This window comes from Eleginops maclovinus, chromosome 13 (genome assembly GCF_036324505.1).
Source record: "Eleginops maclovinus isolate JMC-PN-2008 ecotype Puerto Natales chromosome 13, JC_Emac_rtc_rv5, whole genome shotgun sequence".
NCBI classification, from domain to species: Eukaryota; Metazoa; Chordata; class Actinopteri; order Perciformes; family Eleginopidae; genus Eleginops; species Eleginops maclovinus.
Window position 1 is genome coordinate 23,534,875 of NC_086361.1, and position 288,358 is coordinate 23,823,232.

The 288,358-nt window shown below is 43.0% G+C and overlaps 8 protein-coding genes and 1 long non-coding RNA gene across 13 annotated transcripts; 3 read left to right on the plus strand and 6 right to left on the minus strand.

Moving 5' to 3' along the window:
• The first annotated feature begins 86,999 nt into the window (after positions 1-86,999).
• Positions 87,000-142,751, plus strand: LOC134875046 (retinoic acid receptor beta-like). The gene is made up of 8 exons (XM_063899446.1): positions 87,000-87,159; positions 99,354-99,502; positions 113,725-113,866; positions 126,008-126,168; positions 134,210-134,386; positions 137,189-137,393; positions 140,731-140,889; positions 141,815-142,751. The coding sequence occupies exons 1-8, from the start codon at positions 87,000-87,002 to the stop codon at positions 142,141-142,143; spliced, it is 1,482 nt and encodes a 493-aa protein (XP_063755516.1). The 3' UTR covers positions 142,144-142,751.
• Positions 142,752-147,850: 5,099 nt separating this feature from the next.
• On the minus strand, positions 147,851-167,356 carry top2b (DNA topoisomerase II beta). The gene is made up of 36 exons (XM_063899445.1): positions 166,875-167,356; positions 165,185-165,346; positions 164,356-164,446; positions 164,023-164,086; positions 163,338-163,483; positions 163,156-163,253; positions 162,032-162,244; positions 161,624-161,797; positions 161,204-161,305; positions 160,980-161,117; positions 160,182-160,320; positions 159,603-159,760; positions 158,324-158,449; positions 158,129-158,239; positions 157,774-157,879; positions 157,577-157,686; positions 157,314-157,406; positions 157,104-157,218; positions 156,736-156,857; positions 156,393-156,541; positions 155,651-155,882; positions 154,879-155,013; positions 154,148-154,348; positions 153,039-153,234; positions 152,866-152,957; positions 152,364-152,522; positions 152,065-152,148; positions 151,291-151,485; positions 151,077-151,206; positions 150,579-150,737; positions 150,109-150,310; positions 149,807-149,883; positions 149,380-149,478; positions 149,099-149,242; positions 148,916-149,010; positions 147,851-148,320 (listed from the first exon to the last, which is right to left on the minus strand). Exons 1-36 carry the CDS (start codon positions 166,896-166,898, stop codon positions 148,162-148,164), a joined length of 4,800 nt encoding a protein of 1,599 aa, XP_063755515.1. The 5' UTR covers positions 166,899-167,356; the 3' UTR covers positions 147,851-148,161.
• A 215-nt stretch (positions 167,357-167,571) lies between these two features.
• On the minus strand, positions 167,572-173,604 carry ngly1 (N-glycanase 1). Its single transcript, XM_063900157.1, has 12 exons — positions 173,438-173,604; positions 172,298-172,412; positions 171,965-172,198; positions 170,848-171,010; positions 170,428-170,647; positions 170,135-170,256; positions 169,872-170,017; positions 169,420-169,530; positions 169,135-169,326; positions 168,858-169,043; positions 168,584-168,761; positions 167,572-168,500 (listed from the first exon to the last, which is right to left on the minus strand). Exons 1-12 carry the CDS (start codon positions 173,536-173,538, stop codon positions 168,325-168,327), a joined length of 1,944 nt encoding a protein of 647 aa, XP_063756227.1. The 5' UTR covers positions 173,539-173,604; the 3' UTR covers positions 167,572-168,324.
• Positions 173,605-173,811: 207 nt separating this feature from the next.
• Positions 173,812-176,378, plus strand: oxsm (3-oxoacyl-ACP synthase, mitochondrial). 3 transcript variants are annotated; one of them, XM_063898472.1, is made up of 3 exons: positions 173,812-173,896; positions 174,209-175,256; positions 175,521-176,378. In XM_063898472.1, the coding sequence occupies exons 2-3, from the start codon at positions 174,265-174,267 to the stop codon at positions 175,921-175,923; spliced, it is 1,395 nt and encodes a 464-aa protein (XP_063754542.1). In that variant the 5' UTR covers positions 173,812-173,896; positions 174,209-174,264; the 3' UTR covers positions 175,924-176,378. The 3 variants fall into 3 exon arrangements, with proteins under 3 accessions (XP_063754542.1, XP_063754543.1, XP_063754541.1); XM_063898473.1 differs by having other exon boundaries at positions 173,819-173,922; XM_063898471.1 differs by having other exon boundaries at positions 173,822-175,256.
• A 7,286-nt stretch (positions 176,379-183,664) lies between these two features.
• On the plus strand, positions 183,665-193,379 carry matcap2 (microtubule associated tyrosine carboxypeptidase 2). Its single transcript, XM_063898588.1, has 7 exons — positions 183,665-183,914; positions 186,709-187,364; positions 189,686-189,829; positions 190,449-190,581; positions 190,725-191,030; positions 191,642-191,739; positions 191,889-193,379. The coding sequence occupies exons 1-7, from the start codon at positions 183,890-183,892 to the stop codon at positions 192,045-192,047; spliced, it is 1,521 nt and encodes a 506-aa protein (XP_063754658.1). The 5' UTR covers positions 183,665-183,889; the 3' UTR covers positions 192,048-193,379.
• Positions 193,380-194,060: 681 nt separating this feature from the next.
• eepd1 (endonuclease/exonuclease/phosphatase family domain containing 1) lies at positions 194,061-212,987 on the minus strand. The gene is given in 9 exon segments (XM_063899136.1): positions 194,061-194,472; positions 194,686-194,781; positions 194,784-194,876; positions 195,001-195,130; positions 195,226-195,360; positions 195,556-195,666; positions 200,704-200,755; positions 209,763-210,964; positions 211,059-212,987. Coding segments are annotated over 8 exon segments (1,608 nt in total). The 5' UTR covers positions 210,572-210,964; positions 211,059-212,987; the 3' UTR covers positions 194,061-194,290.
• A 3,387-nt stretch (positions 212,988-216,374) lies between these two features.
• Positions 216,375-240,773, minus strand: septin7a (septin 7a). Of its 3 annotated transcripts, none has more exons than XM_063898928.1 (14): positions 240,729-240,773; positions 239,994-240,096; positions 233,124-233,230; positions 227,402-227,502; positions 227,181-227,315; positions 226,398-226,515; positions 224,657-224,749; positions 224,451-224,547; positions 221,048-221,099; positions 220,837-220,962; positions 219,954-219,974; positions 218,584-218,719; positions 218,126-218,271; positions 216,375-217,296 (listed from the first exon to the last, which is right to left on the minus strand). In XM_063898928.1, the coding sequence occupies exons 1-14, from the start codon at positions 240,756-240,758 to the stop codon at positions 217,260-217,262; spliced, it is 1,302 nt and encodes a 433-aa protein (XP_063754998.1). In that variant the 5' UTR covers positions 240,759-240,773; the 3' UTR covers positions 216,375-217,259. The 3 variants fall into 3 exon arrangements, with proteins under 3 accessions (XP_063754998.1, XP_063755000.1, XP_063754999.1); XM_063898930.1 differs by lacking the exon at positions 240,729-240,773 and adding an exon at positions 240,229-240,262; XM_063898929.1 differs by lacking the exon at positions 219,954-219,974.
• A 4,418-nt stretch (positions 240,774-245,191) lies between these two features.
• LOC134874769 (uncharacterized) lies at positions 245,192-246,479 on the minus strand. The gene is made up of 2 exons (XR_010167121.1): positions 246,353-246,479; positions 245,192-245,432 (listed from the first exon to the last, which is right to left on the minus strand). It is a non-coding gene; the product is annotated as an uncharacterized LOC134874769 (long non-coding RNA).
• Positions 246,480-259,771: 13,292 nt separating this feature from the next.
• On the minus strand, positions 259,772-272,349 carry lrrc3b (leucine rich repeat containing 3B). The gene is made up of 3 exons (XM_063898444.1): positions 272,194-272,349; positions 264,497-264,855; positions 259,772-264,086 (listed from the first exon to the last, which is right to left on the minus strand). Exons 2-3 carry the CDS (start codon positions 264,701-264,703, stop codon positions 263,511-263,513), a joined length of 783 nt encoding a protein of 260 aa, XP_063754514.1. The 5' UTR covers positions 264,704-264,855; positions 272,194-272,349; the 3' UTR covers positions 259,772-263,510.
• Positions 272,350-288,358: the final 16,009 nt, after the last annotated feature.

The following is a 288,358-nucleotide window of genomic DNA, read 5'->3' on the forward strand; positions in this document are numbered from 1 at the left end:
TCACTAGCTAGCTTGTTAGAAAGGTAGCTAGGGTAAGATAGCTAAAGTTCGATAGTCCTTAAGTCTCTCTTTGTTGTCAGTTTGAGTCTCATCCTGGTTGGTTGTGTCTCTTGAGGGACATTTTTTAGGTAAAGTCAACGACAACAAAGAAAAAATCACAACTTAGCGAGGTCGCTAACGTTTGCTAGCTAACCAGCACTCACGTTGACACTGTTGTTGAATTGGTCTCCAGGTCAACATGTTTTGAAACATTTAAACACTGTGGACCTTTGTCTCAAGCCTTCTGGAAGTGATTTATTATAAAGTTGGATAGGCTCATCAGTTCTGGTTCTTTTCGTAGCCCGATAGCATAGCCAGCTACACCCGAAGACGCTACAAAGATTTATAGAAAAGGTTCTTATATGAGATTTTGGGCCATTCATGTGTCCCCCAGCAGCCACTACCAGACGGTGGATGCAGTAAAACCATTTGCTTGCAGTGTAGCTGTGAATCATCCCATAACACACTGACGGGCAAAAAACAGGTCACCAGCCTGGGGGGCAGGGCTATGATCTGGGGTTACTGCAGTTGGTCTGGTCTAGGTTCAGCAACGTGCCCAAAGAATGGGGTCAGCTGACTCCCTGAATATACTAAGGACCAGGTTATTCCATCCATGGATCTCTTCTCCCCTGATGGAGCGGGCATGTTCCAAGAGGACAATGCCAGGATCCATCGGGCTCAGACTGTGAGAGAGTGGTTCAGGGAGCATGAGACATCATCTCACACATGGATTGGCCCCACAGAGTCCAGACCTGAACCCGATGGACAATCTTTGGGATGTGCTGGAGAAGACATTGCGCAGTGGTCCGAATCTCCCATCATCAATACAAGACGAAAAATAAATGTTGAGACGTTGCAGAAGCTCGTGGAAACGATGCCACAGAGAATGCGTGCCGTAAAGCTGAAGGCGGTCCAACGGATATTAGAGTATGGGACCTTTTTTTGGGCCAGGCAGTGTAATTGACTGTTTGCAATGATGCTAATGCTAAGCTGGAAGCGCTAACACATAAGAGCTGGAATCGGAAGCGGGAGGCTATGTTGTACAAAAGTGACTTCCAGCAGACACACTGACTTGTTTTGCGTCATTCAGTTATCTGTAAAACATAAAGACACCACAGCTCTTACACACAGATGCATCTCTACTTTCTCCCTGCACGGGGATTCGTTATCTGAGCCGCGAGGTCAGGAGTGGATTTTCCTTAAAACACAGCGCGCTTCGATCTGTTGATGTGGGTCAAACTCATCTGCATTTTCCCGCTCGTTTCCCCGACAGAGCGAGTGGGTGTGGGAGACTAATTGAGTGTCGAGGCGCTGTGGATAGAGCCGCCGTGTTAACGATGCGCTGGGCAGCGAACGGGAGCGATAAGCAGATGATTCGGTGTCAGAAAGAGGAGTTTCCCCCTCCGCTCAGCCGCCATCACTCTCTCCTTTCTGTGGCCGTCTGCAGATTATATCTTAGGAAGACGAAGTGCACACACTCAGCTCTTACTGCTGATAACAACATCATCTTTGCTCTGAATGTCTGCAGAGGTACATTAGGGAGTCGATGGGAGACACTCCAGTATCTGGGGAGGAAAGCCAGGCCCAGTGACGGCCATGGAGCACGTCTTTATATCTACTATACGTCTACATACTTTATATGAAGGACTGAAAGGTTTATTCAGCCTGAGCCCTTTGCTATTTGTCAAGACAGACTTTTATTCTGATTTATTTTTATTAACGTAATATTCAAAGGTACATTTTTAACAAGTTTGAAAAATACCAGTAAATGCTTCAGGCATTAATGGAGACATGTGAAATGGGAACCCCCCCTTATCAGCTATATGACACATGAGAATAGGAGCCTATATTACACATTTATCCAAAGCGACGTACAATAAGTGCAATAAACCATATTCTCCAAGCTATAGGTAAGTTTGCGATGGAAGATAGACTCTGTCCTGGTGTCAGTGGGAAGCTTGAATTTAGTTTATCTTTTTAGTATACTGCCTGCAGGAATCCCAGCTATTTCCTGCATTTTACATATTATTGACAGAATGTTTAGTGGTTAAATGAACTGGGAGAAGAGGTCAAAGAAAAACCTAAAGGATTCAGGACATTACAGATTATACTGTTAATTACTCATTAAAGTTACAATGCTTATGCAAATAATTAGTCAAATTACTAATGTTTAGGGTGACCAAAAAGCATGCAGTGCTTTTTATCCCCTTTCAAATCATTGCACAATTTATATATCAGGAAAGAAGCAAGTGAAGGAAACAAAGACGCTAAAGAAACGTGTTGGGATGCACCCCGACACGTGACAGCAGCTTGAACGTTGGTCCCGCCCCTGGCTCTGATTGGCTAATTGATAGTCAGGCCCTTCCCGCTGATTGGCTAGTGGGTTTTTAAACGGTTTACCTTTACGCTGCAGCATTCAGTCAGAGGGTAAGGTGGAGTAGTCAGTTTATTTTACGAAGGTTCCTACCGGAGCGGAATGACCCGGAAGTACCTCAGTGGCCGCCATGATAAGAGCTGTTTGAATGATAGGAAAGGAGCTCTGAATCTTCCTTATAACCTCCTTAGGAAACACCGGACCTTCCTTATAACCTCCAAACACCGGACCTTCCTTTAGGAGAGGAAAGGAGAACATGCTGTCCCACAATGCCTTGCGGCCGCAGCATTTACCGTGACACAGCATTCGGCCGTTCACGGAAACAGCCGATCGTGAGAAATGCGTTTCGGGGAAGTTACGGTGCTTATTAAGCAGTTTAAAAGTTCTGAAGTGCTTTGTTCTGAACGTTCAGCTCTGTATTAATGAAAAGGAGAAATATGAACGTTACGTTTTACTGAAATGTAAGTATTGGGATTCATGCGGGTTAATCCCAGCCTTTGTAATGCAGAATATCTGTCTCTCTGTTGTCCTGGTTCATAAAGCAGAAACAGCTCCATCAGAGAGCACGGTGCAGATGCTTTCAGTAGCTTTATAGAAGCTGTAGTTCCCCACAGCACACAGAGTGCAGTCGGGTTCTCAAAGCACCGTAGCCTCTGGTCCTCAGTCCTGCTGAGTTCTCGTGTCCACTATTCCTTAACCCCGTGACGTTTCACTCAGAGGTCAAGGAACAGTAGATAGGAGTAAACGATAGGGGCTGATTTTTTGACTTCCACCATACCCAGAGATCTGGACCCAGGTAAGAAACAGGAAGGTCTCATTACATATAGAGGCATGTCAATAAATACTGGACTTTCTTTGTTAGGCTGCTCGGTTTTGTGTCAAATGTTTGCTAGCACAATGACATAGCTTATTGTGGTGATCCCAAGAGGTACAGAAAATGCTTTAAAATGTGCTATGTTTCTCCTTATTTAAACCACATGCAGTTTAGACAAAGAACATAACATGAATGTAAAAAGTGCATGATAAGCAGGTGCACATGGAAACAAAAGACATCATGCACATTAAATATGTAGTGTATTCTTTAGGATGCATTATAAGAAAACATTTCGATCACTTACTTACTCTTGGTCCACACGATTTAAATTCCAAGCTTTCTCTGTGTGTTAGCATGCTTACATGTGAGTTTAGCTCGGTGGTTAGCATGTCAAACACAGATCAAATTAAATGGTAGATCTAAAAATATTTGATAGACATTGGTTCATAGATGTATCGTCCCCAGCACTGTACAATATACATGCAATATATAAACAACAACACATGGCGCTCAGTGAGGCCTGGTATTTAAGGCTGCAGAATCAAGCTGTTTCCAAAGCAAGTCCTTCTACATTTCAATGTTCTGTACCGGCGCCCGGGTGGCAGTGGGGCAAGGTACTGATGGACTGGGTGTGTCCAGGTCTGTTGTGGTTCTGATGCATGAGATGGTCCTGTGGTTCAGCGCTGGGAGGGTGGGTGCAGGGAGTCCAGTTCTCTTGGCAGCAGGGCTGGTGATGGTGAGCGTGTTGAGAAAGCAGCCGGCGCTCTTCAGTGGCTCCAGACTAAAATCACTATTAAAAATCATAATTATATTCCAGCATCTGGCTTCCACACTCGAGTACAGTCTCCCTTTTTATAGTCCTATCAGCGTCCCTCTGGAGTAATCTGAAGTCTACACTGGAGGGGGAGGAACTTAATTGAAATTGTAAATGTTATGTCCGTTATCGCGGGGTGTTCGTTCACTCTTCCCTTTACTGTTTCTGCATCTTATTTATGTGTTCATGTTTATTCATGTTGAGGGTGAAGGTTGTGTCGACTAATAGGTATAAACAAACCCAGTCACTGTGAGGTATTTAGTTATGTGGCTCACCTCTCAGCACATCCTGCAGGACACTAAATTACAGCTAATTATGTAATTACAGCAGAGTGGCAGCTAATCTCCACACGCTGCCAAAATGTCTGCGTGTCAGACGGAAATTGGAACCAGTTTTGCAATATGAAAATGTGTTGTTTGGCTTTTACATTTTCTGCAGGCGTCAGGAAAAGAGCTGAGGATCGTGAAGCTCTGCAGCGTCTGAGGAGCGGCAGTAAGTAGGTCACTGTATTTTGAATAAGACGGTGATGAAATGTAGAATAACACCTCGTGCTGCATTGTGATGTAAGGCTTTTTGTGTAACGCTTACGATGAGGCAGAGGCGTTCAGACGTACCATTATGGTTTGAACGGTGCAGGAATGAGTCCAAAAACCCAGAAATGAGTCAGTTTTTATCACTTCCTGTCCCCTGGTCTGGAGGTCAATGGTTCTCTGGATGTGTTTTCGGTTGTTAGAGTGAAACAAAGCCAGAGAAATCCCAATGAATCATGGGAGGATGCCTTCATCACTTCAGTTATGAAGTTTCCCGCTCCCTTTCTCTAAACTAAATGCTGCCTAAACTGTTAAAGGTTAGATGGAAGTCCAGCAGTCTGCAGAGCATGGAGGTCAATGGTTACGGACCCTGTATGTCTGTACAGTTATGATCTTTATATTTACAGTCTGATGCTAATTTAGCAAATAGCTTTTGATTTATGATGAGGATGTCAGACCCAGTCCCTTTCTTTAAACTAAGTTTTAAAATAACACTAAAGTGTTGAAAGTTAGTTGGAAGTCCAGCGTTCTGCATAGCATGGAAGTCAATGGTCAAGGACACTAAATGTATTCGAAACACAAAAAAAACCATTCTGTAAATACAGAGCCGTATTTCAGAATGTCCTCTGTCTGCTTTGTGTGGAAGAAAAGGAATGTTAATGGAAAAATCTTCAAGAAAAGTGTGAACGTCTTCAGTATCAACCTTTCATTCTGGCACGAATCTAACTATTGATTCAACTAAGATCTTACCGTGAAGTACAAATACTCTCTGTATTAGATTGTTGTTAAAGTTCTGCAACTTCAGTAAAAGTACAGAAGGATAAGCAACACTGAGCCAAGGACTACGAGTTTAAACAGACAGACAGACAGACAGACAGACAGACAGAGACCGTGACAAAGCAAGAATAACACGTTTTCTTTTCTATACTTTTTGCCCAAAAACACGGAACAAATGAAAAAGTTGAGGTGAGTTATTGAGTAATGTGCAGGATAATACAACAAAGATATAACATAAGGTATACTGTATTGATCCCAAATCGGGAAATCCTTTTTTCACAGCAGCATGTTAAAAAAAAGCATTGCACATCATTATTAAAGAAATATAAAAACGTCAAAATACAAATGAACAGAACAGAAAAGTTACATGTATGCAAGTTGACCGTGAATTCTGCAGGCTATATGACAAACACACACTATGAAGGGTGTAGTTATGCTGAAAATAAATGCATATATCACAGTAGTGACAAAATAATAATAAAAACAAAGTCAGTGACTGCCATGCTGCAGCGGGGGCGCGCACGTCACAGATAACAGGGCGCTCTGTCTGTCTGCAGCGGGAGCGCGCCTCGGGTCGGGTACCCTGTGCCAAAAGGACTTCACCTCCTCCCCTCCTCACCTCCTCCTTCCCACCTCCCCAGCAGGAGACAGCGGGGCTCCTCTCTCTGCTCTTCATTCAGGCAAAGGTTAAGCAGCCGCGCGTCAGCTGAGGATAGGAGTCACAGATCAGGATGCCGGGAGCAGCTGCGGGATGCGGGTGAGTTTAACGCATGGAGCTGCGGAGGGATACTGGTTATTGTGCGGAATTAAAACGAGAGAAAAGTTGTGTGATATGGAGACGTGTCACTGGAGCTGTCATTGCGTGGGTATCGCTCCGTGAAGTGGCTGCTTTTGTCGTTGTTGTTGTTGTGGTGCTCATGGAGGCACAAACATCCAGACAGCTTCTGGGTTTACTTCTGCTGGTGCTCGTATGTGGTGCTTTGGTGGAGAGAGCTGAGAGTGTAGTGATAACGATGAGGGAGTTTACTTCTTAAAGAAGGCACAATACACACAACTGGAGGGCATCAATGTGCCAGATTTATCTACAAAAGCGATGTTTTAAAGTGTCAGGTTGATGGCTTTGAAATAAAACATGCACGAGAGTGAAGGTAGTGACTTACCTGTTGCAACCCACAGCTGACCAGTGCACAGTTTGGAAAACGTCCAGACAAAATGCACAGCTGCATTTGTTGTTCTTGCACATAAAGTTGCACATGCAGCATGCACAAAGGCTTCCATACTTTGAATTCATTCAATTTCTAGCCTTAAAAAAAGTGATTTGTGTTTTAAAAAAGGAGAATTTGGTTTAATGCAGATACATAAGAGCTGGAAAATGCATGCTTTAAGTCTAGCAGTACATGCAACACTATAAATGCAGTAAATAAGAATCAATAATACCAGAGAGGATTGTTTGAGCTGCTGGTGTCTGCTTAAAGGTGCACATCCAGCTTGCACATGTCTTACAAATGACACAACAGCTGCCATACTGTGCATTTCTACAATTTCTTGTATAATAAAAAGTGATTTGTGTTTAAATAAAGCAGCATTTGGTTTAGTGCAGACAGCTAGCAGTACAGACAACCCAGTAGAAATGCAAACATAAGCCGGAATAATTTGAGTGGATCCGCACAGAGAGGCTTGTTTGAGCTTCTTCCGTCCTCCTCCTGCAGGAGAGTACCTGAGAGCCTCCTTATCTCCTCTCTCCTCTCCTCCTGCAGGCTTTGACAGCTCCTCTCCTCCTCGGCTCATTTCCCATGCTGTTCATGCCTGCAGTTTAAACCCCCTTTGATGTTTTCTCCACGCTGAACCCTGTGCATTGAACGCCCCGGCTCTCCAGTATGTTAATGTTCTCTGATTGACTTTATGAATCCTTTAATTAACCCACTTGTATGCACAGCGCAGTGCATTGTCCTCCGTACAAAGTGCCATCAGCGAGATGGAAGTCATGACAGAATGACACGCTGTCAGCAGGGATTTCAAAGTCAAATGATTGGCTGGTTTGATATTGTCTGCAACTCTTTTTCTGTGAGAAACCTCCTCCTCTTCTGTGGGTGTGAAAAAGTGTAGTGGATGTGGTGATTAAGACTTCAGCTACACTATGCAATATTAATGACTTTGGAAGATATCAAAGGATGAACCTTGGAGATGCAATAGCCTGCAGTCTGCCTACATTAATAATGTGCTTAACTCCATCAGTGTTTCCTCCAGCCCTTTCATCTGGAGCCTTGTGCTCAAAATCAAAGCTTTTTAATTATTCTATACATTTTCTTTTTCTCACCATTTACATTTCTCAGATGTCTGCATGGGTTTTCTTGTTTTGCAAAGCTCAGTTTCCACACATTCTTTGCAGCATTTTCCCTCAAAAGTGATACCCTTGCACTACATGCATGTGAAATGGGATTAGTCATGTGATTACCGCCTACAGTCAGTAGGTGGCAAAGTGCTCTCAGGGAACAGAGGAGATCCATCACTGCGCTGCATGACTTTCTGAAGGGCACAGATGCTCTGCTGGGTTTCAAAGACATCGCTGTTGCTTCTCTGTCTCATCCCATTTAAGTCTTCAGAGGATGAAACTCAGGCCTCTTTAGAAAAAACCACATTCAACCTTATTACAGAGCGAGCGTTTCCTTCACAGCGCTGTCGGAGCGCATCGGCTTCAAATGACTCAACTCTGTCTGAGGAATAAGCGTTGAATTCTAATTTCTGGGAGCAAAATATGGAAAAGTGCACGATGTGTTTGCTCTGATTCTCTGTTTTGAGTGTCATTTGATCAAGCCAAAGCTCCTCTGTGTTCTAACAGGTTGTCTTTCAGTTAATTAGTTACAAACCTGACACCTGAGGTCCCTCCTCCAATTAAAGGATTCCTGAAAACACTAAAATAAGTTCTTAAAAAGCTGAGGCCAACAAACAACTGTCAATCCCCAGGAACCCATATGATCATATGGTTGTAGTTTGGTCTTTCAGAGAGGCTCATTTGATTTGTTTTGTGCATGGGAACATTAAGAAATAGACTTTTGAACAACATTTTATTCAAAATAAATCAAATAAGATATAAAAATGGAATAAATGATTCAGGAAATTGGTAATAAAATACGTCTTTAGAAGACAAATATGTCATTAAAATAAATAGAAATGATAATATTAATGTCATACAACAAAATACTGATGAATTTTAATATGCAGATAGAATAAATCCAGTTGACACGTATAAAATAATACTCCTGATGTACTATAGTGACTTCTACACAGGTTGCATGTATAAATGTAAGCATGTAGAACAATAATCAAAAGTACATTTGCGCTGTAGAGGAATCTATAAAAGGGTGTATCTAACATTTACATATCATACGGACATCATGCAATTAATGTACAATCTGAATCATTGCAATAGAAAATACTACGATATGGTGTGAGCTGTCTGTGAGGAGGTGACAGCTGCAGCCCGCTTAACAAATCCTGCAGGAGGAAGAGGAGGAGGAGGAGGAGGAGGAGGAGGAGGAGAAGCAGCCATATATTATGTCAGAGGGAGATTGACTGCAATTGCTCCTAATGATGAATACATGCTGTCAGTCACAGCGGTGCAGTGGAAGGACTTGGATTCCCTAAATGCCAGGACTGAAAAACCCTGCCTTGCTTTGGGGAATACAACCCCAAACTCTGGCAGTGTAACCACCCTGTTAGTCACAGACAGTCCAACAGTAGACTCAAGCATTTTTTCTGATAGCAAATATTGTGCAAGTTACAGAGGCTAAACGGCTTGTTTGATTCCTGCATGATTCAACATCTCTCATCCTACATGCGTTTGAACGATCGGACTACAAGTTGCAAGCTGAGGTCAGAGACTTGTTGCGCTCACGAGGCTCAAAGTATATGTTTTTGAAGGTCAATGTAGTGATCTTAGACACAGAATGGACAGCCGGTTCATACCTCTTTATTGATTTCGTTACCATGAACCTAAAACACATAACTTAAATGCATCTCAATGCAGCTGTAGCTACTTCCAGCTGCACGTCCACGTCGTGCCAGTATTTTATGCAAATGCAGACACATTTTATAAACATTTCAGGATAGTTGGACACCACAAAAACTGTTCTCCGCTTCATATATTAACCTTTATGTTACTGTTGTTGGTTGAAACAAGCTAGCTTAGAATTGAATGCTAATTTCAGCATGCTAACGAACAATGCAATAGTTGAAATGCAGGTGGGTTGCATGTATAGTGTTTATCCTCTTATGTGAGCATGCCAAAATGTCCTTATCACAAAACACACATGGGAATGTCATTAATTTTGTAGGTTTTTGATCGTAAACCCGACTACTGGACAGGTTTTGACCTGTTGATGATGTTTGTGGAATCTTAAAGGATCACAATTCACCCTGAGGGGAAACGAATGTGTGTACCAATGTTAACAATAGTTGTTGAGTCATAACGGTCTCATCAAAGCGGTTAACAAATGCACAAACGTCACTGAAAAGCCCATGACCCAGGCTTATAAATAGACTGCAAATCCTATTTGACTTTATTTAGAAATGAATAGACTTCAAATCTTAGCCAAACCTTTCCTAAGAGCATCGTGACCCAAGACCTTTTGTTCTCCAATGAATGCAAACTCATTTCGGCTTCAGGGTTGAACCTTTTTTTTTTCCATAGAGAGTTTATTAAAGTATTTCTAATTCCAAACATGACCTTCAAACAATCAAGCAGAAGAACTTACTGAAATACTGATGCCTCACCGAATTGCCCATTTAATTGAGAAATGTAATATGTCCTTTAGAAAATGGCAAATGAGAGGCCACATCCAAAACAGTTTTGAGAGCTTTATGTCACAGACTAGTTATAAGACTGTTGCTAATAACTGTTATCAAAATCTGTTCTATAAAAAACCCCAATGTTTTCAAGCTACTCAACGTCAGCAAGTAACACATCCAGTTAGAGAGTACACGGCACTTCATGTTAGCTAAGAAGACGCTTTCAAGCTACTTAGCGTTAGCATGTCCAGCCCCTCAGTGTTAGCTAGTGGTGTGTTTACAAGCTACTCAACGTTAGCAACACTTCAAGTTAAAAAGTACTCAACGTTAGCAAGTAACAGTTTTTCAAGTACAGCGTTTTCAAGATACTAAATCAGGGGTGTCCAAACTACGGCCCGGGGGCCAAATGCGGCCCGCAGCACATTCTGAAAGTATAATGAATATGGCCCTCAAATTAAACTCCTGCTTGTCTTATTTTGTACTTCTCAAATATATATGTTCAGGTATATTAATGAGCCCAATTTAAAATAAATTCAGTCATTTAGAATTTAAAACATTTCATAGCAAATCTTAGTTGATAAAAAATCCCCAATAACTTCTTTCTATAACCAGCTTGAGATGCAACCTTCATATTTCCTCTGATTCTCAGCACTCTGAGGCTCCTGTTTTAAGGGAGGAGCTGCAACAGAATAAATGAACCCTGAAGACAGACGGGGTGTGGGCTGTTCTTTCTGAAAGCCTTTTCAGGTATCGCGAATTATCCACCTACATTTGATTTGTGTTGCTAACTTATAACTTCACTTATGAGGCGATATTCTCCTCTATCAGAGGCCCAGCTCTCCGTATATGTTTCTGTATGTGGCCCTCGGGGGAAAAAAGTTTGACAGCCCTGTACTAAATGTTTCCTAGTAACTTGTTTCCAAACTACTCAGTGTTAGCCAGCAACACTTGTTAGCCTAATTAGCATTAGAATGTATGTTAATGCTAACAGGAATTATGAAGTTAATCAATAGGTTATTTTTCTAATGAGTTAGTATTTGTAGGTTTCAAAGATAAACACGTCTTACCTATTGCAGCTGTAATCATTTACAGGTAGCTACAGCTGCTGCCTCTTGAACCTCCAGTTATATCTGCCTTCTCCGCCTGCAAAATGAGATTACTATTTTAGTTGTTTTGTAAATTAAGTTCTTTGCAAACGTGGAAACTATACTCATGTAAGATTTGTAAGAATTCTCGTTTGTTTCAGAAGCTATTGCGGCTCCACCCCGGTAATCAGAGACACAGGCCCATAAATAATTTGGCACTGCACTGACATCTCTGTTGTTGGCACCGCAACACCTTCATGCAGCGTATATCAAACTCCTACGCCTGGCACGTATATTGCCTTTCTTTACAAGTTAAGATACACAGTACGTGATCTGTAAACTATACAATCCATCCATGCAATGTCTTTTCACTGTAAATATAAAGCCTCCGGCAATTCACACTCATTTACAATTGGCATGCAGTACGAGCTCCCTCTTTAATTTGATATGGTCGCTTCTAAAATAAAACAAATGTACTGCTACTTTTTTACCGAGGCGTACATCTAATACTTGTTCTTTTTACTTAGAGTTCTTTTATTATTACAATGTGAATAGTTAGTTATCTTGTAATATCTAAGTCTATTCTCCTCACTTTATCTGCAGTTGGGATAATGTACGTACATTTCCCCGCTGCGGGACAAATAAAGGAATTCTGATTCCTGCATGGAAACTCAGCTCCCAATAAGGATATCACAAATAGCAGCCGCTGCTCTGTTCATCTCTCTATCGTATCATCTACTACAAGTGATGGTATAATTAAACACGTATGACGAGGGAAGCGGTAAATGAGTAAGATGGACCGTGTAATGTGGAGAGTCGGAGAGTGGAGGGGTGGGAAAAGAGAAGACAAGATTATAGAGAAGCCTTTGATGCCGAGTCTAGCTATGGGAATCCTGGTGTGCCTTCAGGGGAAAGCTCCTCTCACACAACATCAATAATGAATGAAAGATATCTTGTTCAGTGGAAGACTGAACCTAACTGGCATACTGATTTGATGCCATGAACCTTATGTAGAAATTGCATCAGTGTGTTTGCTGCGCTTCATTAGCCCGATAAAGACATGCTGACAATGGGAGGCAGAACGGGTGGGGAGATGAAACAATAACCCAGAAGAAACACACTCTCTCTTTTCAAATACCTTTTAGTTTTTCACTGTTTCATAACCCGGGACGTGTTCGATTGTTCTCCATTGCAATGAATATATTGGAAGTCATATAGCAAGTTTCTTTGGGCATCTTATACTGCGGTTTGGATGGAATTCAAATGGTGCCAGTGCTCTGAAACACAAGATCAAATATGCATAATTGTCGGGCATTAATTCTGCACAAGTGTGAAGAAGTTATTATCTTTCTTTGTAATCCGAAGTATTAGAAGTGATGCATGTACGCAAGATATTTGTAGACAGGATTTTGGAGGAGCAAGCATGGAAGACGACCTCAGAAATATGCATTTGTTACCAAACAGATGTCCCTTATATGTTCAGAAAGGAACATGTTCGGATAAGTATTGACGCTACACCATGGTATGAATTCAATCAATACTTACAACACAATGATGAAGTTCTTCGTCCCAGATCCTGAACCGTTTAACATCGAGTCTGATTTGATGTTGGACTAAACGCTGCAAGGAAGACGAAACGGTTCAGAAGCAAAGAAAAGTTCAGTAGAGAAAGGATGTGCTTTAGATTGGTTGTTTGTTAGTTGAAGGAAATCCATTAAAACATCCCAAGAAAAATGAGAAAACGATGATACCCAGCAGAATTGGAGTGGGGTGCAAAATGGCTCAAACACAGGGAGAACAAATCAATGGATGGATGGTTTGAATATCACTTTATTCAGTATTTGCCTTTGAGTCGTTGCGCATGAATTCTGACATTTAATCAAAGTAATTGCCCGGTCATTACAGAGATTACAGACCCTCTGATTCCTTTATTTTTCTTGTGACCTTGAGGGTTCTTTTGTGATGCAGATCTCAGAGACATATCAAAAGGCTGGATTTTAGGGCGAGAAATCAAAGAAATATCGAGTAAAGAAAGTAAAAATATATCTTTTTGTCGAATACAGCAAATCCCATGACTAACACCAAAACCAACATTGATCATGTTCTACTTTTACTAAAGGAAGTATAAGGTTTTTACTGTTTGAAGCCTGCTATAGCTTCTCCAATGTTAGCCAAACACTTTCAAAACACCCTAATTACATTTATTTAAGACTGTGACATTTCAATAACTTCGACAAGGTGCTTTAAGCCAAACAACGGTTAGAATATTGAAGTTTCCTTTGGAGTTTATGAGAAAACTAATGGAATGCATTGACAGTGAACATACTGTATTGCTGGTAGTTGGTGTTCGAGCCACACCATGTTTGGTAGAAGTTTGAAGTGACTAAACTTGAGCTAGTAACACCTTAACCTGTCAAATGTTTTCAAGGTACTTAATAGAAGCTAGTAGCATGTTCTTAAGCTACTAAATGTTAGCCTGTGGCAGGGTTTAAACTGATAAATTGTAGCTAGCGACTTGTTTAAGCGACTAAACATAAGCTAATAACACAATTGAACGCTACTCAATGTTAGCTTGGTTCTTTAAGGGACTCAAAGTTACCAAGTAACATATATTAAAGTGACTTTAAAGCCACTAATTGTTAGCTGGTGGCAAGTTTTTAAGCTACCTAGCAAGTGACACCTTTTCAAATGAGTCACCCTTAGTGAGTCACAGCTGTTCTAAGTTGTGCTACCCAAGGGATGGGTTCTAATGTCTATAGTAAGATGGTAAAAAAGAATCCAGGAAACTTCTCATCTCTATTGAACAGGATTTATTAACACCAATGATATGATGAGTCTACAAGGGAAACTCAGCTGAACTACTGACAACAGAACACGTTTAGGCAGTTAGCTGCCTCCCAGCAGCGTGGAGGACAGGCCTCGATCGCCTCTCCACATCCGGCATTTCTACTCTGTGTTCCTTCCGGTCTCGTCTTCTCTCATTGGTTGGCAACGGGGGCCGGATCCTATTGGCCCCTGTTCGTCACATGGGCGAAACCCCCGTTCTCTTCTATTGGCTGACGTTGTCGGAGGCGGGTCCATCGCACGTTCTGCTTATCCCTCTTATGACGTCGCCGTCTGTTGGCGTACTCATGAAGCTTCCGCCTACGATATTCTATTATGCAATCCCTCTGAGGTTTATCAGTCATTAAACACGTTATTAAACATGTGATAGTATTAATGCAGCTTCAATGAGTGAGAGGTACAGGCGGTGTGTTTAGTATGTAACTCCACGCGTCCTTCTCCCTCCACTCATATATATATACAATAAGCTATAAGCTACATGCTAACTGAGGCTAAACCCAATAACATCCGGTACTACCGGAAGTACAAAGATCTGATCCGTTGGGAAACAGTGAATATCCTTCAATGTTCCGTTTCAATGTATTGATTTATTCTCACAAAAGCCAACCCTTCCCTGTTAGCACTAGCATGTAACAAGTATTTAGGTCACAAGTGAGTTACCACAGAGTTTTATATTAATCCTCCTTTCAAAATGCAGAACAGCATCTACTGCTCACCTGAACACAGTGCAGCGCTTCCCTCTGAATCTGTACAGTTTCAACACCCCGCAGTTCGCCACGAGGGCTTATTGATACTTTAAGCTATTCGACCCGCGGGAGGAACAGTGTGGTTCTAATGAATTAATCACATGCTGAATTCCCTTACAAAACTGTCCATGAAATGATTATGATACAGTCTGCCGTATCTGAGGGAGGCGGCCGACGGTAATTTGGTGTGATGGTGATGTTCAGTGTGGAAGCGCTGACTCTTTCATGTGCTGTACTTCCCACCTTATAACTATTTTAACAGCGAGGAGGACTGGGATTTCTCCGCAGCAGAAGTTATTTGAAGGACATGTTGTTCTGCTTTAAATACTGTTTCAATTTGCAATGCAAATGACTCTCATGTGAATAATCCTCTCGGTTAATACTCTGGCATCATCATGTCTGTCGGTGAAACCCGTGATGCTCCGTGCAGCTAAAAGGACAAACAGCATTCACACTGTGAACAGGGTTTATTTAATCCTTCTTACAACAAAATGAGTGCAGAAAAGCCCATTTGTCCAAAGCCTGTTATCTTGAAACAATATGCTCATGCTTCCAAGGCCAATTGCTCGGAAAATACTCCAATTGTTAGCATACATTGCTCATTATTTTGCAGAATTAAAGCAAATGCATGTCCTGTCCTACTCTGCATCTGATCAGCTTACCAGTATATTTGAACCTTCATTATAACCAATCTCATTTCTCATGCCAAACAAAACCAAACAACGAAGTACTAGCCAGTCCGTTAGATTGAGGCGGGTCATGCTACGGTATATTCTTGTATTTCTGCACAACAATAAGCTATCTCGTCTCTTTCCTGCAGGGAGAGAGTGTATTTTTTGGAGCAATGGGTGTTCAGAAACAATGGCCATTTGCTTTTTGGGATTACATGCTTTTGGACGAATGGGTTGTTTTTTGACTATTGGGGATTCTAAATAATGGGCCGTCGGAACAATGGGTAGTCCCTCAACACTCAGCCTACTTGCACGGTGTTGAATTGCTTTAAAATGTGTCAGGGATTGGCCAATTCGGGTTGGTTTGAGTCACTTTTATAGTCACCTGGTGGTGTCAACCAGCCCAGGAACGCCCTCTAAGATGTGCTTTTTATTTTGTCTGAACACCCAGAAAACAGACCCTAATGGAGACTGGTTTACTTTCTGTTTGGTCATCTTATTGGCACCGGTTTCTTTCCTGTGAGTTGATTTTAAAGTATTTTGCAGGGTGTTTTTTCCTCTGCAGTGAACTTCTTCCTGCTGTCTCCACATGGGAAAGTACTGATGGTGTTTCTGCTTCCACAGCAGCTGCAGAGCTACTGTCAAACTTTCTGAAATGTGGATTTATATTTGACATAATGGTTGAGATGTTCACTGCAGTATTTTCTAATAGTGACTGTAACAAACTCCTTTTCTCTCCTCTTTGCCTCTTTTTCACCCCGCTATTCATACATGTTTCTTTCTATTCTGTGCATTATTCCGAAGGTAATGAAAGCATGCATATCGGAAATCAAGAGAGAATAACTGCATCTCAATGTGCGGAAAGTTGGCGGCATTAATGAACTTTACTTGAGGAAGTTTAGTTAACAACACACTCTTACACTCAACTCCTTTCTCCTGCCGAGAGTCAAATCACTTTTATTGTCTATCTTCAGAGGCAAATTATCTGTTTAATTCCCTCTTATAAAGCTCTGAATATCAACATGTGACAGGCCAAGGATAAGACCATCCATGAATACCTCTTTACCTCCTCAAAAGAGATAGTCTTATTCAGATACGCCATGTCTGAGTCGACCCTGAGAACCTTGAGTCTCGCCTTAATACAATGCACAGCTGAACAACTCCTGATACTGTTGTTTTTCCAATCGTTCTCCTTGTCTTTGTTACGCTAGCGTTGCATATCATAGATGACTTTCAAAACATACGTTCAGGGACGTTCAGAAGTGTAGTGAAGTTGAGAGGAGTTTGCAGAAAAGTCTGGTTAAGATGAACTTCTGATCTGCTGTCAGATAAACTGAATGTCTTTAGGGTTTTTCAATGCAAGCTTTTCTTCAGCAGCCACGCTTCCAGTCGTGTTGGTTGCCCCGAGTGAAGTGCACTTTTGAAAGAAAATGCATCATGGAGCACATTAGAAATAGAAGTACTTAATTGATCCCAATTTGGGATTTCTTTCCGTTGCAGCAGCATAAAAACAAGACGTTGTAATTATATAAAATAAAATAGCATTTAAAAAGAAGAAAGTAAAAAATATACATTTGGGACAAAAAGTGTATTCAAACTATAAAGCAGATGTCAAGCGTTCAGTGAGAGGTGTGGAATATTCGATAGTAAATGACTTATCGTTGGCAGTTTGAGGTTCTGTATAAAGAAGTCTACGTGTCACTGGGGATAAAGGTTTTCCGATGACTCATTGTTTCTAAATGCATAATTTAATACACACCAATAATAAAATAACCACCAGCAAATTATAAAGAAGTAGAAGATTAGGTCACTGGCTGAGGCTCGTTTAAGATCGCTCTTTGTTCCTTTATTAGTTATTTAAGCACAAATTACTGTCGTGAAATCTCAAGTAAATCAGTAAAAATCCAACCTTTTCTGAATTGTTTACATTTTGTAGTATTTGAAAGCATCTTGTTGTACAAACTGATTTGTTATCATAAAGTTTATGGAATAGAATCCTTTATTGTCTTCATTTTTAGAGAGTCGGCGATGAAACCCTCTTTATTTTGTCACACATGCATTCATACATTCAGTACAGCACACACAGCGCCCAGGGAGGGTGATGGGGGGGCTTTGTGCCTTGCTGAAGGGCACCAGGAGGTGAACTGGGAGCTACCAGTCCACACTGGTTTGGTCGGGATGTGGACAGGCGATGCTTCGGTTCAAAGACAGAGGCCATACAGACTGAGCCTCTGCCGCCACTAGTTATAAAATACAAGGAAATTATGAATGCCCGTACCAGGGGACCTTAAAACATACACACACACACACACACACACACACACACACACACACACACACACACACACACACACACACACACACACACACACACACACACACACACACAATACTAACTATATGCAAACAATTTAAAAAAGACGAGCAATAAAAGATAAAGAGTTCATTTCTGTTTTGATGCAAACATACGGATTTGATCTGATGAAATGAAAGTGACTTTAAAACATGCAAACCGCTCTTATGTTCCTTTCACAGAAGTCCTAACAATGGTTTAATGTGCAGCTGATTAAAACAGATTACAGCTTTTATACGTTTGAAGACAGAAACTAAAAATATCCTGCATCGACTCGCTGGTTTCCACCATCGGATTATTCCACAATTTCACACAAACATTATAATTAGCACTTAACATCATTTCCATATTTAGTTTTGTAATGCGGTTGCAGCTCGTGGCGGGGTGTACTGTACATGCATTGTGTGTGTGTGTGTGTGTGTGTGTGTGTGTGTGTGTGTGTGTGTGTGTGTTTGTGTTGAGTGATGATTCACCTCTCTCTGAACCTTCGGAGGCCGTCGCTGCCAGAAAGTCTTTTGGCATTTCGGTGGCCGCTCGGTGCCAAGCGTTTGTACCCGTTCTCTGTGTCTGGTTTTGGGGCGGGGGGGAGGGTTTCCCTGGCATCTCGCCTCCCCCTCAATCCTCCTCCCCCTCAAAGACGACAATGATAACAGGGCAGTGGGGTAGGGGGGTGTGAAGTCCTCTTCAAATTCCCAGCTTGTGTAGTCTTTCAGTTTGTTCCTGAAAATCCTGAATGGGAGCGCCGGCATCGTGTGTGTGTGTGTGTGTGTGTGTGTGTGTGTGTGTGTGTGTGTGTGTGTGTGTGTGTGTGTGTGTGTGTGTGTGTGTGTGTGTGTGTGTGTGTGTGTGTGTGTGTGTGTGTGTGTGTGTGTGTGTGTGTGTGTGTGTGTGTGTGTGTGTGTGTGTGTGTGTGTGTGTGTGTGTGTGTGTGTGTGTGTGTGTGTGTGTGTGTGTGCCAGGTTATTTTTGGTAAAGGTAGAAGAAGCCTGGTTCACAGTGAGGTCCTGACTCAGGACTCTGCTCCCCTTCCTTTCAGTTTGCTAAGCCTGAGTCTCTTCAGCATCCTCTGAAACCCAAATGGTCTCACAGAACTCACTGAGTGAATTAGATCCGTCCCCTTGGTGGCTGTGCACAACATATGTGATTTACTTTGTACACGACTGTGTGTGTGTGTTTGCACTTCTAACACATCTGAACAGGACAGGAGGGGTGGCGTCTCCGAGATTCAAAGGTGGTATTGTCTGTAGATTTGGAATTGAGATGTTGTGTTCAGGCTCTATCAATGCCAAACACATTTGACTAAAGACATGAAAAGAAAACTAAATTGTGCACGAACATTGAAATGAAATGGTGCAAGAGAGACGATGGCGTAAGCTAAATGCAGGAATAAGGGCCTGTGTCCACACACTCACTGGCAGCAACATCCGGGCTCCCCCTGGCCGACGGCCTCCGATGAACACGCTTCTCTGTTTTTGTTAAGGTACTTTTTGTTGGACCGACCAAAATAAAACAAGCTTTTCATGCAATTTCTACAGCGGCGGCACTGTGAGCGGCCGTGCAAAAAGCCACCGGGCATAGGAGGATGTGTTTTGCAGGAAAGCAATGGGGAGTTTTGATTGGTTGTCAGGAACAACAGTATTCAGAGTTTATAGTTCTGTCTGGCTGCTGATTGGTCCGTTAATGGAGCCTGATATCAGTGATTGTACGTCCTGCTCATTATTTTTGAGTTTAATAATCATCATCCAAAATCTAATTGAGTCAGATATTCAGAGGGACGAGGAACTGGAATCTTAATTAGGCCCGGTCGTTACACTCGCTGTGAACACACCCTGGGGAGGAGATTCCTGACATTCCTGCTCCTTTTTAGCATAAACAGAAAAGGAAATAGCTGTTCTGCTTCCCGTCTCGTGTTGGTATGGAGCTCTGCAGAGCATGAGGACTGAGGTGCATGTGATCTCTAGACGTCACGACTAACCTGATGCTTTATAAAGATGACTGACGTTACTGAGAGGCCAGCTTTTCATTCTGCGCTTTAAATCCAATGCAGGTACGGTAAAAGTGTAGTTATAGAAGATCACGTTTTGTATATCTGAACAGTTGACAGATTTGGGAATCGTTCACATGAAACCTGATGTCACTTTTTAAACCTTAAACAAAACCACCATGTGTTTTAATCTCTGTGGTGATGCATGTCAGGGGTTCTTCTACAGAAATATAGCATGAGGCGCTAACGATACCTAAGCCCCGCCCACTTTCAGGTGTAAATCCTGCATGAAAATAATAGTGTCTTCACGTCTTAAAGCTGCTGAGTCATATGTTGAACCTCCAACAACAAATAGATCCAGAGCTCCGGTTCCTTTACTTCCTCTCCAGAAAGAAGGAGAGTAAAAGAAAGGATCAGAAATCTCAGTCTCAGTGTCAGCCTGCTGCCTGCCACTCGTCCCCCGCAGACCCACCGGACATCCATCCCCTCTTTATTCTCCGTAAGCTGTCTCTGCCGTCTGACCAGACATCTGACCCCATCTCCATATCTCTGGACTTAGGAAACCCTTTCTGACCAACAGAGAGATTGTTTCCTGGCATCACCTTTCACGGGGAGAATCTGCTTTTTGGTTTGAGGACGCACGCCCCCAGAGAGAGACAGGATTTAGACTAAACCCTGCATGTGATGAAAAGCTCCAACAAATCACTTCCTGGTTAGGGTCCCGTTCACATGCTGAGCTGTCTCAGGTCTGCTCAGGTTAATCTGCACACAGATCCTCAGAGTGAGCCTCTGTGTGTTTTCATGAATAATCCAGCTAACACAATATTCTCTGCGACCCCGACGGAGCAATCCTGTCTCTTCACTGAAAAAGCTCTGAGAGGAGCGTGATAGCGTGTTAGCTTTCTATCAGTTCCTGCTGGAAATCCAAGGAGAGAGCGACGAGATGATGTGAAACCGGTGTCAGAGGAGGAAGCAGGCTCAATGAAAGGACAGTGTTTCATCGACATGGTGTACATTGACTTTATTGTTAGTCAGTCACCTGTTCTCTGGACCAGGTACCGTGTTCCTTCATCTCCTGTTCTGCAATCCCTGCAACACATGCTTTTATAAGAAGCAGCGTTTTCTTTTCGGCTCTAATCTGCATTACGTGTACATGTTCTACTTTACCCCTTTTTCACCGTCAGCCGTTTCTTTTTAGCAACTAAACCACAACTCTGCAGGAGCATATGAAAACCCCTGCGCTGTGTTCTGCATGCAGTAGTTATGTATCCCTGCTATAAAGTAAAGTAGAAAATTCCACTTTTAATGCATGCTGAGCAGCAGCACCTTTCCACTTATGTGTTTGTGCACAGATGGAAAACATGCAGTCAACAATCATACCTGGCTTGTGGGATCCCTTCCCTGCAAGAAGAAGATATACTTTATGGATCCCCCCACTCTGTTGCGTTTACACACACATTACACACACAGGGAGGATATACACGCAGAAACACAGATGATATAATGAAGATCATTTACAGCGTCCTTTTCTATCGCTGGTACTGAAGGTCAGACCATGTTTGATCATCTCCCAGTTTGACTTTCAAGACCAATTTCCAACCAGTTCCAAACTGCAGGATAATCAGTTGCACCGTCAAGTACCAGATCTGAGTACTTCTACTTTAAAGTACCAGATCTGAGTACTTCTACTTTAAAGTACCAGATCTGAGTACTTCTACTTTAAAGTACCTGATCTGAGTACTTCTACTTTAAAGTACCTGATCTGAGTACTCCCCCCCCCCCCCCCCCCCCCTGACCTGGTGCTTCAGCCGCTCACGTCCTGAGGCCCGGTCTTAAACCCGGCGCAGATCCTCCTCTCTTTGATCTCCGGCAGACGCCACCTGCTTCTCACAGGAACAATCCTCTCAAAGCTCTCGGCCTTCACAGCGCCCAGCTCAATCTAGCAAATGATGGCGGGGTTAGGAGGAGCCTTTCGGGGTTGATTCCCGCCTCTTTAGTGAGATGGAAGGAGAATAAAGACGGCGAGGCGTTCGCTGCCTGGGCGGCCGGCTGAATACAAAGGTCCGCTTTTGTACCCGGCCCCGGAGAGATGAGTCGGCTTCTGACGACAGACGCTCGCTCTCTGTCTGTCTCCCCGGCAGCGTTTAGTCCCGAGGAGTGAAGATGTGATTAATGAAGAGATGATATGATATTGATGAGACAGTCGGGTTGTTGCGGCAGATGGTGTTGCAATAGGACACAGGAAAGGGAAACGGAAGATAAATAGGTGTAAGCAAAGAGAAATGTGTTGGAATGTCTCGAGACAAAGGACTGATGTGAATGAAAGCAGGAAAACATTCACGCTGATGTCTTTGAATGCTTGATACATTTCATTCAGAATATCCTGGGCGCCTCACAACAAGTGCATTCATCCTTAAAGAAACTCAAACAGCAAGAAACCAGCAAGACCATTAGCTCCCAAGACGTGCGGCTGCATGGCTTCAGATACATTATCTATCCCAGAATAAGCCAACTGTGTTTAGTAGCTCTGACGCTGGACTCCTTTGTTCGCTTCCGGAACATAATGACATCACTATGGAACACTTGCTCTCCTATTGGCCAGCACTCCAACACATTGTACACAATAGGCTAAGGGGCGGGACATCGCGGTGAACCAATCACAACAGTTTAACAGTGCATGCAACACAGGGAGAGGAATGGAGACGAGGAAAAGCAGAACTAGTTTTTATTTAAATAACAGAATGATGTAAACAGAGATGAAAATAAAACACAAAATAAATAAAAATGTGCAGCATTTCAGAATTTAAGCAGAAAAAACTGCAGAAATGTGAAAGAATAGAGGAATGTGCAGGTTGTACTGAAACTGTTAAACTCTGTTTGTTTACTTTGCTAAAGTCCAGCTGTTTGTTTACAGTAGTGCGTGTGTGTTTCGTGTGTGTGTGACTGTGTACAGTAGTGTGGCGTGTTTACGATAAGCTCTTCTGACCTTGCTGCCGCTTCTCCTTCGATTTCCACTCCCCTCTTTGACTAATTTAACATAGTGCGAGTTCCGGATTGAAATAAACCTCCGTCTCCCATCTCCATCACTCTCCACCTCACACACACACACACACACACACACACACACACACACACACACACACACACACACACACACACACACACACACACACACACACACGGCAAAGTAAAATGCTGATTAATAGTGTGTTTGTGGGGATGAGGGATGGTGACCTCTGCGTCGCCTCGGCTGTTGTCATTGTGCCGCTGCATGAAGGATGGACAGCAGAACACAAACCAATGATCTTTTTCCCATCCCGCGCCATGCCTCTGAGTCTGAATAATTCAATTTGTTTCCACCAAAGCTGCATTTGTCATAGCTGGTATGTGCTCCCGGGCTCTTTACCCAGCATGCTTTGCTCTGTACACTTTGATTCACCGCGTTCAGAGCGACTGTCAGAGATCAAACCGACCGGGGTGATGGTATTTCACAGCTGACATTTCACCAGGCACTACGTATATTTTGGATCAGCTGCAAATGGGATTATTGAAGCAATTAAATAAATCTGATTATGATCGTTGCATCGTTGTTGAAGCTGCGGTGCATTGTCTTCATTTTAAGGCATTTGTTGGCCTAATCTCAGACTTCTCTCAGACTTCTCTCAGACGTCTCAGATGTCTCTCAGACGTCTCTCAGACGTCTCTCAGATGTCTCTCAGATGTCTCTCAGACTTCTCTCAGATGTCTCTCAGACGTCTCTCAGACTTCTCTCAGACGTCTCTCAGATGTCTCTCAGACGTCTCTCAGACTTCTCTCAGACGTCTCTCAGATGTCTCTCAGACGTCTCTCAGACTTCTCTCAGATGTCTCTCAGACGTCTCTCAGACTTCTCTCAGACGTCTCTCAGATGTCTCTCAGACGTCTCTCAGACTTCTCTCAGATGTCTCTCAGACGTCTCTCAGACTTCTCTCAGACTTCTCTCAGATGTCTCTCAGATGTCTCTCAGACTTCTCTCAGATGTCTCTCAGACGTCTCTCAGACTTCTCTCAGACGTCTCTCAGATGTCTCTCAGACGTCTCTCAGACTTCTCTCAGACGTCTCTCAGATGTCTCTCAGACGTCTCTCAGACTTCTCTCAGATGTCTCTCAGACGTCTCTCAGACTTCTCTCAGACGTCTCTCAGATGTCTCTCAGACTTCTCTCAGACGTCTCTCAGATGTCTCTCAGACGTCTCTCAGACTTCTCTCAGACTTCTCTCAGACTTCTCTCAGACTTCTCTCAGACTTCTCTCAGACGTCTCTCAGATGTCTCTCAGATCTTCTGACAATAAGTCATGCCATGCCGTATTTCAAAAATTGAACAAGAAAGTTTTGTTTCTGTGTTTTTTTTTAATGCTTTCTATATTTTGATTGGTTCTTCCTGAGCTCGTGCATCATCTATCCACCAAGTTTCATGAAATTTGTGTAAATAGTTTCTTGACATTCCTGCAGGAAAACAAACAGAACCCAGAAACAGTCTTTGGTGCAGGTAAAGAATACTGTAAAATATAATCAGCGCGAGTCATTAGTGTAATAAACTGACTGTACTGTAATTTCCATAAACATCTCCTTTCTATTTTTAGCATTAATGAGGTCTCCAGCTGCACGGATCGCATGGTTTATTTGGTTTACATGGTTTACACACACACACACACACACACACACACACACACACACACACACACACACACACACACACACTGCGGCTGTCAGATAAACAGCAGACTGATGGATGTGTGACCCCCTGTGGGGAGGCCATGGTTCAGACCAGCAACAGTTCACCTGATAATGTAATAAGTTTCACATGTGGGGGGGGGGGGGGGGTATATAGGCTGGACTGCAGTAACAGTGCTTTAGTGAAGTCCAGAGCAGATCTGACTCCAACATGCACTGAAAAAACACCCAAAATCTCCTAAACTGAAACCCCCGTCAACCCCTGCTGATCTGTCTCAGCACCAGTGTTTCTGAAATGGCGCATCTGAGTACTGCGGAAACGTTCTCTCTTATTGTCTCAGAGTTCTGACTTTTTTCTCCCTCAGAATTCTGACGTTTTTAAAAGTCGACTTTTAGGAAAAAGGTCAGAACTTTTAGGAAAAAGTCGGAAATTCAACAAAGTCAAAATTTAGAAAATAAATTCAAGTTTGAAAAGAGAATAGAAAGGAAAACAAACTGGGAGACAGAAACTGTGACATCTTTAAAGGAAGATGATTAGGGCCTCATGAAGAAGGGTTTAGAATAATGACAAAGATAGTGGGACGTTTTTTAAAGTCGACACTAAGAAAAAAAAGTCAGATTTCTTTTGGAAAAAGTCAGAATTTTAAAAAGTAATTCTACATAAATGCCGACTTTTAAGAATTCACTTTTTTGTGAGAACCTAAAAAAGTTTTGGTCAGATCTCCAAAATGTTTTGGCCTGATCGTCTTCAGTACAGCCGTGAACATGCTTCACGGCTGTGAGTCCGAACCAAAACACCCAGACTTACTCAGACGCTCCACAGGGCCGAAGGGAACCGCTAAAAAACTTGACATTGTGACTTTTTTGTTGTGGGTGTTGGGTACTTTGCCCCTTTGTCAGCAGGATAACAAAAATGACTGGCCTGATTGAAATGAAAGGTGCAGATCTGAGGCGGTAACACACTTTATTCTTCATGAGGAGGAAGCCGGGGTTGAGGTCTACTCTCTGTTTGCCCGTTTAGCTCTCTGTGAGTGTGTGAAAGAACAGTATTAGCTTTCCTGTAGTCAGTCTGTATAGAAACACGAGGAGTGCGGCTTTAAAGCCTTGAAATGAAAACATGACCTACAGGTGCTGTGTCCTCGGCTTCTGTTGGCAGGAAGTGAAGGCCCTCTCCCAAAATACCACACCTCGTATGAGATATAAAATATGTTATACAACTTTTCTTTACATGTCCCCGTCAACACTTCCCTGCTCAGTGGTTTTTAAAACCAGATATCGTTTACACAGCTGCTCTTTTTACGAGGGGAGCATGCCGAGGTAATCGGACGGGAGGCTGAGAGCAGAGTCCCACCTGGCGGTCAAACCGATGAACCTGTCACTTTAAGGTTTGGAGGAGCCCGCCTCAGGGCAGAACACACATCTGTTACCTTTTAAAACCAACACACACACACACACACACACACACACACACAGAAAGCTGTACGTCTAATCACACTCCATGCTTTCATAATGTCTGATGAAAGAGCGAGGCAATATCCAAATCATCCGGAGCGTTGTGCATCACACGTAGAGACCCTTGTTCCTGGCAGCAGCGGTGATGCGTCCTCGGAGGCAGACCCCTTTTCTCATTTGTTGCCGTAACCACAATCCTTAGCATTACCCAATCGAGATTATTGGCTTTTACAACAACCGCTGCACCCGGTTTAGGAACCTCACTTTGGATTATTTCTGTCGCTCAATCATTTTTATAGCATTGGAGATGAAAGTGAAGCAATATCAGAGTGTGTTCAGGAGAGCAGAGAGCCGACCTGACGGTGTTCGTACTCTCTACAGCTCCAAGAGGGGTAGTTCTCTTTTATGGCCTCGGTGTTTACCGCTCGGTTAATTGAGAAAACGGCTCAGTTGGGTCGTGTGATTCAGTCCGACAGCCTCGGCGTGGTGTTGGTTTTAGTTCCTGGTAGGTCTGGGACTTCGAGAACAATATCTAATTGCAATTGTTCGGAAAAATAGTTTGATTGGATCCTGACGCAAACACATACCGTGTTCCCGTTAGTGTTTACTTCCTGTCTGTCTTCTTCTGTTGATTCCTCTGACGTCCAGCGCTCTGTCTGTTAACCTCTCTCTTTCTTTCCTTCACTGGGGACAGTTTAGTCCTCGGGAATCCAAAGTTTCCTGCTCTCCACAAATATAAAATCTATTCCCTGGTGTTTTCTGATTTAAAAAACACGTGTTTGTTGTCCCCAGCTGACGTTAAATCGCCCTGACTTCTTTCTGTGGATCGACATGACTGCACACGGCCCCTTGATCCTCCTTAGCAACAGCCTTTTCCCCTTAGCAACCGTCTGTTATCCTAAGCAACGGTCTGTTATCCTAAGCAACCGTCTGTTATCCTAAGCAACCGTCTGTTCCCCTTAGCAACGGTCTGTTATCCTAAGCAACGGTCTGCTCGCAAAAATTAACAACCTCTGGAGTGACCAACCAGAATCGAGTATTCGCCTAAGCTGTGTAATAGACTTTTTTTACTTTGTATATTCAAATTAAATTGCATACCTTCTGATTCTGGTGATTGTTTTCACCAAGTCACACATTTTAAATCAAAAAGGAAGACTATAGTTCAGCCTGAGTTTGAGATGTACTGCACTTTTAGTCGATTCGATATCTTATGATCATAGGTTTCATTTCATGTCGTTGTTTATTCAGAGTGTTCGTAGTGTGCATGCTTGTATCTGAGATCATTTTTCACCCGATGAAGCGAGTCTTCCTGCACATCAGACCCTCGCAGCAGCATCACTTCTCATGTGAGAGTTGTTCCCGCTGTTGCAGAGCTGCTGATGCTACGCTGCGTCTGAATAGGCCATTTATCCCGCGTGATGATTGGTGTCCCATTTAAATGAGCATTAAGGCGTGAGTTTTGCTCGGAGAGACTGGGGCTGGGAGACGGATGATTCCCCGGGGGTCCCTGCACACTGCTCCGCCTGCCCCGACCCGTCAATATGAAGGCACCTGTCAAACTGAATCAATAGAGGGGGATTGATGACGCTCGCCAAGCAATTATATCTCCCTAATTGATAACTTTCCCTATTTTTCATTCCAAATGTCAGCCAAAGATTTATTTCACATCGTGGCCAATCTTTCATTTTGTGTGTAAACGATTAGAAAATTACAGTTTCTAATTAATACTCCTTTCAGCCGGGAGGAGCTGGATTTTCTTGGATTCCTAACCCAGCTTTTCTCTTAATGAGGACTTTGTGTTTACAGTAGAGCTCAGATAACTGATGTTTTATTAAATATACGCTTCTGTAAAACTTATAAGTAGCACAGCTGGCATTAAGAGAGCCACAGGCTTTATTTCTGACTCATCTTACGCAAGTTAAAGAAAACAGGAAGATAAATAAATGATCATAGGCATCATCAACGAGCTTAAGCAGAAGATTTAATGAAATGCATTTCCAGTGTTGGAGCTATTTATTATTAGGCCTTCTTGTTGCAGAGTTTGTAAATGAAAATGAACCCAAGCTGTTGAATGGCAAATCAGTTCTGTTGATAGTTATTAAAGCTCATACTGCATACTGCTTTGATATGTGTAACATCAAACTGATGCGGGTGATTTGAGCCAGGTAATATCTGCTACAGGTGGAGCAGCAGGATCAGTTATATATAGAGCACAAATGGCTTAGGTGGGGTTAAATTACATGCTCACTGCAGTGGGGTTTGAATCAGTGCTCCCCTGAGCCGAAGGTCAGCGCACTTCCCCGCTGAGCCACAGCCTCCTAAATAAGACCAAACAAGTTTTCTATCCGATCCGATGGAAAGACCTCATCAATCCAGAAAAAGACCCTCTTTTGTTGCAGCAGATGAGAGTGGTTTGTGTTTTAAGTATTGCTTTATATAAACTTCTTCACAGTCCATTTATTCATTTCAACCAGAGAGAACAAGTGGGAACTTTGATGTGGATTCAGCACATGTGGAAACCATCTCCCACATTCCTGCTCGACTGAAGCATGTTTTCAGAAGTGGTTAAAATAGTCTCGTTTCTGGTCATGGTGAATAGAGTTTCAAAAACTGCGTGAGATTCGGTTACTGCTAATACGGGTCCTCGAAAGGAGTGAAACACAGGTCAGTGGAGGAGGAGAGAAAACCGAGAGGCAGCGAGAGATTAATGGAAGAAAAAGGGAGAGGATATTGTGTGTTTGTTTCGTGGATGTGTGTGACGGAGATAAAGAGCTGCTCGCTGCGGGTACATCAATATCCCCGTGCCAAAATGAGAAATACTGTAAACGTGGTACTAAAGTTAAGAGACCAGACCTCCACGTGGATGAATGGGCGCCTGTTTTAGATGACGCAGAATAAAGAAGTAAATAAGTGAGAGGAAGTTCAACACGAGGTAAAGGGAAGTTCACAGAAATATCCCGCTGTTCCACCACCGGGATTTCTTCTCCTTAAATCCCTCTGCGGTGTTCTTGGGAATGTATTCACGGTATTTATGAGCGTCCTCACCCGGGCATGATTTCTCACTTGACACATCGAGGACACAGTGTATTAAAAACAACAACAATAAACAAAGGGAGGAGACAATAGACGACTCAAATATTCACTCTAGACTTGCTATTGAATTATCTTGGTTGCTTGAAACTTTAAGGAAACCCCCGAGATTTGATGTTGTGATAAGTTAAGTCTTCATCAGAAATTATTTTCTTACTAACCCAACAACGGTTTATTTGATCCAGCTAGAAACAACTTTATTTTCCCAAAGCCTGGAGCCAGAATCAATACAGAACCCTCAGAGAGTAAAGTCTATTTATCTTGTTTCTCTGCTGAACCCCGGTAAGCCAAAAAGGCCTGGGCCAACAGTGGCCTAAATACAGGCCTTCTGGTGCCAAACTGGTCATGATTACTTGGGCCAATCACAAGGGCTAAAGTACTCCCAGCTGGGGATGATGGTTAGCCCAGATTAGCCAAAGTCTGCGACCCAAATCATGACCAAATCTGGTAATGGAACTGATGCCGATACTTGGGGTTGGAGGTCAGGCTTACTCATGAGAAGCAAGAAACGGTTTAGTTTTTATTCTATATTGTAGCTACAGATACAATATAAACACAGAACCACCGCTAAGCTAAAGGAGGCTAATGTTGGGCTATAAAAGAACTACAGCACGGTCACATGACTTCAGGTCACCACCGCTAAGCTAAAGGAGGCTAATGTTGGGCTATAAAGGAACTACAGCACGGTCACATGACTTCACTTCACCAACGCTAAGCTAAAGGCGGCTAATGTTGGGCTATAAAGGAACTACAGCACGGTCACATGACTTCAGGTCACCACCGCTAAGCTAAAGGAGGCTAATGTTGGGCTATAAAGGATCTACAGCATGGTCACATGAATTCAGGTCACCACCGCTAAGCTAAAGGAGGCTAATGTTGGGCTATAAAGGAACTACAGCACGGTCACATGACTTCACGTCACCACCGCTAAGCTAAAGGTGGATAATGTTCTCTAAGGTAAATAATCACTCATGTCAGGGTTTTTAGGACTCATTCCTGCTCCTACTTCTTGGTGCAGAAACAATGTTCGAGCCTTTAGTCTTCTCTTCTAGAAAGTTAAACACCTGGACCCATTTCACATCCCATAGATTCCATGTTTCGCTTAAAACTGAGGTAGACAACATGCGGTATTAACTGAGATATTTCAGGTTGCACCCCCCCAGTCATTCCCCCTGTAGAGTAATCCCATCCTTCGGTCCGGGCTCGCCTACGACACCCTGCTAATGTGTTGACTCCATGACACCTTCACTCTGACAGTAATGACTAACGCCTTCCTCAGCCGCTCGGTTAATGACTCCAGTCATCAGAGCCTCGGATTAGGCCGTGCAGTCGTACCCCGAATGACTCGTACATTCGGTGTATAAATATGCGCGGTGAGGAGTATTAGCTGCTCTCAGCCCCGTCGTTCTGATTTCATAAAAAGGTAATGAATTGTTAATGGCATGATTACTCTGAAAATAGAAAATGGTCGTGGCATTATGGCTCCCGGTGCTTTGCCTCTCCACATGAAATGAAAGGTTATTCATTACGTGTCAATACTTGCACAGTCCATTTGTCTCGCTGTGATCGAATGAAGGGTCTCATTACACCGTATGAGACCCAATTATTCTGTCTCAGTGGGCCGCTCTGGTCCCTCATCATGGTTAACAAGTGTTTAGTCTCATGTTTTGTTGCACACGGTTTTTACGCCCCAGCACAATGTTTTGCACACAATCGTAAGTCTTTATTTTTAAGGTTTTACGGTGGAACTGTTGCTGGTTTGATGCTGTGGACAAACCTGCTAGCATGGCTCTCTAGCTACATGCATATGTGTGCATTAATGTTTTACTTATAGGGCTGCATTAGGAAGCTTTCCAACACAAGCGTAGAAATCGGTTGAGAATCAGATAGTTAGTATTGGTGTAAGTTCATATTTTAGCCATTTAATCCAATTAAAGGACCAACACCAATTCCAGTTGAGTTTCCCTGCCCTGTCTGTGCTTCATTCATACCTACTGAAGGCGTAGATATTGTAAGAGGGCTGAAAAATATGTACCTTCATTGAAAACAAGACAATAAATAGCTCAGCAATAATCAAAACAGGGCCACAGCAAACCTTCCCTTACAGGAGTGAATGGTGAGATTGTTGGGGACTATTTTAAGCTGTGAATCAATACACATTTGGCGCCCTCGGGAGCCCCAGCATGGTGTGTGTTAGCGTCACTTGTAATAGAGTACAGTGCCAGTGTTTGCTGTAATAAAGGGAGAGACAGCTTTTTGTCACAGCCTGGCTATCCTGGGTTTTACCAGCTTCTGTGTCTCAGTGCAATCTCTCTCAGGGTTTCTTTCTGAAATACTCATACCTCCATCCTTTCTGATTCAACAATGATTATAAAGTTAGCCTATAGCTTCCCTTTTATCCGTCTTTGTAGCTGTATGTGTTTATTTCTTGCCAGTGTGACAGCTGTCGCCACTAAGCTGGCCTTTTCTGCTGGTGACATTTAGCTTATTCAGTACTGGAGATGGTCATTTTTAGTCGTATTTCTTGGTGTCTCCTGGTGGCGACAGTTTCCTTTGTACACCAACAGACCGAGAAACTGCTATTGGGTGTAATGTTTGAGCTACTTGATGAAATAAAGTCCAATTTACTCTCTTTTTATCCCTCAACAAAGAAACATCTGACTCTTTAGCTGCAGTAATGGAAGTCTATGGAACAGAGGATTAAGCTTTGCCATTGGATAGATGGAAAATACTAATTATTTAAGTGTAATTCATGTAATATTTGACTTTATTAACAACTACTTTTGGGACAGAAGTTGGTGGACAGCAATGGATGTCTATGGAATTGGATTTACTCATTATTTAATATTTGGGATTTGTTGAAGCTCTATCCATCATGCAGTTTTTAAACTTGTGGATGTTCTCAGTGTTTGGCATACCACATGTCATGCTTATTAAATCTAGGTGGCTACTTGTGCCAGAGCGTCTGAGTGTGGCTCTTTAAAGCCTCCGTACAGTTGAGTACCCTGCAGCATGAGCCGTCTCAATGAGCCGTGATGGAGGGGCTGACAGCGGTACGCTTCACCTGAGCCTCCGTGTGTCAGCAGCGTCTTAATATTTCAGGGTTTTCCTCAAACAGCCGTCCCCAGCAGTTTCTGCAGGTCTCTCACTGCAGGCAGCTCCAGCACCGGCTTTAATTAGAGGAGGAGGGCCCTTATCACAGCAGCTCTGAGCGCCAGGATCCCACTCTGAATGTTTTATCAGACCCTGAGCTGCCGGGGAGCGCTTGACTAGTGGTGTCAAACAGACTGCGGAAAAGTCCTGAGGCGCTGTGTATATCAGCACTGGAAGATGTTTGTATTGGGGGTTTATTTGAGAGGAAATGGGGGTGTTTTGGGCTGGCAAACCTCCCATTGCACGCTTGCATCGTGTACATGTTTGCAGGATGTGGCTGCATGTATCAGGCTTTGCTAAACAGGCTGCCTTTTCAATTTGGAGCCGCACACTCCTCATAAATCTCAGGAAATAGAAATGGGAACTCATTCTGTGTGCTTTATCCACTCCTGGACATGGAGACCGAGTGCCGCTGCTTGAATATAACCCAAAAGCGACTCGTGAAAAATAATGTTTTCCACGTCTCATGAGTTTGTGATTGGATTGAGACAACAGCTATTACATATTTATCGGTTTTAATTTATAATGACACAAGCTATGAGTCTGTCACTGGCTGCTATTTCATGGGAGAGATTACAGGCGAAGGGAGGCTTGAATCAATTATTTAGGTGAAAATGAAAAGTACAAAAGCAGCCATATCACTGCCTGCAGCGAGCTCGGGAAATTAGGTCAGTGTCATAATATTCTGGTGGGATCCGAGCTCTGCAGCTGCTGCACTCAGGATGGAACAGAGACACAGACCATGTGATGGAAATCCACAGCTCAGCTGTAAAGATCATTTAGATGGATCCGACGTGTGCCCAGTCACAGGATCCATGAGGCTCGTTGGGTTCATTGTGAGTTATCTGCAGGCATGGGCGGTATTCTATGAAGAAACAATGGAAGCAGGAAGGGTTGGTTAAGCGGAATTTCATTTGATTTATTGTGATCTATTATATATAGGTTTTAGTGCATGTAAATGGCCTGCAGAGGCTAACATCACTGTTTCTCTTCCACACTTCTGCTTGAAACGCCTCCATTGTTTTCTTCGGGAACATAGTGACATCACCATGGAACACTCAGGCTCCTATTGGCTAAAGCTCTGACACATTGTACGTGATATAGGCGGGACATTTCTAAGTGGTCGACCAATCACAACAGAGCCGCCCGGCTAAAAAAAGGATTTTAATTCTGGAACTATGATATTTTCCTTAACTTCTTACGGAGGAGGACGGGTCACTTTTGAATTATATATATATATATATATATATATATCAGTAAAGAAATTCTAGGTTTGTCATCAAAAAATGTGGCCTTTGAATTCGGACTTTGTTCTCAGAATCCGGATTTTCCAAAAAGATCTCTATTTATTATTTTCACAAAAGAATTCACAAAAAAAAAACTCTTTTCCGAATAACCAGAAGTTTAGTTGCCTAACTCAAATGAAACCAGGTTTATCTAATGTTTAAAATAGTGACACCAGTTGGTTCTCACCAAACGTCTTTATGTGTCGAACTGGGAATGAAGACTGGTTTGAGTTTCAGGGCTATAAACTGGATTAGGAGGTAACATGTTACATTTAGTTTATTCGAAGTTGTCTTTTTTAAGTGACAGCCTTTAAAAACTTGCCCTAATTAAGTAATTAAGCTTTAAATTGTTTTTGTAGATGCTGCATTGAATTACTGAGGATTAATGATCACTCAGGCCCTGATAGAAGTTTCAAGGTCATTCAACATCACACAAAGGAAAAGTCCTAATCTGTGGTAGTTCCCCTCCCTGGATCCTGGAGGACCGGTCTGTGTGACGCCTGGGTTTAATGAGCTCTCGGACTGGATCAGGCCCCGGGGCTGCAGAGCTCCATCAAAGAGGAGAGGGATTGGGAGCTGATTATTCCCACATAAAGTGTGGGATCTTCCCTCTGACTTCAGTGAAATACAGACTACCAAACTGTCTCTTCATCAGCTGAACATTCTCAATGTCCAACTGGTTACATTTATTTCCAGGAGCTTCAGAACTCGTCATCTGACACTTAAACCCAGAGAATTCAAAATAGAGGAGCAAAAACAGCTTTAGGTTAGGGGTGGGAAACAGGGATTTGAGCCCTTGCAGACCATTTACATGCACTAAAACCTATATGAACCCACAAAAGCATCATAGGGCCTCTTTCATTCAAGTGGCTTCCACACCAAGTCACTTACAAAAGTTTTGCATGAAAGTCACGTTGCAGGAATTTGAGCTCCGTACCTGGAATTTGTGCATCAGGAAGTTGTTGTTCTGCCGCTGCCTCTCAGGTACTGAGGCTAATGGAGCTCAGCCAAAGCACAGAGTTAAGTACAGGCAAAGATCCACATGCCTGAGTGTGACACGTGTTATCTGAATCTATGAATACATGATGTGTATACTATCAGCTGGCACCCTCACCGGACCCGAGGCTGGATTAACGACACGCTGGGGCTTCGGACCTCCAGGGTTTACTGTCGGACTCTTGATTAGCGTCGTAGCTCTGCAAAGCTAAATGTGGTTCTGCATTAAATCAGTTCTTAGACTGGTTCATATTTAGCCGCAGTGTAGTAATCCTCACATTAGATCTTTATAAGGTGCATTTTTCAAATAATAAAAACCCAATGAGGTCAACGAACAACAAAGCCATTTATTCCATTTCTTCTCTACCGTCCTATCTTGGTAAAATCAGCTTTGCCCCTGAACCTGAGGATATAAACCATGCCTACAGTAGGTGTTTGGTGTAAGATAAGTGCTGTTATCTCCTCCGCACACTGACAGTATTGAACAGTGTTAAGGCTTCGGTTCACGGCCGCAGGATCCCATGACTCCGCACACGGCGTTTTTATTTTGGCAGAGGAAGTTCACATCTTTGTTTTTTGTTTCTGGACCTCACAAATCAGTCATGTGCTCGCCAGACGCTCTCTAAAAACATCAACGCCTCCCCACTGCGGGACAATAACCGCCATTGTTTGGACTCTGGAAAGAGACCCTGGTAAGACAAAGAAACATCCATTAGCAGCAGAGAGGGAAACCATCAGCAGATTACTGTAGCTGTTGCTTTTTAATGAAGGATTGCACAATAGAGCACCATCAGTGTGAGTCCTTATTTTTAAATGGCAAGCCTTAATGACACTGGGCAGCTACAGAGTGTGTGCGGTTTATGCAGAGTCAGATATGTCAGGTAACATGAACATAATACTGCTTATTACACGGCTACCTACTCCAGAAACCAACGACTGGATTCACGATATTTATTTAAAATGATCATTTTGCTCCCGTTAAGAAAAAAATTGTCAATTAAATCCTTCTTCTGCTGTTCCCTTTAGTGTGTACTTCCTGTCTGTCTTCTTCTGCTGTTCCCTTTAGTGTTTACTTCCTGTCTGTCTTCTTCTGCTGTTCCCTTTAGTGTTTACTTCCTGTCTGTCTTCTGCTGTTCCCTTTAGTGTTTACTTCCTGTCTGTCTTCTTCTGCTGTGTTTACTTCCTGTCTGTCTTCTTCTGCTGTTCCCTTTAGTGTTTACTTCCTGTCTGTCTTCTTCTGCTGTTCCCTTTAGTGTTTACTTCCTGTCTGTCTTCTTCTGCTGTTCCCTTTAGTGTTTACTTCCTGTCTGTCTTCTGCTGTTCCCTTTAGTGTTTACTTCTTGTCTGTCTTCTTCTGCTGTTCCCTTTATTGTTTACTTCCTGTCTGTCTTCTTCTGCTGTTCCCTTTATTGTTTACTTCCTGTCTGTCTTCTTCTGCTGTTCCCTTTAGTGTTTACTTCCTGTCTGTCTTCTTCTGCTGTTCCCTTTAGTGTTTACTTCCTGTCTGTCTTCTTCTGCTGTTCCCTTTAGTGTTTACTTCCTGTCTGTCTTCTTCTGCTGTTCCCTTTAGTGTTTACTTCCTGTCTGTCTTCTTCTGCTGTTCCCTTTAGTGTTTACTTCCTGTCTGTCTTCTTCTGCTGTTCCCTTTAGTGTTTACTTCCTGTCTGTCTTCTTCTGCTGTTCCCTTTAGTGTTTACTTCCTGTCTGTCTTCTTCTGCTGTTCCCTTTAGTGTTTACTTCCTGTCTGTCTTCTTCTGCTGTTCCCTTTAGTGTTTACTTCCTGTCTGTCTTCTTCTGCTGTTCCCTTTAGTGTTTACTGTGCTATTTTTCTTCTTTTTACTGGAGACATTTTAGCCATCTTGAATCCAAGGTCTTGCAACAGTCTGTTCTCCTTAGCAACAGTCTGTTCTCATTAGCAACAGTCTGTTCTCCTTAGCAACAGTCTGTTCTCTTTAGCAACAGTCTGTTCTCCTTAGCAACAGTCTGTTCTCCTTAGCAACAGTCTGTTCTCATTAGCAACAGTCTGTTCTCCTTAACAACAGTCTGTTCTCCTTAGCAACAGTCTGTTCTCATTAGCAACAGTCTGTTCTCCTTAGCAACAGTCTGTTCTCCTTAGCAACAGTCTGTTCTCTTAGCAACAGTCTGTTCTCCTTAGCAACAGTCTGTTCTCCTTAGCAACAGTCTGTTCTCATTAGCAACAGTCTGTTCTCCTTAACAACACTCTGTTCTCCTTAGCAACAGTCTGTTCTCCTTAGCAACAGTCTGTTCTCCTTAGCAACAGTCTGTTAGCGAGAATTAACAACCCCTGGAATGTCCAAATTGACCAATAAGATCAGGTATTGAAGTAATGTATTACAACTAAAATAGCCACCTGCCACTCCACTCCACATGGCCTGTAGCTCCAACATCTTATATTTTTTCAGGAGTTATATCTTCATCCTTTTTCCCTCTTGGACCCATTTATGTGTGTATTGATTTCTCCCGGAGCCTCAACACAGCCCATAATGAACATCAGAGCCCGGCCTGATCCACATTATGTTAAATGGCACTGCTGTACTGTACTATTGATGATGTCTCAACAAACGCTCCGGCCTTTCATGAGATTTCTTCCTCTGCATTTTATGTTCCGGTACGAGCAGTCAGCAGTTTATAAATGAGAGGAGGAGGAAGTGTTTCTGTTCTGCAGGAGGATGGATCAGGGCTTTACTAATATAGAGCTCATGAGTCAGAGTCTGGGGAGCAAATCATGGGGTTTTTAACAAATGAGCTCAACCTCTCCAAGCTGCAACATGCCTAGTATTTCTACTTTTGCAAGTACAAAAACTTGAGATTAGATTTAACTTCATTTTCATTGCACAGTACAACAAAATGCAGTTTGCATCCAACCAGAAAGTGCAGAGAGTATGCAGCCCGTGCAGTCAGCATGTGGATGTGTCCTCGGGCGAGATACTGAACCCTGAGTTGCTTCAGATGGCCAATGGTGTGTGAGTGTGTGTGAGTGTTAGCTTCCCGACAGCAAGTGGAGCTGCTCTGCATGAATGAGGTGTGAATGGGTGAATGAGTCGTAGGATGTGAAGCTTTGAGGGGTCGAGGAGACCTGATGAAGAGCTCTAAGCTGCGAGATAAGAAGCATGCAGATAAGGTGGAGGGTTGAGGTATATATTTGTCAAATACAGTGTAATATCAAATACAGGTGTAAAAAATGTGTCTCAAAGCAGTGTAGGGTCCCTGAGTGTGAGGCTGTGGGTTAAAGCCATGACAGTCGAGGTGCCTGCATGTGAACGTATCACATGACGTTTTAATATGTAAAGTCCCTAAATCAGTGTGTCTGCATGAACATTAGTCCGTGAGCCCAGTAGAGAAGATACAGCAGAGTATTGTTAGGCGTTGTTGTCGGGGAGAGATCATCCCGCTGCTTCTCTGACATCCTCCTCCACTAAATTCGTCACCCTTCCCCCTCTCACCTGACACGGCGTCCTCTTTACCCGTCAGCTTGATTTCTTACCTGCACAGAACAAAGTATGAGGCATGAGAGCTGGGGAGGGAGGGAAGGAGGGAGGGGGGGGGGGGGGGTTGGGGGAGACACAGGAGCTTTCTTTATTCAACATTTCTTTTCTGGTGTTTCCAGCTCCCCCGCTGCTGTTCTGCGAAAATGTGCAAAATCAATTGTTTCCAGTCGAGTTGGGTAAACGGGGTGTATCGTGCTAGAACAGAGTTTTGGCAGATGACACAAATTTCGCCTTGGCGCCCGAGCATCGCTTCTGCAACTGAATGACAATAACACCGGAGGCGTCTGGGCGCTCATTCCTGCCACGCCTGAGTAACGGCGGAGAGGAAGATGGAGCGCCTCTCCGGGCGTACTGATGCGTTCTCATCCCGGTGTCCCCCAAACACAATCAGCAAGGGCGCAGAGCAGCGAGGCGCCACGTGCCTCCATCCCCAGGGTCTGAATTTGCATGAAGATAATGTTGATCAAAGCAGGCTTCCCCTCCTCTCCCTCAGCCCATCAATCGCACAACAGTTGGATGGATGAGCTCCGATTCAGCAGCAGGAATATTAGTGGAGAGGAGAATCGGGAGGCTTCGAATGACTCTGTGACGTCTCAGTCAGCGGGGTCACGAGCTGAGAAACACTAAAAAGATTTAGATAAAGATTGGTTTGTAAAAGAGCGGGGATCTTTTCTATAGCTCTGAAACGTCTTCATTGTTGTTGAAAGGTATAAGTGACAGAGAAGTGAAAAGAAAGGAAAATGCAGCTGAGCTTTTCTCAGCTTTACGGAGCTAGATTGAACTCTTACTGTTCTCAGCAGGGAGTCGTTTGTTTCCAGAGAAAATATCCCAAACTGTAACATCCTGCTCAGCGCTGAAGTGGTAGACATAACACATTTAAAGACAAGCTGGTAGACATATTGGAACATTAAGAAGGTAAAGAGACAACTCTCAGGAGGTGGTAGAGACCAAAACAGAGCTACAAACACTAAAGGAGCTGCAGAAGGAGTCAAGCATTGTCGGAAATTCCAATTAATTATCAGCTGATGATACATTAATGTTTGTCAGTGTTTCATCCTGCATCTAATCCAGTGTTCTGTTCATGCAGAAGGTAAAACTACGTGCATCGTCCTGCAGAGACCCTCCTGACACTTTCAGTCTCTGAGATCAGAAATATCTACATGTGGATCTCCTGCCTTCCTCTTCCTCTCTGTGCTGCACTTATAGTCTACTTGGCAGCTTAGTGAACCCAGAACTGTACAGTATGGGTCCCCAGCACATAGAAACAGCTGGATGCTAGCATGCAGTTGCACAATCTGCACACAAGTTGTGTTAATTAGCAAGGCAGACAATAGATGCAAATTTGCTTTTTGAGGATGTTGAATACAATTCTGACATGTTCAGGATCAAAAATGGTAGTTTCAACCAGGAAGTGACCATATTTTTAATCCCGGTGGGCTCATTTTGATGAATTTTGGGTCAATTATCAAGTTTAGGGGATTCAAAACTGCAATTTCTTATCTTGAAAATGTCCAAATTGTCCAAATTGCTATTTCTTTTGTTTTCTTATTTAGTCTTATCTCCTATATATAATATGCTGCATTGTTGGAGGAGTTCAGGACTTAATATTTTCATTGCCATAACTTCCCTGTAGCTCCTGTGCACATGACAATAAAAAACCCTTGAACCTTGAACCTCTTGAAATCGGCCAAGCTATTGTCTGCATATTCAAATGAATGCAACTTATACTTATAGTGCTAACGGCCCAACATATGCAACCTAGCATCCTGCAGGAGACCCCTGCTATACATTTCTATCATAAAACGTTGGGGTCTCAACATGATGGGACTCTGTGAGCTGGTAACTAGATTATAATACATCTTCAGATATCCCCCCTCACACCAGTCCAGCAGAGCGAGGAGGGGGGAGTCAGGCAGGTGGACGCGCTGCATCTCTTGCAGGAATCTGGATGCCTTGTGTCAGGATGAAATTTTAATGATGGCGGCTGGTTGGGCTCGAGTGCTGAAACGTCTGTATTAGAGCCGCAGCGCTTGGCAGGCAGCGGGTCCTTGGAGAGACGAGCGAGGAGCTCATCCAGGGGAGGAGAGCTTTGATCAGCTCCTCTTATTTCCATATCGCAATACGCCAACTGCTCTTCCCGCTAAATGAAAGGCGACGTGGATTATGAGTCACTGCAGAGACCAGGACGAGAGCGAGGATCCGTTCTGCCGCTCGCTTCATCCCGTGCCAGGCCGGCAGGGTGTGCATGTGTACGCCTCACGTGCACAATCTCGTTCATCCACTGTACAGATCAGTGTAGCGGTGGTGCTACAGGACGCACACTGATCAATCTGTTTAAAGATGAAAAAGAGAGGCCAGGATATCTGAGCATGTTCCCTGTGGGACACCAACAGCATCGAATAAAAAGACTTATTCTGCGTTGGAAAAAGTAAATCATCCTGGAGGAATTAAAGGGGCCGCTCTGTCTCTCCTGGGACATGTCTCCATGCCTTAATGTTCAGAAAGCTCTCATATGTGCTGCAGCTCCTCTTTTCACCCTCTGTCTGAAACCAGAGCCCAGTCTGCTCTGATTGGTTAGCTCTGTTGTGATTGGTCAACCGCTTAGAGATGTCCTGCCCCTTAGCCTATCAGGTACAATGTGTTGGAGTGTTACATAGAGATGTCACTGACGTTCTGGAAGTAAAGAAAGGAGTGCAATGGAGGCGTTTCAGACTAGGAGGGAGGGAACACATGGATTTTAGCCTCTGCAGACCATTTACATGCACAGAAACCTGTCTAACACACCACATGATGAGTCCATGCTCAAAAGTAAATAGCAGCATTATTAGTGTACATAACAGCACTCGTAAATAAACAGATTTTGCCTCTGGAACATTTAAACATGGATTGTGTTTCTGCCCGTCATTAAACACAAATGAGCTGTCCATCTTTTTTTAACCGGCCTCAGTTGGTTTGTTAAAGGAGTTGTTCTGCACCCAGCCCCCTCCTCTGCATTGTTTTCCTCTATATGCATCCACAGCGTGTTTATGACTCACGTTGGTGTTGTACTGTATGCAGAGCGCCTGTACAGTGCTTCTTCAGAGCAGGAGTCTCTGTATTTGATGAATGGAGCTCCTTTCTCCCCGCTGTGTTATATGTTAATCTCCTTCCCACTGACTTGTTTTTCCTTTTTTTTGCTTTGGCGCTGCTGTATTATTCCTCCGGGCTGCATTGTGTGCTTCTGGCACTGGAGAACCGGGTAAGGGGGGGGGCGGAGAAACAGATAAAAGAAAGAGAGAGGGGAAGAGGCTTCAGTGTGCTGACAGCTGTACGACCCCCAGCTTTTCTCGCAGTTAAGTGGAGATGTTTCCAAAAGCGTCATATTTCCATGTTTGATCGCAGCCGATGTTAATCTGCATCACTTCAGGTTCCCTTTGTCTCCTGATACAATCGGACGGGATGAAGCTGTCTTAGTTTCAAATGTGTTTCTTATAGTGTCCGACTCATGCAAACGAGCTACAGAAGCTCAAATCAATTCCATCAGGAGCAACGTGCTGCAGCTTCAGGAACAATGCAGATATAGAAACTCCTGCAGAAACATCTGCAGCAGCTCTTCAACACATGCAGCATCTAGAGAACATTCAGCAGAGGAAACATGAGCAGTTTACTAAAAGCTGCAGAAACCAAACGCTGCAAGAAGCTCCAACACAACGGAGACCAGGGGACACTAAAGAGAGACGCACACAGCTGGAGACCAGTGTCCCTAGCTATGTGCGTCTCTCTTTAGTGTCCCCTGGTCTCCAGCTGTGTGCGTCTCTCTTTAGTGTCCCCCGGTCTCCAGCTGTGTGCGTCTCTCTTTAGTGTCCCCTGGTCTCCAGCTGTGTGCGTCTCTCTTTAGTGTCCCCTGGTCTCCAGCTGTGTGCGTCTCTCTTTAGTGTCCCCTGGTCTCCAGCTGTGTGCGTCTAGATGCTGCAGATGTTTCTGCATGTGTTGAAGAGCTGCTGCAGATGTTTCTGCATGTGTTGAAGAGCTGCTGCAGATGTTTCTGCATGTGTTGAAGAGCTGCTGCAGATGTTTCTGCATGTGTTGAAGAGCTGCTGCAGATGTTTCTGCATGTGTTGAAGAGCTGCTGCAGATGTTTCTGCATGAGTTTTGATTTGTGTTTCTGTATCTGCATCGTCTGTGAAGCTGCAGTTTCTCCTGATGGAGGAGGTTTGGGCTCTTGTCGGCCACTTTACTTCCTCGCTTCAAATATTTTTTTCCATTATGCCTCATCACAGCATCTCTAACTCCACCCGCCCCACTTGGCCCAGTTTCCGCTGCATATCTAATCCATTTCACTGCGCCGTTTGTTTGTTTGTCCTCTAATGATGGCCGAGATGATCACCACATGAGGAGTCAGTGTGAGTCACTCGCCGACTGAATGAGGGGATTTGCAGGGAGCTTTGCCGGCTGTTTTCACATCATAAATGAAGCGTGAAAATGAGTCAATAAACCCCCCCTCCAAAGATAGGGGAATTATCAGAAAATGACAGAAACATCCTAATGAGTTCTCCTGATGCCGGATATCCTGATACATACTTTAAATTGCATGAAATCTGTGTGATTGTGACCGTTCATGTTGTGCGGATTATTTGGAGGCTTTTCTAATTTGACTTTACAGAACACGATCAGGCTTTAAAACTAGCAGATAATGAAGAGTAATCCTAAAGTCTGACAGAAACATAACTCACAGTGACACTTTATGTGAAGGTCATCTCTATAAAGCATTATTCTCACAGTCATAGACTGTATAAAGCTTTTATAAATGTTCAGTCAAGACAAACAATGATGAAGGGTTATAAAATATTATTACTGGTGGATGTGATGTTTCTTAAGCTACAACGATCCAAACCTCTTCCATCAGGAGCAACGTGCTGCAGCTTCAGAAAGGATGCAGATATAGAAACACAAATCAGAACTCATGCAGAAACATCTGCAGCAGCTCTTCAACACATGCAGAAACATCTGCAGCAGCTCTTCAACTCATACAGAAACATCTGCAGCAGCTCTTCAACACATGCAGCATCTAGAGAACTTTCAGCAGAGGAAACGTGAGCAGTTTACTAAAAGCTGCAGAAACCAAACGCTGCAAGAAGCTCCAACACAACGGAGACCAGGGGACACTAAAGAGAGATGCACACAGCTGGAGACCAGGGGACACTAAAGAGAGCCGCACACAGCTGGAGACCAGGGGACACTAAAGAGAGACGCACACAGCTGGAGACCAGGGGACACTAAAGAGAGACGCACACAGCTGGAGACCAGGGGACACTAAAGAGAGACGCACACAGCTGGAGACCAGGGGACACTAAAGAGAGACGCACACAGCTGGAGACCAGGGGACACTAAAGAGAGACGCACACAGCTGCAGACCAGGGGACACTAAAGAGAGACGCACACAGCTGGAGACCAGGGGACATTAAAGAGAGACGCACACAGCTGGAGACCAGGGGACGCTAAAGAGAGACGCACACAGCTGGAGACCAGGGGACACTAAAGAGAGACGCACACAGCTGGAGACCAGGGGACACTAAAGAGAGACGCACACAGCTGGAGACCAGGGGACACTAAAGAGAGACGCACACAGCTGGAGACCAGGGGACACTAAAAAGAGACGCACACAGCTGGAGACCAGGGGACACTAAAGAGAGACGCACACAGCTGGAGACCAGGGGACACTAAAGAGAGACGCACACAGCTGGAGACCAGGGGACACTAAAGAGAGACGCACACAGCTAGAGACCAGGGGACACTAAAGAGAGACACACACAGCTGGAGACCAGGGGACACTAAAGAGAGACGCACACAGCTGGAGACCAGGGGACACTAAAGAGAGACGCACACAGCTGGAGACCAGGGGACATTAAAGAGAGACGCACACAGCTGGAGACCAGGGGACACTAAAGAGAGACGCACACAGCTGGAGACCAGGGGACACTAAAGAGAGACGCACACAGCTGGGACTGGAGCACTTGGTGATGTTCAGGATTATAAAGCTGGACAACTGTCTCTGTTGTTGTTTGTCCTGTATAACACTTGTGTTTTAACCTGTAGTACTCATCACACGCTCAGCTGCTGGAGGTCTTTTGCTGCATCATCTGGAGCTCAGCTAGTAAACCCAACAGCATCTAATCCTGAGTGAGGCCCTTTAATACCCCGCTGCACGCAGCTTATCACAAACCACGGCGCTTGTTCCACCGCCCCTCTGTGACCGGCGTTATGAGCGACTTTGAAGGCGACACAGTCGGCTCTGCTTCTTCCTTTATTTCCCCGATGCTCCGTAATGAGCGTCTTTATGTCACAAAATATTACAGGACTGATTTGAGGCGTCTAGCTGCAGACTGTCAAAAACATGTTCAGGTCTGCAGCCACATTTCACAAACAAAGACTCATAAATAGTCACTGGGATATTTTGCAAAAAGTGTCCAAATCCACTTCTGAGCTGTTTACTGAAAACGCCCAACTTTCTGTCATTATATGTGACAAATGTGTCTCCACTGCAGTTTAGCATTATGGATGTTTTTTAGCCTCAAGCAACTCACTACTAACTTTTTCTCTAAATTTTGAGTTAAATATGCAGCTTCCATTCAGCATTTCCTTTTGAACTCGTCATCATTTGCATAAAAGTACCGGCAGAGGAACCTGTCATCCAGCCTGACTGAGTGTCTGAGTCAGAAACAAAACAAAAAGAGCGTCAACTCGACAGGAATTATTCAAAGAAAGAACAATCCATACGGAAAGGAACACAGACACAGAGTAAACAGGGAAGTGTGTGCACTTATCCTGCAGACGAACCAGTAGTTTTTATCACTATGCACATGTACCTTATATCTCATATTGTCAAATATATAATCAACAAATGCAGATTAAACTGGCTTCATAAAATCCTGCTTGGTTCCTGATGAACATATGCGTTTGTGTTAATAAGCAGCTTGCAATACTTTTGGTCCAGTTTATTCATTTCATCTGCATTTTATAGTACAGACATGACAAGAAATAAGAGAGGAAGATTGGACAGGACATTCTTTAACTAACTTTATGAAATTGATTGAAATTTGCACCAGGCAGGAGTTCAGAGGTGCGTAGTGGTGATGTTTTCTGGTAGCTTTGTTAAGAAAGGTCCTTTAATTGGACTTCTACGGATCTTTTCAGGACAGCATTCCCTCTGTTAACCCTGTGATTCTGTCTGCAGGTTTATCACAGCATGAGCAGGATCTATAATCTGCTTGTAATGCAGCAGCATGCTCCTCCAGTAAAGTGTTACCAAAAAACAGTTTCTCAGACTTCTCAGAGAAAGTTTAGCCGGAGCTCCTGAGCAGGCAGAGCTAATTGGACGGATGCAGCTTAATCAGGATAACAGCGCTATTGAGGACAAGGCTATTCCATGCAAAGCAGACAACCGGATGCTGAGGGGGGAACAGGAAACAAATGACGGAGCCAGCACTGCTCGTTCTAACAAGGTGATGAGCGGGACTGCTGGACGGCCTCGGGGTGGGAAACGTGGCTCTAATAACTGCAGCACACACTCACAGTGAAGAGGGATTCAGAGGCTTTATTAAGTAAAGTAACAACACATTACTGAAGAAACACTAATACTCAATGCTGGGTCAAATGAATTCATAATCTTACTCAAGGAAAAGGGATTACGTTTTACACAGAAAGTGTTTTTAAAATATCAAAAGCAGGCGACTCAGTTTACAGAAAAGATGGCCTGAAATGTCGTACAGTAAATATGAAATTATCAGACATTTTTTTAGCAACTTTAAAAAAATCAAATGCTTAATATGAAAAGTAACTAAAGCTGTTAAATAAATGTAGTGGAGTAAAGTCATTAATTCAATTTTAAATGTAGCTGATTAGAAGCACACATTCACAAGCTAACGTTAAAGAAACAATCCTCACTCATCCAACATTTTTAGCTGAGTAGTTCTAAACAAACACGCGGTAACAAGCTAACGTTAGCTACTGTATGTGAAGTAACAGACAAAATCTAACATGAGGTTCTGTATTTAAGTGACAGTTACTAGCTAACGTAAGCTAACTGTATGTAACTATCAAGCTATCATAAGCTAACTTTAAGTGACAGTCACAAGCTACTGTTAGCTTCATATAATTGACAGTTACAAGCTACTGTTAGCCTCTGTATGTGAGTGACAGTCACGAGCTAACGTAAGCTAACTGTATGAAAGTGACAAGCTAACGTAAGCTAACTGTATCTAAGTGACAGTTACAAGTACTGTTAGCTTCAGTAAATAAGTAATAGTCACCAGCTAATGTAAGCTAACTGTATGTTAGTGACAGTAACAAGCTAAAGTTAGCTAACTGTATATGTGAAAGTTTGAAACTACTGTTAGCTTCTGTATGAGTTACGGCTTAATGTTAGCTTCTGTATACAAGTAACAGTCAAAAGCTAACTTAAGCTAACTGTATGTAAGTGACAGTTACAAGCTAACTTAAGCTAACTGTATGTTAGTGACAGTTAGAAGCCACTGAGCTTCTGTATATTAATGACAGTCACAAGCTAACGTTCTCATCAATGATCTATCATAGAGGCAATTAATGCATTTTTCTTTCTCTACTAAATTGAGGACTTTGAGTACTACATCATAAATCTTAAAGGCCATTGAAAAACAGTTCTTTCTGCCTTAAGAAATTCTTGTTTCTGCATGAGGTTAATAAATCCTTCTGTTTGACCTGTCACTGACACTGCAGCCTGTAAAACCAGCACTGGGTAGATTGAAGCCAACAATATGACCCTATATGCTCAACACTGTGTTTGGGTAGATAAAATCTCCACACCTTTTTAATGGTGTGTGATGACAGAAAAACAGCCGTGCAAAGCCCAACATGGACCTGACAAGTTTTAGCTGACATATGTCTGGGTGAAGCCGAGATAAAGCACTGAGTTTTGTGAGGAGAAAAAAGGCCTCTTTCCTCCGGAGCCTCGGTGAGAAATGAAACAATATTGTGTCTGGCGGGGCTCCAGGCGCAGCGAGGGGACGGGGTGGCGGGGAGTTTATGAAAACAGCCGCGGATGAAGCTGTGATGGCTGTCTTTAAGTGTTTCCCTGCGAATCTAACAGGGGGCTTATGTCCCTCAGAGCTGGTGTTAACATGCTGCGCCTCGGCTCTTTATTGGCATCTTATCTGTGCTTTCCTGAGCCTGTTTTCATACCAAACCCCACTAATTACACCATTATGTAATGACCCCGAGAAACATAAAGCTCAGCATATTAGATGTCAGATGGAAACGCTCTTTTTCCGTCCTGAGAGGAAAAGGAGAACATTTTTCATTATTCGTTATGTTTTTCTGCTGATGATAAAAATCGTTTTCTTTTGAGCTGGAAAATATACAGTAAGTCATGATTAGTGTAACTTCATTCTGTGTGAGGCAGCAGTGATAAGGCTGACAGGCTGTGTGAGGGGATTTCTAAAAGCTGTAATCCACATTTGGAGCTCCGAGGCAGTTTAACATGAGCTATCCCATAATGTAATTTATACTGTAGCGTATTTTTGGATGTCTGGCAGGGTTCAGTATTATGATCGTGTAAATCTAAGAAAAACATAGACTCATGCTAACCTACTTTCATTTTTGTAGACTTTTCTAGAAGTATTTAAATAATAATAATAATAAATCACATTTATAAAGCGCTCTACTCAAAGACGCTTTACACAGTGCCCTATCAGAACTATGCAAACAGATCCTTTATTGATTTATACTAGGGTTCAAAACAAAACAGAGGTTACAACAAGAAGAAGAAGGTGGGAGTTAGGTGGGGAAGGCTAGTGCAAAAAGGTGTGTTTTTAGTGCAGATTTGAAAGAAGAGAGGGTTGGGGAGACTTTGAGGTGGGAGGGAAGCAAATTCCATAGGGAGGGGGCAGCAACTGAGAAGGCCCGATCACCCCAGGTCCGGCGCTTTGTCCGGGGGACTTGCAGTAGGTTGGCAGAGACGGACCTGAGGGATCGGGAGGGGACTTGGTGATGGAGGAGGTCAGCAAGGTGAGGGGTTAAGTTGTTGAGGGCCTGGTAGGTGGTGAGTAAGATTTTGAAGTTGATTCAGTGTTTTATTGGAAGCCAATGAAGTTCACGGAGGACAGGTGTGATGTGTTCTCTGGGGCGGGTAGCTGTGAGGAGGCGTGCAGCAGAGTTCTGGACATATTGGAGTTTATTGGGGACGTTGGTGGTGGTGCCGGAGAGAAGACTGTTGCAATAGTCGAGCCTGGATGTAATGAATGTATGGATGAGTGTCTCTGCAGCGGTACTTGACAGGTTGGGGCGGAGGCGGGCGATATTTCGGAGGTGGAAAAAGGCAGCTTTGGTAGTATGGTTGACATCGGGGAGGAAGGAGAGAGTGGGTTCCAGGATAACTCCAAGGTTACGGACTTTGGTGGAGGGGGTGATGGTGGAGCCGTCAATGTTAAGGGAGAAGTTCTGGGTGGAGTGGGTGAGGGAGTCAGGACCAATGTTAGAACTCGTGGTTGAAATATAGTCGTGCAGGAATGGGTCCTTAAACCCAGGAATGAGTCAGCATTTCATCACTTCCTGTGCCCTGGTCTGGAAGTCAATGGTTTTCTGAATGTTTTTCTGGTTGTTCGCCTAAAATAACTTCTGTCAAGTTCAAATATCAACCTGAAAATGAGCATGATAGGATCCGTTTCATTAAAACAACGTCAGAGTTAAAGTGGACCCTTCAGAGACTATATCTTTGTCACTACTTAAAGCACATTAACTGTCACAAAATTAGGCTCCATTATTCTACATCTTTCATCCCTAAGCTGGGAAATGTACAATATAAAAGTGAAAGGAGTTGGCTAAAACATGAAATAAACCTAATAAAATGCAATAAGTAGCAGCAGTAATATTTAATAATGCATTCTAGAAGAGTTTATTTTGCACATGCAGAACAGAGTATCAAACAAATGATGTCTCCAATCGTCTAGCATCCTCTAGACGTGTGTGTGTGTGTGTGTGTGTGTGTGTGTGTGTGTGTGTGTGCGCCTTGCTTTAGCCTCTAGCACACACACACTGTCCCTGCTGCAGTGACAGATGAGTGAAGGCTGCTTGTCACCGCGTTTCCTTCAGAAGTTATCCTCCCGCTCCACAGGGCTGTCTGTCCTGGGGAGGCAGCGGCCAGGGTCGGTTAGTCACAGTTAGCACGATTAGAAGCAGCTTTTTCCCAGCATGCCTCTGTGTGTAGGTACAAACAGCCAGAGGAGCGCTCACCTCTCTAAACCTGTCACACATATACAGGTAGCTCTATTTGGGGATGTGAGTTTACTGCAGAACACATCCACCATTAAAGGGCCGATTACTACACCATTCCCTTTAGTTTGGACTGTTTTCCAAAGCCATAACTTCCTACCTCCCATGCCGTGGTTCATTTCTGTGAGCTTTTTCAAGACGAACTCTTTGGTGATCTTTTTACCTCGTCAAAAGAGTTGTTCGGGCCTTTATCATGGCAGTATTTAGCCTCATTTCTGAGCTAAATTTGCCTTAATGAGCAGATTTGAACTTTCACAAACAGTTATTTGGCATCAAGTCTAACCTTGGACATGAGAGGAGCAGTATAGGGGCACGGTACAGGCACAGCAAGCTGATATAAACATGAGAATGAGTATAATAGGGCCCCTTTAATGTATGTTTTTTAAACGTATAGTAGGAGGTAGCTGGTAGATGTGTGTGCCCATAGGAGAAGCTGCACATGGTCATGAAACATCCAATCATTCAGATTCTGTTCTATCTTTGTCAACATCATCGGCGGCTATCGTCCACCATGAAAGACCTTTGCACCGTACTAAACTACATAACTGTTGTTTCTTCCAGAAGTGCATAAACCTATAAAACTTTCCTGCGTGTAAATGCATTTCTCAGAGGTAGACTTACAGTCGGTGTACAGTACGAGATAACGAGGATGTTTCCTGATGCCTCCCGCCGAGTGGGGAGTGTTTCATGTCTCTGTGTGACCGTGGGTGCATGTAGATTAATGAAACAACTGTACAGAGTCTTCACAACACCTGAGTGGGTCCCCAGACACCCAGCTGGAGAGGCTCAACATGAAACACCGATCACACACACACACACACACACACACACACACACACACACACACACACACACACACACGCACACACACACACACACACTGAAGCAGCTCCCTTCATGTAGGATAATGAATAATGCACTTGGAGGAAGCCTGCACAGCTCCTGTATGTATAATGAAGGTGATGTGTTTGTGCGGTTTGTCTGATTAGGTGAGCGCCCGTCACACATCCCGTCCCTTAGGGGCTGCACCGGCTCTTTGATTCCCCTGTACCTGAAAATGATGCAGAAATGATTGTGCGATTGATCCCGCGGTGACTGATGTACAATCAATTGTTGTCCCACCGCCGTCGAGGCCCCGCAGCCTCTGATGGATGCCGCTGTCGATACCTGCATCGCCATTCAGGTCTATTGACCTTTCTCTGAGGCGTGTTAGCACCACTTGGCCCGGTCATTACGGCTGTGATCCAGATGCCACGGGTCGACATCGGGGGAGTCGCTATCTATCACAGGGCGGGAGAAAGAGGCTGATAAACTGGAGACTGAGAGAGGAAGAAGAAAAACAGGTTCAGACGTAAACAGGAAGTGTACTGTGCAGGTAGATAAACAGTAAGATGGATGAGACAGAGGGTGTGCAAAGCCTTTAGAAAAACCTGAAATCTGAACATGTGATCATTTTGGAAATACATTCAGTTGCATTAAAGGATGTTTCGCTGACTAAACTGTTTGTTTAGAGCTGAGGGTTCTTTAAGTCTCTGGAGGAGGCTTGCCTATATATATTTATGTATTGCATGTTTAAATGTGTCTTTATGCTTTAGTGTGCATTGGTTTTCAGACTTACTGCACCGTCAGCAGCCAAACCCTTTAAAACGGCATTAATATCCCACTAATACACCATACTGTCTATTGAAATATACATTATATGAGGAAATACAACAGGGGTGTCCAAACTACGGCCCGGGGGCCAAATGCGGCCCTCGACCCGCTTTGAATTGGCCCTCAGCAAATGCTAAAAGTATAATGGAATATGTCCACACCTGAAACTTGTGCTTCTCCTATATTGTGCTTCTTAAATATAAATAATATATGACACAGTATTCATGTGTTAATAAGACACATTTTCAAACAAATTGAGTTAAAGTTGAAAAGTGTTTCAAACAAATCAAAGCCCAATAACTTATTTGCATAACCTGCTTGAAATCGATATTCATATTTCCCTTATGATCAGCAATCTGACGCTCCTGTTTTAAGAAATGAGCTGCGGACTAAAGACCTGAAACCCTACGGAGAGCTGAGATGTGTCTTAAAGCAAATTCAAGTATAAAGAAAAACATTTGGTTATTTTTTCTGACTTATAACTGAACTTATGAGGCGATGTACCTCCCCTCTAGTGAGGCGATGTACCTCCCCTCTAGTGAGTTTGGACAGCCCTGAAATACAACGTGCACATTTTTCTTAAACCTTTCATGTTTTTACAAATATTTGTATTCTATTTTCTATTTAAAAAAAACCAAATTTCCTTAATAATAAATACAGTATTCTGATTATATTTCACGTTACAAAGACTCAAATTTGTTGGATTTTAAACATTTCTCATGTAACTAATGAATCCTTATTTACTAATTAATATTTATTTACTAATTAATCTTTATTTACTAATGAATCTTTATTTACTAATTAATCTTTATTTACTAATTAATTTTTATTCGATTGTATTTTATCCATACATGACACCAGCATTGGTTTGTAGCGCCTGTTGCTCCACGAACTCACCTGTTATTCCGCTGGAGTGTCTTTTCCACATGCACTCACTAACTATTTTTATTCTGCTCACTGTCTGCGCTGCTACCAGGGCTTCTATCCTCTGCAGCAGCAGGAGCTACATGTCTATATTAAGCTTTATGAATAATTCCTGCATTGCCTTCTCTTTTGATTCTCCGTGCAAGGCAGGAGGAAAGTTCCCTTAAAGGAGGGTGTGCAGAAGTAGCATGACTGCAGAAAGAGTGAATAACACCGCTGCAGTTCTGTATAAACACCCCACACGGTATTCCCAGAAGACCCTTCCTCCTCCTCTTCCTCCTCCTCCTCCTCCTCCTCCTCCTCCTCCTCTTCCTCCTCCTCCTCCTCAACATGTTAACAAACATCTTTTCACCTTCCCTGCAAATTAGCTCAGGTAAATGGACTGTTACGTAAGAGTGTTAGCAGGTCTTTAATAACTCCACTCACTGCCTTTCTATTGGTCATTTTGTGGTAAATAATTGATTCTTCTGGAGCAATAATCCTGCACCGTGATAAACAGATGACCTATGTCTAAGTGGCTCCTCTGCAGAAAGGCACTCACTGCTGGTTTCCAGGAATCATTTCAGCGAGCACAGTGTGTTCTTCCGTGTATAGTGTGCCCTGCCTGCACTACAACGAGCCTTCATAACATGCACAGGTCGCCTGATTTTCTCACTCATGGTCTTTCTACGTAGAAGCTAGCAAACATTAGCTTCCAACCTAACAAGCTAACTGACTAGCTATCGCCAAGTTGGTGCAAAGGTCCACAGCGTTGGAATGTATGAAAACAAGTTAACCCGGAGACTGAAATTCAGCTAACCCGTCAATCATAGCTTTTTAGCATATGTTAGATATCTATCCAACAATCTGTCTGTCTGTCTGTCTGTCTGTCTGTCTGTCTGTCTGTCTGTCTGTCTGTCTGTCTGTCTGTCTGTCTGTCTGTCTGTCTGTCTGTCTGTCTGTCTGTCTAATAATAATATTATAGTTATTATTATCACCTTTTGGTGAGACTTACAGTACGGACCTGTGTCTACCGTTCTGGAAGTGAGAGGCTATGCTAAAGTTTTTGCTGTAATAAGGCAATGAGAGAGCGCCATGGAGCAGGTGAAGCATGCGGTGAATACATCCTGTGCCATGCACGGCCTCTTTTAATTGATGCTTTTATCTTGGCAATTAAAGGTTCGTTTTAGGGCAGCCCTCTCTTAGTCGATTGGGCGATTAATTGGTTGTTTGAGTTGAAGGTTTATTCAGTCCATCAGTCCTTTTCTTTTATCCCTTTTTTCCAGTTGACGGTCTCCAAGAAATGAATAACCATATCTGAGGTAAACACCAGATTTAAAGTGCTGTCTTTGTTGTGATTCCTTATGGATTTTTTACATCATGCAACATGTAATTGAGGCGGCCACATGTGCTCTTAAAGTCGAGGATGAGTTGGCATTATGAATATCTGTCTTAGTGTTTCCTGAGGAGTCGTCCAGGCTTAGTGTCGGGGGGTTGTCTGCTGTCTCAGTAACAGGTGGAAGCAGCAGGAGATTAGAGATGCTGCAGCCTCCAGAGGGAAGAGAGCTGCTGCCGCTTTACCTCCCCCGGGGTCCCCACTGTCACACACACACACACACACTCACAGTTTAAAGTAAGTGTTTAATCGAGAGGGACAGAGGAGGCACACACACACATTCAGCACACTCAGTTTCAGAAAAGGCTGTCAGTGAGGAAGAAAGGACCAGAAATGGCCATTAATAAAATAAAAAGGGAGGTTAATATGAAAGATGATCCTCTTTGCTTTTAGGAGCTGTTTACACCTCCCGTTACCGAATAATCAAGGGAAATAAATCCTTTAACTTCAATCCTCAAAGCACCCCGAAACTCTTTATTTCAGGAATAAAGTGGAGCATGAATGGGAATAAAAACTCCTGTATGTAAGGCAGCAGATTTTTTTCCTAGGTATTATGGGATATGAGCTCCCAGAAGACAGTAGATCCGTGAGTTTTAAGGTGCATCACGAACCCAAACACAGTCATTTATCTTTCCATTTTCCAGAGTTGGCGCTTGGTTCACCGTGCTCTTCATGCTATGGGATGTACAGGGAGAATTGAGACCCAGTTATTGATGGTAAAGCTGCCCAAACAGTCTGGAAACATTGTCAGATACATCCTGGTGCAGCAAATTAAACTCCACTCCAGATATTTCCTCTGACTCCGGGCTAGCGCCGTTAGCTCATTAGCCAGTGGAAATGTTGCCCATGATATCTTATTTTTCCCTACATCTGGACCCAGCTCTTTCCTTCGTCTCTCCCGTTTTACCCAGCATCCTTTCCCAGATAACAGTGGGGTTAGTGAGTGGTTCCGTCCACCATGCTAGCCGATTTAGGGGCAATTAGCTTCACCAAGCTGGTGTCACCATGCGGTTGTGGCATGCATGCAAACTCAGCAGCAACTCAACGGTGAATAAAAACCAACAAAATGTCTCAGTACAAGACAGTTTAGAGAGTGCCCAGCTTAATACGCTAACATTTACAGAAGAATCTGAGGTAAGCTCAAATAAGAGAGCTTAACGTTGAGCATGAGCAGCTGCAACAGGCTGCACGAGATAGTACATGTCATATTTAATTCCCTGTCCTGTCCTCCTCTCTACTCTCACCGCTCCTCAGTCTTTCCCTTCCTCAGTCTTGTGCAGCTAGACGCTATCTGGCGCTCGCTAATTACAAAGTGTGATTACAGATCACTTCAATGCTCGCCTGACTGCAGATCACAGCGTTATGAGCACCATTACACCTTACCCGTTTATAACTGTGTTAAACTGGATTGAGTGATCACACCTCAACTCCACCCAGCTCCTCTTCATCACCCTGATGTGAGGGAGTTAGGGTGGATGCTGGAGGTGATGCAGCTGATGCATAAGGATGTCTTTGCTCAAAGAAAAACCTTTGAAATCCTTGAAACTTGGGAGTTATCGGTTCAAGCTATTGAGCACCGTGTTTTTGTACAAAGTTGAAGTTTCTTTTCCCTGCACCATCAATAAGTACAGTGACTTTGCAGCAAGGTCAGCTATCTATAGTATATGAGTTCAATACCAACCATGCAGTGTAAAGCCCTTAAAGGAAGCTGGTGAAAAGAAAGCCTGTCTTAAGAAATGATCTGTGAAAACGTCTTTATGAGTGAGCTCGGTGCATGAAAGCGGTCAACTTATACGTTGTGTAGTTACATGAGAGAGGGGAGACGATGTGGAGGATGAGTCTGGGATGTCATGCAGCCTTGTCAACTTTCTGACTTCTAGAAGCTGTGTCTCTTTTACGGGAGCGCCAGTTTTGATTATCTCGAGCATGAGGACGTGCGTGCACAATGGCATCCATTATAATATACTGTAATAAAATAGTATGATGTGCACACTGGAGGTACGTTTTAGAAAAGATCGCTTTGAAAATGTGTGTTTTACAGTTTTTGTACCAGCTTTACTTTTAATAGAGCTTGCTTTTAGGTATTTGGTATCCAAAGAAGATGCCAACACTCGCTCTAAAATCTGTACGATATAACCTTTGGATTCATTGCTTAGGCTAAGGGATGTGTCGTGCTCAAAAGTCATCTAAAGTACGGAAAGCAGTTACAATGAAATGAAATAGAAAGGTGTGGGATATCCTGAAATCTGACTCATATAGGTCCAGGTTTTAGGACTCATTCCTGCACCACTTGTTGGGGACTTCCTGGAGTGTATCTGTAAGGAAAACCTAGAAAACAGACGAATAGAGATTGACGGTGCTTCCTGTTAAATACCCGTGGCTTCATCACAGAGATGGCAAAAGTACACACATCCTGTACTGACTACTCTTCTTTACTCAAGTAAAAAGTACCGATAACTACCAACAGTTTTATAGAGTAACACTTTATATCAACAGAACCTCAGAGATCTTTGATTTCACATTATAATAATGTCATTGTTAGCAAACTAACTAGTAACTAACATCCTGTGTCTCTGTTACAGTGTTAATGGAAAAGCCCTCTGACGCTGGTCTTCACCACCATGCATCTCTGGAGTGCTGAGGGGGTCCCACACCGGCTCCGGACACACTAACATTATTAACACATTCGTCCGATGGCCTCCCAGCCTCGCCGAGCCTCAGCCTTCGCCAGTCGCTGTGATGAAGACCGCCAGCCGCACCCAGCCTCGCGGCAGCCCTCCGCTGGTCCAGATGAGGCGCTACACGCCGGGGGTCTACCCTTTCCTGTTCCCGTCCATCATCAGCTCCCTGCCTCAGCTGCCGCCCTCATCGCCGCAGAGGCTGCAGATCCAGCAGCCGTCCAGCAGCGGCAGCACCCCCTCGCCTGCTGGTGAGTACAGTTGCTTTATCCACACTGGATGTGATCTAGAGTCATATTCCTGAGTGGTGCAGTGATGACATATTTGTGTAGGACAACAAGAAAGTTAGCATCTCCCTGGTTCCCTTGACTAAAAGCTCATGGGATTTCTCCATGTGATTTTGGATTATGTCAGAAAATAATCTCTGTGTCAAACAAACATTTATATTAGTTCAGCAGGATAATCTCCACATATGAACAGCTCTTTATGATTTCTGAAGTAAAAAGCTAACGTTGGGCTATAAAGGAACTACAGCACGGTCACATGACTTCACATCTCCACCGCTAAGCTAAAGGAGGCTAATGTTGGGCTATAAAGGAACTACAGCACGGTCACATGACTTCACGTCTCCACCGCTAAGCTAAAGGAGGCTAATGTTGGGCTATAAAGGAACTACAGCACGGTCGCATGACTTCACGTCACCACCGCTAAGCTAAAGGCGGCTAATGTTGGGCCAGGGAACATGAAGTGGTCAAATGCTGACTCATTCCCAGGTTTTAGGACTCATTCCTGCACCACTCTATAGCGATCTGTGTGTAAACCTGCAGCTCTGTGATGGGTGAAGTCGCTGCGTCCGGTAGGTTCGATTCACTTCTTACTGACGGCTTCTCTGAGACGAAACAAAGATGATGGTGTTTGAGCATCCGGACGTTGGTGGAGAAAGGGCTTTGGAGGGAGCCCTCTTTCGCCAATTGGTGGAGAACCTGGTTGTTCCTCCGGGGTTTCCTTCCTTTTACGGTACTGCAGGTTTTCCAAATGTTGCCTCCCTACTGTTCAGTCTCGAAGCAGAACGTGTGATTTGTGTTGCTGCTACTTTTGTGTGCCTTTCTAATTCATGAGAAGACTTCAGAACCATATAAATGAAGTGGTGTGCCTTGATGTTTTTTAGTTGGGAATGAGGGGTGTACACATTGTGTTCGTGGGCAATGATGAACATTGATTCCTATTAAGGAGACTGGAGTACGTGTCCTTTCACAGATCTGAGAAAGACAGTTAAACTTTACCACATTTGTTCCCTTGCCTTACTGATATTTCCAAATGCTGTAGAACTCTTGTGATGGCGAACTTCTCCATTGGACGTACTTTGAAGGCTTGTAGATGTGTTACTTGCCGGTCATAGAGTTGAATAAGACGATACGTTTGGCCCTGAACCCTCACACTGACAGAGAAGTTATGAAAAGTGTACAGATGCAACGGGCACATTCAGATATTGTACAGATGCTGTACAATAGTGACATTCAGCGGAGCTATTAACAAAGAGATCACATGCTGGTACTTCTCCTGCTTCACCTTCCTTTGCCTTAGGTTTATCAATAGTGCTTCACAATCCGCAGGGCAGCTACAAACTGCACAAGGACGGGAGTTGTGTGAACTGTTCGTGGTCATTGAAAGTGATGTGGTGCCACTGGGTTCAGGAGCCGTTCTAACCTCGAGTCAGGGAGGATTAACTCTGAGACTGTACACATCAGAGGGTTTCAGGTGTTGTGTAAAGACTTTAGTGTCTCCAGAGTGAGTTGTGAAGTCTGAACGTTCCAACTATCTCACCTGAGTCACATTGGTTCTGGCTGAAGGCTTCAAGTTTGGAAATTAAAGTAATTTGGAGGTTGTGGCGACAGAGATGTCTGTGATCAAGTTGCATTGTGGGCAATATAGGCACCTGGTTTGCCTCTCTACTGCTTCACTTTTGACTTACCTTATTTTAAACTGTTTCCCTTGTTTGTACCACAGTCGACCCTGTACTAAAAAGCAGCAGGAACAGATTGAAAAGGAAAAGGATAGTGCAGATACAAATCCAAAATCCTGAAGAGTACTTCCATCATATCAAACTCATCACCTGTGCACAGGTGTTTCATGTTGTTTTAGTGAGAGCTCAGCTCAAAACAATGCAGACAATCCTCGAAATTGTCTCGACATTTGAAGTATAAACGCAAACTCACCAGTTTTACTCCGGCCTTCAGACATTCGATCCTCTTTGATTTCTATTCTTAAAAAAAACAATGCTGCTACAAGAACAAGCAATCATCCAAAAGGCATGCGCTACTGAATAGCTTACAACAAGAGAGGACTCTTTAAAGTAGAGACACTACATACTGATATACACCTGAACATCAGCAGGAGAGGACTCTTTAAAGTAGAGACACTACATACTGATATACACCTGAACATCAGCAGGAGAGGACTCTTTAAAGTAGAGACTCTACATACTGATATACACCTGAACATCAGCAGGAGAGGACTCTTTAAAGTAGAGACTCTACATACTGATATACACCTGAACATCAGCAGGAGAGGACTCTTTAAAGTAGAGACTCTACATACTGATATACACCTGAACATCAGCAGGAGAGGACTCTTTAAAGTAGAGACACTACATACTGATATACACCTGAACATCAGCAGGAGAGGACTCTTTAAAGTAGAGACACTACATACTGATATACACCTGAACATCAGCAGGAGAGGACTCTTTAAAGTAGAGACTCTACATACTGATATACACCTGAACATCAGCAGGAGAGGACTCTTTAAAGTAGAGACTCTACATACTGATATACACCTGAACATCAGCAGGAGAGGACTCTTTAAAGTAGAGACACTACATACTGATATACACCTGAACATCAGCAGGAGAGGACTCTTTAAAGTAGAGACACTACATACTGATATACACCTGAACATCAGCAGGAGAGGACTCTTTAAAGTAGAGACTCTACATACTGATATACACCTGAACATCAGCAGGAGAGGACTCTTTAAAGTAGAGACACTACATACTGATATACACCTGAACATCAGCAGGAGAGGACTCTTTAAAGTAGAGACACTACATACTGATATACACCTGAACATCAGCAGGAGAGGACTCTTTAAAGTAGAGACTCTACATACTGATATACACCTGAACATCAGCAGGAGAGGACTCTTTAAAGTAGAGACTCTACATACTGATATACACCTGAACATCAGCAGGAGAGGACTCTTTAAAGTAGAGACACTACATACTGATATACACCTGAACATCAGCAGGAGAGGACTCTTTAAAGTAGAGACTCTACATACTGATATACACCTGAACATCAGCAGGAGAGGACTCTTTAAAGTAGAGACACTACATACTGATATACACCTGAACATCAGCAGGAGAGGACTCTTTAAAGTAGAGACTCTACATACTGATGTACACCTGAACATCAGCAGGAGAGGACTCTTTAAAGTAGAGACTCTACATACTGATATACACCTGAACATCAGCAGGAGAGGACTCTTTAAAGTAGAGACTCTACATACTGATATACACCTGAACATCAGCAGGAGAGGACTCTTTAAAGTAGAGACACTACATACTGATAAATAGAACACTGAGAAATCTCACCTTGATTTCACCTCACCTTGCCTCTTTGATTCGTCTAACTCTTAAGTCTGTAATCCCTGAGTAAGATCACGGTCTTCCTTCACAGAGACATGTGATCGTGTCTTCATATCGCAGCGAGAACATATGAAGTAGTGTTTTATGTTAAAAATACCTTGAGCTTCTGGAGTTGAAAGAAAGACGGAGACACATTTCCATGATGCGGCCTCGCTGGCTGGGGCACGACTTCAGATCCGGAGCAGCATAAACATAGGAAACACACAACACCAAAAAGTACCTGCCGTCTTCTTGATCATGCGCTGGTGTGTGTGTTATTCAGAGACAAAGGAATCAATGAGAGGCCGTCAGATGTGTGTGAGGTTTGGGTATGAAACGGCGGTAATGAGCGCTGCTGTTGGATGGGATTTGTTTCCCCTGTGATGCTGCGTCTCCGGGGATTTCCTCGCTGTGGTTCGGGTCAGCGGTCCGGTCCTCCTGCCGCCGTCTTTACCTCCGCCGGGGAGGATTCACAGAGGAACGCGAACTCCGCTGCAAACACCACAAACCTCCAGGGGACCGCAGGGGCCCCGGCTCCAGCACCGAGGAGATAAAAAGAAATGAATGTAGACAAAGGAAGTTTTATAATCAAACAATCCAGAAACCTCTTCAACTCTGCAAGTCTGCTTCCTTTAAGGGACGTGGCAGATAATAAATACAGCTGTTGTTTGCATGATTTATTTGCATAACTTTACAGCTAACATTTCATGAAATATGGCTGTTTGGATTTATATGAATGCATGATCAGCAGAAGTGCAAAGGGGAGATAAACAGAAGACAGACAGACAAAGGGGGTTTGATAATCAGCTATTCGTTTCTGGTATGTTCTCTTTCCAAAAACCTCTTCAGGTCAGCATGAGATCCTTTAAAGGGACATTAGAAAGAATAAATACAGCTGTTTGCGTAACATTACAGCTTCAACACAAACAAATCTGCTGTTTTTCTGTGTAGTATTTAATTGGTGATAATGTCTTTTAAATATAGGTTTTATCTTAATCTGCACTCTGATTAAGTAAAGCAGGATTTGAAGGAAATATGGAAACTGATGCCTGGGAGATCAGAGTCTAGCAGATATAGATTCACCTTCTGAGGAGAAATAAATGAAGCAAATAAAGTGAAAAACATTCATTCAGTATTAGCCAGGAACAGCACAGCTAAAGATCTGACCAGAAGGGTTTTGGGGTTTTCTGTGGTTCAGGGAATTGAGAAATATATATATAATTTTTGAGGGAAAAAATGAAGAATATTCAGAAAAAAGTCCGAATTTAAGAACAAATATAGACTTTTGTTAAAGAATCGGAATTTAGAAAAAATCTCTAGATATAAAAAGAAACTGTCTTATAATTTTGAAAGAAAGTTCAAAATTCTAAAAATCAGAATTCTGTAGAAATCAAATCAGAATTTAGAAAAAAATCCAGAATTTTGGAAAAAAGGCAGATTCTTAAAAAATGAACTTTTGACAAAAGAAAAGAAAAATGACAAAAATTTGGATTTAGAAAAAGTCTGAGTTTAATCTCACAATGTTTACTCTTTCTGAATATTTGTTCGTGTGACTGTAAGGTAATACTTTTGTTGTATCCTGATTACCCTGTTACCATCCGTCCCCACCCTGCTCATCACACACATGTCTGCAACCCGTCTTAAAGGAGCTACTTTGCTGCAGATGCACACCTTCACATTAATATTTCTGCCCCCCCCCCCCTCCTCTTCCTCCACACCTTCCTCCTCTCTTTCTCTGTCAGTGTTTCCCTGTTGTTATTTTAGAATCCATCGCCGGGTATTTAGGTCACTGGCGGTTTTCTAGCCCTGGCAAAGTATGAATAATGCAGACTTCTCTCATTACACCGTGTGCTAACCCTCCGGATTGAAAATCAATGTGCACTTGAGTGGCTGCAAACGGGAGCGTGCAACCGGCCAGAACCCGACCTAGAGCAAGTGGTGCTGCTCTGCATGAATGAGGTGTAAATGGGTGAATGACTCGTAGGATGGGAAGCTTTGAGGGGTCAAGGAGACCTGATGAAGAGCTATTTTTATTCCACTCCCTCAGTACCCAAAGATCATTTATGTTGAAACCCTAACCCAACTCTTACGCTTCAGAAATAATAGCAGTAATTAATCAGCAAACATTCGATGCTTTATCTTCTTCATTTCCAGGTGAATCGTACCTGCTGCTACTGCTGGTTTCACACGTACAACACACCGTGTTCGTGTATCCAGAATGTGACTGGTGAGCACATTCTGGATTTGTCCATGGCCTCTCTGTGGCTCATACTCATACTCAGTGAAAATGAGCAAAATGGGGACCCTTTAATATTGGAACAACCCCCCACCGTACTGTAGGCTGTTCAGTACACTCATTTCCCAAAGCCTGAAGAGGAAAAACTGTACAAAACTTCCCTAGAAAACAAAAGACATAGAGAAATATCACTTTGATTTTAGGTAAGGACTCTGCTTTGGTGTACGATGGTGCAAACATAAACAACATAAGAAATAAGAAGCACGAGGAAGTCAAAAATATAACGATTACAAAAGAACATATTTTTTTAAAAAGCGGTTTAGCAAACATATCTCAATCAGATTTAAATACACAAAGTAAACTTTAAAACGTAGTGCGATTCATTTGTGACACTGTATTTTAAGTAGGGGGCTTTATTGTTCTTTATTTTAGTCTTGTCTGTATGTCTGGACCCCCTTGAAAAAACCACTGGTTCCTCTCAAGGGCTTTATCCTAAAAAGATATGTTTCAGTTAAAAGAAAAAGAAGGGGCTGGGATTTTTTTTAATCCCCAACCTCTCTGTGCACTCCCTCCTACGGTTCATCCATAGTTCACATTGCCAGGAGTCCCCCCCCCACACACACACACACACACCTTCCCCCATGCAAGCGCTCGGAGAATCCTTTGCATACATTCCTCACATAGCCTGGAACGTGTTTACGACGTGAGCTACACTTTGTCGGGTTTGGAAATCTGCCCGAGCCCCTGCCAGCTACACCGAGCTACTGAGAGCACATCGGCCACGGGGTCTTTTATTTTCTGTTTTTCTTGGGAGAGACCCCCGACATCTGGCTCACATCTGGAGCTGTTTAATGAGAAGCTCAGTGTCTTCACTGCGAGCCCACCATCAATCCACCTGTCAAGATCCTGCCGTCCGACCAAAGCCAAGTGTAGATACATGAGTGATAATGTAGGAAGCTGCAGGGGGGATACAAAAACTAATTTGTGGAATTTAGGAAGTGTGTTTCCCTCCCTTAAGCAATCAGCCCCCTGTGATCCGAGCTGTGTTCATTACAGACGTTTCAGTGATAGGAATCATCGCATCACACCTGAAGGCAGACGGTGATTTATTGAAGCTGCGTTTGTGTCTCAGAGACATCAGGATCTGTAGGAAGACACGAGAAGCCAAGATCATTTCTGCTGCGAATGTTTATTTATGTATTTATATTCAGAACCTGCAATAGGTAAACATAAAGGACAGATGAGAGGGGCCAGAATCGGGTTTATTGTTAAGAAGCATTCAAGGATTTGGTGCAAACATTAACACAGTAAGAGAAGATCAAATATAAAGAAAGGACCAAAAAAATTAAGCATTTAAAATATAGGTAAGGTTTGGCACAAAAAATACATTTACAAAAATATTAATATTAAATCAATAATAATGAACATCAGTACTCTGATTCACCCAAGAACCAGAAACACATGAAGGACATGCTGAGAATATTTGAATTAAATACAATTAGTGATTGTTTTGTTAATATTTGAAAAGGAATCGGCTTATTTGAATGTATAGTTTATGTAGGTCACTTTAAATGAAGTAAACGCCTTCATTGAGAATATGAAACATACAATATTTTATATATTTACATGTGTACTAAATATATATAACTATATATATTATTCAATATGTGATTATATATTACTCATACATCAGTTTATAAACCCAACTGAATAATCCTATTTATTATCCGTGGGAAATAAAAGTCTTCCACTTCTTCCATCCTCCTCAAAATTCCTTTAGAAAGATCCTAAATATAACAGTGAAGCAGTGATTTGATGATGGGCTGTCCAGCTGAAGTCATTTCTAGCATCAGTCTTCCTAGAAGGTATTTAGTTTGACCCAAACTCATCCCATGTTCTTAGAGCATTTTTGGTGAGAGGGTAAATATCCAAAAGCACATCCTAACGTATGGCCCCCCCCCGTCCGTGGTCACAGCGCCTTCTCCATGGTAGCCGCCCGTAAATCAGGAAAATGGCTCCTTTTGTACGTTCATTAATAGGCACAACATGCGTCGAAACAAAACCCAAACTATTCTTTAAAAAGGACTTTGATTGAGAGCCGGCCTTTCTATCAGCGCCATTCTTATTCCCGCCCTGTAGCGGCTTGTCTAGCTGTCCCAGCTCTTATTTATCACCCCTTGAAGATGAGACAATGAAAAAGCAGTTCTCAGAGCAGTGTGTGTGTGTGTGTGTGTGTGTGTGTGTGTGTGTGTGTGTGTGTGTGCACAAAGCAGCCGGAGAGCATCACATTGTCGGACCGGGCGGAGGAGAGGCTTTGTAGAGAGCGCTGCCTCTCTCTGTGGTGGGTGGTATGTCGAGGATGGGCTCACCATGTGGAGTGGATTTCATCACAGGAAGGGTTGTGGGGGAGGGGCGGTGCAGATCCGGGAGTCAAACGCAGGCCGAGCTGAACTTTCCTCTGCTAAATTTGATGTATAGGAAGCGAGTTTGTGCCCTGCACAGGATGCAAACACCTCAGAAACATGGCTGCTGCGTGGGATTTTAGATGACTGATCACAGGAAGTGTATCCTACCGAGGTTTTTCATGCACATGGTGCCCGGCGGTGGCAACAGAACGAGCAGCGGAGTCCAGTTTTCAAACCCTCCATTTAATCTGGACGCGGTATTCTTAAGCTTCCCACAAAGAAGCTGTTTACTGAGTGTGTGTGTGTGTGTGTGTGTGTGTGTGTGTGTGTGTGTGTGTGTGTGTGTGTGTGTGTATGGACCTGTAATCACGAGGCAGAGAGCCCAAGTCTGCACTCAGAGATAAGTTGGACTCTCATTCATGGAGAGCCAATGTGCTTTACTCTGCTAAACGGGCGATGGATCCCCCTCAACATGCAGAGTCTGAAATACAAACAGACGGGAGTCAAAGGAGAGGGACAGACACATGAATGCATGTAAGCAATGTGCAGACACTTCTTTTAAATCTGCTGTACTGCCTTTAGACTAGTCTGGAAGTGACGGGTAAGATTTATTAACACCACAGTCGTCCCGAGTGTTTTCCCAGTTAAAACCCCCCCATCCATCACTTTTTACAGACACACTTCCTGGTTTGACTCTGACCTTCTGCACTTTAAAACGATGTTTGCTCACATACTTTCCCTCTGCAGTTATGGTTAGTACAGTTATTTCTGGTATGCAAAGTCTCCGTTTGACCTTAAAATGAAGTGGTTTTGGATCGTCTTGCTTGTTTTTTCGTGCCCCGTCAGACTTTACTCTGTACATTTCCAGTGTATTTGGTATTACTACAGATAGAAATGACTTACAAACTACAAGTAGACTTGCAAACTGGGTCCCAAGTAGTGATAAGAGGAGCCTTTTTGCCACAAAACTACGCTCATATGCAACTTTAAAACTGTATCTAAGTTTTTAAAAGTGACAGTACTGTGTAAGACACGAGTGTTTCATTGAATTAAAGGCACCGGCAAACAAGAAAGTCCTCAGCTTTGATTTGAATGAAACCAGAGATGGAGCAAACCTGCTGCTGGATGTTAGTTCTCTGCATATCTAAAGGCCAAACATGAACTCTGTATGATATTCAAAGACACAGAGTTGATGGACTGGATTATAGGGAGGGTCAGGAAAGAAAATATTGTGGTTTCTACTAGAAAAAGTAAACGAGAGTTGCTTGATTGCTCACCAAACCAAATTAGGGTTTGGTTAAAACATGCAGTGTAGATTCCTCTGTTCTGAATGTAGAAATACTGGGCTGCGTTTGTTGCATCATTATCACCAGACTGTTTCATTGAGAGGTGATCTACGGCCCTGTGAATTCAACCTAGAGATCATAAAGCCTGGTCATATTGGAAAAAGTTGAAGAAGGATGGTTTCCCAGCACCGGCTGTCTCGCGGTGATCCATCACGCCGAGGCTTCACACCCGGCGCTTGTGTTTGCAGAGCGTCCGCTTCGGTCCGGCTCTTTGTATTCCCGCAGCTCTGCAGGGTGTTTGGCCTCCGGTCACAACTTAACTCCGAGCTCATCAATAACATTATGCTCTCTCTGAGTCTGTGGCTGCTGGTGGAGGAGCTCGGCTGCAGAGAGATAGCATTATGAGGCGGCTTTTCTTCAGTCCATAGACTTATTGAGAAGTGGGAATAGTCACTGGGACGTCACCTGATGGTTTGTGGACTTGGTGTTTTGGTGTTTTGGCCGTCACTATCTTGTTTTCTGGATCGCCAAGAGAGGGTAAAGCCAGGTACAAACGGACTTTCAGTGATCAAATTGTTCCAAATAACTTTCATTAACAAGCACACACGGTTAAAGAGAAACATCTGGATGAAGTGTCATTTCAAAACAAGCACACGGACGACAATCAAACACTGTGTGATGGCGCCCAGCCAATCAAACACTGTGTGATGGTGCCCAGCCAATCAAACACTGTGTGATGACGCCCAGCCAATCAAACACTGTGTGATGACGTCCAGCCAATCAAACACTGTGTGATGGCGCCCAGCCAATCAAACACTGTGTGATGGCGCCCAGTGTGATGGCGCCCAGCCAATCAAACACTGTGTGATGGCGCCCAGCCAACCAAACACTGTGTGATGGCGCCCAGCCAACCAAACACTGTGTGATGGCGCCCAGCCAACCAAACACTGTGTGATGGCGCCCAGCCAATCAAATACTGTGTGATGGCGCCCAGCCAATCAAACACTGCTCAAGTATCGATTTTACTCTAAAGAGGAACATAATTCACTAATACTGTATTTACTAAGTCTTGCAACCAAAGATTAAGACCATAAAATCGTTAGTAAGATGATTCCTGAAGTGATAAATCAAGGGAGAGGTAGGCAGATTCTTTCATAGACTTCTATGCAATCAGAGGAGTTGCCGCTGTGCTGTAGGCTAACACTAACACAGAGGGTAGAGTGACGTTCTTCAGGTGACCAAAATGTTGACATTAACTTTTATGAAGAGAAGATGCCATGTGAAATGTATGTAAAGTATTTTTGTTATGTTATTCATGCTTTTATTTTGAAGGCTCCCAAAAAAGAAAGCCAGGGATTCTTTCATAGACTTCTATGCAATCAGAGGAGTTTCCGCAGTGCTGTAGGCTAACGCTAACACTGGATAAAATCAACACTAAAACCCACACTATCGGCCCCGGGAGTAATTGTATTGGAGACAGGTGGTGGTGGGATAAGAGCACCAGTAGTTGTTTTACCACTGGGAAAAGCACCAGGGGGCCTGAGGAGAGGCAAAGATACAGGAACACGTTAGATGATATTGGATCGCAGCAATAAATGCACGAAAGGATATTCTTGTCTGGATCATTCCCGTGCGTATGATTCGCTATCTGGTTCCTCAGCTACAGTTTTACCTTTGAGTTAATTAAGTTTTATTGATCTGAGATTCTAAATAAGTCCAAACTATACAAATGAATAGCTTTCTGTTTGGAAGAAGACTCGTGAGGTCAGATTCACGGCCCGTCCACACGGTTCCGTTGCGTTGATGCTTGACGTCACCGAACTGCATTGTGGTTCCGTTGGATCGCTTCGGCTCCGTTGCTCGCGGTGAAAGTTGAGAAAAGTTCAACTTTCACCAGCCAATCAAATCCCGCGTATGCAAATATCCCGGGAGAGCCATGGCGCAGCTCATTTCCTAATTTTCCCAAAAATGGACGAAAAAAGGATAATAACTGTTGGGAATCACCCGGTACGACCAGTCCCTGTCCCCATACAGGAACACAAACAGGAGGAACCAGGCATGGAGGGAGGTGTTTGGGGAGTTTATATCCAGTGTACTTCGCTTTAACATTGAATGCACAGCTAGCAGGCATACAGTATATTTAACTAGCATGGCATGTTGCATACAATAGCGCCATAGACATTAATGCCATAAATCCTCATCAAATAAATCCACTTTCACAACGATCGAGCTCTAGAAAAGCCACTAGAAAGTGGGCTTTTTTGCTTTGAGTTTCCGGAGGCGGGAGATTAATGTGATTGGTTGTCGGTCGCGTTAACCCAAAGCGCCAGATACGCCCTCCGGCAAGTGTCAACGGAACGGAACCGTGTGAACGCTGCGTTAGACTGCATTTTTTTCATAGTCTTCTATACAGTCGGACACAGGAGTCGCTCTTTGTTCAGCCACAGCGCTGCAGGCTGTTTGGCCTCTGGTCTAAACTTAGCTCCTCGCTCCTCAGTACCATCAGTCTGAGACACTCGTTGGTGCAGCTCGTGCTGAAGAGATAGCATCATCAGAGCATCACGTAGAAGCGGCTTTCTTCAGGATCCTGGCCTCCACCACCACCACCACCACTACCAGCACCAGCACCAGCAGCTCAACCCATGAACAGATCACTCTGATCGGGGCGAGTTTGTCTTGGGGGCAGGCCAGCAGACTGTGGAGCCTTTCAGATTTTTTGGGGGGTTAGGGAGCTCAAACAAAAGGTTGTTTATGTGTGGCGGCAGGGAGCTGGGTTGGCAGGGTCTGTTTGTGCCGATGCAGGCTTTGAAAGGCGCTAAGCCACATACTCCTGGGTTCTGCAGAACAGCGGCTCTGTGGAGCTCCAGCCACTGATTAACAACCTCTGGATGCATGGAGGCGAGAGCCGGGAGAGACAAAAGGGAGACAAGAACAAACAGCTCGCTGACAGATGAGTAGTTTGAGTCGCAGGAACATTGTACTGGACTGGTTCAACATCAGTTTAAAAGACCATAAAGTATCTGAATGAAGCCGACAGAATACTTAGCGGTGATTTATTGACTGGATAGTGATCGGGCATGCTATTTTTATATGTCAGGACAACTGCATGGCAAGTCAAGCCTTTTCTGTCTATGAGATAATGAGTCTCTTTATCCCCCCCCCCGCCTCTTAATCTCCCTCCGAAGGAATCTCGATGCCCGAGGCAAAAGACTTGACCCGGTGCCTTCTGCTGGCTCGTGAATGAGAAAACAGAAGGAGCTGGAAACACCAGATTGTGCTGGTTTCTCAAAGATTGGTAGCAGCACTCTTCAGGTTTCCTAACTTTGAAGTAGAAGAGGTGAAGAGGGAAAGTTTGATCGATCTGGGGTTAGTCAAAGAAAGGGTTTCTGAAGGCAGGTACTAAGAGAAACTCTTGCACAGGTGTTTCCTCTCCACACACATTCTTATATACATGTTATTGGGCTAAACCAATCACAGAGGAGTTCCCTCTTTCCAAAGTAATTACTCCCAGAAATATTTTTGACATTCAAACTCAACCATCAGGGATTTAAAAATGATTGAATGACTACCTGGGACTCCTGGTCAGAGGTCATGGCATCACTGTAAAATAAAGGGTGTGAGAAGTCCAACCATAGACTTCAATGGAAGGACTTTAAGAGACAAGGAACACAATTAAAGACTAGTAGAAGAAACACGATCATATTTTACTTTCCCTAGCTTCTAACTGTTGTTTGTTTGACCTGTTATCACATGACTACAGTTCAAGACTTTGGTAGTTAATCTGATAACACCTGAAACCAAGCATCAGTTTCGACTAAGAGATGATGTAAAAAGATCCCAAAAAAGAAAGTAAGTGGGCTTTGAGTTAGGGCTTTTGTCCTGAAGGTCAACGGCTGCTGGACTTCTAAGATCCATTTGTTCTTTCACTGTTTACCTGTTGTCACATGAGCGAAGTGCAGGACTAAGTTCCCCTGATAACACCTGAAGCTGAGCCTTTATTGCTAGATTAGACTATAGGATGATAGCCCCGGAAAAAGAGAGACATTAGAGCTCGAGTAAAGATGACTTGTCCAGGTCATGTCACTTCTAACTTCACCTGTTTACCTGAAGTCACATGACCAAAGTGCAAGACTAAGTTGACCTGATAAACCCTTAAATTGAGAATCAGTTTCCATAAAAAAAGACCTTAAGATGTAGATAAGTGGGCCTTGAGTTAAGATGAATTTTTGCAAACTCTTGTCTTGTACAGCTCAACAATTACTCTTATCCATTTAATCAGCTTGATTAGATTGTCTAGATTTAGGAACCCTTGGAGGTCCGGACCCCCTCCTACGTTGGAAACCAAAGGTCTGATGCACAGTTTGGGGCGTTTGACAACAGAGAGCTTCCCAACTTTAACCTGAAATTAAATAGTTTTCTTAAAAAGAGGAAATTGGGGAATGTTTGAAGACGTTAAGCCGGAGAAGGAAGGACTTAGCGAGCCGGATTGTGGGGGGGGTAGGGGGATGTGAGCCATCCTTTGGGCAGGGCTGTAGTGTCAGACCTCAGGAAGGCCCTCTGAGTTCATTCATTATTTAATGAAAATCTGCGTAAAACTCAGAAGGGCGGCTTTAATCTCAGAATTCTGAAAGATTATCTGAGATTTATTTTTCCGGATTCATTTTTTTCTGCATATCTCAGAATTCAGAGATCTCAGAATTCAGAAAATAAATATTGTGATGATCTACTTCCGTAAAAAATATTGAGATTTTTTCGGCATGATTATTTTTCGGAAAATCTCCCGATCCTGAGAAGATGCACAGTTTGGGGCCTTCGACAACAGAGTACTTCCCAACTTTAAACCTGAAATGTAAATAGTTAAAAAGAAGGAGTTGGGGAATGTTTGAAGACATTAAGCCAGAGAAGGAAGGACTTAGCGAGTCGGGTTGAGGGGCTGTGAGCCATCCTTTGGGCAGGGCTGTAGTCCGGGTCAGGGTCGGACCTCAGGAAGGCCCCGTCCTCTGGGTGACCCTCCTCCGGGGCCGCAGACTTATTGCAGTAATCAGCCGCTGTCAGCACCTCGGTTATGCTGCATGCACTCCAGTAGATGTGAATGGGCCGTGTAATAGCACCTGATGAAAAGTAAGTTTGTTTGCACAGAAAAGAGACCCTGGGACTCTTTCTTCCTCTTTGTCCGGGGTTTTTTCCTGCTCTGTGGTTTGTTTTCCCTCCCTGGAACCTCAGTTTGTTTCAGGAATGGGGAAATACTGCATGTAAAGTAAGGAATAGGAAGAGAAACCCAAGCCTGTTTGTATTGCAAAACCATCTTTCTGGGCTTAAATTGAAAGATTAAGGCTTACTTGTTGGTGGGGAGTTACTAAAGAAGGAACTCCAGTATCAAAGGATTTTAGCTGGAATGGTTAATTTATGCTGACGTAGGGTTTAGGTGGAGGTTAGTTTATTCATACAGCACATTTCGTTTCACACAAACGAGTCGGAAAAGAAGACTCATAAAACATACAGAAGGTCAACATTGGGGATTCAGCAGAGTCTGCAAGAGGTACAGAAGTATGGGAGAAACCAGGTAAACAGACTTTTGATAAACCTGGGTAAGTGTATCCGTCCTTCCAACCTCATCTGGATCAACATTCTGCAGATTTAGATTCAGCAACTCACAAGACAATTTACAAGGGAACATAGATTTCCTGCCGCCATTGGACCTGGATTGGAACAGTTATTGACTGTTAATGTTTGTGTTTGTATTGACGCCTCTTAATATGGCAATTTCTACATGTGTTTCCATGTTTGATTATGTTTGTATTTTTAGATATTTTAACTTTTATTCCTCGGGGTTGTGAGAAACAGCATTTCGATCTCACACACAGATTAACAATGACGTTGACTTTTTGACTAACTTTTACTTTTAGGACTCTATGTTCTTTATCTAAAGATGTGTTTAGACAACATATCTATATCACAAATGGACATAGTTACTTTGGCGACATCTTTTGAGTTGTGGATTCCCAATTAACCAATTAAAAGCCTTGAGTTTGATGTTTTTGGCTGGAACCAAAATCAACCTTAGGAGCAGAGACTTTAAAGAGGCCCATTCTGCTCCGCTGTGGTGTTCCTTCTCCTTTAGTGTGTTAATGGTCTGCAAAAGCTCGCATCTCTGTGTTTCTCCCCCCCCCCCCCCTGCCCGAAACGCCTCCATTGGACTCCTTTGTTTACTTCTGAAACACAGGGATATTACTATTGGGATATTGCGCAACTTTAGGCAACACATTCTCTATGAATAACTTTCATCATTCTGTTAGAAGGGGACATAAAACATGGACATCAAAATGAAAACCAAGCTGTATTAAAGAAGAGTTGTGACCAAGACAATAAATCATGAGGAAGATGTTTGTTCAGGTAATAAAACAAGTCAGTTCGTAATATTCTCATAGACTTCTATGCAATGTACCATCAGTGCTAACTTTAGCTGTAACTATAGTGTGTGTGTGTGTGTGTGTGTGTGTGTGTGTGTGTGTGTGTGTGTGTGTGTGTGTGTGTGTGTGTGTGTGTGTGTGTGTGTGTGTGTGTGTGTGTGTGTGTGTGTGTGTGTGTGTGTGTGTGTGTGTGTGTGTGTGTGTGTGAGTGAGTGTGAATACTCTGGTTCACCTCAGTGTCTGAGTCTCTGCACATACTGCCTTCACACACTCACTCACACTCATTTGGTTCACTCATCACTCCTTTTGATTTAGCGTGCAATCATGTCTATTGTCAATTGCAATCCCCGGATGCCACTTCCTCTTGTTCTTTATCGGCTGTGAAGAGAAGCAGCATAGCAACACCGCAGCAGCAGCAGCAGCAGACGTACTGTTCGTGTTCAACCAGTAATTCATAACAAAATCAATGTTGAATTTAAGCCTAAAAATGCTCTGTGGTTTGCAGTTGTTGAGTAGAATGTGAGCTGTAGGACTTCCAGTGAATCTGATGCTTGTGATTCAGTCTGGAAACGTAGCTACAAAGCCTCCGGTGTATACAGGGCATTAAACATTTATCAGGTCCATCGACTGATGTGCGATGTGTTGATGGTTCAAACTGTGAAGACGACTTTCTTTTAAGGTTTAAGAATTGGTTCCTCTAACATATTCTGTGTAGGGTGAATTCTGCTGAAGTAAGAGAGCTTCACATTAGTGTTTAGTCACTTTTTTGTGACATGTTTGGAAGCTCTTCATTTTACTCCTTCTGCCTGTTTTTCTTTCTTAAGAAACTCAATTCTAGATTGTTCTTTTTCATCACAAATAATCGTCTATTTTCTAATGAAAGTCTGCAGAAAATGAACTGAGATTTTTTTTCTACAAATCTCTGAATTATATAAAAGTTATTTTATTTTCTGAACAAAATGGAAATCTTTTTGATTTTTCTGCAAATCTCAGAGATTCTGAGAAGAAAAAATAAAAACTCTATCATTTTCTTAAATATATATTTTTTAATCTCCAAATTCGGATTCAAGTTTAATCAAATAAATATTTTTTTTACAGAAAATCTTTGGAATGAAAGGCCCAATTTATTTATGACAATCCCATAATTCTTTTCTGATAAATATATATGTATATTTTTCTGAGAGTTTCAGAAGATGAATCACATTCTCTGTGGATTTCTTAGAGAGAAGTCCAAATTCTGAGTTTGTTTTTAGAACTAAACATTTGTTTTACTTTTGTCAGACCTTAAAATAACTCACACGTGGCCCTGATCTTCCTCCGGATAATATAGGAACAGAACACATGGAAATATTCAAGTCGATGTAAAACAAGTGATTGATAAAGTACGGTTCTTCAGTGAATCATGAGACTGATCTGATCCCATACCGTTCTTCAGTGAATCATGAGACTGATCTGACCCCATACCGTCCTTCAGTGAATCATGAGACTGATCTGACCCCATACCGTCCTTCAGTGAATCATGAGACTGATCTGACCCCATACCGTTCTTCAGTGAGTGTACTTTGTGACATTACACAGCTGGTCAACATTTGAAATAAGGTTCACTATAAAGTGAGCATGATGAAAAAGAGACACATAAAAGACGTGTGTTTTAACCATGCTGTGTGTTGTCTGGTGTGCTACAGAACTGTGCTGTCTGGATTGCTTCTCCTCAGTCTCGTTGGGGGGTGGACGGCAGAAAGCATGCAGTATAAAAGTATTGATTTCCTGGCACCGCCCTGCTCAGATTAAGAAATGCCAATACGAGGATTCCTCCCCGACTCTCCGGTTCACCTCGAGTTCACTTGTCATTTTCTATAATTCTGACAAAATCAAGATGCTAAGCGGAGATGCAGTTAGCCGGGCTGGCCGCCCTCGGGCTTTCTGATTGAATTAGGCGTCTGCGTTCTGCCATTTGGTACCAGCCCGAAGTACTCCCAACACTTAACGAGGGCACAAGTTATTTTCAAAGAGGATTTAAGATACAAAACAATGATGTTGTTCATTAATTCAGCAGTTAGGAGTCTCTGAGCTTTCTTACCCCTAATGTAATGGTTGCTTCCCCTACCAAGCCGTGCTGCGGCTGCTCTGCCGACTGCATTCAACTAGTGTTGTTGTTGTTGTTGATTATATTTACTGACACACTATTGTACTGTCAGCAGTGGTGGAAGAAGTACTCAGATTGGCTTCTTATGTAAAAGTGCCAACACTTAATAAAGTATACATTTACTAAACTAAACAGGTATTTACAAAAGCTGTTATTAAATTTCAGAGAGAATTTAATAGATCAATATTTTTCAAACTGCAGAGATTAAAGAAAAAGGCATTACAGTTTTTATGTTTTGTTTGCAGAATCCTGAGATTAGCTGAAAAAAACATATTCCCCAAATCATATTTTTTTGTGAATTCTGATATTTAAAAAAAACAAAACAAATTAAAATGTTTTTTTCTTTCTCAGAATTCTGAGATTTTCAGATTGTGTGTGTGCGTGTGTGTGTGTGTGTGTGTGTGAGAGAGATGGCCATCAATAGAGAGAGAGTGCAGGGAGAGATTAGGTAACTTTGTGAGCTAATCCCTGTGAAATCACGGGCCGGGGGGTGAGGAGGGGAGGCGGGGGGGAGATAGGCAGTGTCTCTCTGATCAGAGGGGCTGTGGCTCACCGTGTGAAGCCTCCTGAATGCACAGTAAATCCCCCCCTGAGCCCTGGAGAAGCCCCCCCCCCTGACTGATGGGCAGCTCCCCTTCCTGCAAAGAGAGGCTTCAGCTCCAGCGGTTCATTGGGGTGAGGATGGGAGGACGTCGGGGGGGTTAACGGGGTGAGGGCTGAGGTGAGGAGAGATGAAGGAGGAGGTCTTTATGTATAGACTTTAAAGCATACTCAGCTTTTTCCCTCTCCTGCGGTGTGTTCTAGAGGTTTGAGTGCACGCAAATGGTCTGCAGAGGCTAAAATCTCTCGGTTATTCTCCACCCCCCCCCCCCCCCCCCCCCGCCTGAAACACCTCCCTTCTTTACTTCCGGTACATGGTGACATCACTATGACATTTGACATCAACAGCTGCTGAGAAACCAGAACTGGATCCAATGCTCCTGAAAAAGAAGCTTCCCATTGGACGGTTTTTCTGGGCTTGTTGAACCGGGGAAAACCAGAACATACTGCAGGGATTACAGAAACCATCTGGTCCTACTGGATCGTTCCCAGTAAGAGATTTGGAAAAAGAAAATGTGGCTAACGTTGCTTGAACTGCACCTTGTACTGGTCCTTACCAGAGAGCTGATACGATTGCTTGCTTTGCTCTTCTGCATTTTCTTAAAGCAATTGTATGATTGTGTAAATTTGATTTGTTATAGATCACAAAATATTTATTATTATGATTCATAATTTAATATTTAGTCATGTATTTATGATTAATATTAGTATTTATTTATTATTTTTAAAATTATAATTAGTCATAATCATTATTTTTATTATATTTATAATCATTTACTTTTTCAAATGTTTTAAAGTACTAGAGTAAAGTAGAAGTACTCAGATCTTGTACTTGAGTAAAGTAGAAGTACTCAGATCTTGTACTTGAGTAAAGTAGAAGTACTCAGATCTTGTACTTGAGTAAAGTAGAAGTACTCAGGTCTTGTACTTGAGTAAAGTAGAAGTACTCAGATCTTGTACTTGAGTAAAGTAGAAGTACTCAGATCTTGTACTTGAGTAAAGTAGAAGTACTCAGATCTTGTACTTGAGTAAAGTAGAAGTACTCAGGTCTTGTACCTGAGTAAAGTAGAAGTACTCAGATCTTGTACTTGAGTAAAGTAGAAGTACTCAGATCTTGTACTTGAGTAAAGTAGAAGTACTCAGATCTTGTACTTTAGTAAAAGTAGAAGTACTCAGGTCTTGTACTTGAGTAAAGTAGAAGTACTCAGATTTTGTACTTGAGTAAAGTAGAAGTACTCAGGTCTTGTACTTGAGTAAAGTAGAAGTACTCAGGTCTTGTACTTGAGTAAAGTAGAAGTACTCAGATCTTGTACTTGAGTAAAGTAGAAGTACTCAGGTCTTGTACTTGAGTAAAGTAGAAGTACTCAGATCTTGTACTTGAGTAAAGTAGAAGTACTCAGGTCTTGTACTTGAGTAAAGTAGAAGTACTCAGGTCTTGTACTTGAGTAAAGTAGAAGTACTCAGATCTTGTACTTGAGTAAAGTAGAAGTACTCAGGTCTTGTACTTGAGTAAAGTAGAAGTACTCAGATCTTGTACTTGAGTAAAGTAGAAGTACTCAGGTCTTGTACTTGAGTAAAGTAGAAGTACTCAGGTCTTGTACTTGAGTAAAGTAGAAGTACTCAGATCTTGTACTAGAGTAAAGTAGAAGTACTCAGATCTTGTACTTGAGTAAAGTAGAAGTACTCAGATCTTGTACTTGAGTAAAGTAGAAGTACTCAGATCTTGTACTTGAGTAAAGTAGAAGTACTCAGATCTTGTACTTGAGTAAAGTAGAAGTACTCAGATCTTGTACTTGAGTAAAGTAGAAGTACTCAGGTCTTGTACTTGAGTAAAGTAGAAGTACGTCTTTAATTAATAATGTCATCTTTAATTAGCCATATACTAACGTAGTAAAAAGTGCATCTTTGCAACCTATTTAATATTCATTTTATTTGATCTTATAATAACACACATTTAACTTCTTATTTTCTGCAATATTTTTACTCTAAATTATTACTTTTATATTATTATCATTATTATTGTATTCCTGTAAGAAGCCCAATGTCACCAAACCAAATATTTAAAACAAACCTGATTACCAAGACAAATAAACCATGCATGCTGGGAATGGCTGTATTATTACCATCACATCACTGGTTCTGACTTTAAATACTGAGACGTGATGATTAAAAAGTATATATTAAAACCTAAAAACAGATTACCTCATTAACTCATTTCCAATAAAGCCTTTTGCTGTGGAGTAAACAAGCAAATCGACTGTTGATGACATCAGATCGCATTAGCTTTGATATGGAGGAAAATACACCCACACGCGCGCGCGCGCGCGCACGCACGCACGCACGCACACACACACACACACACACACACAGTCTTGATTGTAAATGAAAATGATCTGTCAGCCGGTGTTTTGCGGCAGACAGAAAAGTAAACAATGGAGGCGGCGGCATTAGGACACTTAGACAGAAGTGTAATTACTGCTCCTCCATCGACCGGCTCTTCAGCAGGGACTCATCGGAGGGGCCGTTAGCCGCAAACGAGCTCACTTTATTGCCTTCTAGTTTGTAATGGGTCTCCCTGCCGTACCTCTGGCCAGCGGTGCACGTCTTTAACCAATCACAATCAGCCGCACGCTCCATGTTTATTAGCTACTGTCTTGTACTGAGCAGACCATAATGTGCACTTGACTCGAGATGCCCCGTCATGACCACGGGGGGGTCAGGCTTCCACTCAGTCTGTTACCTCTGATGTCTGAAACTCTGCAGAAACATGGATTCAGTTCAGTATTCAGAGGCTTTTCTATCTGCAATTGTAGTTTTGGAAATATAGATCTTCATTTCCTGTTTTATTTTGAAGGTTCCTCCCCTCTTGTTTCACTTCCGGCTGTAATCGTTTGCTCTGGCCTGATTGAACCTCACCTGTAATTTCTCCCTGATTCAGTGTCAGGCGGTCTGCTTTATTCCTTCAGTTTGTTTGGGATATCCTCCTGTGTCCAGCTTCTGGACTCTCAGCTGTAAGTTTATTTCTTTAAGTCTCTAAACTCATTCTGCTGAGTCTCTCTGTGTTTGGGCCCAAACCTGCCCTCCTGAGTTTCAAACTCTATCTGATGGTTTGCCTTTAATTGTGGTCCAATGTTTACTTAATGTAATTGATTTACGGCCTATCCTGCACCCCCCATCGGCTGTGTGACCTGCTAAACAGAGCTAATCTTAGCATGCTCACAAGCTAAACTAAGATGGTCAAATTACCTGCTAAACATGCTACATACTTAGCATGTTAGCATTCAACATTAAGCCCAGATATAGCGTGGCTGTTTAAGTCTTAGTGACTGGTTTCCATCAGGCTGAAGTAGTGGGAAATGTGCTGCTTTACTTTATGCTTCAAGCTAAATACATTTAGCAATGAACACACCTTCCATTGCTTTATTATATGTGAGCTTTAGTGATCATATTGTGTTCATTTCAATCCTTCTCTTCTCTTTCTGCTCTGGGATCAGCAATGCTTCTCTCCTCTCTCTTTATCCTCAGTGGGAGTGGACTCTCTTCCACTCAGGATTCACTTCAAGGCTGTGTTTCTGTTTTAAAGCTTATTATAATCCTGATGGATCTCACTCCTGCTGTCCTATCAGGATTCAATGTGACCGGGTTTACATTAAAACCAGTGGGAATATAAGAAATGACAAGATCTTGTTGGGAAAATGGGGCCAGTAAAGTAGAAGTACTCAGATCTTGTACTTGAGTAAACTAGAAGTACTCAGGTCTTGTACTTGAGTAAAAGTAGAAGTACTCAGATCTTGTACTTGAGTAAAAGTAGAAGTACTCAGATCTTGTACTTGAGTAAACTAGAAGTACTCAGGTCTTGTACTTGAGTAAAAGTAGAAGTACTCAGATCTTGTACTTGAGTAAACTAGAAGTACTCAGGTCTTGTACTTGAGTAAAAGTAGAAGTACTCAGATCTTGTACTTGAGTAAAAGTAGAAGTACTCAGATCTTGTACTTGAGTAAAAATAGAAGTACTCAGATCTTGTACTTGAGTAAAAGTAGAAGTACTCAGATCTTGTACTTGAGTAAAAGTAGAAGTACTCAGATCTTGTACTTGAGTAAAAATAGAAGTACTCAGATCTTGTACTTGAGTAAAAATAGAAGTACTCAGATCTTGTACTTGAGTAAAAGTAGAAGTACTCAGGTCTTGTACTTGAGTAAAAGTAGAAGTACTCAGATCTTGTACTTGAGTAAAAGTAGAAGTACTCAGATCTTGTACTTGAGTAAAAATAGAAGTACTCAGATCTTGTACTTGAGTAAAAGTAGAAGTACTCAGATCTTGTACTTGAGTAAAAGTAGAAGTACTCAGATCTTGTACTTGAGTAAAAGTAGAAGTACTCAGATCTTGTACTTGAGTAAAGTAGAAGTACTCAGATCTTGTACTTGAGTAAAAGTAGAAGTACTCAGATCTTGTTCTTGAGTAAAGTAGAAGTACTCAGGTCTTGTACTTGAGTAAAGTAGAAGTACTCAGATCTTGTACTGAGTAAAGTAGAAGTACTCAGGTCTTGTATTTGAGTAAAGTAGAAGTACTCAGATCTTGTACTTGAGTAAAGTAGAAGTACTCAGGTCTTGTACTTGAGTAAAGTAGAAGTACTCAGATCTTGTACTTGAGTAAAGTAGAAGTACTCAGATCTTGTACTTGAGTAAAGTAGAAGTACTCAGGTCTTGTACTTGAGTAAAGTAGAAGTACTCAGGTCTTGTACTTGAGTAAAGTAGAAGTACTCAGATCTTGTACTTGAGTAAAGTAGAAGTACTCAGATCTTGTACTTGAGTAAAGTAGAAGTACTCAGGTCTTGTACTTGAGTAAAGTAGAAGTACTCAGGTCTTGTACTTGAGTAAAGTAGAAGTACTCAGATCTTGTTCTTGAGTAAAGTAGAAGTACTCAGGTCTTGTACTTTAGTAAAGTAGAAGTACTCAGATCTTGTGCTTGAGTAAAGTAGAAGTACTCAGGTCTTGTACTTGAGTAAAGTAGAAGTACTCAGGTCTTGTACTTGAGTAAAGTAGAAGTACTCAGGTCTTGTAGTTGAGTAAAGTAGAAGTACTCAGGTCTTGTACTTGAGTAAAGTAGAAGTACTCAGATCTTGTTCTTGAGTAAAGTAGAAGTACTCAGGTCTTGTACTTGAGTAAAGTAGAAGTACTCAGGTCTTGTACTTGAGTAAAGTAGAAGTACTCAGGTCTTGTACTTGAGTAAAGTAGAAGTACTCAGGTCTTGTACTTGAGTAAAGTAGAAGTACCAGAGTGTAGGAATACTCTGTCACAGTAAAAGTATTCTAAATGTTCCTCCAGTGAAAGTAGAAAGTACTCTCCTCTAAATGTACTTAAAGTAGCGACAGTAAAAGTAGTCATTGTCTGATTGGTCCATTTCAGAATAATATCTCTGATCTGTTTTATAATGATTGATCATTAAAGTGTTCTCAGAGCTGGTAAAGGTGCAGCTAGTTTGAATGGCTTTGTATACTGCAGGGTAGCTGCTGGATGTACTGCAGGTGAACTACAGTCTGATTTAAGGGAGATCATATTTACCATCAGTAATCCTAATCTGCCTAGCAACTAAAGGGATCAAATACATGTAGTGGAGTAAAAGTACACCATCTACCTCTGAACTGTGGTGCAGTAGAAGTACTTACATCCATGCGTTGATCAAAGTGACTGCAGCGTCTCTTTGAAAAGATTAGTGCAGAAACGGGTTTAAAGGTCAGCGTCCTCTGAGCGTCTCTCCGTCAGAGTCCGAACCGTTCTGCAGAAATATAAAACAGCGGCTCAGGGAGGAAGTATCTGTCGGTGAGGGGTCAGCTGAACACATTGAGTCTGAGTCTATGATGTTGAAATGTATTATTGTCTGAGGGAGGAGGAAGGGGACGCAGCGAGCTGGAACTGACTTCCTGTGTTGTGGAAAGAAAGCAACACACGCTCAACGGGAAGAGTTCACACGGTTCTCATTGTAGTTTGATTTGAAGGTGTGACGTTTTGGACCGAAGCTCTTTTCTCTTTTTATTTGAGATTCCTGCAGCTGGTTTCATGGCTTGATTGACAGCTTGTGGTCGTTGTAAAGTGATTTTATGATGGGATGCTGGTTGAATTTCCTACTGTTGGAGCTCTGTGAACACGAAGGCCTCGCAATTTATTAATATCATATCAAAACGTGATTTGAGACTGGATATGTTTCGAACCGTTGTAATATTTTTTGATAGATTTATTGAAATTCATGTAGCAGTTTGATGATTTCTACTCATGGTTATGGTCAGTTCTCACAATGCAAATATTTTGTCAGAGCAGGTTTCGTTGACCCCGCAATACCGTCAGAAATAAAGTGTTCACAGTGAACTCTATTCTTGGGATTTTAGCTCCTGCAGACCATTTACATGCACCTCAAACCTCAAAAGCAGAATAGGAGCTCTTGAATAATTGGCTACTCACACCTCCAGATAGACCTTCCATCTGTGTTCAACGTAACAGGATTAAAACATCCCATAAGTACCATTCAGATGTGAGGAATTCAACGATGAGAATGAGCTGAAATTAATCCTAATCTTCGGTCTCTCTCTGCGTATCACGTTGCCCACACAGAGGCATAAATCTGATGCTCGCTGCGGCGTTGATACACAACCCGAGTGGAAAATATATTTGCTTCTGCCACGCAGCTTCAATTAAATTACCAACGGGCTGAGTGCGAGGGTAACTAAATATAGGATCTGAACGGGGTTTGACCCGCGGAGGAATAGGCAGCACCAAATCCTGCTCTGCTCATGAATAGAGGATGAAATAAGGAAATGTAATGTTTTAATTAATCTAATTTAATGTGCGTCAAGTCTACTTACAGTATCACCCTCAGACAATGAGCACATACACACACACCTTCACACACACACCTTTACACCCAGGTGTGTACAGTATTGTATACACCTGGGTGTAAAGGTGTGTGTGTGAAGGTGTGTGTGTGTGTTAATACATATATTAACACACACACACACACAAATACACACATTTAGAGGTAATAATACAAATAAGACACAACAGAAAATATATTCAAGGAAATAACAGTCACGGATCAATTTGAAAACATACCAAAATATTTCAACAGTACATAAATATATATATATATATGTACAAAGTATTGCAATACTGTCCATATGCAGCCAAGGTACAGGTAAACAAAGGTTTGGATAACTACCTCAAATCTGATGGGGTATGTATAACATAAATACATATGTTTCAGAAACAAGTGATTTCAACTCCAAGGTGAAAATGATAAGATGAAATAATAATACAGAAAATAAAAAGTGTGTGTTTTCTATTTATTTGATCTCTTTTAGGACCGTGCATAAAAAATAGGGATAAACCGAAGACGTTTAAACTTCCACTTTGAATTGTTGATGAATAATAGAGACTCGGGTTCAGTCCATTCCATATTTTACCACCAATTATGGATAATGTGATTTAGTGGCTGGTTTTACAGATTTCTACTCATGTTAGTTTCCTTTCTAATTTGTTCACTTCAGGTACTTTAATGTGAGTTGAAAATGCACCTGCAGAGACAGAGGTGGTTCTTTCTTTAGTCAGTAAAAGTAGAAAAACGGCCCATTTCAGACTCAGATTTATGAAAGGGTTATGTTGCATAATATTCCTATTAGCTCTGAATCTGTGGAGCTCTCAGATAGATGTAGAGGAGGAAACAGGTGAAGTCAGAGCGTACTGAAGCTGCAGATCAGCTGTTTCCACTCCAGCTGGAGATGAAGCTGGGTCCAGAGTAAAGATGGCGGCAGCTGCATGTGAAGCTGTCAGGCGTTCCCCTTATTAAATGATCAGCTCGGTGTGTATTGTCACGGCCCGCTGGGTCCTGGCAGCGGGGGCCGGGGCGCTGATGCCAGAAAGCGGCTTATCGTGATGGATGGGTTCATTATCACCTTCTAATTACAGGTGGATTTTCAGGTGTATTCATTACCCGCGCTGACCGGGGCTGTGTGTGTGTGTGCGAGTGTGTGTGTCCGGGGGTTACTGTTACAGTGGCTGAACTGCAGGGGGTCAGCTGGTGTGTGTCGGGGGGGTCCGGGGGTTTCTGTTTCAGCGCTGTGGTGCAATATTCATGAGCTGTGTGGGGATCAGTGTGCTGCCTCCTCCACTCCATCAAAGTGTGTGTGTGCATCTGGCTTCTGGCACACACACAACTGGTGCTGCAGTACTGTATACACACCATAAACCCTGCTGGATAAGAAAGTAAACATGAGTCTTATGTATATATATATACATATATATATATATACATACATATATATATATATGTATGTATATATATATATATGTATGTATATATATATACATACATATATATATATATGTATGTATATATATATATATATATATATATATATATATATATATATATATATACAAGAAGCTCCAAACACAACGGAGACCAGGGTCCCAGCTGTGTGCGTCTCTCTTTAGTGTCCCCTGGTCTCCAGCTGTGTGCGTCTCTCTTTAGTGTCCCCTGGTCTCCAGCTGTGTGCGTCTCTCTTTAGTGTCCCCTGGTCTCCAGCTGTGTGCGTCTCTCTTTAGTGTCCCCTGGTCTCTGTTGTGTTGGAGCTTCTTGCAGTGTTTGGTTTCTGCAGCTTTTAGTAAACTGCTCATGTTTCCTCTGCTGAAAGTTCTCCAGATGCTGCATGTGTTGAAGAGCTGCTGCAGATGTTTCTGCATCCTTTCGGAAAGATGGACGGACTTACTTCTATATGTTTTGAACTGGTGATAGTATTTTCCTAGATGTGAGTCATTACATTTGGGAGTAAATGAACGGTCCCTGCAACAGAAACAAGACTTAGATTAAGGCATTAAGTGCAGCAGAGCTTCAGTTTTCAAATACAAACAACCTAAATCAGATTATTACTGTATATCCATTCATTATAAAACCCGTCTTATTCTCCGCTCTAAATCAGGAGGATGGAATAGTGCTGAGGTCCTCGATGGTTATCATGTGTTCAGAAAAGAGGGGAAGCCCTAACAGGATTTCTTGTTCAGCATATTGTACATCTTTAATGGAATAGCTGCCCACAAATTAAAGGAAAACATTCATTGAATTATTGTTGAAGTATGAATGAATGCATGTTTAAGTCAGTGGGAACAGGACTCAGATCCCCGCTCCGATACTCCCCGAGCGCCGCGGATAACCAGGAATCAATGTCTAAATATATCTGGTATAGTGAAACTGTGAAGGTTCCTCCACGAGGACAATGAGCACTGATCGGGGAGTCTGTTGAGCACGATGCTGGCATGATCAGGTGTGTGTTGAGTCTGTTAAACTGGACTACCATTAGCTTCAGATAATACCATTAGGATCCAAATCCTGCAGATCTGTTTGTTATCTTAGCATTACAACTGAATAAAACCTTAATTGTTCCTAAAATAAACATTTCATGCTAACATGCTAGCAGCAGAGCTCGAGGAACGGCGCTTTCAGTCAGTTTTGCAGTCCAATAGTGGGGGAATTTGGGCTGAAATGCCATGAAATGTGGGGATCTAAAGAGTTAATCTGGCCCTTGATGCTGCCTTACAGGTGGATTTCCCCCCACACATATATTCTTGTGTCCGGCTGACAGTCTTGAGACCATTAGCAGACTAAAGCCAGAGTTATAAAGGTTTTAGAGGAGGTTTAACTGCTCAGAATAATGAGTCTGACTGCAGGCTTCACTGTCCAGCACCTTTTAAGAGCCTTTAAATCTGTCATCATGCTCATGGTGAACATGCACAGTCTGGATGATATCTGATATTCCTGTATATCAGCTTGCAAACCTATATCAAAGTTAATAATAACACTTGGATTAGAGAACATTCCCTTAAATGCATGATTATGTTTGTCTTAATTTGGCACCAAAAGTCGTTAATGCATTTTTTCTTGTCAAAATATCTATGAAAGCATCTTTATATTCACACATGCTCTTTAATCTAGCCGATGCACCAATCCTCATCCTGACCCCTCACCTGTACGGCTCCTCAGAAGTCATTACGTGCCATCACAGTAACGTTCGATGCACGCTGAGGGCCGGATGATGAGTGTAATCACAACATAATTAACATAATGTGCTCCGTATGTAGGAGGGGACGTGTTTAATGGAGCTGCTGGACATTAAATGACCATTATATTCCAGATATTTGTCTCTAATTTGAATATGAGTCTTTATAAAGCATCAGTACTCAGAAACAGGACTTACTGTGTGTTTGATTCAGATGACTTTCATTTGATTTCTGAAGTGAAAAGCTAACGTTATAAAGGAACTCCAGCACACACATGAATACTTCTCATATGTATTCATAAACAGTATGGCAATTCTTTTAATATTAAAATACATACTAAAGCAATGCTGTTAGTCCATCTCTCTTTAAATGATACGTTTAATGTCCTTCTTTCCGTCACAGACTCTGAGCTCTTGTTCTTCTGTTTTACATTTTGTTTAAATCCTCTCTCTGTTTCAAAGAAATGAACGAGGAGAGAATCCCCATTATTATATATTCCGTTCCTGCGCTTCTCCTCTCCTCCTTATTTATTTATTTAATTTAGTTCATTTATTTGTTATTAGAGTTAACGAAAATCCATAAACATTTTTTGTCACTGTGCACAAAGTTCAGCCTCCTTCAAAGTGCGAGTAGTAACACTAAAATCATTTAACTAAGAAGTAAAGAATGCCTGTGCTTCTCCACGCCTTTATTCATGTATTTATTTAGTTTTGTATAAATAAATATATATTTATTTATACAAAACTAAATAAATATATATTTATTTCATTTTTCATTCTTTAGAAGAATCAGAGGAAAACCCTCTTTATTAGTCACATGCACACAGCAGAGCACACACAGTGAAATGTGTCCTCTGCATTTAACCCATCCTAGTACTAGGAGCAGTGGGCAGCTATCGTGCAGCGCCCGGGGAGCAATGGGGAGGGGGGATTGGAGGTGTCTGGTGCCTTGCTCAAGGACACCACAGCAGGGCCTAGGAGGTGAACCTCTCCAAGTAGCAGTCCACCTTCCATATTTTCAAGTCTGTTCGGGGACTTGAACCGGCAACCCTACGATTCCCAGTCCAATCCCCTACTGACTGAGCCGCTGCTGGACTTAGTTTTTAATTAAAAAAAAAAAGAAAATACTTTTTTGTCACATCTTATAAAATTCAGCCTCATTCACAGAGCAAGTATTAACACTTCTTAAAACAAAACATTTTGGACACCTGTGTTTCCAAGGAATAAAGAAAAAGAAAAAGCTCTTTAATAAATAAATATATTTTCTATTTCATTATTGGTTTTATTATATATTTTATTTTAAATGTTATTATATATTTCATTATTGGTTTATTATATATTTATTATTGGTTTTATTATATATTTCATTATTGGTTTTATTATATATTTTATTATTGGTTTTATTATATATTTTATTATTGGTTTTATTATATATTTTATTATTGGTTTTATTATATATTTCATTATTGGTTTTATTATATATTTAATTATTGGGTTTATTATATATTTCATTATTGGTTTTATTATATATTTTATTTTAAATGTTATTATATATTTCATTATTGGTTTTATTATATATTTTATTATTGGTTTTATTATATATTTTATTTTAAATGTTATTATATATTTCATTATTGGTTTTATTATATATTTCATTATTGGGTTTATTATATATTTCATTATACTGTATTTCCCCCTCCGCCTGCGCTTCTCCTCCCCGCCTGCAGGGGTCTGGGTCACGTGAAGGTCAGCAGCAGAGAGGGGTTCACTGAAAGTTCACGCGCATATATTAGGCAATTCAATCTTTCATTCTCAGTGGCAAAACTAGTTGGAAATGAGCTGCGCGCGGAGGGACGGATAACCCATTCGTCATCGCAGAGGAGAAGGTGTGCTTTTTAAACCGCGCGTTATTTCTGATAAAAGAGGAGAGAGATCCCGCAGCTGCTCCGGGACTCAGTCCGTGGACACACATCGGGATATCATCATTATTATTATTAGATATTACGATGAGGAAGAGTGTGCATGTGTTGGTGGCACGCGGCGAGGACATGGAGCATTTAGAGGAGCGTTTTGGTCCGAAATAATTCATGATTCCGGTGCGGGACGAAGCAGAACAAGAGGAGCGGAATCCGCCGTGCCAAGAAGAAGAAGAAGAGGAGTGTGAGGAGGAAGAGGAGGAGGGGGGACAGTTTTTGATGGAGTTGTGTGCGCTTATGCCGCTGATATTTCTCCATTACGCGCAGGACTAGTTGACCGTCACCATGTTTGACTGCATGGACGTGCTGGCCGTGAGTCCCGGGCAGATGTTGGATTTCTACACCTCCAGCCCGTCCTCGTGCATGCTGCAGGAGAAAGCTCTGAAAGCCTGCATCAGCGGACTGCACGCGCACAGAGAGTGGCAGCACCGCCGGAGCGCGCACTGTAGGTCCAACTGTGTGTATGTGTGTGTGAGTGTGTGTTGTTGTTGTGCTTATTATCGCTGCGGGGGGGCAGGTAGGGGTCACAGAGGGCCTGCAGGGGTCATAATTACTGCACAACTGGACATTAGATCGTTTTATTAAGGAAGTGTCCTTTTGGGAACACTACGCATGGATGCATTCTGACATATTAGGAGCATTTCATCCTACAGAACACATGGGCTGTGTTTCTGGAGCAGATCTGGATCAATAAAGAGCATTTCTGTCCGGAAAGAAAGTTGATTTGTTGCGTAAACACACTCCTTTGGTTGTAGGGGAAATGAACTGGTGATTTTATAAGCAAAGTGTTCTTTAGGGGACATGAGGCATGGATGCATTTTTAAATATTACCTGGTATACATCTTAAAAACTCAGGAGGTGCTGGAGCAGATCTGTTTTAATTCAGTGTATCTGTGTCCGATAAAGAAGGTGGAAAGGTATTTTACTAAACTCTCCTTGAGTTGTAGGGAAACTCTTGGAAACAGGCATTTTTAAATACAGAATAATCTGAATGCAGATGTGATGATGGACATCAGATCATTTTATTTGGGAAGTGTCCTTTTAGGGGAACTCGTGGGGACATGATGCATTATAAAACCGTAGAGGAATATGTCCTAATGAGGTGTGTTTGGGGAGCAGATCTGATTCAGTGTTTTGGTTGAATGAAATAAAGTGTGTGTCATGCGTAAACAAAGGAAAGGAGGCATAGTCATTTCGTCTGTTAAGTAGTTTTTTGATGCGTAAAAACACTCCACCAGGACTGTTTGGAAGCATGCATGCATCATACATGTAAATGGGAAGAAAGCAGGAGTGATAATTACTGTGGAGCTGATGATTTAGAGAACTCTTTGGGACATGATAGGGTTCATTTTCAGTCTCGCAGCAAAAGTAGTTTTTTTGATGCGTGAAATTTGATTAAAGCTGTGAGGGTGCAGGCTGAGACCATGCAGGGTCACCACAGTTTGAAGGGTCTGCAGGTGTCAAACTGTCTCTAGTGATTAGATCATTTATAATAAGGCGAATTAGGGAAAGGTAACTCTTCGTAAAGGATGCATTATAAAAAATATTAGGAGTAAGAAGCAGCTCATGGACAGGATACAGTATGTTTGTGTCTGATTAAAAAGTAGGTTTTGATGCCTCTTATTATCTATATGGATTAAAGAGTAAACATGGGAATGTATTTCTGCAGCAGGTCTGACACGATACAGCGATTCTGTGTCTGATTATAAAAGTTGCTTTTAATGCGTAACAAGTATTCTGAATATGAACAGGATGAAGTCATTCTGCTCACAGTGCGGACAGCTCAGAGACATGAAGTGGATTTCTGTCCGGTAAGAGAGCTGTTTTTTTACGCGTAAAAATACGTCTTTAGGGAGGGAAACTCTTGGAAACAGGACGCGATTATGCACCATTAAATATGAGGAGGAGTCAGTCTTCCATCACGAAGCTCCGAGACATCCTAAGCTGTATTTCTGTCCGATCAGAAAGTCGTTTTTTTTTTTGCAGAACTCTTCAGAACTTCCTCACAGACGTCACATTTCACTCACAAACCGCGCGACTGTTCTCAGATCAGCGCAGAGTTAACACCACCCTCCTCCTCCTCCTCCCCCTCCCCCCTGACACTCATTTAGATTAATGACATGCTCGCACTTTTCACCAGGATTATTTAGAATGGGCTCCGCTGATGGATCACTGCTGCAGGTCCACGAGACACAGAGGAGATGCGTTTAAAGGCAGCTGTGAATATTGGGAGAGTAGTGGGAAATCAGGAACACCGTTTAGGTGATGTTATAGTTATGATGTGACATTATTCTAAAACACTTGGGAATTGTATTTATGTAGTTATTTGAGATGCTTGAAGTTGATAGTTGAGATAATATAACACAATATATAATAAATGCTGTAAATTCTGCACAAAGTCCAGAGGTATAATAAGATAATGTTTGGATTTGATCTCGAGGTAAATGTTTGTCCATGAGTTAAAAAATAAAAATGTGATTCAAATGTTAAGTCAAATCATTTAATAAAAAATACGACGTTAAAGTAAAACGTCCAGTGAACGTAAATCCATCCTTTATTCTTAAACTAGAGAAGTTAAAATGTGCAAAACAAATATATTAATCACTAAAGTAAAAAGGAAGCTTTTATTTTGAAATTCAAGACTTTATTCTAATACCTTTCTTTAAAACACCTTCCTGGCCTAAAAAACTAAAATCTTGGATTAGTTTTGTACTTGGGAATTGTATTTATTTGGTTTATTGAGGTGCTTTAAGAAATTCCTATAGAGATAATAAAAACATATATAATAAATGCAGTAAATTCTGCAAAGAGACAAGAAGTGTAATAATGTAATGTCTTAAAATGACCTTTGAAAAAAGCAGCGGACAGAAAAAGCTGAATGGTGTACTCATCTGAAATTGTAATTCAGTTTTAGAATGAAATAAAACAAAAGATAAAATAATTAAGATTCTTTTTGAATATAGAGAGAATCAGTAAGTAAGTTTTAAATGAAAATAGAAAATAATAAAAATAAAACTTAAATAAGAAATAAGACGTTAGAAGTCAAACGAAGGGTTTATACAAAAGTTGATGATCAATAAAGAAAATCAATAGCTGAAGAAAAACTCGACTCTATGCGTCACATTAATGCACACAATGCAAACTGTATCTCATATTTCAACCATATTCGATGTGAAATCTGCTATTTTTATTGGTGTTATAGTTTTCTTAAATAGTTCTTTACGTGTTTTAATTTTAGATTTATTTTTATGACTGCACCAAACACCAGGACCAATTCCTCGTACGTGTTAACCTACTTGGCTTTAAACTTGAGTCTCAAAAATAATTAACGATCAAAGATGACTGTGCTTTTATTTTGAAATTCAAGACTTGACTGTGTCCTCCCAGTTGAGCAAAGATAAAACCATTCAGTTATAATAGTAAATACATTTTTGCCGCAGACTTCACTTGGCATCTTTCCAGATCTTCGGAGCTATTCTTCATTTTATTCTGAAAGTCCTCCAGGGTCACTTCCTGCCGTGTGGCCAGTGTTTTTTGATTGATCCTCTCTGATGATGACCGGCCTGCAGCTGTCATTCCTCAAGAAGCGTTTGCTCGAGGGCACGCAGTCAGAGAGTGTCTGTCTCTGACCCGAGCGGCCTCACTGAGATGATGGAGGACTCAGTAAATCTGCTTTGGATCAATTTGTGTCAGAAAATTGTGAAACATTGCCTTAACGAGAGTGTAAGTAGGCGTCTTTGAATGACCTTTGTAGCTTTACAACAGAAATACCAAACTAGTTTTCCACGTAGGAAACAAAAAGTAGAAACGCTTGAGAAAGAAGCAAAAAATCAGCAAATTTAAGGAATTCTTGCTTTTAAATGTAGTTTTTCTCTGGCAGTTACGCATTTTAATCATGTCAGCGTCTAACACTGATACTTACATAAAATAAAGGTCATTGAAAGGATATATTTCACTTATTTATTTGGCTTTTTTTTAATACTCACAATACAAATACTGCGGTGTGTAAATTCCTCGGGGCCGAATATGTTTTGATAAAGCTGGTTCGTCAAAACAATCTAAAATACTGAATTCTTCCTCATCTACCTTTTTATTTTTTAAGGGTTGTATTGGCATCCTGAGTTAATCAAACAAGTTTCTTTAAGGTACAGAAAGTGGTATTTCCTCTCTGCCGATTACCGCTTAAATGACATTTTCCCATCAAATCGTTCAATATTATCTCTGACTCTGGTTCGACAGTTATTCCTGTCAGAAGGTCAAGAGGTCAATATCGGCTTGTTGTCATTTTTATTTTGGGGATAAATCGCTCATTGCACTTTTCATACAAGTCGTAAAAGTAGAAGTACTCAGATCTTGTACTTGAGTACTCACTCACACAGACGGGACTAAATAAAGTATGGTTGTACATATTTCTCTGGTTTCTCACGCCTGTCCTCGTGTCGTTGCCCCCCCTCTCAGGGTCGGTGGGGGTGATGTGTTTGCTCAGGATAATGATGGAAACCTCCTGGGTGTTAATTAGCAGCGAGCCGTCCGTTAGACGTTCATTAGGAATGATCAAGGAGCATTTACTCGGATAAAACGGCCTTACAGAGGCGGGGACTTTCAAAATAAAAGTCCTCCTGTCTCATTTAGGAACATCAATATTGGTAAATGTTTATTATTTGTTGACAGCGCTGATAATGCAATAAATAAATGTCATAATGAGATGCTTCCTAACATACAAAAAACCCTTTATATTTACTGTTTTTTATGTGAAGCTTTCTTTACAAACAGCTCGTATCAGTTCTGTGGTCATGTTGTATTGCATGTTGTTCAGACTTTATAGAATATTAAATAAATACCATTATTCTTATTCTTAAATACTTTGACCTTTAAGATTCTTTGTTTATTTTTAGTCAAAATCTATTTAATAAATCATTTATAATTGTACTTAAATATTTTGACTCTTAACAATTATTCTACTTAATAATGAAAAATAATTCAAAATATAAAAACAAATATTGTGTTTTTTTGGCCCTTTGTTTATCTGTGTCTCGGAGTTGGTTTATTCTAAAGTTTGGATCTGCAACAATCTGTAAAGTCTTTGTGCAAAAGTGTTGCTTCCTACGTTCCTGCTCAACTAAAATCAAGTGTGTGTGTGTGTGTGTGTATATGTGTATGTGTGCGTGTGTGTGTGTGTGTGTGTGTGTGTGTGTGTGTGTGTGTGTGTGTGTGGCGGTAATTGGCGCCTCTTTGTCTTGTGTGGTGGACATTAGCGGCCGTTAGCACAGCGAGCTAATTCAGTGGGCGTGTGAGCGAGAGGCGTTTCATCTCCCTGATCACAGGACAGAGTCGGGGTGCAGAGATATCAAACACACAGCTACACACACACAGATACACACACACAGATACACACACACAGATACACACACACAGATACACACACACAGATACACACACACACAGATACACACACACCGCCTCGTAGCTTTTTTAATCTGCTTCCCGTGAAGTACTTTAACTTCAGCATTTGCAGTTTTCATAAAAGGGATTATTTTAAAGTGGTGACATAAAACTTACAAAGGCATAAAGAGGAGAAGTAAAATAAAGCAAAAGCAACATAAACGTTTTGAATTTCAGGCAGACAGATGGGTCATAATGCAGAGCAGAGAAACAACATTTATACAGCAACTTTCAGAGTTTATTTCTAAGTATTTACACCATCAATTACTTTCAATTCTTGTTTTCAAAAATATAAAATAATTAACATCAAAAACATTTTTTATTCATTCATTTAAATATGAAGTGTTTTAAGTCCGTCTACTTTCCAGAGTTTGTCCTTCAATAACCGTTTAAGGTGCCGCTTCTTAAATATTAATGATGAACAGCCTGATGCCCCCCCCCCCCCCACCATGTTTGTAGTTTTTATTAAAGCTCTGAAGCTTCCTGTTGTGTTCGGATGGCTGCGTTGAATTTGACCTCAGCACCGGGATGAACCTGGGGTCACATAGAGGTCAAATGGAGGGATGGGGGGGGGGGGGGTAGTAACTGCCTGGGGACCTCTGAAGCCAAATACTAGGCCCCAAAAATACCCAAAAAATCAGGAAATAAAGTTTGAGTGGGAAGTTATTATTAGTCTGTATTTGGAAAGATGCTCGTCTTTAATTTAAAGATATGAAGCTGAAAAATATAAACAACAATAATAAAATAAAACTACAGAAAAAATACAAATAATAACAAATGAATAAATACATTATAAAAGCTAACCAGGAAAATTAAATAAACAACAAAAACATAAAAAATGATTAAAAACAAAATCAGATTAATTGAAGAGCGATATTGCATATTCAAAGTTGAGAAGTTGAATATGTTTTAAGCTTTCAATACCAAATTTAAAACATATCCTGAATGAAAGGCGTGTATTTCTGAGTGTTTGTTTTTCCACATTAGTCGCACAATTTATTTTTCTTTAAAAAAAGGTTAGGGTTGTCATTACCACGAAGAAATTCATTTCCAAATAAGAGCTGCACTTCAGACAATTAGTGAAAGGACAAACAGATGTGTTATCATTTGTCAGGTTTGAAACCAATCTCTGCGATCATTGGCTCCTGTTTTTAATCGATTTCATTCTAAGCTGAACGGAAGCGTTGGGTTTCTGAGAGCGCTGCAGAGCAGCAGCTTCATCCTCGTGGTGTTGAACTGTGTGCAGCGACACACTCTGCTCTCTGCCATCTGTTGGTCCGGAGCACCATGTGTGCCGAGTTACCATGTCGCTGCCTGCTCACTTTGGGAAGGGGATATACGAGGGGGGGAGGGCAGGGGGGGGATAGAGACGCTCTCCTCCTGCCTCTCGCTGCTCATTCTGGGCTGCGACGGGGTCCGTGGTGTTCAAAGATCACCCTGTTTTCTCCTCTTTCCTCACCCTGTTTTCTCCTCTCTTTCCGCCGGTTTTTCTCCTGTTTCCCCCTCTCTTTCTCCCTCTCTTTCACCTCTCTTTCCCCCTCTCTTTCCCCTCTCTTCCCCCCTCTCCTTCCCCCTCTCTTTCGCCCTGTTTTCTCCTCTCTTTCCCCCTGTTTTCTCACCCTGTTTTCCCCTCTCTTTCCCCCTGTTTTCTCACCCTGTTTTCCCCTCTCTTTCCCCCTCTCTTTCCCCGTTTTCCCCCTGTTTTCCCCTCTCTCTTTCCCCTCTCTTTCCCCCTCTCCTTCCCCCTCTCTCTCCCCCTGTTTTCCCCCTCTCTCTCCCCCTGTTTTCCCCTCTCTTTCCCCCAGTTTTCCCCCTGTTTTCCCCTCTCTCTTTCTCCCTCTTTCCCCCTCTCTTTCCCCCTCTCTTTGCCCCTGTTTCTCCCTCTCTTTCCCCCTCTCTTTTCCCCTCTCTTTCCCCCTCTCTTTCCCCCTCTCTCTCCCCCTGTTTTCCCCTCTCTTTCCCCCAGTTTTCCCCCTGTTTTCCCCTCTCTCTTTCTCCCTCTTTCCCCCTCTCTTTCCCCCTCTCTTTCCCCCTCTCTTTCCCCCTGTTTCTCCCTCGCTTTCCCCCTCTCTTTCCCCCTCTCTTTTCCCCTGTCTTTTCCCCTCTCTTTCCCCCTCTCTTTTCCCCTCTCTTTCCCCCTCTCTTTCCCCCTCTCTTTCCCCCTCTCTTTCCCCCTCTCTTTCCCCCTGTTTCTCCTCTTTCGTTACCCAGTTTTCTCCGGTCTCAAACCCTCATTCTGGGCGGCACCAGGGTCCACAGTTATGTTTTTCTAAGGCTAACCGGTTTGTGCCAAGAGTCTGCAGACGCTTTACTGCCAGTGACCGTTATCCATTGCATCTCATCTGTGATTCCTGAGCTGCAGCAACTCAATCTGCACTCACTTTGTATCTGCAGAAATGATGAGCATAGAAAGCAAATGACATCTTCAGCCCGTCTGTGGTCCTATATGTGTTTCCACAGGGCAGAGCGGCACCACCACCCCAGTCCCTTTGTGTTCCGCAGACAGAGCGGCGGGTTTCATACAGCTTGGTATTAACGAGGTGATTGGTTGGTTTGTTTGTTTGTTTGTTTGTTGGTTTGTTTGTTTGTCAGCAACATTACCATGAACACCACGTTGATTTACGCTCTGGATCCAAAACACCAGTTTACAAAGGGTCTGGTTTACCCATTAGATTGTGAACTGGTTCTGAATCAGGGCGGATACATGAATGATTCTCCCTGTCCCTCTGGTCTGCAACCCTGATTTCTCTGCAATTTCCACCTGTTTTCTGCTCTTTGCCTCTAGTCTCTCTCCTCTTCTGTCCTCTCTTTCTCCCTGTTTCTCTCCTCTCTTCTCTCCCTCTTCTCTCCTCTCTTTCTCCCTGTTTCTCTCCTCTCTTCTCTCCCTCTTCTCTCCACTCTTTCTCCCTCTTCTCTCCTCTCTTTCTTCCTGTTTCTCTCCTCTCTTCTCTCCCTCTTCTCTCCACTCTTTCTCCCTCTTCTCTCCTCTCTTTCTTCCTGTTTCTCTCCTCTCTTCTCTCCCTCTTCTCTCCACTCTTTCTCCCTCTTCTCTCCTCTCTTCTCTCCCTCTTCTCTCCACTCTTTCTCCCTCTTCTCTCCTCTCTTTCTTCCTGTTTCTCTCCTCTCTTCTCTCCCTCTTCTCTCCACTCTTTCTCCCTCTTCTCTCCTCTCTTCTCTCCCTCTTCTCTCCTCTCTTCTCTCCCTCTTCTCTCCCTCTTCTCTCCTCTCTTTCTCCCTGTTTCTCTCCTCTCTTCTCTCCCTCTTCTCTCCACTCTTTCTCCCTCTTCTCTCCTCTCTTTCTTCCTGTTTCTCTCCTCCCTTTCTCCCTCTTCTCCCCTCTGTTTCTCCCTCTTCTCTCCACTCTTTCTCCCTGTTTTCTCCAGTCCATCTTTTTGGTTTTATTCTGGGCCGATGAAAACCCATTCGATGTTGTCTCTGGATCCGGATACCGGGGGCTTATTTATTGCTTCTGAACTTCTCCGTTGTCGGAGGAACAGGGTGTTGTTTCTTCATTACAGGGACATTGCATCACTTTATAAACTGCGGCACTGATGATGACACATGATTGATTCGTCACATCAGTGCTGTAATCAGATCCAGACTCCAGGAGATTATCCTCTTAATGTTATCCGTCAAAACTCAGATTCATCTGAGAGGCGTCAATCATTACCAGCAGCTGGCTCTCTCCCATTGGACGTCCCGTAACCGGAGCTATTTTCTGCAGTCTTCACACTGTTTCAGTCTCTCTGGTTCCTCCATTCTTTCCCTGTGTTTTCTATAGTATTCACCCTTCTTTTTCTGCTCTTTCCCCCTCTTTACCTTGCTCTCTTTCTCAGTTTTCTCTGCTCTTTCCACCTGTTTTCCATATCAATCACCCTGTTTCCTCCTGTCTTTAAACCCCATTTGATCTGCTCTTTCCTCTCCATTTCTTCAGTCTTTGAACCAGTTTACAGGTTCTTTTACCCTGTTAGCTTTAGCCTTTTGCCTTTCTTTCTCCAGTCTTTTCCCACTCGCTCAGTGTGACTGTGCTCTCGTGTTCGACCCCGGCTTCAGGTTCAGCCAGAGGCTAAGAGTTCACATTTTTCTCCGGCTGCTTTTTAAAGCCAGACTGGCCGAGTGCGCTCGTCTGTCGGCAGCCTTTATTCCTCTAATGGAGCTCTCTGTGTATGTTAACATGCGGGGAAGTCGACTCAAAGCTTAATCACGCAGAAAATGGAAAAGGCTCCTGTGCACCTGATAGGGCCAATATACAGGTACCCATTGACCACCCCTCCTCCTCCTCACACACACACACACACACACACACACACACACACACACACACACACACACACACACACACACACACTGCGCGATGTAATGACTCCACATTTATGCGTCCCATCTGTCTGCAGGTGGTCTCAGCCATACAGTTTGGAATAGGCAGCGCTCCTCAGTGTGGAAGTACCCAGCCATCACAAACGCTCCGAAGGTCTATCAGTAACAGAAGTATTTTCCCTCACGATGTTTGTTAGGGTGTTGGAAGGCTAATGCACACTGCTGTTGTGCTCCAGTAGTCATATGTCCTCGTCTTCATCTCCAGTGAACACCCTGTTTCATGTCTGATACCGGACGGATATGACTGTCTCTGCAAAGAGAGCGGGAGGGAGGGATAAAATAAACCTTTTATACAAGAAACTGTTAAAACTATGCATGAGGGAACCAGAGGTTTTACGGTAATGATAAATCAGTGATGGAGGAAAACACTTGTGCTAACCACAACCTGAAAACCCTTAAAAAGGTCCCGATAAGACATCTCTGCATGCAGCTTATTTGAAAGTCTTTATGCTCAATCTCTGGTGGTGGTTGTTTCCAAAAAGAAAGTAAGAGAGGAAGTGAGGTGAGGAATAAAGAGAGAGTGGCACAGGACTTTCACCCAGGTGTCTTGCATCCTGTACGCCCCCAAAAAGTGTGCCGTGCATTCAAGCAAATTTCCATATTGGACAAACAACTTCCTCGTCAGTCGTGGGACTTCACAACCTTTGACCTACATTGGGAACGAGATGTCTAAATCAACATACCCTTTCTTTTTACAGATAGATCAGCTTCCCAGTATGGACCCTTGAGTCCCAAACTTTTTAAATGTGTTTAAAGCTGATATTTCCTCCTATCTTCACGTGACTGAGCCAAGACCAGACCGGTTCTCTTTATATCTACGGTCCTATGGGGCTCCAATATTATACGTGACTCATTTTACATTCGTACATAAATGAACTTTCAAATTTCCATAGAGCATGCAAGTCTTCACTTCTGTGCCTACGTTTCGTAAAAGAACGGGCCTACTTTCTTTAAACCAAACCAAAATCTTTTCCTAAACCAAGTAGATTTGTTGGCTCATCAAAATACAACACATGCCTTCTTATGTGAGCAGCTGGGAATGAAAACAGGGCGTTAAATGACTCGGGAGAGGTGAAAATGCATCAACGCTACTCTTGCTTTGATTTCTAAAGGTGACTTACAATTTCCACACCTTCTAATAAGATCACCTTGCTCATAAGGCTAACCCTGATACCAAATACCTTCAGATTTGTGACAGTAAATGATGCAAAATGTCACAAAAAAGTCTCTGAAATTGCACGTGGAAACTATTTGAGAGACTTCAATTGAAAAGGGTAAATAAGCGTTTGCTGATGAACTCATTTAGCAGAAAAACATGTTTATCTTCTTTAAATGTGGTTTCAAATGTGTTGGTTTGAAGCCCAGCTTAATGCTTGCATTGACTCTAAAGGCAGCAGCTTCAGTCCCCCACCCCCCCGATCAGATGGCTTTGTGTGTCACAACACTGGCTCTCCTCCAGTGTGGCTCTCACCATACATCTGCTTTATGTGCAAGCTGCTTCTGACTTCTCCCTGCCAACAACAGAGGGACGCAGCGATGAGACGACCGACCAACGTCTGTCCTCATCCAGAAACCAGAGCGCACTGCAGTGGATTAAAGGGCGCCGGAATAACACGGCTGACTTTCTCCCCACTTGTTTACTCTGAACACCACTTGAAATTCAGCCTGGCAAACTTTCTCTAAATCCAAACACAGCACCATTATGTCAGCTTTTCCACTTAAAGATTCTGCAGAACTTTTTGAAGATGCGTTTCATAACGAGTCACGGAGACGTCTCCTTGCAGCTCCTCCGATCAGAGCATCGATAGGTTTCTGAATCATCTCTTTCTAATTAACCTCATCTTGCTTCCTCACGCCTCATTATAAACGTCACCTTCAGTTCTGGACGTTCTGCAGACCCGGTCCCTCGAGCCGCTGACGGTGCAGTGTGCACAGAGAGTCACGCGGGGTGAACGTAGAGATTAGATTAAACCGGCAGGGAATTCCAAGCAAGGACGAAGGTCCAGTAATTATAAGAGCCGGTCCCTGACCATCAGTAATTGAGTTTACTCTGACGAAGTACGGAAGAAGGTAATCTAATCAGCAGAGAGGCCGCAGAGACTGCTCTCCATTTGCCTGGCAGATAGGCAGTGTGCATGCGGACATATTTACAGTCTGGAACATTTTCCCTTCAAGGTGCTAAGTGTGGCATGATTGCTCCATCCTGCTGCCTGAATGTGAAGATTACACTCCTCCCATCAACTCAGGGTCTGCTATACATCCGTCTGGACTGGTTTGAACCACAGAGAGATATCTGGAGTTTGTTTTTCTGTCTTCTTTCGTCTGTCTTCAGCATTAGCTTTTGTACCAGCTGTACCTGGTGGTAGACAAAGCAGGATTGGGTTGGTTATATGTTTTTGGACGGTTTTAGATCAGCTAGCTCACCACAGGCTCTGTGCTGTTGCACTGATCCACAGGTGGTGGCGCTAACCCACAAAGAAGCCCAGCAAAGTGCCAAAAAAAAGACAGTGAAGAAGACCTCTGCTCCTGAGCAAAACCCATTTCAGATAGCTTTGAACATGTTGCAGGAATGAGTGCTTAAACCTGAAGTCAATGGGTTTCTGAATGTGTTTCAAAGATGTCCACTGGTGGACTTATAGACGGTGGTTGCTACTGGTTTCAACTGACATGTTATTATTGAGGTAAATCAGTCGGTTCTGACCCGAAGACGTTTCTTTTAAAAGTGAAATCTTCTTGTAGTCTCCAGATGTCCGTATGAATCATTGAGTCATCCTCTCCTCATCCTCTCCTCACCCTCTCCTCTTGTTTGCTCCCCTGCAGCCATTGAGACGCAGAGCACCAGTTCTGAGGAGCTTGTCCCCAGCCCGCCGTCACCGCCGCCCCCGCCCAGAGTCTACAAGCCCTGCTTCGTGTGTCAGGACAAGTCCTCCGGATACCACTATGGAGTCAGTGCCTGTGAGGGCTGCAAGGTAGACTCAGCTCCTCTCTCTGTGAGACTCAGCTCCTCTCTGTCTGAGACTCAGCTCCTCTCTCTCTGAGACTCAGCTCCTCTCTCCTCTCTCCTCTCTCTCTGAGACTCAGCTCCTCTCTCTCTGAGACTCAGCTCCTCTCTCTCTGAGACTCAGCTCCTCTCTCCTATCTCCTCTCTCCTCTCTCTGTGAGACTCAGCTCCTCTCTCTCTGAGACTCAGCTCCTCTCTCCTCTCTCTCTGAGACTCAGATCCTCTCTCCTCTCTCTCTGAGACTCAGCTCCTCTCTCTGAGACTCAGCTCCTCTCTCTATGAGACCCAGCTCCTCTCTCATCTCCCTCTGAGACTCAGCTCCTCTCCCTCTGAGACTCAGCTCCTCTCTCTGTGAGACCCAGCTCCTCTCCCTCTGAGACTCAGCGATCATAGGGAAGGTTTCTCCAGACTCTCTGAGCATGAAGTCGTGCTGATTTGAAACTGATCTGAGAATAGAGATTCAAAAGAGTCTGAAGTACATTTCTGAGCATTAAAGGAAATGACTTCCTTTTTTATTACTTTTTAGATGCAGAAACTGGTTTAAGAGAAGATGTAATTTATCCCAAATTGTTTTTTAGCAGCAGCATAAATAAATAAAACAAGGCATCGCACACAATCAGACATTAAAAGAAGAAGAAGAAGAAGAAGACATACTTTTATAAAAGAGTAGAATAAACAACTATAACGTTTAAAATAGAGAGTGGAGAATATGACCGTGAAGATAACAAGTCTCTAAACTCTACATTTACAGTAAATACAGCAGGATATTATTTACATTAAGAGTGTAAGGAATGAAATATAGAAATGTGAAATGTGCAGTGTGAAGTCCAGTTAACAAAAGAGAAGCAGCGAGTTCTCTTGGTGTGTTCCCATGTACCAATCACAGAGTTTTTGTGCGTAAATAAGAAAACGTATCAGACGGTGGAAACACCCGTCAACCACAATGAAGGAGCTTCAAGAAAAGTCTCTCTGTGACCTCAGAGGTTCATTCCTAACCCTTTAAGGATATTACTGCTGAGACGGGTTTATTGCCAACGTTGGTTTCACACACAAGTGATTGTTTGTTTGTGTATAAACGGGACAACTTATCAGACTGCAAGGAAAAGCACAAAGAAAGATCCAGAGGTTGCATCCAGAAGCTGTTCCTACATTATAAAGCATTTCTGGGGTCAAAGTTCCTACGATGGAAGGAGATTCCTACGTTTGTAGATGTAGTAACAGGTTAATTGCCATCTTGGTTTTGCATTAAGGTAATGGTTTGTGTGCTAAAGGCAAACTGTAGGAAGCAGACTGCAAGGAAAAGCATGTTTACCACAAAGGAAGATCCAGAAGGCGTCTCTGTGATCTTTATTGAGGTCAATTCCTCACTTTTGAGTCTGCATTTGTGTGTATCAATGGAACAATCCTCCCGAACCGTAGCAAACAGGCTGCAAGGAGAAGCATGCATGTTATGAAATCTGCAGTTTTACTAGAGGAACTCCAGAGGAGCAGTGTGGGGGCCGCCGGTCTGCAGGACTCCTCTCTCTCTCTGCAGGACTCCTCTCTCTCTCTGCAGGACTCCTCTCTCTCTCTGCAGGACTCCTCTCTCTCTCTGCAGGCTGTAATTGAAGCAGAGGTATGTCAGGAATCCTTTGGAGGTTTCTGGCCCGGAGGGAGGTGGTGATCGGCTCACTCCGGGTCAAACTAAGTTCTCCGCTCACTCACACGCCGCCATGTGCAAATATAAGCCCTGTCGTTACAACCGTGGCGTGACCTCCGACCCTGATTCCGAAACACAATTATATTTGGTATTACGTGTTTTCTGGTTTTATAGGTTTAATTTGCATAGAGGGTTATGTTTGCATGCATTCCTGTCACAGATATGTGCAACCAGGTTTAAATCTGGTTTTATTTTGTTGATACAGGTTTTTAAAGAGGACATCTTGTCAGATGGCAGAGACAGCTTTGGGTTTACGGAGAATAAATAGGGGATGGATGTCCTGAAAGTGGGCGGGGCTTAATTTAGACAGGAAGTGACGTTAGCGCCTCATGCTATATTATTATAGAAAAAACCCTGAAGTTTGTAAGAGATTCCTGAAGTTGTATTCTAGATGTTTCACGGCTAAAAGAAGACAAGTTATTGGAGCCCAAACTTTTTTACAGCTCAGTTAAGTGAAGCCTCATCATCCTCCTCCTCCTCCTACTCCTCCTCCTCCTCCTCCTCATTATTAGGTCCCATGTCTGTGAGTGCAGGACCCTAATGAGGGCCGCTGGATAAAGTGGAATCACGTCGGAGTGTTTCTCAGAAAACACACACTGTAGTTTCTCTGCCTCCTGATGTAAAAATAGTCCGACTCGGCAGAATGGCCTCGGTTTGTCTGACATCCCGACTCAAGAGGATTAAGTGGCGGATTATGGTTTGTATTTCTGTCTCCATGGCGAGCGTATTGTTGTGTGCGCTGCCCCTTCCTTTGGGTGGATGCAGCGGAGCATGCCCTACAGCTGCAGGCTCTCAGCCAGCCAGGGGAGCCTTTTACTGCCCGCTGAATGTGCCAATTAGAGCTGCAAATGGACTGTGTGTGTGTGTGTGTGTGTGTGTGTGTGTGTGTGTGTGTGTGTGTGTGTGTGTGTGTGTGTGTGTGTGTGTGTGTGTGTGTGTGTGTGTGTGTGTGTGTGTGTGTGTGTGTGTGTGTGTGTGTGTGTGTGTGTGTGTGTGTGTGTGTGTGTGTGTGTGTGTGTGTGTGTGTGTGTGTTGTATTTAAAGCAGAGAGGATTTAATGATGTTTTTATGAGCTGCGACAAGTAGATCAGCAGGAAGATGATCAGCATCTATTTGATAAATTCACTAAACATTTGTCCTTTTCCAGAAGTGAAATATTAAAAAGGCCATGAATTCAAGTTTTCACATTTTAAAATCCTCTGTTTAGATAGTGTTATGTGATTATTCTCTGAATGACTTTGGGTTTTTAATGTTAGACGAACAAAACATGACAATTTGACAAATTCTAAGTGACATGTTTCATTAATTTGAGTTATTTGGTTTTTCTTGTAGTTTGTGAACCAAATTAAAGGTCAAAAAAGGAGGAATTTCTGTCAGTAAAGTAAATATAATATAACCATGCAGCTTTATGAAACATGCAACACTCACGTAGTTTTGAACCTCTTCTGATGTTGAAACAGTTTATATGTATTTCTGTTCTGTTAGTGTTCTTTGCTTGGCTGATAAACAATCCTTTCCTTAAAGATTGCAATATTATAAGACAGAAAAGCATCAAAACCTCACAGTTGCAGCCAGATGTTTTTAGAGGATAAAGGACATGTTTTAAATATCTGTCAGTCAACGTTTCATTAAATCAGGACACCAGCTGCACTCGGAGCAGAAACAGCATTCACGCAGTCAGTGTTTGTTGCGCTTTACGTGCAGGTTGGCTGTGTGGACGGGTCTGATTTGAATTGTTAAAACAGCGGGCATATGGGCCTCCAGAAGAACATCCATATGCAACGCTGCAGTGACAGCTTCCTCTGTGACGACCCAAAGTCAAGAAGTCCTCCAAAGTCAAAGCAGCATCTCGTTCCTGCGCCTTGTGTCCTTCTTAGACTCCTCAAAGTGTCCCAGGATGCAGGTTGGATTCCTGTCTCTGCTGTTGATTCCACGGACAAACACACATGAGTTTCATTCTGGACTACATCTCGTTATATTTGCTCTCCAGGCTTCAAAAAGAGGAACCTCAAAGGCTTTTCTTTGCAAATGAATCACACAATAGTCATCAATAGAAAGCAGCTCTTTCCAGTTATAGCTTTCCAGTCCTCAGGGATGTGTTGCTCCGTGAACACAGTAAGATCTGGTTGTTTGAAGCCATTTACAGGCACGCACTTTCTGGTTAAATGTGTGCAGGTGGAGACCAAACACAGAGCAAAACTCGGATTGACGTTCATCAGGTGGACACACACACAACTCCAAATGTATGACGATGCTGCTCTAAAAAGGATTTGTGATTAAGTAACTGGAAAATAGCTAACTTTACTGACTGCTAATATGCCTCTTTAAATCATCCGAGCATCCAAAACAAACTTTAATTTCAGGTGAGGTCATTTTTCCCGGGCTCAGTTACGCTGTCGTCAAGGTGAAGGCATTGCATAAGAACCATTTCATACCAGGGGTTCACTCTGAAGGCTTTCAGACATGCACTCTGTTCCTGTAATGCGTTGTCTTATATAAGAGATGGTGGAGACCACAAACAGAGCAGAAATTGGACTGAAATTCCTCAGGTGGACACATACACAAGTAAATAGCTAACTTTACAGACTGCTAATATGCACGAGTTTTGTTTAAATCTACTCCTAGTTTCCCGAGTATCCAAAACAAACAGTCAATCAAAAAACTAGCTCAGTTTCTCTTAGTCTGATGTTTAAATGTCTGTTTCTCTGTTTCTCTGACTCGACTATCAAGTATTATTGCATCAAATCCTAACTTATGAGTCATGTTGCATCGTCTAAGAGTGCTTATAGGTGTTGTTTTTATTGCACAGAGTCTCACGAGGAAAGTTACATCAACACAGAAAGTGTAAGACGACAGAAATCTAAAAACCTGCAGAACTGAAACAGAGACGGAGGGTGAGCAGAACCCTCTGAAGAAATTACATCTTAACATTGTTTTGCATAAGCCCTGAGAAGTCCGGAGAGAAAGGCTCTGCACGGCGCTGACAGGCCTTTAGCAGCCAAGACAAAACTCTGAGCCGTGAAACCCCCCCCACCCCCCACCCCCACCCCCAATACCCTCTCTTTTACTCGCTGGGTCCCGAGGCGTTGACACGGCAGGATTAGTTTGATGGAACTGGTTTGACAAGCGGGAGACCGTAACCTCTGTGAATAAAAACACAATTCAGACGGCTAACACTGGAGGAGAAGCGCTCCTCTCTCTGAACCCCAGAGCCTTTATTCCCCCCCAACACAGGGAGGGGGGGAGACCATGGGGAACTCACCTAGATTCACCTACAGCTGTGTTCTAACCAACCATATTACTTTGAAAGTGTTTTGATAAGTTATTTTCAATGCAAGACTGACCTGAACACCAGCAGGAGAGGACTCTTTAAAGTAGAGACACTACATACTGATATACACCTGAACACCAGCAGGAGAGGACTCTTTAAAGTAGAGACACTACATACTGATATACACCTGAACACCAGCAGGAGAGGACTCTTTAAAGTAGAGACACTACATACTGATATACACCTGAACATCAGCAGGAGAGGACTCTTTAAAGTAGAGACACTACATACTGATATACACCTGAACATCAGCAGGAGAGGACTCTTTAAAGTAGAGACACTACATACTGATATACACCTGAACATCAGCAGGAGAGGACTCTTTAAAGTAGAGACTCTACATACTGATATACACCTGAACATCAGCAGGAGAGGACTCTTTAAAGTAGAGACACTACATACTGATATACACCTGAACACCAGCAGGAGCAGGACTCTTTAAAGTAGAGACTCTACATACTGATATACACCTGAACATCAGCAGGAGAGGACTCTTTAAAGTAGAGACTCTACATACTGATATACACCTGAACATCAGCAGGAGAGGACTCTTTAAAGTAGAGACGCTACATACTGATATACACCTGAACATCAGCAGGAGAGGACTCTTTAAAGTAGAGACACTACATACTGATATACACCTGAACATCAGCAGGAGAGGACTCTTTAAAGTAGAGACTCTACATACTGATATACACCTGAACATCAGCAGGAGAGGACTCTTTAAAGTAGAGACACTACATACTGATATACACCTGAACATCAGCAGGAGAGGACTCTTTAAAGTAGAGACACTACATACTGATATACACCTGAACATCAGCAGGAGAGGACTCTTTAAAGTAGAGACGCTACATACTGATATACACCTGAACATCAGCAGGAGAGGACTCTTTAAAGTAGAGACACTACATACTGATATACACCTGAACATCAGCAGGAGAGGACTCTTTAAAGTAGAGACACTACATACTGATATACACCTGAACATCAGCAGGAGAGGACTCTTTAAAGTAGAGACACTACATACTGATATACACCTGAACATCAGCAGGAGAGGACTCTTTAAAGTAGAGACACTACATACTGATATACACCTGAACGTCAGCAGGAGAGGACTCTTTAAAGTAGAGACACTACATACTGATATACACCTGAACATCAGCAGGAGAGGACTCTTTAAAGTAGAGACACTACATACTGATATACACCTGAACGTCAGCAGGAGAGGACTCTTTAAAGTAGAGACACTACATACTGATATACACCTGAACATCAGCAGGAGAGGACTCTTTAAAGTAGAGACACTACATACTGATATACACCTGAACATCAGCAGGAGAGGACTCTTTAAAGTAGAGACTCTACATACTGATATACACCTGAACATCAGCAGGAGAGGACTCTTTAAAGTAGAGACGCTACATACTGATATACATCTGGACAGGCTGTTAAACTGAACCTGACTTTCTTTTAAAAAGTTCCCTCTGCTTCTCTGAGTCCTGGATTATGGAGCGTTGTTTATGCAGTGTCTCTCTCAGCAGGAGTTGTCAGAAGGCGTTGTGCTCATTGTTTCTGCGCTATCCTGCTGACGAACAGACAAAGACAAAAACAACTACTAAAAATACGACTTGTTTGGTGTAACGATGCATAATGCAGGAGTTTTAAATCTGGTAACATGATTGCATATGCATGTTCCTGCTGCTGGGGAGGCACTGATCTCAGGATGTGCGATCTATCAGGACTGTGGTGCGTCTGCTGGTTCAGTGTGTGGATTTAATCAGAGTGTGCTCCTCTTCCTCCTTATCTACTCAACATTGCACAACAAAGCGTCGTGCATAGGGGGTATTTCTGCAGAAGGCCATAAGAAAATACTGTTCATATAGCACACACTGTTTGCATCTACTGTACGTATTCAGTCACCATGAAAAAGTGCTTCATACGACCCCACTTCAAACATACTACTGTCCCTGTGAGTGGGAACACTCTGCCATTGCTTCTACTGATAAGAACTCACCATGGCTCTCTTAAAAGGGAGGAAAACTAGCCTACTTTCTGATAAATACTACATTTAATGCACACATGTAAGACCTGTAGTGTCTCTGTGGAAGGGGGGCAACAAAGTCTGTAACCTTTAAAGACGGCATTAATTACAGCTTCACTTCCCTGACAGAAAAACCTGTCTGACAGCAAGGTGAAGCTTTTAAATATGCATCAGTCAGCTGATAGTGATGTTTTTAAGGGTCTAAAATACCCTTGCTGCTGCGCCCCTTCATATCAATACATCACTTTACTTCCTGCAGGTAAACATGCTAACTCAAGCCTTCTGTATTTGGCCCCTGCTGCACCTGTTTACCCACCAAAGCCTGCAAGCAGTGCCCTGAAGAAGTCCCGATGAGAAGTCCTTCCAGTGGAAACACACTCCTGTTAGTGTGTGTGTGTGTGTGTGTGTGTGTGTGTGTGTGTGTGTGTGTGTGTGTGTGTGTGTGTGTGTGTGTGTGTGTGTGTGTGTGTGTGTGTGTGTGTGTGTGTGTGTGTGTGTGTGTGTGTGTGTGTGTGTGTGTGTGTGTGTGTGTGTGTGTGTGTGTGTGTGTGTGTGTGTGTGTGTGTGTGTGTGTAAATGAGAGAGCTTTAAGGATGGCTTCTGATCGCTCCGGGGGCCCCGCCGGGTCCCGGGGCCGAAAGACGAGCGCTGAATGGGGGCCTCGGTGATCTGAAACCTCCTGCGTTGTGTTTCTGTTCTCCGGTTCTCTGCAGATATTCAGAGCGCTCTGCTCAGGCTCTCCCTCTCTCTGTCGCTTCCTCCTTTCAGTGGTCTGTATCTGCGGCTCCATCTGTCCGGATGCTCAGATAAGCAGTGATTGGGTTTCTGGTGGGGGGGGGGGCGCTGAGGGTCTGAGAGAAGTGTCTCTTGTTTTCTGTGTTGTAGTGTTTGTGCCTTATCTGTCCAGGTTTCACATTAGCGACGGAAACAATGCGGCTCTTTGTGCAGAGCGGGTCTTTTCTCCTGCTGTTGTTCTGGTTCTGCTGGTGATACGGGGCGGCAGGGTCCCAGGAAGTACTCAGAGCCTTGACTGCAGAAAACAGTGGTGTTACCATGCTGTAGAACTACTCCGTTACAGATAAAAGTCCTGAGTTTAATGTGTTATGTAAGAATACGTAAGTCAGTACTCAATGCTCAAACAATTCTAAAGTAAATACATTTAATAAAAAATACACGGAGGCAAAAATCTATTCAAAACTGAAAGAATAAATGTGTTAAATCTAATGCAATGAGTACTCCCTGCAAAAACTAATGAAATCAAAGACTTCAAATAAGAAAGATGCACGGAGTAAAAGCACTTCTTTCCTGACAAAAAACTAAATCAAAAGTAAAGTTCTTAATGTACAAATCTATGGGAACATTAAAAAGTTAATGCATTTAGAATCAAATTAAAAGTCACAAGTAAAATAACTATGTTTTAAAAGCACAGAATAAAAGTACTTCATTTGATCAATGAATTGTTTTTACAATCACCTTAAAGTGTATAGATCCCCAAAATATTCTCTCTAATCTTACTTTTTGTTTTTATCTACTTCAACTCTTTTTTAATCCAGTGTGGGATAGACACCCTGGAGGGAACACAGGGATTTTAGTCTTTGCAGACCATTTACATGCACAGAAACCGATAGAACTTCAGGAGAGGAGAATAAGGGCCTCTTTAAAGCTACATCTGGTACTAAGTGCAGTGGCCTTCATTATTCTTTCCTGCTCTGTTCAACATGTCCCTGCAGAGAAACCCGTCATGTACTGAGAGTCCATGGAGTTAGCATGTTCTGTTTGAGAGCTTCTCATGTTTAACGTGTTGTGAGTGAAGTACGGTTCAGCTCAGTGTCCCTGGGTCGGATCTGAGTGTCCGCCCAGCACAGTCTCACAAGAGGTGGACATCCTCTCATCTCTTGAAGGACAAGAAGCCTCTTTTATAAACCTTATTTCATACATTGCACAACATGGATATTTAGTTTATAGTCCTTTAGCCTAAGTATGTATGGAGGATTGTACTATAACATACAATAATTACGGAGAAAAGCGATATTCTTCGTCTCCACCTTTCCTTCCTGTGAATGACTTCCTCATGTAGGAGATTCAGGCCTTTTATTAATAAAAAAAAGTCAGTTTACCAAATTAAAATAATGCAGGAGTTTAAAAAGGAAACTGTTGCCTCATTTATTATTTTAGCAAAGTTACAGTTTTTAGAGTTTAGTAAATGAGCCACCAGTAAAAAGGGTCAGCTGTCATTTAACTAAAGTGGTCTGTTAAATAATTACACGTTTTTATTCCATGAATAAAGTTTCTTTGGCATCAAAATACTTTTGAGAGATTTTATACAACTTGTTTAAATACCTAAAATAAGGTTTACATATTTCCAACCTGCTTTACTCATTGTCCTTCTTTTTAGGCAATTAATACCTTTTTAAAAAGCATTCAAAAACAACAAATGACATGAAAATGATTGACGATATTTATTATTAATAATAGTGTTTCCACGATACAATTAATAATTCAATAAATGTAAAAAGAAAACAGTAAAAAAGTAACTGATTAATAAATAAGTAAATATATTATTCATATTTTTAATAATGTAAACAGTTCATATCGATTGTGCATTAAAAGGTCAAATAAAATAATACTTAGATAAATAAATAATACACAAACGTGAGGATGTGCAATAAGATATACTTTATAAATGAAGTGTATCTTATTGCACATCCTCACGTTAAAATAAACAAATATTAATAAAAAGTCCAATTGAATAAAATGTATATATTTGAAATATGTCCAATAGACGTCTTTCGCCCCGGCTCGGTCCCCTTCCTGAACCCTCCAGTGAACTGCAGGTGTAAGCAATATCCTGGACTGGTTGAACTGGATAAATATCACCCTGCTCCCTCACCCTTTTACTCCCCTCTCCACCTCTGCTCCTCATTTTTCTGGAACCCCCCAGGGTCTCCAGTGTCCTCTCCACTTTCCACGGCAGTGATAAGATGTCGACACGATTAAGAGCGAAAGCTAATCCGCCGCCCCCCCCCCCCCCCCCCCTACCTCTCCGCTGTGCTGAATGCTCAGCAACACAAAGAGAGGGGGGGGGGGAGGAGGAGGCCAGGTGGACAAGGGGTTGGATTGTATCTAAATAATTAATGGGCGGCACTTTCGTTTTTTAATCTGTAAATGAGAAGGCCTGAGATGGCGGGGCGGCCCGCTCTGACACCCGATCCCCGGCCCATTAAGATAACAACATGTTGGATAATGATCCAAGGTGCAGTTTATCAGGCGGGGGGGGAAGTGGCCTCGGATCCCAGGTGGCTCCGACATCACATCCCAACATGATGCCTTATCTGCAGAGAGAGTTCAGGTATGAGGAGCGAGAGGAGTTACAGAACGATAGGGTATACAGGAACTACAGCACGGTCACATGATCCACCACCGCTAAGCTAAAGGAGGCTAATGTTGGGCTATAAAGGAACTACAGCACGGTCACATGACTTCAGGTCTATAATATAAGAGTGAAATCACGACGTCCTTTCAGGAGCTTTAACGTCAAACTGTAAGGATCACCTTGAAGACGTGCCGGACACTGAGTGGAAGATGAGTTTAGCATCCTTGTGTTTGAGAGATTCATTCAGCGGACACCTCTGATCCTGTCATTTACCCCCCCCCTTTACAACACTCAGCTCAAGGGTGTCCTTTGGTTGCACATTTATACGCTTCGAATGAGTAAACGTGCAGGACAGGAGCTGACAAATATCAGAGTCTGCAGGTCAGCGCTGAGGAGGAGGAGGAGCAGGAGGAGGAGGAAGAGGAAATACAGATGTGGTAAATTGCAGATGTGATGAAAGAGGCATCTCATGCACGGTGTTTCTCTGGAGGTTTGTAGAGTTTAAGTGCAGAGCTGTTTGAGGAACTACTGGAGACACACACGGGATTCATGCCCCAAACCAACATCTTAAATCCATTACCTAAACACTCAGGATATTAGGATATAAAACAACCTGTGATTTGAAGTCAAAGAGACAGTGAAGAGGATGACGGAAGAACTGAGAGGATCTTGCAGATTATTCAACCAATGCCTTCTCCTGCACGCTCTAGTCTTGGCTGAAAAATTAAACGAGTGGTCAAGCGCACCCTAACCAAGAAAACATCCTTACAGTGAACACATTTCATATCCAACGCGAGGAATATCATCCTTTATTTATGATTTTATCATAACCTTTGTTGGCTTAAGAAACGCCCAGAAATGAGTCCATGGTTCTTAATTGAGACCATAAAACCCTTTTGGAGGACAGTTTAGGAAAGACAAGTTTATTTTTTTAGCACCTTCAGTTCAAAGTGCTTTACAGAAATGAAACACATTAAGATTCAAAAGCAAGGAGAATCAAATAAACATAATATAGAATAACACAGGAATGAAAGTTGCAGTGCATTGTGAGATATGAACAGTTCAATTAAAAGCAGCGGCAAAAAGAAAAGTCTCCAGCCTGGATTTAAAAGGACCTGCAGGATTCTGGGAGTTAGTTCCAGGTATTTGGAGCATGATAACGGATCCTTGTTGAGTCCTGACTCTGGGGACAGACAGCAGACGCGTCCCAGAGACCTGAGAGTTCCATTGAATGCTTCATAAACCAGCAGCAGGGTGGAGTCTGTGAAAGGGAGTGAGTAGACAGACCTCAGAACTGGACTGATGATGCTAGTATGTGTGCAGCCACATCGGTAACATCTGCAATAGATCATCTATTGGAAGATCAGAGGGGCTTTGTAGTCGGAAGTCCAACTTTTAGGCTTTTTAAATTGGTAGTTTTACTCCCATTTGAAAGAGTTTGGTGATCGTTGTTGATTGGCTCATGCATGGTTTGGAGAGCTGGAGTTAAGTGCCTGCAATTACATGCAATGGAAGTTATTACAAAGACGCTCTCAGAAAAAGTGACGACACTTTAAAAAGCTGATACTGGCCACCTTCAAAACTGTTTTTATTGGACCTCATTTCTGAGCATTCTTCCATACTTACTGCTTTAAGAACTATCCTAATAAGTACGTCCCTGTTATCCAGAGCTACAGGGACCTCTGCTGAGTGTAGAGTCGGAGTGGTGAAATCAGTTTTACAGACGGCCTGCAGACCTGGTTCCAGCTGGATCTGATTAAACATCACCTGGGAAAGGGAAGCTGCAGCACGAGTCCTGAAACATGTCTTTTGTGAGAGTGAAGTCTCTAACTTTCTCAGCCTGAAATATTTAATGTTCAGTATCAGTGATGTGCGAGAGGGGGGGGTGAACTGCGGCTCTGCAGGCCTTGAACCGTCAACAAACCTGCTGCAAAGAGCTGAAGCTCACAAAATGCAAATGTGTCGACACACACACACACACACACACACACACACACACACACACACACACACACACACACACACACACACACACACACACACACGCACGCAGATTTCCAAGGCTCAGTGACCTGCATGCTCTCAGCTTTGGACGACATAAGTACCGGAGCAGCCTTGGGTTCTGCACCGAACCTGAACACACTCATATGGATCCCCCCCATGGTCATCCATTATTAGACCCTCAGGTGTATCTCTGCACACACACCAGGATAAAGGCCTCTATTAGGAGAGTGAGTAACTTGTGAGTAACCTCGGCACTGAAGCTGACACCTCATTGGCTGTTACTATCCGTGCTGTGGGGGGGGGGGGGGGGGGTTGACGGATCCTCGAGGCCGAGGCGAGATGGGCTACAGAGTCAGCCGTTTCAGTCCTGTGATCTAATCTGTTACCCATCATGCATCCTGCTTCTCTAATGAAAAGGCAAGGTCCCATTTGTCACAGGCGCGATGGTAAATGGAGTTTTAACCCCCCCTCCCCCACCGCCCCCCAGTACTGAACGAGGCTCCTCCGGCACAAACGCCTGCAAACATGTGCACAAGGGCCTGCATGATGGACGATCATTGCAGGAGACCCCCGAGCTCCGGAGGATTAATATCAGGAGGAGTCTGTGACGCTCCTCTGCTCTCCGGCACCCAGAAACTGGAATCAGACCCAGATGCTGTCAGCTGACGGATGCGTCACGTCCTTCTACAGAACCACAAAGTCACAAATCAAATGGAGAGTTGAATCCTGCATGTGAATGATCAGCTGTTTCACTGCCAGCTCACCTGTAGTGTGAGGAATCAGCAACCCACAAAAGACGGCATTTCGACACAAAATCTTTTTGTTATATCAGGTAAAAAAACACAATAGCCTTTCAGTGTTTGATTAAATAACCAATCTATAAACACAAATGCGAAATTCAACCTTCTTTATTGACAAAGTGTTTGTATATAACGTATCTTTGCCATTGCTGCAGACGGCTTGGAGTTTTTAAAACCAATATTTTGAAAACATAACGTCCTCTGTGGCGGTAAAGAATAGAACATGAAATGGATTTGAGTGTGATTATCAGGCGTGCATATCACCTCACAAATATCCAATTCCACTCTTGCTTAATTGGACTTAATTAGACACATGTCTTTTGGGCTCATAACTTTCTGATATCATTTTGTGCTTCTCAGCTTTTTTAATACACAACAAGAGGCACTCTCCTTGTGTTGTTATACTAATTGTAATTGTATGCTACTCTGCAAACTAAAATATACAAATTGACTGATGTGCTTTGTCAATTGGAACCATCAAAGAAATCCCAGCATGCCTCAGGCTCCAATGTTTGTGTAAAGTCTATTTTTTTAATTACACATATCTCCTTTAGCCACTGAATGAGCCTAATCAAGACCCCCTGTTCTGCTGAGTGCCTTCCTTTGGTCTTCATCTGAAGCTCAATGTCACCTCCAGACGTGCCGCTCAAAACCCTCCCATATTTTTCCATAAAGCTTCAATCCGCTCTCCGTTTGATACCCCAAGGTTCTGTGTTTCCGAGCATGAATCCAGCATTTGAAGCCCCCCAGCAGGGACTCTCTCTTCTCTCCTTAATGGCAAAGACAAAAACATCCGGCACATTGTTCCACAGGCTCGTGACATGAGGACATCCGGCGGCGGGAGGGTGTTTTACAGAAACAGGAGGCTGCAGATTAGAAGGGAAATTAGGTCTCCTTTTCATGAATAACCCCCCCTCGCTTCTCTGTCTGTTTCCTCAGGGTTTTTTCCGGCGAAGCATCCAGAAGAACATGCTGTACACGTGTCACCGGGACAAGAACTGCATCATCAACAAGGTGACGAGGAACCGCTGTCAGTACTGCCGCCTGCAGAAGTGCTTCGGAGTGGGGATGTCCAAAGAGTGTGAGTTACACACCCTGTGATCTGTTGTTGTTTACCTTTTGTCACACCATATCTACACACAACTCCTACAATTATGAACCGCAAAATATCCCACTCAATGACCTCTATCTTGGCTACATAATGGGAGTTACGCAACCAGCAGTGATTGCGATAGAGCGGTGCAGGGAGGACGTATTTCTGTAGGCCGACCCGGAAGTAAGCTGCACGGGTTCCCTCGACAAAAAATCAATGTGATTTCTCCAGAGGCTTTTGGAATAGTGTAAAAAATAAGATCTGTGGAAAACGAACGTGCTTGATAAAGGTTCTGTTCAGCCGGATCATCTCCACATGTTTACCTACTTTTAGAATTTTAGAATCTTAAATCTAATCTCCAGAAGCAAAACGTTATGCTATAAACGAGCTACAGAGGAGTACAGCAGGGTCGCACGACTTCAACGCCACGCCAACTTGAGATCCTTTCAACTGCTGGCCTGTTTTAACAAGGCTTTTCCTTTCAGCCACACTGAGTTTAACTACAGGTCGCGGCTGTTCCAATCACCAGTCTGATATCAATTACAGAGACGAGCTAAGAAACTGAGAGGGAGTGTTTACGTGTTCGGCGTAATGACGTACAGCGTCCTCGACAGCTTCTGTAGTCCTATTCAGCCGCTTGTTAACAACCCTCGTTTCTCAGACACGTAAACTCTCCAGTGTGTAACGTACACTACACTGGAGTTGTGAAGGAGCCACAGTACATTTTAACCAGATTAAACACCAATGAGATTTGGGTTGATTAGGCAATGATTTGGTACCGCCAAAGATAATGTGTTTAGCTCGCTAGCTATCCTACAGTGGGGATTATCCCTTCACGCGCACAGCCGCCACGTGCCATTTGTACTAGGAATCCAAAGGGATATCACGGCAAAACTGGTCTCTAATCTCCTAATCAGTGAAGTAGTTTGCTTATTATATGTTGGAATACATGTCCTACGGGTTAGTAAACAGTACGTGTGAGAAGTTACTCATTAATGTGAGTGGAAGCGCTGTGTCTGTCGGGTAAGATCTGATCTGTTGTCAATCATCTGGAGCTGTTACAGACCAGTGTTTCACACGGTTGCATCATTCAGAACGTCTTGTCCAACACCCAGCCGTGTGATGCTAACACAAAACAGGATGCAGACCCTCTGTGTGGAGAGGAATCCAGAGACTCGCTCACCCCCCCCCCCCCCCCCCCCCCCCCCAGTTTGCATTTCACAGGTTGTTGGCATCCTTTGATTGCATCAGCATTTATAGCTCAGGTCCACTTCATGCTGCATTAGCCTCAGGGCGGGGGGGGGTGACTATACCTCTATCTTACTCTGTTTCCACCTCAGCAGAGGAGTGGTGGAAAAGATGATGATGTCTTCATATCCTCAGGCTAACTCCCCCCCACAGGGACACTGATGGGAGAGGGGATGATTCCCCTTACCTATATTCCTGGGTGGAGCTGATTTGATGGTGTCTTCCTGATCTGAACAGAAGGACTGGATGTTGCTTTCTCTGCGGGGGCTTCAGGGTGTGCAGGAATGAGTCTGAAGTAATAAGTTGCATTTTGGCTTTTCTGGTTTGCATGTTTTAAAGTCCTTTAAACAGAGTTTGGGTTGTTGGAGAGATCCATTTGATTCTTCAAACTGGGCATCGAAATGCCGAGCATATTCAAATCCAACTTCATACACGCCCAGCCATCACTTCGTTAATACCTGTCCCCATTAGAGATGTCCAATCAGATTCCTGAATGTGTGCCAGAGGTGTAGGTCTTAGCTAGCCATGTAGGCAATTGACGTATCCTGACCCAACGTCTCCTATAATGTCTCCAGAAAAGTCGTTTTTCATGCTTTTTTGATGTTCGCTGCCCGGCCAAAAAACAGGTCCCCAGCCTGGGGGGACAGGGCTATGATCTGGGGTTGCTGCAGTTGGTCTGGTCTAGGTTCAGCAATGTGCCCAAAGAATGGGTCAGCTGACTCCCTGAATATCCTGAAGGACCAGGTTATTCCATCCAGTGGATTTCTTCTCCCCTGATGGAGCGGGCATGTTCCAAGAGGACAATGCCAGGATCCATCGGGCTCAGACTGTGAGAGAGTGGTTCAGGGAGCATGAGACATCATCTCACACATGGATTGGCCCCCACAGAGTCCAGGCCTGAACCCGATGGAGAATCTTTGGGATGTGTTGGAGAAGACTTTGCACAGTGGTCTGAATCTCCCGTCGTCAATACAAGACGAAAAATAAATGTTGAGACGTTGCAGAAGCTCGTGGAAACGATGCCACAGAGAATGCGTGCCGTGATCAAAGCTGAAGGCGGTCCAACGGATATTAGAGTATGGGACCTTTTTTTGTGGCCAGGCAGTGAATATCCGGGAACAGGAGAGAGACATCTGACCCTTACTGTGCAAAATCTGTTGACCCTAAAATGACTTGGTTCTGTTAAGGAAAACGTTGTATTTTGAGTTCTGGAAATGATTGGAGTATCTGCGCGTTGATCGGATCTAAAATGCAATATATTCTGCTGGATCTAATGACTCAACTCTCTGCTGCTTCTTCATGTCTTTAAGTTCAATATCTTGGTTATGTGATGTGAGATGGATGAATCCAAGCTGCAGCTGCGAGAGTCTACTGTTACCTTCATATCCTTTGTGAAATTTGTGTCTACTTGGACTTCTCAACAGATAGTCCTACAGGAGTAAACATTCCCATCTCATTCTGCTAGTAGGTTTAGAAACACTATTCTTAGTTTACACTGGTGGAGGAGGTGGTTACATCATAATGAAAGTGGTGTTCGGAGCTCGGTCTGAGGATGGAGGGAACATCTGCTTCCACTGGACTCGTGCTATCATGTGATGCAGAGATTACTAGCTGCTTCACAAAGAGAGCATTGTTTTACTGTGTGTGTGTGTGTGTGTGTGTGTGTGTGTGTGTGTGTGTGTGTGTGTGTGTGTGTGTGTGTGTGTGTGTGTGTGTGTGTGTGTGTGTGTGTGTGTGTGTGTGTGTGTGTGTGTGTGTGTGTGTGTGTGTGTGTGTGTGTGTGTGTGTGTGTGTGTGTGTGTGTGTGTGTGTCAGCAGGTATCTGATTACACAAATTGTGTGTCCGTATTTTTTTTAGTGGTGAGCGATCATGACTCTGGTAAAGTCATGAGTACTGATGTGATCAGCACTTCCTGTCCCCTCATCTGGAAGTCAATGGTTTTCTGAACGTGTTTTTGATTGTTAGCCTGAAATAAGGAGTTTGCTAAAAAAGTGTCTAAATGCCCAACATTAGCCTCCTTTAGCTTAGCGGTGGTGACGTGAAGTCATGTGACCGTGCTGTAGTTCCTCTATAGCCCAACATTAGCCTCCTTTAGCTTAGCGGTGGAGACGTGAAGTCATGTGACCGTGCTGTAGTTCCTCTATAGCCCAACATTAGCCTCCTTTAGCTTAGCGGTGGTGACGTGAAGTCATGTGACCGTGCTGTAGTTCCTTTATAGCCCAACATTAGCCTCCTTTAGCTTAGCGGTGGAGACGTGAAGTCATGTGACCGTGCTGTAGTTCCTCTATAGCCCAACATTAGCCTCCTTTAGCTTAGCGGTGGTGACGTGAAGTCATGTGACCGTGCTGTAGTTCCTTTATAGCCCAACATTAGCCTCCTTTAGCTTAGCGGTGGTGACGTGAAGTCATGTGACCGTGCTGTAGTTCCTTTATAGCCCAACATTAGCCTCCTTTAGCTTAGCGGTGGTGACGTGAAGTCATGTGACCGTGCTGTAGTTCCTTTATAGCCCAACATTAGCCTCCTTTAGCCTATAGCTCAACGCTACCCTATGGCTTCAGATGATGCCTTCAGGGTCCACTATAGAAATACGACATCCCTGCACCACTCTATTCCCTTTCTGCTCCAAGGTCATACTTTTACAATGCATGTTTCCCATCTGACACCGCGCCCCTCCCCCCTTGTCCCATCAGGACCATTCGGTGTAAACTCACTGGTGGCAGCGGAGAATGATCATTGTTCCCTGACACCCACCTGGTCACTGTTAGCGAGCTGCCAGGCTGCTCAGTGTGGTGGCAGGCGGCCCGGCTGCAGATAGATGGAGTTTATTCAGCGCTGCATCTGTTTGCTCACAGAAACAGTTCGTGCACACAGATGGTGAGCCGGCGGCTTCTTAAAAAACGGTCGGCGTCCACCCAACATGTTTAAAGACGTGGATAAAGAGAGCCTTTACTATGTGCATACAACACTGTCAAGATATGTACAGAGAGAAGCAGGGAATTTCAAGTCTCTATGCTCCTTGCTGGTTGCAAGAAGGGATAATAAGAGCATTATTGCAACCCATAAATCAAAGAAGGGCCCAAAAGGAGTCTTTAAGTTGTGCACACGTCAGAGAAGTATATGCATGCTCAGACAGACAACAGCACCATGTATCAACCATGTACAGTCCACTGAGTCAGTACATGTCAAAGCAGTAAGTTCACAACATCAAAGGTAGAAACAACTCAAACATATACTCCTTTTTTACATCCTGTTTTTATTCTTGCCTCATATTTCAGTATATAATCCACCCCGCTGGAGCCTCCTGTTCCTTATTTCAATCCAGGGACTAAGAAGTCAACATCCAACACAAATCAAACATTATTCAAAATGTATATTTGCTGCTTTTTCTCTTTTGTTCTGAGACCACTGGTCACACAAAGCAAGCTCTTTGCAGGTGCATTTTCTAATGAAATTGGGATGGACATAGCTTTTGTTTTCTGAAGTAAATGATCCTGGATTAAAAGTCAAACAGGACTCTGTAGGGAATGCACAAGTCACAGGAGTAAAGCCAATGATCAGATAGAAAACAGCACTAAAATAGTCCTTTAAATTCCTTTAAATCGGACAATACGTTCATGAATGCTGACTCAGAGGGATAAAATGCAAGACTGTACTTCACTGGGTGCAGATATTTACATTTGATAAGCTTTCCATCTCGTGGATTCAAGATTCATAATGGACTTCCTGCATCATCTTTCATTATATCCACACAACCTCTTGCCCTTATTTCATTGCAGGGAGCAAGAAGTCAGCATTTTAGACAGAAAACCAGTGAAGATGAGACGTTCATCACGTGTAAGTCAGGACTAGAGATCCCTGCACTGGATGGGTTCTTTCTGCCCTCTTTTTTTCTGGGTATAAAAAGCCTCCCAGCATCCCAGACAAACCAGCAGAGCAGAGAACACAATCCCCAGCAGCACCTAGAGGCAGGAAGAGAAGCGAAGAGGATGAGAGGCAGGATCAGACATCGCTCGCTGACTAAAGGAGGCGTCGCTGTGAGAGTGTGTTTAACAGCGTGATGAACTCCTCTCAACGACCCTTCATCTCTTCACACACACACACACACACACACACACACACACACACACACACACACACACACACACACACACACACACACACACACACACACACTCATTCACAGCCAACTCTGCGGAGGGTTAAACACACTCCCAGTCAATGCAAAACACACACATTTCTCTGCTGTTAGTGTTGGACTGAGATCAGATGGTTTGTGCTTGAAGTGCTCTTTGGTTTTGGAGTCATAAAGTTGATTTCAAATGGAGTTTTTCCTGTCGGGTTTCAGTAGAAGTCCAGGAGAGGTTTTGCTCTTCTGTTTATAACGAGGCTCTATTTGCATTGGACTGAAATACGTACTTTAATACATCATAAGATAAGAATTACTTTATTGATCCCAGACTTGTTTTTGAGATAAGTTAAAGCATGTAAATGTAAGCAGCATTCATGTGCTTTGAGTAGCTCTGACATCAAGCACTTTAAATTCATAATTACAAACATTCTGAAGGTGATGAACATTGTAGAACATTTTGAAATGTAGAAGCAGCTCTGGAACAATCGATGGACACTAAAAATATCCTGCAGCACTGAACAATATGTTGGTATTAGCGACGGTCAAAGTGCTTAACGTAAGAGGGGTTTCTCATGGGGACGAACATACACGGAAAGTGGAGGGCACTTTATAATCCTGAAGAAGAGTTCCTACAGACGCTGCAAGGCCTTTCTATGAGTGGAAAATATGTGCAGACATTACAGGATTTGAATGCTTTCCCAAACTTTACCCTCGGAAATGCACATCAGCCTTTGAAACCATTGGTCAAAGCAAGCTAGTTGAGAATTGTGATGGAGCACGGTTTATGATCATAGATCCAAACCATATAGATTTGTGCATCCTCTAAGTTAAAGTGGAGTCTTTTAGCAGTGCACAAGTAAGAGGGGTAGAGCCATATTCACACACCTAAGAAAACCTGTATTAATTATAATAAGATCTGAGTGGGCTTTACAGAAACAGATTACAGGGAAATAACAAAGACAATCAATTCTGTACTTTACTGGGAGCCAGTGTAGCGCTGCTGAGGGATGTGGTCCGTTTTACAGCGTGTTGTACCAGCTGATTGATGGGTGTGTTGGGACAGCCTGATAAAGGGAGTTGCAGAAATCAGAATGTCTGAGATTGAAGTGCCGTGTGTGTGCAGTCTCTTTCCAAAAAAACTTGTGCATTTCAAACTTAAAGTGGACTTCCAGGACCAAGTTTTACCAGTGCGGACAACATGCCAATACACAAACCAACATTATGATGCAGAGATTACTAGCTGCTGCACAAAGAGAGCATTGTTTTACTGTGTGTGTGTGTGTGTGTGTGTGTGTGTGTGTGTGTGTGTGTGTGTGTGTGTGTGTGTGTGTGTGTGTGTGTGTGTGTGTGTGTGTGTGTGTGTGTGTGTGTGTGTGTGTGTGTGTGTACGCGTGTGTGTTGCAGAGTTTTTGCATCTGATAAGTCATCAAACTTATGAGTCCAACACTCAAACTGGACTTCCTGCATTTCATTCTATCATATCACTCACACCAAGGGAGCCTGCTGTTCACCACAGGGACCAAGAGGTCACACATTTGACACAGAACACACAGTGTAAGGAGCCCCAACAGACACTTATAGAGCAGTAAAGATGAAGCTCTCCATGTGTGAGTCAGTCTGAGAGCGTATTAAAAAGCCCTATATTCCCCCGCCTCTTGTCCGATGTATCTGTTCATGCTCGCTGTAATTTGCTTTGGGAGTGCGCTGGTAATTGATTGGTGTGTGTCTGTGTGTGTGTGTGGGGGGGGGGGGGGTCGCTGTCGTCCTAAATCACATCTTTTCAGTGTGGACCCCCCCACTCGAGACGCATTTTGTCAGCCCACAATGACACAGACTGTGGACCATCCCCCTTTCTATACCATTATCTGCAGTACCCCGCCCCCCGCCCCGCCCCGCCTCAAGCGTCAATGAGTTGTTGTGTTTAGTCTGGGTTGTGTGTATGAAGAGGACCATGGAGCTCCTTGTGCCCTGACCCCCCCCCCCCCCCCCCCCCCCCACCATGCACCTGCAGAAACATCTGCAGCATCTGGAGAACTTTCAGCAGAGGAAACATGAGCAGCGTTTACTAAAAGCTGCAGAAACCAAACGCTGCAAGAAGCTCCAACACAACGGAGACCAGGGGACACTAAAGAGAGACGCACACAGCTGGAGACCAGGGGACACTAAAGAGAGACGCACACAGCTGGAGACCAGGGGACACTAAAGAGAGACGCACACAGCTGGAGACCAGGGGACACTAAAGAGAGACGCACACAGCTGGAGACCAGGGGACACTAAAGAGAGACGCACACAGCTGGAGACCAGGGGACACTAAAGAGAGACGCACACAGCTGGAGACCAGGGGACACTAAAGAGAGACGCACACAGCTGGAGACCAGGGGACACTAAAGAGAGACGCACACAGCTGGAGACCAGGGGACACTAAAGAGAGACGCACACAGCTGGAGACCAGGGGACACTAAAGAGAGACGCACACAGCTGGAGACCAGGGGACACTAAAGAGAGACGCACACAGCTGGAGACCAGGGGACACTGAAGAGAGACGCACACAGCTGGAGACCAGGGGACACTAAAGAGAGACGCACACAGCTGGAGACCAGGGGACACTAAAGAGAGACGCACACAGCTGGAGACCAGGGGACACTAAAGAGAGACGCACAAAGCTGGAGACCAGGGGACACTAAAGAGAGACGCACACAGCTGGAGACCAGGGGACACTAAAGAGAGACGCACACAGCTGGAGACCAGGGGACACTAAAGAGAGACGCACACAGCTGGAGACCAGGGGACACTAAAGAGAGACGCACACAGCCGGAGACCAGGGGACACTAAAGAGAGACGCACACAGCCGGAGACCAGGGGACACTAAAGAGAGGCGCACACAGCTGGAGACCAGGGGACACTAAAGAGAGACGCACACAGCTGGAGACCAGGGGACACTGAAGAGAGACGCACACAGCTGGAGACCAGGGGACACTAAAGAGAGACGCACACAGCTGGAGACCAGGGGACACTAAAGAGAGGCGCACACAGCTGGATACCAGGGGACACTAAAGAGAGACGCACACAGCTGGAGACCAGGGGACACTAAAGAGAGACGCACACAGCTGGAGACCAGGGGACACTAAAGAGAGGCGCACACAGCTGGATACCAGGGGACACTAAAGAGAGGCGCACACAGCTGGAGACCAGGGGACACTAAAGAGAGACGCACACAGCTGGAGACCAGGGGACACTGAAGAGAGACGCACACAGCTGTGACGTTCAGGATCATAAAGCTGTCTCTGTTGTTGTTCTCCTGAAATTCAGATAGACTGACAAACACTTCCAGTTCTGAGACAGACTCACTCTGAGACAGACTCACTCTGAGACAGACTCGCTCTGAGACAGACTCACTCTGAGACAGACTCGCTCTGAGACAGACTCGCTCTGAGACAGACTCGCTCTGAGACAGACTCACTCTGAGACAGACTCACTCTGAGACAGACTCGCTCTGAGACAGACTCACTCTGAGACAGACTCGCTCTGACACCATCATGGTTTCATTTTACTTCTTTGAAGATGACCGTTGCCAGGTATGAAGCGAGAAATCCCAGTAAAGGCGGTCATCTGAACCCATTTCAGAGTTTTTCTAATTAAGTGATTGAGTTTGCTTCCCTGTCTGCAATAATCCCAGTTGATGCAGTGGGAAGTCTTTAACATATGCATACCTCATAATGCACATATAGGTCACACATGTAGGTCACATTGTATGGAGTGATTACTGTCAGCCCTCTGAGCACTGACAGTAATCAGGCCACGGCCGACCAAAACACTACGTCTAAATCTCTGAAACTGAGAATCGTATCTACTCCTGCGTCTGTTTACAGCTGTGAGAGGGTCCCATAATGAAGAGGCAGAGAGGTGGGTGTCAGATGTCCCCACACGTCAACGTGAACACACATATGGACTCAGTGGATGTCACTGATGTGGCTCTACGAGGGGCCCAATTATATAAATGATATCTGTATATTTCTGAGTTGTGTGCAGCAGTGGGAAGATGTAAAGCGTTGTTGGCAAAGCAGATGTGACATTTCAGGTTGACCTCCTCTGGGTTGTTTAATGCCTGAGGGATAAGCGCTTTAATCTATAGTCTATATCCTAACCTCTGTGACCGTAAGCACCGTGAGTCTAGACTGGATGGTGTTGCTAGGTAAGATGTCAGCTGGGTGTTAGCATTAGCATCAGGAGACAGTGTGCTTTTCAGGTTAAAGTCGATGCATGAATCAAAAAGACGTTTATCCAGGAGGCAGCTGTTAGTATCCCAAGTTAAACTGACTCATTTTAATCCTCCTTTTCAAGTTATATTACTAACTTAAATAGGTAACCCTTAAACCCAAATGTCTAGACTAAATGATGTTGGAGGGGAAAGTAGCAGCTGGATGTTAGTATTAGCATTAGCATCAGGAGCTCTACAAACAAAATCACTCACAAACTGCAATACCTCGAGAGCTCTGCGATAGGTCTCAGGGGTTTCAATCAAAAGTAAGCCCCGCCCACTTTCAGGTGTAAATCCTGCATTAAAATAATCGTGTCTTCACGTCTTAAAGCTGCTGAGTCAGATATTGCACCTCCATCAACAAATAGATCCAGAGCTCCGGTTCCTTTATTTCCTCTCCAGAAAAAAGGAGAGTAAAAGAAAGGATCAGAAATCTCAGTCTCAGTGTCAGCCTGCTGCCTGCCACTCATCCCCCGCAGACGCACCGGACATCCATCCCCTCTTTATTCTCCGTAAGCTGTCTCTGCCGTCTGACCAGACACCTGACCCCATCTCCATATCTCTGGACTCAGTAAACCCTTTCTGACCAACAGAGATATTGTTTCCTGGCAGCACTTTAACATTTTAGGGGAGAATCTGTATTTTTTTGTTAAACTGTCAGTGGTAAAACAGTGTAGGAGACCAGCTGTGGTCCTCACCCTGTACGAGGAGCTGGGGATTTATCTCTAATCACTCATCAGTCCTGGAGAGTGTATGGATTACGTCGGGCTAAAAATACTCCTCCTTTATCAGACGGAGACGGAGATCTCTCTTTATGGTGTTGACAAGCTGAATTACTGTATCGTGTCAGAGAGATAACTCAGATATGAATAATTGATTGTTTGATTAAGGTTGATAAACAACAGCTGATGTGTTCAAATAGTCCATAAACATGATTTCATATGTGGTGTTTGATTGCCAGCAATACCTTATTCCTACATTTCACCTGTCAATCACTGGAAAACCATGACACCCTCAACCTGTCACTCACTCATCCTCCCTTTGGACGTTCGAGGATTAAGAAATATAAAGATTGACAACTGATACCCATTGATTTCTGTTGTTATGTATGGCTTTGTTAGGTAAAGAGCTGTGTGACTGTCTACTCACATCTGTTTATAGTACACACACACACACACATACATATATATATATATTGTACATATCTGCCATATACATCTGCTATACATAATATATGCATCTGTCCATACCTCCTCATTCCACAGTGTAAAGTGTTTAAATACTCTCAATGTATTCCACATATGTATATATTTCACATCCTCAAATCTGTACTGTTGATATTGTAAATATTCTTCTCTCTTTTTGCACTATTTTATTTATCTTTTGCACCATGTATGTGGAGTTGTTGGAGGAGCACGCGACATAAGACTTTCATTGCCAACATATACGCTGTATCTGCTGTGCATATGACCACTAAAACCTTGAAACCTAAAATACAAGGGTTTAAGAAAAGAACAGTGACTTCATATCAAGGTCCACACAATGTTTGTCCAATGCAAGGAGGTTTGAGGATCCTTAAATAAAGATTGAGATCAAATAATCAAATGTAGATATTGTCTTACATTTCATTTGGCTCATTTTATCCAAAGTGACTTACAATAAGTGCTAAAAACATAGAGAACAACAAGAGAAGGTCCGAAATATTGACTTCAAGCAAGTTCTACCATAGTAAGAGCTGTCCTGATGTCAATATGGAGCTCATTCCACCAATCAGGAGCCAGGAGAGCAAACAGGCGTGTTGTTGAGGGGTCCCACTCGAGTAGCAAGCTGATTGGCTGACACCGAGCGATGATGGAGTGTCTGATTAAACCAAGGCCTGGATGTAGGAAGGGGCTGATCCCCTCACAGCTCGGTAGACCAGTACCAGGGTCTTAAAGCTGATTCTGGCAGCCAGTGGAGGAGAGGGGTGCTGTGGGAGAACTGGGGGAGGCTGAAGACCAGTCTGGCTGCAGCATTCTGAATTAGCTGTAGAGGCTGGATGGAGTTTGCAGGCAGACCATTAGATTACATCGGCCCATTGATCCCAGTTAGCTATTAAGTATTGCAACCCTTAGACGATGGTATTACCTGTGTCCAGCTTCTGGATCGGTTCGGTAGTTGTGTAGTCTCTCTGACATTTGAAACCAAACCTACACCTCACATAAGTTTCATTTCAGACTCGGCTTGAACTACATAATGAAACTTCTGAAACAGCTCGGAGAAAAGTGTGATTAATTGATCAGGTCAGATAATTAATTGAGGCGCTTGAGCTCTCACACTTTGTTTTCCTTAACTGGAGTCTCTGCCGGTGGCTCTGAGCTGCCAGAGTCTGCACACGCTCTGTCCTTACGTAAGGTCTCACTCAGCAACTCGCTGTAAAAGTTGCCTACTCGCAGCAAAAAGTTCCTCCAGATTGAGTCGTTGTTGGGCGCTAACCCTCTCTCTCTCCTCCAGCTGTTCGAAACGACCGCAATAAGAAGAAGAAGGAGAGCCCGAAGCCGGAGCTGACGGAGAGCTACGAGCTGACGGCCGAGCTGGAGACCATCATCGAGAAGATCCGAAAGGCCCATCAGGAAACCTTCCCCTCCCTCTGCCAGCTGGGCAAATACACCACGGTGAGTTCAAGGACCTGCGGTGATGGGTTGTTGGTTGGGTCATAAACATATTAGAGCCGGGGGGTCAAAGATACTTAGTTTACAGTCCCAGTAGTGGGCCTGGACCAGTACAACCATAGCATAATAACCTAGAGATGAAGACAACAGTGTTCCCTTTGGTGCAAAAAGTACAGTCTGATCTATCTTTTGACATCCGACAGTTTTAATAAGAACAATTTCAAATATCAGTTTATAAAATAACAAAGGAAGTACTTTATTAATCCCGAACTGGGAAAGGTTTTTGTTGCAGCAGCATCAAATAAAACAAGGTGTTGCACATAATTAGAAATTAAAAAGAAGAATTTCTAGAATAGACACATCTCAAAATAGACATGAATGTGCGTTACACCCTTACAGATCACCGCGTGTCTGCAGAAACATTCAGTCTCCAGTGTTTGAACAATAAAAACAGTCTCTGCCGCCTGACCACACATCTGACCCCATCTCCATACCTGTGGACTCAGTAAACCCTTTCTGACCCACAGAGAGATTGTTTCCTGGCAGCTCTTTAACATTTTATGGGGAAAACGGCATTTTGGTTTGGGGGGGAGCAGAGACCCTGAGTCCATTTGCTTCTGTCGATTTCTCTGGGATTTTCAAAAACGTTGCATTACCTAACGCCTCATTTGCTCGTCTAAACTTCACATTTCAGAACACTTTTAATATAAATGATAATTGTGTGAATGTCAGTACTGAAGCTGGGAGGTTTCATGGTGATATCGGTCAGTTTTCAGATTTCTCAGATGGACTTACTCTCTGAAGTGTTCAGCTTCTTTCCCCCTAGGTATTACAACCTGTAAAGGACATTATGAAGACTGTTTGGGACAGTCGTTTATTTATTTGACTCAATTATTTCTACTTCTTTTTCTGAAATATTGGAAACAAATACCTTCAAATATTCCAATTTTCTCCCCCAAAATACCGCATCTTTCAATTTAATTTCCTTCTTGATATATATCTTTTTCCTGAAATTCTGGAAACAAATTCCTTCAAATGTTCCCATTATTTTCCATAAAATTAACTTTTTTTCTGATCTACCAGTAGCTCTGCATGCTGCCTTCGATCCAATCCTACAAGCTACCTGCAGAGCTCATAACGATGATCAATGCTCAGTACTGTACTCTAAATCCCGCTCTAATACACAGCTTTCCTTCGTGCTCTCCAGAGCTCCTGATTGAGTGTGATGGAGAGAGCGTGAGTCATACAGTAGCAGCATCGTGCCAACGCTCCCTCTCTGGTGATCTGACGATGGTTGCAGGGTTTGTTTGCCCCAGATTTAGTATTTTGCATCAGAGAGAGGAGGATTTAAAAACAGAGATGTCTAGACTGGAAGACGAAGCAGCCAGAGGGAGATATGTTCCCAGACAGAAAGCGGATCGTCAGCCAACTTCAGTGTGCGCAAATGAATGTACCAAAGTTTTGAGCGTGCTCACGAATCCTCAGCTTTATCCCCTGCTTTCTGTAACCGTGCAATAAGAGGACGACTTTTGACAACCCAGCGTACAGTTCACCTTTACCGGATCAGGTGACATGCAGAACTAATCCTGACCTTAAAACAAGAGGGATTTTGAGTCAAGCATTGAAAGAGTAGGCTGTTTTATCTGCAGTATATTGAAGTGAACATATATGAAGACTGATGACTGGCAGTACGAGGTGAACTTTTGACAAACAAGGGTACAGTTCGCCTTCACCGGATCCTTATCCTGGCAGCAGACACAGATTCACTCAATCCTGACCTAAAAACAAGAGGGATGCGGCTGTCGTATAGCTCAGTGGGTAGAGCTGGTGGCCATATACTAGGGTTTGATCCCCATGCGGTGGACCCAGGATCAAATCCAGCATGGGACCCTTTGCAATACCCCTGTCTCCCCATTTCTCATCTGCCTATATAATAAAGGCACTGGTTGTCCGAAACAAGAGGGATGCTGTTTTATCTGCAGTATATTGGCGTACATGTTTAAATAATGACTGACTGTTTCTGTGCAGTACGAGGTGAACATTTGACCAACAAAGGTAGAGTTCGGAGTCCTGTTCTGTCAGGTGATCTAGCCAGATGCAGACACTTCATGACCTTCAGACAAGAGGGATTTTGATCAAAGCATTAGACAAACATGTCAGTTTATTAATGCACACTTATACACAATGAGTGGTAATGCATTGAAGAGGAGCAGCCCTAGTATTGGACTTGCATGACCTAAAACCGAGAAAGAAACTCAATATTATTCCTTAAAAGTAGCAAAACTCATCAGGTTACATGAACAACATCAACAGTGACCGTCTGTCTGCACATAGCTGCAGAAAAGTGGAATAAACGCTGCTAACCCAATCAGTCATTAGGTGTTTTCATGAGTCAAAACGTGCACGGAATAGATTGATTTATCAATATTAATCCCATATAGTGACATGAGGCTAATAGATTTCCTTTTCTGGATTTACGAGACTGTTCTAGCTGTGTTTACACTATTTATACCTATTTATTTTGCCGTCAGACAGCCTTTCATTGTATATCTTCTCTTTAAAGCTCCATCGAAAAAAGCATCCTTTTCCCTCCGTTTGCATCGACATGTGGGATCACACGTCTTCTCCTGCTTTTAAAAGCTGTTGCACTGTAAAATGATGCATTTTTCTAAGATTACCAGTCATTTAATCCCTAAAATTGATGATTCTTTTTTAGAAATGTCTTTGATTTTGGGTGAAAGCTCCAACAGCAAACCCTATAATGTCACTGCATCATGGATTTAAGGATATTTGATCAAAAACTCTTATATAATATAGAACTTCTTCCCTATAGCCCAGAAGGATTGCGCAGGAGATCAGTTTGTTGTGGAGAAAGTGCGTCTGGGTTTGTGAGGGCTTTATTATCCCTGTCATCTCCCAACGTCATGCTACAGAGATCTGTGCCGTCCCTGAACCTCCGAACATCCGCCGAGAACTAACAACCCGTGAAAGGCCAGATAGCGCTGGGATGCTAATCCTCGCGGGACCTTGGAGAGGAATCTGTTGGACACATCAGGCCTCGCTTGTCCGGTCTCGCAGTGAACCGACCCAATGAAGGATTCCCATCATCTGAGTGACAACCACCTCCCCCCCCCCACCCTGAGGGTCGCTGCTGCACTCAACATGACTCGGTGCAAAAGTTGGAGGTCATGCAAACGTGGAGAACAATCCTCCAGTGGTGACGCTCTGACAGGCTTCAGGAGATAGCGGCGCTCTGATTCTGATTGACGAGCAGGACTGGCAGCGCTGGTTGTCTTGAGGACGATTTACAGATAGATTACGGCGTGTGATTGACACTGACGCTGCACACAAAACACTTCTGTAGGGAGAGCGTGAAAGCTAACGGGGGGGGGGGGGGTTTCATGATTTAGTTGTGCTAGATTTGGAAGTCTCGTGACACCTGTCAGTCATGTGAAATACTGGATATTCAAAGATAATCTGGGCAGCCGTAATGCGCGGTAATGTGTCTCTTGTTGCAGATCATTGAGACTCTGACAGTAAACCTCGGAGCGGAGATGCTGAGACGGAGCAAACTGGCACATGTGAAGCTATTAGCTCCGTGGCGTCAGCGTACAGTAAGCTCCCGTCTCCATAACGCTCTATTTTCCCCAACACAAAGCTGCTAATCGCTCTAACCCCTCTCTACTCCGCCCTCCCTCCGTCGACAGACACTTCCTGCTTTTACTAAATAAACACAGCAGGACAGAATAGCAGAAGCTCCCAGTGTTGGCTATTTGTCGGAGTGGCAGTCGGGCCTCAGACAAAGCCTTAACCTGGATCAGTGGTAATTATACTTGCTTGCAGACTGTGAGAAGTTCCTCATTATCACGAGCGATTGGATACCGATGCGCCTTTTGAGTCCTCCAACGTGGGGGGAACAGAAGAGGAGCTCCCGCGCCCCTAGATTAGGTTAAAGCTCCAATTATGTGCTGAAATATTCAAATCCTAGTCTGCAGTGATTTAGGAGTTCATTGGCGGGTTAGCGAGGAGAGATAGTGAGAGGGCTTAGCTCCACGATGAATAACGCCTCATTGACAGTGATGGTGATGGAAAACGAGCGAGGCACTTTCAAAGGCAAAATAAAGCGTTAGCGCTCGGCGGCTACGGTACGCCGCACGGCCCGGAGGTTTACAGCCTGTCCATCGAGGCTATCCGTCACAATCCTGCCTTTTCCCTTTCTGCATGTGCACAGGCATGCTGGTTTCCAGGGGAGGAAGGAGTGCTAGATCTGGTACTGGAGTAAAAGTAGAAGTACTCAGATCTGTAGCTTCCTGAAGACTGAGATTTTGAATTAAAGAATTGGAAGAACAGGCAGTTTTATGTTTATTGAAGTAAATAAATAATAATACTTGACAGTGAGAGTGATGGTGAGAGTGAGAGTGACAGTGACAGTGAGAGTGAGAGTGACAGTGACAGTGATGGTGATGGTGATGGTGATGGTGATGGTGATGGTGATGGAAAATGAGCCAGGCCAAATCAAGCAAAAATGCAAAGAAAACATAAAATACAATTAATAAAGAAATGTATATTAACATTAAAAGTTAAATAAAGATGTGCAATAACAAGATTGAATAAAATAAAATGTTAGATAATCTTTTAAATAAATAAAACACACAGTTTAAAAAAGGCTAAACAAAGCCTTCCCTCTTCCTGCATCTGCACACACGAGCAAGCTGGTTGTTTCATTTCTCCACTGCTTCTCTTCTACTGTCGCAAGTTGTCTTAATTCGTTTGGATAAATGTCCTAGAGTGAAATTAGAAATCCCCGGCAACTTCCTTGTTCGGCTCGATTGAATTATGGGACTTGTGTAATCGACCGAGATTGCAGGGGGGTTTGGTTTAAACAAAAAACCTTGTGGTATCTCTCTCTCCTTCCTCCACCCAGAGGCAAGAGCAAGATAAGTTGCTTTAATATCAGCCACCTCCACCCCCCAGACGTGTGTGCACTGTGCAAACACACGAACACACACACACACACACACACACACACACACACACACACACCTCCTTCCCCATCAAATTGGACGTGAATCAGGGGAATGTGCGTCTGTAGTGCCGTTGTGTCGACTGCAGCTCGTTGTGTGTGATTTAAGCACGGCTCTAATGTGCCTCTCACTTAACCCCAGATCATATTTAATGATCTCCCTCCCTCTGTCTCCCTCTGTCTCCCCCCCTCTCTCTCTCGGGTGTCCACAGTACATTGTTTGCTGACAGTGTCCAGCCGCCGCGGTGCTAACGGCCCGGCAGTAACACTCTGGGGGATTGATGTTGTGTTTAAGGCTCTGGCAGTGAGGAGCTCCCGCGGCTCAGACTGATGCTGAGTACATATTGGATTTCCAGTAAAGGATGTCATATTAGGCGGTCACTTTTATCCAGCAGCTTCTTATTCCTCGGCAGCTGCAGGGCGGGAAAAGCTCGCTCACCTTCCTGCACAGGATCTGTTATTTACTGGGGAGGTATTCAAGTTCTTACCCCTTCAAATAAGTCGTGGTCAGGAGGGTAGAGTCGAGGTGATGTGGCCTACTTTATCTGCTGATTGTAGAACAGGATGCATCTGGGGTCAAATCGTATTCCCAACATGCAGTAGAAGTTTCACTTAAGAGCACGGACACTTGTAACTTCATATTTGTGTCAGTCTATCTGAAGGCTAGCTACGTTAGCGAGCTAGCTTCCAGCAGATCTGCAGTGACATCAGAAGGAGTCATGTGATCACATCGTTAGAATAAGACCAGAAAACATTTCAGGAGAACAACAACAGAGACAGAGACAGCTGTATGATCCTGAACGTCCCCCAGCGCTCCGGTCCCAGCTGTGTGCGTCTCTCTTTAGTGTCCCCTGGTCTCCAGCTGTGTGCGTCTCTCTTTAGTGTCCCCTGGTCTCCAGCTGTGTGCGTCTCTCTTTAGTGTCCCCTGGTCTCCAGCTGTGTGCGTCTCTCTTTAGTGTCCCCTGGTCTCCAGCTGTGTGCGTCTCTCTTTAGTGTCCCCTGGTCTCCAGCTGTGTGCGTCTCTCTTTAGTGTCCCCTGGTCTCCAGCTGTGTGCGTCTCTCTTTAGTGTCCCCTGGTCTCCAGCTGTGTGCGTCTCTCTTTAGTGTCCCCTGGTCTCCAGCTGTGTGTGTCTCTCTTTAGTGTCCCTTGGTCTCCGTTGTGTTGGAGCTTCTTGCAGTGTTTGGTTTCTGCAGCTTTTAGTAAACTGCTCATGTTTCCTCTGCTGAATGTTCTCTAGATGCTGCAGGTGTTGAAGAGCTGCTGCAGATGTTTCTGCATGTGTTGAAGAGCTGCTGCAGATGTTTCTGCATGTGTTGAAGAGCTGCTGCAGATGTTTCTGCATGTGTTGAAGAGGTGCTGCAGATGTTTCTGCATGAGGTTTGGAACATTGCTGTTTCTATATCTGCATCCTCTCTGAAGCTGCAGCATTCCTCCTGAAGGAGGAGGTTTGGTCTGTTGTAGCGCGGTAGCACCTGCAGGCCTGCGTAGTAAACTTCTAAAAGTTGAGACTCTAACTTATGGATCTAGCTACATGAACTCTTCATTCAATTATCTTCGTCTGGGTTTGGAAGTTGTTCCAGAAGCTTTTCCACCCACACAATAATAACCCAGATAGAGTCAAATTATCCCATCTTCAGCATGAATGAGTAGAGCATAACCCCCCCGTGACTAACATAAACAGAGAGTCGCTCTGTTGTTGTCCTCCTCAGAAAGCAGCGGGGTAGACGGGTCTGTTTAACATCAGAATGAAAGGTGTTGGCGCTACAGACTGATTTCCTTATTTATGTCCAGCTCTAATATTCCCTTAGTCTTGCTTTCAGTTATGTAATGCTTCTCTCCTAGCATGGCTTTGTCTGTCAATGCTATGAATTATTCATCTGCTTATATAACGTCTCATGAACCCAGATTAAATCACGACTTATAGACGAGCTCTAATGTCAGGAGGCATCCGTTATAATATAGAGAGCATGTTTCTGTCTCTCCTCTGCTGAATTAACATCCTAAATATCTAAGGAGTTTGTTTCAAAGACCGCCATCACTGAATTACATAATAAAAATACTATTTTTAAACTGCAATAAATCAAATAAATATAAGAAGTTAAAATAAAGTATTCATACAAACATTTTAATTAAAAAATAGAAACTAAATCAAAAAGATTTATGCAAAGAAACATAAAATGTGTATATTAACATTAAAAGTTCAACAGAAATGTGCAATAACAAAATTAAATGAAATAAAATATTTAGATAATAATTCTAATAAAGGATGTGCAATATAAAACACAATAGATCAGAAGAAAAGTAAATGTGTGCGATAATAATGTATATTAAAACAATTACATACATATTTATACAAACATCCGCAGTAAAGTCAAAATGTGCTCACCTTGCATTATTCCCCGCTCCCTCACAATGCCTCTCTGCCATCCTCTCATCTGTCAGCCTCCCTCTCCTCCCCCCTCTATCTGCACACCGCCCTGCTGGTTGTGCCGGTTCTGGCCTGTGTTTCTGTATTATTGGCGGCGCTGCCTGTCACTGATCTGTCTCTGCAGACGCTCTGACACGGTACCGCTCATTATCCCCGAGCCTCAGCAGCCTGCCTGCTCCTGAGCGCCGGGCTGATTCCCTGTGAGGCTGACAGAGAGAGGCTGCAGCCGGGGCATCATTACTGTGCACTGAGGGTTTATTGTTGCTATATATTACTTTTTTATTCTTGTTTGTATGACCTATTATTATCGTGATTATTATTATTATATTTCATATTTCTGGGGCGTGTTACTCATATATTCTACTGTACAGTATTTTATTGTATTTTATTTGTACGTTTATATTTGTCCTATTCCTCCCTGCTTCTTGCCACATCACTCCTTTATCGGACTATTTTATCTCTTTACATATCACACTAAAGAACCAATCATATTTTATTCAGAATATTGCATTTATTTTGGGGGGAAATAGGGTTTTGTGACAGTGACTGATGCAGGTGTGTGTGTGTGTGTGTGTCTGTGTGTGTGTTGCAGAACTCGAGTGCAGACCACCGTGTGCGGCTGGACCTGGGCCTGTGGGATAAGTTCAGCGAGTTGGCCACCAAGTGCATTATCAAGATCGTGGAGTTTGCCAAACGAGTGCCTGGCTTCACGGCGCTGACCATCGCAGACCAGATCACGCTCCTGAAAGCTGCCTGCCTCGACATCCTGGTGAGGCTCTTATTTTGGAGGGATTGCACTTGTTGATTTCGGTTATAGAAGACTTTTCAGAGCTTTTATTTTGGAGGAATACACCTGTTGTTAAGGGTTGTGTTCGGTCTTTTATTTTGAAGAAAACAAAGATCTTAACGTTTCGTTGGGCTTTTATTTTGGAGGGATTGCACTTATTGTTTAGGGTCGTATACGTTTATTTTATTTGGGAGAACACAACAATCTTAAAAGTATCTTGGGCTTCTATTTTGGGATTAAACTTGTTTAAGGTTGTATAATTGCATTGTGGTGCTTTTATTTTGGAGGAATGCCGTTGAGTGTTTAAGGTTGTGTAAGATCATTGTTGGGCTTTTATTTTGAAGGGATGCATTTTGGCACTTTTACTCAAGTTTACATCTGTGTATGATTCCAGAAAGTCTTATTCATTTAGAGTCCTTATATCCCCAAACAGAAACACGCTTCCTCTGTTGTTTTCTGCAGAGTTTCAGTCTCAGTATTTTTATCTGCGGTAGTCATCCGGCTGTTTCCCTCACAGAGAAACCGCCTCTCAGTTAAACTCTCTAAAGTGTTCAGTAATGAGCTGAACAACTTTCCCAGAACTGCAGAAACATAACTCCGATAAATAAAAGAATTCCTCTGTACGTCAGAGGGACGCATCTGCTTCAATCACTGAGTAGATCTACTCAAACACTGTAGTGAAGTAACAGCGCTGAGGGCTTTGTAACTGTTTAATAATCCTACTTTGGCTTATCAGTTAAAGGTTTGCCTAATGGCTTTATCAATTCAATTACCAATAATAAGCTGTTAGTTAGAGCAGATTGATTAAGAAGGTGCTATGTTACGCAATATCCCTTATTTAAGGTTTATAATCGAGGTAAAAAGCTTCAGGAAATGATTTATTTTACAGTAAAATAAATACATCTTTATAAACAGTACCTGATTAGAAAGCTAAAACCTGACACGTGTCTTGATTGTTCAATTCAATATGCAGAATATCCACATCCCAGATTCTCAAAGACCCAGAAATGTTGTGGTTTTTTTGAGTCACTTTCTGAGACGCTGTGTGTGTTTTCATGCAGCTGCAGAGATGTGTGTGTGTGTGTGTGATCAGCTGTTGTGAGTGGAGCGATGTTCTGTTAGTGCAGTAATGAGATGGAAAGTGGAAAACGTCCTCCTCTCTTCCTCTTCTGTCTGAGATCAGATCAACACTCATCTCTCAGAGAGGAGGAGGAGTGATGGGAGGCTGGAGGAGACTCAGTTTAACCTGCAGGGTTAGCACAGCATACGCTATGCTAACCCTGCTTTAATAGTTACCCCTCCCTAAAGCCCGGTGCATGAAACCAGAGGGAGTGACAAAGAATGATGGGAACTCATAATGTGTGATTTATTTACGTGAGGTTTAAAAGCAAAGCAGCCAAATCTCATCCGGACACAACCGACAGGAAGTACTCAGCGACTGGACCAAACCAGGATTTATTACTAAGTTTATCATTCTTTCAGATATTGTCACATATTCTGACTTTACCAAATGTTGCGCTTACTGATAATTGGTTGTCGAGATTAGATGAGATAAGTAGAGTAGATTTAAGTTAAGGTAAGCTAAACAAAAGTAAGATGAGAGATGTATTGTGCTACGCTATCCTACGTTAAGACATCATTCAAGACGACGATACGACACAAAGGGGCATGAAACGTAACGATGAAGTGCCTTAAGTTCAGTTCAGTGAGGTCATAAGATAAACCTCTATTGGTCCCAGAAGGAACGTGGGAAATCAGCAACAGGAATGACATTAAAACACCTTCAGCCTACAGCATTAGGCTAACCGGTCTAAATAAATGAATATGTAAATATAGGTGCATCATGTCATCACACAACTCCACTTACTGTGCAGCCTTACAGTCCTCTGCACACACTCGTACGCTTGTTATGCTGTGTTTTAGCTCTCACTGTGTGTGTGTGTGTGTGTGTGTGTGTGGGGGGGGGGGGCCTGGCCAGCCGGTGCGAGTCACCGCCAGCAGCCATGTTTTATTCTGTTTCATGTTGCAGACACGCTGCCACTCACTGTCAGAGCCGGCCCACTCACACAGCTTCAAAGGATACTGTAGACTTCACTCATTAGGTGCACACACACACACACACACACACACACACACACACACACACACACACACACACACACACACACACGCCGTGCAGCAGGTGATTCTCCTTCAGTGTGAGGAAGGTCATTGTTTGGGTTGTTGTTCTGTGAGTGAAACTTCTCCCAGCTGCTCCACCCTCTCAGATCAGCTGGTTGAACCTGCAGTGTAATTACCGTCTTTATTTAGTGTCTGTTTTAAGTGTTCGTTAGAGGAGGTGCGGCACATTAATATTCAGCATTATAGACTGATATTTAATATGGAATTCCTTTGATCGATCGTCAGCCTCAGACTTCACCTGAATGACACGTGCACGAATCCTTCTTTTATATCTGCCTCTCTTTTGGAGGCAGAGAACAATCTCCCCTAATCTAAGATTTATTTACTGATCCCAGACGGGGAAATGTTTGCTTTGCAGCAGCATAATACCATACAAGTAATAACACATAGTAGAAAAAAGACAATAAAAATAAGGAATGAACATAAAAGAAGAACTAAAAATAAACCTGCATAAGTTCCCACAGGAAGTTCCACAGTCACGTTTTCACCCTCAGGGCTGGAGGAGCGTCGGTAGAGACTCCGCAGCTTCAGACAGACTCTGTGAATCCGTCCCGTCTCCTGTCCTCTAAGTCTCTGCTGTCTCACCCCCCCCCCCCCCCTCAGATCCTGCGCATCTGTACGCGCTACACCCCCGACCAGGACACCATGACCTTCTCCGACGGCCTGACTCTGAACCGGACGCAGATGCACAACGCCGGCTTCGGCCCGCTCACCGACCTCGTCTTCACCTTCGCCAACCAGCTGCTGCCCATCGAGATGGACGACACGGAGACCGGGCTGCTCAGCGCCATCTGCCTCATCTCCGGAGGTGAGGGCTCTCCTTTGTTTACTTCCAGAAACATAGTGACATCACTGTGGAACACTAGCACTCCAACACATGATAGGCTAAGGGGGCGGGACATCTCTAAGTAGGTTGACCAATCACAACAGAGCCGGCCAGTTAACCAATCAGAGCAGACTGGGCTCTGGTTTCAGACAGAGGGGGGAAAGAGGAGCTGCAGCACAGGCAGTATGAGAAACATAAAGAGCAGGAGAGGACTCTTTAAAGTAGAGACTCTACATACTGATATACACCTGAACATCAGCAGGAGAGGACTCTTTAAAGTAGAGACACTACATACTGATATACACCTGAACATCAGCAGGAGAGGACTCTTTAAAGTAGAGACACTACATACTGATATACACCTGAACATCAGCAGGAGAGGACTCTTTAAAGTAGAGACACTACATACTGATATACACCTGAACATCAGCAGGAGAGGACTCTTTAAAGTAGAGACACTACATACTGATATACACCTGAACATCAGCAGGAGAGGACTCTTTAAAGTAGAGACGCTACATACTGATATACACCTGAACATCAGCAGGAGAGGACTCTTTAAAGTAGAGACTCTACATACTGATATACACCTGAACATCAGCAGGAGAGGACTCTTTAAAGTAGAGACACTACATACTGATATACACCTGAACATCAGCAGGAGAGGACTCTTTAAAGTAGAGACACTACATACTGATATACACCTGAACATCAGCAGGAGAGGACTCTTTAAAGTAGAGACTCTACATACTGATATACACCTGAACATCAGCAGGAGAGGACTCTTTAAAGTAGAGACACTACATACTGATATACACCTGAACATCAGCAGGAGAGGACTCTTTAAAGTAGAGACACTACATACTGATATACACCTGAACATCAGCAGGAGAGGACTCTTTAAAGTAGAGACTCTACATACTGATATACACCTGAACATCAGCAGGAGAGGACTCTTTAAAGTAGAGACACTACATACTGATATACACCTGAACATCAGCAGGAGAGGACTCTTTAAAGTAGAGACACTACATACTGATATACACCTGAACATCAGCAGGAGAGGACTCTTTAAAGTAGAGACGCTACATACTGATATACACCTGAACATCAGCAGGAGAGGACTCTTTAAAGTAGAGACTCTACATACTGATATACACCTGAACATCAGCAGGAGAGGACTCTTTAAAGTAGAGACACTACATACTGATATACACCTGAACATCAGCAGGAGGTACTATTTTTGATGTACTTGTACTTTATTCTCCTCTACATTCCTCTGACAGACCTTTACAGATGCAGATTATCACACACCAAGTTTACTACTAAACATTCCTCCTCTTTCACCTGTCTCTGATTTACACCTGTAACCCCCCCGTCCGTCAGGGTTTTATTCATCAGTAAATATTTATGTATATTTATATTTAAACTCTTGCCCTCCAGAGATGTTGCATAATCCTGACCGTGAGACACACCCACACACACACCTTTACAGTGTCTGCTGATTTGCACTCAAACACTGCCCCCTGGTGGCCTGCTGGAGAACTGTGTGGGTGTGTGTGCGTCTCTCTTTAGTGTCCCCTGGTCTCCAGCTGTGTGCGTCTCTCTTTAGTGTCCCCTGGTCTTCAGCTCTGTGCGTCTCTCTTTAGTGTCCCCTGGTCTCCAGCTGTGTGCATCTCTCTTTAGTGTCCCCTGGTCTCCAGCTGTGTGTGTCTCTCTTTAGTGTCCCCTGGTCTCCAGCTGTGTGCGTCTCTCTTTAGTGTCCCTGGTCTCCAGCTGTGTGCGTCTCTCTTTAGTGTCCCCTGGTCTCCAGCTGTGTGCGTCTCTCTTTAGTGTCCCCTGGTCTCCAGCTGTGTGGTCTCTCTTTAGTGTCCCTGGTCTCCAGCTGTGTGCGTCTCTCTTTAGTGTCCCCTGGTCTCCAGCTGTGTGCGTCTCTCTTTAGTGTCCCCTGGTCTCCAGCTGTGTGCGTCTCTCTTTAGTGTCCCCTGGTCTCCAGCTGTGTGCGTCTCTCTTTAGTGTCCCCTGGTCTCCAGCTGTGTGCGTCTCTCTTTAGTGTCCCCTGGTCTCCAGCTGTGTGCGTCTCTCTTTAGTGTCCCCTGGTCTCCAGCTGTGTGCGTCTCTCTTTAGTGTCCCCTGGTCTCCAGCTGTGTGCGTCTCTCTTTAGTGTCCCCTGGTCTCCAGCTGTGTGCGTCTCTCTTTAGTGTCCCCTGGTCTCCAGCTGTGTGCGTCTCTCTTTAGTGTCCCCTGGTCTCCAGCTGTGTGCGTCTCTCTTTAGTGTCCCCTGGTCTCCAGCTGTGTGCGTCTCTCTTTAGTGTCCCCTGGTCTCCAGCTGTGTGCGTCTCTCTTTAGTGTCCCCTGGTCTCCAGCTGTGGCTCTTTAGTGTCCCCTGGTCTCCGTTGTGTTGGAGCTTCTTGCAGCGTTTGGTTTCTGCAGCTTTTAGTAAACTGCTCATGTTTCCTCTGCTGAATGTTCTCTAGATGCCTGCATGTGTTGAAGAGCTGCTGCAGATGTTTCTGCATGTGTTGAAGAGCTGCTGCAGATGTTTCTGCATGTGTTGAAGAGCTGCTGCAGATGTTTCTGCATGTGTTGAAGAGATGCTGCAGATGTTTTCTGCATGTGTTGAAGAGCTGCTGCAGATGTTTCTGCATGTGTTGAAGAGCTGCTGCTGCAGATGTGTCTGCATGTGTTGAAGAGCTGCTGCAGATGTTTCTGCATGTGTTGAAGAGCTGCTGCAGATGTTTCTGCATGTGTTGAAGAGCTGCTGCAGATGTTTCTGCATGAGTTGAAGAGCTGCTGCAGATGTTTCTGCATGTGTTGAAGAGCTGCTGCAGATGTTTCTGCATGTGTTGAAGAGCTGCTGCAGATGTTTCTGCATGTGTTCTGATCTGTGTTTCTATATCTGCATACTTTCAGAAGCTGCAGCACGTTAGCACCTGCAGGCCTCCATAGCTCTCCTTCCCTGAGTGCAGGAATGTGAAGCTGAGCATCTCTGATGAGTCTGAGTTGTTGCTCCCTGCTGTGCGACACTTTAAACCCCTGGTTATCAGAGCTTAGTACTCAAAGCAAAGGATTGAAATGAGTTTCTGCTCAGCTTATCTCTTTGTCCCCATCTCCGCCGTCTGCAGGAAATGAGTCGACAGAAAGAGATAAACTCTTCCTCTCAATCAGCCCGGCTTCATGCTGCGCCTCAGCCTGAAGCCCGTCTGCATCAGATACACACGAGACATGCACCCGTCACGGTTGAATCTGACTTCATTTGTGTGTGTGTGTGTGTGTGTGTGTGTGTGTGTGTGTGTGTGTGTGTGTGTGTGTGTGTCAGACCGTCAGGACCTGGAGGAACCCTCTAAAGTGGACGAGCTGCAGGAGCCACTTCTGGAAGCCCTGAAGATCTACGTGAGGAAGAGGAGGCCGAGCAAACCTCACATGTTCCCCAAAACCCTGATGAAGATCACCGACCTGCGCAGCATCAGCGCTAAAGGTACGAGGGGGGGGGGGGATTCACACTGAGGGTCTGCAGGGGGAGGAGTTCATATCAGGACGTTAGCTGAACATATAAAGGCAGCTTCAAGTTCAAAAGACAGCTGAAGATCTGTCCCTCTATTAACCTCCATTTGTTTTAATTGTAGTTGTTTATTCAGTTTGTGCTCGTTAGCTTTTATGGTTCATTTATTTTGTGTTATTATTATTGGATTATTTTCTGTAAATGTATTTATTTTACTTTTCTAAATATCAAAGAATGGAAAACTGTATTCACGTTGGCAGAGTTGAATAAAGAGAGTTCGGTACATTGAGCTGACATACCGTGAACCTCAGACACCATGTTTCCTCCTTCACGTGCAAATCATGAATATGCATATCACAGCGGTAAAACGGGCGGATTACAACAATCCCTGTGTGTGACGTCACACACGGTAGTCCAGCCCCAACATCTGCTGGAAACACTAAAGCTAACACTCACCACTCCGTGACGCTGCTCTCCAATCTCCGAGCAACTGGCTGTTCTTCAGGTTTCCTCCTCCGATAAAGGCTCAGACTGTGAGGCTGGATGCCAATAGCCTCCATGGTTCATCTCTCACGGTTTCGCGAACTTCACTTACTTCTGCAGGCTCTGAGGCAGCCATGGATTGCTCCTTGTAAACCAGCCAATCAGAACAGAGCTCGTCATCATTATATAAATGAGTCCCAAATAAAACAATTCAGCTCGTTTAGTTCTGGGACCAAATCAGAGGGTTATAAATGGGCCTGTGAAACCACATCTGGACATGTTTTGTATCAACCAAAGTGATATACCTTCTTTGAACACATCAGAGAACAATTTAAATACCAGATAGATGCTTTCTGTGGAACCTTTAAAAAGCAATGAATTGAATCCCTCGTTTTTTTCCCTCTTCGTCCTCTTGCAGGAGCGGAGCGGGTCATCTCTCTGAAGATGGAGATCCCCGGGTCGATGCCGCCGCTCATCCAGGAGATGCTGGAGAACTCGGAGGGGCAGGACGGGCAGAGCAGCAGCGACAAGGGCAGCGGCGGCGGGAAGAAGAGCGGGAAAAAGGGCAAGAAAAAGAGCGGGAAAAGCAGCAGCAAGGGCGGCAAGAAGAGCAGCGCTCCGGCTAAGGAGGAGGAAGAGGAGGAGGAGGCTACCCATCGCAGTGACGACACCCCCGACGAAGGCGCCGCTGACTCGCCGGAGCCTCCGGACCCCGAGGAGGCTTCCCCGCCCGGCGATGAGTCCTAAAAAAAGGCTCTTTGTGACTTTCCTTTGCACGGAAAAGGAGCAGCCAGGCAAGGCTCCCCCCTCCCCTCCTCACCCCTCCTTGCTTGGTATCTTCACACCCCCCTCAAAAAGACGACGGGAGGCCTCGTGTGAGGAAGAGGAACTCGGGGTCTCTGGAAGCAGCCGGAGACGCTCTCCTCAGGTCTCCTGTGTGAACCCTTCCTGCATGACGGGAGTTTGATCAGTGGTTTAAACTCTGTCCTTGCCCCCCGCCCCCCTCTCGTGTCCCCCGCTCACATTGTACATACCATCGCCGTGTGGTTAGGGTTCTCTGTTTCTATGATGGATTTTGTGGTGCTTTTTAATCATTGTCTTAAATATTATCTTGGAGGCGAGCGGCACGGCGGCGGTCCGTTTGGAATCGTTACGTAGAATGTTATTGCGTAGACATTACGAGTATTTTATATCTGTCGCTATATTTAAACCCGTCTTTTCTAACACGTCATGGATCCGCCAGAATGCAAAGCTCCTCTCCGTGTCGGACGAGCTCAACAACAGCCTTCGATACGCACTCATCAGATCCGTCTGGAGGAACCCGGTGTGTGTGTGTGTGTGTGTGTGTGTGTGTGTGTGTGTGTGTGTGTGTGTGTGTGTGTGTGTGTGTGTGTGTGTGTGTGTGTGTGTGTGTGTGTGTGTGTGTGTGTGTGTGTGTGTGTGTGCAGCCGGCTGTGATCACACACTCTCTGTTAGCCTTTAAACCCGACCATGATTCAACTCTAACTGTGTCGCACTTTATTATCACCGTCTGGTCGGTGAGGAGATGAGCTAACCGATGCTACGCTAACAAGTCAGGTTCACTCGCCCGGCTTCAGTCCTGATCTAAGTTACAGGGAAAGAAGTACATGAACGAACGCTGAGGAACACATTAAAACAAACATCACGCAATACATTGTTGAAACCTGGATACATTATGACCAAAACGTTCAAAAAGGTTCTAAATTGTAGTTTCTTTGCTGCAGTTTTGATGCTTTTATGTCAAACTAAAATACTGGAAATGCTATGCTTTGTTTTTGGGCTCTTAGCGATGATTTGGATGAGTGTTATAAAAGCCTACATAAATCATGGCAAAACCACAAAAATGACCCACATTTTTATACAATTGCAGTCCTTTTGTCACTGCTACCATTTTAAACTCTCAACACTTACTTTGATGCGCACAATGTTAGCATCCAAAACTGCACATTGAAGTTCATCTGCAGCCCTTTGGTTCCTTTAAATCACATGAACAGTTAGTTTTCTCCGTTAGCTTGCAGTGCTATGTCGGTACTGGTGTGATCGCAGCCTCCGGCCACGATGACCCCCCCGCCTGAACGAGGACCTGATGAGTGTGTATCCATCACTAACAGCATTTCCACCTGGGCTCCACCAACGCACACTCTGTGACGCCTTACGAGCAGAACCCTCTCCCCTATCCTTTCAGAAGTGTCTTTTTAGAAGCCGGTGAACAGACGGAGGGAAACCCAGTCCTCACACACACACTGATAACCGGGACGATTGTACACACACGTAGAAAAGCACACACTCGCTCCTCGTACCGCTCAAGACACCCGATGCAAACTGAGATTCCTGGAGAGGCCTCTCCTCAAACACAGATCTCTATCTCCCTGAGAGTCAGATCAAACTAGAAGCTGCGGTTCTGCCCGGCAACAGCACACCATCGCCAGAGGTGGAGGAGTATTCAGGTCCTGTACTGGAGTAAAAGTAGAAGTACTCAGGTCTTGTACTGGAGTAAAAGTAGAAGTACTCAGGTCTTGTACTTGAGTAAAAGTAGAAGTATTCAGGTCTTGTACTTGAGTAAAAGTAGAAGTACTCAGGTCTTGTACTGGAGTAAAAGTAGAAGTACTCAGGTCTTGTACTTGAGTAAAAGTAGAAGTATTCAGATCTTGTACTTGAGTAAAGTAGAAGTACTCAGGTCCTGTACTTGAAAAAAGTAGAAGTACTCAGATCTTGTACTTGAGTAAAAGTAGAAGTACTCAGATCTTGTACTTGAGTAAAAGTAGAAGTACTCAGGTCCTGTACTTGAAAAAAGTAGAAGTACTCAGGTCTTGTACTTGAGTAAAGTAGAAGTACTCAGGTCTTGTACTTGAGTAAAGTAGAAGTACTCAGGTCTTGTACTTGAGTAAAGTAGAAGTACCAGAGTGTAGGAATACTCTGTCACAGTAAAAGTATTCTAAATGTTCCTCCAGTGAAAGTAGAAAGTACTCTCCTCTAAATGTACTTAAAGTAGCGACAGTAAAAGTAGTCATTGTCTGATTGGTCCATTTCAGAATAATATCTCTGATATGTTTTATAATGATTGATCATTAAAGTGTTCTCAGAGCTGGTAAAGGTGCAGCTAGTTTGAATGGCTTTGTATACTGCAGGGTAGCTGCTGGATTTACTGCAGGTGAACTACAGTCTGATTTAAGGGGGATTATATTTACCATCAGTAATCCAGATCTGCCTAGCAACTAAAGGGATCAAATACATGTAGTGGAGTAAAAGTACAGTACTTGAGTACATCTACTTACTTCCCACGTCTGCAAAACTACAAGTAATAGAGTCAGTTATATCTCCTCTCACAGGACCCGGACCCCCCCCCCCCTCTCTGCTGCTGAATTTACACAGTCTGAGCTGAAGCTGCAGGACGCTCAGAGTTAAAGAAACTAAGCACAAGAGTTACAGAGAATATAAAAACCCGACAGCTTTGGAAATGCTTCCTCACTGCTAACGGAGAGATTCTGTTTTGGGAATGATGCAGGAAGAGGACTCTGGTGGAGGTTTATGGGGGGGGTTGTGTCAGCAGGGGTTGAGTTTGGTTGAACTGGATGTACGTTTTTTTTTCTGATCTTTTTCCAGTTTTTTTACACGTCATTTAATTTATTTTGTAGGTTTCTTTTGGGATATGTAATACTATGATTCTTATCCAGAATATTTTTAAACTAACCGTGACTTTATTATTACGTTTTTCAGAATGCTAAACTATGACTATTTTTCATTTTCTTCCCACATACCCAAATATCTTTTTTTAAATATGTTCCACTTTTCCTTTTTTCCTTTTTGAGAATTTGATTTTGATTTAATTTTTGGGACTTTTTTTTCTCAACATTCCTGAAAATACATTTCTTTTGAATCATTTTAGACATATGACATTTATTTACTTACTGTTACTTTACTTTTCAACACACTTTCCTGAGGTGATTTACCCTGGACCTACTTCATTATGATTTAATATATATTTTTGACATATACATACAGTATATTTTAAGCGAATATGGATGAAGACAAAGGTCACATTTCATAATACCACTTTTAACTTGTTTGGTATTCCAGCTGTACTGATGGGGTTAGGGTTTCTACATATCTTAATTTACAGTCAAATGCAAATAACTTTTTCCAATAAGTCGTAAAGAATCAGGTTGATTTTGGACTCAGTAATGTTTCAACTTTAGCTGAATTTGGGGCTTTTTAGGACTTAAAAGTGGAGCTTGTTGACCCTGCAGCTGATAAATTATGAAGCTCCTCAGAGACAGATTGAACACCTGGCACAAACCTCTCAGTAAACCTCTCTCAGGGAGTCCTTCTTGCGTTTGAACCAAAAACAGAGAGTAAGTGACCCTTTAGGGCAGTGAAGGGCTCTGGGTCGCAGCAGCACATATTGAAAGTTATATCAATGAATAAAACTCATCTGCAATCCATTCCTGCTCAGAAATACATATCATAAGGGAAACCGGAGCAGTTCTTCTCTTTACTTTACCGTGTCTGAATGTGAATAATGTCTGTCAGAAGAATGCAATGCAGTGTTGAGGAAGCTGGAAGGAGACGCTCCCGCTCTGTCCTCCTGGTGAGAGAGGGAGGGAGCCGGTCTTCTGTTTTTACTTTGTCTTTATTTGAAGCTGGAAAACAGCCCAACGAATGTCCACAACCGAGCCCTGACCGCAGCAGGGATCCGCTCTGCTCCTGCAGGAAACAAACTCCACGATGCTGAATTTATCTCCTTTTCTGTTGAATGTTGTACCGACGTAACTGTAATACTCTACTATCTAGCTCACTGCGGAAGCGTTGTACAAAAGGTGTTTGCTTTGCATTCCAACTGGCAGCTCTGTGGGAAAAAGACTTTCAAAGCGTCCTTGGGAGCTCACGTCCAAGTGTAAAAAAATAAAGAAGAACGGAGGAAGAACTGGAATTTTTGGAGAGCTGATTTGGGACGGACATTTATGTTGCTTTGGGACAAACGTGAGGAAATGGACATTGCTGATATGTTTCTGTTCCTGTTTCATGTCAAACAACAGAGCCTCCATCTCAACCAGGGAGCCAATCAGCTGTCAATCAATCAAACCCAATCAATAGACAGCGATTTGGTGAACAGGTCCGCTAACGAACCAGGGTTAGACCGATGTGGGGCTGGAAACTGAGGATTTTGGACGATAAAGGGATCTTCACCAGCTCTTATTAAGTTTTAAATCAACCAGTCTACGGCGGGCTTTTACCATTTATTAACAAAAGTAAATCAATTATACAGAAGTATGCAAATATCCGAAGTCGCATATAAATTGGCCATCCAATAGTTTTGGGTGATTTTTGGTATTTCATTTGAGCTTTTGAATGCCCCTGAAATAATATATATATATATAAATATTAGAAATACTACAGGAAGTGTAGGGTGTAAATGTGCATGCTATGTTGGCAAAGCGGGAATTAAGGTAAAAGTTATCCTTATAAATGTTTAGTATTTTAAGACCGTGACCTCCGATGCTAGCCTTTTCTTTAAATCACGTTACATGTATTCAGTGGCTTGATACCTTCTTGACAATATTATATTTATGTATTTTATTCCAATTTTAATGTCACCAATCTAATTACAAATGTAGAAGAGTGAAATTCCCATTTTTTGACTCAACTTTGTAAGAAAAAAAAGAATATTTAACTAATTAAAACACAAAAGCATACCATAATGAATCTCAGCCCCTCATATCGGTCTCACCCAGGATAAAACGTCGTCCCTACATCACGTGAACCTCAGAACCAATGATGATGCTCTGTTGTTGTCCAGTCGCCTTCTTTCCACCAATCACACGCAGTGTTGTACAGTCCTGTTACTATGAGACATAATGCTCACGTCCGATTGGGCATGAGGGTAGAAGGGGCGGGGCTTGTTTGCCCTCTGCTGCCCTCCCATTGGCTGAAGTTTCTGTTTCAGCTGTCCATTTTAAATATTGTCTGTTTGTACATTAACATTATGCTTTGTATGTTCATATACTGTTAAACTTTACCATGAACTGTCCTGGCAAAGTAATAAAATATATTTATTTTAAAAAATACCTGAGTGTGAATCCATAACGTGACGTTTAAACAGAAGTAACAAACACACCTTTCATAATGTGTTTAGTGTAGTTATTTTGAACGACAAATACTAAACCCCTAGCATGTTGAAAAATGCGGGAAAATTGTTCTAAAATATGTGGTGTAGCATGTCCAATTTCTTCACCCAGTGGCCAAAACCTCCTTCAAAATAAAAGCATAGAGCACTACTGAAAGTAAAGTAACTCTGATAAACAATTATTAAAAACATCTAGAAAACAATGACTAAATAACATAAACCAACATATAGCTCCAACATGTGGAAACGTGGCAGAGCGTTCTCCTCTGTGTAATTCTGACTCGTGAATAACCAGGCGCACACGTCACGGACATTTCATAGTTTTTACTTCATGTTCAAAAAGTTACAGAGTATTTTAACAGGTAAAGAGTGCTAAAGCACCTCCGTCTAAACTTCTAAATGCCGCTTCGGACGAGTACAGAACATTTCAATGAGCAATAAAAAAAGAAACCTGTATATGTATAATAAAAAGTGTAAAACAACTACACGTTAAAAATCATTGAACGTCACCATTAATGGAAATAAGATGAGGAGGAAATGTACAAAAGTCTGTGGTGGGGGGGGGGGGGGGGGGGGACACTAGGTTGAGGGGGGGGGAGTGTGGAGTGTGGAGTGTGTGTTTAATCAAACATGTCGTCGTCGTCTTCTTCTTCTGCATTATCCGAGTCCACGAAGTAGCTGACTTCCTTCTTGGCTCGGCCCGGACGGTTCGCAGACAGAGCGCTCGTGAAGTCCTCGTCTTCGTCGTCTGACGGGGGCTTCTGGGGCTTCGGGGTCTTCTGCACAACACAAGGAAACACGTTATAGAAACGCTCCATATACGGTTTAATAAAAAGTGCCACGTCAGAGGCTAACGCACAGGTTTCTCATTATTTCTAAATAAATAAAGCTTTAGATTTGATGTTTTTGCACATTTTAGGATTTTATTGATATTTATATTAATTATGTTTCTGAATATAATTTTCCTGTACATTTATACTTAATATACCATCTTTATAGATTTATATTTTTACTTATTATTCATATTAAACGTTTATTTTAACTTATCTTTTATTTCATCATTTTTATTTTTGTTTCTGCATTTTTTTCTAAAAATATTAGATTCTGTTTTTGAAATTTGTTTTGCTGATCCTTTATTTACTGCATTTCAAAATTAAGCAACTGCCTTGAAACCAAAGTTCCTCTGTGATTTTTGTCCTGAAGGTTTGAACTTTCAAATGACCAGCATATCCAGGATTTGCAGCTTCAAAATAAAAGCTTTTAAATACCAAACAATTTTATTTTGAAGGACCAAATATCAGAACGTGAGAATCAATATAAAGTAAAAATGAAAAACAGAAACACTGCCAGTTTCAGTCACAGGAGGAAACTCACTTTGCCGACCGGTGTCGTCGCCTTCTTCATGGGGCTGTACTCGTCTTCAGATCCAGAGCCCTTCCTCTTCCTCCCCCGTCCTCTCCCTGCACCCCCTGAACACACAGACACCAAAACGTTAACCTCAAGGACTTCAAATGCGTAGTCTTTATTTCTTTTAATGAGACAGACGGTGTACTGTACCTTTAAGAGCGGAGGCGGCTGCTGCTGGTTTCTTGGACCCGGTGTCGGAGTCCGAGTCCCAGATGGATTTATCCGCCTTCTTTGCTCTCGGTGTCGGAGTCTTCTTCGGTTTGGGGGTGGAGTCAGAGGGCTTCTTCGCTGCTGCTGCACATCACAGAGGCACACAGGAGGAGTTATTACTATTATTAGTAGTAAATTAGAGTAAGAAGTGAAGTAATCGGCCCTCTTCCCTCCGTCCTGCTGCCCTACAGCGCCCTCTGCTGGTCGGAGGGAGTGCCTACCTTTCTTTGCTGGTGATATTTTATCAAACGCAGAGCTGCTGGAGTACGAGGAAAACACCGGAGCCATGTCGTCCTCACTGTCCGACTTATTGGACCGATCTGAACAGGAGGGGCAATATATGAGCAAGCTGGGAAAGTGTGTGTATGTGTGTGTGTGTGTGTGTGTGTGTGTGTGTGTGTGTGTGTGTGTGTGTGGTATGTCAAATCTCCTTTAGAAAGTCATAGTATGTTGAAAATATGAATCTTCATCTTTTGAAGTCAAAGTAGGTCAAACATTTCAGAAAAGTCCTGATATAGTTTGTAAAACATTTTTTTCATAGAAGTATTAGTTTAGCATGTCAAATGTAAAACAAATGTTGTAGTATGTCCAGTGCGTGTGTGTGTGTGTGTGTGTGTGTGTGTGTGTGTGTGTGTGTGTGACGCTCACCGCTGTCGTTACTTTTCTCAGAGAAGACAGATTTGAAGATGCTGCTCGTCTCTGTCTTCTTTGCGACCGGTGTAGACCTTCAGAGGGGAAGAGACCACAGTTAGCCTTTATTTCCTACATTTATAGATCTTTTTTGGCCCGTTTTTAGATACCAGACAGAACACAGAGGACAGGAGATAAGAGGGGGGGGCATGGAGTAAAGGTTGGATCTGAACGTCTAAGATTTATGGTTTTCTGACAGAACAAATCCCAAGACGTCCTGGAGTTGGCTGTTACAGACGGCACTGTAGTCTAAATCTTACGGGGTCTTTTTAGGAGTGGAGAAGGAGTCTTCGTCGTCGTCTTCATCGTTGAGGCTGAAGGCTGAAGGCTTGGGCTCGGAGGACGGGAAGTCGTCTTTGAACGACCTCATCGGAGAAGACGCCACGTCATCGTCGCCGTTCTCCTCCTCCTCGTCGCCCTCCTCCTCCTCCGAGAAGTCGAACGTGTACTTGGGCTTGGCAGCTGCAAGAGGAACAAGGAAAGAGTGTGAGTGTGTGAGTGTGTGTGTGTGTGTGTGTGTGTGTGTGTGTGTGTGTGTGTGTGTGTGTGTGTGTGTGTGTGTGTGTCATGTGTTGCAGTCGGGTTGCATCACACGCTTGAAGCAGACAGAGAATAATGGCTCTGATGAAACGTGGAGCCACTTCACGAGTTGTGTTTCTGATTTAATTAAAGGGGGTTTATGGGACAATGATCTGTTTGGTGTTATAAATGTATATAGGTGGGGGGTTACCCGAGGCCCTCTGGGACTTGGTCTCTCGGGGGATGAAGGGCGTAGTCTCCTCCACTTCGCTGTCGGACTTGGACTCGTCTTCAGACCACGGGTTCCTCTTCTTCACCTTCTTACCCGCCGTGCCTTTGGGAGCGGGAGTTTTCCTCACTCGGGGAGTCGCTGCGACACAAAAACAAGATTCAGTGAGAAGAAGGTCTTTGTTCTGGTGCAGGAAAGGAGCAGAGAGGGGCCTCTTTAAGATCCATCACTTTTTCAGTAAGATCCAACACAGAAGTGATGCTTTTTTAAGGCCTTTCGGGCAATTTAGACAAAATAAAGAGACAAAGTTCAAATAATTGAGGTTTTCTTTCTCTAGTTAAATAGCTTTGTATAACTCTACTTACGCTTTAAAAAAGAAGCTTGATCTTTAAGAGTTTCCTTATTTAATTGAGTGCTTTTACATATCTACATATATGCAAATTGCTAAATCTCAGAGAGAGTTTTGAGAGTAGTTCTGACCGGGCTCTTTCTTCTCCTTCTTCACTCGGGGAGTCTTTGGTTTCGGGACCACAGAGGACGTATCTGCTGCTCCTTCAACGGCCAAACCGTCCTCATCGAACTCAATCTTCACGGCTGAATCTGCGTCCGTCTGAGAGGAAGACACACACGCTGTAACACCTCTGGATTCCTCATTAAATGCTTGTATTTTCCAGTATAATTCTGCAGTCGCTACCTTCTTCTTCCTGGACAGCTTCTTGGCGGCGTCGGACCGGAGCGCCTGCGTCGGAGGCTCCACCCGACGGCCGTACGGAGAGGGCTGCGTCTCCTCCAGGTTCAGCTTCTTGGCTTTGGGTTTGCCCACCTTCCCCTTCACCAGCTTCACAGCCTTCCCTAAACTCTGGTCGTCGCGCTCCTGCTGCTCCACTTTCTGCAGGAACACACACAGGAAGTTAAAGAGCTGAATAAACCCAGGATCAAGAGGGGGTAATAACCACGGTTCATTCAGAACATTTACTGTCTTGATTCCTGAATATTTCCCAATCATTTTAACTCTCTAAGCCGACAAAGGATTTCAAGTTACAGCTCCTAGGTGCAGCAGAGATGATGTTCTTTCACTTTGAAAAATGTTTTTTTACTCCTTTTGTTACTAGTTTATTTGAAGGTTTTCATGCGAGAAAATAAAGAAAAATACACAAAGAAATAAGTAAATAACATTTGTAATGACTACCCATATTTACCAGAGTGTTTATATTCCAGAGAATAATGAGCAATATTTCCAATAGGTTAGCATTCTTTGGACATTAATTGAAAATTGAAAATGTCCCCTCTGTGGGACGAGTAAAGGTATTGTGATTCTGAAAACTGGAAACAATTCGGCTAAAAACAGCTTTCCAGTTAGAGAAGAGCGTGACGTGACTCTTGTTGCAAATGTACATTCATCTAGGTGTAAAATCTGTAATTCACTAACGATCTCCAGTTATATTTCAGTCTTAAAACAATAACTTACATCGAGCTCCTCGATGAACACGGCCAGGTCCTCCTTCCACAGATCGTCCGGAGATTTCTTATCCAGATCATTCAGCTCTGACCTCTGGACATCAGACACATTTAATTAACACATGTAAATGACTGCATTATAGAGAAGGTAATGAGGTGAACACCCCTGATATAGAAATGTATTTGCAACAGTGGGACCCCTAGGGATGATGGATGTTCAGGCACATGCATCATTCATCAGAGCTGGCAGAAAGCATGCAGCTACGTGCTTTTGCTTTTTCTTTGAGGTTAAATCTTGCTGGTTATTACCTTGTGGTCCCTCTGTTTGAGCAGATCCTCCACCTTCTCTTTGCTCAGGCACCACAGGGGCATGTTGAGGATGTAGTTGAAGTTGGGTCCCGACGTGGAGCCGGAGTCCACCGAGCCGTCGCTCTCGTTCCCGTCCCGAGCGTCCTCTTCCTCCTGAGCCTGGCGGAGAAACACAGACATCAAAAGCTTAAGTCTCCTGCTGCAGTAGTGCTTCCTACACCTTCAAAAGACAAGACATTTAAGGACTTTCCATTAAAAAAAACAAGAGCAACTTCAAAATATCTACTTACTTTAGGCCTTAATTTCAAGGATCTTTGCAAGATGCATGATGGGAAACTTCATTTCCTTGAGTTTAGATAAAGGGTGCAGGAACAGTTTGTTTCTAGGTATAGCCCTGGATCATTAGTCTGTGTGCTAACTGTATGATGTTTGGTTGATCTGTACAGACTTTGTCACATGATGGACCTTCCTGTATGTATTTATATGTGTAGTGTACCAGTACCTTCTCCTGAGCCTTGGCCCAGGCCGCCACTGGATCCGACTCGAACCCTTTCTGCACCAGCATGCGGATCAGCTCCCGCTTGCTTTTATTTTCTACCAAGACAAATAAATGTGTTAGAGGACATTAAACCCGTCACTGTCACGTAAAGTAATCTGGGTTTCCAGCGTGCGTACCAATGGTGATTTTGCCCTCGATCTTCTCCAGGACGAAGCGTGCCTGGTTGGACAGCTTGGCGGCTTCGGCTCCCAGACTTCCCAGCAACCAGTCCTTCCTCAGCTTGTAGTAGTGGAGGCGCAGCTCGAAGAACTCCCGGAGGATGTCCTGCACTGAGTCGTACCGCTTCATACAGCCCATGTGGTCAAAGAGCACCTGAGGGAGGGGGGGGGGGGTTTAATATCCATCAGATGCTCCATTTAGCTGCTGCCTTTATCCAGAGAGAAAGAGAGGCTTGAACGTGTGAAGTACAGAAAACATCAAACAGATCTCAGATCTATTCTTGCACAGAATGTCTATTTATGATTAAGATTAAGATTAAGATTCAACTTTATTGTCATTGCACAGAGTACAAGTGCTAGGACAACTCTCTTTATTGATGTTTAACCACAAAAGGCTCAAACTTTCCAGGGTTTTAAGGATCAGTTCCTCCTGCAGGCTGAATCCTGCAAGTGCATTAGCTTCAAATCAGCAATACCATTATAAATACATCTTTTTTTTTAGGGTTTATTGGCCAAGATGTATTGGAAACAGGTGGGATTTCAGTCTGTGGAGGAAGACGTGCAGACCAGATATTGAAGCAGCTTTTTTGGGCCAGGATTTCATTTTAAAAATCACCTTTTAGAGCAAATTAAATGCATTTAAATGATTGAAAAAAAGAGCTAAATGTTTAAAATATAATAAAGAAATTCATAAAGAATGTTAAGAAAATCAATAAAAGATGGAAATAAAAAAAACTGAAATAAATCAAATATAATAAAAAACATGACTTTAAAATGGTGTTAAATAAATAAAGTACAAACAGACGGCTAAACAGTTAGCATTTAATAATGGGGGTAACACGTGCTGTCCTTTTGGTCTTATTCAGAAACTGTTCATCAGAGTTTCAATGTATCTGATTCCTGTACACCAGAACTAAAGGTGTTTTAAAACTCTGTGTTGCTCAGAGAGAGAAATGCTTCGCTGAGAGTCAGATCGTGATGAACCATAGGCAACATAAAGAACATCCAAACGCATGCTTATAAATCGTTCCCTGTCAGGTTCAATCTGCAGCATAATCTCAGTTTACCATGGAGTTGCAGGTGAGCGTGGACTGCAGCTTGAAGACTTTGTGCAGCCCGACGGACTCGGCCTGAGCCAGCTTCTCCTCCGACATCCGGACCACGAACTTCACCGTGGAGTCCGTGTGGTATTCCTTATAGTCGTTGATGAGAGCCGGAGTTTTGTCCGTTCCCTGCAGCATGGGCTCCAGCACCGACTCCTTATACGCCTGGGGGGGGGGGGGGATCACGACGCAGATTATTAGTATTTTATAAAAAGACACTGAGACAAAGAAAGAGACCCCTCAGTATCCTGTACATGAGGACAGACAGGAAAGGGGAAAGGCACTAAAACGTCATAATCAGGGTCGTCAATATAAGCTCTGTAAAGATGCATCAGTCTGCAGTTGATGTGTGTATGTGTAATGTTTACCAACTGATGAAACACTAAAGTACATCTCATCGTACATTAGCAGGAATGTAGCACAATATATCAAATTTCTATCTCTATTTATTTAGTATTCATCTCTTTTTTTAGGATTTATTGGCCAACATGCAGCGGAAACAGCTGTATGGAGCCTGGCCTGGAGTTCATTTGAAATTCACCTTTAGAGCAAATTAAATGCATTAAAATTAATGAAAAAAAAGAGCCAAATGTCTTTTAAACTTCAATTAAAATCCACAGTATAATAATAACAACAATAACAACAATAACAACAACAATAGAAGTATATGGTGGAGGAGAGAAGGTGAGGTGTACCTGAGTCCAGGTCCGGACAGGAAGCTCTGTGATCTCGATGGTGGTTCTGTCCAGCACCGACACCTCTCCACTCACCAGGTACTGGTTCTGACCAAGCTCATGGATCACTCCCTTGAAGTTCTTGTACCTGGGAAGCTGTGAGGGGACAAAAGTAACACGGAAACCATGAAAAGTAGATTCAGACACTCTCTCCTTTGAGGAAGTAAACGGTTCGGACTCAGTGAGTCTCAAACTGTGTGAGGGCGTCACATCTCAGATTCAGAAGACAATGAGGAAAAACTCATTTGAAACACGTGAGGCAATTGAAAAGTGTTTTTACTTCTAGAGCTTCATAATCCTTGCTCATATTTTCTTTCTGAATTTTGCGTATCACATGAGGAAATATCACCTTTCAGAAAACAGACGTGTTGCATCAATTTCTGGACACTTTTACCTGCAATCTGAGGTCCATCCATTCAGAATCAGAACCTCCAGTGCTTTCTTGTGGGATCTGTTTTATTGTGAACCTTTGTCGTGTGTTTCTGTCTCTTACACTGCCTCCTAAATCCACCCTTTTTCGCTGGATCCTAAAGGCATGCCATTAACTGACATGCAGAAATCTAGTGTTGATTTAGAGGTTTTCAAGATCTAGATAATAATGACAAATCCACCTCAGTGAGGCGTCAGTTATTAAGCTGATCGGTCGTTTTTTTGCTGGTTTAGTGAAGAATAACCACCAGATAAACCAATAGCATCCTGCAGCCCCACGTGCATGCACTGATCCCCTGCTCACCATCGGCAGGGGGTCCTGGTGTTTGAGCATGCGGTGGATGTTGTTGACGATTTCCCGGGGGTCGTAGTTGGGGAGTTTGCAGGCCCAGCCGGTCCCGATGCCCTCGGCTCCGTTCACCAGCACCATGGGGATGATGGGGATGTACCACTCAGGCTCCACCTTCTGGTTGTCGTCGTAAAGGAACTTCAGCAGGTTGGCGTCTCCAGACGGGAATAGCAGCTTGGCAAGAGGACTGAGGGGAACGGGGAGGGGGGAGGGGGATGAAACTGTATTTATCCTTTTGTCTTACAATTTAGTGAGAAACATGGGCTCGAGCCTCACTGAGGATCATTCTCTGTGACAGGGAGGGGACTGCAGCGATTACACTTTTTTCCAGGTCTGTTTCTTTTTCCTCACAATGTTTTTCCCTTTTAATTTTTTTGTCAAATTTCAGACTTTTTTCGAAAATGTCCAACTATTTCCTAATTTTAGTTTTTACTTTTCAAAATTTCCACTTTTGGATTTTCCAACTATTGCTTCAAAATTATCAGTTTGTTTCGGAAAATATCTGATTTTTTAAAAATCGACTTTTAGAAAGAAAAGAGAATTTTGAAGAAATAATCAAAAAATTTAAACGGGAAAAAATAATTGCATGTTTAAAAACTCTCGTGCCATCTGCAGTACTCCAACGCACCCCTAGGGGTCCACATACCCCTAATTGAGATCCACTGAACTGAAGAACCCATGTGCTGCATCTCTTTACCTGAGCATGGTGAAGATGTAACGGGGGCTAGCAGCGTCCTTCCCCCCGTTGATGCGCGTACCGAACTGACCGAGCGGCTGCAGGATGTTCACGTTGTTGCTCCCGACAAAGTTCTGTGCCAAGTTCACGATGGTCATCATCAGAGCTTGCTGCAGGGGGGGGGGGTCAGTAGAAGAGAATAAAAGTAAGAGTGTTACATCAACAAAACATAAGGTGGTAAAGGTTTGATTCCCGGAACAGTAGCTGCCACCTCCCTCCCTGTGAGGAAGCCTCTGTGTGTGTGTGTGTGTGTGTGTGTGTGTGTGTGTGTGTGTGTGTGTGTGTTAGACAGAGGGGACTGTACCTCTCCGTGATGGTAGGCAGACATCTCAGCCACGGATCCGGCCAGCTGAGCCACTTTCACCTCCCTCTTATCGTTCCTCTTCATGCAGGTAAACAGCACCTTCCTCTGGCCCGGCTTCAAACCTGCACACACACACACACACACACACACACACACACACACACACACACACACACACACACACACACACACACACACACACACACACACACACACACACACACACACACACACACACACAACACACAACACACACACAAAATAAATAATGTGGAAGTTATTTAGTAACGACATGAGAGCAGTTTTGGAAAGCGATGCAGGGTGAATGAATATAATGTCGACTCCAAAGCCACGTGAAATGTACGAACCGTCCACCAGCGACGGGATGGACCGCTCGTTGTCGGAGTTGGAGAAGAGGATCAGCTCTTTGTTGATGAAGTCGTTGTAGGAGAGGTGGCGCGCCTGAGTCCCGTACAGGTATTGCTGAGAACACACACACACACACACACTTTAGACACTCTTTTTGAGGTTAGTCTTAGCATAGGAACAAAGCTTCTGGAAGCGTCACGACCACAGACCTCCGGCAGGCCGTGCATCCTCCTCTGGCGCCGGTCCTCCATGAAGTTGGTCAGCCATTCCTTCCGGTCGTCCGTCTTCTTCTTACTGAACGCCTGCAGGAACACACGCATTTAACCAACTAATATAAACTCTGAGGTAGCTTGAACATACTTATTAAATAACCCTTAATTGTTTGACAAATATACATTTTGGGGACCTTTGGCCAAAACCAGAGGATAATGTTGTCCTTTAAAACAGGATGTACGGTGAGCTTTGAACCCACCAGAGTGATGGCGGCGTCGTCCTCCGCTCCGCTGTATCTGAACGTGATGCGGTGTTTCTCCATGTCGGCAAAATACTCCTTCGCCTCCTTGCTTGTACTTGTACCCAAACCTGGAACAGAGGTTTTAACATATATATGTATATTCATAACAAAAGGAGGGGACTAATATAATATCTTTAAGTACTGGAGGTTCAAACCTTTGTAGTACTTTATGTGCCAGGTTTTAAAGTTCTCTGTGTTCTTCTTCCACTCGTCGAACTCAGGGATACTGTAGAAGGCAAACTCCTGCTTGTTCTTGTGTACCTGCAGACACAAATACAACAACAATACATAAACGTGTAAATATAAACAAAATTTCATGAGAACATTGTTTGCCCTTAAATCCTAGTTTTTAGAGGCAATTATGTCATTTTATTGTGTGTGTGTGTGTGTGTGTGTGTGTGTGTGTGTGTGTGTGTGTGTGTGTGTGTTGTTGGCTCTTGATATCTCGATCACACAGCCTCTGTTGTTTCCTGGAGGGGCTCAGGTGCACTGTGGGGGGGGGTCTCTCACCTTGACGATGGGGGTGATGAACTCCTCCAGGAAGGTGTGTTTGAGCAGGGACGGCCAGTTGTGGTGGAAGAAGTTGATGAGCAGGCCTTTGATGTGGGAGCCATCTTGATCCTGGAACAACACGCAAGTTAAATCTACGGCTTATTAAATGAAACCAAAGTTGTGTGTGTCTATAGGAGGGGGGGGGGGGGTCACCTGATCCGTCATGATCATGATGCGGCCGTAGCGTAAACTCCTCAGAGACTCGGGGTCTTCGTAGCTCTTCTTGTACTGGAGGCCCACGATCTTGATGATGTTGTTGATCTCAGCATTCTCCATGATCTGTGGGAGGGAAAGAGGTAGTGTCACATAATGAGGTCTTCCTGATGGTGTATGGGTGTGTGTGTGTGTGTGTGTGTGTGTGTGTGTGTGTGTCTTTCTGTCTGTGTCTGTCTGTCTGTGTCTGTGTCTGTTAGCTTCCCTAGAGCAAATGGTTCTGCTCTGCATAAATGAGGTGCTCCTGATGGTGAGTGTGTGTGTGTGTGTGTGTGTGTGTGTGTGTGAGTGTGTGAGAGTGTGTGTGTGTGTGTCTGCTCTGCATGAATGAGGTGCTCCTGATGGTGAGTGTGTGAGTGTGTGAGTGTGTGTGTGTGAGTGTGAGTGTGTGTCTGCTCTGCATGAATGAGGTGTGAGATATATAGTTACAGAACATTTAATTAATGTTTCATGTTCTGTCCTCATTATTATTCTCGTTTTATTTTCTAAATAATTTATTAATATTTTTATTCCATTTTTTTCTGAATATAAATTTCCTCTAAATATTTTTGACTTTTTATTGAATATTTTTACTCGGTGTATTATGTTTTGTTCATATTACATTATACATCTTTGTTTTTTATTTAAATATTTCTATTCATCATTTTATTGCATTTTTTTCTAAAAATATTTGATCTTTTATTTACTACATTTAAAATTAAGCAACTTCCTCTGAGATGAAAAGCACTTTGAGGGGTCGGAAAGACCCGATAAAGTGTACAGAACATTTACCGTTAAGATATATTTTCATATTTATTTTGAATTAACTCCTTAAACCAGTGGATTTCTGCTAAACTCCTCTGGTTTACGCAGGTTTCTGTCGTGTATTTGGCTCATACAAACAGCTTGCAGATGCCTCCAGACTGCACATGAGTTCAAAGCAGTATATGAGAGTTTAAAGAGATGTTAATTAAAAAGACGTTAAAACAGCAAAAAAGACCCAGAAGAGATTTAGTGCTTTCACCTCAGCCAATCAGTATCTTCAGCCAGTTTAGATGCAAGACTTTCTTTTTCCCGCTGCGATTAATAACTCAGATTAATATTCATATCCTGCACACTTCTTATTTATTTCTGAGGTATTCAAATGTGTTTGTTGGACTTAGCCACAAGGCTTTTAAGTATTTTTTAAGCACTTTGGATTTCCTTGTAACCCCCCCACATATTACTGACGGTGTCGTACCTGTTTGTGCGTGGCCTCCCTCACGTTCAGGATCTTTCCTCTCAGCGGGAAGACTCCGTATCGATCTCGTCCGATGACTCCGAGTCCGGAGACGGCCAGAGACTTGGCGGAGTCTCCCTCCGTCAGGATGAGGGTGCATTCAGCCGAGTGCTTCCCACCTAACACAAGGAAGAGGAGGAGAGGATTAATAATGCAGTGACAGATGAACGATAGCTGGGCTTCTGTTCTGTTAGGGTCCACACTCTCTGGAACAACCATCAGGGGGAGATCAGCTAGAAGAGCTTCTTTAAAATATAACTTAGAAACATACTTTTAGGAATGAGATCTCTGAGGATTTGTGACTTTTTATCTATCAAGTCATCCCTAATTTCAAGGACAAATGATCTAGATAAAGAAATGCTTTAAAGTTATATACCCAGGACATGCATTCAGAAGAGGATCCAGGTATTTGCAAACTAAGGATTTCGTGGAGGAAAACCAGGAAACCACCACAGCTGTGCAGAAACCTGTGCACATTCTTCCACACAGTATTACATCTAAGAGTAGTCTGAATCTGAAAGGATCCCTCAGCTGACTCACCGGCGTCGTTGGCGTCGTCCAGCTTGGGGATGCCTTTGATCTTGCTGTACTTCACAGACGAGCACTTCTTGTTCAGCTGCGTCTGAGCTTTGAACTTCACCCAGTTCAGGATGCTCTCCACGATGCCACAGTTCGTCGCCTGCAGGGGACAAAGACACAAAGAAGATCCTTACCACGACTGATCACAGACAGTAATTACATTTACAAAGGCTGCACGGTTAAAGAAATGAATAATGATCAGTGGGGATGATCCTTCGGCATCATCACTGATTAAAAGTGAGATTTTCAGAGGTTTTATGAAACAAAGGAGGATTTTTAAATTACGTGTGAAGACTCATCTCTGCAGCTCCACAATGCTTTATTCAAAATGTTATTTAGCCTTTCAAACATCTTGTTCTACCTGCTGTTGTTGAATCTTACACTTATTAATTGTGCAGCAGCACGAGGATACAGACTGAGAGCAGCAGGAACGTGCAGCTTCGAATAAAGTTACTATTTGATCCACTATGCTGCCAATGACCAGGAAACATTAGAGAGTTATAAATGAAGTAAACATGTTGAAGCTGCAGCTGAAAGTCTACTTTTTAAAGGAGCTTTAATGAACAATATCCCCTCCTTTGTATTTGTTTGTTTACTTTTCTATTGTCTTGATTATTTGTCGTCACCAGCGTTGTTCTTTGTTACCTTGTTGGAATCATGCTTGCATCATGTGTGTGCTAACACATGTTAACCTCAGACTTGAATTAAATCTTGTTTTCTGTTTGTCGTGTGCGAGGTTAGAGGTGGACGTGTCCTTACAGCCTTGACGAACTTCTCCGACATGACGCACTTGGACCCGAAGCTCTTGGTCTGCAGCGTCATGTTCTCCTTCGTCTGCGAGTCGAAGGTCGGGTTCTCGATCAGCGCGTTCACAAACACCCAGATGTGGTTCTTCACCTGAGGCCCAAATAAACAAAAGGTGAATCAATACAAATAAAAACACTACAGCTACCTTTAGATAGTGAAGCGTTCTTTAACCGCACCTGGAAAGGCTTCACCGTCACTCCCGCCTTGTTCTTCTTCTTCACCACTTCGATCAGTTTGGACACGATCTGATCTACCACGTAGTCGACGTGTCTGCCGCCCTGGAACATACATTCAAATGTTAATAGCTTTATTGGCACGACCGTAATAACAGGCAAAGCATTTTTTGAATAATGACATTTACAAAAGAGTTTCATAAACACAGATTCAACATACAGCAGTAGGCTTTAGATGTTAGCTTAGGCTTGCAATGAACGTCGTCTTGGATGCTCCATTTTATTTCATTGAATAGTTTGTAAAAAAAAATGACATTATTTAATTTATTTTAAAACAATATCACACACTACACATTGATTTCTTATGATTTATCTATTCTAACACCCCCCCCCCCAGTATCTTTGAGTGTGTATTCCCAGTACCTTGGTGGTGGCGATGCTGTTGACGAAGCCGATCTGTTGGAAGCCCTTCTCGCTGAGCGTGAGGCAGACCTCCCAGCGGTCGTTCACCGTCTCGTTCACCACCTTCAGAGCCACGCCCGTCTCGTCCAGTTTGTCCTTCACATACAGATCCACGTAGCTGCGGAAACCAGTGATCTGCAGCAGCAGGTAACACACAAACCATTCCGGGTTAATGGGTAAAATTAACCTGTAAGTTATGCATCTGAACTACTGTAAGGCCCGGACCACAGCTGCAAAAACTGACACAAAAAAACAATCGATCCTTTTTTAAATTTACAATAAAAGTAAATAATGCATCCGTGTGTTGATCAGAAAGAGATGATGTGCAGAACAGTCCGTGCAAAGTCTGAGTCGATGAGTGCAGCTTACAGGGAGTTTCTTCCCGTTCAGCGTGACCTTGACGCCCCGGCAGGACCCGGCGATGTCGTACGCCCTGCGGGTCAGCAGTGCCACGATGTCTTTGTCCAGCTTCTCCATCTGGAACTTGGACAGGTCGGGCTGGAACGTCACGCAGGTGAAGTCGTCTCCGTCAAAGAACTTGATCTTAGGCTCGGAGGTTTTAGACATGTTGTTCTGCCACGTCTGACGAGGGTAAACAAGACAACACGGTAACACACATAGACGCTACAGCCGGAAAACCATATACTTTAAATCATCATTTACTCGGGGGGTGCATGATCCTCTTCAGTGTCTTTCCCAAATATCCTTGGTTTAAACACCCGGTGACTTTAATTGTACCCATAGGTGATAATTTACTTGTCCTTACCTCAGATAAGACCACATGTCAAAGCCCTATAACACAGTGATGACGTCATTCAAAGGTTTAAGTAGATTAGATTTACTTTAAACATCACAAATTGGGCTTTATCTTCACCACAGCAGCTGCTGGTGTGGTAAAAACCACATTAAAGAGCTAGAGTTAGAGCTGTGGAAATTAAATATCTATATAAAGCATTTACAGTACAATTTAAAAATCTGTTCTGTCAAGAAGTGTACTCCTACTAGGCGTATAAAGTTCAGTTAGACAAAAGCCAGCTCAGCAATTAGACGTTATTTCTTCTTCTCAAATGCAAACTGTACAGCGAGTGTTTAACTATCAAAGCAGTAGTTACAGTTTAAAGCTTTTTTAAGCGCTTTAAAAAACTCTAATTAGGCCCCGGCCGTGGCGCAACCTGGCTGGGGCACCTGCACCGTACTCCGGCGACCCGGTTTCGACTCCCGACCCGTGGTCCTTTCCAGATCCCACCCCGACTCTCTCTCCCACTTTCCTGCCACTCTCCACTGTCCTATCTGATTAAAGGCAAAACGCCCCTAAAACATATCTTCAAAAAAACAAAACACTCTAATTTAAATTCCTTGAATGTTTGCTGGTGTTTCTAAATCAAAGACTAAAGCTCCCCTCTGGGATTAACAAACGTTGATCCTAATCTATAAAAGCCTGATCTATATACACTTTGTTTATCCCGGGTATGGAGAGGGATGATCCCGCTGACCTGTTTGAAGCTGTGTCGGTACTCCTTGCAGGCCGTCTCCACCGTGAACTTGGTGCTGAATATGTTGCAGAGTTTAGCTCCGTAGCCGTTCCTTCCACCTGGGAACAAACACCCCGTCTTGTTATTATCCCCCTTCCTGAACACACCTCAATACACACAGGTGAAGGGGCGTCTCCTCTCACCTGTGACCTTCTTCTCGTCGTCGTCGTAGTTACTGGAGGTGAGCAGCTGTCCGAAGATCAGCGCGGGAACGTACATCTTCTCGTCTTTGTGCTCCACCACCGGGATCCCTTTACCGTTGTTCCACACAGAGATGGTGTTGGACTCACTGGGGGAGGAGTGAGGAAGAGAGATGAAGGGGAAAGTCTTGTTTAATGCAAAGGGTTAGTAGCGTAGCACAAATGCAGCACAACGTAAAAGGGAAAATGATCGTGTACCTGAGATCAATTCATTCTATCTAAATCTAATACATAAATATTGTTATGATATTGAAGGCATTTCAATATTGTAAAAAAAGCATGGATTAGCCTTAGTTTGTGCAGTACATTTTAAATATTTGTTGGGGGGGTTTGATTAAAGAACATTTTAATATAAAATGATTATTTTTCTCCATTTTATTTGATCTTTTATTGGACATTTTACTTCAAATGATCATTATCATTATTATTTACCCTTTTATTCCACGTTGTTACTTTGACTTATGAATTCATGAATTATATTTAAACTTTAACTTCAGATATTTACATAAACTTTTCAACAAAAAAGCAGGGAATAGGGCAGGAGATAAAGACGTATTGACTCTAAATTCTGTGTGGAGTGTGTGCGGGACAGAGTATGAATATCCTATATTGTGAAATGTATACTCACGGGTCGATGGTGATTTTAATGTTCGTCATGTTCTTGTCCCTCTGTTTGTTGTCTGCTGCATTGACTGTCAACAAAAACAACAAATAAAAATGAACCACAGATCATGGAGGTGACGTCAGACAAAGGGAGAGAAACACAGGGATTTTAGCCCCTGCAGACCATTTACATGCACTGAAAACTATAGAACACACTACAGAGAGGAGAACACGTCTCCACACACAGGCGGACCCGTGTGCTGATAACACATAATAATAACCCTTCAATATCTCAGAGGGAGGAGGAAGAAGAGGAGGAGGAGGAGGAGGAGGAGGAGGAGGGAGAGGATCCACTCACCGAGGATTTCATCAAAGATTTTGTACAGGCCCGGGACGTAGGTGATCTCCCTCTGGTTCATTCCTATTTCTTCATCAAAAACCCACATTTGCTGGAATAAGAAAAAGAGAAATGGCGTTGAGAGAGGAAAACAGACGACCCGGCAGAGAGACAGCTATTCAAATTAGCACAGGTTATCATCGTCATGTGAAAGCTTATCAAGTAGTATAATAACAACACGTTCAGGCTGATATGGGCTAACTGATAACTGATTTCAATATGTGCAGCAATCACTTGAGCATGTTCTCTTAGTTTAGCATTGTTTAGGTAACTCAAATCTATGACATTATACACAAAAACATCTCTGAATGTGAGCAGATCAAATAGATAAAACAAAGTGTTCAGGGTTCAAGGGTCTCCAAATTAACTCTAATTAAGAAAGGAGCCCAACATGACTGTATCAAGACCAATATTAGTCATTATTTAACAAGCTATAGAACTTTAATTTATAAGTTTATAAACCCTCATTTCTGCCAGTTGAACAGCCATTAGCTGGTTTTGATTGATTTAGATGAATTGTGCAGCTAATCTAGCAGCATGCATGAGTTACAGTACATGTTAGAGCCATGTTTTATTTTGTAAAATCACCTAATCTTGACCTCTGTAAGCAAGGACGTATAAAAGTCTACGTTTCCCACGAGCGCCAGCCTCTAAAGAGACACTTCTGACGCGTTATCAGTTTATCTCACAGTGTGATGGCTTCAAAGGGGGGCTGGATAGATAGGAGCAGAGGATGAGGGATCCCATCAGGCTCTCCCTGTAGTGGTCTCTCTGGTTGTGGAGGACTCACCTGGGTGATGGGCTCCACGGTGCCCACGTAGGTGTCCGGACGGAGAAGGATGTGCTCCAGCTGCGTCTTCTTCTGGTAAACTCGCTCCACAGAAAGCTTGGAGCTCGACTTCTTAGCCCCCCCCTCCATCTTTGCAGAATCCCCTCTGCCATTCGCAGCCTCCTGTAGGCACAAATAATATTGTTAGTATTCAGATAACTATCGGTGAACCAGCAGGAGCTGACAGAAGGGTCAGGGTCTGTGGTTTTAATGACTCATAATCAACAGGAACAACTACAGGTCGTTTTGGTCGACTAATTGGTTGTTTTGTTCTTAATTGACTAAGATTTTCGGAGCCAATTAGCCGTTTTTTCATGATAAATGTCTTACTTTGAAGAAACGTATGAATACATTTCTTTCAAACACAAGATTCAAAGTATGGGTTTTGCATTATTCTGTACGGAGAGTGTCAGTATAACGGATCTGTCCGTTAAAAACAATAAATAATAATTGATCGAATCTATTTTTTCCCCTTAAAACCGTCGAGAATTATTTTCCGTCATATTTCATGGAACAAAGAAGTGGCTTTAGAAAGTGTGTGTGTGTGTGTGTGTGTGTGTGTGTGTGTGTGTGTGTGTGTGTGTGTGTGTGTGATTAACTGACAGTGTTTTATTACAGGTTAAAATCTACTGTATTGATCCCTAGCTAAAACTTCTCAGCAGCATTTAGGGATGTATATTAAGAAATGCTTACACTTTACCAGCTGCAGGATTAAGGTCATTAAAACGTTAATGCATCATAATTATAATAAAACAAAAGATCTTTCATTATAATGAAATGGGCTGTTTTGCAGAATGAGACCTTTTTGTACTTAAGGTTGAATGTATTACAGAGTAATCATTTTCTACACTGTGGTATTTTCAATGTAAAGAACAATGCCAGAGTTCTCTGCTGCTCTGTGAAGAAGAGGAACTTTAAAACTGTTTTTACAAAATGATTTATTACTACTTATCCTTGAGATAAAGGTCTGAGTCCTTCATCCAACACGATAATAATAGAACATTTGGTCCAGTTACTGTATTCATACCGTAATAAACAAGTTCTTAGTTTCGTTTTCTTCCGTCTTTTACTTTGAGGAAGTAAAGTGTGGACCCTCGCAGCCTGCTGCCGAGAGACAGGAAGTTATGGCTCTTTCTTTGGTGTTATTTTGGAGAGAAAGCCTGACCTTTAAACCCCAGCTGGTGCTCTCTAAAAAGCTCGGTATGGAGACTCTCAGGACTTTAAAGGAGATTTAAATACCCCTTAAAGCTGGTGCACTTAGCTAAGGTCAACACAGCAGTTTATGGGTTAAAGATGCACAATTTAGATGGTAAAACTGAGTTAATGCATGTTTTAATTATGATACGATCTAACTTTGTGCCCCTCATTTACTAGCTGCAACATTTCAGTATTGAGCTTATTATGCATTAATTATAGCACACTAATATGGTTTGTATTGTTATGAAATGAGTCCAAAAGCCTGTAGCTATAATAATATACAAGTAAGACAATCACTATAAGCAGATGCACAATAAAAAGCACAATTAACGTGAATACAACAGTAAGTTAATGCATGTGTTTATCATCTCAATTCTGCATAATAAACAGCATTATTTAGATTAATTAAACTGTAAATGAGTGCATGTTTTGGTAGTGAAACAAACTAACTCACCATCCATCCTGCGCCGTTGGACATCTTTTCTTTGTGGTCCTAAAATATGATCCTCTTCTCAAAATATCTTCAATTCCAGGTGAAATTAAATATCCTCCAGCATAACAAACCACCTCAGTTGCTGAAAGGCATCCAGAGCTGTTTATCCTCCATGTTTGTGTGAGAGATAATCCCTTGAAATGTGATGAAAACAAGCCGAATAAAGGGGGGTGTTTTCCGGCTATTGTTAAAATCGACAGACGGTGAAATAGCGAGGCCTAAACTCACAACAAAGATGCTAACCGGGCTAGCTGCTGTCAAATAAATACTGTACAAAACACACACAACACGCTCACAATAACATGAGGGAAATCAAGAGAATAAAACACTAGTTTAACAGAAACGCTGTCAAAAGGCGAGACTTAAATACATTTCATTTAGAAGTTTAAAAAAAGCAGAGAATAAAAGCTAGCAGAAGCTATCGGCCATCTGCAGCATAAACGGCGAATCGTCACACATCGACCAATCAAGAGGCTGCTTTTTCAAAAGCGCCGGTATTTCGACCAATAGGAAACCACAACAGTGAGTAACTGTTATTTGGACCAATAGGAAACGACAACGGTGAGTCACTGTTATCACCGTCTTCAACGTTAGATGGCGGCAAAAGCTTCCTCATTGAAAGACGTAAATATGAAACATAGATTAAAATAGCGACAACAAGACTGTAAAAATATCTTTATTATTCCATCATATATTTGAGCAACATTCAGCCCTTTCCTCCACAAATACACCACTATTTTAAACGTGGATTTAAGTTGGTATAATAGCAGGAAAACTGGCTCTATGAATGTCTCCATGCATCACAGATGAGTTCTACAGGGAAGGAAAATGTGACAAAACTATGGCTTTTTAATGGTAAAATGCAGGGTATTTTGTCAATTAAATGTTTAAAATATGTGACTTCAGCCTACTCTGCAAAATGTAATTCACCTGGTCATTCATCTATCAATAAGCCGTGCATCTATAATCACCCAGGAGGGCAAGACACGTTTAAATATATCATTGATTTGTCATTTTGCAAAACTATCATCCCAGCAATTAGCTCTGAATTAGGTTGAACATTAGTAAAACATCTCTAGTGTACGAAGATATCAAATGAAGGCTCCCGTCTCCATGCATCACACACAAGTGTTATATTGATCGAAAATGTGACAAAATGATGGCGTTTTATATTTAAAACCTTTTATATGTCGTGTTTCAGGACTGCGTGTTTCATCAGTTATTCTGCTTTTAGTTAAATCAATGTTTAATGTGTGACTTTGCCCTGTGAAAGGTACCAAATGCTGTCATTCGTCCATTCATATACTATATACTCAACCTGGAGGACTGACACACACGTAAATATTGCACTGTTGTCTCATCGTACAAACCCATGATCCCACACATTTAGCTGCCCACCCAAAAACAAACGTTAAGCATCTTCTAAGCGTACGAGGATCTCAAACGAAGGCTCCTCCGTCTCCTTCAGGTTCTGTCTGAAGATCTGGGAGTGCTGCCATGCTGTTTCCTCCTCTCCTCCGCTCACTCCGGCTTCTATGATGAACTCTGAGCAGCCGGAGAGACTCGGGAAGGACTGCATCGTCCCATCTGAAGGGAAAGCACAGGAGAGGCCACGATCAGAAGGGATCACGTCTGTCGTTTAGATCTAAGCTTCAGCTCTTTAGGCATACCTCCAAGGAACGATGTAGTGCTCTCTCCGGCCTGCAGGATCCAGCAGACGTTCCCTGAGTGGAAGGTCTGGCTGCTGGCTGAGATGGAGACAGACGATACCTTCATTCCCACCGGAGAAAAGTCAAACTTCCAGCTGAGTTTCCCTGAAGACGAGCCTTCTGTTCGAGCCAAGTACACCTGGGGAAGTAAAGAATCAGTCGTCACCTGTATGATGATCCTGGATCCTGAGCTTGGAAAAATAATGATTTCTTTAACAAATACTAATAATGCTACCATCTGCCAGTCCTCCTCCACCTTCCTGAAGACAGACTCCCTGCTCCACACACACTGATCCCAGCGCTGGATCCGCTCAGATTCGTTGGACAGGCGGCAGTACTCGTCTCTGGAGGAAGTGTAACGGACGTGAAGCAACCGGTCGCTCTTCTCTTTCTCCGTCGGAGTGAACACAAATCCTGCAGCCTGAGAGACACACACACACGAGAATCAGGCATCCAGTCTCTCTCACACACACACACACACACACCCACACACACACAGCTTATTTATGAACCTGAGCCTCTGTGGAGGTCCCTGCGTCAGTCTTCCTGGTCTCCCCCCTTGCCACCCTCCAGGCTAGAGAGCCAGAGTTGCGTCCCCCCAGCTCTCCAGGTTTTGGTTTCTTTGGGGAGATAAACTCCACCAGCTCCACCAGCAGCCGCTCTGTCAGCTCCTTCTTCCTCTCAGGACTCAGGGACTGCTGCCTCTGCAGGATTACAGCAGAGGAAGAGAGGGCTTTACAATCAGACTCTACAAGTGAAGGAGTCTCGTATGCAGGGTCTAAAGGGTTCATACTGACCGAGGTGTTGAGCCTGTCGATGTTGTGCAGCAGCCAGGCCTCCTGGACCTTTGTCCTCCTCGACAGAACCTCTGGATGTTTGCAGGAATACCTCCAGGTCACATCCACCACCTGCAGCACACAGGAAGCAACACAGGTGAATCAAAGCGACAAACCCTATAACCAATTGTGATGCATGTGCATGAGGACACATGGAAGAAGGGGTTTGGATTTGAGTGCAAAGGGTAGGGTAACACAATGTTGGTTTTGATCTGTGTTTGTGATTTGATGACTGAATAAAACATAATTCATTGAACAATCTTTATCTTTTAAGGACATGAAGAAACTGGACAGATATCAGTACGGCTTTTACCAAGTAGTTGTCTCCTGTGTGTTAAAGTTACACAATAAAGTAGTGATATTAAAACTGTGTGTGTGTGTGTGTGTGTGTGTGTGTAGTCCAGGAGTCTGACCTGGTCCTTGGAGAACGCCAGGATGTAGGCCAGCTTCTTCCCCCAGCCCACCTCATACAGCAGTGGTTTGTCACAGCCGTTCTCACAGGAGTCGCAGTGCAGCCAGCGGCGCTGAGAGGCCGAGTACACCTCGGTCCACACGTGATCTGAAACACCACAGAGTCCTTTAAACACCACACACACACACACACACACACACACACACACACACACACAGACACACACTCTCTGAATTACACATCTGTCCGTGAGCATGCAGGTACCTGTGCTGTCCCAGATGTATCTGGCCTCCAGACCCATGGCTCTGCAGCACAGAGTGAAGCAGTTCGCCCACTCCCCACAGCGCCCCCTCCTGGTCTCCAGAAGCTTCTCTGGATTGTTGTACCTGCCGATCGAAAGCCCTGTTACCAGCTGGTGATGACATGCATTGTGCGTTAAAATATGTCTTGAAGGGCCGTCTCTCTGCTCTGCATGCAAAATAACGTGAGCCTCGTTTCAGTTTGCAAAGCCCTGAAGAAGAACAGGAGCTTATCCCCACACACACACACACACAGACCTGGGGAACCGGGTGGAGAGTTTGCAGCTCTGACAGTAGTGGTTCTCCACTCTCTGGGCCCCCCAGTGCAGGTCTTCGTCGGTCGGTTGGAGGGGGCTGCCGTTCTGCGTGGTCCCTCTGCAGCAGCTGCAGGGCAGGTGGTCCACCCAGGAGAAGAAGTCCTGTTTGAACCATCGGAGCAGCTCCAGCACCAGGAAATCTTCTAGTCCCAGTTTACAATCTGCAGAAGAGAGGGGGAGTCAGCTCTGAGTCACATTTCACACATTCTCTGGCACTATTGTATTTATATTCTGTTTCTTTTTACTCTATTTTTATAGTGTTATGTCCTATATATCCACGTTGCATTGTTGCAGGAGCCTGGGACTTCAGATGTCCATTGCCATATCAACATGTAACAATAAACCTTTGAATGGGCCTCACCTGGATCCTCCTCTCTGGCCCCCCTCAGCCGGCTCTCTGCAGCAGAGGTCAGCTGCAGGTGGGGGATGCAGCTCCGGGCTTTCTGCTGCAGCTCCAGGTTTTCATACAGCAGCACGTGTTGGAAGTTAGACTGCAGGGTCGCAATGAAGTTCATACTGTTCTCCTGCACGAAAGACAAGAAACGCCAACAGATGATGAACTCATTTTCAGCCCTTAGATGGTTTCTGTGTCCTCTGTGGGATATGGGTCTAATAACAGTAGTGTATTAACAGAAAAACATGGCTGTAACATGTGTATAAATATGTACCTGTGAATGCCCATTTAAGGGTTAAAAGAAAGACAGAGTGACCATTTACCATCACTAAAGGAGGTAGGTAGGGAGATGTAAAGGACTGTAAGCCTTCTGTATTGGTTGTTATTGCCGTACATATAACACAGGAAGTGATATCAGAGCAGTGTTTCTAAAAAGGTGCAGCTCTAATGAACACCCTAGTAGGATTGAAGCACAATGTGAATGTGAAAGTAAAGTAAGTTAAGGTACCGCTAAAACTAATAATTATGATCATCATTCTACCCAAACAGCCTCCTGTTGCCCCCCTGATGAAGAGGAACACATAATAACCAGAGTGAAAGCAGTATTTCATCTGTGGTTTGTCTATGCTTCCAAGCGCCCAGCTTATTCCAAATATCCCACAAACTCTCGACATGTTTAGGAGTGATTACAACCCGATTCACTTTGTCTATACAACAACAACATACCTGAAAAACGGGTTGAGTAAATCACGAGAGTAAAAGTTGTGTTTCCCCTGCGAGAGCTCTACTCTCATGAGGAAAACCCCCAGCATTCCCCAGAGAAGTGGGCGGAGGCAAAGCAGCTGAGCTCAGGATCTTAGATTAGGAGCTTCTTGTATACTTAGGTTAAGATAATTTCCCATTCTAACAACATTACCCACTTTTATGGTCAATATTGTTATGTATAATGTAATATATGGTCTTTTAAACCTTGTTGCAATGTCATTAAAGGCCTTTACTGTGCCTTGCAGATACGCACGGTGACAGGGTAGCACTGGACTAACATCACTTCAGATATGATCCATCCTTATTCCTGCTATTTTACCACGGAAGAAGGCTGTGGTGGAGGAGGTGTAGAGGGCTGGCCAGAGGCAGCAGCAGAGATCACTGGTGTTGAGGCTGAGGTGGGAGTAGTGGGTGAGGCGGAGGCTGAGGGTGCTGCAGGTTGGACAGGCTGCCCCCCCGCCAGCCTCTTGTCCCTCTCTGCTGCTATGGAGTCCCTGATGAGCCTCATCTGCTCCACTGATGCAGACCTGGGGAACAACAGGTGGGTCTCAGCCTGAAAAAGGTAAATCAGAATGAGGACTCAGTAATATAACACCAGGAATATAGGCTTTAATTTACTACAGACTCCTTTTATCAGTGACTGGTGAATTACCTCCTCAAATCCCATCTCAAAGAGGCACTCCACAGCTCCTTTGATGGGCAGCAGCTTGGTGGAGAAGGTGGGGTTTCCTATGCGGATGGATCTGTACTTTTCCTCATTGGGAAACCTGTTGGGAGGAGACATGATAGGAGGAAGTTGTAAAGGCCTTCAAGGAAATACCTGTTTTTCCGGCAGTGTAGAGACACATTACCATGAACAAAACAACGACACACAAATTATACAGTGGTTTCATTGAATTGCATTTAATTCAGAACGCCGCGGCCAGGATTGTAGTGTCTTTCAGAGCTGATTTTAATGATTTACAAGGCTTTACATAAGCCGGCCCCTACCTACCTCAGTGACTGCCTTTCATTTTATAACAAGGACACTCTGACCCTCCAATGCCTTTCCTTAAAAGAACCAAAAGTATTGCACAATAAATCCCATTGGATCTTAGAACAGCAAACTCCATTTGATTTTTTAAAAGTGAATTAAAAACTGATCTTTTTTATTTGGGGTTATTTTATATCACTGTTTATATTTTCTGGTTCTATAACTCTTTCTGTTTGTACTAGGCCCTACTTTCTACTTGTTTTTAATTATGTTTCTCTAAGTCAATATTGTAATTTTTAATCCACTTCATTTAAATGACAGTGTTGATTAAGATAAGATGTTTTCAATCTTGATTTAAAGATTACAACACATTTGATATGGTAACGCTTTCAGATATAAAGCAGTCATCAATGTTAACCCTCACTCTGTATAGTAAAGCCTTTATTTTACCTGGGAAATTACTAATATACGTGTTTAATCAGCATTTCCCTGATGCTTTTACACAGTCAGTGCACTGCTGTTGACAAACCAATGCTAGTTTGTGATTGATTCACATCAGTGTTCATAACATGACTTAAACTTGAAACCTTGAAACTTCAAACTGAGGGTAATATTCACAGGAGACAGACAGAAATAAAATAAATAAATACAAAAGTGGTAAATCAGGGATTAAGGTGTGGAGAAATTGCTCAAATGGTTTACTTTTGCCACATTTAGTAGCTGTTTTGTAGTTTCATGCTACATAAATACAAGTTTTGCAAATAACAGCTAAGCTAATTAATGACATAAACAAAGCGTTAATTCACATTCAAACCTTACCTTAAGATGTTATCCGAGTACGTGAGTAGCAGCTTCGCCACGTCCAGGAACACTTCATCTGAATTCTCACATAAAGTTGTCACAGCTGGAGAAGCAGACATCTTTAATCAAAAAACCGAAGAGTGCTCTCCTGCTGAGCTAACGATGCTAATGATGCTAATAGACGTGTGGGGTCCTGTTAGGGACCGATCAACGCCTGAATACGTGTGTGCAGTTTAAAAAATAGTAAAATAAGATGTTATTCTCCCTGCTTCTTTCCATCATGGGATACAAGGACTGTGTTGAGTGTACATGTTTTGTTTTATAATAATTACCATGAGTGGAATAAATAAATCATAAATAAATGTACGTGCTAAACGAATCAGGCGTTCAGAGTCGCTACCTCAAAGCAGTTGTCAGGCGGATTCAAGGATAAACTCGTTTGTTTTCTGGTTTATTGGATTTATTAACAATTAACAGGTAACGCTGAGGGAGTTTTTGGCCGAGTGAGTAACATACTTACGTTTTGGAGGATATGTCAGCTTTGGTTTTGTACATTAATACCTGTTATATCCACATGACTACAAGCCAACTGTATAAGCATGTGTTAATGGACTGTCCCAGATATGAGAGGGGAGGGTTAGCTGAACATGAACCTAGGGGAATCTGCTAGACATCAGACAAAGTATTCAGCCTGTTGAAATGTTCTTAAGAGTTACCAGATTTATAGAGAGAATTTAGTGTTTGTTTGTTTGTTTGTTTTTCCTGCCAAACCACTGATCCACACTCCAGCCCAGCAGGTGGAGCCAATACACCCCAAAGAGGACGAAGAAGAAGAAGGAGGCAGCATGTCTGCTCTGTCACTTTCCAGCAGGACTAAACTCCAGCTGAGACCTCACAACATCCGGGTTCTTCTTCAAAAGTCAGTCAGTGTTCTTCCAAACCAAGAGTCCAGACACTGCAGCTCTGGAAGGCAGAGAAGGAGGGTTGTTATCACTGGGATCGGGTTAGTGTGTCCTCTGGGAACAGGCACTGCTTTACCCTGGGAGCGCTTGATTAAAGGACATAATGGGATTGTGGCTCTCTCCTCAGACCAGTACAGAACCATCCCCTGTAAAGTGGCAGCACTGGTGCCTAGAGGAAGCGAACCGGGGGGATTTGAGGAGGAGAAGTTTGCATCCCGCGGGGAGATAACCAGCATGTCCCCGGCCACTGTGATGGCCCTCGGAGCCGCTCAGCTGGCTCTGGAGGACTCGGGTTGGGCCCCAACGACCCCCGAGGAGCAGCTCCGCACCGGGGTGGCTGTGGGGATGGGCATGGTGTCTCTGGAGGAAATCGCACGCACCGCCTCTGCTTTCCAGGAAAAAGGATACAAGAAGGTCAGCCCCTTCTTCGTGCCTCGCATCCTCGTCAACATGGCCGCAGGGCACATCAGCATCCGGCACAAACTGAAGGGCCCCAACCACGCAGTCTCAACAGCATGCACCACGGGAGCCCACGCCATAGGGGATGCAGCCAGGTTCATCATCCACGGAGATGCAGATGCAATGGTTGCAGGGGGGACAGAATCCTGTGTGGGGCCCCTTTCAGTAGCAGGGTTTGCCAGAGCAAGGGCCCTCGCCACCAAGTGGAACGATGACCCACCGCAGGCGTCGAGGCCCTTTCACCCAGAGAGGGAGGGCTTTGTGATGGGTGAGGGGGCCGCAGTGGTCCTCCTGGAGGAGAGGGAGCACGCGGTGCAGAGAGGAGCCCGGATCTACGCTGAGATCCTGGGGTACGGGCTCTCAGGAGACGCCAGCCACATCACGGCCCCCACTGCTGACGGAGATGGAGCATTCAGGTCCTGTCAGGTCATTTAGTGTTTTTATCATGCATGGAGTAACATTTTCCACTTATGTTTACAACGTTTAAATAATATTTCAAATGGATCGAAATATGGATAAATCAGAGGGTCTCAACAATCAGACAGGTTTATTTATTCCAGCTTTCCTCCAATACTTGTTGTTTTCCTTGGTCAGTTTTTTTGCTTATTGTATCATAATGCACACAAATTAAGAAGGTAGGGCTGAAACATGAAGTGAACTTCTGACCTCTGTCCTGACAGGTGCATGTCTGCGGCCCTCAGGGATGCAGGGGTCTCTCCGGCCGACGTGACATACGTTAATGCTCACGCCACCTCCACGCCTCTGGGAGACGCTGCTGAAAACGCTGCCATCAAGAAGCTGTTCCATCAGAGCGCCGAGCGGCTGGCCGTCTCGTCCACCAAAGGGGCGACGGGGCACCTGCTGGGGGCGGCGGGGGCCCTGGAGGCGGCCTTCACGGCTCTGTCCTGCTACCACGGGGTCCTGCCCCCCACCCTGAACCTCGACCGCAAAGAGCCAGATTTTAACCTTAACTACGTCGCCTGCAGAGCACAGAGGTGGAGCGTGGAGGGCCGCCGGGTCGCACTCACCAACTCGTTCGGGTTCGGAGGCACCAACGCCTCGCTGTGTCTCAGCAGCATCTGAACTCATGGAGAGAATAATTATTGATGACTTTAATTGAATGTATTTTGTCCACAGGTTCCACTAAATGGTACTGGGTTTGTCGAACTCCATCAACTTGTATAATAAAAGACCAGGAAGTGTGAATTTAGCCAAGAAAACTCACTGTCAGCTGCATCTTCACAGACACTATGAGAACAATTATTGACTTTTATAGGAAATTACACACAAAAAAACGGACCCCTTGATGTTTAGTTTGTCTAAGTTAATGAACTTGTAAAATGAAAGACCAAGAAGTGTGTTTTGAGCCAAATCTAAATACATTCTGATCAACAAGAGATATTAAAGGTATGTCACCGTGTGTCAGCAGCAGGTGAACAGACAGTATCACTATTAGTATTGTTATTGACATATCTTTTACAAACATGTATTTGTATATGTAGTTTGCTTAAGAAAAGAAAAATATGACAAAATGAAATGGCTATTGTAATGGGCTCGCTAGCCAAGCAAGCTAACTATCCATTCAGTTAAACGTTTCCCAAAAAACTCCACAGCGTGTTGAGGATTACTCATGTAGTTTAATGGTAATTTCGTGAAACTGTAAACACAATACAAACATAAGGTAAGTATTAATAAAGCTAAACAGTAAGCATAAAGAAGTAAATCTATAATTCAACACATGGAAAATAAAGATAACACTTACAGACGTTGCTTTAACAAACAAGAAGATGTGGAACTGCATCTTAATGGAAGAGCTGATCAAGCTGTCGATCCTGCATGCTCTCTATGTGAATAACGTGCTTGTGACTTCCGGTCACCTAACTAGCAGCCCCTCCCTTAGAGCATTCCCTCTTAAAGGTACAGGAACCTATGCCACATACATTACAAAAAACACACTTTCAATGCCAGGGGCAGAACACTCCCCACTTAGGGTCTTACAAGACTCTACATTAATTAACAGAATCAGTCTTAGGAGACAGAAGCAGAACAACTTCTGTAACAGGACGAAAGAACGTCTTCTTGGTTCCACCTTTGACGACTTCCACTTCAACTTTCCGAACCAGTCCATCTTCTCCTGGAAAGGTCTTGGTGAGAATGCCCATGGGCCATTCATCTCTCTTTGCTTGACTATCTTTTAAGAGAATGATGTCCCCTTCTTGGAGACAAGGCTTCTTTCCTTGCCACTTGTGACGTAGCTGCAGGGTTTTGAGATATTCACTCCTCCATCTGCTCCAAAAGATGTCAGCTAGGCTTTGAACTTGCTTCCATTCCTCTTTGAAGAGATCTGCCTCATCAAAGTGGCCAGGAGGAGGAGGAGGAGTAGAGCCTGTTTTGAGGGTCAGGAGCATTGCTGGGGTGAGGATGAGAGGCGACTCCGGATCTGATGACACTGGGATGAGTGGTTTCGCGTTCATGACAGCAGTTACCTCGGACATGAATGTTGTGAGAACTTCATGGGTCAGACGAGATTTCTTTTCTTCCAACAGCATACAATCCTGTATACGGCGAGCGATGCCAATCATACGTTCCCACGCTCCCCCCATGTGGGATGCGTGGAGCGGATTAAACACCCAGGTGCAACTCTGAGTGCTCAGGTACTTTTCCACTTTCTGGAAAGTAGGACTTGTCTTGTCCATCTCCAGCTCTCGGGAAGCGCCGACGAAGTTCGTGCCACAGTCGGACCGAATCTGTTTTGCGGGGCCCCTGATGGCAAAGAACCTTCTCAAAGCGTTGATGAAGCTGCTGGTGCTCATTGCCTCGATCACTTCAATATGAACTGCCCTTGAACTCATGCATGAGAACATCACAGCCCATCGTTTAGAGTTAGCATGTCCTCCTCTTGTGCGGCGTGAGACGACTTCCCATGGCCCAAAAACATCAACACCTACGTAGGTGAATGGAGGTGCTACTTGGAGTCGTTCTGCTGGCAGATCGGCCATCTGTTGATGTTCGGTTTTTCCTCGCAGTTTCCTGCAGGTGACGCATCTGTACAGCAGACTGCCGATACAGCGTTTTGCTCCCACCAGCCAGAAACCAGCAGCCCGTATTGCACCTTCAGTAAGATGTCTTCCCTGGTGTTTCACAGCCTCGTGATAGTGACACACCAGCAGAGTCGCCAGATGATACTGGCCAGGGATGATGATGGGGTGTGTTTCATTCATGTTTAAACCTGCTTGTGCTGTGCGTCCTCCTACTCTTAGGAGTTGATCTGGGTCTTGGAGAGGATGCAACTTCCAGAGGCTGCTGGAGGATGGAATGGGGAACCCTTTGGCTATGCACTTCAGCTCTTCTGCATAACAATGGTTCTGAACACTCCTCATGATGCACACTTTAGCTCTCGCCAGCTCTTCCTCTGTAGGACGACAGATGTGCCACCCTTGGCACTCGCCTTGCACAGGGCGGATGAAGGAGTGTGCTACATGGATCAGGTGTGCAACTGCTGTGACGAGAGTGCTGAACTTAGAGAAGCGTTCAAAGCGTTGAGGATGAACCATACCTATGGCTGCATGTGTGATACTTGTGGTCACCTGAGGACGTACTTCAGAGTCAGAGGAAGGATCGATGAGGTCGTAGCTCTCTTCAGTTTCAGGCGTGGACAAGGATTCACTCTTAAGAAAGTCTGGCCCGGTGAGCCATGTTGTGCTGCGTAGGAGGGCTGGAGTAGCTGTTCTTGTTCCAACGTCGGCTGGATTAAGGTCTGTACGGACGTACTTCCACTGGCCGAGACAGGGTGATTGACGAATACGTTGAACCCTGTTATGCACGAACACATAGAATCTCCTCGACTGGTTGTGGATGTATCCCAAGACAACCTTGCTATCTGTGTAGTATGTGATGTTGTTGAACGTGACATCCATCTCTTCAACTATCAGCTCGGCTATCTCCACAGCAAGTACAGCAGCGCACAACTCTAGTCTTGGGATAGTGAGGTCAGGCTGAGGCGCCAGCTTTGCCTTCCCGAAGACAAAGCCAACCTCGGGTTGGTTTTCGTGGTTCGTCACCTTAATGTAGGCCACAGCTGCGACAGCTTTCACCGATGCATCTGCAAAAACACAGAGTTCTCTTACTTGTGCACCTGCGGTAGAGAGGGACGTGTAAGGACGAGGTATCTGGAGGTCCTGTAAGTCCCGAAGCGACTCTTTCCATCTTGTCCACTCGATCTCCATGTTTTTTGGGAGTGGTGAGTCCCAATCCTCTGCCTGCGTGGTGAGCTCTCTGAGTATCAGCCTTCCGTGAACAGAGACCGGTGCAACAAACCCTAGAGGGTCATATAGACTGTTTACGGTTGACAGCACCCCTCTGCGAGTGAATGGCTTTTTGTCGTTTTCAATCTGGAATGTGAAGGTGTCTGCTCGCATGTTCCAAGACAATCCAAGACTACGTTGGACTGGCAGGTCATCGACAAAGAGATCCAAGTTGTTGACGTCTTTAGAGCGATCTTGAGGTGGGAATGCGTGAATGACTGCTGGTCGATTTGATGCAATCTTGTGCAACCTGAGGTTAGAGGCTGAAAGCATCTTCTGTGTTCTTCCAAGAACGCTGATGGCCTCTTCCTCAGTAGCGAACGACTTCAAAGCATCGTCAACATAGAACTCACGTTCAATGAGTCTTCTTGCGTCACTGCCATACTCTGCCTCTGCTTCTTTGGCCACTCTTCTCAGACCGTACACGGCCACAGCAGGAGAAGGACTGTTCCCAAAAAGGTGCACTCGCATCCGGTAGTCCACGACATTGCAGGTAGGATCATTGTCCCTGTACCATAGGAAGCGGAGATAGTCCCTGTGGTCTTCCTTCACCACGAAGCAGTGGAACATGTGTTCGATGTCAGCCGTAATGGCTACTTGCTCCTTCCTGAACCTCATAAGTACGCCTAGCAGGCTGTTGTTCAGGTCCGGGCCGGTGAGCAGGACATCGTTGAGTGAGACTCCTTCATGTGATGCGCTGCTGTCGAAGACCACTCGGATCTTGTCCGGCTTTTTGGGATGGTACACGCCGAACAGGGGTAAGTACCAGCATTCTTTCCCTACTTGCAGGGGTGGAGCGATCTCTGCATGTCCTCTGCTAAGCATGTTCTGCATGAACTCTAGAAAGTGGGCCTTCATCTGCGGTCGTTTTTCCAGAGTGCGGCGGAGCGAGAGGAGGCGGTCATGCACTTGTCTCCTGTTGTTGGGCAGCCGTTGTCTTGGGGATCGGAAAGGCAGAGGTCCGACCCAGCTTTTGGAGCTGTCTTGGTGGAACTCAGCATCCATGATGTGAAGGAACTCTAGATCCTCCATGGAAGGTGCAAGTCTGTGATCATCGGCAGTACGAGTGAAGATGGCTTGGCCTAAGCTGTCTTCTGTTAGCTTTCCTAAGCTATATGCGAAGGTAGGTACTGGATGGTTTTGATATGTAGGTGCTTGACTGAAAACCTCTTTCACTTTGATTTGGTTGTTGCATGGCTGTAGATGGGTAGCACGACCGTTCTCTAGGATGGATGTTTTATAGCTGTTCACCTGTGGTGATCTGTGTGCACCTCCAAGGCAAACGTCACCGATGACGACCCACCCTAGGTCCAGTCTTTGGGCAAAGGGTGCATTGCCTGGACCATTAATCTGATCTCTGACCTTGTGTAACCTCAGAATGTCTCTTCCCAGAAGGAGGAGTACGTTAGCATCAGGATCGAGAGGTGGTATTTCATCTGCAATACGTTTCAGGTGAGTATGGTGGCGTGCGGCGTCCGGGGTAGGTATCTCAGCTCGATTGTCAGGGACTTCGTTGCATTCGAGAAGCGTAGGTAGAGGAAAGCTAAGTTTCTTGTCCAGTGACTCGATAGTGTAACCGATGGCTCTTCTCCCCGCTGTCTCTTTAAGTCCTGCACATGTCTTGAGAGTGTATTCGTAGGAGCACCCAGAGATCTTAAAGACATCAAAGAACTCTGAACGTGCAAGGGAGCGGTTACTTTGATCATCGAGTATTGCGTACATCCTCTTGGACTCCTGTCTGTGTCCAGTGGGGTACACACTGACGAGGCAGATCTTAGCACAGGCTCTCGCACTTAATCCTTCGCCACACACTTGAGTGCACCTCGAAGTGACCTCCTGGGCCTCCGCTTTGTCCTCCTCCCCACTATGCTCTGAAGCGGGAGGGGACGAATTGGACTTCCAGGTTGCTGGTCCAGGGTGTAGTGCTGTCGTGTGGTTGGTGCTCTCACATTCCATACATTTGACATCGGCGGAGCAGTTCCTGGCGAGATGCTCTGTGGAGGAGCAACAGCGAAAGCAGATGTAGTGTTCTTTGAGTAACTGTTTGCGTTCCTCTAAACTCTTTTCTCGAAAGCCTCTGCATTTCATCAGGGGGTGAGGCTTTCCATGTAGGGGGCAGTGTTTGCTTGGGTCCACTGGTTTGTTACCTACTCTTGACTCAGGCTTGTCCACTGAAGAGACTTGGGTCTTGTGAACGTATACAGGCGCCTTCATAGGCCTCTCCCACTTGTTCTTTTTCTCTGCTGGAACTTGTGTGAAGAGGTTGAAGCTTGGGTCTGTACGTGCTTTTGCTTCATTGCGAATGAAGTCGGCAAACACAGAGAAAGGAGGGAAACTGACCGAATGGTCACGTTTGTATCGTGATCCGAAGTAGATCCACTTTTCCTGAATGTTGTGTGGGAGTTTCTCAATTATAGGATTGACTCCTCTTGAAGTGTCCAAGTATGAAAGACCGGTGAAGTAGCCATCTTGTTTAGCTGCTTCCAGCTCTGACAACAGATCTGCTAAATCTCGAAGTCTCTGTGGATCCTTTGTTGTGATTCTGGGGAAGCTTTCCAGTTTACCAAAGAGGGCCTGTTCGACGGCCTCCGGTGAGCCGTATAGCTCGTCGAGCCGCTCCCATGCCATAGTCAATCCAGTAGGCGGGTGTCTGATATTGACCGATTTAATCCGTTTAACCTGTTCTGCTGACTCTTTTCCGAGATACTTGGTGAGAAGGTCGAGCTGTTCTCCAGCAGACAAGTCCAGGTTGTCAATAGCACTATGGAACGACATTTTCCATGACCAGTAGTTCATTGGTTGTTCATCGTATACAGTGAGTCCTGATGTCACGAGGTGGCTGCGGGCCAGATATTTAGCGAGGTCATTGGTGGTTTGAGAGTGGTCGCATCCAACTCTACAGGGCGCTCCATGGACAGGCTGATGTACAGGGGATGGCAAATGCTTATTTAGGCTATAATGTGGCGACGCTTTAATATGATGAGGGACTTGCGGTGTGTAGTCAGGTGTAGTCTCTCTATAATGCGACACTTGAGATGCGTAGAATGACGTAGTCTCATAAGGAGTGGTGTCTTGGGCTTGGCTGATGCTTTGTGGGTTTGGTAATGTGGGATTGTCACCATTTATATTGGCTGGCGAATCAACTGCAGTTATACTGGCTTGCTCTGCCACGTAAGCAGCAGTACGCTCTTCTTTGCTTTTTTTTGATACTTTACTGGCAGCCTCACTGACCACTTCGAACCACTGTTCTCTCATACCAGCCATCAGAGAATCAGCCTCCGCTATGGCAGCATCTTTTTCTTTCTCTTCGTTTAATGCGTCAAGATTGGCATTAATCCGTGCTTGCTCTACCTTTAATTCAATTTCCCTTTTTGAATGTGCCGCTCTAGCTTGCGCTGCTTCAGCTTTTGCTTTGGCCATGGCCACAGCCATAAACATCTTTGAGCTGGACGATGTACCGGAAGAGCGAGAGCTCACAGACTTATTATCTCCATTTTCTTTGTTTTTACTGTTAGCTGCTGACATAATGACGGTGCGTTTTTAATACCAGCAACAGATATGATGGCGTACAGGCTGTATGGATGTCTTCCGTTAGCCGGTTAGCAATTTAGCTCTGTAAGATGGCTGTCTTCGGCTATCTTGTTAGCTGTGTTGCCGTCTTTTCACTGTAATGGGCTCGCTAGCCAAGCAAGCTAACTATCCATTCAGTTAAACGTTTCCCAAAAAACTCCACAGCGTGTTGAGGATTACTCATGTAGTTTAATGGTAATTTCGTGAAACTGTAAACACAATACAAACATAAGGTAAGTATTAATAAAGCTAAACAGTAAGCATAAAGAAGTAAATCTATAATTCAACACATGGAAAATAAAGATAACACTTACAGACGTTGCTTTAACAAACAAGAAGATGTGGAACTGCATCTTAATGGAAGAGCTGATCAAGCTGTCGATCCTGCATGCTCTCTATGTGAATAACGTGCTTGTGACTTCCGGTCACCTAACTAGCAGCCCCTCCCTTAGAGCATTCCCTCTTAAAGGTACAGGAACCTATGCCACATACATTACAAAAAACACACTTTCAATGCCAGGGGCAGAACAGCTATCATTAAAAAACATAACAATTATACAAGCTGGGAAACTGCATTGGTACTGCATCCATTTGTGCTCAGATAAATATGATCATTTAAGACGAAACCCCCCATGTCTAGTCTTAAGCTATATGTTCTAAATACTGTACATCATGCACAACACACATTTATATGTTGTGTTAATATTGTCTTAATTTTTAATTTGTAAATTAATTCTATATTTAAATAGCTTTTATAATTTTACTATAATTACCTATTTCTTGTCTTTGTATGCACCATTTATACCAGAGAAAATTCCTCTTATGTGTAAACCTACTGGGTGATAAAATCGATTCTTGAGTGATGGACTACATTTCCCATGAGTACTGCGGGTATTGCGTACTTATCGACGTAACCATGGGAACAGCACCAAAGCCTCGCTCTGCTGTCAGTTTGTCCGCAGCTCAGTGAAGGCGGGACGCGCTGCTGTTAGACATCAGAAATACTTCTAGATATATTTATAGAAGTACTTATACATGTATTCACTGGTTGATCCTAACACGTAGTAAGTACAGTTAACTCGCTTTAATCGTTCGTTTTATATTTGTCTTTATTACCCGGCTCATTCAGCTAGGCTAACTTTGCTGAGTGGCTAACGCTCAGGTGAACGGAGAGGATGCTGGAGTCCATTAAAGTCACAGGTAATCTGCATTTATCTTCCCTTTCTGTTGGGTTCACTGACTGTAGCTGAGGCCCAGTGGCCTGGAGGATTCACAACATGTCAGGAACATGGAATAACTGGATGTAATGCATTTATAATATCAAGGACGGCAAATTCAAGCTACTTCTGTGCCAAAAGCTAGCTGGTTAAATTTGCTAAATTAGCTTAATAGCTTAGGAAGAGGTGGGAGAAGTACTCAGACCTTTTTCTTGAGTAACAGTAGAAGTACTCAGACCTTTTTCTTGAGTAAAGTAGAAGTACTCAGGTCTTGTACTTGAGTAAAGTAGAAGTACTCAGGTCTTGTTCTTGAGTAAAAGCAGAAGTACTCAGATGTTGTACTTGAGTAAAGTAGAAGTACTCAGATCTTGTACTTGAGTAACAGTAGAAGTACTCAGATCTTGTACTTGAGTAAAGTAGAAATACTCAGATCTTGTACTTGAGTAAAAGTAGAAGTACTCAGGTCTTGTTCTTGAGTAAAAGCAGAAGTACTCAGATGTTGTACTTGAGTAAAGTAGAAGTACTCAGATCTTGTACTTGAGTAACAGTAGAAGTACTCAGGTCTTGTACTTGAGTAAAGTAGAAGTACTCAGATCTTGTACTTGAGTAAAGTAGAAATACTCAGATCTTGTACTTGAGTAAAAGTAGAAGTACTCAGATCTTGTACTTGAGTAAAGTAGAAGTACTCAGATCTTGTACTTGAGTAAAAGTAGAAGTACTCAGATCTTGTACTTGAGTAAAGTAGAAGTACTCAGATCTTGTACTTGAGTAAAAGTAGAAGTACTCAGATCTTGTTCTTGAGTAAAGTAGAAGTACTCAGATCTTGTACTTGAGTAAAAGTAGAAGTACTCAGATCTTGTTCCTGAGTAAAGTAGAAGTACTCAGATCTTGTACTTGAGTAAAGTAGAAGTACTCAGATCTTGTACTTGAGTAAAAGTAGAAGTACTCAGATCTTGTTCTTGAGTAAAGTAGAAGTACTCAGACCTTTTTCTTGAGTAACAGTAGAAGTACTCAGGTCTTGTTCTTGAGTAAAAGCAGAAGTACTCAGATGTTGTACTTGAGTAAAGTAGAAGTACTCAGATCTTGTACTTGAGTAAAGTAGAAGTACTCAGGTCTTGTACTTGAGTAAAAGTAGAAGTACTCAGATCTTGTACTTGAGTAAAAGTAGAAGTACTCAGATCTTGTACTTGAGTAAAGTAGAAGTACTCAGATCTTGTACTTGAGTAAAAGTAGAAGTACTCAGATCTTGTTCTTGAGTAAAAGTAGAAGTACTCAGATCTTGTACTTGAGTAAAAGTAGAAGTACTCAGATCTTGTACTTGAGTAAAGTAGAAGTACTCAGATCTTGTACTTGAGTAAAAGTAGAAGTACTCAGATCTTGTACTTGAGTAAAGTAGAAGTACTCAGATCTTGTTCTTGAGTAAAAGTAGAAGTACTCAGATCTTGTACTTGAGTAAAAGTAGAAGTACTCAGGTCTTGTACTTGAGTAAAGTAGAAGTACCAGAGTGTAGGAATACTCTGTCACAGTAAAGTATTCTAAATGTTCCTCCAGTGAAAGTAGAAAGTACTCTCCTCTAAATGTACTTAAAGTAGTGACAGTAAAAGTAGTCATTGTCTGATTGGTCCATTTCAGAATAATATCTCTGATATGTTTTATAATGATTGATCAGTAAAGTGTTCTCAGAGCTGGTAAAGGTGCAGCTAGTTTGAATGGATTTACTGCAGGTGAACTACAGTCTGATTTAAGGGGGATTATATTTACCATCAGTAATCCAGATCTGTAAAGAAACTAAGGGATTGAATACATAGTGGAGTAGAAGTACACCATCTACCCTCTCTGTGCTTACCTTACCTGTATGTATTACTGTATAATACATTGTGTATTTCAGTGCCTATCTTACTGTATCCTACACGTTTGTGTTGTAAAGACATATGGCAGAGCTTACTCAGTGCTGACTCATGCTGATTAATGCTCTTCAGCTGCTTTTAAATCCTCACTAGTGCCTTGTTGTTTTGATTAATGGTGATGTATGAAATGGAGGCGCTTCAGTATTGATTTTTAGTGCGGTCGAACTACACAGGTTCAGGATTGTGTTTTTTCTCAGAACTTTTTTGTAATTGATGGTAATTTGCTTGGAAATGTCTTAAAATAAAATACCCAGGAGATTCTTGGTTGTTTCTTTGCCTAAGTGATGTAAGCCTATCATTGGAGGTTCATCTGAGTGATGAGATAACCAGCTGAAGTGTAATAGTGTTTTATTCGCTGTATGAACACGCCAACGAAGCTCTAATTTGTCCTGGTCTCTCTTCCATTCATCACTGTGCTGCAGTCATTAGTTTACTGGCTGTGGTTGCATGGATTCTGCGCCAGTGCTCCTGTCCAAACACTATCCTCCTCTCGCTGTGATGACCGTGTTCCAGGTCGCCTTACTGGAAACTGCAGAGACCTGCACTCTGACTCCTGAGCTGTACTGCCAGGCTCTGGAATCATATACTCTGAGAAAGAAGAGCCTCAAGAAACAGAATTAGGGATTATTTGTCAGAAAACACCATTATGGCTCTAAAAACAGCCAAAAAGTGGGAAATAATTGTTGTATCTTTTCTCTCAGAGATGTTTAGACACATACAAAGGATGGTAGCTATATTTATTCCCTTGTTCTTTTAGCTTGTCTTTGGTACAGATCTAATTTTATCCCGCCTTGATAAGAGGATCTGTGAAACAGTCAGATCCTAAAGTTAGCAGCTAACACTTTCCCTGTCTTCCCTCCCTTTCTTCAGAAAGACTCCACTGGCCTGAAGTAGAAATGTCCAAAAAGTACATCCTGAACTCTGCCGACAAGGTGCTGAGTCCGAGCCAAGTGTACCTGGAGAAGATTTCCTCCAGCGTCCTCAAAGACCTGTTCAGCAGCGGCGGCTACAACGCCCTGCTGCAGGCCGAGGAGCAGGAGAAGAAGAGTCCCAAGCGTTCTGTGTTCAAGAGGCCAAAAACATCAGCGAGATGCGGCGCCACAGTGACCCGAAGGAAAGGCCAAGGCAGCGCGGCTCCTAAGAAGAGTCGAGCTCCAGAGGCTGGCGGCAGACCTGCACAGACAAACCGTGTCCCCTCAGGAAACCTCTCCAAACCAGCTCGAAACATCGCAGTAGTGGGCAGCACGATGGGCCTGAACCCCCGTACTGTCCCCCAGCTCAGGAAGACCCCCAGCTCCCCCCGCACTAAACTCCCCTCGCTGCACAAAGCGGCCGCCACGCGGGAAGCGGAGAACGCCAAGAGGCTCTGCATCCTCGCCGCCATCAAGCCGTCTAACGTGGAGAAAGAGAAGGCCAAGTTCTTCAAGTCTGACTTCAACTATAACCCCCAGTTTGAGTACAGCAACCCGGTCTGTCCTCTGGTCCTGGCCCGGCACAGCAACGCCTCGGACCGCTTCCTCACACAGGTAACGTTCTGTTAGTTTTTGGAACATTTGAATGACTTTTCATGGTTTGTTCGGCTGCGTTCTGCTACAAATAACCTTTATTGAAATGCTTCCAATCGGACAGTATCTACCTTATCGATGCCACTGTCAACGTGGTTTCTACATTTTAACAATAAATTAAATGATTTATGCAAAACAAAAGCAATAGAGACTCTTAGTGTCGTTCAGCTTTTGTTTTTTTTGCAGATTTACCTTTTGAAATCCATCTCAGAGCTCCCATTAGTATCGTTTTTAATACCTGATAAACCCTAAATGGCTGACTAGCTGGTGAACATACCGGCAACTGAAAAAACAGATGTGTTTTCTCTGGAGGCGGAGGAGACCGGAACAGAGCTAAAAGAGAAAATTAGACTTTCATTCATGAACCCATTCTTACTCAACATCTTACTGCTCTTAAAGTACCCTGCCTTCTCTTTAAAAGGTCAAACTCTCTCGCTTGCACTCTGAAGAAACAGAGAAAGGACACATCCTTCATAACATCTACAACAACGTCCCTGGTGCATTAGGGCGGTGCTGAGGCTGCTGGTTTCACAGAGACGTCCTGCCAATGCTGTTTAACGTCAGAGAGATCAGAGCTGATGCAGAGAGAGAGTGACCTATGAGAAGGTGGACAGAGACCGGGAGGATGAACTAGTTCAGGATACAGATGACTTTATTCAGCAAACGCTGGAGGATTTCCTGAATCAAGATAAAGATGGTCTTTTATGCCATATGCACAAAAGCTACTGGGCTGTTGGCAATGAACATCTGAAGTCCCAGCTTCTTCCAGCAGTGCAAAATACAATATACTTAAGAAAGGACAGAAAGAAGTACATAAAAGTGGTCCACTATGGAGAGAGTAGAAAAGCAGGAATATGTGGATACAATAGTAAATAAATACAGTACGTTGGAATAAATGACTGCTTATAGAAACATGTGGACTATAAACAGATGAATATGCTATATCAGGCTTTAACCCGCGTTCAAACAGCGTGAGTCCATGTTAGATGAGTCACACTGACGCTGGAGAAGAATTCAGAAAAGATCCTCCCCAAAAGGAACGAGATGTGCAGAGTGAGAAGGATCAGTGGCGTTAGCTTTCAGGCTTTTTATAGAAACTTGTGCTCAGAGTAACACAAAGAAAAGTGTGAGAGTTCAACAAGGAAGGCAGAGAAGCGCTGCTGTGGAGGCGCTGCTTCCTGGAGTCTGCCCTAGATTTCATGCGTTAGTCTTCCTGTGAGCATTTTAATCACATCTGTCTTACAGAACTGTAAGTCCTGCATGAGTACGGGGGAATGAAAGGCATTAGTGCTCATCAAAGTATCTAGCAGCCCCTAAATTAATATTCAGCATGATTCGATATAAAGCCAGACTAGAGTTACACAGAAACACCACTTTAATGAAGTGTTAGAGTAGTGTGAGGCCGGCCTCATGGCAGGGTTTCCTCTACACACTGGACATGATACATACAGATAGGATAAAAACACCATCTACAGTACCTCTTAGAAGTCACACAATGCTGTAAAATGATATTCATTAGGGGGGGGGGGGGGGGGGGGCGGCTTTACTTTACTTCATTTGTGTTTTAACCTATATTTCATGCGGTCTATTGTAGTCAGAAGTCCAGTTATTCCTTGTGAGTAAATGCCTGCCTGATGACCTGCTCCTTACACTGCTCCTGAAGTCTCAGTTTGTTGTGATTATTAGAAGAGCTGGACTGATAACTTGGCTGGTTAAACGAGTAGTGGAGATATGCTGGTATCAGTTAACAGTTTATGTTGCATATTAAGTACGAAGACGCTGCAGAAACGGAAATGCAAAACCAGTTTGGAGGTCATTTAGAAACCACTCTCTACTTCAGTTTGTCCACAAGGAGTACAGACACGTTTATTTGATAATGTCCAGATCTAGATGTGTCGGGTCAGAGTTCTTTAACATGAAATAAACCCTTTGAAACGCTCCTCACATGCATTGAGTCTTAGAGGCTGTAAGAGCGGTGTTATCAGTGTGGAAATGAAAGAGACGCTGGGTTTTATTGTACATGTGTACCCAGTACAGAGCCCTGAGGAACCCCATAGGATGAAGGGGAATCGATAACTCCTCTACTTCCCACAGTCAGTCCTTCAAAAGTGAAATGCAGTGTTTGCCTTTTCTTTCTTCTATAATGACTAACTTCAATGTGTTTAATATCTGTCTGACAGTCTGGGTTTCCTGCATGGCTGGTATCGCCTCTGATCAGTAAATGTAGTTATTGCAAGTCCGTTATGTCCAGAGCATCAACAGCTGACTCCTCCTCCCTGCAGGCGGTGCACATCATGGAGCTGGCTCTGCAGAGGTACGGCAGCTATGAGAAGTTTGAGCAGGCCACCGGAGGAAACCTGCTGACCAAGAGCCGCGTCTGCCACACCGTCAAGAAGTACATGGAGAAGGAGGGCTGCGTGGGGGAGGTACGGCCTGGCTCACACAACACCAGTGTGTGTGTGTGTGTGTGTGTGTGTGTGTGTGTGTGTGTGTGTGTGTGTGTGTGTGTGTGTGTGTGTGTGTGTGTGTGTGTGTGTGTGTGTGTGTGTGTGTGTGTGTGTGTGTGTGTGTGTGTGTGTGTGTGTCAGATGACATCAGAGCAGCAGAAGCAGGCGCCACAGTGACTCAGCTCCGGGGGGGGGGGGCAGACTTTGCAAAACCCGCCGCTCCCACGGAGTCATCCAGCACTTTGCTTTATGTAACCACCAACACATGCACGTTACATCACCGGGTTATTAAGGCCCACTGAACACACACACACATCTCGTGCATCCTTGGGAGAGTCTTATTGGGTTTGGACGTACAGTGAAGGAAACACAAGGGAGGGGACAGCTTTAACGGAGACTGTCTCTGATGGCAGCACAGATGTGGGTCTACTCAAACACTAACCATAGATGCTAGTATCGCTAGTGCTAGGTAGGTATGCTAGCAGCAGCAGCTTTGCCGTTGCCTTCTCCTGAGCCTCCTGCTGGGATCCACTAGCAGCAGCAGTCGGGCTGGATGGGAAAGGTTAGATGAAAGTAACCTGGAGTCCTCTGTTGGTAGATCGTGGTGCAGGTGACGGACGACCTGCTCTCCAGAGCCTCCATGACGGTGGTGAACAGCAGACCCACCCTCACCATCAACATCTGCAGCGCCAGAGAGCACTGGCTGGAGGGGATGCTGCGCCACGAGATCGGTGGGGGTTTGATTCTAAATGTGGGGTCCTGGGGGCATTATTTCATGAAGATAACTGAGGGGGATAAAGTTGAGTGTCTCAAAGTTGTGTGAGTACAGTTAGAGTAAATGTGGTTTCAGTAACCCCCCGTCTCCGACCTGCAGGCACTCATTATTTCCGTGGCCTGAACAACCTGCAGCAGCCGTGGAGCAGCCTGTCTGCGCGCAGGAAGCTGAACCTGAGGCCCCTGAACCCCACAGAGGAGGGTCTGGCCAGCCTGCACAGCGTCCTCTTCAGGAAGGACCCCACCCTGTGGAGAGCCGCCCTGCTCTACTTCACCGTGTACCAGGCCAGCAGCATGTCCTTCTGCCAGCTCTTCCACAGCCTGGGGCGCTTCCTGCAGGACCCCAACACCCGCTGGGACTACTGCGTGAGGGCCAAGAGGGGCCAGACCGACACCAAACAGCCAGGTCAGGATGTTCAAACTCCAAACACTGTGCATCTGAACTTCCTCCTATATCTAACTGCAATATCAGTCTAAATCAGGGGGTGTCAAACATATTTCAATGATGTACCCCCTTTGAAAGAACTGTCACCCGTGCCCCCCCCCCGAAGGGGAAAGAAAGCTTTCCTTTGATTTTCTTTTCAAACTTTGTTCCTCAAAGATCCGACTCTTTCTCCACATTCTGAAATTGTTCAAATGTCCCACTACTTTGTCAGAATTCTAACTTTTAAACATTTCTGATTATTTTCTCCAAATGATCTTTTTCCTTAATATTCTGAATATTTAAAAGTCGACATTTGGAAAAAATTCAGAAAAGATCTCATTTTAAAGAAATAATCGGAAATTCAAAAAGTGGACATTTGAAAGTGTTTACTGAACTTAAATGTACACTTTTAGTTTAATTTATTCTAGTGTCATTATTTTAGAATTATGCTCAACTGATGTTTAATAAAATTAACCTTACAAATATCTTTCGTACCCCCTGCAGTACTCCAACGTACCCCTAGGGGTCTGCGTACCCCCATTTGAGAACCAGTGGTCTAAATGATCAGTCTTCTCCCCCCCCTCACCCTGCAGGCTGCTTCAGTAAGGACCAGGTGTATCTGGACGGGATCCTGAAGATCCTGAGGTTCAGAGACAAGATCGACTTCCCCCTGCTGATGGCCCTGGGGAAGGTGAGACCCCCTCCCCCCCCCCATCAGTCAGAGATTCAATCAGTGATCCCCGGAGCATCTTCAGGTCACAGTGCTTCATGCCTCTGCGTGAAGGGAAGAGAAACACACGCGCAGCTGGTCGTTAACTCTTTTGATCCCCCCCCCCCCAGGTGTCGTTCGAGGACGTGGAGCGCCTGAAGGCCTCGGCTCAGATGGAGAACGTACGGATCCCTCACTTCATGCAGGACCAGAGCAGGTACTGCGAGCAGCTGCTGAAGATCATGGAGGCCAACGAGCTGACGGACCAGGACCTCCGGACCATCGTTTGACACCCCCCCCCCCCCCCACACACACACATACCTGATTAAAACCCAACACTCACTGCCATTACCCAGCATGCTGCACTGCATGTGGAGTTGTGTTCGAGGTTAGATTCATCTGATTCATTAGGACAGTTTGCAGTTCTACAAAGTGCCACAACATGGATCTCTTCAGGGCTGAAATTAAATGAAATTGTGTTGCTAAAACATTTACAGCAGCGGTGCCAACTTCTTTATTTCAGTCTCCACACTCTAGCCAACATGTACATGTTATTACCTTAATAGGGTTAAGTGTTGACGGACATTTAGGCGTCCCTATGGGGCGGATAAGAGTCCACTAAGACTCCACTGGCCCAAATAAACCCCCCTAACACACCTTTCAAACAGGCACACCCAGAGGATTTATTTTAAGCAAACGTTCAAAATATATACATATGATTCCTGTTGAGGCAGAACACCAGCAGCCCTGTGTTCATAGCAGGATCATATATATATATATATAAATATAGATACATAGACCAATCTACTACAAAACAGGTACAGAAACTGAAGATACTTCACAGAAGTCCGCACTTCTTCACCTATTCATGTTATAATGAATGAGGGCCTGAGAGAGACTGGATTTATTGAATTGATTTTGGAGAATGCACCACATTTCCCTTTGATAAGGATCCCCTAACCTGTGTTATTAAAGAGTGGAATAATATATCGGATGAAGATAAGCGGCACATTTATCTTAAGATCGAACCAAAGTTATAAATTTGGGGATTTCTGAGAATTCAGAATCCTTTTTTCCTCTGAATTCGGACTTTAATCTCATCTAATACATATTATGAACTGAGCCAGTGATCTGATGCCTAACGGAGATTTCAACCACTTCACGATGCTTACTCTCTGTGTGCATGAGTATTGTTTTTAGCCGTTCTATATTTAGGATTCTTTGTCTCTCTGATGATCCAAGTGTACTTACCTGCTGTCTGATCCCGTCTCTTCGGTGGAGGTGAACACGTTCCTGCACTCTGTTCCCTGTAGAGACTATTTTTGTAGAAGAGATGTGAGGAATTATAAAGAGAGAGATGTGACACACACTAACTCCAGCTGCACCGTCACAGAAAACTCCCTGAAGTGTGAAAGTCTTTTATTTTGAAGGTGAGTTCCTGCGCTGCAGTCCTTACATCTCTGCACTGATATCATGTTGGTTCACTCATGATTTAGATTTATGTAACACAAACAAACGCCTTGTGTTTAGCTGTGACACTTGAAGTATTGGTGTATGAAACACAATGTTTTTTATTATTTAAGTGACTCCTTTGTGATATTTTTAGGTAGAATCTCTGAATAAAAAGCACTCCCTGAAAATCATCCGTGTGCTTTTTATATCCTAAATTATTCGTCATGCTTTCTGTTATGCAACACACTGGATGTTGTTGTGAACCTGAGAGTGTGTTTGTGTAGTGATAGTACAAGAAACACACACCACACACACACTGATGGTCTAGAGGTGTCACTTCCCATTCAGCAGCATCACGTTTCACTGAAACTAGAAACCATTCAGAGATCCAGACGACTACAAACAACAACCTGAACAACACACACACATCCGTACAACACACACACATCAGTCTATGTCTTGCCCAGGGTGGGGCAGTGGGGATTGAACCGGTGCTCTCCTGATCCGAACATCAGCGCACTAACCCAGTGTACAAGCAAGTAAAACTGAACAAAAAAGTACAGATGATGAGTGACACCTCCATGATTTTATGAATGAATGAACACAAGAGACTGAACCATTGAGGAGACCATCAATAAGTGGTGTGGTGAAATACACCCAGACCTCCACTAGAGGGCAGCATCCCATAATGCATGTTTAAGAACTGCAGAAAGAATCCAGAGAAAAACTAAAGTGTTTGACAATGTTCCAGGATTTCTTGGATTTTTTAAATGTGCTACCTCCAGTGGAGTATAAATGATATCTGACACTGTAAATATCCCCCAGGAATGAGTGAGGAGCCGGAGGCAGAGCTGTATTAACTTCTCTTTATTATATGTACACGTAGAAAACGTTTGGCACATTCCTCTGAAACAACATCTGATAAGAACATCATATATTAATATATATAGTCTGAACATGTTATGGCTCTACGACCAGTTTCTAACAAACACTGATCGATAAAAACCCCAAAGGCAACCGTGGCTCTTCATCACAATCACAGTCTTCATCAGTCTTCCTCCTCCTCTTCTGCCCCTGTTCCTCACCTCTCGTGTTTGGGCAGGACGTCCCGCTCCACGATGCCCGGTCGGCTCAGTTCTTTCGGGGAAACGTCGGCGTAGAACTCGGCCACCAGGGGGCAGTGGTCTGACGCCACCCCACCCCACGACCAGTTATTAGGGATCCAGGGATTAGTCAGACCCTCCCTCACCACCTGGCAGTGACCTGGGGGGTGAGAAAAGAGAAGAGAGGGGGGGAGTCATTTAAACAAAAGCACACTGGATCTTTAATCATCATTTCTCAGTGAGGATGGATTATTTATCCAATAATCGAAAGTTAATTAGTCTTGATGGACTCTAATTGACTTGTGACAAATTGCTTCATATATGTAATTAACCCCCCCCCCCCACCCCCACCCTCCACAGACACATCCCGTACCAGAGTAGATCTTCCTGGTGGAGCGGCTCAGCCAGATGTTGTCGAGGCAGCTGGATCCCTGAGGGCAGGAGGTGCTGATGTTGGTGAAGGTGGAGGGCTCAGCAGGGGGGAGAGCTTCTCTCTCCTCAGGACCTCCAGCTCTGAGGGGGGGGAGGAGCCAAAATCTCCCAGAACCACCAGCTCCTTCTCACCTGGAGATTCACGCAGAGAAGGAGGACACATTAAAGTCTGACCCGTTCCTCCACACTGTGTCTCTCAGGTACGGAAGCCTTGAGGCTCAGAGCTTCAGTAAACATGTGGTTTGTGGAGACTGACCTCTGAGTCTGTCCTGCAGGGCGGGAGGGAGACTCCTGCTGTCCTCGCTGTGATGGTTCCTCCCGTTTGATTCTGATGCAGCGGCGCTCTGGAGGTGGACGTTCAGCAGCGTTAGCTCGTAGGATCCCACCTGAGGAGAGAGCGGCAGTGTGATCACCATCATTATATTCCAGACACACAACAGGGGGGTTTAATCATACATCTCATAATAACACCATGACTCACAGTGAAGTGAGCGAGGTAGGGTCGACTGTGGGGGTGATTCCCGTTGCCGTTGGTGACCGGAGACTCCAGGACGGCGGCGTCTCTCAGCTCGACGCCCGACGAAGAGTCCCACAGGAAGCCGGAGAAACTCACTCCCTGAGACAGGTGCATTGTGGGAAATGTAGTCAGATAGGGTAGTAGCTACAGAGAATTTCACACTTCTTTAGTCACTTTTAATTCAATAAATGTAACTGTTGTGCTCCTCTGTAGAGTATATACTATCCTGTGTTTATTTAGTCGTTGGTTGATCCATTACCGTGTTTTCTACAGATACTCTGTGGTGTTCCGTACCTTGCTGGAGGGAGCGGTGGGTTTTTCAGACACCACACTTTTCCACAGCCCTCGCGGCCGCTTCCACTTCCTCACACTGGGCAGCGTTCCCTGATTCAACTCCACACAGAACTGCAACGTAAAGAAACAGAGAGACGTTTATCAGAACCGCACAGAACACGGATTCCTTTATGAAGTTTCATTTCAGTACTTCTGCAGCGACGGGCACATGGATTGTACTTTCACTTCTGCCAGCTGCTGATAGATATGGAAGCAGGGTTGTTCAAAATCAGCAGTAGATCAAGAAAGTAGATACAATTAAGAAAAGCTAACACAGTCAGACAGTTCAGGACCAAAGTAGCTTCTCAGAAATGAAGCAAACTATGCTAACGTAACTTCAGAGCTAAAGTCACTCAATCCGTTTTCCAAAAAGCTAGATATAATACTCATGTGCTCTTTCGTTAGCTAATGCTAGTGGTGTTTCGTTAGCTTATGCTAGCAGTGTTTCGTTAGCTTATGCTAGCAGTATTTCGTTAGCTAATGCTAGCGGTGTTTCGTTAGCTTATGCTAGCGGTGTTTCGTTAGCTTATGCTAGCAGTATTTCGTTAGCTAATGCTAGCGGTGTTTCGTTAGCTTATGCTAGCAGTATTTCGTTAGCTAATGCTAGTGGTGTTTCGTTAGCTTATGCTAGCAGTGTTTCGTTAGCTAATGCTAGCAGTGTTTCGTTAGCTAATGCTAGCGGTGTTTCGTTAGCCTATGCTAGAATGCTTGAATAACATTTTTTTTGCCAACAATTGTGTTTCTATAACTTCGCTAAAGGAAGGCCTGGGTTTTTAACATAAATGTACTTTTATTCAAAACTAATTTCAGGTGAATTTAGTGTCAGGAATTATTTAAAAAAAGGCTAGCCATGCAGAGGTAGCTACAGGGAGACTAACGCGCCGTAGCACAGAAGCTAGCTTACAGACAGCCTACTTAAAATACAAAATAAACTTCTTAGATGTGTGTAAATTACCACAACTAGACTTTATCTAGATCTGAAGTAAACCAGAGATGTTTAAAACTAAGAAACACTAAAATAAATTAATCTGATGCTCTTTAAACTCTTCATGGACAGTAAAACACATTTAAAAACTGGTAAAAGCTATTGTTTGCATTTAAGAATATTTAATCTTACTTTACATTGGAATAAATAATGTTTATGTTGGGGATTAATTCTATATCAAGCACCAGATTATCTAGGGAGCAGTTACCTTTACAGCTCAGTAAAAAGTGTCATTAGTTTAATTATTCATATTAACAATGGAAATAGTTTAGAAAATAAGGGCTAATAGGACACCAGCAAAAAAGTGATGTTGAATTATTATAAAACAGTATAAATAGGCCAGAATATCTCCGTATTCACATGGAAATTATGTGAAATGCCAAACAAAATTGCTCTTTTTAATCAGATTTCCTGAACAGAGGTTATTTCTGCCTCTTAGGAAGGTCTGTTGGTGTCTGGCTCAATCTGAGGGCACACAAACACCCAGAGGAGCAGAAACACACAAAGACTTGAGTGTTTAGATGATGTTTATCTGAGGGTTAAATACCGGGGAGGGTTTAGTTTAACACTGCAGGGCAGATTAACACGCGTCAGCATTGACACGTTCTGCAGAGGAACTGCAAAACAAGTTCAGTGAACTTTAATAAACTTCACTGAGAGGAGAGGAAGTGTCAACATCACAGAGGAAGAGACACTGAAATAAGACGGAGAACTGCGTCTAATCTGAACCATGATTTTAACCTGTAAGGTGTTTATATTACTTAGAGGTTTTAAACCTAGAGGTGAGTAAAGGTTTGGGACCATTAAGGGTCAGAACATGAACTCTCTCCAGTTCTAGATATCCTACAAAGAGTAAAAATAAGGGCCCCTATTCTCAAGGGGCTTTTGTTTACTTTTATTTAACCTGTATTGTGTTTAGTATATCTTAAAAGTTCAAAACCAATGTTTGGTAGTGAGGGTTGGATTAGTTTTAGGGTCTTTGGTTAGTGAAGGTGTTTTTTAGTTTGATGCTAATAATGTGCAGTATATTGTACATACTTTCTGTTCACTGTCTCTTCTCAAGCTTCAGATATCAGGATTTCCCTTTTCACATTTCCTCATCATGTCTTGTGACTGTACTTCACACTCTGTTTGTTTCTCTGTTTCTAAGAACTCAAGAAGACAAAGTGTGTTACTATCAAACGGTGCAGATGCAACAGCTAATCAGCGTGTGTTTCACTCTCTACATGTTATAATTAATAACAGAACCTTTGAGTTCATCATGTCTTCATTAAAAGCAGCTGTACATTTAAGATGACAGTAGAGGTTGTTGACACACACACACACACACACACCCTGGTCTACAAATGTAGCAGAAAACTTAAAGCCTTTGGCAGATGTTTTGTGTGTTTGCTTCGGATCCTCCTCACAGAAGGTCCTTCCTCACATATCGTTTTATATAAGAAATGGTGAGGGGTTGTGTGAATGATCTAGCTTCCTGTGGTGCAGGACACACAGTGAAAGGTGTATTTAGTGCTGGTCTTATTACATTTTAAAAGGGCAATCATTAATATAGGAGTTGGTGTGTCTGCCTGCTGAAGAATGCTGTGATTATACAACTTAATGAGCTTTTATTTTGAAGGGGCTTTTCCTTATCCAGATTTAGCATTTAAGGATTCAGGGGGTCTTATTTCTGTTTTGTGTTTTTGACTTACAGCTATAAAATCTGCCCACATCATTTATTAAAAAGCTCTGATCTGTCTATGTTTAACTGTGTGGAGACTCCCATTACATCCTGTCCTCTCACAAGTGCATTTCAGAGATAACACTAAATAAAACTGAAGTCCTGTACCTAAGTCAGTCGAGCAACTCAAGGCTAATCAGAAATCCAATCACAAAGACCTGCATCGCTGAGTCGGTCATAATATTCACAAAAAGGCAATCTCGGGCTGCCATGAGGGGAGAGAGGAAACAGGATTTACAGCTGCAGTCTCCGGGGAACACGAGGCAGTAAAGGGAACAGAGATGGATTCCTCTCAGGTAAAGCACCCTCACAATTCACTGTAGTGTGGATGCAGCGTGCAGGGACAGAAATAAAGACATGCCATTTCTAAATACTACACTGAGGGTTGATAGAAGTACAGATAGTTGTAGTGTGAGGATTCGGGTGTTTTTAGGATCTAACTGAGGAACTTTTCTAAGGATGTGATGGATGTTTTGATATGAAATAGGTGCTCCATGCTCTAGATTTTAATATCATCCGTAGTTATCATCACTGTATGAATGCCTCGTACCAGGATTTTATAAGATCAAATAACAACGTCTTTGTTGGGATTATAAAAAAGATAATTGTTTGTCGACCAGTGTAAGTATTATGAGGCATAACACCATGACTGAAGTGAACTCGTTAACCAACTCTCCAGTGTAGTTTCTGCTTTCACACGGGACAGGAATGAGTTTCTCGACCACCTGACTTCCTACTTTGCTCTCGTCACACTGCGGCCACTAGATGACGCCAACGCCCCAAAGTCTCCCGCTAACAGCTCATAATGGGGTTTAATTGGCTGATTCCTCACCTTGAGAATATTATAAACTGATCCACAGGTATACCATCAGGAGCTACATACTACTTTGCTATTGAATGAACATAAACATGCTGCATTGTGATAAGACCTATATAGGTAAACAGTTTCGGATGTACAGTATAGCCCAGACCGGCAGAAAATGTACCCAAAAAATCAGTTCTGTGTGTTTCTGTGTCCTTTCTATGCTGTTCTGTTTCAGTGTCAGCTGGTTGATTTAATAAAGGATAAAACAACTGGGAAGGGGGAAGCTTCTCTCTTTCCTTCACTGGAAACCAGTCCAGCATGTGGAAACAAACAGCATGAACCCTGTGAACCTGCAGAGGGCTGAGGGCGCTGCTGCCAGCACACACACAACAACAAGGACACTGTGTGTGTGTGTGTGTGTGTGTGTGTGTGTGTGTGTGTGTGTGTGTGCGTGTGTGTGTGTGTGTGTGTGAGCATGTGTGTGTGTGTGTGTATAAGAAAGGAGGCTTCTCATTTAGTGCTAGCATGGTGATTATTGTATTAGCTCTGTTTGATAGTAACACTCTTAAACTTCAGTGTGACTCATCATGAGTTTCAGAGACACCACAGAGAGAGAGGGCTCCTTAGAAACAAACAGAGAAACAAACAGAGTGACACACAACCCCCCCCCCCCACACACACACACACACACACAGTATTTACCACAGTAATGAAGGGACTCACTAACCTTAAGTAACCTTTTTAGAGGTATTCCTAAAGCTTAACAGTGTGACTCAGATTTACTTTTATTGTTAGGAACTTTTATTCCTGTCTTTTTTGAAGGTTTCTTGGCACTGGGCCGTCTTTATATAAACTCTTAATTATTGATTTAACTTTACATGCAGTATAAGGTTAGTTCTGCCCCCTCTTTCTGACTAAGTCCACCCTCAGAAGACAGACATGCAGGAATCAGTGAGTCTGCAGAGTGTTTCCTCTGATCCAGAGAGACTCTCCCTCTGCAGCTGACCTACTTCCCTCTGCAGATCTCAGAGTGACACCCACAGGTGCTGACAGCCTGCAGGCTGAGCAGGGAGCGAGAGGACCTGCACTGACGTTTCAAACACTCTGCCGGTGTCAATACACAGAAGATCTGACTGCACTGCAGACTGTATGTTAGTGCTTCTGTGTGTAGCATGACAAAGTGTTTTCCAGCAAAAGAAACATCCACATATTTCTTCCACCTCCATAAGGTGTTCCAGATCTCTAAAACCAGAGATCTAAATCCCATGTATTCACATTTCTGCTGCAGGGAAAACCCTCCAACACACAGCAACCCCGTCATATTTATAGAGAGGGAGGAAAATGAGAGCAGTGACACAGATCCGAGTCAGGAATAGACCTTAACACTCAGGAGGAACAGAGACTCAGGGAGGGAGAGAAACACATTGAATAAACTCTCCTTAAAGAGTCTGCAGGGGGAAGGAAGCCAGGGTTCTGTCTAACCCGGGTAACAGGGGCGCTGCTCTGAACTACACACACACTGAGCCTTAGTTTGGGAGTTTCTTACATTTGTTTGAGTGTTGAGTTTGAATCCTGTAAATGAAAGCTCCACGTTACCTTGTCCAGAGCTTCTCTCTCCAGCAGGTCCTGCACCGCCAGCAGCTTCACACTGAAACACAGGAGGAGATCAGATGATTAATTTCACTGTATTTATACCAACATTTGAACAGCTAGAGACTGAATCCCAACCCGAACTGTCTGAATCCACTCTGTGTTGCACATACTACATTAATAGAACATTTAATAACTCAAGCTAACTTTTATTTGTACGTCTTGATTTACATGTTCTACTTTACATTGATTCATTTTAATATATATATAAAATACATTTTATTAATGTTTTACTTCGTTAGCTTTTACCTGAGGTAACTTCTCATTTATTTTGACTTCTTATTTTACCTTTTTTACTTTACTTTTATTCTATCTATATTTTTTTTAGCTACAAAAACTCAAAATTGTTCCAAATAATTTAGAAAATGTGTTTACCAGAATCAGAATTGATTTATTTCAGAAACGTTATGTTGGAGTTGTCAGTCGTTTTTTTCTACAATCTAAAAATATTAGAATAACCATTTTAAGAAAAAGTTCAGAATTCTGAGAAATTTCTGAAAAAGTCAGACTTCTTAGATTTAGAGAAAAAAAATCTGACTTTTAAGACAAAGTCAGCATGGTAACTGTGAGTTTTATCAGAGCTGAGGAGCTACGAGAAGAACCAGAACATATGAGCCGGTCGGACTACAGACTAAAGCTCATGTGGACACTTCAGAATAACTCTGGAATTCTTTTTCTGAATTTTGAGAAGAAAGTCAACATTTTGTGATTTTGAGAAAAGTCTAAATTTCTGACAAAATCAACATTTAAAAAATACTTCAGAGTATGAAAATCCAGAGGAAATATTCCCTCTCTCATTGCATCCCTCAGCCTGTCCTCTGCAGACCTGCAGCAGCAGCAGCAGCAGCAGCTCCTCCTCTCAGGACTAAAAGCTTTATTGTGCTGACTGTTGTTCTGAGATCGTTTGAAAAGCAAACAGATACAGTTTATGAGGCAGTAAAGAGAGGGGGTGAGCTGGCAGACTGCGGTCCAAACTCTCCGTGACTTTACACAAACATTAAATTATCTTTAGTAAATGTTGTGTTTATCGGAGGATCAGCTGTGTCAATACCTGACTCACTGGGAGCATGGAGCCTGCTTTCCGTTGTCTTACATTATATTTCAAGTGCTGTGAAAAAGGTCCGTTTTTAAACACCATCACCATTTATAGTTCCATTTCAGATACAAAACATATCTCAAGTATAATAAACTAGCTGTCTAAAGCTAGCTCGAGATTATGGGATGATATCAAATTACAATACCTTTACATTATTCATAATTATCAAAATCGTAAGGACTTTAAATCTTATGCTAATGCTAAGGATGCTAAATAACCAAAGTAACAGAGGAATAATAATCAGAATAAAATGAAAGAGTATAAAAATGCAATATTTAATAATAAAACTAAATAAAGATTCTGTGAAAATATAACAAAATCATATAAATATCAAAAATAATAATAATAATAATAATAATCTATAGTACAATAACATCCACTGCTGGTTCAGTATTATTATTATTTCAGAGCAAAAGAGGCTTTATTTTAATTCCTGCAGCACAGGGGGGGGGGGCTGCAGATGCTCTGACCTCTGACGCTACAGCAGCCTCTCAGAAATCTCATTACATAACGGAGTGTCTGTTTCCTCTCTGCTTCATGAGTAGCCATCAGTCAGCAACACAACCCTCTGCACACGTCACTCTGCAGGGCAAACGCAATCGTCGACTGAAAATATCACCGTCTGTGAATCACACTCACGTGCAAGTCAAGAGCCTCTTCGATATTTATTTCAGACACAAACTCAACGTGCTTCACAAAGGCATTAACACACAACTAAAATATCAGAACAGGAAGTTTAAAGAGGCCCTATTCTTCTTTGCTGTGCTGTTCCCTCTCCTGTCGCGTTATAAAGGTTTGTGTGCATGTAAATGGTCTGCAGAGGCTGAAATTGCACAGTTCTGGAACATAGAGACACTTCTATGGAACACTTGCGCTCCTATTGGCTAGCGGGCCAACACATTGTACGTGATAGGCTAATGGGCGGGACATCTCTAAGCGGTTGAGCAATCACTACAGAGCTAACCAATCAGAGCAGACTGGGCTCTGGTTTCAGGCAGAGGGTGAACAGAGGGCAGTATTAGACAAGTTGAGTAGAGACACTACATACCATGGTCTAGGCTAAGGGGCGGGACCTCTCCAAGTGGTTGACCAATCACATGAGAGATTGAAGTTGTAGATTTAAACTTGTAAAGAAAGAAAGCAGCAATACTCCATGTTTAGGGTTAGCAACTGATCCTGATCTGGCTTAAAATAAAAGTGGTTTTTAAATAATTTATGTAAATGACAGTCACTTTTTTATTCGAACAAGCTTTAAATTGACTGCTTCTTCTCAGTCGACGCGGTTTGAAAGTATTTGTGCTGGACTTTCTCTCCTCACATGACTGAGGCGTTAAATCCTCTGAACAGTGCTTCCTTATATTCCTGCTCAGGATATAGTTCAGCTTTAAATCAGGAACTATATTTACCCCCCTGCCTCTTAATCCTTCACCTACTGTACTCACTGAATATTCATCAGCAGCTGGTTAATCCATTCTCATTCCAGTCACTGTGGATGTGTTCAAACTACATGTTTAAAGCACTTGAAGGGGTTTGGCTGTGATGCACTCGCAGGGTTCTATATCTTCATTGCACTTATTTTAAGTTGCTTCCACAAGAGAGTCCGCTTAATCAAATGCAGTAAAGTGAAAAGTGAGCTGTATGCATGTAAAGTGGAATGAGATGACATAACAAAAGGACTGAAACTGTCCTAACAAAAGGAGCTGCAGTATCAGTAATCCTCGTCTAAAGCCCGGCCTGTCATCCCAGAACAGAGAGCAGAAACCGTCTCCGTCAGAGAGTCACAGATCCTGTTTCCAGAGCAAACACACCGAGACTCTGCAGCTCTGCATCCTGTCGCTTACGCAACACAGCGCTGTGCTCATAGTGAGGCAAACTATCCTGATGCAAGCAGTACTCTGGAATCAAAATGCATGGTGCAAAAATAAAGCTCTGCAGACAGTCAGTGTGTGTGTGAGATCAGCTGACACACACACATGATGAGTAGAGCTGAGGTTGAAGTGAATGTGAGGGCAGACACCGGGCTGCACAGGAACCGATGAGAGGTGACCTTGAACATAAATAAAGTCTCTGAGGATTGTTCAGAGGAAAGAGCTCCATGCTGCAGTTCATCTCGCACTGCATGATGGGAGCTCATTGTCAGCTGCTACAGCACAACATGTCTTTGTTTGAGAGGCTTTCTTGCTCTATAACCCAGCCTGTTTAATGTCCAACATGATAAAATGATGGAAACTGCAGCTCTGAATGCACTAACTGTTAATATCTCATATTCTTCTTTTAGAGCCACGACACAAATACATAATTCTGCAGATCGAACCCTTTGAACTTGTGCAATGGTTTACTTTTTATCGTTGTAGGAACACTTACCTCTTACCCACAACAACGAGGATCAATAAAGTGTATTTTCTATATTTGTACTGAGCTCTGGTTCCTGCAGTGCTCCTGAGCCCTGATCAGAGTGTTTTCTGCTGCAGGGTTTTTTGGACGCTGCGTTGGCCCTAGTAGCTCCTGGCTGCAGAAATGCCCCTAACTCACTGCCCCGCCACAATAAAACACAGCGCCTGCCCCGCCACAATAAAACGCTGCGCCAATGGAAATTTCCACATGAGCACCCAGCACCGTCAGCTCCTCTACCCCCCCCACCCCCCCCAACCCCATCACCCCGGATCACTGTTAACCGTCTCACTGAGAAACAAGTACTTTCAGAGGACAGGTGAAGGAGTACCATATTTTACTAAAGCTAAAGTCCAGCAGTGGCTCAGTACGTAGGGGCTTGGACTGGGAATCGTAGGGTCGCCGGTTCAAGTCCCCGAACAGACTTGAAATATGGAAGGTGGACTGCTACTTGGAGAGGTCCCAGTTCACCTCCTAGGCCCTGCAGTGCTGCCCTTGAGCAAGGCACCGGACACCTCCAATCCCCCCTCCTCATTGCTCCCCGGGCGCTGCACAATAGCTGCCCACTGCTCCTAGTGCACGGCTCTGCTGTGTGCATGTTTGTGATAATAAAGAGGGTTTCATCCTCCCATTCTTCTTCTTGTTCCCACTTGTCCCCCCACTACAACGTCCCTGTGTGTGTGTGTGTGTGTGTGTGTGTGTGTGTGTGTGTGTGTGTGTGTGTGTGTGTGTGTGTGTGTGTGTGTGTGTGTGTGTGTGTGTGTGACAATAAAGAGGGTTTCATCCTCCGATTCTAAAGTGGAAAAACTGCAGTGCGAACACACGCTTTTCTAATAAACGTTCTGTATTTAAGTACAAAAGTGTTAAAACAAACTTAAAATACTAAAACAATATATTTAATATCGGTGGATTTTATGTGTTTATTATTTCACGTAGCAGCTGGTGAGAGTGGAGCTATTTGATCGACCTCAAAATGATATACATCTTAAATCAGATCATTTATATTAGAAATCTGATTCAGATAAAGATCGTGCAGTAAAAAGAAGACTAGTTGCCTCTAAAATGCAGAAGAAGAAGTAATGAATGGAAACAAATATTTATACTTAAGTAATATAAGTTACATTGCAGCCCTGCATCAGATACTATAACACTGTGTGTGTGTGTGTGTGTGTGTGTGTGTGTGTGTGTGTGTGTGTGTGTGTGTGTGTGTGTGTGTGTGTGTGTGTGTGTGTGTGTGTGTGTGTGTGTGTGTGTGTGTGTGTGTGTGTGTGTGAAGGATTAAAGAGTGTGTGTGCTTCTGATAATCCCGTCTGTACAGACTCCAGATGTCATCCTCAGCACGGAGCTCTTACATGACGCCGGACCGGATTTACAAACAGAGAAGTGCAGAGGAACTTTTTATACTGAGTAATAACTTCTTCAACTAAGGTAGAGAAACTCAGGGATTCCAGCCTCTGCAGAACATTTACATGCACTAAAGCCTATGGAACACACTACAGGAGAGGGACACCACAGAAAGCAGCACAGGGACTCTTTAAAGTGGTGTCCGGCTGCTGAAGTAACGGGACTGTAATTCCTTGAATATAAAACAGTTTTACGGCTTTCTAATGCTTAATAAAATGAAACGCTGAGCGGACAGATAAGACTCTCCCTCCTGCTTCCATCAGATCATAGATGTGATTACAGTAATCTGATTACCAGCTGTACGCCCGTCACTCACACAGCAGGAACATCAGCAGCTAGTTTAGGACCAGGGGATTCATGAACATTAACATGGAAAAATACAGCAAAGGGCTTTAGATTCTGACAGCCGGTTTACTCTCAGAGTGACCCTCTCTGAACGCAGCTGAGAGCTGGACCTTTATGATGCCATTTAACGCCTGAGGGAGTTTTAGTGTCTGGATGTCTCTGTGATCGAGGGTCAGAGCAATACAAACATAAAACTGAACAAATGTAGGCACTGCACGACCTACACCTGAACATCAGCAGGAGAGGACTCTTTAAAGTAGAGACGCTACATACTGATATACACCTGAACATCAGCAGGAGAGGACTCTTTAAAGTAGAGACTCTACATACTGATATACACCTGAACATCAGCAGGAGAGGACTCTTTAAAGTAGAGACTCTACATACTGATATACACCTGAACATCAGCAGGAGAGGACTCTTTAAAGTAGAGACAGTACATACTGATATACACCTGAACATCAGCAGGAGAGGACTCTTTAAAGTAGAGACACTACATACTGATATACACCTGAACATCAGCAGGAGAGGACTCTTTAAAGTAGAGACGCTACATACTGATATACACCTGAACATCAGCAGGAGAGGACTCTTTAAAGTAGAGACGCTACATACTGATATACACCTGAACATCAGCAGGAGAGGACTCTTTAAAGTAGAGACTCTACATACTGATATACACCTGAACATCAGCAGGAGAGGACTCTTTAAAGTAGAGACGCTACATACTGAAATACACCTGAACATCAGCAGGAGAGGACTCTTTAAAGTAGAGACACTACATACTGATATACACCTGAACATCAGCAGGAGAGGACTCTTTAAAGTAGAGACGCTACATACTGATATACACCTGAACATCAGCAGGAGAGGACTCTTTAAAGTAGAGACGCTACATACTGATATACACCTGAACATCAGCAGGAGAGGACTCTTTAAAGTAGAGACTCTACATACTGATATACACCTGAACATCAGCAGGAGAGGACTCTTTAAAGTAGAGACGCTACATACTGATATACACCTGAACATCAGCAGGAGAGGACTCTTTAAAGTAGAGACGCTACATACTGATATACACCTGAACATCAGCAGGAGAGGACTCTTTAAAGTAGAGACTCTACATACTGATATACACCTGAACATCAGCAGGAGAGGACTCTTTAAAGTAGAGACGCTACATACTGAAATACACCTGAACATCAGCAGGAGAGGACTCTTTAAAGTAGAGACGCTACACACTGATATTTCCCTTGTTTAAATCCATCACATTCACGTGATCTGCTCGCTGCCCGCTCATAGTGACTCACGCAATGAAATCAAACAGAGGACAGGAGATTCAATAGTTCTCAGATCACTTCCTGCCTGTAATTTCATTTCATGCTGTGTTACTTCCTGTGCAGTCAGGTAGCTGCCATGTTAAACTGGATGAATATCAGAGAGACGGAGAGGAGACGTCTGTTTCTCAGATTGTTGCTTCATGCAGCGTGGAAGTTGCACAGTCCTGCTGTAGACATGATGTGTTTCAAAACTGGAGCTCCTGTTGTCTCCATGAGGACATATCCCAGTCTTGCGATCAGCTTCAGTCTAACTGTATCTAGTAGTGATTGGCTTAGTTGGATTCAATTTTCTCCTCTCATAATTGGGTAATTCATATGATTTTTTACATTTTATTTTCAGTGTATTAGTTGCAAAATATATATGAGAAATATAAATACAATTATTTAAATATTTTTTAAATGTAGGTATCTTTGGGTTGTTTAAAAAATATAATATTTCAGATCATTTTTCTGCTGTTTTACATTTAATACTTTATCTTTATTTCGCTGATTATACTTACGGACTTTAACGTCAAATGCACGACTATTGCTGCTTTCACTGAAGTAGAAACCTTGTTCCACCTCTGTTTAAGTCATTATAACTCAGAGTGTGTGTGTGTGTGTGTGTGTGTGTGTGTGTGTGTGTGTGTGTGTGAGCCTGCTCTTCTGCAATGCAACCTTTAGTAACCCGAGTTCACTGAACTGCAGTAGCCGCCGGTTTGTGGATCAGAGCCAGCAGGAAGTGTGTAAACTCAGCCGGGATCTTGTGATCACACACAGAATGAAACACACACACACACACACACACACACACACACACACCTTAATGATCCTGACTATATCACCGTGATGGTTGGGAACACAGGAAGAGGTGGAGGTTTAACGGAGAGGGGGTGGGGGGGGTCTGGAGGAAGATGTGAGATGGAGACAGTTTTTATGAAAACAAACTCTCTGTTCACACACACATCAGGCTGCAGGCTGTTTGCTCTGGGTGTGGTGCAGCTAATACATGACTTAACAATCATTATTGATACCACCACACCAACCCTCATTGGTGCACTAATATAAGCAGTATACGCTCTGAGTGGCTTCAGCAGGGGGTCTGAAAGCATCTGTCTGTAAGTGCACGCAGGAACACCTGTGCAGGTAGATCATGTGTTCTGTCGGTCGCTTGGTTTTATATTGGAACCAGAGCTGTGCTATAAATCAATACTGCGATATGTGACTCGATACTGCCTGAGCTTTCTAACAAAAGGTTGGTTTTAAAGGATTTATTACAGGAAACTGATGTCTGATTTATCAAAAGTCTCATTGTGTGAATATTTGTCATTCCTAAATTGTTCCATAGTGATGTCATTATGATATGGAAGTAAGGGCCCCCTGCCTGAAGCCTTAACTTGTCTCGTTTGAGAGAAACCCCCTCTGGAGGGAACACATATTTTAGCCTCTGCAGACCATTTACATGCACTAAAACCTATATTAAAATGACACATTTTCCGAAAGACTTCTCCTAGAGTTGAGGATGGCAGTTTGGATAATATCGTGTAAACACTGCAGAGGAAAGTTGTTTTACAGACGATCAGAGAGTGAGCTGCAGCAGACGCTCCCCACAGAAGTAGGACACTGCCGAGGCTGCTCTCCTGGCAGGCTGACAGAGACAATAAGGACACACCCTCCACAATAACACAGAGCTATTGAAGATGTCATGTGATCAGGACAGAGTAAACATGTTCTCTGAGAGCTGATACAGAGCAGCTGAGCTGCAGCAGAATCTCATCGATTTAACCTCGTTATTCATTAACACTGAAACTCCCACAATGCATCAGGGCAGATTAACCTGCATCCACAGAGGGACTGCACAGATGATGCACTCAGGGGAAAAGGACATGGTCACTGTAGGAGGTTCACTACAGGTCAGGGTGATCTGCATGATCTTTGTGAGTCCATCAGAGACCTGCTGCTCTGAGCTTTCAGCTTGTAAAGGAGATGCAGACTTTATTTGCATAGTTGTACTAATGTTTAACAAGGTTATTAAAGACGTGTCTTTTTAATCTGGATTCTAATTCGAGTCATGTTAGTTCTTACGATTTTAGTTGAGCAGCATGAACAGAAATGGTAATGTCCTGATGGCCAGATCTGGTTCGAGTCATCAATAAAAACCTGTTTGTTTTTTTGGATTAAAATCAAGCAATTTTTGGACTTTTTTTTCACATTGGAACTTTTTATAAACTGGTTTTAAATGGTGTTTCAAACAAGTATTTTTCTTTGTTAGTGCAACAACTTCCATTTAAGTTGAACCTTTATTTTGAAAATAAGATAAAAAGATCCCTGCCAGATCTCCCTTCATCAACAGCTCCCTCACAATGGATCTGTTGTTGTTTATGAAGCCGTTGGGATGCATGTTTGTACAGTGTAAATAAAGTGGAGTTTTTTAAATAGTCTTCACTCACTCGTTCTCCAGCAGGGTCATGCAGACCACCTCTTTGACCCCCGGGTTGTTGGCCTTGTCGCAGGAGCAGCCCTGCAGGCTCCAGGTTCCGACCCGAATCACAGGCTTCCCGTCCCGCATCCCGGCAGGAGGTTCCAGGTCCGGCCGCGATGTGAGGATGTGAGCGGGTCCTCCGGGCTCCAGTTCCTCGCTGCTGAAGGAAGTCGGGCTCGGGTGCGACCTGGAGGTGGACGGAGCTCTAGATCGCTCCACGAACACCTGGAAGCGGATCCGGTCCAGCAGGGAGCTGTTGATGTGCTTGACCCGCACCAGGTCCTCGATGCTCCGGAACGGGCCGTGCTCTACCCGGTAGGCCACGATGTTCCCGGCGATCCTCTCCGTGATGCCCCGGAGGCTCTGCAGCTGCGCCGGGGTCGCGGTGTTGATGTTGATCCCGGATCCGGGTTGGTGATCCGGGTCTTTGCGCAGAGAGGACGGAGAGTGCTGCGAGGACCCGGTCCTGCTGGAGACACAGATCTCCAACTTTATAACCTCCAGTTTGGTGGCTCCGATCCCGCTCACCAGAGCCAGGTCCTCCACCTTCCTAAACCCCCCGATACAGTCCCGGTACTCCGTGATGTTCTGCGCCACGGCCCGGTTCACCCCCGGCAGCGTCATCAGCTCCTCCTCGGTGGCCGTGTTGATGTTTAGCCGCTCCTGGTTCACTAGAACCGGCCCGAAGTTACAGGCGGCGCTGAACTTACGCTTCCCGCAGCTGAAGTCCGTGGGGTCCCGGGGGATGGAGCGGTGACAGCCGAGGCTCCCCCCCATGGTCCGGGATCAGAGAGAGGGGGACACCGGGCTGGGGAACAGGTCCGGATCAGAGAGAGCGGGACACCGGGCTGGGGCAGAGGTCCGGATCAGAGAGAGGGAGACACCGGGCTGGAGCAAAGGTCCGGATCAGAGAGAGGGAGACACCGGGCTGGAGCAGAGGTCCGGATCAGAGAGAGGGGGACACCGGGCTGGAGCAGAGGTCCGGATCAGAGAGAGGGGGACACCGGGCTGGAGCAGAGGTCCGGATCAGAGAGAAAGGGACACCGGGCTGGAGCAGAGGTCCGGATCAGAGAGAGGGGGGACACCAGGCTGGAGCAGAGGTCCGGATCAGAGAGAAAGGGACACCGGGCTGGAGCAGAGGTCCGGATCAGAGAGAGGGGGGACACCAGGCTGGGGCAGAGGAGACAGAGTTAGAAACACACATCTATAATATATGACTTGGTAATGACGGATGAAACAGATATATAATGATAAAGATACGCACCTCTCAGCGGTCCTCAGGCCGGGCTACATGCTGCATGAGTCCGGCTCTCGGTGTGTGTTCTGCGGGAGGATCGCGCAGGTTTTACCGGCAGCAGCTCTGTAAACTTTGCCCTCCAACAGCAGCGGAGTGACTGTCCACAGGTCGGCCCCCACACACACACTAACACAAACTTAGTGTACTCGGGTCGGCCTCCACACACACTAACACCCACACATCTGACAGCGCTCACACTAATACTAACAGCCTCTCCAACGTGCGTCAAGTCGCACAGCTACACCGGAACCCATGGGGATACCCTTCAAAATAAAAGAAGCCTCAATGCGAAGGCAAATCAGGGGAAGTTTACAAGTAGGACTTTGTTTTGTTGAATACACAAACATAGTACCGGGAATTAAACTGTAATAAAAACCTTATTATATTCATGACTTCAATTATGCACTTCTTTATTACTTCATTTTCTGTCTACCAACAATTTTCAAATTGCTTATTTATTTGTTCTTGCAGGCTAAATTTAAAAACATATGTTTATTTCATGCACAAATGATCTCCTGATGAAATACATAAAACATATCATTTAATTGCGTTGAGTTGTCTGCTTCCACAGCCAATAACTTCTCAATTCGGCTTTTATTTTGAAATGTGTGGTTCTATACTTCCTGCAGTATCAGCGGCAGGGGGCGTGGCTTCAGACATGACAACCAAATGTTTTCTGTTGCTGGGGAAGAAAAGTTTATTATATGCAACTACATTATGATAAGAGTGTATATCCAAATCTAAATGAGCTTTTACTGAAGTTAATAATTAATAATGTGTGTGGTGTTCTGATGTAGCAACAAAGAGCTTTCCACTTTAAACCAGGACTTAAAAAAAGCTTTAAAGTGTCAATGTAGGCCAGAGCCAAAACAACACAAGAACCTTAAAACAGATATATTCCTATAAATACTTGGAACCAGAACATATACTGTATACCATGGGGTTTATCCGGCCACCAAACCATTAATCTGCTGCTTAAAACAGTGCAATTATTAAGCGTAATGTAGGCGAATATGTAATATGAGCTATGACTTAGACGTTGTTATGAACATCGAGGAGGTTTTTTTTCTAAAGAGAAGCGTAGGAGTGAACAATGAGAGCATGTGATGATCTCCCCGGCTCCTTCTGCCCTGATCCTGCCTGATTAAATTAGCATAGCATTATCATTTCAGATAAAACACTTTATTTTAATTTTGTCAACAAAGCACGTGATTATCCATTGATCTGAAGCTTTCCGTTTCTACCTGGACTCTTGGACTCAAATAAGTTGCAGCCTCGCCACAGGCCAAGCATTCGGCCCGCTCCAAAAAGAGACATTACTAATCTTACAAATGCAAATTCTTCTTCGTGGCACTGTGTTTATCAAATGTGTGTGATGTGCGGTCAGCACGGATCTCTGGCCCTGCAGAGGGATAAGCCTCTGTTCACATTACAGATCTAATTACAGACGGGATGCCCCATCACTGCCTCTGCTTGACCTCAGCTCTTTTGTAACCAGGATAAAGGAGAAGATTAAAAGGTCAGTGATGATGTGAAGACAACCCCGAGACAGGAGGTCAAATGTAATGGTCATTAATTCATACATTGATCCTGAAGTATGTGTGGTAAAGCATGCATCAACTTCTCCGCAAAGGGCAAACGGAAACAAGGAATTTATGTCTGATCCAAATCAGTTATGAGGGTTTAAGAGATATGAATTTAGTAAACATGAGGGTGACTTGGGGTTTATGTTGTCTGATGGCATCTTTCCGTGGCTGATGACTTATATAAAGTGCATCTTATCTTATATTACTAATCTCGTGGTATTTTATTTTACAAAATCAAATATCTGTGAGCTTTTCCTTCAGACTGTACTTTTCTCTTTAGCACAAAATCCAGATACTATGCAGTACCGACACATACTATTCCGCATCAAATTCAAAATCCTATTACTCACCTACAAGTCCCTCCACGCCCTTGCCCCCCGTTACCTCTCCGACCTCCTACACCCCTACACCCCCCTGCGGTCCCTCAGGTCCTCTGTCAAGGACCAGCTGGCAGTACCCCGCACCCGACTTAAGACTTTTGGGGACAGGGCCTTTTGTGTGTCTGCCCCTACCATGTGGAACCAACTCCCCCCACACATCCGCTGTGCCCCCTCAGTTGATTCATTTAAAAAGCACCTCAAGGCACACCTTTTCTCTGAGGCCTATGGACTTTAACCCCCTCACAACCCCACCTGGCGCCCTGCGCACTTGCACCCTCACTCACTCTCACACACGCACTCACACACACACACACACACACACACACACACACACACTCTTTGTAAAGCGACCTTGAGAGTCCTGAAAGGCGCTATATAAAATTAATTTATTATTATTATTATTATACTACATTTTACGTCCCTAGATGTTATATAGATGCATCAAAAGGGCTAGTTAGTTTTAATGATGTAAAGCTTTGAAACGCTTAATGAAATTAAAGTTGTTCTAAAGTACAATATGTTTAATATTAGTGCAAAATGCCCTTAAACAAGTCAGTATTGGTGGCGTTCTTCATGCAACGTGTTCTCCTGTTCCCCTTGCTGTTGCCTTTCTAACTGTACAACGTGCATTCTCTGGAGTGGATATAAAAGTATTTGGACGGAGAGCAAACGGCCTCAGTTGCTGCAGGCTTATGTATTTTGCAGAGAGCCGGAGCCAACCCAGAAACTCTGCAGCTCTCAGGGAATCAGGTCAATGTCAGAGCAGCGTGATAATGAATCCTCACTGCATTTCTTGGCAGCCTGCAGAGCATGCCAGCTCTAGGATTGGCCCAAAAAAAATCCACAGTTCAGGTCCTTTCTGCCCTGACCTGAAACCCTTGTGGCCTGATGCAGTTCGGGTCCTGCCAGCGAACACATTGGGATCCATTATCACAGAACAGAAGCGCAATTAAACACATGCACCAGGAATATGGAGTCAGTGCAGCTGTGCAGGGATGTGGGATTTTGGGTAGAATCAGAATTGTGATCAGTTCACAACTTGTGGTGTGGGCTGACACATGGGGTCTCAGTGTAGACGTCTGTGACTGGCCAAGAGGGTCTTCACCTGGTTGCCCTGGGGCACAGCCGGCCAATTGGGGAGAGGAGAGGCTGCGGCAGACTAGATGTCAAACATGAAGGGATGTGGCGTGATACTGAGGTACACTAGTGCGTTTGTGTGTGTATGTGTATGTGTATTTGTATGTGTGTGTGTGTGTGTGTGTGTGTGTGTGTGTGTGTGTGTGTGTGTGTGTGTGACCCTCCACACAGCAGCCGGGAGTCCAAAGGGTCCAGGTTTTGTTTGAATAAGCCAAAGGCAAAGACAGATTTAAGGAAACATCAATAAATGGAGCCAATCCGGATTCAGTTTAAATACACCTGCTGGGTTCTGTATCGTGCAGCACGTTCATATATTGGATTCCTGAAAGGATCCAGACTAATCTCCCGTTGCAGTGTTTGCTAGAGACAACAGTGGACAGGAAGTACAACCTGGACACAAGCTGTTTCCTAGCAACACGAGGCCTGTGAATAGGTTTTCAGCGAGGAGCGTCAAAGAAGAGCTGCATCAAATCCCCACCATGGCTTCATCTTATGGAAGAACGATGCTGAGAAACATCTCACTTATCTGGTGTCATCTTCGTGTAGATATCGATTTATACATCTACACATCTGTAGTTTATATGATGCCATCAATTCCAAATGTGGCCGGACTCCCCCTATAGAACCCAGAGAACCACTTCCTAACCCTCAAATATTCGACAAGACCCCCCCATTAAGAACATATTGACCCTGTAAAAAGCCCTCTTACTTACATCAGCAATCCACTATGAGCTCGGCAACCCTTAAACACCTCAATTAACCCCAAAGTTGAATAAGAAACACAATCTAAACAGTGTAGAACCTCCTCACAATGCCATAAAATACACAAAGAACCACAACTACCACAAGAACTCCAATACCCCTTTCCAACCAAGCTGTTCCAGGGCCAGTTTTGGAGCCAGTGCCCGATTGGGAACCAGTTATCCACCTCTAGAGGCCCTTTATGGACCCTCGAGAAACCCAGAACTTCTTGAATGACAGCTAGCCACGACAGAATCGACTATAACAGCCACATAAACCGGGCTCCCTTTAAGCCTTCAGCGTCTGAGGTGCCAAGTTGGCAGCTCTCGGCCCAGAGACTGAGGAGCTCTGTGTTCCTGATGAAGCTGATGCGACGTGTTCGGGCAGAGCGGCGTCTGAGAGGAAGCTCTGCTCAGTGGGGGAAAGGCTATAACGTCAAACCACCCTCACAGAGAGCACATCAGGGTTTGAGTTCATCACAAAGAGACGGTCATGGCTAAAGTTCAGAGGGACACTGATAAAAAGCACAGGAAGTCCCTGAACTCATCACCAGGAGGCAGATCAGTGCTGCTACCTGCTGGACACAGACCTCGGTCTTAAAAACACCCGAAAACCCTTCATTTGTAACTTCAAAAGATCAGTTATAGTTGTCTGTGTGCACTTCAAATGAGAATATGGACATTTGTGGTATCTAGTAGACAAGAAATCCACATGTTTCACTACTTAAAACTAAGAATAAACAATTAGACATGGGCACCATCAAATCAAAACGTCAGAACAACTCCAATCAAACTAAGAGACAGAAACACACTTTACTCCTTAATTCTGAAAGTTATTTTTTGAGCAACTGCCAAATAATTCACAGTTTGCTTTCTTTGTTCCTAGTAAATGGATTGATTTCATAAAGCAATGTTGTAGTCTTTGTGACAACTCAAAACACCACAGCATTTACCCGTTCACTGGGGAGTAGTTAACCCTCGCAGAGCACAAACATCTACTGTGTTTTTAGTATGCGTACTGTCCGGTCTGAACAGGGTTATCCTGGTTTGAACTCCCACCCTGCACTTCATATTCCTCCTGCTGCTAGCACACCTGAAATTCCCTTTGAGGATCAATAAAGCTTTATCTTATCTGAGAGTTAGTATACAGAGTGGAATGAGGACACAGCTGTGGTTCTGACCAATAAAAAAGGGAAAATCTCAAAAACAGGTTTTTAAAAAAAAATAAACTTAGCTCCTCTAGATCTGACCTCAACCCTTTCTGACCTCTCCAGGAGTGTCGTCTCTGAGCCAGGGCTGCTCTCCAAATATCTGTGTTGGACCTCACTTATCTCTCCAGCCTGAATAGAAGCTAGCGAGTCTGCTGGGAAACCTGAAACCAGAGCAGTGGAGAGCGTTACAGAAACACAGTGATGAACAACTTGCTGTCCAACAACAACATAAGGTCACAGGTGTTTTTTCCCCATCACAGTTTTTATTATGTGACTTTAAAACAACAACACAGGACATTAAAAATGCAGATGCAGAACACAGACAGTGCTAAACGTGGCGTGAAGAAGCTGCAGTTACTGAGCAACAACACCTCCACATGCTGCCCCTGGAAATACTCAGTTGGAAAAGAATCTGCACGAGAAGTGGAAAATAAATTCACGTAAAAACACTTCAGGAGCAGTTTCTTGAACGTCGTTACACTCAGCGTGAGTGAAGTCGGGATTAAAATGTTAGGCGTCCAACAGAAAGGCTACGGTAAACTAAAGCAGGGCCGATACAAAAGGAAATAAAAACAAAAGTAAGAAAACGTTACACATGTTCAGAGAGAAACACTGCAGTTCATGGTTATACAATTTACATCACAGGAGCTGGAAGAGGACTGGGAGGAAGTTAAATGCGATACCTAAATAATAAGTGAACCGAAAGATACATTTATATATATTTATATAAAAAATAACAGTGCCTGAGGTGAGCTGCAGACGGGCCGAGCTCTTCGTTTGGTTTTTGGCATTAAAATGGACGCAGCGTCCAACATTCCCAAAGGAGGAGGAGGAGGAGGAGGAGAGGAAAGACAGACTTCCTGCTCGTCATGATGAAGGTTTCTATGAGTATACTGGTTTGTGTGAATGCACACTGATGGATAAAAGGATAATATGGAGGAGGGAGTCGAGGGAAGGCAGAGCATGATTGGGTAGATTCAGAGTCCGGGCGACACTGCCCCCTGCTGGCTTCTCTTGATTATCACAGTAACGTGGCGATTGACAGAAGCTCTCAGGGCGGGGCGGGCTGGAAATAATAAAACACGGGAAGGGTCAGGAAGGTCCTCCGGAGGGGTTAGAATATCTTCTTCTTTTTGTTCTTTTCCAAGGTCCTGCAAACACAAGAGGACAGAGGAGTGGTCAGACAGTAATCAGCTGTGGTCTGGTTCTTCATGGGGTTCATTTGGAACACTGTTCAACATGTTAAACACACTTTAATTTGTAGCTTGGTTTGATCTTCTCTTTTGAAGTGCAATGCCGTGTTTACATGCTGCTGTGACGAAAACATTTCCCAAATTGACATCAATAAAGTAAATCTTATCTTGAGCAGTGTTCTACCTTTATCAGGGTTCTTACAGCTTTTCCAAAAAGAAATTAAAGCTCCTTTCAAGCAGCTTACGGCTGTGGGAAATACAGATTTATATTGCATACCTTGACTCAAATTATTATTTCACTACCTCACATTAAATCAGATGTTCTTTATGTAAAACAACCGAAGTTGTGTTTCGCAATAGCATTCTACAGAAGGATGACACATTCTTTGGACTTCTTCCTTTTTAATCTAAAAAGCATCTATTCAGTCAGACAGCAATTTATTAGAAAAGTAAAGCAATAACAATTTCATGCACTTTTCAAACCTTGAAAACACCACATTACATTTCAAGCCTTTTCAAGGACTTCCAGCACCTGTACAAACCCTGCTTTATCCATAAACACCGTGCTAGTAAGAGGAATTTATTTATGTCCTACATTTCTTTAAAGTATATAAAGGTGCTGCTTTAAATTAGAGTCCTGGCGGAGGCAAGTTTTAGCACCAGGTGAAGAAGTGCTTCGGGATAAAACCCAATATAAGACTCATTAGAATAATAGAGCATAAATAAATGAATGTACACATGATGATTTAAGGATACACTCCTAACATTTATCTCCGTTATGCTTTACCTGGAGGCGTCTAGCTTCTGCTGCTCCAGGATCCTCTGCTGAGCCTCCCAGCTGTTCTTCTCCTCCTCGTGCTGCCGGCGTTTCTCCTCCAGCTCTCGGTGCTGCAACTCCAGGTTCTTTTTCATCTGCTCGTGACGCCTCTGGAGCTGCGGAGACACAGACGGGCAGGAGGTTAACCAGGCCTTCATAAAGGAACTCATACAACTCTCATGAGTGTGTTCACCCTCCTTTGTTTGCAACACATACATCTGTTTACAGTTCACAGAGCGGTGCTTTTAACTGGTACAATGGGATTAGTCCTCACATCAGACAGGAGGTGCTGGCTCATTTCAGGGGTTTGGTGGGGTTTAAGGACTCATTCCTGCACCAATCTATGTGCATCTTACTGCACGACATGTCACTTGCACAACTTTCCTATTTCTTTAAATGTTTAAATTATGTTGCATTTTCTGGTTTACCTCGGCCTCAGAGTCTCGGAGCTTCATCAGCTTCTCCTTCACCTTCATCTCGAACACCTGCTCCATCTCCTGCTCCATCTTCTTCATCTTGGACACGTGATCCCGCCGCTCCTCCTCCATCTGGGCCAGAGGACTCCTGCAGACACAAGGCAGGGTTTAATACTCCACTCTGCAGAATCATGCTCTCCCTACAGTCTCAAAGAGGCCTTTCTGACTGCAGGGTGAAGAAGAGGAGGTGCTTTCCTTCCCTGGAAGCCCGGCCGGCCTCCAGCGAGGGGGGGAAAGGTGACAGGGTTCATCAGGAGAACAGGTGTTATGAGGGAATCAACCTCCTTCTCCTGCTGAACAACACTCTCTGCAGACAGACTGGAGGTCCTGAGTGTCTGATTGGTTAGTATGGAGGAGGAAGCAAAAGCATTTCTACAGTGTTATGGAACATAAATTTGCCTCTTAGCAACTTAGCCAATTAGATCTTGCAGAGCATTTACTATTAGCTTTAAGCTAGCTGTTAGCATGGTTCTACGCAACGTGACAAAGCATCAAAATTACCATCAGCCTTATTCTGTGTTTGATGCAGATATAGAATATATGAGCGCACCGGCCACTTTATCAGGTACAGCTGTTACTGTGGCCTCCCTATCGAGCAGGTGAACAGGAGTACCTGATGCAGAGGCCAGTGAGTGTGTACATTGTGAGTTTTGCGTTGTCTTTTTCCTGAGTAGTGTCAGCTCATTCTTGTGTTTGGTATGGTTAGTTTTTGCCTGAACTAAAATACAAATAAACGAGATGAGTCACAGTTTTTGCTCTTGCATTACGTTAACGAGTTGATTGTACTTAGCTTAATTGATTCCATTAGTTTGTTGAAATGTCCGTATTTTCTTCAGGCAAGTTTCTTCAAGTGGAATTATTATAGCTGCCAGGAATGCATAAATACGTATTTCTATTATATTTACATTTTATTCCTTAAATTTATATGAATATCTTTTTTTACACTTATTTTCTATGTTTTTATAAACATTTTTATCCAATTTGTTTTGTATTAATTGTTGAGAAAATTGAGCAACGGGCTCAAAACCCAATTTCCCTGGTATAAATAGAGTAGTAGACTCTGATTGCGCCCAAAATAATAGAAAATCTGAAGATGAATTACTCAGTGTTGTTTAGAAGTCAGTGATTAGAAGCAGAATTGAAGCTTCAGATGTTAGCAAATGAAACTGCAAAGCAAGGAGCTGATTTCAGATCAGATTACAAACAGGATCAATGCACTAAAGTCCATGATGGTTAACATCTCAGAGCAATGCAGGTGGAAAGAAAGAATGAATGAGGGGATGAAAGCTGGTCACAGAGAGGAGTTTGAAGAAGTCACTTACATGCCATCAGATGTCTCAGGCCTAGAAACAAACACACAGACTCTTAGCATGCTGCCGTGAACGTGCATCAGCAGCCGGTGGATTAGAGCTCAGTTAGTACAGATTAAACACACTGCTGCTCAGTTAGAGTGTGTGTGTGTGCGTGTGTGTGTGTGTGATGTTAGTGCTGCTTCAGTGACAGCTTACACACTTTAATCTGTGGCTGTGTGTCTGCAGACTGCGACCTGTGAACTGTTGAGTCTGCTCGCACACAGCAGCTACATTATCCCACTATCTGATATTATTAGAGCCTGTTAATATCGCTAACAGGGGAAAAAGAAACCAAACAAGGAATCCAATGGGCACAGAAACACGTGTCATAAACATCAGAAGATATATCAATAATCAGGTCTTTGTCTAAACGGGGTGTAAAATGTTAGAGTGACGCCTGAAAACAATATCTCTGTTTGTTTACTGAGTCCAGAAATATGGAGATGGGGTCAGATGTCTGGTCAGACGGCAGAGACAGCTTACGGAGAATAAACAGGGGATGGATGTCCGGTGGGTCTGCGGGGGACGAGTGGCAGGCAGCAGGCTGACACTGAGACTGAGATTTCTGATCCTTTCTTTTACTCTCCTTTTTCTGGAGAGGAAGTAAAGAAACCGGAGCTCTGGATCTATTTGTTGTTGGAGGTGCAATATATGACTCAGCAGCTTTAAGACACTGTTATTTTAATGAAGGATTTACACGGATAAGTGGGCGGGGCTTAATTTAGACAGGAAGTTACGTTAGCGTATGCGAGTCCAAGCCAACGACACCTCCAACGGTCGTGGATTTCTGCCTGCAGCTTTAATAGTTGTTATGGTGATATTATTATTTATTATGGTCAGCTGATGAACGTACTTGGTGAGCTGTCCCTTGTTCTTGTTGTTGTCTACGCCGTTGTACGTGACCGCAGCGAGCTTCCTGCTGCGGTAATTCTCGTAGTGCACGTTGTTCGTCACGTCCTTCAGGTCCTGCATGTTTGTCCTGGAAAAAAACAAAACATTTACATTTGAGAGACCGTTTTGTGATGCAATACTGTAATTTCGGTGTTATTACACACGTTTCTCACCTGATGAGCATATTTCTGAGGATTGTGAAGTCGCAGTGCTCTCCGTTCTCCACTGTGACGGACAGAGAGCAGATCAAACACATTAACATGGATCACAAACACAGTGATAACCACTTCATTTATATTTTGGTTTATCAGTTAGAGGGGAGAGGGGAGAGAGAGAAACACTTCAACCAAATGATGCAGCATGACATTAAATAGATAAAATATCAGTTAGTTCAGCCATTAGTATTTTGGGATAAATATACGTTTTAAACTCGTATATTTTTCAGTGAGCCTTTTGTTATGTACAATCTGATCGGCCACTTCAAGAATTGTTTTATTGGAGATGTTTTCCTGATTTGAGTTAAGTTTTAATCTTCTTTTATTTATTTAAAGAAATACTTCTCCTACAGTAGATTGATAACTTGATGTTCTTTGATCATTATGTCTTTGTGCAGCACATTGTAGCCTTAACGTTCCCTGAATAACCTCTATTCATTTTAACACGGAGAGCTGCAGTGAGGACGCACCAGCAGGGGGCGTCCTCTGCCCCAGTGAGTGTCTCTCCTGCAGTAAACCTCCCACAGTCCTCTCTGGGGTGGGGAGGCTGCATATCTTCTCAGGGACCTTCCCTCCCCCCCCCCTCTCTCTCCATATTTGTGCTGACTCGGATTTTTGGTATTCCAGAATCACTCCCAACCGACGAACCGGTTCGTAGTAAAACTCCCACAGTCCTCCAGCAGGCTGCTCTCATTTTTACTCTGGGGCCAAAGACTTATTCATTTATCTTTACCACACCAACAGAGAACCTTAAAGCATGGAGAGGACTCTTTAAAGTAGAGACACTACATACTGATATACACCTGAACATCAGCAGGAGAGGACTCTTTAAAGTAGAGACTCTACATACTGATATACACCTGAACATCAGCAGGAGAGGACTCTTTAAAGGAGAGACACTACATACTGATATACACCTGAACATCAGCAGGAGAGGACTCTTTAAAGTAGAGACTCTACATACTGATATACACCTGAACATCAGCAGGAGAGGACTCTTTAAAGTAGAGACGCTACATACTGATATACACCTGAACATCAGCAGGAGAGGACTCTTTAAAGTAGAGACTCTACATACTGATATACACCTGAACATCAGCAGGAGAGGACTCTTTAAAGTAGAGACTCTACATACTGATATACACCAGAACATCAGCAGGAGAGGACTCTTTAAAGTAGAGACTCTACATACTGATATACACCTGAACATCAGCAGGAGAGGACTCTTTAAAGTAGAGACTCTACATACTGATATACACCTGATCATCAGCAGGAGAGGACTCTTTAAAGTAGAGACTCTACATACTGATATACACCTGAACATCAGCAGGAGAGGACTCTTTAAAGTAGAGACTCTACATACTGATATACACCTGAACATCAGCAGGAGAGGACTCTTTAAAGTAGAGACTCTACATACTGATATACACCAGAACATCAGCAGGAGAGGACTCTTTAAAGTAGAGACTCTACATACTGATATACACCTGAACATCAGCAGGAGAGGACTCTTTAAAGTAGAGACTCTACATACTGATATACACCTGAACATCAGCAGGAGAGGACTCTTTAAAGTAGAGACTCTACATACTGATATACACCTGAACATCAGCAGGAGAGGACTCTTTAAAGTAGAGACTCTACATACTGATATACACCTGATCATCAGCAGGAGAGGACTCTTTAAAGTAGAGACCCTACATACTGATATACACCTGAACATCAGCAGGAGAGGACTCTTTAAAGTAGAGACTCTACATACTGATATACACCTGAACATCAGCAGGAGAGGACTCTTTAAAGTAGAGACAGTACATACTGATATACACCTGAACATCAGCAGGAGAGGACTCTTTAAAGTAGAGACACTACATACTGATATACACCTGAACATCAGCAGGAGAGGACTCTTTAAAGTAGAGACACTACATACTGATATACACCTGAACATCAGCAGGAGAGGACTCTTTAAAGTAGAGACTCTACATACTGATATACACCTGAACATCAGCAGGAGAGGACTCTTTAAAGTAGAGACTCTACATACTGATATACACCTCAACATCAGCAGGAGAGGACTCTTTAAAGTAGAGACTCTACATACTGATATACACCTGAACATCAGCAGGAGAGGACTCTTTAAAGTAGAGACTCTACATACTGATATACACCTGAACATCAGCAGGAGAGGACTCTTTAAAGTAGAGACAGTACATACTGATATACACCTGAACATCAGCAGGAGAGGACTCTTTAAAGTAGAGACACTACATACTGATATACACCTGAACATCAGCAGGAGAGGACTCTTTAAAGTAGAGACACTACATACTGATATACACCTGAACATCAGCAGGAGAGGACTCTTTAAAGTAGAGACTCTACATACTGATATACACCTGAACATCAGCAGGAGAGGACTCTTTAAAGTAGAGTCACTAACTGAGCGCTGGCTCTGAATGTCTCACCACACTGTGACACAGACTTCCTGTGTGAGGTCAAACTCAGCTCTCATATCCTGTGCTGCAGAAAACAAGCCCTTAGCTTCGCAGCGGCGCTTCACTTCACACTGTGATGATATCTCTTTTAAATCATCAGCATTGCTGGAGTTTCACTGTTAGTAGAACAGAAGAAAACTGATGAGGCCAGTGTGCCGAAAACATGACTAAAGAACACTAAAGGGATGGTTTGGATCTAGGGTATTAAGCCACATGTATGTTTGTGTTGTTGTGTCACATCTGTACGAAACCTTTAAAAACAACTAAATAAATGTAATGATTAAGGCTCCTGTACTCTCAGAGGTTTAAGGATGTTTTTGTCAGTGGAGTCTGGTGGATTCAAAGAGTGCATAGTCTCAGAGCTCCTGCAGGTACAGAACATGTTGAACATCCCTTTAACTGGTGCTGCGTTTATCATCAGACACTCATCAGACATTTAGGAGTTAAACTCAGGACACAGACATGTATTACGGCCCCCTGTGAGTAATCTGATAATCTCCTACTGAAGTTTCAGACTGCGTGTGTAATGTGAGGCCACAATGTGTGAAATGACTTACAACTTACGTGCGTTATTGGAAATTTTTACTTTGAAATATAGACTTTCTTTTCCAATTTTATTTAAAATGGATCAGTTGTCACAAAGCCAATTTCTTCCAGGGAATAAATACAGTTTTGTGATTCTGATATTAGCGGCACATGGTGTTACCACTCTGCAAACAATCTACACATGCTGCTGCTCAATAATCCAATTAACAGTGGAAATATTGGTGTGTGGTGTGTGTGTGTGTGTGTGTGTGTGTGTGTGTGTGTGTGTGTGTGTGTGTCTGTGTGTCTGTGTGTCTGTGTGTCCTCCACCCTCTTACCTTCAGCCACCCCCCAGGGATACTGCCTGCCGCGCACTCTCTTCCCGTTGACCTCGATGATGGTGTTGCTGCCAACGACCGCCAGAGGTAAACGATCCTGCAGGGATGAAGAGGAGGATGAGGAAGAGGGGTGACAACTGTTGCTCACACACACCGGCTAAAAATCCACCGACATGCACAGAGTGTGTATGTACGGTATAACACACCTTGATCCTCCTGACCATCTTCATCTCCTCCTCATCGTCCGTCTCCGGGAACTCGTAGATTTTGATTTTGTGCTCCTGGATTTCTTTCATGATCTGCAGAGAGGAAACGGGGTGAGATGGAAAATCAGATGAGGGGCGATAAAGAGGAACGTCGATGGTCCCAGCCGAGAGGAATCAATAGACAGGCTGTTTTTAGACCGGCTTCTGCTCAAGGTGAACTGACACGTGTTCAGCCTCAACCATCAGTCTCCATGCTGTTTACATGGTGATCACCTTACCTTAATTATGTCCCTCTAAACAAGTCAACGGCTCAAAGCCTGCAGACATAAATCGAGGCACCAGGTACCTTAAATCTGCAGGCTTTAGAGGAAATGTTATTTTAAATGCAACTGTAATAAATTAACACTACAGAATGTCTTTAACCCTCAGAAGGTATATACTTCTGCAGGTTGTCTGGCACACCTTCCTTTCTGTGGGTCGTTACCAATGTGGTCTTCTGTGTTTTTCATCAGGGCTGAACGATTAATTGCATTTGCGATAATATCGCGATATGACAAAACGAGACTTTCCAACCGCAAAGGCTGCGATTTGACTGGTCACGTGACACGGGAGCCGAGCGAAGCCGAGCAGGCAGGGAAAGAAGTCAACGCTGCGCTTGAACCTGTTGCACAATGGCCTCAGGCTCGTCAGAAGAGTGCACGGCTGGAAGTTTGGTACCAAAGAGGGGCGGCACGTCAGTTGTGTGGAATTATTTTGGCTTTAAAAAGAAAGATGCTGCGCAACGTCAGGTACTGTGCAGAACGGGCCTCGCTACTGTTGCTACCTCACGAGGTTCACGATTGTAATCACCACTGATTTATTCCTTGTGTTTGTCGAAAAATACATGAGAAGAGGACCTTGAAAAAATAATCGCATATTAAATCGCAATTGCAATTTTGAGGAAAAAAATCAGATCAGAATTAGATTATTTTCCAAAATCGTTCAGCCCTATTTTTCATTTCAGTAGTCTGCTGTGTTTCTAAATCTATCAAACGGGGACATGGATATACTTCATCTGCACTACTTATAGCAACATAACCTGCACTTCTCATGTATCCTCTGTTTCATTTTGCACAATTAGTTTTGTTTTATGTCTTATTTTGTCTTGAGTCCTATTTATAATATGTTGCATTGTTGGAGGAGCTCGGGACCTAAGATTTTCATTGCATAACTGCACTGTAGCTGCGGTGCATCGGACAATGAAACCCCTGAACCGCTTCCTTTCAAACACTAAAATATTGAGTATTCTTCTCAACTGTATACATTGTGTTTTACTCTCTAATGCTGGTCTATTCCTATTTCTATTTTGAGATTTTTATATATTTTTAGAATTGTTTGTTTCTACTTTTAATTTCTAATTATTTGCAATGACTTGTTTTGTTTTATGCTGCAACGCAAAGAAGTCCCAGTCTTATATGTGAGTTCATGCAGATTCGTGACCTCGAACGTAAACTTTAAAAACTTTGTACCCAGTGTGTGGGAGAGGTAAAGTAAAAGAGCTGATGTTTTTTACACTTTATACTTACCGATTAACAGTTCAGACAATTTAACACACACAGTTGTTTGGACAACAGATGGAAATTAGCATAGCAGCTAACTCTGGCTTACTTACAGCAATTTGTCTGTTAATCAATGAGCACTGTCCCTACCACACACACACACACACACACACACACACATACACACACACACACACACACACCTGGTGTTTGAACTGTTGGCACTCCTCAGGAGTCATTGTGTCGGCCTTGGCGATGAGAGGGATGATATTGACCTTCTCGTGTAATCGCTTCATGAATTCAATGTCGAGGGGCTTCAGTCTGAGGGGGGAGAGAGACGGCTACAGGTTAAAGAGCAAAACCTCTCTGAGATTAAAGAAACTCAAGTGTTCTCTGCTATTAATTAAACAATCGATTATTTTCTGAGGTTAGTAAGTCTTAAATGTGCTCGACAAAAAGTAAAGGAGCCACAAGAACCACTGGGACCACTGGGACCACTGGGATCGCTGGGACCACTGGGACCGCTGGGACCACTGGGACCACTGGATTTATTGTGGCGTGACGGTTTGTTTAACCTGAAAGCTGTGAGTTCTTTTCCTCTGAATGATGACCGGATGATTCTTATAAAAGGATGATTCTGAGCTCAATCACGAGTGTTTCCTTACTCCTAAATCTGATTGAAGTATAATTTGATTAGGCGATCCAGTGCAGGAACATTACAGGACAAAGTGCAGCCTCTGATGTCAACAGTTTGATCCAGATTTGCAAAGACAAGTTTTCCATTGATCAATTTGTGAAAATAGCCTGAACAAATTCCTTGGTTTGTACTATTAAAGTGGTCAGTTTCTTTTGATTTATTTTGTATCTTTACTTTCCTCTACGTCTTCGCTTTGCGGTCACCACATGGTAGTTAATTATCTAATTTAGCGATGATGTAATGTATGTTTTTTGGTGGGATGTCCCAGCAGTATTCCTGTGGAGCGTACCCGTGTCCGGAGGGAGCGATGAAGTAGAGGCAGCACTGCACTCTGCTGTCGGGCATCTGCCGTCTGTTGACGCGCGACTCAGCGTTCAGGTAGTCTTCAAACTTACTGTCGATGTAGTCGATGACCGGCTGCCAGCTGAGGAAACACATCAGAGTCAGGTAAAGGGAAACATCTTCAGTACATTATAGAGAGGGAAACGATCCAGGGACGCAGGAGCTCACCAGTTACTGTTGTCCACGGCGTCTCCAAAGCCGGGCGTGTCCACGATGGTGAGCAGGAGGTGAACTCCGCCCTCCTTCACCAGCACCTTAGACTGCTCCACCTGCAGACACACAGCAGAGGATTGAAAATAAACACAAACATACTGTGTTTACACAGTGCAAACCAGAGAGCATGCATAAAAAACATTCATCTGTGAAAGGAGGAGAGGATTTCTGTGGCCATTCCTCTCCCGTCTGTTTCACATTGCTGCATGAGTGCAAGAAGAAAAACATTTCTGTAAAACCACAAATAATAAATAAAAATGTCCAAAGCTGGCAGACTGAAACAGCATCATGAGGTTTTCAGTCTGCAGCATGTGATAGTTCCTGACAAGTATTACTTTATAACTATTTATTCACAAGGGTCGGTTGCTTTTCTACCAGTAAGCAGACAACCATGGGTATTCAGTTAATAGCTGACCAACAGCACCAAACCAGTCTAATGGTTTCAGCTTATGAATAGTGTTTGCACATGAAGACATATTAAAGGTCCTATTGTGGTGCTCTGCTGTAGTGTTTATAAGGTTTTCTGTGCATGTAAATGGTCTGCAAAGGCTAACACCCCTCCAGAGGGAGTTTCTCTCCCACACAAACCCATGCAAACCAATTAATCACAGCAGGCCACAAGTATTTAGCATCCTCTAAACATGCAGCCTCAGGTCTGTGCGGAGCGTTGGACAGATGAAGACGAAGTGAACAGAGCCGCCTCAGAGAGATCCGAGGGTCCGGGCTTTGATAAGCATCTGTCGGGTCGAGACGGGACTCGTGATCAGCAGAGGAACTCTGATTTAATCAGCAGATCTGAACGCTGCAGAGCTCTCAGACTGAGGGTGAGTGATGGGAAGCAGTTTGTCCGAGGTCAAGCGAAGGCCACACAGCTGTCCACACACAAACATTCACACTCCTGAAATATGCACCATGTATACGCTTTGATTTCAGTCCAACTTCGTGTATATCATCCTGGAGCGGAGGATTGCTGACACAGATTATTAGTTCTGAGAGGCGTTAGTGTGGAGTTTTAGAGGAGTTAGAGAGCCACATTTGAGCTTAACCTCAGTTTAAACGAGCTGAGAGCGTACACTTAGAGCACCACAGGCTGAAGGGCTCAACTCTCTCTGCACCGCAGGACGGCTTCACAGCAGAACCGGCTCCTCACAACAACAAGGAAACTCAAACATGGACAACAAGTTAAAAAACAAGGAGACAGAAGAGCAGTTTTCAGGATAGACGCTGGGGCAGAGAGTACGGTTATTTAACTCAGTGATTGAATATTGATGGATTAGTATTTGGGGTTTTTAACAGTCTCAGAATCACCACACTACAGAACAAATTCATGGAATAAGGACGTAATTAATAGTAATCTATTCATGTTTCTCAATCAGACAAATCACTGAGCTATCATCGACATAACAACGTCCTAAAGCTGTTAAATACCTTATGGAATTCAGGTTCTGATAATGTTAGTCATTCCAGCTATGATTTTCCTGCAAGGATACGCTGACATGCAATAAACAGTCCTGTTCAGCTGAGGGATCCTTCTCTTCCTCCAGCTCCTCCTGTTCACACTGCTGAGCTGCAGGGTTGCTGTCTTTTAGTCATCCTAATTCATCACACAGACAACATTTCCCAGCAAAGCTTTTATAGCAGACCCTTAGCCCTTTGACCCCCCTCCCACTATTACCAGCATCAGTCATGTCCTGATATCCATCACCATCTGGCTGTTTGGATCTGACCTCTGACCTCCGGAGCTGCTACTTGCAGGCTTGGCTGACTAGGTGTGCACGGACTAACACTGTTTTAAAGACCTCCTGAATTCATTACAAACTAAATAAACATTATGATCTATACAAACCGAAAGCTCGTGCAGGGTATGTGACTTCATGTCCCCACCGCTAAGCTAAAGGCGGCTCATGTTGGGCTGTAAAGGAACTACAGCACGGTCGTTCCTGCACCTCTCTATACTTTCAGTGTTTGCAATGATGCTAAATAACAAACTCTGTGTCAAATGAAAGAAGTTCTGAGTGGACAGCTATAAATAATCCCAGTGTCTCCTGAAAACATGCTGAGTCATGCTACAGACATGCTGCCCACAGACAGTGATCTCATGGAGGAACAACAACCGTACCACAGAGGGACCGTCAGGAATGTGAAACCTTCAGCTTTACATCACAACTGCACGCTTATTTGTGTAATTTACTATGACGGTAGTGTGGGAAAACAACCACATGTGATGCATTCTGTCTGAGGATGTCACAAGAGCTACACTTCAGCACCAAGTCCTGCAAGAACTCTGCAAATATGGAAGTCTTTAAAGTTCCTGCGGGGTTTGGGCCTGCACTGAATTCAATATGTATGTGCTTCTCTTTAAGGGTCAGTGTCACTAATCTAACAGCTGTAAATCCAATCAGTGTTCAGATTGTGAATCCAAAGGAAGAGAAACTCAGTGTGTTCAGAAAGAGAGAGTATCCTTAAAATGAAACATGTCCTATCAGAGGATCTTGTTATGTTAATCTCTGAACACTGTATCAGGGGTGAGTGTGTGATGTAAACAGGGAGGAGGCATGTCTGAGCAGGAGGCACATCTCTGGATCATCACCAGCTGATCTGTCTGACACACACACACACACACGCACCTCTTTATTGATCAGTTATTATTATAGAACAATCAGGACTCCTCTGGGTTCACAGCGTTATTTGGCAGGCAGTTGAAAGAAAGAGGCCACAAATATTTCAGATGCAATTAGTTTGTGGTTTCTGGAGAGAGAGAGAGAGAGAGAGAGAGGAGGGGGGGGGATCTGCTCTGCTATCGTTTGAGTCCCATCGAGGATCAACGACAGGCAACTAGCAACACAACAAGCGAGGAAACAGGTGATGCAACAGGTAACGTGCTAATTGCAATTTATTCTTTGTATAACACTATCATATATACTTAAATAAACAAATGTACAACAAGTTGTGTGGTGTGTGTGTGTGTGTGTGGTGGTGTGTGGTGTTGTGTGTTGTGTGTGTGTGTTTTGTGTGTGTGTGCAGACAGCTCTCAGTGTGTTGCCAGGGATTAGGAGATTTAGAGTAAAGCAGTAGATCAGAGGGAACAGGTGAAGGGAGGATTCTCAGCATGCAGCTACTGTACACACCTACACACACACAAGTCACACACACAGTCTCACACACACACACACACACACAGGAGTGTGTGCTCGTTCACACAGCAGTCTCAGCTTTCACTTCAAAAGGCTGTGCAGGGAAGCAGCTGTGACTCTATTTGAGGAAGGAGCCAAACCCTGAACCCTCAAACCGAAACACTGAGGGTTCAGAGACTCCAGAAAGCAGAGAGCTGCTTTCCCACCGTCAGGTCTACAGACGAGCTGCAGAAATATCCCAGCCTACAAATCTTATCCTACAGGAATATTAAAACATTTTTTTCTAGAACTGTTGGTAAATTGAAAAATCAACATCATTTTACTGAAAAGCTGCCTTTGAAACTTTGAAAAGACACTTAGAAAAAGATAAATCTAAGACAATCTCAGGTCTTATAGCGAGACAATAATCAACCAAAGATACCGTACATTTCAGCTCACAAAAACTTAAAGAAGTCATGATTTTGAAACATCATAACTAAAGTTTCCTTTGGCTTCACTAGTGGCAGTCCATTAGCTGTAATTTCAGTTTCATAAAGCTTTTAATGAGGCAAACAAGAGACCTGTTCATCAACCCCATCTGACCTTGATAAACGTGCTGGGTGACTGACATAATTGGCCCAATCAACACGCCGCATTGCTTTTGATGCTTGAGGTGTGGTCATAACTGGTGCTACTGGCTTCAAACCTGTCCATATCTAACGATAAAGGTCAGCGAAACTACGCTTTCCAGCAGCGCTTTGAGATAAAAACTGGATACCAAATAAATCTGTAGAAGACACAGGAGGCGTATTTGTTTTTAAAGAAGCTCCTTGTACTGGAATGGGGGGAGGGGCAGTTGACTGTACGCTGAGGCGCGTGCCTGGTTTTATCAACACAGGAAGTCGTCTGATTGTTTGAGGTTTATGCAGTACACAGTTTAATGGACCTGTGTGATAACGACCATCATTCACACAGGAAGTGCAATCAAGCACCGTTTGATAAGATTGCTGTTTGTGTTTGGTTCGTTAGGGACGTCATACAGTGTTCAATTCAGAATAAACTAAATAACTCAGACAAACCATCAATTGAGCTTCATCTGCCAAAAATCTGAGGTGAATTAATGCAAAAACTCTATTAAAAAAGCATCTTAATGGAGGGAAGTGTTACATCTGGGTTAAACGTAATAATCCAATTTTGTTGCCTAATTTGATATTGGGACACATCCGCGCCTTTGGCAAACAATCCCTCTTGTTGTTGCAGCAGTCGAACCGGTTTCTGTGTCCAAGGCAAACACATGGGTGGAACAGATGAAACACGATGTCATTCACAAAGTATTCAAAAGATTCACCTCCAGCTCAGAGACGCTCAACAGCAAGGTGAGGCAGACTCAGGATCCGACACCTTTACTGTTTGAGTGAAGCCGCCTTTAGCTTAGCGGTGGAGACGTGAAGTCATGTGACCGTGCTGCAGTTCCTTTATAGCCCAACATTAGCCTCCTTTAGCTTAGCGGTGGTGACGTGAAGTCATGTGACGGTGCTGTAGTTCCTTTATAGCCCAACATTAGCCTCCTTTAGCTTAGCGGTGGTGACGTGAAGTCATGTGACCGTGCTGCAGTTCCTTTACAGCCCAACATTAGCCTCCTTTAGCTTAGCGGTGGAGACGTGAAGTCATGCGACCGTGCTGCAGTTCCTTTACAGCCCAACATTAGCCGCCTTTAGCTTAGCGGTGGAGACGTGAAGTCATGTGACCGTGCTGTTTCCTTTATAGCCCAACATTAGCCTCCTTTAGCTTAGCGGTGGTGACGTGAAGTCATGTGACCGTGCTGTAGTTCCTTTACAGCCCAACATTAGCCGCCTTTAGCTTAGCGGTGGAGACGTGAAGTCATGTGACCGTGCTGCAGTTCCTTTACAGCCCAACATTAGCCGCCTTTAGCTTAGCGGTGGTGACGTGAAGTCATGTGACCGTGCTGTAGTTCCTTTATAGCCCAACATTAGCCTCCTTTAGCTTAGCGGTGGTGACCTGAAGTCATGTGACCGTGCTGTAGTTCCTTTACAGCCCAACATTAGCCGCCTTTAGCTTAGCGGTGGAGACGTGAAGTCATGTGACCGTGCTGTAGTTCCTCTATAGCCCAACATTAGCCGCCTTTAGCTTAGCGGTGGAGACGTGAAGTCATGTGACCGTGCTGTAGTTCCTCTATAGCCCAACATTAGCCGCCTTTAGCTTAGCGGTGGAGACGTGAAGTCATGTGACCGTGCTGTAGTTCCTTTATAGCCCAACATTAGCCTCCTTTAGCTTAGCGGTGGTGACTTAACGTTAGCTTTTTATTTCAGAAATCATAAAGTGGTGTTAATATGTGGGGATTATCCTGCTGAACCAACATAAACATTTGTTTGACAAAGACATTATTTTCTGACATATCCAAAACCACATAGAGAAATCCCACTGGATCAGGGAGATGCTGCCTTCAGGGTCCAGCTGAGAAATACCACATCCCTGCACAACACTAGAGACAAAAAAAAGTATTGGAACTTAATAAAATAAAGGTGGACTGGAGTTCATTTTACCTGAACAGTTTTCTTGATTCTGTGTGAAGGGCCCGGGTATTCAGGGGAGTAAAGGTCTGTCAGAAACAGCGAGTTGATGAGCGTCGACTTCCCCAGCCCAGATTCCCCTGAAAAACAAACAAAGTGTGTGAGAGTTACTCCACAGATGCATTTCACACATTACTTGTTTTCTAATCTTTGTTCTCAGACTGAAGCACACTATGACACAACCTCCAGATGTTTATCAGCACATTCAATAGGTTTTTCAGAACAGGAAAGGGTTGCGTTTAACCTCCTTTTCTTTTTCAAACAGGCAGGGGTTAACAGGAGACTAGGGAAGAGACAGACGGGGTGGAAGTTCTGTCCTCCCAAATTCTTTTCCTGTCTGCATTTCAGGAATCTAATCAGGGAATCATGGGAAGGGAGGAGAGGGGAAAGAAGATTTAAACTGCAGCAGTCATCAAGAATTTCCACTGGAACAAAGGAGGAGAAACAGAAATCAAAGCATGGATTCCTTCCCATTGTACTCGGAGAAATCTGAGGAGACATCAGACAGCTGACACTTCATTTTCACTTCATAAAAGAGCTTAATCTTCTCATACAGATCTTTATTCTGGTAGAAACTTTGATCTTTTCAGATACAGCTCGTTTTCAAACCATATTTTGCTTTCTGTTATTCATTTCAACTCCAGGATTATTTAACCCTACGGCTCTATTTCCTATCACATACAGCCATGCATTTGAAATGCCTGGAAAAGTCTTAATATTGACAGCAGCGTGAGGACGAGCGCATTGAGTATTACGTGCTAACGTTTGTAACTGAATGGAAAGCATCTGTCCATATTTTTGCTCTTGTGTTTTTGGCAAAGCTAAAAACACAGAAGAGCAGAAGAAAAAATTCAAGAATCTCTGATGTGATTTGCTGCTTTCATATTACTGATAGTGTATATTTTGAGGTTGAGGACTGTTAGTCATACAAAACAAGCATTTTTGACAGTCAAGAAGTCTTGAAAAGCCCCAAATAGTGTGTCTTTTTGAGCTGTAATAACCACAAAAATGCCAGTGAGAACCTGGAGGGACTTCCTGATGTAATCCAACCCTATGAGCAGAGTGGCTGTTCGGATCGGGGTGAGCGCAGGGCAACAAGGAGCTGCAGAACAAAAGCTTCAGTGTGCAGGAGAGAGGCGTTCGTACGGCGGTCTGTTCCTGCAGCCAGACAGCGGCTGCTGACCTTTACTAGTCGCCAACATCTCATCCAAGAGATGAAGAAACGGCCTCACAAAAGGATCCTTCACTCCACACACTCTCACAGTCATAAATGTTTTCCTAAGAGGGCAGAGGCACATTTATCTTGTGAGCCGGACAGAAATGTTGCAGAAATTATCTGTGATGAAACATGCTGTAAACATTTCTGCAAGGCTGAAAGGGAACGGAGAGTTTTGAAGGGGGAGGCTGAGGGTTTCTCTGCAAACTGTGGGTGAAATGCATGTGATAAAAACGTCACATTGAATTAGGGAAGATGACAGGAGCAGCAGGAGGGACCAGATCCAGGTCCCAGAGCTCTGGTTTCATGATACATATCAGAACCAGAGTTATGAGGTTGGTGGTGGAGATGCCGATCATGGTTGGTCAGAGCTGTGGCTGCATGTTTGGATGGGACGGGGTCAAAAATCTGCCAAAAAGCTAAACCATTCCCCAGAAATGTGATCAGATGATGATTGGCTTTGACTGAATGAAAGATGTTCACCTCCCCTGCTGTGAGGCGAAGACTGAACCAACATATGAAATCAAACCCTTTACCCACAACTTAACACTGCTTGATGATATCCAGCCGTCCCTGTGAGTCATAAAACATGCTTTAATAGAAACTCAGATTTGCACCACTGACTTAATAATTAACCGTAGTTTTTATTTCATTTCAGGCCGCTGATCTGAGAGTTTCCAGTGGTGGGAAACTGAAGGTGCAGAAACATGGCCTGCTCCACCGCTCTGCCTCCTTTTCTCAGTTTTTCCATTACAGCTGGGTTTTCCAGTTAGGTCATTTTGACACAATCCTACCTTTGAAAAGCTGTGTAGCCTGCCATGCCCTTATACTCAGTTAAGTGTACGATGACGCACCAAAAAGCTTTATCACAAGGTTTGAAACTAAAGCTAATGATTTAATTCATTGATATTTAGGTGGCCTTATTTTATAAGAGCAGAGTCATTACAATTAGCTTTTATACAGTGGCCATCAAACGAGCAACAACATCCCAAATCACTTCCATCAGGAGAATCACACCGCTTCAGAAACGATCCCGATATAAAAAGTTCCAAAACTCATGAAGAAACATCTGCAGCAGCTCTTCAACACATGCAGCATCTAGAGAACATTCAGCAGAGGAAACATGAGCAGTTTACTAAAAGCTGCAGAAACCAAACGCTGCAAGAAGCTCCAACACAACGGAGACCAGGGGACACTAAAGAGAGACACACACAGCTGGACACCAGGGGACACTAAAGAGAGACGCACACAGCTGGAGACCAGGGGACACTAAAGAGAGACGCACACAGCTGGAGACCAGGGGACACTAAAGAGAGACGCACACAGCTGGAGACCAGGGGACACTAAAGAGAGACGCACGCAGCTGGAGAACAGGGGACACTAAAGAGAGACGCACATAGCTGGAGACCAGGGGACACTAAAGAGAGACGCACACAGCTGGAGACCAGGGGACACTAAAGAGAGACGCACACAGCTGGAGACCAGGGGACACTAAAGAGAGACGCACACAGCTGGAGACCAGGGGACACTAAAGAGAGACGCACACAGCTGGAGACCAGGGGACACTAAAGAGAGACGCACACAGCTGGAGACCAGGGGACACTAAAGAGAGACGCACACAGCTGGAGACCAGGGGACACTAAAGAGAGACGCACGCAGCTGGAGAACAGGGGACACTAAAGAGAGACGCACATAGCTGGAGACCAGGGGACACTAAAGAGAGACGCACACAGCTGGAGACCAGGGGACACTAAAGAGAGACGCACGCAGCTGGAGAACAGGGGACACTAAAGAGAGACGCACATAGCTGGAGACCAGGGGACACTAAAGAGAGACGCACACAGCTGGAGACCAGGGGACACTAAAGAGAGACGCACACAGCTGGAGACCAGGGGACACTAAAGAGAGACGCACACAGCTGGAGACCAGGGGACACTAAAGAGAGACGCACACAGCTGGAGACCAGGGGACACTAAAGAGAGACGCACACAGCTGGAGACCAGGGGATCATACAGCTGTCTCTGTTGTTGCTCTCCTGAAATGTTTTCTGGTCTTATTCTAACGATGTGATCACATGACTCCTTCTGATGTCACTGCAGATATTTGACCCCTGGTTATTGGTCATGTTGATGACAGGCCCAAAAAATTGTTGCAGACAGAAAAATAACATTTGGGGACAAAAGGAGAAAAAAACAAATTGATTAAAAAACACATTAAAAAAAGAATCGACAATAAAAAGGTTGACACAAAAAAGTCTGGTCAGCTACGTTAGCGAGCTAGCTTAGATCTGCAGTGACATCACAAGGAGTCATGTGATCCCATTGTTAGAATAAGACCAGAAAACATTTCAGGTGAGTTTCCAGCAACAGGGTTTAATGCTGAATTACAGTTTAAAAAGGTTTACATGATTGCTATGTGGGACTTTTGCATCACTTAGCACAAATGCAGCGTGTCTTTTCAACAGATTGGCTGAATTCTCGTTGTTATTACACAGCTTCATTAAAATCCTCCGTGCCAGCATATTGCAAATAAAGAATCCACTCATGTCATTACGGCAGGCATCTCGACTGCAGCAGCAGAGGAAGAGCGGCCCGCCGAGTCTCGCTCTGCAGCCAGCACACTTCCTTTAAAGGAAATTTCCAGCAGCTGTGTAAACCACGGGGGTTTATTCAATGGCACTTAGCGCTGCATTCGAGAGGCTGCTGCAGGGGAAGCAGGCAGAGCTCGCGTTAGCTTCATTCATTCGATCCAAAACACCGGGCTCATAACGTGCAGGTGAAATGAAAAATGGTTTGTGGAAAAAGGGAAATTCTGAAAGTTGGAAAGCAGTCATCTTCTCTCCACCGCTCTGTGTTTATGAATGGGACTTTCCCCCCCTGAGACAGTCAACGTTTAACAAGTCTGGAGCTTTTCATATATCTGTTGGCAGAGCCATCATTTTCCTGCAGTCAGATTTCGTCTCCTTCTCCTAAAAGCTTGTCTTGTTTATGCGAGCGGGATTCTTTCCAAGAGGGATAAAACAGAGCCGTTTCACCTCTCTGTCAAACCAACACAATGAGCTCCGGCTGCAGGGGCCGACATCAAGGTCACTTCCTGCCAATGTGCAAATCACTGGCAAATATTGACTCTGTCCAGCAAATGGCTCTGGCCCACTTTCACTCATCCACTAACAATCGCTTTCCACCCCACTACTAGAAGTCCTTCCTCACTGTTTTAGGTCTCTGCACAATGCAATCCATGTTTGTCCAAAATGCATCCCTTTATCCTCTAAAGCTATCAGACGTGTGTATGGAATTGTCAAAATTGGCATACAAGTTATTGAGTCATGGCCAAAAAATAAAGAAAATCCCAAAAGGCATTCCTGAGATTTCAAGAGAACCAATGGGTCAAAACATCTAAATATTTTCAAATAAAGACACAAAATTAACTTTACTCTTGAATGCAGGGGGAGCCAAATAAGAATTGCCTTCAAGGATTTGTTGTAATGAATCTAAAGTCAACGAAAATAAAGATTAAAAAACAACGGAGGTCAGCTACCTATAATGCTGCATTGGACTATAGAACACTCCAACACATTGTACCTGATAGGCTAAGGGGCGGGACATCTCTAAGCAGGTGGACCAATCACAACAGAGCCGACTGGCTAACCAATCAGAGCAGACTGGGCTCTGGTTTCAGACAGAGGGTGAGAAGAGGTGCTCAGCACAGGAAGTGTGAGAAACACAAAGAGCTCTCTGAACATTAAAGCATGGAGACATGTCCCAGGAGAGACTCTACATACTGATGTGTCCTCTTTAATGAGCATTTATGACAAAGAAATGCTAGAATATTAAAAAATCAAATTAAAAAAGCTGAAGTTTGGCATTCCTGCTTAAATACGACCGAATGACTCCACATAGCTGCTATGTAAATGCTCTCAGTGCATTTAGAAAGAACATAGATTGATTAGGTTGCAAGACTGTGCATTTGGGCCTCAGAAAGGGTCCCAGAGTGCCCTTTTTACTTTAAGCTATGTGATTGGAGGGCACTGGGATGGGAGGGCACTGGGAGTGTGTAGTTGTGTAAGTGGTATACGCCCATTATTTAAAAAAGTCTCATACTTTCCTGAGGGTGTGCGCTGGCTGGTTTCATGTGAAATGTCTCTTTAATGATGTAATGTCTAATACAGTAAGCCTTAAAATAACAGGAAAACATGTCAACTGTCTGAAAAATGCGTCCACTTTATCCCATCCCTTTCCAGAACCGCTGCGTCTGCAAACGTGTTCTTAACACCGCAATACATTAAAGCAAAGCACACATTATCCGACACTTCGTCTACTCCTGCAGGACAACACACACTGTGCAGATTACCCTTTCTAATTATACGCTGCACACCAAATTACTGCATAACAGCCTTTTCCTGAGGGAGCAGCAGGGGGAAACTCCACAGAATGAGGTAAGAGGAGGTCATCGAATGGAAGTTGGAATTTCTAAGTGTGTATTTATACATTTGAACATGGATATACACTGTATGTGTGTATGAATGTATATCAACCCTTAATGAAATATTATTTGAAGGCATTAGGAGGTCATATCTTATTCCCCTCTGCACACCTTGAAATGTTCTGTTCATATTTGATATAAAACATGAGTTTTTACTCTGATTTTAGTGCCCACTTTATTAGACATTACATCATTTAAATGACATGTCATATGAAGCCAGGATGCTGTCACACTCCCAGGAAAGAATGAACACGTCAGGAATGAAGACTTTTTGTTGTCTTTATAATGGGCGTCTTCCACTTACACAACTGGTACACTCCCTATGCCCTCCCATCACAACTTAAACAAAATAAACTCTGCTAAAGATAAAAGACTGATTTTTTTGTGGCTGTTTAAGAGATGATTTAGATAGTAGATCAGGTGTGTTATTTGAAAAAAAGCCCCAGGAGGATTTCAAATATCTTAAGTACATAAGCTGGGCGTCAAGCAGGAAATGTTCTGATATTTAACAAGGAACCCTGATTATAACCCAGTTTATATGCGTGTATATCCATAACCCTGCAGGTAGGTATGCACTGAAAGCCAGGCGACAGGAAATGACATCACACAGGCATGCAGAGCTGCTTCCTGCTCAAGTGGCTCTGCTGTGACAGAGAGAGGAAGGGCTGATGGGTCACCTCCCTTCAATCAGCTGCTCTGGCTTTAGCTGCATGAATGGAATGACAGGAAGCCTCCTCCTCCTCCTCCTCCCACCACACACACACACACACACACACAGCAGAAAAAGGCTGCCTGTACAGCTGCATGGCACACATTTGTTTTAAATACAGTTCCCCAGTTTCATGTGCAGTGTATCCAGCTCTAACAGCTGCTATCGCTCTCTGCTCAAACAGTTCTGTGAAACTCAATGCCACACACACACACACACACACACACACACACACACACACACACACACACACACACACACACACACACACACACACACACACACACACACACACACACACACACACACACACACACACACACACACACACACACACACACACACACACACACACACACACACACACACACACAATGAAGAAACTGTAGCCTCTGTCGGTGTGTGTGTTCTCATGTTTAAATAACGGATTACTCACCAACAACCATGAGGGTGAACTCGAAGCCCCGCTTCACGGACTTTCTGTAAACCTGGTTGGGAAGATTTGCGAAGCCCACGTAGCCCTCCAGGTTCTTCGGTTGCTGGGGGGAAAAAACATAATGAGATTAAACTGGAAAATAAGGACAGACGGTGGTTTGCTTCGTTAGCTATAATGTCAGCAAGAACTTTTAAAGACTAGTGGTGTGAAAAAACACAGTTCAATAAAGACTAACTTTAAGTGCATACGGTGCAAAAAGGGGTTTATTATCCAACAGACGTCGAAAACAAACACAAAGATCAAATGTTTCTTGTTTATGGGATGAAGTTTGAGCCGTTTTTTTCAGCTGACATCCGCTCAGAAAGGTGGTGAAATGTGGTTCAAAAGTCAAACTACTGCCTCCAGGAAGAGGGGAATTTCACACTCCAGTTTATATTAGTAAGCATCATGGAGACAGTTTCTCTTGAGAGTTTGATGGAGTGTTTTTATGTAAAAAATATGTGATTTCAAAATGTTTCAAATTCTTTGTAGGGCTTAAATTTCAATTATTTAAAAATATAACAGACGTTACACAGCACATTCAAATCAACCTATTTGTTGAAATTCGAGAAAAAAACTCACAGAAAAATGTAATCCATGGACATCTGGTGATGAGGGACATTTCTATTTGACTTTGTACAAACTATGAAGGCACTACAGCTATTACATATGATAATTCATAAGTAAGTTACTTACTGCTGTGTTGGAGAGCAGTCCAGATTTCATGTTGACATAAAAAGTGAGATGGGGAGACAGCGGTTGAAGGAGGCAGGTCGATGAGACGGGAACAGAAAGGGAGACAAGAGAAATACATTAGTTAAATTAAATATTTTAGAGAGAGAATATCGATCCAGCTCTTTGAGTCTGGAGAAGAGGTCTGTGTTGGACATAAACCCAGGAGAAAGAAGGGGTTTTGTAAATGTTTCAGCAACGGTAGAAGATAAGTCATTCAGGGATTTGTTGTCATTGTTTTCTGCACAGACAGAAGTTGACGGAAGAAACGCTGGTGTTACACCACGACCAACTTTATCAGAGAGGATGAATACACATTAATTAATACACTCAGCTATTTATTGTAATTCGTTAAATAACAGAGAACATTTACAGTGCTGTACAAACTTTTTTGTAGTTTTAGTTTTAATACATTTATTTTTGGGAACACTGGACAGTTTGAGCTCCTTTCTGGATGTATTTTTTGCAGCTTATTTCATAACCATATCCACTTCTTCAGCTACCCAAGTCTCTGATGGAGGCCCTGAAATATACTGGTGTGCAATAATGGATTTGACAGCTTCAGTGAACGATATTGAAAATGATTATTAGCATCCCATTGATGAAACACTTTCACAGAGTCAGACCTACAGAGGAGCCTCTGTTCAGCATCCACAGGCTGTTATTTCTGCTGTGTTTACTGCAGCTGTCTGCAGCTAATGTGAGCGTTTGAGACGATTCATCTTCACACACACACACACACACACACACACACACACACACACACACACCTCTGCTTCCTGTGTTGGAGACAGCTGACGAACAGCAGAGCTCTCACTCTGAAACTATGTGCAAACTGCTGCAAACATAAGCTCATGTCTGACGTTAATGATATGCATATTACACAAAGACTCTACGCAAACAGTGACAGGACATTACAGTCATAACTCCACGCCTATTGCTTTGAGAAATGCTGTGTATATTCACACACATGCATGGAAAACCCTGTCTCAGCTTTACCTGCACCGGGGCTCTTAACTAACAGTACATATGTGATGTACTGCAGATTACTACCAATAAAACCTCATTAAAAATGCATCAAACTTGTATTGAAGGAGTGTCAGTTTATCTTTGTACATGTCAAATGTTTGCTGTCTCCATCGTGATATTGGCCACAGTTGTGGTTTTTTCAGGATCAAACTTGGCTTCAGTGCTGGGAAAGAAGGCAAAGAAATGTGACGTAATATTTTAATTATGTAAAATATCTGAGACTTGTTACGGATCATGATGGTGCAACAGCAATTCAACAGATCTTATTAATGACACAGTAACTAGATATCTCAGTGTGTAAAACATCTGAATCTGGCTGTAACTGTGTGCTTCGCATCTATCCCACAGTGAAATCACAAAGTAAAGTGGTGAATCAATTTTGGATTTCTTAAATCAGATCTGTGGCGAAAGTCCTGAGAAAGAAAGAATACAAACATATGAAAACATTTAGAAAAATAGCTGCAAATTAAAAAAAGGATTTCAAGCCCTGACATGTTACACAAAAACCATAGACTGTATATATAGACAGTCTATGACAAAAACAAACTGTGTAGCTGTATTCTGATGCATTGTGGGTAAGGTTCTATTATCTACATGAGGTGTCACAAACTGAGCTAGGTTGCAATTTCTCAGCCACACTGTGACCAAACAAGCACAAAAATGATAGCCAGCTCCATTCAAGTCCGTTTGAGCTTCAGTCACAGGACGAGAGGTCGTCTTCCTGTCCTACTAAGTTGTCTAACGTCTTTACAGAAACAATCATAAAGAAAAGGTAAAGTTCAAAGGAAGTAAACTCATTCAAAAGTCAGGAGACTCTTGACATAGTTGAAATATGATCCACTTTCAAAAAGAGGAGCCTTGTCTTTATCTTAAGCACCATGCCAGTGCCACTTACAAAATAAAATCACTGCAGGACCACAATGCAACAGAAAGTGAAATGCGATGGTGCATTTTGCTGTTGTAAACTAGCGGAAACAATGCGCCGAGCCTCCAGGAAGCCGGGGTTACAGAGGCAGGGCTCTGAGCTCTGGGTGTGAATGCAGCAGCAGAAAGGATACCAGAGCATCCGGTAAAAAGAGAAACCCCTTCCCACGACCTCTGCAGAGCTCAGATATTTCTCCTATCATCCCACACTGTCAGTCCTCCAAACCTCTCTGTTGATACAACTTGGATAAATTCACACTGCGTCTGAGAAAAGATCCCAAATCAGATGTTTCAGCTCACATGGGAATAGGGTTTGCAGAGAAGTATGTAGTCACTGCTGGTCCTTGCTATGCTGCTGATGTTCAGCTGGTTTATTGGTCTTAGAGAGGACATGTCACTCATGCTTCACTGATGAGTGGTGCAGGAATGAGTCCTTAAACACAAAGTTCAAATCCTGTTGATTTCTGTTTTTACTTGTAGTTGACTTGCATGACTTACATGTTAAAAAATAACCGGCACAACAACCACTCTGTCGGTCAATGCATTAATAGAATTACTGATGTGATACGGTTTCAATGTATTGCATACAAAGTGCCATCAGTTATACATCTGATGTCGTCTATTTTTTTCTTTTGGAAAACTGATTACAACCACATAAGTCTGTGCAGAATAACATCAGTCATGAAGTCTTGAAGCACCAGAGTCTAAATGCAAATTTCAGCCAATTTGAATTCCTCCATTGCAGTATACTGGAGCCGACAGCATGGCATTAGATTTATTTTCTGGTTGCAAGAGAGCAAACGTGAAACCGACTTCATCTGCATTCAAACAAAGATAAACACATTCAGTAAAAGATAGACTACAAGCATAGTGTCCAAAACAAGATGTTGTCTCTGCTTCTCTGTGCATGAATCTTTTTCTAACATCACTATAAAAAATAAGCATAATTTAATGTAGACCTGTTGCGTTATTGCAGACCCGCAAACCTGCCATAGTCCAAGCCTCTCACTGCATCTAGATAAAGAATAAAACAGTATCCCCAGATAATTAATTGGGCCAAATGTCATTAAACTAACACCTGAACAAACAGAGTCACACACTTCCCCCCTGGTATTTGTCTGCCTGACCTGCCCATCTGTGCTGTCTCACTGCCACTATGCAAACAGCTCAGACTATGTGCCAATTGGCTCTCAGAGTAAGATACCACCAATATTATTCCTGTGATAGACTGAGAGGCTTCCTCGCTGCACTGCCTCTTCTCCTCTGGATAAGAAGGTTAACTGTATGTGGATATGGCTTCGTCGTGCAAATATACCACATCAAAGTACATATTACAATTATGAATAAGGATGTACAACTATTTATTTTTATCAAAATCACAACATGAACAATCCCAATCAAAATAAGCACAATATTTGTTGAAGACTAAATATGTGTGTTTAAACATAAAGCATTGTGAAGCTGCAGAGACCTCCCAGGCTCACAAATCACATCCTACAGAGCTAACAAAGATCCTCTTTTTCCTGATTCTACATTTATGTACAGAGAATACAGTGAACAACCTGTAGGCTCTGTAATGCTTGAATATGCATCTATTATTGTTTTGGATTTATGTTTATTTGGTGACATTCCTGCCATGTTATGTACGCCTTCTTGACCCCTCACCTTTAACAACCCCCACCCCCCAGTGGGAGCACAATGGAAATTAGCTTTAGGGCTTTAGAGTGTCCTCCTGATTTCCTTTAAATGTACTGCTCTGGCTATGCTGCCGTCTATTTTCAAATCAAAATTGTTTCTTTTTTACACACATCCAAATAAAGCTGATTGAAATGATGCTCATGCAAATGCTAGAAAGATTGAATGACATCCCATTGTGAGGAAGTCTTCTCTCTCTGATTACGTGACAGACGGACCTGTTTTACCACCTGGGAGGATGACACTGACCACATTCCCAGCTATACCATTGGATTTCAAATGAAAATAGATATTTGTGGTGGGGTGTATTGCAACAGCAGAAAGTCTATTAATCACAATCATGAGAAAAACAGGAAATGCCAGGCTTACAAACTGCGGCACCTTCGTTAAAATGAAAATATGGATTCAAAATGTTATTTAGAGAACTCACAGTCAGTGTTGGAAGAAGCACTCACAAAGTACACAAGTATTCACATCAGAATACACTTAAAGTTCGGAAGTATTATCAGCTAAATGTATTTCAATTATCTTTTCACAGTATTATCTTATTTTGATATACAGTTTAGATTAGGAGTACAGTATTGAACTATACCATATCAGCTTATAATATATTTACAAAAAACTAGTAACTGTGAGCGTTCAAATTATTGTAGTAATAGTACTTGAGTTAATGTACTTAGCTGCATTCCTCCACTGCCAAACTCCATTCATAAATCTAAAGATAGTACTACACAAGGACTTTTAGTGGGACTGTAAAGCGTTGATTTAGCATGAAATAATTCACTGAGAGACACTTTTTAATTCGGCACAAGTCAGAAGCACAAACAAATCGTAATTCAACAGCTGGACAACTTTTCGGCACCGAATTCTTATGTTAACAATAACCCAAAGTTACAGCACAATACAGCATGGTGGGCGGATTCCTGAGAGTCGCTCCGTGGCGCATGAAGCCGAATAGAACGAGTGCAGACTCAGAAAGTACCCGGATGTGGGCCCACAGAGCATGCGCAGTTGAGTTTTCTATCAATCAGATTAATGGAGACGAAAAATAACTTTTGGTTAAGCCTTTATTGCACTTAACAACTTTTACACCCTAGTCATTTAAATAATGGATATAAAAGTGTTTGTGCTGGGTAGTTTATTAAGCTAAAAAAAGAAGTTTAAAGAGTATAATATTCAATGTTTACATTAAGGAGGATGACAGACTTTGGCTGTAACAATGTACATTGATTCTGATTCTGGCTGCTTTCCCTTAGCTAGACAATTCATCTTTTGTTATAAATCTGTTAATAACTGTGCAATATATATTTATATATACACACCTATATATATATATTCCACCTTTAAGTCTTTCACCTGGCTGCCATCTCACACCTGTTACTGGTACTGGATGTGTATTTCGTAAATTGTGTAATACATCATCTTTAATATCTGTATGCATGCTTCTTAATTAATATGAAGTTATTTTGGGCTTTTTACTCTGCTGTGACAATGTAAACCTCCCCTGATTCTGATATGCAAGTAAACAGTAGAGTCCTTTTGGGCCCCATGACGTCAGCGAAGCCGTAGTAGCGCCGTTTTGCCGCTACGGACATTCCAAATATGGGCTTCAACGTCCAGTGCACTTCCTGGGGGTTTAACGAGTTAAATTAAAACTAAAACTACCGGAAGATCTCAACGTTTTCTGAGGTGTGGAGCTACGCAACGGGATAAAACAGCTAAACGTTGAATAGTGATGTTTTTAACTGAAGTGTTTCTGTTGTCCGTTAAGAGCCGCTAACTGGAGCTAACTGGAGCTAACGTTGAACACAGAATCACTATCCCCGAGATGTGTGAGTTTAAACTTAACTAAACAAACTCCAAACAACTCATAAAGTTCACATTAGACTTGGTTTAACTTAACACACAGAATAGATTCGAAAACATCCGAGAAAACTCACCCATTATTCCTCCGTTCACGTCTGGTTCACTCACTCCGCTTGACATTGTCTCTCAATCTCTGCTCTAAAGCGGACTGGTAGTTTTACCTAGAGTTGGATACGCACATTATTCGACGTAATGGGAATGTGATTGACGTACGTGCGTCAAAGCAAAATACGTAAACTCTCCTTCCAGAATATCAACGGCGATTTATCGCGAGATTTGAATTTGAACGACTAAGACTTCTTATGATCATCATATATTTTGTATACAAAAAAAGGGGAGACACATAAAATAATTGTAAAAAGTACACAGAGTAAATAAGAAAAAGACAAAACAAAAATACAGTTTCATATTTCAGATTAAATATTTGTTAATTACACAATTAGTGTTGATTACCTTTTTATTCATGAGGTTTTTAATATTGATACTACATTGTTCTTGGTAAAAATGTTCAGTATTTTTAGTTTGGAGCCAGCCCATCTTTATTTATGAATATGACATTTCCATAACAGTAAAATTAACTGCACATAACAAACTAAATCTGCGTCCATAGGTTTCAAGGTTTCAAGGTTTCAAGGTTTTAGTGGTCATATGCACAGCAGATACAGCGTATATGTTGACAATGAAAGTCTTATGTCCCATGCTCCTCCAACAACTCAACATACATGGTGCAAATAAGATAATAAAATAGTTCAAAAAGAGAGAAGAATATTTACAGTAACAACAATAAAGATTTGAGGATGTGAAATATATACATATGTGGAATACATTGAGAGTATTTAAATACTTTACACTGTGGAATGAGGAGGTATGGACAGATGCATATATTATGTATAACAGATGTATATAATATATAGATATGTGTACTATAAACAGATATGTATGGCAGATGTGTATAATATATATATATGTATGTGTGTACTATAAACAGATGTGAGTAGACAGTCACAGAGCTCAGGAGTTCAGCAGTCTTATAGCCTGTGGTATAAAACTGTGTCGGAGTCTGGTGGTCTTGGTCCGGATACTGCGGCACCGTCTGCCAGACGGCCGCAGACATAATATCACCTTTGAAGTAAAAGGTCTTTATCCTGGAGTTCTATTTTTTGTTCAATAAAATCTGACTTACATGCACCTCCTCACACTACATTTCTTACACTGTTGATAATTTGAACTAGGAATAAAAACTTCATTCAACAGGTATGTGACGGGCAAATAACTCCGGAAAAATTAGACAGTAAACACCGCCATCTAGAGGCTAGGATGTAGAATGCAGTTTCCATTATTTTAAATGGGCTGTTTGTGTGTAATTTTCTTCTATTAAAACAATTAATTGTGTTGCATAGACACAACTTAGATTCACTGGGAGTTCATCTGAACAACAAACTGGAATGGTCCAACAACTCTGCTGCTCTCTACAAGAAGGGACAGAGCAGCCTCTTTATACTGAGGAGACGGAGGTCTTTAGGGGTGGAGGGGGCACTCCTTCAGACTGTCTTTGACCTTGTGGGGGCATCAGCCATCTTATATGGTGTGGTCAGCTGGGGCTGCAGCATCTCGGCTGCTGACAGGAAGAGACTGAACAGACTGATGAGGAAGGCCAGCTCTGTCCTGGGGAGTCCTCTGGACCCTGTGGAGGTGGTGGGAGAAAGGAGAATGGCAGCCAAGCTGTCCTCCCTACTGGACAATGTGTCCCACCCCCTCCAGGACACCCTGTGCTCACTATGCAGCTCCTTCAGTGACAGGCTGCTGCACCTGCGGTGTCTCAGGGAGAGATACCGCAGGTCCTTCCTTCCTGCAGCGGTCAGACTCTATAACCAGCACGGCCCCCGGTAGACCCCCACACATATTACATCACTGACTATAATCCCCCCTGTTGTGTTAATAACTGTGCAATACATGTCTGGCTGCCATACTTTTATGTTTGTGTATTTTGCAATTGTGTGATTCTGTATGTTTGTATTTTCAGTATCTTGGTGAAACATTAATCTGTCTTTGACTCTTTCTGCTGTAACAATGCAAAGGTCCCCTCTGTGGGACGATTAGAGGGATTCTGGTTCTGATTCTCTCAGAAATGTACAAAGAAAACATAAAGAATAAAAATAATGTTGACCACAATTATTTTGTATTTATTATAATTATCATTATAATAACGATGACACAAATTACAAATTGACTACAGTTAGACATGCAATGATGACGATGAGACATTCAATGACCATGAAGAGACACAAGGACCACAAAGAGAAATTAAATTACCACAAAGAAACATAGCAGCTACGAAAAGACACTCACAAGGACCTCAAACACACTCACAAGGATCTCAAACACTCTCACAAGGACCTCAAAGTCACTCAAAAGGACCTTCAAGACGCTCACAAGGACCTCAAACACACTCACAAGGACCTCAAAGACACTCACAAGGACCACAAAGACACTCACAAGGACCTCAAACACACTCAAAAGGACCTCAAAGACACTCAAAAGGACCTCAAAGACACTCAAAAGGATCACCACAAGAGGATAGGCACCTCCTAAGTCTGTGTGTCTTTCTGCAATGTGCTCGTGCTGTTTGCATGTTGAAGCCCAGAGGACAAGTGTCTAATAACCCACCCAATTATAAAGATGTCAAAGATAAGAAACACTTCTTCATACAGTAAATCTGCAATGAAAGTCCAAGTAAAGAAGTAAAGTCCATGGACTAATCTGATGGCTGCTGAGACATTTCCCCTTCGTGTTGTATTCACATGCAGAACACACAGGAAAAACAAGGCTCATAGAAAGACTGAGTATATCCACAGCACACAGGGTCACGTCCCTCTCAGAGAGCATCCTACGCCCTGCTGCAGGAAAAATCAATGCACAGCTCCACTGAGCTGCAGACACCTTGACCTGAGGCTGTTTAACCAAAGAGAGTGAAGAAGAAGAGGAAGAGGAGTGTGTTGCAGTATCTGCAGCTACAGCTGATGGAGCTACACCTCCTGTGTCTCAGCGTCAGGACGGTATAGATGCTGTTTGCTGAGCAGAAGGAGGAGCAGTAAAGAAATCATCTCTGACAATAAACACTAATTATTCCCTGATTAACATTCTTCCTCCCACCCTCCTTCAGCAGGAATAGTGAGAGGAAGTGAAGCATCCATCTTTGTTAATTGAGCTTCATCTACTCACCAACATGGCATGTGTTTCAAAAGGTGCATTCAAATGGAGTGGAATCCATGCAACATAGCGCTGTTAACAGTCAGAAATATTGACAGATATTTGGTGAAAGAACGGCAAAAATAGAGTGATCATGTCTTTTTGATAATAAGAATAATAGATTTCATTTATACAGCGCCTTTCAAGGGACCCCTGCTTCACATGAGGTAAGGACAGACAACAAAACAAACCAGTAATAAAACAAAAAAAGTTGTATGACATTTTGATTTGAGATGTTTGAATATATAATGGAGTAGAAGCACAATAAAATAGAGGCTTCTCGATATCTAATCCTGCAGTTGTTGCGCCGTGCACACACAGGGTGTCAGTGTGTGAGATGAAACAGAGCCTGAGATGTTTTGTGAATGTGGTTTCTGAGCAGACAGTGACCTCATGCGTTTGCAGAGGAAGCCCATAATCAGAGCGAGGAAGAAGTGAATGGAAGGAGCAACAAAGCCATCTGTGCTCCAAATGCTATTCTCATATATCTAATTTCAGACAGAAGGGATATTTATTCAGCGTGTCCGCACCATTGTGATTCCATTTCAGAGGAAGTCATTTAGCTTCTCATTGGCAGGAATCAGAGTACTTTCTTTACACTTGGGGAATTTGGGCTGCGTCGCAGTTGCTCCATTTTAGAATGACTTATTTTTCAAATACAAATGAAAAAATTTAAACAAATAGTAAAATATCCAATAAAAAATCTATGAAAAATAATACAAATATTCATAAACACAAACGCTAAATCTCACAGAAATATAACGGACATATTAATGCATCAATATTATAATAGAGTGATTTAATACAGAGTGTTTTCCTCATGCTTCCTGTCTCTAACTCAGTGAGTCACCGTGTTTTATCAGTGTTTATGTTTAGCTGATTTGAATCAGAACCTTCGACAAATCCTCTAAAATATATATATTTATATATATAAAAATATATATATATATATATATTTAAAAAGTTAAAGTAAAATGTCAAAAGTACATTTTAAAAAATGAATAAAAGAATTTATATAAACAAAAAAGTTAGAATTAAAAAAATAAACAAATTAAAAATCAAAATCAAATCAAAAATATAATAAAATACAAAATGAATATAAAGATATTGTAAAAAATATAAAATAAAATACAATTATGTGCAAATATTTAAATAAAAACATCAATAAAATAAATATTAGGAGAAAATGTCAAATAAAAGATACACAAATACAGCAGAATAAAAAGATGTGTACCTCAAAAGATTCTGCAGTAAATATGTATTAAATACAAACAGCAGCGTATTGGTATTCATAAGATGTCACACCCCTGCTGTGAGTCACATGGCCTCTGTTTGTTTCTCTGCTCTATTATTTAGCAGAGGCAAAATGTTGAAACAGAAATGAACCCCCCCCCCCCCCACTTCATCAGCGCTGTTTGTCTCTGCAAACAATCGTCCCTGAGTCGGTTCAGTGTTTCATTCACAGGATCTATTTACTGTCTTCTCATAGCAGGGGGGCTTGGTGGGGGGTGCATATGCGCTCATGCATGAGCTGCATGCACGGCAGTGTAAAGAGAATATAATGATCAGAGCTGCCTGTCATCTGCAGCTCGGGCTATCAACGCTGTCCAGCTGAATGCAACACCATGCAGCGACAGATGGACACACACACACACACACACACACACACACACACACACACACACACACACACACACACACACACACACACACACACACACACAAACACACACACACACACACACACACACACACACAAACACACAAACCTGCTTACTTTTAGAAATCTAAAAACAAAAGTTTAATTTGACGACATAAATCAAGTTGGACTGATTGATGATTATACATTTACTAACGTAAGATTTTGAATGTTTGATAGTGTTCACTTCTCTCGGATTTCAAACAGAGATTGGCTTTTTATTCAAAGCACGATTGTAATTTCATTTTAAGGGAAGTCATTTTATTTCTTATTCGCTCAGATGGAAATGCTTGATGCGATGCCGGCTGTGTGCAGAGAAAAAGTACAAATGTCTTTACAGTAAGACATCTGAGCTCTTTATCAAGGAATTACCATAACATCACACACACACACACACACACACACACCACACACACACACACACACACACACACACACACACACACACACACACACACACACACACACGTGGTTGGTTTTCTATTAATGAACTTTTTAGATGTCTTTTTAAGAAAGGATTTGAACCCTTGACTTACAGACGTATGCACTGTGCTTCTCCTCTGATATCAAACAGAAGACATTTGTTATGCAGCTTCTATGCACAATTTCATTTTTGGGGAAGTGATTTCCTTTCTAATTGGCCGATTGGAAATGTAAAACCTGCCTGCTGTGGAAATATTGTGAAATGGTTTAAGCAAAAGCAGTCTTTTATTTTCTGGTATATAATTTAGCAGCTGAAAATGAGAAACATCCTACTGTTCATCAGAGCTGTGTGTGTGATTGCAGAAATCCTACAGGTACCTGCAGGAAATAATCATAAAATCACACCGTATGTGAGAAGAAGACAACATTTGGACGAATGAGTTTGGTTCTGTATGCATGAGTAACCATGATGTTGTGTTGTGAACATTTTTCCAAAGTATTGAGAATGTTATTCCTCTTCTAATGCCCATGAATCATTTCCCTGGCAGTGTAATGTATATTTTATAAACTCCATTTCCTCCCTGGGTGAATACATTTGTCACCGCAGCGGCACATTCCTCTGGCGTCGCTCTCTTTGATGCTCCTGCGAGTTTGACATAAAAAGCCTCATTGTCATCATTTATTTCCATCTGAAAACATCCCTGTTTCATCTTCATGTGCAGCACAACACCGAGCTGCAGGACCACCTCTACTCTTAGCTCAGGTCTTCCTTTATGTCCTGTCTTTTTCCAGAGTTCTTTAAAGAAATAATTGAAGACATCCATTCTTTGTGGAGATTTACAGTCTTTTCTTCCTCCTCTCCTTTATCTGCAGGCTGATGTGGTGCAGTGTGGGAAGTCCAATTACTGAAGAGGGAGAATTTCCAGCCCTGAGGTTTGAAAAATACTCCTTTTTCTCCAGACAAGTGAGCAGCTTCTCCATTTCTCAGCCTCAGAGAAGTGAAGAATCACATACGAGCAGAGAGGAGGACAGACGGAGGCCTGCCTGTGTGTGTGTGTGTGTGTGTGTGTGTGTGTGTGTGTGTGTGTGTGTGTGTGTGTGTGTGTGTGTGTGTGTGTGTGTGTGTGTGTGTGTGTGTGTGTGTGTGTGTGTGTGTGTGTGTGTCCATCTGTTGCTACATGGTGTTGCTCCCTACAGCAAAGTGGGCAACGTTGCAGTGAGAAAACACACTGACACCGAGCCTTACACATTTAGCTCATGCTCTACGTCATCCTGGTAAAAATAGAAACACCAGGAAGAAGGATTGTTTCTCAACTAAAACGGGATTTCAAAGCTTTATTTGTTGACTATTGACACACATTACACTGCACTGCGATCAGAACATACGTTAGAAATCAGCTAAAACTAGAATATGCAAAGTACAAAGGTGTATTTACGTTGCAGTCGTTATGTTTTTGGTATTTAAAGCAAATTATCATGAAGAACATCCCCAAAGTTATGTGATTTCCCCCATAATGTATTATCCTTTTGCACAGACTGGCGCTGATACACCGCTGTTGGATGGTACTGGGTGGAAGAATAAATCAATGTATTATCTGTATAGTGTGCAGGCAGCTACGCACACATACAGCTGCAGAAAATATAGGATAAATGGTTAGTGCTGTGTGCTCTGTGCACTGATTTTACTATTAGGAGGAATCAAATGTGAGGCTCTGAAAAACAGCCGAAGCTACAGGAGGAAGAAAACCACCGAGTGTGACAGACTCAAGGCACACTGACGTTCATCTCCATCATATACAGTGTCATAAGAACAATTGCTACAATACTGAACGTAAGAAGACCCCCTCTTTGATCTTCAATTAAGGACCAAAATATATAAGGCTTTAAAAAAGGATTTGGCCCAAACAAACTCCTGGAGACCAAGAAGCTAATGAGCTAACAAACTCTCAAAAGATTTGACTGTTTTTCAAATGTCGGGATTTTTTTAAACGATCACTTTTCCCCCAAATTTCAACTTTTTAGAATTTTCGACTTTTTCTTCAAAATGATCAAATTTCTGGATTTTTTTCTAAATTTGACTTTTAAAAATGTCCCCCTCTCTTCTCATTATTCTAACTCCTTCTTCATGCGGCCCTGATCATCTTCTTTAAAACATCAAACGTTTTTCCTTTTTCAAAAATTTCAGCTTTTTAGAATTTCTGACCCTTTCTTCAAAAATTATCACTTTTTTCCTAAAAAATCTGACTTTTTTAAAATCTAAATGTCGACTTTTATTTATTTATTTTAAAATGATCACTTTTTCCTTTTTTTTCAAATTTCTGGATTTTTTCTTCTAAATTTCGACTTTTAAAAATGTGCCACTCTTTTCTCATAATTCTTACGTCTTTTTCAAAATGTTTGCTTTTTAGATCAAATTCAAACTTCTGAGTGGATCAGATGTTACGTCTCTGAGTGTAAAGTACGCAGTGTAACACAGTGAGAAGTATTCTCACCAAATCAGATTTTATGACACATACTTTATGACTGCAGTAGATCATATCAGTACAATGTGCAAAAGCTAAAGAAAAACCACCAGAGCTCAGTGGAGGAACAGTGGGATTATTTCCAACCGCCTACGAGAGGAGGCTGCAAGTTCCAGATGTTTTATTATGGAAGCACAAAAACCCTCAGGACGAAAGCACGAGGCGAAGGAGCACCAATCACAGATAGATAGATAGAATGGGAGGATGAAACCCTCTTTATTGTCACATACATGCACACAGCAGAGCACACACAGTGAAATGTGTCCTCTGCATTTAACCCATCCTAGTACTAGGAGCAGTGGGCAGCTATTGTGCAGCGCCCGGGGAGCAATGGGGAGGGGGGATTGGAGGTGTCCAGTGCCTTGCTCAAGGGCACCACAGCAGGGCCTAGGAGGTGAACTGGGACCTCTCCAAGTAGCAGTCCACTTCCATATTTCAAGTCTGTTCGGGGACTTGAACCGGCAACCCTACGATTCCCAGTCCAAGCCCCTACTTACTGAGCCACTGCTGGACAAGAGGAATTCAGCGGGGCGGCTTTCATCCAACCGTCCAGAAATCTACCTGAAGCATCCAGAATCTGCAGTACTCAGGTCCTGTACTCCAGTACAAGTACTCAGGTCCTGTACTCCAGTACAAGTACTCAGGTCCTGTACTCCAGTACCAGTACTCAGGTCCTGTACTCCAGTACAAGTACTCAGGTCCTGTACTCCAGTACAAGTACTCAGGTCCTGTACTCCAGTACAAGTACTCAGGTCCTGTACTCCAGTACCAGTACTCAGGTCCTGTACTCCAGTACAAGTACTCAGGTCCTGTACTCCAGTACAAGTACTCAGGTCCTGTACTCCAGTACAAGTACTCAGGTCCTGTACTCCAGTACAAGTACTCACGTCCTGTACTTCAGTACAAGTACTCAGGTCCTGTACTCCAGTACAAGTACTCACGTCCTGTACTCCAGTACAAGTACTCAGATCTTGTACTTGAGTAAAGTAGAAGTACTCAGATCTTGTTCTTGAGTAAAGTAGAAGTACTCAGGTCTTGTACTTGAGTAAAGTAGAAGTATTCAGGTCTTGTTCTTGAGTAAAGTAGAAGTACTCAGATCTTGTACTTGAGTAAAGTAGAAGTATTCAGGTCTGGTTCTTGAGTAAAGTAGAAGTACTCAGATCTTGTACTTGAGTAAAGTAGAAGTATTCAGGTCTTGTTCTTGAGTAAAGTAGAAGTACTCAGATCTTGTACTTGAGTAAAGTAGAAGTACTCAGGTCTTGTACTTGAGTAAAGTAGAAGTACTCAGGTCTTGTACTTGAGTAAAGTAGAAGTACCAGAGTGTAGGAATACTCTGTCACAGTGAAAGTATTCTAAATGTTCCTCCAGTGAAAGTAGAAAGTACTCTCCTCTAAATGTACTTAAAGTAGCGACAGTAAAAGTAGTCATTGTCTGATTGGTCCATTTCAGAATAATATCTCTGATATGTTTTATAATGATTGATCATTAAAGTGTTCTCAGAGCTGGTAAAGGTGCAGCTAGTTTGAATGCTGTGTATACTGCAGGGTAGCTGCTGGATTTACTGCAGGTGTTTAATGATGTTCACCTGTTCTGGTGAACCTTACTTTAAAGCAGAGAAACATGCACACGTGTAAAGGGATATAAACAGAGTGTGTTCTGCAGGTCGGCCCACACACTGAGGCATCGCTCTGACCTCGTGTGTTTGTGGAGTTAAAAACAACAGCAGCAGCCGAGCATTGTGGGAGTGATCCCAGCCTCAGACTGTCCACAGACTTTACATAATGCTGAGAGCAGCTCTGAGCGGGTACATGTGGAGAGAGCAGAACCAACCTGTATCGGACTTTTAGTTTTTACTGTTTGTATAAATATCTTTATTTGTATTTTATTGAACGTTCTTATTTGCATGTTTATGTTTATATAAACACTTTTGTTCAATTTCTTTTAATTGTGTTTTATTTGAATTTGCTCCTAAAAATCTAAATAAAATGCAAAACAATTCAAACTGATTTTTTGCACATTTTCACTTCAAGTTTCTTCAAATGTTTTTATTTATTTAATTTGTTTTATTTGATTTAGTTTTTAGAAAATGCAAAAATACAACACTTTCCCCCATTAAACCACACAGTCATCTGCGATCTATCATCAGTTTAGTATTATCCACTCCTGTGTGTGTATGTACATTGTTTTTATGAAATGCATATCTTTTTTTACTCTGACTATATTTATATTTATTGAAATTAACTGCATGTATTTTTTCCAGCTTTTGTTGATGATTTCCTTTCTTCCTTGGGTCTAAAAAAGTACACCTTGATATTTAACATGACGCTCTAACAAACAGAAAGCTCTGTAGAACTCCAGGCTGGTTTAATATGGATGCAAATAAGAGAGTTGGAGTCGTGCAACAGTAATGTGATAATTGATATTAAAACCACATCCACCAAAAGTGAAAAAGAATAAACAGCAGCAAATTAAAATCACTCTTTTAATTAAGCTGCCGGAGCATTACCACAATGGGAACGTCGTCTGCGTTAGGTTCCGTAAACTTAGCAAAGTGATGACTTGTGTGGGAGAAATCGCTCGCTTCATTATGATGAAATATATTTCCAGAAGTCGGTTTGTGAGGCGGACTGGGCTTTAGCACACACTGGATCCTGGTCCTGTCAAAACCTGCAGCCAAATGTCAGGAGAATTCTAATGTGATAATTATTCATTTATGCCTTTCTGTTAATATCAATGTCTTTATTCTATATTGTTTCCTGTTTTTACTGCATTTTTTACGTATATTTTCTAATTAAATGTATCTGAAAAATCGTGCATCTGTGACGTTTTGTTTGACCTTTGAATATTTGTTGTGAGTCTCTATAAATGGTGTTAGCATGCACAGAGATGTGAACCGTAACAGGAACAGGAGGAGAGTTTCCCTCCTGCATTATCAAGAAGTCTGCAGACCGGACCCCCACCTCCATTAGGACAAACATCCCACTTTAGAGTACTGACAGGAAGCAGGATCTGTCCCAGGGCTTCAGAGATACTCTGCATCCTAACGGACAACACACCAAGAGGAACACAAAGAAACAAATAAAACAAAAGTGAAACAGAGCTGCTGCAAAGAACCAGAGAGACACAGAGTGCAAGCGGCCCTCAGGAGCACTTTGCAGAGGAGACAACTTCAATAAAATGCAAGGCTTTCCCTTTGCACGGTCCTTAAATAGTCCCCTCGCTGGAGACGCTGTTGCAGATCCCACATGCTAACGTTCAGGGTGCTGTTCTTAAATCGCACAAATGTTGGGTTTACCGACAGAAAAAGGACCAGTTCCCTTTTATTTTCCGGCCTGTTGAAATCTTTCTGTGTGCAAGGAATACAATATCTATTCTGACTCATGGCGGTGGAAACAAAAGAAGAACTTGTGAGGACATTAAAATACCACAGACAATGATCACTTACCTGATCCCAGAATGCACCTGAGACCAATTAGATCACTTCAGAGCAATCAGAGTTTCATCAGGATTCTGGTTTGTTCTCTGGTTTGCACATCCAGGAAGGACAATGTTAAAGAGTGAGAGACGGTCGTTGTCTTGTATTTACTGCATGCATAAAGCTCCATCAGAAAGAACTCGATCAGGTGTTCGTGTGAAGAGTTGTGATGCAAACAGAATTCTAAAGAGCTTGTATACAGCTTTGATCTCAGTGTTTGTTTCTGCAGGAGAGGTAAGCTAGTGTGTGTTTAAGATGTAGTTTCTGAGTGTGTATTTTGGACAAAGAGGGCCCTATTTGCATAGTGTTTTTAATAATTGCACACATGTGTAAATCATGACGGATACTGAATGTCTAATGCCTGATTTATAATAAAATACTATCCTAATGTAATGCCAGGCCTTTTAGGGTTAATCAGTGGAGCAGAATGCATGCCTCAGCTCTCTGACTGATCCTCTGAGGGCTCTCCACTCCTCTCTGCACATCTCTATGAATCATAAGAGTGAATTAGTGAGCTGGAGATCGACTCTCTGTGATCAATGCCAATGCCTGTTCAGTTTCAGGGAAACTCAATAAACAGAGGCAGCTGCCATACGAGCAAACAAGTGGCAGCGACGGGACGGAAAAAGATGTAAAATCAACAAAAGTGGGAACAGACTAAATATGCTGTCTTTCTGGAGTCCCAGTCCTCTCTTTTTCTCATTATGTGAAACATTCAATTCATTCCCATCTCTCTAACAATGCTCTGGAGTAAGAGTTCATTGTTCCTGCCTCGGCTTCATTTGAATTCATACTTTAAAGTGCAATTAAGGAGAGCTAAAAGAGCATATTCTGTTCCCTGTAACGAGCCATTCTTCAACGTCTCCTGAGAGAGGAACACTGGCCTTAGGAAGGGGAGAGACATTTAGGTGCATAATAAGAGGTAGAATAGATGCTGGGCGTTATGAGTGCATTATCACCTCGATGTCATGTGATTCCTGCAGAGATGGTGCACTTCCTGTGACAGTCAGAGACACCCGAGTTATTCTGCTGGTGAATTATTCTGTGAGAAATTAATTTTCCTTTCATTCTGAAGCTGCAGGGAGGCTGTGTTTTTAATTCCCTCTCAGGTCAGGGACTCTAAAGTGTTGTTTTCTGCTTCCTGATGGACATTTCAATTAAAATCAGACTGCTGTATAAACTGTGGGATCTGCTGAGGCTCAAATATTCTGTAAAACATATTCCTCACTGAAAGATATACGCTAGCAGGACAGGACTCTAAAGTAGAGACTCTACATACTGATGTACACCTGAACATCAGCAGGAGAGGACTCTTTAAAGTAGAGACACTACATACTGATATACACCTGAACATCAGCAGGAGAGGACTCTAAAGTAGAGACTCTACATACTGATATACACCTGAACATCAGCAGGAGAGGACTCTAAAGTAGAGACTCTACATACTGATGTACACCTGAACATCAGCAGGAGAGGACTCTTTAAAGTAGAGACACTTCATACTGATATACACCTGAACATCAGCAGGAGAGGACTCTTTAAAGTAGAGACACTACATACTGATATACACCTGAACATCAGCAGGAGAGGACTCTTTAAAGTAGAGACACTACATACTGATATACACCTGAACATCAGCAGGAGAGGACTCTTTAAAGTAGAGACTCTACATACTGATATACACCTGAACATCAGCAGGAGAGGACTCTTTAAAGTAGAGACACTACATACTGATATACACCTGAACATCAGCAGGAGAGGACTCTTTAAAGTAGAGACACTACATACTGATATACACCTGAACATCAGCAGGAGAGGACTCTTTAAAGTAGAGACTCTACATACTGATATACACCTGAACATCAGCAGGAGAGGACTCTTTAAAGTAGAGACACTACATACTGATATACACCTGAACATCAGCAGGAGAGGACTCTTTAAAGTAGAGACGCTACATACTGATATACACCTGAACATCAGCAGGAGAGGACTCTTTAAAGTAGAGACTCTACATACTGATATACACCTGAACATCAGCAGGAGAGGACTCTTTAAGGTAGCGTCCCTGCCTCCTGAGAGCAGACGCTGAGCTCTTGAATCCAGAGGAAAATAAAAACACCATGAATCAATTGATACATCCTTTATTTCATTTTCTGTCGGCTATGTCGTGCCGTTACAACACAACCATCAGTGCGAACATCATCCTCATCCACACCGTCATGTCTGTGCACGGAGAACTGTGATTTGGAACATTATATTTCATCCTGTTTTTCTTCTTAACTTGCTAAATAAAATCCACTGAGCTAAACTGAAGAGAGGCGTATGTGTGCAGAACAGAGACCAGAGGTGGAGGAAGGAGAATAAAAAAATAAACCGGTGAGAGAAGTATTCAGGCACTTAGGAATACTCTCGGCTCCTTGGCTACACGGTGCTCCTCCACGGTTCTCATGCATTTCATAGCCGATCCTGGTCCTGTCAGGAGGAGAATGACGAGGCTAAGGGGGTTAGCACATCCAAGAACAACTAGTTAAAGGGATTTCAAGTATTTCACACAACATCTACGTTCCTATTTACATGTTCTCTACCTACGTATACTCATTGCATATCCCCTAAGACGTCATGTTTAACAACCATTATTGTACAAATTCTCCGACAAACAATTAAAACATGGAGAGGAAATTCATCACGAGCGACACCCAGAAACCAACATTTCTCCAGGGTGTTATTTTATGAATTGATACCAGATTTCCCCGTACTTCTACATGTCTGGCTCATGAGGTTTGTTCCCCTGGTGGTGTGTTCCAGCGGCTGGGATGGAAAGGAAGCCGTTTTAGAAAATGACAGCATCAATTTCCCCTTCAGCCGCTGCAGGGATCATTTCTGTACACAGTGATATTAAAGGGAGATGATGCATGCACTGGCAGCTGGGAGTGAGTAGGGATAGTTGTGTTGACTTGTTTCAGGTCTAAACTCCTTTAGATCTGTCCTCCCTGTGAGTGAAATTGAGTGAAGGCAAACGGTAACAGCATTGAAGGAGAAACAACCAAACAGCAACGTCCACTGAAACTGACATTTGTGCTTTCTTCTCATCAGTTCACATTTACACAGACTAACTAAAGACAACAGGGACTTCACAAACTGAAGGAAGAAATGTACAGAACAACACAGAAACAGCTTGTTCCCAGAAACCTCAGACGTAGAAAACATCAAATAAGACACAGGAAGTTCTCAGACGAAATAATCTCTACTCAAGGTCTTCATCTGCGGAGGGGGTTTACTCACTTATCAGAGGGGGGGTTCAGCTTTTAAGGAACTTCTGCCATGTCAAAAGTGAGGGGTATCTCAATCCAAACCTCGGGAAACGTTCAGGGACGTTTTAACATCAACGTTTTGCTTTATACAAAACTTAGAAAACCAACTATGATACGGTGAACGGTTTGGGAAAGTGTGTGGTTTCGTCCAGTAACCTGCAGTGAGGGTAAGGCCACTAACAGCTTGGTTTGGGGATAATTGTGGTTGCGTTTACAGAAGTTCAAAGGAACTCGAGAGGACGTCCTCACACCAAGGGTTGGTTAAAGGATCAGTGAATAAAACTCTTGATGTTTGAGGAAAACTGTGGTAATGAAAACCTGAACCTGATCTCCCTCTCACTGCTTATAAGGGACACTACTTTCTCAATGGGCGTCCATGTTGGAGAACTTTAGGGTCTCTAGGGTACGAAGTGTTCAGCCAATAGATCGCTAAAGGAATCCACCATGTTCCAGTAAATGCTGCTTTGGGTGTCGATGAAGAGTCCTTGTTGTTCAGCCAACGTACCGCTCTTTATAACAGATGCCTGGGATGTCATGCATGAGAGTCCTGCCTTATAGAAGTAGCTCCAGAGATCCTAGAGAGCCTAACCCTAAAGTTCTGACTCCTGTTGACCTGACGTGTTGTCCCCCCCAAAGTGAGCAGACTCAACCTGCGGATGAAGACTAGAGATCAGGTCAAAATCTCTGGAAAAAGTGGATTACTGGACCAAAGACTAATCCATCATCCTCAACATCAGGGTCTTCATCAATTACCAACCAGTTCCCTGAAATGCTAATCCAGGTAGCCAGAACTTGTATCTAAAAGCTATGGAGATAATGGAAACCATTTGTTTTCAGGGAACTGGACTGAGTTTTAATGCTTTGAGGAATAGATATTCTACAAATAAAAGCAGTGATGGAGGGATTCTGTAGAAATCCACAGATGAAATGGTTGTCTTCCAAGTTCTATGCCTAAATCTGGACGAGCCTTTGGAGTTGGACTTGATTTTTTGACCTACATTGACATACGTAATCTCACATTGCACCCCATGTTGGGCCTGTTCACCTGTAACCCTGTTAGTTATGTCACAGTGCAGAAAGGGGAGGAGTTAAACCAATGAAGGTTAGAAAACAAGACTTAGAGAAGATGCCGTGTTACTCTTTAAAAGGAACACACTCCAGTTTCTGCTTCTGAGATTTGGAATGATTTTAGAGAGACTGCAGACTGTTCTGTGTAACCTTGAAGGACACAAACTGTAATAAACGGAAGGTGCAACACAGAGCACCAAAAACAACACGCACTGATCCGTTTCCAAACCAGAACACACCAGTTTTAGAAATCTCTGCATCATTTGAGCCTATTTTGTTGAATTTGTAAATTGAGACGGCTGCTTTTGTAGGACTGGGTCGGGGGGGTATAAGTGTTTATAGTGTGTATAGTGTTTAAGAGGCTAGGTGACAAATATCTATATAATTGCGAGGAAGATAAACGAATGTAATACAGAACATATACATAATAAAATGGAAGAACGTTCTGAAACGTTGTCCCAGGTTACTTGTTTCTTTAAGTCGTGTACTATTAGCACATAATGACCTCAATGTATTTGTGGATTGACTTAAAGCACACATCACAAGTGTTATTTTAGGTAGAAATGTTGAGCGAGTCTTTTTATTTTTTAGTGATTCCTAACATTTTCATTGGCAGAAATGAGCTTCCATAGAATCCTGGTTTCCCAACACTAAACGCTAACCCTAAAAACCTTCATTAATTTGAATTCTTTTGGATTTATCCGTACAAAAACAGGCCACCACAGCTCAAGGCAAGACTACATCCTATCTGCACCCCCCACATCCAAGGCTTTAATGGTCTAAAAGATTACACAATGTACAGATCAAATAATCTCCGTTAGCAGGCCATGGCTTCTGACACTCCTGTGCAGAACTCTGAATATCCATACTGACATTTACACAGTATTTAAGGGTAGGGGAAGTGGTTTTATCAGGGGGTTTTAAAACACCAAAGTGAAGGACTCTGGGAAATTAAGTTTAATTTTATTTTACAAATATAATACTTTTTTTTATTCAGATATTCCAAATTTGTGTCTAAAAAAACCCATTATAATGTTGTTGTTTAAACCTGAGATTCAAATTTCCCAAAGCGAGTTCTTCTACAAAAGACTTTGTTGGAGTTAAACTTTCTGTGGCCTCGCTTCTCGCCTCCCGTCTCGAACAAACCCCGGAGAGGACGGACAACAAAACTCCCCAAAATACAAACACCTGTGCAGATCTGACGCTCACATCACGTACAAGTCTGGAATAGTAAACTAAACAATCACTGAAGCTGAAGCGCTGACTTTGACTCAGTGAATTCCGTCAGCAGACTTCACTGAACTGTGTGAGGTTGGTTGAAAGCAATAATATTAAGTATTTCAATTTGTTCAGCGTCATATTGTTACTCCCATCTAACCTGAAACAGTCATGTGAGTTCTGTCGATGTAATACTTTTAATAAGAGTCAGCGCTTCAGTTCCTCGGTGCATGAGGGTCCTGTGACAGCAGGTTCAGTCTGAGGGTCTCAGACCACCGTGCTGATGTCGTCCGCCTCGTCCGGTTTCTTGGGTTTGCTGGGCAGCGACTTGAGATACTCCAGGTGTCGCCGGGCATCCTCCTGGTTCTGCCGCACGTAGTACACCACGTACGAAATGACCATGGCGAACCACCCGAACATGGTCACCAGCATGGCGTAGTCTGTGGTCCTTTTGGCGAGGTTACAGAGGTCCGTGTCCACGGCGAGGAAAGGCCGGCCCTCCTGGTCCCGGAGCTCCGAGCTCCTGCAGAGGACCCGGGCGGCCGCTTCGTGGTTGTGCGCCATGCCGCCGATGGCCTGCTGCAGCGCGCAGTCACAGTGCCACGGGTTATCGTCCACGATGACGCGCGCTTTCAGCCGGGCGAAGGCGTCCTTGTGCACGCTAGTGATGCGGTTGTGGGAAAGGTCCAGCACCTGGAGCGTCCCCTCGATGCCGCTGAACGCTCCTTCGCCTAAAGTCTCCACGGCGTTGTAGGACAGGTTTAACTCCCGCAGCAGACGCAGGCCGTGGAAGGCTTGGTCCGGCACGGCGCCGATCTGGTTGTGGTCCAGCCTGAGCAGCACCTGTTGTGAGAGGATGAGCAGTGGGGTAAAGCAACCGAGTACATTTACTACAGAACTTAAGTACAATTGTGAGGTACTTGTACTTTACTACCTTAAACTTCTACTCCACTACATTTATTAAACAGCGCAGCTTCTTTTAACAAAATGCATCTCTAAATATTAAACTAGCGGACTAACTCTTTATCTCACAAAGTCAAATTATGAAGTATTTTACAAACGGTAAACAGTAAAATGCTCCTTGATGCAACAATACTATCCAAGTGTTCTCCGCCCCTTCCTGATGGATTTCCTCTAAAGGACCAACTCTGAAACCTCTCCCAGCCCTGAAATGGGTCAGCTCTACTCTTCCTCCTCATTGGCTGGCGTCCTGCTACTGTTCAGGGAAGGGAAATAGAAAGTCTCCGGCTCACCGTGTCTACGGGCAGGCTGGGGGGGATCTCTTTGAGGCGGGACTGGCTGCAGGAAACGTTGAGGCCGTGCAGGTGGGGGTCTCGCTGGCAGAGGCAGCCCTTCGGACACATGCTGGCCGAGGGGAAGCACAGCGCCATGAGGACGAGGCTCTGCAGCAGCAGGCACATGGGGATGGAGCGCGACAGCCACAGGTCCAGCAGAGTCATTCTGACCGGCCGTCTGCAGCATCCCGGGGCCGGGGGCCACCACACCGCCTCGGGGCCCTTAAACACATCGCATCATGGCGGCGACCGGTCCTCACTTCCTGCCCGCTGAAGAATCTGCAGAGGGAAGAGGTGGGGGCATGCTGCGCCTGGGCCTGGAAGCAGATCAGACAGAGAGACAGTCAGAGACCCTTGAGAGGTTCACCTGCAGGGTCCACACATCACAAACTGAACCACACCCCCCACGGCACCTTCACTGACAGACATATTAGTATGTATTACGTCTGCACTTATACATTTAATAATAATACATCTCATTTATAGATGGTGCTCAGAGAGGCTTCATGACAATACAGAACAGCCCCCCCCGCAAACCATACACTGCAATAGTTCAGTGCAGTAACTATGCTGCGCTGCTGCAAAGCTATTCTCTACTCAATTATTACTAATATTAAACGTGTCCCAGGTCCAAACTGCACCAGTCGGGTCACCAGAAATACACCCAGAGAGCGTGATGAACTGGTGGAGGAATACTTTAGGGGAGGGGTTAGGAAAAGGCAAGTCTGAGGAGCTGGGTTGTGAGTGCTCAGAGTTGTTGAGCTAAATTGAAGCTAATGTACCTGCAGGAGTCTTCAGGGTCGATCGCACTTACGGTCAGCTGCGCTGCATTAAAGCCTCAGCTAAATGTGGAGATATATCTATGTTTTCCTGCTGTGTTGACTTACAAGTATTGTATGTACCTTTGGTGATCACCCCCATCATTAATTAACTCTTTAAATCTGGAGTCTTGTGTTTGACAGGAGACCCACATTTCAAATGAAGGTCCAATCGGTTAAAAAAAGTATAATTAGGTACCTCACTTCATCTACAAATCTGCAATAAGCAATGTGATGCACACACCTGCAGACCTTTCAGGATAGATTACATCTAAAATCAATCCGCTGGTTCAGACACACACACACACACACACACACACACACACACACACACACACACACACACACACACACACACACACACACACACACACACACACACACACACACACACACACACACACACACACACACACACACACACACACACACACACACACACACACACACACACACACACACACACACACACACACACACACAGTGGCTCAATATTTCCCGAGTGTGACCTGGAGACATGTTTCTGAGAGACCTTGAGGACGGATGGGTATATAACATCTTCCACTTGTCGTTCTGCCGGAGCGTGGCCTACCTGTGTGATATATCATAAAATATATGACAAGATGCATGTTCATTTTACTGTATTTTCTAAACATTATTCACTTTGATTTTTCACTTTTTGTAATGTATATGATCATTTCTCAATGTTGTAGTACCTGAATCAGTTAAACACCGGCTTAATCTTTAGAGATGCATTATTTAAGTCATCACACGTTCCTTAATGCACAATCTGAGTAATAAATGTGTAAAAATACTTGATTTCCTTTTAAAAGTGGATGGGAAGAAGTACAAGGCAGCATTAAATGTATATACTCTATTAAAGTTCACATATTTTTAGTAAATACATACTAATACATACTTTCCACCCCTGCTCACACCAGCCTGAGGGGAGCGTGTGTTTCTGCATCTGCTGTTTGCCTGCTCCTTTGTGAAGGAAATATAAAAGCTGCTCTGCTTACAGGAGACATGATACCAAGACCTCAGTATGACTGCTGACTTAATCCATGTTATTATATCCTGGTTTATTCATCAAGGACACAAAGGGGACTCTTTAAAGTAGAGACGCTACGTACTGCTATACACCTGAACATCAGCAGGAGAGGACTCTTTAAAGTAGAGACACTACATACTGATATACACCTGAACTTCAGCAGGAGAGGACTCTTTAAAGTAGAGACACTACATACTGATATACACCTGAACATCAGCAGGAGAGGACTCTTTAAAGTAGAGACACTACATACTGATATACACCTGAACATCAGCAGGAGAGGACTCTTTAAAGTAGAGACTCTACATACTGATATACACCTGAACATCAGCAGGAGAGGACTCTTTAAAGTAGAGACACTACATACTGATATACACCTGAACATCAGCAGGAGAGGACTCTTTAAAGTAGAGACACTACATACTGATATACACCTGAACATCAGCAGGAGAGGACTCTTTAAAGTAGAGACACTACATACTGATATACACCTGAACATCAGCAGGAGAGGACTCTTTAAAGTAGAGACTCTACATACTGATATACACCTGAACATCAGCAGGAGAGGACTCTTTAAAGTAGAGACACTACATACTGATATACACCTGAACATCAGCAGGAGAGGACTCTTTAAAGTAGAGACACTACATACTGATATACACCTGAACATCAGCAGGAGAGGACTCTTTAAAGTAGAGACACTACAGACAGATATGTCTGATGCATCTACAGGAAATGGCAGTTTCCTCCCCGCAGAAACCTCCTCTCTCTCCTCATCATGACGTCTTCTCCTCTGATTTCTTTGACAGCCCCCCCCTCCCTCCTCTCCTCTCCTCGGGTGTTTCTGTTCGGGGAAACCTCTGCCTGGGAGTCAGGAATATAAATGTCAATGTTGTTCTGGAGCTAAAGTCACCTCAGTCATCAGGACGTGTGTTCAAATGTCAGGAGAATTTATCCGATATTTCAGTCTGGACCAGAGTCAGCGACCGGAGGAGTATTCCCCCCCCCCAGAGACTTAAGGCAGCGTGACTACACAAAAAAAAATGGAGCTGTCAAACTGAATTTGGAGCCATTAGCTTGAGGGACCTTCAGATCTGAACATGCCTCAGTGTGAAGTCTTATTTCTGGAATGAGATCCTGGAGGGAAGGGCCTCCTGCCAACGTCTAGTTTTTAACCCTTTCATTATCCTGGTTTTTACTCCTTACGTGTGAAATATTCCTTAAAAAATGAAATGTTTAAAGAAGGTTTTGTGTTATTTTACATATCATACTCAACAAACTAACTAGGGCTGTCTGTGAGAATCAACGTCATCTTGTTCTTCTGTGCCATCATCAGACTCTTCCCTTATTGCCTAATGCTTTCATTGCTTGCATTTTATTCATGAAAAATCAATCAGTCTACAGAAGGAGCGAGGACGAAGTGCAAATTTATCAAAAGTGAGGGAGGTCAAAACCTACAAAGGATTGAGGTCATGTCTGTATATCGTACGGTAACCTCCCAATCCCAAGAAAAGTCGATAAAGTAAATATGAACTAAATATAATTCACTTATACTACGATGAGCTGCTAACCTAAGAATAATAAAGTAATAATAATCAAGAAAATCTCCATAAAACCACTGAAATAAATATATACTTAAAGTCAGGTCGATGAAACGACCAATCACCTATTTTGTTTTCAAAGTCGTCTCAACACGTATGTAATGATGTTAGCTTCATCATTACATACGTGTTGTTACCGAACTGGTCTACCCGGTGTGCCGAGGAAAGATGGTGGTAAACTTTAAAAACAGAAAGAGTACGACCTCCATGACCCCTGTTCTGCATTTCATATTCAATATTTGAAATCCGTGCAGGCTGTGAGGGGTCCTGCTAACAAAGGTCTACTTTCTCCTCTAACCCTCTGAACCTCTCGCACCTTATCCCACCTCCAACCCTCCAACATTTAAAACCAACCATCTGAAATCCTCCAGCATCCGAACACCCTGCATCTTGAATTCAGCTCCAAATTAAACACAGCAGGCCTCCCTCACGCTTGGGATTTGTATAGTGCTCTGAGTTTGAGCGTTTCTGAGAGGTAGGATGAATCGGTGTTTCCTCCACAGCTGAAATGTCTGGAGGTTTGAGAGGAACGCCCACGCTGGAGTTCAGTGCTCCTCTTCTCCGGCACTTCGAGGATTCTTGGCTGGAGGTTATGAAACATCTCGCCATCATTCATTGATTGTGTACCGGCAAATTAAGGTGCCTAATGACTCAAGGCCAGCATGGGAAAACAAATGAAATGTACCATTCAGGGAGACAGAACAATGAGGGTAATTAAAAAAGCCATCAAGGGATTCCAGCTCCCGGTTTGGGGTTTAAATTGTTTTTCCTGGACTCTCCGGATGCTGCAGACCTGAAGAGGACACAGACTGAGGAGGTGTGAAGCGTCCTCTGGGAATCCCGAACACACACACTCTATCTGGGAGTTACTGGCAGCGGATGAATAAAGAGACTTATGTTTAGAGTAAACCTGTTCATTAGGAAGCACTGTTTGCTGTTGTGTTGTTTGGATTGAGAGCCTCCTATAGTGGCACTCAGCACATCCTGTTAGCTTGCAGCACAACGCCTGATGCTGACATTAAATACTGAGCTCATGTCATTGGAAAACCATAGAAACCCAAATAATTCACAGTTCTTTTGGACAAAATGTGAACACGCTTCACACCCAGCAGTGGTCTGTGCGCTGCAATCACTGACAGCAGAGCTCTGCTTTAAAGGCGGCGAAAGAAATTGAGGAAAATAAGACGACTACCTGCTCTGAAAATTGCCTGCAATCAGTGAGTCTGTGCTTTTTCTGAGGAGGGAAGAGCTCACAATCAAATGATTATTAGCGGAGAGGAGCACTTACCGGCCCTCTGCTTTTTTGGCTGCAATTCAAAATTATAAGACCGAAACCTCAGAGAGAAGCGTCTCCACTGGAGTTCCAGGTTTCCACAGAGAAAGGTCAGATAACCTGAGAGAGCGAGGGATTACACGCTGAGAGGGAGCTAACAGAACAACTAACCGGAACATCCGCTGTCATCTGTGACTCTGTTTCAGGTGTATATCAGTATGTAGTGTCTCTACTTTAAAGAGTCCTCTCCTGCTGATGTTCAGGTGTATATCAGTATGTAGTGTCTCTACTTTAAAGAGTCCTCTCCTGCTGATGTTCAGGTGTATATCAGTATGTAGAGTCTCTACTTTAAAGAGTCCTCTCCTGCTGATGTTCAGGTGTATATCAGTATGTAGAGTCTCTACTTTAAAGAGTCCTCTCCGGCTGATGTTCAGGTGTATATCAGTATGTAGAGTCTCTACTTTAAAGAGTCCTCTCCTGCTGATGTTCAGGTGTATATCAGTATGTAGAGTCTCTACTTTAAAGAGTCCTCTCCTACTGATGTTCAGGTGTATATCAGTATGTAGAGTCTCTACTTTAAAGAGTCCTCTCCTGCTGATGTTCAGGTGTATATCAGTATGTAGCGTCTCTACTTTAAAGAGTCCTCTCCTGCTGATGTTCAGGTGTATATCAGTATGTAGTGTTTCTACTTTAAAGAGTCCTCTCCTGCTGATGTTCAGGTGTATATCAGTATGTAGAGTCTCTACTTTAAAGAGTCCTCTCCTGCTGATGTTCAGGTGTATATCAGTATGTAGAGTCTCTACTTTAAAGAGTCCTCTCCTGCTGATGTTCAGGTGTATATCAGTATGTAGTGTCTCTACTTTAAAGAGTCCTCTCCTGCTGATGTTCAGGTGTATATCAGTATGTAGCGTCTCTACTTTAAAGAGTCCTCTCCTGCTGATGTTCAGGTGTATATCAGTATGTAGTGTCTCTACTTTAAAGAGTCCTCTCCTGCTGATGTTCAGGTGTATATCAGTATGTAGAGTCTCTACTTTAAAGAGTCCTCTCCTGCTGATGTTCAGGTGTATATCAGTATGTAGAGTCTCTACTTTAAAGAGTCCTCTCCTGCTGATGTTCAGGTGTATATCAGTATGTAGTGTCTCTACTTTAAAGAGTCCTCTCCTGCTGATGTTCAGGTGTATATCAGTATGTAGTGTCTCTACTTTAAAGAGTCCTCTCCTGCTGATGTTCAGGTGTATATCAGTATGTAGCGTCTCTACTTTAAAGAGTCCTCTCCTGCTGATGTTCAGGTGTATATCAGTATGTAGAGTCTCTACTTTAAAGAGTCCTCTCCTGCTGATGTTCAGGTGTATATCAGTATGTAGCGTCTCTACTTTAAAGAGTCCTCTCCTGCTGATGTTCAGGTGTATATCAGTATGTAGAGTCTCTACTTTAAAGAGTCCTCTCCTGCTGATGTTCAGGTGTATATCAGTATGTTTCTCAGACTGCCTGTGCTGCAGCACCTCTTTTCACCCTCTGTCTGAAACCAGAGCCCAGTCTGCTCTGATTGGTCAACTGGCCGGGTCGGAGGTGGCATTTGTGGAATGTTTACAAAGCAAAACAAGAAATCTGGCAGTGAAAATAATCCTAGAAACAAGCCTCCTCTTCTGCAAATCATCAACACAAGATGTCACTGTATTGCACTATTTTATAAAAATACCAATTAAGAAGATTTCACCTTGTTTGTTTGGCCTTTAGCCGTACCATAGCACTGAATGTGTTATTCAGAAGTGTCTCCCACCAGGGTGCATTAAAACCAAGCTGTTTCTGAAAGGGTATTCTAATGAGACAAACATCCATATCTGTGGTTGGGTTTCCCTCCACCCTCAGGCTGCCAACTTGAGAACATTGCAGGCTGTATTGAATCACCAACACACACACCCTGTGACCTGAGGTCTGCAGCTGGAAACCCTGCATCAACACACCTGATGCATTATCCTGCTGCATGCATCTGATCTGAAGCTCTCATATGACGGACCTGCAAACACAGCCTGTTGATTCTGAGCAAACAGCAGCAGCCACATGAACAGTTACCTCCACAAACACACCCTAATGTCATCAGGGATACCAGTCCAATAAACCTGAACCGTGGCCCCCGATCCGCCTCACAAATGGAAAGAACGTCACGCAAAACTCCATTAAAAGATCTGGCTTTTTAACTTGTCTTTCTACACTGACGAGCAACAGTTGGATTTATAGGATGGCAAAACGCGGATTCTGAATCTGTAGGGGCTGAATTAAATGTCGGCATATAGATAAATCAACGTGCATTGATTATGTGAACACTATTTTAACTTTGATATGTAATTCGCACTGGCCCTCCGCCCTCCGCGGTGCATTTTAGTGGGAAAAGCTCGACTTAGACAGAAGGCTGAGCAGGGACAAAGTTGCATTTTTACAAAAAATAAAGAGCAAAATGTGACTCATCTTCAAGCCGAATGACAGAATAGCCTTGAAAAATTTCACAGCTGTATTTGATGTGATTTTATATATTATGTCATGCCTATAATAACCAGAGGAACATTAAATGCTTTTTCTTTAATGGCGTCTGGCATCACGTTCCCTGTGAAAACATCACGCATCACCTGAGCTGCCTGACAGATCCAGGAGGGTCTTTGTGAAGACACACTGCGAAGAAACAGCTTTCAAATCCTGCAGAATCTGCATTAAGATCAGACCCAGGGGACACAGAGAGAGGCAGCGACCATAGCGGAGACATCCAACAGCAGACAGGCATATGAGCAACAGGCGACACACACACACACACACACACACACACACACACACACACACACACACACACACACACACACACACACACACACACACACACACACACACACACACACACACACACACACACACACACTCACCTGCAGACAGTCATCAGCTGTGTGTTTGGATCGCATGCAGAGGAGGAAGGCTGGAGGAGAATCTACTGTGAGGAAGAGTCGCAGTGAGGATTCACATCTTTTACCTTTCAGTCTGAAACACTGCACAGTGAATGGGGAGAAGGGAGGGGTTTTCTGTGTGTGAAGACACCTGGGGGAGAGGAGCCCACATCCGGTCTGGACTTTCGGAGTAAAACCTGGTGACAGTCAGTGTGATGACAACAATGGACTCTGGTGAATTAAGTATTAAGACAAAAATAAAAATAATTACATTCAGGTTATTTATTTGGTTTGCAGATAAAATGACAAGGGATCCATTGTGACAGACATTCTGAAAGAACACAGGTAGCTGTATAAACATGTAAAAACCTTTAGTAATGATGGAAGTAATCCAGAAGGTTAATAAATAAGTAAGCATCGGTGTGACGCTGCTACGACTTGTTCCTCAGTGCCATAGCTGCCGGAATCAAGCTGCTTTTATTCCACTTTGTTCTACACTTTGGGACAACTAACTTCCTGATCGAAGAAGCTGGATCTTTTCATGTCTGTCGAGCCCAAACCTTTCAAAGATGAATGTTTATACAGCTACCCCTCAGCCTCAGTCGCCCACTGTATTAAAAACAGTATGTAGAAGTCTATGAAATAATGTCACACCTTCACACTTACCTCAGATAACATTTTCCTGATGAGTTTATGGTCTCACTCTCTAGTTTAGAGATAAGACGTGTAATAAGAAAGCTCACCTGCCAACTAATGAATGAGTGGTTTTCCAATCACGACCTCCCACAATAATATGGTTAGATTTTGGTAGGTGCACTATTATGTTATTTTAATGTTTTTAAGTGCAAGCCAAACAACTAAGAACCAATTATATATTTTAAAAAAGTCAATTTCCCATTAATTGAATTTGTGATGTGAATTTTTAACAAACCACAGATTTAAACAGTCTGAAGCTTTCTTCTCCTTAAGTGGCTAATTCTGTGCTTTTATTTTGAAATCCAAATCCTTCGGTTTCCGGGTGTTGCTGCCCCTCTCCCAGCAGCTTCATGCAGCTCCATGTACAGAACAGATAACATGAATGAAAATCATTTGGCAGACAGGCAAGAAATCTTCCATGTGTGAGTTTAATGACAATTCACATACAGAGAACAGCCCTGTACAGATCTATTTATTATCATTATCATTATCATTATTATTATTATTATTATTATTATTATTATTATTATTATTATTATTATTATTATTATTATTATTATTATTATTATTATTATTATTATTATTATCATTATTATTATCATTATTATTATTATTATTATTATTATTATTATTATTATTATTATTATTATTATCATTATTATTATTATTATTATTATTATTATTATTATTATTATCATTATTATTATTATTATTATTATTATTATTATTATCATTATTATTATCATTATTATCATTATTATCATTATTATCATTATTATTATTATTATTATTATTATTATTATTATCATTATTATTATTATTGTTATTATTATTATTATTATTGTTATTATTATTATTATTATTGTTATTATTATTGTTATTATTATTGTTATTATTATTATTATTATTATTATTATTATTATTATCATTATTATTATTATTATTATTATCATTATCATTATCATTATTATTATTATCATTATTATCATTATTGTTATTATTATTATTATTGTTGTTATTATTATTATTATTATTGTTATTATTATTATTATTGTTATTATTATTATTATTATTATTATTATTATTGTTATTATTATTATTATTATTATTATCATTATTGTTGTTATTATTATTATTATTATTATTATTGCTATTGTTGTTATTGTTGTTATTATTATTATTATTGTTATTATTATTATTATTATTATTATTATTGCTATTGTTGTTATTGTTGTTATTATTATTATTATTATTATCAGCACTGTTGTTGTTGCTGTGTTGCTGTTGGGGGTGGGGGGATTATTTAAAGGATCCACAGCTGCTGGTGTCTGTGACATACCACAGCTGACCGACTCCTATTATCTGTACATCTGAACACCAATGACACACCACACCTCTATAACAGATCTTACCTTCTCAGCCTTAATCCTGAATCTGGATGTGAAATAGTTGAGTGGATTATGTAAAGTTATTCGTGGTAGTTGCTCACTTAATAGAACTGGTTTGTCAGCAGGTCAAGAAGTGAAACAGGTCACAGCGCGCTCCTATAAATACACACACGACCTTCTGCAGCCATCTTTCCTCCCTGAGTCAACCCAAAGACACAAACAGATCTCTAGCCGCCTTATGTCTTTCTGGGCGAGTAGACCATCTCTGCTTGTGTACAGTATTGTGATACTACATGCTACAGGTGTTTGTCCAACACGTTGAAGTCTAGACTGCTCCAACAACTGACAATCTGCTAAAAGATTGTAGGTCAACCTCAGGGACACTCTATGAGCCAGCCTTCCATAACAACACGTTAACATTGACCTGTCTTCAGCAGTGAATACGAACTACTGCAACCCAATCGGAGACACAAGGTCCTACGATTTACGTACCGTATTGTCCTGTACTGAGTCTAAATGTATTGCATTGAACCGCCCCGTATCGTTTTGTAAATGTGTTGTATCGTATCGTATCAGATACATCAGTGATGAACACAGGGGGTCAGAGTTTATAAGGTTAGACCTTTATTAATTTTTCATCGTAGAATATTGACGTGAACATGAATTGGGATTTATTATTTCTCTGAGTATCGACATGGCCATCAGATAAAGTTTCCTGTCTCTGTAACCAGGAGCGTCTGAGAAAGAATAAAAGAATAGAGTATTCATTTAGGATGTTGATTTGGAGAAGCATTTTAAATTCAGCTAATCCCCACGATCTCTCTATCCGCTGATCCAGCCTCTTCTGTTTCTCCATCTGTCTTTTAGTTTTATATTTCCACAAGCACTTGCCAGATTTCCGTTGCAAAGCTCTGTGACGTACAATGTGTTGGAGCGCTAGCCAATAGAGGCGTGAGTGTTCCATAGTGATGTCATTATGTTCCCGAAAGTAAACAAAGGAGTCCAATGGAGTATTTTGGCTAAAATTGGTATATTTGTCTTAAATGTAGACAATATTCTAACATGTTTCTACCTGAGATCTGGCTCCTGACTGCATGATGTAATGGAAATAAAGAAAACAACACTGAAGCAAGCAAGATGTTACCCGTCTGAGCAGATCTACCGCAAAGATAAGACTTATTGGCTGCAACACTGACCCCCCCCCCCAATACACACACACATACACGCACACACACACTCACACACACACACACACACACACACACACACACACACACACACACACACACACACATGCACTAAACTTGCCCTGCTGATGAAGGGGCTAAAAATGTCCGGCCTTCATTCCGCAATTAAATATGAAAAGGACGTGATTACCCAACCATTTCTCCTCTGATCCGCTCTTCCACACCCTCAGGGAACACACACACACACACACACACACACACACACACACACACACACACACACACACACACACACACACACACACACACACACACACACACACACACACACACACACACACACACACACACATATCCTCTGCCTAATATCAGTGAAACACACACACATTTGTCAGTGTGAGAGGAAGAGGAACACCGTCTCTGTCATTTACAGCTCATTAACACTTCACTGCTCTGAGATACTGTTAAACCTGCAAGGAAAACTAAAACTCTCCGGGATGAACTTCACTTCTATTATTAGAAATAACCTCAGCACATACAGTGTGTCTGATTTAACGCCTTAACATTATCCACAGTATGGATTATAATTGCATGAAACTGCAGAGAGATGCAGAGGTTGCTCTGAATCAAAGTCACGCCCCTCACTGAACAACAGAGGATCCAAAACAGGCTCCGACTTTAGAGGAAGAAAACCCTCAGAAATGGTATTCACTTCATAAGCAGATGGTGATGAACTAAATGCCTTCAGCTAAAATGTAATGAACAGATTAGAAAAGCATGAAACATTTGGGGAATATGCGTCTTTTGAGTAAAACAACAACGATTGTTGAGGGGACTCTACCACATACAGACTGTAGATTAAATGTACATCATGGATGATTACTGCATTAAACAGCAGGAGACGGATTCACAAATCCTGAATCTACATCCCTTTAATGCATATACAGAAGCCTGCTATACTTCAGTATGTACATTCCAAATAAACCGCTGTGTCTCCAATAAGCACGGTGGCCTTTAGCTGATATTTAATAACATGTTTGGAAGTTAAACATTTGGGGAAATTATTTCTGAGTTAAAGAAAATGAATAAGAAAAGAAACGTGACGATACTAACTTAATGATTATTTGAACTTTACTAGAAAACCACATTTTACCCAACAACATTAATTGTAATTATTAATCTTCACCCTCTGTCTGAAACCAGAGACACGTCTGCTCTGATTGGTTAGCTGGCCGACTCTGTTGTGATTGGTCAAGAGATGTCCCGCCCCTTAGCTTTTCACGTACAATGTGCTGGAGCGCTAGCCAATAGGAGCGCGAGTGTTCCTCAGTGATGTCAGTATGTTCTGGAAGTAAACGACGGAGTCCAGTGGAGGCGTTTCATGTTTTTGTCACCAATGAGAGGAGAGCTCCAGCTGAAACTGAAGATAGGGTTTTGTCTTTGTATAGTAGTACACTTTACGAGTATGTTCAGCCTCAAGGTCACACACTATAAACACTGCCCGGAGAATATAAAGCACGTTCCCCTGAAGCAGCGATCTCTCAGCTGCAGAACAACGAGCTGTGATTGGTTGGAAAGTGACTCAGCCAGCAGACAGATATTTGCTCTGCTTCAGCTCTGACTCTGTTCTGCGTTGTGTTCGGCAGCTCGTCTCTGACTGTCTGCTGGTGGTTGTTTTTTGACGGGCACTGAAACAAAGGCTTTGAAAGCGGAGGAGGAGAACAGAAAAGTTTTGGGGACTAAAACTCAAACAGTTGGCCAAAGAATGCTGGGAAACCACACGACCAACCAACCAACCAACAAACAAACCAACAAACACTGTGAGGGTCAGCCGGATCTCCAGCTTTAATGGTATACATTTAATAAGCATTTCTCAACAAACCAAAGATGTATCATCTGGACAAACAGGCGATGCTCTGCAGGACTCCTGTCTCACACTGCAGAAACACTCTCTCCTCAGGACGGAGTCAAGGTGGTGTCAGCAGCACCATGTGCACGCTGCTCAGAGGAGAAACTTCTCCTTGAGATTTCAATGTGTTTAAAAGGTGCTATATTAAATACATTCATCCTATTAGTGTTTCGTTGATGTTGGACCAAGCAGAGACTTTACTAACCTGAGGAACATCCTAAATGGATGCATGCAACTCTGTTACACAGGCTTATCCTGCAGCTGTTCATCCTTCACAAACAGTAATACTATATGCTGAGTGAAGCTTAAATTAATAGTAGCTCTCCTTTATTTGCCTCAGAACAATCATACATCTATTCAGAGTTAACGTGGCCTGGCAAGTGAGTGACAGAACACCTGTTTTCCTCAGAACCTGCCTGGAGGTAATTGCTTCGGAGTTAAAACACCTTTGCATTTTGGGTTAAATCTCTGTTTGTATAATCATGTCACTCCGGATGAACCTTAATTATCTTCGTCATCGTTTCAGTTTCTATCTCCAGAGTAAATGCTCCATGTTTCGGGTTAAGTTTTTGTATAAAGTGAGCAGACTTGCAGCGTTTAGAGAGAAAGTTTTGCTTGGTGAGTTTGAGTTTGGAAGCTGTCTGAACATTCACAATGAAGAAAAACAAAGAGAAGGGACGACCTCAACTCTCTTTGTGATAAAACTGGAACAAAGACAGGAGCTTTTCCGACGGAGGAAGCAGCTGCAGATTTAACATTTCTGCAGCAGATGGTCGAGGCCTCTCCGTCTTCGCTGTGCAAGCTGTTGGTCCACAGATCCACGAGGACAGGAGATGCTCCGCCATGATTTCCCGGACACGGCCTGCCAGAAATCAGCAATATGTGTCCGTGTTTACAGAGAGATGCAAAGCCCAATACTAACACACAATCCCCGAGTGAAGGAGGGGTATCAACATCTGATGGAGGTCTTCATCCGCAGCTGATGAACAGACGCTTCATCTCTACCTTCACCTTTCTGACACGACTCACACTTTAATCACAGGAAAGATAACCGCCATCTGCTGCTTTTATTCTGTATTTTAGGGGAAATATTACGAATGTTCTTTTATTGCACATTTCTTATTTTAACTTGAAGATTTGTTGTGTATTTTATTTTCTCTTTTACAAGTCATTATACTTCACCTTGTTATTTGTGCATAATTACATTGATTCTATTCTATATTAGTTTATATTTCATTGAAAGTTTTACTTCTTATTTTTAGGAAAATATATAATTTTATAAATTCATACTTTAGCTTCTAAGTGATTATTTTGCTTTTATTCTTATATGGGGCAAACCATTGAACTCTATAACCCTGGGATAAATAAACTACTGTGATTCTGATTCATTAACGTCTTCAATGAAAGGTTTGAATAGATTTGTCCTAAATCATTTTCCTAGAAAACGAAGATGGTTGTTACACAGTTTTCTGTTTTGTTCCGTGGAGTTTTCTTTGAACAAATGGACATTGAAAAGTCAATTTGAGTGAATAAGTCTTTTATTGTGAGAGGTGAAAACAGGAGCAGATGAAATGTCTTTCTCAAGGTCGAAAGAAAAAATCAAATTAAAAAACTGCATACTTTTTCAAAATGTTTTTTTTAAACATGTATGCTTTCATCCAGGATACAAATATATACAGAGGTGGGAAGTTACTAAGTACATTTACTTACTTAAATACCTTTTATACTACTGTGTACTTTTACTCCACTACATGTATTTGATCCCTTTAGTTGCTAGGCAGATCTGGATTACTGATGGTAAATATAATCCCCCTTAAATCAGACTGTAGTTCACCTGCAGTAAATCCAGCAGCTACCCTGCAGTATACAAAGCATTCAAACTAGCTGCACCTTTACCAGCTCTGAGAACACTTTAATGATCAATCATTATAAAACATATCAGAGATATTATTCTGAAATGGACCAATCAGACAATGACTACTTTTACTGTCGCTACTTTAAGTACATTTAGAGGAGAGTACTTTCTACTTTCACTGGAGGAACATTTAGAATACTTTCACTGTGACAGAGTATTCCTACACTCTGGTACTTCTACTTTACTCAAGTACAAGACCTGAGTACTTCTACTTTACTCAAGTACAAGACCTGAGTACTTCTACTTTACTCAAGTACAAGATCTGAGTACTTCTACTTTACTCAAGTACAAGACCTGAGTACTTCTACTTTACTCAAGTACAAGACCTGAGTACTTCTACTTTACTCAAGTACAAGACCTAAGTACTTCTACTTTTACTCAAGTACAAGATCTGAGTACTTCTACTTTACTCGAGTACAAGATCTGAGTGCTCCTACTTTACTCAAGTACAAGATCTGAGTACTTCTACTTCACTCAAGTACAAGATCTGAGTACTTCTACTTTTACTCAAGTACAAGATCTGAGTACTTCTACTTTACTCAAGTACAAGATCTGAGTACTTCTACTTTACTCAAGTACAAGACCTGAGTACTTCTACTTTACTCAAGTACAAGACCTGAGTACTTCTACTTTACTCAAGTACAAGATCTGAGTACTTCTACTTTACTCAAGTACAAGACCTGAGTACTTCTACTTTACTCAAGTACAAGACCTGAGTACTTCTACTTTACTCAAGTACAAGACCTGAGTACTTCTACTTTACTCAAGTACAAGATCAGAGTACTTCTACTTTTACTCAAGTACATCAGAGTACTTCTACTTTTACTCAAGTACAAGATCTGAATACTTCTACTTTTACTCGAGTACAAGATCTGAGTACTTCTACTTTACTCAAGTACAAGATCTGAGTACTTCTACTTTACTCAAGTACAAGATCTGAGTACTTCTACTTTACTCAAGTACAAGATCTGAGTACTTCTACTTTACTCAAGTACAAGATCTGAGTACTTCTACTTTACTCAGTACAAGATCTGAATACTTCTACTTTTACTCGAGTACATCAGAGTACTTCTACTTTTACTCGAGTACAATATCTGAGTACTTCTACTTTACTCGAGTACATCAGAGTACTTCTACTTTTACTCGAGTACATCAGAGTACTTGTACTTTTACTCGAGTACATCAGAGTACTTCAGCAGCAGATGGTGGAAGGAGTGTGCAGAGACTCTGATAAAACAGTCAGTAAAACAAATGCATAAATGAGCGTCTTTAATTCCCCGTCTCAAACGCCCCGCAGTAAACCTGTATCTGCTGCTGCTCTGTGTACTCAAGCTTCCTGTGATGTGGGAGCAGAGAGCGCTGCAGAGCTCGACTGAGTGCAGAAACATTTTCACTTTGCAAGATAATTAGAAGCAGGATGCCGTGCAGCACCAAACATATTTCAATGGGCTAATTACAGCTTACATGGTGCTTTATGAGGACTGATAATCACCCAATGTGGTTATAGCTTGTTAGAAAGCTCATGTGAAGTCATTCGGGGAGTCATTTCAGCTGTAATGATGTGTTGGTAGTTGAAGCTTTACGAGGGAAGAAGGAAAGAGCAGCATTTACGTGACTCCGTCAAGAAGACATGTTTTTATTTTTGAGAGAGTTCAGCTTTAAAGGAATGTGTTCTTCTGTATTACTGGAGCAGAATCTGTCATGTGAAGCTGTAGAAAGACAGGGTCAGAGAAGCTATTCAGTATTGATTCTCCCAAAGATGGATAGTTTTAAAACCACGAACAAAAACATATTTAATTTGCACCAGAGACTTGAATAAAAGGATCTGACCCGGTGTCACGGACACATCTCTGCGTGGTTCTGTGCATTCACACTAAAAGATGCTGGTTGAAAAAGAGTGAGTTACAGCTTTGTGTGTTAGATGGATCTATGAGCTGTCGGACTGCAGACTAAAGCTCATGGACCCTTTACGCTCACTGATAGAAGACAAGGGTCCTCAGCTCTGACATTTAGAGAAAGGAAATAGTCAGACACATTTCTGAACCAGCTGCAGGTGGTTGATATTCACTTTAGGATCCTCAATAATCGACCCTTAACGCGGGTTAAACGCTCTCGTAAGAAACTCATTGGAGTTTTAACTTAGGTTGTATTGATTAGTCTCACAATATAATGAAGACACTGTGCACACTAATGTCGTACTAACAAATGTAAATAATGTGATGCATTTACCATCAAATATCATCCGTCGGAACAACCTCAAACCAGGTATTGATCACCTATAAGATATCCATTGACCGGCCATGAACACACAGTGACAGTGTGAGGCTTTAATTTGGAGAAGCACGCAGGAATGCGCAGAAGGAATCAAATCCAGTGAGCTTCAGAAATGGAAATCAATCAACTTGTATCCTGAAGTACTCTGGAGAAAATACTGACTGTAAACTAACTATATCAGAGTCTAGATGAATTACTACTCATGATTGACCTGGATCTTTATTTACCCAAAACTATTCTGAAAAATGTGGAAATATTGACATTGCAGGTGAGGGGAAGCCGGATTATTTGGGATATTCTATGTTTTTGTCAATTATTATGTATTTGGTTCATTGCTATGTGGAAAATTTCAAGTAAAGAGGAGGAAATGTGTGCAAAACATCTACTGAAGCTCTGCAGAAACAGGCATTTATGCATCGAGATGCCCCGAGAAACATCTTTGCTCAGTCCAGATTTGATCCACATTCTTTGACAGTTTCTCAGGGCCATTCCTCGGCAGGGACTTTAACGCAGCATGCATCCTGCAGCTTCCATTAGCTTTAAGAGGTCCATTATACCATGCACGAAAAGGAAGCACTTCTCTTTAAGTGAGTCTCTCCTCTGTAAAAGCAGGAGGAAGAAGCAGAGAGCCCTTCATCGCAAGGAGGACAGTCTGTAGTGTCTGCAGTTTAACATGTTTGATGTACACTCTTTTTCTAGATTTAGAGAGTGCAGCTCAGACCGCTACAGTTTTATTAGACGTCAACAATACCAAGACTAAATCTCATGTCACGCTGACCTTGGAAAATAATTACACTTCATGTGCATATTCAGGTAGCTTTGCACTGTCCACACGTTCCATTCTGTGGCTGGATGTTGCTTCTCTTCTGAGTCATGATTTTAATGAATGTAAATGTATATCTATCCCTCTGGAGATGTGAGTGTCTGTCTTCTCCAGTTTAAATAACAAAAAGAGAAGATTACAGGCTAGAGTCAGTAGCTGTTCAGATAATAAGCGTCGGTCTTTGTTAAAGAAGCAGCTTAATTATACTCGTGTCAATCAGAAATCACTTCTCCACTCAAAACAAGAGCTAATGAGCAGATACAGTATTATCTTTACTGGGTTATATACCCTACCCCATACTGTGCATATACCTTACTACATGTCATGTAATCCCACCGCTCATTATGTACATACATGCTTTATGCAAACGTCTGGTCACATGCATGCTGCATCTGTCTCAGTGCATGGTGGAATGACAGCTACGTTAAATATAACCTCATGTACTCCACTTCGATTTAATTCATCTAACACCTGCACCGACTGACCCAGACCTGCACTGACTGAACCCAGGACCTGCACTGACTGAACCCAGGACCTGCACCGACTGAACCCAGGACCCCCTGACCAGACCTGCACGACTGAAACCAGGACCTGCACTGACTGAACCCAGGACCTGCACTGACTGAACCCAGGACCTGCACTGACTGAACCCAGGACCTGCACTGACTGAACCCAGGACCTGCACTGACTGAACCCAGGACCTGCACTGACTGAACCCAGGACCTGCACTGACTGAACCCAGGACCTGCACTGACTGAACCCAGGACGCTGCACTGACTGAACCCAGGACCTGCACTGACTGAACCCAGGACCTGCACTGACTGAACCCAGGACCTGCACTGACTGAACCCAGGACCTGCACTGACTGAACCCAGGACCTGCACTGACTGAACCCAGGACCTGCACTGACTGCTGCTTGCAGGGTGATCTCTTCCCTTCAGGACGGTCCGTTCCTCACTTTTGAAGGTGTCTTCATTTAATGGCCTTGCCGGAGGATCTGTTTGGGTCCCTGCCCTCTGCAGAATGTGGCCTCCCGTGTGTCACATGGAGAGCAGTGTGCTTTGAGAACGACTTGATGTATTAATACTGCGGTGCTGATTTACGAACGCATGCTTCAGATGTTTGTACAGCGTGTTCTCAGGATAATAAAGAGCTCCACTTACTCAGTCCTGGAGCTCCAAACGTACTGCTTTCACATGCAGTTTGTAAATGACTTTACACTGCTTTATTAACCGGTGTTGAATTATTATTGAATTTATTTTTGTGTATTTGTATTTGATAGGTGTGTGCAATATAAATAGTTCCAAAACAAAGCATTATTTTTACTTTTTGGGATATATTTTATTATTTTATTTGATGTTTTCAGTTTAACTTTCGTGTTAATAATAATATTTCAAATCAATATATTATTATTTTATTTGATGTTTGTATTGCTTTAATTATTGTTATTATATTTAAATGCATATTCTGATAATACGTTTTATCCTTTTTCTTTAGCTTCTTATATTAATAAGAGATATTTTATTTAGTTGCAGCTTTTCTTTGACTCTTTATAGTTTTTAATATTAATCCTATATGTTGCAAAGAGCATTTTCTAACTTGGATAAATAAAGTATTTTGAATCTAATATAAAGCTGTTTAAATTCCCTGAAATATCAAAATAAAAACTAATATTTCGTGTCAAGTTATTTTGTCCCCAAAGAGGACCCGTAGGGGAACCACCGCTTTAATGAACACATGTTATAAGGTGAATGAAAAACATGGTGCCTCAAACTGACCAATGCAATAAATGCTCAAAATAGCAGGCTTTAAGTTCTCCAACAAAAGGTCTGAATATGGTGCCAGAGAGACAGAGAGGAAGAGCAGGAAGAGGAGGAGGAAGAGGAGGCTAATTTTAGCCTGTGGTGCTAAGCGCTGCTCCGTGTGGGACAGGGTGAGATCAAAGGGATTGCATGCTGACTCTGTTGCCATGGAGATCATAATTCAGCTTGGATGTCTCTTTTAATTAGGAGGCAGGGATGTAAAGGAAGGGATAGCACGAGGATGAAGTCATCATCATCATCATCATCATCATCATGACAGTAAATACAATGATAATTAGATTTTAAATCTGCATATAGGATGAAATAAAGTAGAACACATTTTAATTAACATTAAAAGTAAAAGAAAAAGGGAATGACAATATGTATCTAAACATTATAAATGAAATTAAAATGTGCAATAAGAAATCAAGTAAAATATAATACAGCAAAATTACAAAATGTGCAATAAAACGATCAAATCAAACAAATCAAACAAATCAAACAATCAAACAAATCAAACAAATCAAACAAATCAAACAAATCAAACAAATCAAACAAATCAAACAAAGTGAAAGTTCAATTTTAAATCTGCAAATACAATTAACGAGATTTTTTTTTCTAAACTTAGAAACTTATTAAGTAAATTTTACAATGTGCAAACAAAAAAGATCAAATAAAATCTATTTGAAATGTATTTCATGCTTGGTAGATTTTCAAGCAAAGCTCTTCCTTACCCAGTTTGGGAATCACTGCTATCGGTGTGAGCTCTATTTACTCACAGGAATAAACAAGAGAGAGCCGAAAAACACCGCCTCACATTCCGCTCTAAATGTTCCTGATGAAGAAGCTGGGCTTTCCTTCCCAACATGGAAGAGAACATGTATTTTCAACTCATTGATCTCTGTCAGATCAATTCAAATTAAAAGATGATGAATAATTGATTTGTTCATTAGCTGGACGTCACAAGCAGATGAAACGTAATCTCTAAAAATGGCTCCGGAGCGACGTTCCCCCGTGGAGCCATTCATCACCGACTCCGGCTTTACATCATTCTGCTTAATACAGCGGGACAGAGACATCCATCATCAGGAGGAAGAGGAGGAACATGAGAGGAGGAGGAAGAACAAGAGGAAGCACATGAGAGGAAGAGGAAGAACATGAGAGGAAGAGGAGGAGCATGAGAGGAAGAACATGAGAGGAAGAGGAGGAACATGAGAGGAGGAGGAAGAACATGAGAGGAAGAGGAAGAACATGAGAGGAAGAGGAGGAGCATGAGAGGAAGAACATGAGAGGAGGAGGAAGAACATGAGAGGAAGAGGAAGAACATGAGAGGAAGAGGAAGAACATGAGAGGAAGAGGAGGAGCATGAGAGGAAGAACATGAGAAGAAGAGGAGGAACATGAGAGGAGGAGGAAGAACAAGAGGAAGAGGAAGAACATGAGAGGAAGAGAAGAGGAAGAACATGAGAGGAAGAGGAAGAACATGAGAGGAGGAGGAAGAACATGTGAGGAAGAGGAGGAACATGAGAGGAGGAGGAAGAACATGAGAGGAAGAGGAAGAACAAGAGAGGAGTAGGAAGAACAAGAGGAAGAACAAGACAGGAAGAGGAGGAACATGAGAGGAGGAGGAAGAGGAGGAGCATGAGAGGAAGAACATGAGAGGAGGAGGAAGAACATGAGAGGAAGAGGAAGAACATGAGAGGAAGAGGAAGAACATGAGAGGAAGAGGAGGAGCATGAGAGGAAGAACATGAGGAAGAGGAAGAACATGAGAGGAGGAGGAAGAACAAGAGGAAGAGGAGGAGCATGAGAGGAAGAGGAAGAACATGAGAGGAAGAGGAAGAACATGAGAGGAGGAGGAAGAACATGAGAGGAAGAGGAGGAACATGAGAGGAGGAGGAAGAACATGAGAGGAAGAACATGAAGACGAACATGAGAGAAGGAGGAAGACCAAACATAGGGAACGCCTCCACTGACTCCTTTGTTTACTTCTGGAACATAGTGACATCACTATGGAAAGCATTCCAACACCATGTAGTGATAGGCTAAGGGGCGGGACATCTGTAAACGGTGAGCCGGAAATATATATTTTCTGTTCAAAATGTCCCATTTTTTAAATGTTACCTTAAAAAAAACAGTATTTTCTTCAGAAATGAAATTAATCCTCATGTTTTAAATTAATCCTCATGTTTTAAATTAATCCTCATGTTTTAAATTAATCCTCATGTTTTAAATTAATCCTCATGTTTTAAATTAATCCTCATGTTTTAAATTAATCCTCATGTTTTAAATTAATCCTCAGACTTTAAATTAATCCTCATGCTTTAAATTAATCCTCATGCTTTAAATTAATCCTCAGACTTTAAATTAATCCTCATGTTTTAAATTAATCCTCATGTTTTAAATTAATCCTCATGTTTTAAATTAATCCTCAGACTTTAAATTAATCCTCAGACTTTAAATTAATCCTCATGTTTTAAATTAATCCTCATGCTTTAAATTAATCCTCAGACTTTAAATTAATCCTCATGCTTTAAATTAATCCTCAGACTTTAAATTAATCCTCAGACTTTAAATTAATCCTCATGTTTTAAATTAATCCTCATGTTTTAAATTAATCCTCATGTTTTAAATTAATCCTCATGTTTTAAATTAATCCTCATGTTTTAAATTAATCCTCAGATTTTGATTTTTTTTTCTAAAATCTTTTTACATTTATAAAAAGGAGCAGAATAATTATCGTTCAACCGTTGAAGACAATTTGCACAACTGTAATTTCCTTACTTTTTAGTTACCCTGAAATAATGTCAGTTTTTCCACAAAGTATCCTCTTTAACTCCGACCATCTGCTTTAGTAGAAAGTCGAACCAGGTTGCGTTTCAGAAAGGCCTTCAGTGAGATCATCAGGATGTTACTGAAGTATCTGCACACTCCTGCAGCAACACTCATTCCATAATGAAAATAAATTAAACAAGCACTTTGCACACACAGGTTGCATGAAGGAAGTTAACAGCAGGATATTGAGGGATATTATCCCTTAATGCGATTACTCACAACAACCTCTGCTGCTGCAGGGTTTCCTCTCCTCTACCGGAGCTGAAAGCCTTCCTCTTCACGTCTCCTCAGAGCACTGCCATCATTATGCTCAAAGGTCACGAAGGAGGAAGACCAATGGAGCCAGAGTTTGGTCAATATTCGACCGAGCAAAAGAAGCTAACGTACAAGAAGAATAATAGCATCTTGTTTGTACAATAGAACTCGATAGGATGGAACAGATAATACTTTGGATCTGAGCGATAGGTGGGAACTGGAAGCCAAAAGCATAGTCACAGGTGACGAGTGGGAGAGCTCCTGGCTGGGTCAGAATTGGAGAGAATTTGCACGGATGTTAAGACTGAGATACTTCAAAACTCCCTCTGCAAAATATGATTATGACAAGAAGTCTAGCCCACTCTGTTGGAGAGGATGTAGATTAATCGGAGACTTTTCACACATCGTTTGCCCTAAACTACCACTATTTTGGAAAAGGTAATGAGGGAAATTGAAGAGATCCTAAAATGATGAACCACAAAGGCTGATTCTAGGGAATGTTCGTTCAAGGGGGATGGGAAAGGACAAGAAGTACATGCTCAGAGTTCTGGTATTAGTCACCCATAAAATGATTACTATAAACTGGCTTAAACCACATCCCCCCACCTTGGACCAATGGACACAAAGACTTAAGGCTCTAAACCAGGGCTGTCCAAACTTGTTTCCCCGAGGGCCACATACAGAAACATATACGGAGAGCTGGGCCTCTGATAGAGGAGAACATCGCCTCATAAGTGAAGTTATACGTTAGCAACACAAATCAAATGTAGGTGAATAATGCGCGATACCTGAAAAGGCTTTCAGAAAGAACAGCCCACACCCCGTCTGTCTTCAGGGTTCATTTATTCTGTTGCAGCTCCTCCCTTAAAACAGGAGCCTCAGAGTGCTGAGAATAAGAGGAAATATGAAGGTTGCATCTCAAGCTGGTTATAGAAAGAAGTTGTTGGGGATTTTTTATCAACGAAGATTTGCTATGAAATGTTTTAAATTCTAAATGACTGAATTTATTTTAAATTGGGCTCATTAATATACCTGAACATATATATTTGAGAAGTACAAAATAAG

Excerpts from the sequence above, each read along its gene's own strand:
- top2b (XM_063899445.1), bottom strand. The coding sequence starts at position 166,898 with ATGTCCAACGGCGCAGGATGGATG. Across the intron at positions 158,450-159,602 it reads GGGAGGCCACGCACAAACAG|ATCATGGAGAATGCTGAGAT; the intron begins GTACGACACCGT and ends TCCCTCCCACAG. Across the intron at positions 153,235-154,147 it reads CGCTCACCTGCAACTCCATG|GTGCTCTTTGACCACATGGG; the intron begins GTAAACTGAGAT and ends CCCCTCCCTCAG.
- lrrc3b (XM_063898444.1), bottom strand. The coding sequence starts at position 264,703 with ATGACTCTGCTGGACCTGTGGCTGTCGCGCTCCATCCCCATGTGCCTG. Across the intron at positions 264,087-264,496 it reads CCAGCCTGCCCGTAGACACG|GTGCTGCTCAGGCTGGACCA; the intron begins GTGAGCCGGAGA and ends CTCTCACAACAG.
- LOC134875046 (XM_063899446.1), top strand. The coding sequence starts at position 87,000 with ATGTTTGACTGCATGGACGTGCTGGCCGTGAGTCCCGGGCAGATGTTG. Across the intron at positions 126,169-134,209 it reads AGCTGGGCAAATACACCACG|AACTCGAGTGCAGACCACCG; the intron begins GTGAGTTCAAGG and ends TGTGTGTTGCAG. Across the intron at positions 137,394-140,730 it reads CATCTGCCTCATCTCCGGAG|ACCGTCAGGACCTGGAGGAA; the intron begins GTGAGGGCTCTC and ends TGTGTGTGTCAG.
- septin7a (XM_063898928.1), bottom strand. The coding sequence starts at position 240,758 with ATGAAATCTGGACTGCTCTCCAACACAGCA. Across the intron at positions 226,516-227,180 it reads ATCGCTCCCTCCGGACACGG|ACTGAAGCCCCTCGACATTG; the intron begins GTACGCTCCACA and ends CTCCCCCCTCAG. Across the intron at positions 220,963-221,047 it reads CTCAGAAATATGCTCATCAG|GACAAACATGCAGGACCTGA; the intron begins GTGAGAAACGTG and ends GTTTTTTTCCAG.
- oxsm (XM_063898472.1), top strand. The coding sequence starts at position 174,265 with ATGTCTGCTCTGTCACTTTCCAGCAGGACTAAACTCCAGCTGAGACCT. Across the intron at positions 175,257-175,520 it reads GACGGAGATGGAGCATTCAG|GTGCATGTCTGCGGCCCTCA; the intron begins GTCCTGTCAGGT and ends CTGTCCTGACAG.
- ngly1 (XM_063900157.1), bottom strand. The coding sequence starts at position 173,538 with ATGTCTGCTTCTCCAGCTGTGACAACTTTATGTGAGAATTCAGATGAA. Across the intron at positions 169,044-169,134 it reads GGACCTCCACAGAGGCTCAG|GCTGCAGGATTTGTGTTCAC; the intron begins GTTCATAAATAA and ends TGTGTCTCTCAG. Across the intron at positions 168,501-168,583 it reads CACTACATCGTTCCTTGGAG|ATGGGACGATGCAGTCCTTC; the intron begins GTATGCCTAAAG and ends CTTTCCCTTCAG.
- matcap2 (XM_063898588.1), top strand. The coding sequence starts at position 183,890 with ATGCTGGAGTCCATTAAAGTCACAG. Across the intron at positions 183,915-186,708 it reads GGAGTCCATTAAAGTCACAG|AAAGACTCCACTGGCCTGAA; the intron begins GTAATCTGCATT and ends CCCTTTCTTCAG. Across the intron at positions 187,365-189,685 it reads CGGACCGCTTCCTCACACAG|GCGGTGCACATCATGGAGCT; the intron begins GTAACGTTCTGT and ends TCCTCCCTGCAG.